At 41.7% G+C, this 288,358-nt stretch overlaps 3 protein-coding genes and 1 pseudogene across 4 annotated transcripts; 2 read left to right on the top strand and 2 right to left on the bottom strand.

The window, feature by feature from the left end:
* Positions 1-51,706: 51,706 nt before the first annotated feature.
* Positions 51,707-60,443, top strand: LOC148021976 (uncharacterized). 2 transcript variants are annotated; one of them, XM_087697520.1, is made up of 6 exons: positions 51,707-51,903; positions 52,071-52,097; positions 52,176-52,238; positions 59,545-59,623; positions 59,748-59,793; positions 59,876-60,443. In XM_087697520.1, the coding sequence occupies exons 1-6, from the start codon at positions 51,826-51,828 to the stop codon at positions 59,883-59,885; spliced, it is 303 nt and encodes a 100-aa protein (XP_087553646.1). In that variant the 5' UTR covers positions 51,707-51,825; the 3' UTR covers positions 59,886-60,443. The 2 variants fall into 2 exon arrangements, with proteins under 2 accessions (XP_087553646.1, XP_087553647.1); XM_087697521.1 differs by having other exon boundaries at positions 51,711-51,867.
* Positions 60,444-107,948: 47,505 nt separating this feature from the next.
* On the bottom strand, positions 107,949-271,184 carry LOC148021973 (uncharacterized). Its single transcript, XM_087697519.1, has 14 exons — positions 270,920-271,184; positions 240,744-240,895; positions 240,494-240,661; positions 205,132-205,259; positions 204,868-205,012; positions 174,266-174,555; positions 171,361-171,485; positions 140,966-141,009; positions 140,755-140,886; positions 140,581-140,658; positions 140,212-140,294; positions 139,947-140,069; positions 108,951-109,011; positions 107,949-108,570 (listed from the first exon to the last, which is right to left on the bottom strand). Exons 1-14 carry the CDS (start codon positions 271,050-271,052, stop codon positions 108,388-108,390), a joined length of 1,845 nt encoding a protein of 614 aa, XP_087553645.1. The 5' UTR covers positions 271,053-271,184; the 3' UTR covers positions 107,949-108,387.
* LOC148021975 (uncharacterized) lies at positions 141,282-147,589 on the bottom strand. The gene is made up of 3 exons (XM_087698067.1): positions 147,454-147,589; positions 142,125-143,611; positions 141,282-141,383 (listed from the first exon to the last, which is right to left on the bottom strand). The coding sequence occupies exons 1-3, from the start codon at positions 147,587-147,589 to the stop codon at positions 141,282-141,284; spliced, it is 1,725 nt and encodes a 574-aa protein (XP_087554193.1).
* Positions 165,761-166,787, top strand: LOC148021974 (uncharacterized; annotated as a pseudogene).
* Positions 271,185-288,358: the final 17,174 nt, after the last annotated feature.

Raw genomic sequence — 288,358 nt, 5'->3', positions numbered from 1 at the left:
ACCACTGCACATCGAATGGGATCATGGAGAAGCTACGGTAATCCACGGTGATAATACTTTGCAAGTTTCCAAAAATACTCCATCTCATCTATAATGTTGTTTGGATTTGTGGCTCGTTGTCGGCTCTCTTGCTCGAACTTTGTCATGATAATACAATCCGTTATGGAGTGCATTTTGTCAATATACTCCATGCGAAAATGTCGTCCGCGCGACCATGCTGCATTGTATATTTTGTAATGTACATTGAAAGGATCAATTAGTTGTCACATATAGAATCTAAATACGACAGCTTATAAAACATGTGGTCACCTTTGGACTACATCCCCTCAAGAATTCCCACTCCTCAATTGAGACCTCCGCCCCTTCGCGAGAGGCTATGATCAAAGCTCCATGCAACCATCGCATTGACATAAACCATGGTATCTCCTCCATCGCATCGACATCCTCTCGAGAATTCCCACTCCTCAGTTGAGACCTCCGCCCCTTCGCGAGAGGCTATGATCAAAGCTCCATGCAACCATCGCATTGACATAAACCACGATATCTCCTCCATGCCTCAAGATATCGAACCAGTCGATGGTGCATACTGTGTCAAAATTCAGATCGCGCTTCTTCCCGATCTTTCCTGGCTTGCTTGTACCTAGCGAGCCACATCTCCATGGAGGAATGATGCAGTATACAAAAATAATTCACTTTCTCCTCCATTGCAGCATCCATTTTTTTTCTACCCCATTTCCAACCACCATATCTCCGGTCAGTCTAGCATCATTCTTCAAATACCATAGCATACTATTGTCTGAATCCACCATTGGTAGCCACTGTAAAATATACACTAATGTCTCAAACACCAACCAACCTTCAGTCATGCTACCTTCTGGTCGAGCTCGTTGTCACATAAAGCCTTTCACGATTTTAATGAAGTACTCCAAGAAGAACATCCATCGCATATGGACATGTCTCGCAATCTCCACTTCATCTACAAGATGCACTAGGAGGTGGGTTTGTATCGTGAGCATGTTGGTGGGAAGGTACTTCTCAAAGAGACAGACCATCTCCACTGCTCTCCACCTTGCGAATTCAATAGAGGATGTCTTGATCTCCTTCTGTGAGATCCATTGCACTAGATTTGACAACCTGTAAATCGCGCCGCATATTTCTAGAGTAAGGTATCCTGCGATCGTGATCGGTAGTACAAACTATCACAAATGAAGAAGCATTACGGACAACGACTAAACTCCAAATAGCAAAATACGCATGTCACTTACAATCCATTCATAGTACAAACCTAACATATATTATGCCAATCATGAGATTTTAGCCTTGTTAATTGGTCGTCTTTAGAAAATGCGGATGTAAGAGAACGCATCATACTGTCGAAGTGTAGATAGATATGATAATTTCATTCACAAAGCGCTCTTCTTTAGTGGACAAAACCCAAGGAGCATGAGGTAGTTGCAAGCAACCATCAGCACACTTGAGTGTAGCCAAAGTGCCTTCATCTTGCCTACCTCCTTCAAATCCATTCATGCCCTTGCAGTGTCTTTCTTTCCTATGATGTGGTCCCATAGTAAGCTGTCCATATTTTTGAAAATATGCATGGGATCCAATAAGTGGTTGATTTGTAGGTGGGTCCAATACGGCAACTCGTAGAAAACTAAGAACCGTCGCATTCTGTTTGGATGCAACCCTATGTGGACTATTTTTAGCTCATACCAGCTTTGGGCATTCATTCGTGTTAGAGGTCGTCTAAGAAAACCTTCCCTCAGTTCATGACCCTCCGATAAGAAAGTGGAGTATCCTTGATATACCATCTTCTTCATGGTTCGTGACATTCGAGAGTTTAACTGTGACCCACACAATGGACATGCATGATAACATAAGATAACTAGACCTGTCCTAACATCTCTATCCTATGAATACAAACTTGAATGAGCTATGATAGATATTACCAATGAGAACAGAAGCCTACTTACCTGAGCACTCCCTAAATCCCAGAAAGTCATGCACGGTCCACATGAGAATGGCTCGTATATTGGCAGACCGTCGACCATCGCGCTTGCTCATATCTTCCACGGCGACCCCCTCCTCCCACAAAACCTTAAGCTCGTCGACGAATGAACAGAGATAGACGTTCATATTCTTGACTTTGTAGCAGCCAGGAATGAGCAAGCTAAGGATCATGTGTCATTTCTTCGTAGAAAAGCCATGGTGGGATGTTGTAGTTAACAAGGACTACAAGTCACACACTGTAAGAAGTTGAGCGGAGATCGAATGGGTTCTCGCCATCCATAGCAAGATCAAGCCGAAGATTCCTTAGCTCTCATGCAAAGCTTGGAAAGGTAAAGTCAATGTGGCTCCATGTGTGTGAATTCGTTGGACTCCATATGTGGATCTATTCTGTGCATACCACGTTGTCAAGCTTACCATTCCTAACATACGAAACATGTGATGTATACGGGGGATAAGCAGAAAGTGTTTAAGAACTTTCTGAGGGATGGTTTGCCCTTGTAAGTCCTGTTGATACCTATGAGCACCACACTTTGGACATGTCTCCATAGTCTTGTATTCTCCTCGAAACATCACGCAATCGTTGACACATACATGGATACTGTTGTAGTCCATGCCAAGCTTTCGTGAAACATATTGCGCATCATCACGAGACTCAGGCATGGTATTTGCAAGTAGTAATATATTATACTTTAGCAACCTGAAAAGAAATCATAAAACACCTTGAAAAAGCATAATTATTTTTTATAATGGTGCCGAAAAGAAATCAACAAAGCATACGTAGAAGGTACCTAAACAACTCGTCACACTCACATCGCTCCACCCATATTTTGCTTGCATACTTAGGAGTGCAAGCAGCATCTTCAGGTGAGATACTCAGCACCCATCCTATAGTGGTATGGATGCTTCCTCTCTAAGCAGATCAGATGTCTTGGTATCCATGGGCATCAGTGCATCGATCATTGCCTCCATCTCAGGCTTCAAGATTGTAGGAAAGTCTGAACGGCTACCTGTCTTCTCTGGTATTGATGGTATAGACTAGGTAGTGCTTTCCAAGTGGTGGACTGGCTTAGGCACTCCATCCATCGCACACCCACGAACTCTTCTAACTAGCCGCAATAGGTGCACTCCTCCTTGGGATGAGACGTTATTTCCCTGTTATAAATTTTATGACCATATCCAATGTTTTTATATATGATATTCAATTAGTCTGCGAATACAATGCATGATTAATATACACATTTCTTATCGTTTGCTCAAAGTCTTGCTCAAATTCCGAGATTGCTTGATCAATGATCTCTTATTGAAACTCGCCGAAGCGTTGTATATGGTCTATAGACAATCGACTTTTTTGTCTAATTGCCAGCTTGCATTGAGAGCAAGGACACGGGACATGCTGATTAAGATACGCCTTGTGATCTTGAACATCATGGCGGTCTACGTTATGACAAACAATTTGTTTTTGTTATCATTCTCTATTGCTTTCTTAAATTGTTTGAGAAGAGATTTCTTCTCTTGTTTATGTTCTCTCCCCTTTCTCTTTCATGTTTTCGTTGTCTTTCATGTTTATTCTCTCTTACTCGTTCTCTCTTTCGCTTCCTTTCTTCTTCTCCCTCTCTTTTATCTATATATATATATATATATATATATATATATATATATCTTTGTTGCATTTTTTCCTTTGTGTGTGACTTGATATATGCATAGCGTAGGAGGAGGTTGTGCAAAGCATGTCAAGAAAACTATCCATTCACCTCCAAGTCCAATCTCTCTTTCACTTTACTAGGTTTGGAGACACAAACCTTCCGCACCTTCCCGCAAACACACCCAAGGTGCACCTCTAATAAAACCTCTCTCTCTCTCTCTCTCTCTCCCCTACTACTACTACTACTACTACTACTACTACAAACAAGAAAAGAAGAAATTAAAGAACAAGAACAAACCATATCTTTGTTTTTCTCTGCCTCCTCTTGTTTTCTCATTCATTCTCCTCTCTCCCTCCCTCCCTCTCTCTCTCTCTATTTCTCTCTTTCTTTGTTATGTCTCATGTTTATTCCCTCTCTCTCTCTCTCTCTCTCTCTCTCTCTCTCTCTCTCTCTCTCTCTCTCTCTCTCTCTCTCTCTCTCTCTCTCTCTCTCTCTCTCTCTCTCTCTCTCTCGTTCTTTCTTGATTTTTCTTTATTATTCTCCATCTCTCATTTCCTCTCTTTCTTTCTCAATGCACCTTATTCTTAACAACAAACAAAAGAAAATGAGAAATAACAAGAATAAACCAAGAGGGAGCAATGCACTCATTGCAAAGGCCCAAGGATGGATTAATCTTTGTCTCCTCTTCGCGACGATGGCTCCTCTTCGCCCTTTGTGTACTTCCTCCTCTTCTTCGCAAATGACGGAAGGGGCAGTGAGAAGCTCTCCTTCTCTCTCACTCTCTCTTTCTCTCCCTCTCCCTTCTAAATACACGATGTAGTTCGCTCTCTCTTTCGCTTGTCACAAAATAATGCCGCGCTCAGGTTTCAACCCTTTTTTTTTGTCTAAGTACTGTTGCTATGCCGCTAATTTTCGTTGGAATTGCCCTCGCTATTCCCCTATATCCTTGTAGTGATGGGGATTATTAATACTTTTTAGAGGTGTCGTAGGTTGAGAACAATTGGGGTGGTGGTAGAATGATGACTATAATTAGAGTGGTATCAGAACGAGCCAAGATATAAACATGCCTTGTGAGAGTAATGGTGAATTTATCTGCCCTTGCAAGCGAATGTCTACTTAGGGGGTTACAATCTATATACTAATGTCCAAATAAGCTTGTGTACTCCACACACACTCACACACACACACACACACACATAACATGTATACTCATTAAGTTTACCATGCCATTACTTATATAGTTATAGTTGTACAAGTATTCATATTTTCATTCATAACTATATGTACGCTAATGTTACATATTTACTACTATAGATGCAGTATACATTCATAAGTTTATGTATCACGTACATTTACCCATCTCTATATATAAGATGATTATTGCATAGCTATTACATGTGGTAGATATCCTACCTACTTGTATACATGCAGAGTTTTTATCTTACATATCACCTTGTAATGCCCTTCCCCCATGGATATAGAATGTACATATTTTTACGTTCGAGGACATTAGAATATTGCATGCTTGCATAAGTCATAAGGGGTTGTTACCTGCATGAGTGAGAGATCATTGGTTAGTTCGATAAGATTATGAATATTAAGAGTTACTAAGATACGATACAGGCTGAAGATAAATTTCAGTATGGGTCCCGCTTTTATGGGGACGTGCCGGTAACTCCCGGTTGCTTGCCGGTCTCTCAACCTTTTTGTTTTTTAAAAATTAAGTTGAAACGAGATAGTAGTCCTTCATCAATGTGATTCGCGGGCGCGTGGTTTCAAGCAGCACTGTGTGGAATGGGGGTTACAGAAGATAATCCTCCAAGCGAGACCAATGCCCCTTTTAGGGGGCTTTTAATTTGTGGGCCCCACAGGCACCCAATGACCGGGTAAACCTGTGAAAGACCATGCGGCCCTTGCTGATATATATCCACAGCCTACGATACATGCTTACGTACTGCGACTACCAAGGTGACGATGTTATGTCGGTTGGCGAATTGGTGTATGTACGTGTGAGGCATCCCTTGTGGAGTGGCCGGGGCACGCACGCGTGGCTTGGTGAGTGGGACGGGAGTCGGCCATATGGCACCGAGAGGAGGGGGTGGCTATAGCACTCTGGCGTAGCTGTATCGGTCGATTGATAGTCGTGTCGACGGCTGCGACTGTAGAGTACCATTCTTGGAACGAGACGTGGAGAGAAGACGTGCATGCATGTTGCTAGTGATCGGGACAGGCGACCGCGTACTAGATAGGGGGCATTGACTATTTGTATGCAATAGAGAGGATGGGAGCTATCTACATGGTTGCTACTAGGCTGTGGTGTGGCCACCAGGAAGAGCTCATCTATTAGGCTTGTGATGGCGAATGGGTGAAAGCCAAGGGGCAAGCTCTCCAACCTAGCCTAGTGCTAAAAGTCGCGGGTATGGGTTCATAATAGAAAGGTGCCAGAGAGAGAAGCCTTCCATGCACCAATTTGCCTTGTTCAAGTTCCAAAGGTCTTAGGCTTTTAATAGAACTAGGTGTTACAATTTGACTACAATGCATTCTAAGTTGTCCCCCCCTTTTTCACATTGTTGGGGTGCTTATTATGTGCTAGTCCGTTGCGTATGGTTCCATGGGTGACTAATCTCATGCTTTATTGCTCTTGTGATCCTTTGGCACCCATGCGACTACTAAAGCAAACTCATGAAACATCTCTCGCTTTTGAGGCATGTGAGGATATACATGTAAAAAGATAGTGTCCCTTTGTTACCCACATGTATACACAAATGATTGGTTAACATGCATCATAGAAAAATCATTATTAAATGATACACTTTCCCTAAATTTGAGGTGAAAAAATAAAAAAACATATTCTATGAGTATAGGTTGTAACTATTCAGCACATAATTAGAATGTTTGATGTATCTATGTGTTGAATGAGTATTCAAGTCAAAAAGAACTTGATCATATAAGAAATAGAAAATCGATACCATGACTACGGGTCTATTAAGCATACTCTTGTAAATATTGAGAATACAAGAAGTATGAACATTTCATTGTTCATTATGCTAGAAATATGCACCTTATTCTCATTCCATTTATGAGGCGTATCCACTAGGTTGTACTAGGGTTACAAAATATACCCTATCTTACATATAGAATCATGATTACTATCACTAAAGTAAATGTAAGTGCTCATATCCCAACTTACAAGTTGTTGATCTATGGACACCTTCATTGCACAAAGCTTTTCTTTTGACATGACCTTGAATTTATTCATGAGCACTAACTAAGCAAAGTATATATGACCAAACAATAGTTGGAAATTAAGTGCGATATGGATGAAAAGGGAGAGTGGGTTCTTATCCTCCTTAGATTATTTCTTATTATATATAGAGAGAGACCTATACATATAAAAATGTAACACAAGTTGATAAGTGTCGAGGGGATGCTAAATGGTTAACTCCTATCCCATAGATTTGGCCAAATGGTCCATAGTTAGAACCTTATTAGATTTACATTGTGTTTTATAAAACAAATTCTCTAAAGCAAGTAATTACTTGAGGAGGGGGGATATGATCATGAATGTATATATTTAAGGAGACCCAAGGAATCACTACAAGGATACGGAGGCATAGCGACGGCGCTTTCTGATGCAAAATAGTGGCATCGTTATTTGCGTCACAAATGCGACGCAAATAGTGACGGTGTTCAGACAAAAAAACGCGGGCCAAAACCCGAGCGCATTATTTTGCGCGAACGAATGAAAGAGAGAGCGAACTCCATCTTGCATTTGAGAGGGAGAGGGAGAGAAAGAGAGAAAGAGGGAGAAGGAAAGCTTCTCACCATTGATGTCGCCTGCGAAGAAGAGGAGGAAGTGTACGGAGGGCGAAGAGGAGCCGCTGAATCCATCCTCGGGTCTTTACGTTGAGTGCATTGTTCCTTCTTGCTTTGTTTTTGTTTTTCCTCTTTTTCTTTTACTTGTTTTTGTTAAAAATCATGTGTATTGAGAGAGGGAGAGGAAATGAGAGAGGGAGAGGAAGAGAAAAAAGGAAAGAATGAGAGAGAGAGAGAGAGAGAGAGAGAGAGAGAGAGAGAGAGAGAGGGGGGGGGAGAAAACATTAATCATAGTAGGGAAAAAGAGAAAGAGAGGGAGAGGGAGGGAGAGGTTGTTGTTATTGTTGTTGTTGTTTTATTTCTTGTTTTCTTTTTTTCTTGTTTGTTGTGGTAGTGGTAGTGGTAGTTGTTGTTTAATTTCTTATTTTCTTGTTTGTTATTGTTGTTGTGGTAGTCATAGTAGTAGTAGTGGTAGTGGTAATGATAGTAATAGTAGTTGCTGTTTAAATTCTTCTCTTCTTGTTTGTTGTTGTTGTGGTAGTCGTAGTCGTGATTGTAGTAGTAGTACTAGTAGTGGTAATAGTAGTTTTTTTATTTATTGTTATTGTAGTAGTAATAGTAGCAGTAGTTGTTTTTTTTTCCTCTTCTTCTTTTCTTATTTATTGTAGTGGTAGTGGTTTGTTGTTGTGGTAGTTGTAGTCGTCATAGTTGTGGTTGTAGTAGTAGTGGTGGTGGTGGTGGTTTTCTTGTTTGTTGTTATTGTTGTTGTTGTAGTTTTTCTTCTTTTCTTTTTTATTGTTGTTTAGTTTTCTTGTTTGTTGTTGTTGTAGTAGTAGTGGTAATAGTAGTAGTTTTTTCTTCTATTCTTATTTATTGTAGTGGTAGTGATAGTGGTAGTAGTAGAGAGAGAGTTGTTGTTGTGGTCGTAGTTGTTGTAGTCGTGATTGTAGTAGTAGTACTATTAGTTTTCTTGTTTGTAGTAGTGGTAGTTTTTTTTTTTCTTTTCTTGTTTATTATTATTTAGTTTTCTTGTTTGTTGTTGTTGTAGTAGTAGTAGTAGTCTTTTGTTCTTTTCTTGTTTGTTGTTATTGTAGTAGTAGTAGTTGTTGTTATTGTTGTTGTTTTTTCTTCTTTTCTTGTTTATTGTAGTGGTAGTGGTAGTGGTTTGTTGTTGTGGTAGTCGTAGTCGTAGTCATGGTAGTAGTAGTAGTAGTGGTTTTCTTGTTTGTTGTTGTTGTAGTAGTAGTTGTAGTTTTTTTTGCTTTTTTATTTATTGTTGTTTAGTTTTCTTGTTTGTTATTGTTGTTGTATTATTAGCAGTAGTAATAGTTTTTTCTTCTTTTCTTGTTTGTAATAGTAGTAGTAGTAGTTGTTGTTGTTTTTTCTTCTTTTCTTGTTTATTGTAGTGGTAGTGGTAGAGAGAGAGAGAGAGAGAGAGAGAGATTTTTTTAAAGAAAATGAGAGGGGGAGAGGAAGAGAAAAAGAAAGAAGGAACAAGAGAGAGGGAATAAACATACAACATAATAAGAAAGAGAAAAAGAGAGAGAGATGGAAGGAGAGAAGAGAATGAATGGATAAAAAACAAAGAGAGAGTGGTGGCAAGGTCCGTTGAGGTCCGGTGCAATACCACAAGATGTGGGAAACACTCCAACATACGTTAATTTGTGGGTGGGTGGACACTTTACATGCGTTAATTTTATTGAGTTACAAGAGAAGAAATCCCTTCTCAAACAATTTAAGAAAGAAAAAAAGAATGATAACAAAAACAAATTGTTTGTCATAATGTAGACAAAATGGAAAACGATGAAGGTCGTGATGTTAAAAATCGCAAGGCATATCTTAATCAACATGTTCCATGTCCTTGCTCTCAATGTAAGCTAGCAATTAGACAAAAACATCGATTGTCTATAGAACATGTACGATACTTCGGCAAGTTTCAATCTGAGATCATTGATCAGGCAATCTCAAATTTTGAGTAGATGGTAAGAAAAGTGTATATCAATCATGCATTGTATTCGCAAGCTAATTGAATACCAGATACAAAAACATTAGGTGTGGCTGGCAAATTTTCTATCCAGGGAGGTGACATCTCGTCCGAAGAAAGAGTGCACCCTTTGCGACCAGTTAGAAGGATTCCTGGGTGTGCGATGGATGGAGTGCCTGAGCCAATCCACCACTTGGAAGATACTACCCAATCTATACCGTCAATACCAGAGGAGACATGCATCCTTCCAGACTTATCTACAATCTTGGAGCCTGAGATGGAGGTAATGATCCATGCATTGATACCCATGGATGTCAAGACTTTTGATCCGCTTAGAGAGGAAGCATCCATACTATTATATGATGGGTGCCAAGTATCTCGCCTGAAGACACTGCTTGCACTCTTAAGTGTGCAAGCAAAATACGAATGGAGCAATGCCAATGTGACCGAGTTGTTCAGGTACCTTGTACGTACACTTCGTTGATTTCTTTTCGACACTATCATTAAAAACATTTGTGCTTTTTCAAGGTATTTTATAATTTTTTTAAAAGGTTACTGAAGTATCATATATTATTACTTGCAAATACCATGCCTGAGTCTCGTGATGATGCACGACATGCTTTACGAAAGCTTGGCATGGACTACAACATCCATGCATGTATCAATGATTGCATACTGTTTCGAGGAGAATACGAGACTATGGAGACATGTCCAACATGTGGTGCTCACAGGTATCGACAGGATTTGCAAGGCAAACCATCCCTCAAAAAGTCTTTAGACACTTTTTGCTTATCCTCCGCATAAACCACATGTTTCGTACGTCTGACATGGTGAGCTTGACAATGTGGCATGCGCAGGAAATTGGTATATCAAGGACACACCGCTTTCTTACCAGAGGGTCATGAACTGAGGGAAGATTTTCTTGGACGACCTCCAGCACATATGAATACCCAAAGCTGGTACGAGCTGAAAATGGTCCACACGGAGTCACATCCAAACGGAATGCGACGGTTCTCTGTTTTCTACAAGTTGCCATATTGGACCCACTTACAGATCAACCACTTGTTGGATCCCATGCATATTTTCAAGAACGTGGGCAGCTTGCTATGGGACCACATCACAAGAAAGAGAGACACTGTAGGGGGACGAATGGATTTGAAGGAGGTAGGCAAGATGGAGGCGCTTTGGCCACAGTCGAGTGCTGATGGTCGCTTGCAACTACCTCGCACTCCTTGGGTTTTTTATCCACTAAAGAAGAGTGCATTGTGAAGCAAATAGTCAAGTTTATCTGCATTCTGATGGGTATGATGCGTTCTCTCAGGTCTGCATTTTCTAAAGACGATCAATTATAAGGGCTAAAATCCCATGATTGGTATAAGATATGTTAGGTTTGTACTATGAATGGATTGTAAGTGGCCTGCATATTTTGCTATTTGGAGTGTAGTCATTGTTCATAATGCTTTCTCGTTTGTGGCAGTTTGTACTACGATCGCAATCCTAGAATGCCTTACTCCAGAAATATATGGGGTGATTTATAGATTGTCGACTTTAGTGCAATGGATCTCATATAAGGAGATTAAGACGTCCTCTATTGAATCCGCGAGGCAGGGAGCAGTGGAGATGGTTTGTCTCTTTGAGAAATACCTACCTACCAGCATGCTCACGATACAAATCCACCTTATTGTGCATCTTGTAGATGAAGTGGAGATTGCTGGACCTGTCCATACGCGATGGATGTTCTTCTTGGAGCACTTCATGAAAACCCTGAAAGGCTTTGTGCGACAACGAGCTCGACTAGAAGGTAGCATGGCTGAAGGTTGGTTGGTGTCTTAGGCGTTAGTACATATTTTACAATGGCTACCAACGGTGGATTCAGACAACAATATGCTATGGTCGCTGAAGGACAATGATAGACTGACCAGAGATGTGGTGGTTGGAAATGGGGTAGAAAAAAGAATGAATACTGCAATGGAGGAGAAAATGAATCATTTTTATATGTTGCACCATGCCTCTATGGAGACGTGGCTTGCTAGGTACCAACAAGCTAGGAAAGATCGTGAGGAAGCACAATCTGAATTTTGACGTAGTACGCGCCATCGACCGATTCGATATCCTGAGGGCATGGAGGAGATGCCGCGGTTTATGTCAACGCGATGGTTGCATGCAACTTTGACCGCAAGCAGCGTCTTGCGAAGGGGCGGAGGTCTCAACCGAGAAGTGGGAATTCTCAAGGGGATGTAGTCCAAAGGTGATGATATGTTTAGGGTTTATCGTATCTACATTTTATATGTGACAACTAATTGAGTGTTTCAATGTACAGTACAAAATATATGGTGCAACGTGGTTGCGCAGACGGCATTTTTGCGTGGAGTATATTGACAAAATGTGCTCCACAACAGATTGTGGTATCATGGCAAGGTTCGAGCAAGAGAGCCGATGACGAGCAACGGATCCAAATACAATTATATATGAGATGGAGTATTTTGGAAACTTGCAAAGTATTGTCACGGTGGATTACCGTAGCCTCTCCATGATCCTATTCAATGTGCAGTGGTTCAAAGTGGTACTTGAAGGAGCTGAAGCAATAGTTCGACGAGGTCCATCTGGATTTCTCGAAATAGATTCCAAAAAAAAATGGACGGATTTGTGTGACATGTTTGGGTTGCCGGTCCATTGTGAACATGTGCATGAATTTATGTGTTTTTTAATTGTATTATGGCATGGTACATATCACAATAGTTAAATCTCTCTTGTACGTGATTGTGAACATGTAATTTTCTATCCAAACCCTCGACAACCTCGATGGTGGTATGTTATACATTCAACTCCCCGAAGTGCGAGAGTATCTGATCAAAGCGATGTTCCGAGCATAGATGAGGATAATATGCAAATAGAGGAATCGATACTGCAAGGGGTGGAGGCCACCGAAAGCTTGGAGAATGTAGAGGAGTTAGCATTGGGTAACAATAATGGAAATACAGGAGTCCAAGTATTCTTTGAGAACGAGGTGGACTCATCCTTTTGTGGTGACATGTCTATCGACCTTCTAGTGTATGCGGAGTTGTGTCAGGAGATTGACATGGGACCATAGGGTACTTCATACTTGGAGCATCCACCTACTTAATTCGTTGACGAATTGCTTAAAAGGGTACATAAGATATGTATTTTAAGTAAGATTATGTTTTAAAGATTTATATTATCGTGCTTTGTATGATTTATATTGATTATACTAACATTATTTTTTGTATATGTAGGTGACCTTTGTGGATATTTAGATCATCAAGATGAGTCAAGGGATTAACGACGAGGAGTTATAGGAGATCTTCACGCGTATATCTCCAGATCAGATGACGAGATTCAGAGATATGTTGGACCAGGAGCTGTCTCGAACACTGCATGCCACTCTATTAGATCTACTTCGGCGCACTCTGATGCTTTAGTTTCTAGCAAATGAGGTCGACGCTCCAAACTTAGGCCAGACGGAGGGAGTAGTTTAGGGGGATGTTGTAGAGATGTGGATGTAGTGAGCCCGCGGTCGACTTGGGATATAGGTGCTACTCCTCGCTCTCGTGGTGGTTCGAGAGAGTGTGGCTCAAGTGGTTGCTGTGGGGGTATGAACGCAATGTCTCCATCTTGTCGTTCTGCTAGAGTTGCATCACCTCCGGGATTTGTCACACCTATGGGGTCGTCTACTCCACTCACTCCAGCTTTTGCTCAGTCGTCCGCAAGTGGCACCCCTATGGGTGCTACTCCAATAGATACTACCTCGGTAGATACACCAGATGTACAGGGGTCTCTTGGATATGCCTAGGGAGGAGCGTGGTCATAGGTGGGAGAGGACCCATCTTAGGCATACCCCGGAGGGGTATGCCTACCTTGTAGATGATAGGTCTGGAGCCATCATCAAGAATGATGAGGGGAGGAGGGTGATGGCTCATATGAGAGAGTTGTGCCAACAAGTTTTTCGGCACAACGTCTTGGATCATTAAAAGAACATACCGGAGGGGAACAAGGGCTACATAATAGTATCCTTGTATGAGGAGTTTTCGGTACCAGTCGCAGCAGATATGTTTTCTACGAGTTGGATGATGAAGTGCATGCATGCATATATGTCACACAAACAATCAGACGCATGCAAGGCACTCAAGAGTGGGGCTTCAAAGTCCGAGTGGCTAGACGCAAACGACTAGCGCTGACTCAGGGAGGAGGCTACAGATTCTCCAAGACGCTGGAGACAGTAGCGCGAGGCAGTGAGGGCATGACTAGAGGCCGGAGTGATCCATCATCTAGGGAGTGGCAGCCACAGGACATATTTGGAGGACTTTGTAAGTTTTTCTTTTGTTTTACTTGCTTATGTTTTTACAATATCATTTGTACTAACAATCATGTTTCTAACAGTTGTAATTTGTTTTCTTTGCAACACTCCTTTACAAATCGCAATCCCACCAGCCTTAAGACTCGATATGCAGAGAGGCACGGTCTCACTGCATTGATCGACCGATTGTATGGACGCGGCGGTCCTGTAAGTCACTCATCTTTCTTGTCCATAGTTACTATGTTTAATTAGAATGCATCATTGTATGGTGGACTGATGTGTAGTTGTTTCTTTTTTTGCAGAGTCCGTTCAATGCTTCTTTGCGACGGGACGAGGTTTCGGATGGCGAGGATCTATAGCTCGCCCTTGGATCCCTGGAGCTCACATACCCTTCTTTTTTGGTCACATGATCTATGTAGACATTTTCTATGTAGTAGTAGTATCTTGCCATAATTGGACTGGTCGCTTTCATTATGCGATCACGTATTTATTTCATGTATCAGTGTTATGATTTAAGTACACTTTGCCTTTATTTACATGAGCATTGTACACATTACTGAAACTATTTTGTATGGCCCAAATAAAGCACATAGTGCTATGTCTGCCCTGCCACAAAAATTTTTTCCCCTATTATTAAGACAACATGGTTAGGTATATTCGTTTCTTTGTTTCATAGGCCATTCTACATATCTAGAGACAAAGATACATCTACACCTCGGGGGGGGGGGTATGTGTGTGAAAGGTACTTGTATTTATTACCAAAAATTACTTTCAAAAGTACAACATGATCACGAGTACAAATATACAACATGACCAAAAGTCCAAAGAAACTAGATAGGTTGTAGAGGAGCCAAATATGGAGAATATTTGCTAGCTCAAACATATCAAGATGCTAATGAAGGTCTCTCAAGTGGTTTATATAGCTTTGCACTCCCAAATAATAAATAAATGAATGCATTCCTCATAGTCCATATGTGCCAACAATATTAGAAGCATAAAAGTGAAAGAGCATTTCATATCCAACTACATAGAATCCACAAACTTGGGATTTCCAAAGATCCAGTTCTTTGGAAGCATCAATGGCCCTACTACTCGTGACCAAATGGCTGACAAGAGAAACCAATCTTTCCTCACCACTAGATAAGAAAGGAAGCAATAGTGAAGGGTTTCCACACGTCTCACAAAAGAAACAACAACCATTAGAAATATGACATTTGGAGAGTGTAAAGGCAATAGGAAGAGTGTAGAGACGGCAAGCTCAATATGTGCGAACATTGATGATGGATTGCTTGGTTAGATGGATCTACATGTTTACATTAGCACATTGGTGGTCAGTATGACTCTTACATGGCCACTAACTTATCACTTATTATATTTGTTTTGTTACACATATCTACAGCTAGTGTAGTTACTTATTATATTTGTTCTACTACACCTATCTAAGCTAGCATAGTTACTTATTATATTTGTTTTATTACACCTATCCTACAGCTAGCATAGTTATAGTGCTAGTCAATTAGTATAGTCCATCATCCACTATTTGACTTACTAGGCTACTTTTTTTAAATTGTATCTTATCTATACTTCATATACATTGAAAATGTGTGAAAGAAGAATGAAAAATCAACAAGAAAATGTATTGGCCTCCATCTCTCTTTGTGCGATATTGAATTAGCTTCTTCTTATGTGTATTATGTTTGTTTGGCCCAATAGCTTCAGTAAGTCCTCCCACCATGTAATTCGTGACATGGTATCAAAGCTGCACCATTGATAGAGGCCGGTTTTGAAGGCTAAAGCGGAGGAGAAGAAGTTAGGATTCAAGCAAGCAAGCAACTGGTAAGAAGCTCTCCCATTCTCCTACTCTTTCTCTTGGATAGTGCCTATGGGGGCACCGAAAGCAAGGCAAAGTAAAAATCTCACATTGTTGTGAGATTTGCTATGCAAGTAGAGCACTATATATTCTATACATAAGCCCTATAAGACTTTTTGTTGTTTTTTTGGCCTTTTAAGGCCATTCGGGCCACATTTTAGACCTAGAAGGTTAAAGACATTTTGGTTGTGCCAACCGAAAGTGGTGCACAAGTTACAAATTTTGAATCTATCAATTCAAAAGTATTTTCCAAGAAGAAAATACAAGTTTTATCTACAAACAGGTTGCAGATTACATATATTGTTGAGTAGTCAGTGAAAAAGACTACTTGGTGTATTGTTGTATACTTGTTGTGAAAGGTTGCAAAAGACTTGTTTGCTATTTTGTATCAATTTTGTGATGATATCAGAGAATAGTGGAAACCCCATCATTGAGAAGACGGATAGTAACAACTGCCCATCATCGAAGTTCTATGTGACAAACTTTCTTATTGGAAAATGCCTCTTCGAGTTTGTTTCGGGTGAAGAAAAGGAGCCAGAGCTAGGTAACCCTTTCATAGCAGACGAATTAAAGGCATGGAAAGAATGGGATGCAAAAGAAAAAAATATGATGTATTGGCTTTCAATAGTAATTGATAACACTATGTTGGAGCATATTAGAAATACAAAAAGTTTTCATGTAGTATGGACCATGTTAGAAAATATATTTTTTGTAAATACAGAGGCACAAAAGATTCAGCCTAAGCAAGAGCTAAATACATTGAATAAATGAAAAATGTCTATCAATGATGAGTATCTTGTGAATGTGAGGAGCATTGCAAATGCTTTGGCAACGATTGATGCAATGCCTAATGATGATAATTTAGTATCATTTACTTTGGGTGGCCTTAATAACGAAACTTGAAAATCATTTGTTACTTCTATGTATGCACAAAAGCCACTTCCAAATTTTGATGTGTTGGACTCTCATGACCACTAAAGAGATTAATATGTAGGGTGAATCATTAGAAAAAAGTAGTGTACATGTCTAAGCATTCTACTCCAATTTAGAAAGGGGATGTGGGAGGTCCTCTTCAAGAGGTTGTGATATGGGACGTGTCGGTGATAACAAGTAAAATGGGTTAAATAAGTAGTTTGGTGATATGCAAATTTTAAGAGGCTGTGACAACTTTAGAAGCAAGAGGAGCTCTAGAGGAAGAGTTGAATGGTAGAATAGAGGTTCTAGTAATTCTAGTATTGTTTATCATTGTTATGGCAAAAAAGGTTATATTGTAACTAATGTTATATTAAGAAGGATGATATCCGCAATGGTAATTTGCAACAAGAAAACCATACATCATCTTCACAATAGAATGAATATAAAAATGAGCATTATTTGTTATGCAATATATAATGAATGTTGTTACAAGAAAGGGGACATATGAAAATGTATGATATGTTGATATAGGTGCATTAAACATACTGAATGGTTTGGAGAGATGCATGATTTACAAAATCTAGGTTATGTGTAGATCAATGATGATTCATGCCACCAAATTTCACACATTTGAAAAGTTTCATTGTTCTCATGATGATTAGACAAAGAGTCTATTAGATGTATTACATGGGCCATCCATCATAATGAATTTAGTGTATGTTGGTCAAATGGTAGAGAAAAGATTGCAAGTTCAAATTAATGCAAAAGGCTATTTTGTGAAAGATTTTAATGATAAGTGTAAGTTAGTCTCACAAAAGAAATTTGAGTGGCTGCATGTTTACTTTAGTTTGCTGGAATTCTTGCTATAAATGTTATTATATATCCTAAAGGGAAAGGAGTGGTTGCAAACATTGAAATATGGCACAAATGTTTTAGACATATAAATAAGCAAAGACTGAAATTAATGTAGTTCAAAGGTGCCTACTTTTAGAGTTGCATAATTTCACAAAGTATGTGAAGCATGTCAATTTGGTAAGCATGCAATATAACTATTTTCTCATGATAGAGATGTGAGTAAGAATATACTTGATATTGTGCACATAGATGTTTGGGGGCATATATAGAGCATATCTCTTGGTGGCAATAAATATTTTGTCATGTTTATTGATGATTGTTTAAGAAAGTTGTGGGTGTATTTCATAAAGGAAAAGAGTAATGTGCTTGAGCATTTCAAAACTTTCAAGGTTGTTGTTGAAACATAAATAGGCTTGAAAGTTAAGTGCTTGAGGTCAGACGGAGGAGGAGAGTACCTCTTTAATGAGTTCAGTGTCTTTCTTAAGGTCTCATGGGATAAAGTGATAGTTTACCTTGCAAGTATACCCCTCAACAAAACAGGGTTGCAAAAATGAAATATAAGTATATTACATAAGTTACGCTGGCATTAATGGCTAAAAAGAATTTGCCAAAATATTTTTGTCTAAAGCTATTCATATTGTTGTTTATATTATGAGCAAAACTTCCACAACTGTAGCTCATGGAATGACCCCCAAAGGATGCTTTACAAGCAAGAAGCTCGATGTGTCACACTTGAAAGTGTTTGGTTGTATTGCATATGTTCATTTATCAAATGAGTTGCAAAAGAAGCTTGATCCAAAGGCTAAAAAATGTATTTGCATTGGATACTCTTTACAACTAAAAGTATATAATTGTTATAACCTTGTCACACTAGTGAGTTCAAAGTGAAAAGGAATGTTATTTTTTAGGAGATAAGCAATTGGTATGTATCTAGTGGCAATGCATTGGATGATAATGATAATCATCATAGTCACGTGTAGAAAGAAAAGCAAGAATCACAGAGTCCTAGTGGACTAGAACAATCATCTGGTACTAGATCTGCAGTTAGCCTTAGGTCTAGGAGACTGAGCAATCCCATCTCTTCAAGTGCATCTACTAGTATTGTAGGTAACAACAAATCGAAGAATAAAGTGTCAAATGATAATGATATATTTGCTAGTTGATTGGGTTTCGATGGAGATTCCAGTGATTCAAAGAGTTTGGATGATGAGCTCAGTATTCCTTTAGTCAGAACACCATGTGTATAGAGATTAGAGGGAAATGTAAAGGTTTCAGTTTGAGTAATCTAGTGATCTGCAAGTCTAGCACGGTCAAATACACAATTAAAAGCTTAGTTTTAAAGGTTATGCAACTCACAATTATGCTTATATAGTAAAGGTAGTTGAGGATATTAAGCCCACTTATTTCGAGGATGATATTGGTCATGCTCATTTTGACGTAGCAATGGATGAGGAAATGGCTTCATTAGAGGCCAACGAGACTTGGGATCTAATACCATTGCCTAAGGGCAATAAGGCCCTTGACTAAAAGGGGGTCTAAAAAATTAAGCATAATGTAGATGGTTCTGTTAGTAGGTATAAGGTAGGTTGGTTACAAAAGGCTATGCTCAAACATATGGCATAGGTTATGAAGAGATATTCAATCCAATTCTTGGGATGGCAACTATTGGATGCGTGATTGTTTTGGCAACAGCCAAAGGTTGGAGTTTGTGGCAAATGGATAAAAATAATATATTCTTGCATGGTGAATTGCGAGAAGAGGTGTATATGGATCAACCAATGGGTTACGAGAATTTAGAGCATCTTATATACGCACGGACTCATAGCAGCTAGCTCCAACCAATGGGTTACGAGAATTTAGAGCATCTTATATATGCACGGACTCATAGCAGCTAGCTCCTCCTCCTTGGAAGGCTATTCAATCGAAATACGGATGGCTTGAGCCAAATCTTCTTATTCCTTCCTGTGGATTCTTCTGCTTTCCTCATCTCTTCTTCTTCAGACCTCCTTAACTCCGCATGCACTCTCTGCAATTCAACCTTTTCTTCCTTGGTCATTCTCTCCCTGGTTTCTTGCTACTGCTTTTGAGGAGTCTTCTTCTTTGGCTTCCTAGGCTCTCCTTGGCGAGACGATATCTCCGGTTCTCTGCCCTCACTCACAGTTATTTCACTCGACTGCTCTTGTTCTTGGGGTGGTGATCTTTCAGGTGTCTTCTCCACTTCCTCTTCACCTTTTGCCTCTTGCACAGCCTCTTGGATGATGGTGGTTAGTGCCATGCCAAACTCTATGATCGATGCTTTTGATGATGATTTCTATCTTTGCCATCCCCTCCACTATGGAAGCCAGAGACTCCCCACCCGTTGGTCTTGTCCTTGTGGCTAGTGCCTTTGCCAAAGCTTCAATGGTTTTTTGCATGTAGCCATTCCAATTCACTTCATCGAGGGACTTGGCTGCAAGGCTCTCTAGCAAGGGCACTCCAATTGTGCTCATTAAGACATTGTACCTTTGACTAGAGAATGGTGTATGGATCGTCTTTGCTTGCAGCTTGACTTCAAGATTTGGAATATTAGCTAGACTGATGTTGTCATTGGTGTGGACTAGGGCTTTTTCCATCCCCATCATGCCATAGATATTCCTCTTAGGTTGCCTCTCGACCTTGTTGACTAGGTCCAACACTCTTTTCACCATTTTTGGGCTCAATTTCACCTTGAACCTGCAAGGTTCTTCTTCTTGTCTCACTTTCATAATGCCACGGTTCTTGTTAACATTGAAGGTTGATGTTCATGAACTTGAACTAGTTGAAGGCTCTTATCTCAACCATTAGGGCATACTTTGCCTATTCTTCTTTTGTGAACAAAAGCTTGTCTTTGTCCTGGCCTGCTATCGTAGGTTCCTTTCACAATACCGCAACTTACTATTAGTTTTCTTGAGATAACTCTTGCAAGATGATAAATAGATAATGAATGTAAACTATGGAAAGATGAAGTGCTTAAGTATAAAATAAAGACTTTTGCTTCAAGAAATCCACACAATCCAAAAGAAATTATGAAAATTTTTCCTCAATCATAAGTTGATTTTTATCCATCCTTTAAATATTGGTTAAGGTTTGAGTATTCTTTCCTTTTACCCCTTACCCCCTTCCCCTCCCCCCTGTGAATGATATGAATCCTTCTTAGGATTGGAGAATGAAGGGTTAAGGACATTAAGCACAGGCTTGCAGTGCTTCACTTTTGCATTAGCCAAGCATAGAAGTGGGGGTTGTACTCCAAGTGAGCAGCATGATGGTCCATGTCATGAGGTCTAATACCTACATGTGTGATGTAGGTCAGAACATCCATTAGGAAGTCACTGGAGTTGATCCTGTGCTGGCAATGTGTAACTCTTCCTTGGTAAGGACTCAATCTGAATAGGGGTGGGCCATGTTATGATCTTCTAAGGGTCGATTGCAAGTGATGGCCAATATTCTAAAGGAGGCAGAAGCTACATAAGTAGGGTCATACTCAATGGTTTTGATGGCATGTCTCTGCTTGGCATTGGTCATGATTGGATAGCCCTCTTGTTCCCATTGAAGATGGAGAGCGTACCATTTACGTAGAAAGGAGGAGTTAATGAGGACCAACGTTTTAAGTTATTCTAGCTCTTGGTTTGTGGTAGAGATTTTACTCTTACTATAGGAGATGATTAGCCTTCGTTTGCGAGCTTGCTCGCAAGAGATCTCAGTGGCGATTAATTCCTCGGCTGCCATAGGAACTTAAATGAATATGAACTTGAATTCTTCCCAGGTACATGGCTTTGTGCATACATTAGTTGTTAAAGGCTCATCTAGAAGGCCTAGGTCCAACCATTCATAGCTTTTAGCAAGCATTGTGAAGGTAGCATCTAAGCATCTAATCCATGTGACCAAGTCATCCCTTGTGTTCTTAGCTATAGATCAGAGACCAACGTAAAAATAGATCTCCACTCATAAGAGAGTTTAAGGCCTGTAGGAGGTTAGGGTTTGATTGAGCCAAATAGCTTAGCACAAGTGGTGTTTGCCGCTTCGACCGATCCTTAGGGTGCGGGCTAGCCACTTGTGTGGGGGGGATGGTTCGCAGCTCAGATGTTGTGTTGCTTGCTAATCGTGAAGTCGGTGGGGTGTTGGTAGCACAAGCTTGTGGTGCTTCACTTTTACATTACTCAGGTGTAGAAGTGGGGATTATACTCCAAGTGAGCATGACAGTCCATGTCGCGAGGTCTAATACCTACATGCATAATGTAGGTCAAAACATTAGTTAGGAAATCACCGGAGTTGATATTGCTAGCAATGTATAACTCTTCCTTAATAGCGACTCGATCTAAATGGATGTGGGCCATGTTATGATCTTCTAAGGGTCGATTATGAGTGATGGCCAATATCCTAAAGGATGTAGGAACTACATAAGTAGGGTCATACTCAGAGGTTTTGATGGCACATCTCTGCTCGACATTGGTCATGATCGAGCAACCCTCTTGTTCCCATTAAAGACGGAGAGCGTACCATTAACGTAGAAAGGAGGAGTCAGTGACAGCAAATGTTTTAAGTTCTTCTAGCTCTTGGTTTGTTGTAGAGACGTTGCTTTTTCCATAGGAGATTATTAGCCTTCATTTGGGAGAGACATTGCCATAGGATATTATTAGCCTTCATTTGGGAGCTTGCTCACAAGATATCTCAATGGCAATTAATTCGTCGGCTACCATAGGGACTTTGATGAACATGAACTCAAACTCTTCCTAGGTACATGGCATCATGCGTACATCAATTGTTGCTAAAGGCTCATCTAGGAGGCCTAGGTCCAACCGTTCTAGCTTTTAGCAAGCATTGTGAAGGTAGCATCTAAGCATCCAATGCATGTGACCAAGTCATCCCCCGTGTTCTCAGCTAGATCAGAAGCCTAGATCAGAGGCCAACATAAAAATAGATCTCCACTCATAGTTAAGTTTAAGGCGTGCAGTAGGAGGTTAGGGTTTAATTGGGTTAGATAGCTCAGCAATAAGTAGTGTCTACCGCTTCGACTAATCGTTAGGGTGTGGGCTAGCCACTTGTGTGAGGGGCATGGTTTGGGGCTCAGATGTTGTGCTACTTGCTAGTCATGAAGCCGATAGGATGCTGGTAATTGGTCGTAGTTTTGTTGGATAGACCTGTTGAGGTTCGATGAGATTAGTTTGTGACTCAATTAGTTTAGCAGTTTTAGGCTGCTCACCAGTCTTTGGAGATGGGCTAGTAGTAGTTAGTTGAGGGGCACATGTTCCTTAGCAAAGGGTAGGACTGTCCCCCAGATGGGTTGAGCTTAACATTAGTGGGTTGCAGTTGGGACTGACCAATGGGAGTCCAATACTCATGGGTAATGATGTTGAAGTCAGCTCCCTCATCAAGCATCAAAAGTGCATGTCTTTTGAGCAATGACATAAATAAGTAGGTTCTACTACCTCCTCCTTGTCTGTATCCTTGATTTCTATGACGGTGGTGGCTACTCTCACATTGAGAGGCAGCTACAGCATTGGTAGCTCATGCAATGGATGCGTTGGGGAAAGTACTTCTTGAGACGACTGCTCGGACCATTAAAGAAGCCTATGCCCTCTCCCTCTAAGGTTTTGAGCTCTACATTTCCTGTTCGACTAATATTGTGGACTTTGAAAGGCTCTAATCCGATGAATTTCATATTTTGCTTATGGCCCTTCACTCTTTATAGCAATACTAGGTTGCCTTGCTCAAAGTCACGCCCAAAGTCACGTCGTTTGACATACTTGTTAAACCAACTATTGCATCTTGCCTTCTCACAGATTAGCACATGAGTAGCTAGGAGTCGTGTCTCGGAGAGACATTCCAGCTCTACTAAGTGGTCGGTCCATGCTTCTTTCCCATCCCATCTCTCTTACTCTGCTACTCTCAAGCTAGGGACAAAAAACTCTATTGGCAAAATCGATTCGGTTTTCGTAGGTTAGCTTGAAGGGTGTTTGCCTAACTATCGTCTTATAGATTGTTCTATAGGCCCATAGCGTTTCCATGAGTTTGTTATCCTAGTTGCTAACGCGAAGCATAGACTACCTTAGTCAGGGCATTCACTAAGATCTTGTTTGTGGCCTCCGCTTGACCGTTAACTTGAGGATAGTAAGGTGATGATTTCCTATGGATGATCAAGAAGGTGGACAACAATTGGGCAATCACTTGATTTAATGAAATGAGTGTCTTGATCACTAGTTAGTTTGATGGGACAACCGAATCATGAGATCACTTGCTCCCAAAGGAACTTAGCCATGGTTCTAGCATCATTTTTTCTTGTGGCTCGAGCTTCCGTCCATTTTGTAAGGTAGTCCATTGCCACAATGATGTATTTGCCTTGGGAGTACTGTGCTATGGGACTAATTGGCCCAATGAAGTCAATGCTCCATTTTTCAAAAGGTTGGCATGCTATGACTGTGGTCAATTCCATCCCGTCCTTATGGATAGGAACCTGAGTCCTTTGACAATGGTCACAATGCTTTATGAATCTAGCAACATCATGGAATAGGGTGGCAACCACAGGTGAGATTATAGCACCTTGCAAGCTGTAGTATCTCCATTGAAGTATCCTCCAGCAATTCCACCATGTGCTTTAGTTAGTACATCATGCATTCACAATAGGCCATCTTGCCCTAACCTATAGAGTTGGTCGGTGATGGCCGGTGATCAATTGATAGGGGTGAATCTTAAGGACAAGGGGGCTTAGCCTAGCCTTCTCAATATGTGTCTTTGGTAGTCCATGCTTTAGGATTTTGACTATGCCGTCAGCCCAATAAGGCATCAAGTAAGCTCTTTGAATACATTCTTCTCACTGGATATGCTAAAAAGGTATGCATCGGGTAAGTCATCTATAATGCCTTGTCCAGTTGACGACCTCTCTTGTGGGTATGTAGGACATGTGATCTACCATATAGTGTTGCTTGCCCTTGCACACAACTACATGAAAGTCAAACTCTAAAAGTAGAAGTAACCATTGAGCTATGCCCCGAGTAGCGCAAGGTTTGTTGACAAGATAAAGCAAGCCTTGATGGTCAACAAAGAAGGTAAAGGGCGTAGCCAAAAGATAATGCCGAAATTTCTTTACGGCAAACACCATGGTCAAACCCTCTCTCTCCATTGTGGAGTAGTTCATCTTTGTACCTGTGAGTTGTCTTCCATCAAAGCTCACTGGATAGTCAAGGTTTTGTTCGCCAGGCTGGCACAAAATGGCTCCAACAGCAAACTTTGATGCATCAATATGCACATGGAATGTTATGTTCCAGTCTGGGGCTTGTAAAATTTATGCATAGTGAGAGCCTTTTTCAATTCCTCATAAGTGCAATGGCATTCTTTGTCCACCCGAATATAATTAGCAACTTGTAGAGTGGTCTAGCAATAAATGCGTAGTTTAGAACGAATTATCAATAATATCATGTGTGTCTTAAGAAGCACTGAACTCGCTTATAGTTGGTTGGTGCTGGCAAGTTGACAATAACCCTGATTTTAGAGAAATTAGTGGCAATGCCATTCTTGGTTACCACATGCACTAAGATACATTTGTGTTTCACCCAAAATTGGCACTTTAGAGGGTTCAAAGAGAAACTATAGAGCCTACATCATTCAAAGACTACGCAAAGCTTATCCATGTGTTCTTTCTAGCTAGAGTGCACTCGTAGATCATCAACAAATATTTCTAGCTCTTGCCTAGGCATGTATTTGAAGATGGCACACATTAGATGCTGAAAAGGTAGCAGGTGCATTCATTAGCCCAAATGGCATGACTATGTACGTGAATACACCCCACTCTATGGCGAACATTGTTTTATGCCTGTCATCGTGGTGTACTTGAACTTGGTTGTAAGCTGAGAAGCTATCTAGGAAGCTGTAGGCCTCTTTTCCCACTACTTTCTCAAGCATGTGCTCCATGTAAGGCAATGGATAATTATCTCTCTTAGTCACAGCGTTGACTTTCTTGTAGTTCACACACACTCGAATTTTTCCAGTCTTCTTCAAGATGATCACATGGGTGAACCTAATTGATGTGCTCAATCTCGTACATAAATCCTACCTTCAATAGCTTATCGATCTCTTCCTTCACGATGTGAGCATGCTTTGGATTCATCAGGGATGGTCGTTTTTTTATTGGCATTGTGTCAAGGGTCATTGGGATGTTATGTATTGCGACCCTTGGATCGACTCCTTTGAGTTTGTCCAAGGACAAGGTAAACACATCTATGTACTCTTACAAGAGAGCAATAAGATCAGCCTCTTCTTGCTCAATTAGGTCATCAGCAATAGATATGGGTCGAGGCCTCTTCCCTTCCCCTACTAAGTCGAATTTCTTGACTTTCACATGTCCTTCTATCAATTCACTTGTTTGTCCTTGTCTCTTTGCACCCAACAATATCAGTACCATGTCCCCTTTCTTAAATTTAGTGAAGTGCTTTGGTACGTCTTGGGGTTTTTTGTTGTTCAACTTTCAACCCTTTTGGTTGTCCTCTCTTTTCCTCCTTCAACCATCTGAACCTTAGGTGGACTGGAAAGTCCCCTTTGGTGCATCTGGTTTTAGGTGGTTAGGGATTGCTCTCAGGGCTTACCTCAGATTCCAAGTTGAACTTACAACCCTTGCTAGAGGATGGAGTTTCCCCCGGTGGTCGTAGCTTTGAGATCGACTAAGAGAGAGGATCACCGACATTTGTCATCATAACATAATCCATGGAGGGTGTAAGGCACTCAAAGGCCGGTGCCCTAACTCTCGTAGAGCACCTCAAAATAGACCGATCCTGCACAACACATAGATCTCGGGTCACTAGAGCATCAATTGTTGCATGTGCCTAGCTAGCTATATAGGAGCAAGAGGCTCCTCTCGAAAGATCATTGTGCATACCTCTACTACTTGCTCAAGCTACTCATGCATCTTTTTCTCATGGAAAACAACATCATGGTTGCAGATAACCCTGTGAGCCTTTGGATCCCATAAGCGATAGCCCATCTCACTTGTATCCCCATAACCAAGAAAGATGAATTTCGTGGACTTGAGATCTAGCTTATTCCACTTGTCCTTGGGAACATAACAGAATCCCTCATAGCCAGAGATACATAAATGAGCATGTAATGGAGGTTTCCGAGTCCATACCTCCTCTACAACCTAGCAAGCAATAGTAGTGCAAGGGGACCTATTGATCAAAAGTACTGTAGTAGTAATGGCCTCAACCCAAAAGTGTTGCGATAAGACTACTTGACTAAGTATACTGCAAACTCTCTCCTAAATTGTCATGTTTATACATTTGATAATATCATTCTAGGAAGGGATGCAGGGGGTGGTAAACTGACGCTTAATGTCCCGCTCATCACAAAATTGCACAGGAGGGAGGCTAGTGCTCTTTTACAACATTTTGGGGGTGCCTCTACATTTTGAAATGTGCATTTGCCTTTGCCTCAACTTTTAAGGTTGCCCTTTCTCTTTCGGCCTTTTCTCCTCTTATCCTTCTATCGAGCTGCCTTCTTCCACTTTGCTCCACATTTTTGAAATTTCTCAAATTTTCCTTGCCTCCCTTTTCTCTGCCTTACACTGGGGTTAAGAGACCTACTACTATCGTGCATTTCTACACCCTACACATCCAAGAAACAATCCCTCTAGCAAAGGTGAAGACATAGCCAATGCTGGACTTCTTACTATCTGCATGTCCTGCATAATCAAAGTCAATGTACCCTACAACTCTTATATCCTGGTATTGGCCACCATAATATATGCACGTATCTATTGTGTCCTTCAGGTACCTCATGATACCTTTCATGTTATACAGATTCCGTCTACCAGCTGCAATCGTATAGCACGCCACAGCTAACACTACAAATGCTATGTTAGGACGAGTGACTATCACATCATATATCAAACTGCCCATTGTGGATGTATAAGGAATCTTAGCCATTTCGGTCTTTTGCTCATCAAATTGCAAACAGTGTGCTTGGCTAACCTCCACATGATAAGGTAGAGGTCAACCAATAGGCTTACCATCCCACATATGAAACTGCTCGAGGACTTTTTGGATATGCTCCTTCTGTGATAAAGGAATCCCTTAGAGCGATCACGTGTGATGTACATCCCAAGAATATGCGAGGGATGTCCCATGTCCTTCATCTTAAAGCTCTTCTTGAGCTAACATTTTTAGGTATTGAGCTCATCACAAGCTCCCCCACTAGCAATAACCATTTCATCCACATAAAGTACCAAAATCATAATGCTATCATCACGAGCCTTCTTCATGTATAAACATAGATCCATAGCACTATGACTATATCCTTGTGAATGCATAAAGGCATAAAACTAGTGATATCATTCCTTACGTATCTGCTTAAGGCCGTAAAGGCTCTTTCTCAACTTGCACACTAGATGTTCCTTGCCTCTCCTCAAAGCCCTTAGGTTGCTATATATAAATCTCATCATACAAGTCCCCATGTAGAAAAGCCATATTTACATCCATCCAATAAAGCTCCAGATCTAGCCAAGCAACCAATGCTCATACCAAGTGACCACAAGAGAAAAGAATTCATTGAAGTCAATAATATGCTCATAATTGAAACTCTCAATTGTTGCTTGTGCCTAGCTAGCTGTAGAGGAGCGAGAGGCTCCTCTCGAAAGATCCCCGTGAGTACCTCAAGTACTTGCTCAAGCTGCTCATGCATCTTTTCCTCATGGAAAACAACATCATGGTTGCAGATAACGTTGCGAGTCTGTGAATCCCATGAGCAATGGCCCATCTCACTTGTATCCCCACAACCAAGAAATATGAATTTCATGGACTTAAGATCTAGCTTATTGCACTTGTCCTTGAGAACATAGTAGAATGCCTCACAACCAGAGAGACCCAAATGAGCATATAATGGAGGTTTTCGAGTCCATACCTCCTGTACAACCTAGCAAGCAATAGTAGTGCAAGGGGACCTGTCGATCAAGTGTACGGTAGTAGTAATGGCCTCAACCCAAAAGTGTTACGGTAAGACTACCTCACTAAGTATACTACAAACTCTCTCCTAAATCATCATGTTTATATATTTGATAATATCATTCTAGGAAGGGGTGTAGGGGGTGGTAAACCGACCCTTAATATCCCGCTCATCACAAAATTGCACAAGAGGGAGCCTAGTCCTCTTTTACAACATTTTGGCGGTGCCTTTACATTTTGAAATGTTCCTTTGCCTTTGCCTCAACTTTTAAGGTTGCCCTTTCTCTTTTGGCCTTTTCTCCTCTTATCCTTCTATCGAGCTGCCTTTTTCCACTTTGCTCCACATTTTTGAAATTTCTCAAATTTTCATTGCCTCCCTTTTCTATGCCTTGCACTGGGGTTAAGAGACCTACTACTATCGTGCATTTCTACACCCTACACATCCAAGAAACAACCCCTCTAGCAAAGGTGAAGACATAGCCAAAGCTGGACTTCTTACTATTTGCATGTCCTGCATAATCAAAGTCAATGTACCCCACAACTCTTATATCCTAGTATTGGCCACCATAATATATGCACGTATCTACTGTATCCTTCAAGTACCTCATGATACCTTTCATGTTATAATGATGCCATCTACCAACTGCAGCCGTATAGCACGCCACAACTAACACTACAAATGCTATGTTAGGACGAGTGACTATCATGGCATATATCAAACTACCCATTGCGGATGTATAAGGAATCTTAGCCATCTCGGCCTTTTGCTCATCAAACTGCAAACAATCTGCTTGACTAACCTCCACATGATAAGATAGAGGTCAACCAATAGGCTTATCATCCCGCATATGAAACTGCTCGAGGACTTTTTGGATATGCTCCTTCTGATAAAGGAATCCCTTAGAGCGATCATGTGTGATGTGCATCCCAAGAATATGCGAGGGATGTCCCATTCCTTCATCTCAAAGCTCTTCTTGAGCTAACTTTTTGAGGCATTGAGCTCATCACAAGTTCCCCCACCAGCAATAACCATTTCATCCACATAAAGTACCAAAATCATAAGGCTATCATCATGAGCCTTCTTCATGTATAAACATAGATCCATAACACTATGACTATATCCTTGTGAACGCATAAAAGCATAAAACTTGTGGTATCATTCCTTACGTGTCTACTTAAGGCCGTAAAGGCTCTTTCTCCACTTGCACACTAGATGTTCCTTGCCTCTCCTCAAAGCCCTTAGGTTGCTACATATAAATCTCATCATACAAAACCCCATGTAGAAAAGCCATCTTTACATCTATCCAATAAAGCTCCAAATCTAGCCAAGCAACCAATGCTCATACCCAGTCATTTTGACCACAAGGGAAAATAATTCATTGAAGTTAATAACATGCTCATAATTGAAACTCTCAATTGTTGCTTGTGCCTAGCTAGCTGTAGAGGAGCAAGAGGCTCCTCTCAAAAGATCACCATGCGTACCTCAACTACTTGCTCAAGCTACACATCCATCTTTTCCTCATGGAAAACGACATCATGATTGTAGATAACGTTGCCAGCCTCTAGATCCCATGAGCGATTGCCCATCTCACTTGTATCCCCACAACCAAGAAATATGAATTTCATGGTCTTAAGATCTATCTTATTGCACTTGTCCTTGGGAACATAATAGAATGCCTCACAATGAGAGATACACAAATGAGCATATAATGGAGGTTTTCGAGTCCATACCTCCTCAAACCTAGCAGGCAATAGTAGTGCAAGGGGACCTGTTGATCAAGTGTACAGTAGTAGTAATGGCCTCAACCCAAAAGTGTTGCGGTAAGACTGTCTGACTAAGTATACTGCAAACTCTCCCCTAAATCGTCATGTTTATGCATTTGATAATATCATTTTGGGAAGGGATATACAGGGTGGTAAACTGACGCTTAATATCCCACTCATCACAAAGCTGCATAGGAGGTAGCCTATCGCTCTTCTACAAGAAATTAGGGGTGCCTTTACATTTTAAAATGCGCCTTTGCTTCGCCTCAACTTTTAAGGTTGCTCTTTCTCTTTTGAATTTTTCTCCTCTTATCCTTCTGTCGAGTTGTTTTTTTCCATTTTGCTCCACATTTTTTAATTTTCTCAAATTTTTTTCACCTCCTTTTTCTTTGCCTTGCACTGGCGTTAACAAACCTCATGTTGTCATGCATTTCTACACCCTAGACATCCAAGTAACAACACCTCTAACAAAGGTGAAGACATAGCCAGAGTTGGACTTCTTACAATCTACATGTCCTGCATAATCAAAGTCAATGTACCCCACAACTTTTGTATCCTTGTATTGGCCACCATAATATATGCACATATCTATTGTGTCCTTCAAGTACCTCATCATACCTTTTATGTTATACTTTTGTATCCTTGTATTGGCCACCATAATATATGCACATATCTATTGTGTCCTTCAAGTACCTCATCATACCTTTTATGTTATACCAATGCCATCTTCCAGCTGCAATCATATAGCATACCACAACTCCCGCTACAAATGCGATGTTAGGACGAGTGACTATCATGGCATACGTCAAACTGCCCATTGCGAATGCATAAGGAATCTTAGACATCTCGGCCTTTTTGCTCATCAAACTACAAACACTCGAATTGGATAACCTTCACATGAGAAGGTTGTTGGGATAAAAGGCCCTTGGGCCTACCCGTGTACAGTGACTGCCCATATTCTTTATTTATATATATATGAAAGTGCAATAAGGTTGTCATAACATTGTTGACAGCATCTACATTGTTGTGCTCTTCTCCCCCACGTCTCCTGCATCCCTTTCAACTGGTATCAAAGCAGGTCCTTCGTGAGCGCTTCTCAACCTTCCCCGATATTTACACAAGGTATAAGAGCTTGCTTCTCACTCAGTTCTCATCCATTCTTTGACATGAACAACAGGGTTTCATGAAGAGGCAGCCATAGCTTCCATCATTGAAGCTTGTTCTCTTCACCTCTTGCTCGGACTTGTCCTAGGCTTGTGTAGGCCTATTGTAGGCCTTCATTGGGCTCTTGCTTATCCCCTACCCACCCTGATTTCGCCCCTCAAGTATAGCAGCATACTCACATTTTATTTGCGTATGTTTGCAAAAATGGCTCAAAAATCACTCTTTTTGTCATATCTCGGGCATTCGGAACTCGATTCAGGCAAGATAAGAGTCTAAGTTGGGGTTTTAGCATGCTCCGGACATGATGGTGATATCAAATTTGCCAAATTTTGATGAGGGAATATTTTACAATAGATTTCAATTCAGAGATAGTATGTATTTGTATGCCTATGGCTTATGTGATGCTTCTACTGATGTCTATTGATACCAGATCACTTGTGGATGTTATGCCTCTTATGTGAGACGCATTTGAAGCTGATTTAGCTCAGCCATTGACTCTTTTGAATAGTCCTAGATTTGTCCAAAATAGGGCAGCCACCTGTTACTTCAATTTTATGCTTACAGATCTTTGCATTTGATACCCGATTATGCTCGGTTGGTGCCTATACATACGGGAATCTATGTCTATGGTTTGCCTATGGATTTGAGCTTGGATTGAGCACTGATTTTCTTAGTTTACAGAGGTTATTTGCTGCTGGAAACTTTAGGGCTGAAGCTATTTATGTTGCAGTTGGGTTATGCCTATTGGTCACACTGGGTGCTCCCGGCTACTCGGTATGATGTCATGATGTCTTTGGACTATGCCACATGTCTTGTTTATGCTCCGGAATGCTTTTGAGCTGAGATTAGAGCTTGATTTGGGTTTGACTGCCACTTCTTTGCAGCTAGCATTTCATCTATGACATGGTTTATACCTAGGCTACCCAGTACGGGTTATGATGTCTTGGTGAATGCTTTATGCTTTGGCTGTGGATGGCAGTTGTTTGAGCTCATCTTGACATTCATTTGAGTATTTTCTTGAGCAGTTGGACATTGACTTGGCTTTTTCTGTTACGAACTTGGATACTATATGGGATTTGATGCTCTGATTATGGATCTTGGCTATTACTTGGATACACTTACAGGTATTGAGCAGTGAATTGCTCCCTTGTTTTGGTAGTTGCCTATTGAGCTGTGATTCCTCATTTGCATTTGATATACAGGATATTTACTGATTAGTGGACTTGGATAGTGCTTGGGATTTATAGTTATGGCTGTCCTGCTTCTTTGTTGTATGGAGGTTGTATGGCATCTATGCTATTTGGGTTGCTATTGCCCGTGTATGTTAGGGAGCAGTTGATCTTTATGGCCACCCGTGTATGCACATGGTCTGATGCTATGTATTTTACAGAGCCTCTTACCTGGATGCTTTTACATAGATATTTGGGCTTTTATTGGAGCTTAATTCTTGTAGGTTTATTTGCCACCTGCCGTTCTTGGTTGGACATGTATGTCAGTACATGGTATGAGACACTGCAAAGTTATGTATACTCTTATGTTTCGGGGATGCTTATGCATTTATGGCTTCGAGGCATGCTTACGCTTGTATGGCTACAAGCTACAGTGGTTGGATATATCATGCTTTTGTCTGTGAGGCTTGTCCGTGTGAGAGCTTTTACATCCATGGTTGATGCCTTTGTGTTCTCCCCTTTTGGTTTGGATGAGTCCCCTTTGCAGTATGCTATGATGACTTCCAGCTTTTCTAGTTATATAAACAGTCCTCTTGATGAGCTTGTTCTCTCTGATGAGAGTTTCCCTGATTCTTTGAGCTCCTTGGATGTATTGGATAGCCCTACTCATGCTATTACAGAGCAGTTGTCCTCTTCTACAGGTTTTACAAGTTCTGTTTGCTTTCATTGTGGAAAGACAGGGCATGTGAAGTGTAAATACTTCAAGTGGATTAGAAAGTAGAAAAGATTGCACTGCACTAGACATGAGAGCAGAGTCAGTGATACAGTAGGTGAGACCATTGATGACAGTGGTATGGTACATGTAGTTATCCATGATGATGCAGCTAAGCCTAGACTCCTGGCATCGTGTTACCCTGCAGATTACTTGCTCAATGATACGGCCTATACCTTTGATTGGCTTTTAGATAGTATGGAATCTTGTCATGTTACTCTGCATAGAGCTTGGTTCTCTTCTTACAGGGAGGTTGACGGATGTATTTCTTTGGGCCTTGAGCAGAATTGTCATGTTATTGGTACAAGGGATATACACCTGGTTTTGCCAAATGGGTCTTCTCTTATGCTCCGTGATGTCTTGCATATACCTACGCTCAATAAGAGCCTGATCTCTGTCAGTCAGTTGCATGGTGCAAGATATTATGTCTCTCTTGGGGATACTTCATGGAAAATCCATCGTGGTTGCTTGATATTGGCCAAAGGTGCTAGATATGGCGATGATTATGTAGTGCATGTCTCTCATGTGGGAGATTCTATGGTTGTAGTTACACAGATACCACATGCATTATTATGGCATTGTCGCCTAGGCCATGTACGACACACTTAGATGGATGCTTTATGTGATATGGGCTTATTGCCTGCTCTTTCCCATGCTACTTGCCCTCATTGTACTCATGGTCTATGCAGAGCCTCTTTGGCTTATGGGGATTGTGTGAGGCATGCTCCTCTAGATCTAACCCATGTTGTAGTATATGGACCTATGCCTTCCCAGTCACTTGGTGGAGCATCGTATTTTGTGACCTTCATGGATAATGCTACCCACCGTGTTTGGGCTTACCCTTTTGGTACGAATTGAGGATGCTGTTACTATGCTTGACAGGTTTATGGATTTTGCTGGTAGCATGCCTAGATGCTTGCAGTTGGACTATGAGAGTCATGCTATCTCTCCCAGCTTACGGATCTCTTGTCAGCAATATGGCATTGATTTCTTATGCCCACGGTATTATGGGATTGCTCATGGCATGTGCCTGACTTTACAGGCAAAGGTTGCTTCTATGCTTACCACAGCTAGGTTGTCTTATGGCTTTTGGGCTGAGGCCCTTATGATGGTAGTCTACTTGGTTAATCGAATGTCATGTTTCTCTTTGGATGTTATTACTCCGCATGAGGCATGGAGTGGCATGAGACCCTCCTATGATCACTTGAGGATGTTTGGCTGCCAAGCATCTGTAAGTATGCCACATGAGCCTATGTCACGCAGATGTATACTCCTTGGTTATGGAGATGGTGACTTTACGGCTTATAGGTTTTGGGATTTAGATGCCCAACAGGTTCTACGCAGCCATCATGCTATCTTTTATGAGACACAGACACCTCTCAGGCCTCTTGATGCGCGTTTAGTGCGCTTTATGGCTGATTCTACAGTCGTATGTCATTCTTCCGCTTTGCTGACCATATACTATCTTGAGACCCCGTCTGACTTGTGTCCGGGATGCTCCCCCTCTTTCAGTGATTGACTCTAGAGAGTTTGGATGCTCTCCACTATCTTATATGTGCCACGCTGATGCTATGCACTACTCTGATGATGATGATGTACAGCCTTGCACACATGAGTTGTGCTAGATTGCTCCGTTGTATGGAGTTGCGGGATCACTTGCCTCGTGGATGCCTTGGACTCGGAGATTCCCGACACTTATTGCACAGCTCGCTTTTCGATTGGGCATTGGGTGAGATGTCATGATTCCTCACCCTGTCTCTTTTCTTTTGTTTTTTTTTTTCACTCTTTGGCCCATTGGCCTTTTAGTGGGAAGTTGTTGGGGTAGAATGCCCTTGGGCCTGCTCGTGTACAGTGACCGCCCATATTCTTTATTCATATATATATGAAAGTGCAATAAGGCTGTCATAACATTGTTAACAACACCTACATTGTGTGTGCTATTCTCTCCCGTGTCTCCTGTATCCCTTTCAAAGGTAGAGGTCAACCAATAGGCTTACCATCCCTCATATGAAATTGTTGGAGGACTTTTTGGATATATTCCTTCTCTGATAAATGAATCCCTTAAACCGATCACATGTGATGTGCATCCCAAGAATATGAGAGGAATGTCCCATATCCTTCATCTCAAAGCTCTTCTTGAGCTAAGTTTTCAAGGCATTTAGCTCATCACAAGCTCTCCCACTAGCAATAACCATATCATCCACATAAAGTACCAAAATCATAAGGCTATCATCACGAGCCTTCTTTGTGTATAAACATGGATCCATAACACTATGACTACATCGTTGTGAAAGCATAAAAGCATAAAGCTTATGGTATCATTCCCTACGTGTTTGCTTAAGGCTGTAAAGGCTCTTTCTCAACTTGCACACTAGATGCTCCTTGCCTCTCCTCAAAGCCCTTAGGTTGCTACATATAAATCTCATAATATAAATCCCCATGTAGAAAAGCCATCTTTACATCCATCTAATAAAGGTCCAAATTTAGCTGAGGAACCAATGCTCATACTAAGTCATTTTGACCACAATAGAAAAGAATTCATTGAAGTCAATACTACGCTCATTCTTGAAACGCTTATTTACTACTTTGGCCTTATAAGTGGGCTTGGTTTGTCGAGGGATACTTTTCAACTTATATACCCACTTCATGGCAATTCCTTCTTGCCACAAGACAAAGGAACCAAATCCCACATATGGGTTGCTTGTAAAGAGTCAAACTCCGACTACATAGCCATGTCCCATGAGTGACTATCATCTTTGTGTATGCCCTCATCATAAGAGAGAGGCTCACCAACATCTGTCATCATAATATAATCCATGGAGGGTATAAGCCACTCAAAAGGTTGATGCCTAACTCTCATAGAGCACCTCAAAATAGATTGATCCGGCACAACAGATAGATCCTGGGTCACTGGAGCATCAATTGTTGCATGTGCCTAGTTGGCTGTATAAGAGCAAGAGGCTCCTCTTGAAAGATCACCGTGTGTACATCACCATTTGATAATATCATTCTGCGAAGGGGTTTAGGGGGTGGTAAACTAAGGCTTAATATCCTACTCATCACAAAATTGCACAAAAGGGAGCCTAGTGCTCTTTTACAAAAAGTTTGGGATGCCTTTACATTTTTTAATGTGCCCTTGCCTTTGCCTCAACTTTTAATGTTGCCCTTTCTCTTTTGGCCTTTTCTCCTCTTATCCTTCTATTGAGCTACCTTTTTCCACTTTGCCCCACATTTTTGAATTTCCTCAAATTTTATTCGCCTCTTTTTTCTCTACCTTGCATTGGGCTCAACTGACCAACTACTCTCGTGCATTTCTACACCCTAGACATCCAAGAAACAACACCTCTAGCAAAGGTGAAGACATAGCCAGAGGTGGACTTCTTAATATCTACATGTCATGCATAACGTATCTACTGTGTCCTTCATGTACCTCATGATACCTTTCATGTTATACCAATGCCATCTACTAGCTGCATCTGTAAAGCATGCCACAGCTCCCACTACAAATTCCATGTTAGGACGAGTGACTATCATGGCATACATCAAATTGCCCATTGCGGATGCATAAGAAATCTTAGCCATCTCGGCCTTTGCTCATAAAACTCCAAATAGTTGGCTTGACTAACCTTCACATGAGAAGGTAGAGGTCAACCAATAGACTTACCATCCCACATATGAAACTACTCGATGACTTTTTGGATATAATCCTTCTGTGATAAAGAAATCCCTTAAAGCAATCATGTGTGATGTGCATCCCAAGAATATGCGAGGCATGTCCCATGTCCTTCATCTCAAAGCTCTTCTTGAGCTAAGTTTTCAAGGCATTGAGCTCATCACAAGCTCTCCCACCAGCAATAACCATATCATCCACATAAAGTACCAAAATCATAATGCTATCATCACGAGACTTCTTCATGTATAACCATATATTCATAGCACTATGACTATATCCTTGTGAACGTACAAAAGAATAAAATTTGTGGCATCATTCCTTACGTGTTTGCTTAAGGCCATAAAGGCTCTTTCTCAACTTGCACACTAGATGTTCCTTGCCTCTCTTCAAAGCCCTTAGATTGCTACATACAAATCTCATCCTACAAATCCCCATGTAGAAAACCCATCTTTACATCCATCTAATAAAGGTCCAAATCTAGCTGAGCAACCAATGCTCATACCAAGTCATTTTGACCACAAGCAAAAAGAATTCATTGAAGTCAATACCATGCTCATACTTGAAACCCTTAGTTGCTAATTTTGTGTTATAATAAAGCCATTTTTACATCCATCTAATAAAGGTTCAAATCTAGCCGAGCAACCAATGCTCATACCAAGTCATTTTGACCACAAGAGAAAAGAATTCATTGAAGCCAATACCATGCTCCTACTTGAAACTCTTAGTTGCTAATTTGGCCTAATAAGAAAGCTTGGGGTGTCCAAGGATACTTTTCAACCTGTATACCCACTTGGATAGCAATGCCTTCTTGCCACAAGGCAAAGGAACCAAATCTCACGTATGGTTTGATTATAAAGAGTCAAAGTCCGACTACATAGCCCTGTCCCATGAGTGATTATCACCTCTATGTATGCCCTCATTATAATACAGAGGCTCACCAACATTTGTCATCATAACATAATCCATGGAGGTTGTAAGGCACTCAGAGGTTAATGTCTCACTCTCGTAGAGCCCCTCAAAATAGATTGATCCTGCACAACATATAGATCCTAGGTCACTGGAGCATCAATTGTTGCATGTGCCTAGGCTGTTGTATAGGAGCAAGAGGCTCCTCTCGAAAGATCACAGTGCGTACCTCAACTACTTGCTCAAGCTTCTCATGCATCTTTTTCTCATGGAAAACAACATCATGGTTGCAAATAACCCTGCGACTCTCTGGATCCCATGAGCGATGGCCCATCTCACTTATATCCCCACAACCAAGAAAGATGAATTTCGTGGACTTAAGATCTAGCTTATTGTACTTGTCCTTGGGAACATAGCAGAATGCCTTGCAACCAGAGATACCCAAATGAGCATATGATGGAGGTTTCCCAGTCCATATCTCCTTTACGACCTAGCAAGAAATAGTAGTGCAAGGGGACATATTGATCAAGTGTATAGTAGTAGTAATGGCCTCAACCCAAAAGTGCTATAGTGCCTACCTGACTAAGAATACAGTGAACTCTCTCCTAAATCATAATGTTTATGCATTTGATAATATTATTACCCGAAGGGGTGTAGGGGGTGGTAAACTGCCACTTAATATCTCGCTCATCACAAAACTCCATAGGAGGGAGCCTAGCGCTCTTTTACAAAAACTTGGTGGTGCCTTTACATTTTAAAATGTGCCTTTGCCTTTCCCTCAACTTTTAATGTTGCCCTTTCTATTTTGGCCTTTTCTCCTCTTATCCTTCTATCGAGCTGCCTTTTTCTACTTTGCTCCACATTTTTGAATTTTCTCAAATTTTCTTCGCCTCCTTTTTCTCTGCTACTATTTGCATGTCCTGCATAATCAAAGTCAATGTACCCCACAACTCTTGTATCCTCAGATTGGCCACCATAATATATGCACATAACTAATGTGTCCTTCAGGTACCTCATGATACCTTTCATGTTTTACCAAAGCCCTCTACCAGCTGCAGTCGTAAAGCGTGCCACAACTCCCACTACAAATGCTATGTTAGGACGAGTGACTATCATAGCATATATCAAACTGCCCATTGCGGATGTATAAGGAATCTTAGCCATCTCGGCCTTTTGCTCAGCAAATTGCAAACAATCGGCTTGACTAACATTCACATGAGAAGGTAGAGGTCAACCAATAGGCTTACCATCCCACATATGAAATTGTTCGAGGACTTTTTGGATGTACTTCTACTGTGATAAAGGAATCCCTTAGAGCAATCACGTGTGATGTGCATCTCAAGAATATGCAAGGCGTGTCCCATGTCCTTCATCTCAAAGCTCTTCTTGAGCTAAGTTTTCAAGGCATTTAGCTCATCACAAGTTCTCCCACCAGCAATAACCATATCATCCACACAAAGTACCAAAATCATAATGCTATCATCACGAGCCTTCTTCGTGTATAACCATAGATCCATAGCACTACAACTATATCCTTGTGAACAGACAAAATAATAAAATTTGTGGTATCATTCCTTACGTGTCTGCTTAAGGCCATAAAGGCTCTTTCTCAACTTGCACACTAGATGTTCCTTGCGTCTACTCAAAGCCTTTAGGTTGCTACACATAAATCTCATCATACAAATCCCCATGTAGAAAAGCCATCTTTACATCCATCTAATAAAAGTCCAAATCTAGCCAAGCAACCAATGCTCATACCAAGTCATTTTGACCACAAGAGAAAAGAATTCATTGAAGTCAATACCATGCTCATACTTGAAACCCTTAGTTGCTAATTTGGACTTATAAGTGGACTTGGGGTGTCCAAGGATACTTTTCAACTTGTATACCCACTTGCATGGCAATGCATTCTTGCCCCAAAGGCAAAGGAACCAAATCCCACGTATGGTTTGCTTATAAAGAGTCAAACTCTGACTACATAGCCCTGTCCCATGAGTGACTATCATCTCTGTGTATGCCCTCATTATAAGAGAGAGGCTCACCAACATCTGTCATCATAACATAATCCATGGAGGGTGTAAGGCACTCAAAGGCTAATGTCTAACTCTCATAGAGCACCTAAAAAAAAACTAATCCTACACAACATATAGATCTTGGGTCACTAGAGCATCAATTGTTGCATGTGCCTAGCTAGCTATATAGGAGCAAGAGGCTCCTCTCGAAAGGTCACCGTGCATACCTCAACTACTTGCTCAAGCTACTCATGCATCTTTTTTTCATGGAAAACAACATCATGGTTGTAGATAATCCTGCGAGCCTCTAAATCCCATAAGCGATGGCCCATCTCACTTGTATCCCCACAACCAAGAAAATATGAATTTCATGGACTTAAGATTGAGCTTATTGCAGTTGTCCTTGGGAACATAGTAGAATGCCTCACAACCATAGATACTCAAATGAACAGATAATGGAGGTTTCCCAGTCCGTACCTCCTCTACAACCTAGCAAGCAATAGTAGTGCAAGGGGACCACTTGATCAAGTGTATGGTAGTAATAATGGCCTCAACCCAAAAGTGTTGCGGTGAGCCTACCTAACTAAGTATACTACCTAGTGACTGATAGGGCATGGGACCACGTACATCCAAATTGACAAGAGCCAAAGGCTCACCCATGCACTTCATATGAGACTTCTTATGCATACTACGTGTTTGCCTACCATATAAACAATGATCATAAGATTTAAAACACATATAGTGTAGGGGTGGAAGATATTGCAAAATGGTAAGCTATTGCATTCCTTTCAAAGATATGTGCCCAAGGAGACGATGCCAATGAGATATATGTGGAACTATAGCCACATCTGAAACATGGTCAATTGACCCAAATACAAGTAGGGGATAGAGGGTACTAGACTTAGCACCACATTTAATAACAAGATTCCCACGAGTAATCTTCCATGAAGAAACATCAAAAGAGATAAAATAGCCTACATCATCCCATGTGCTAGCAGTGAACATGTATCATGAAGAGTGAATATATTGCTTAAACTATAGACATCACCAATACCAATGATCTCCAATGCTAGGTCATTACCAAAATGGATAGATCTAGTTATACTGTGATAGGAGTGAAACCACTCTCTGTGAGAGGTCACATAAAAGGAAGCCCTTGAATCTATCAACCAACACTGAGTATATCCTGTCAAAGCATCAATCAGTTGTGAAGCATCCAAGGAAGAGGCTGCCAATATGAGATCATTAGACACATTAGGCTGCACCACATTAGTCTCCTCAATCTTCATGCTAGACTTGCTAGTCACAATGCTATGATCGTCATTCTTTTCCTACACTTTACTCTTTCCCTTTTCCTTGCGCTTGTCTTCGTGCATTTTATGGCACTGTGGCTAATATGAGCTGCTTTCCCACAACAATGACAAGTAAGACTGGGGACTTATGGCCACAAGACTTACTACAAGACTATCCACGTGTCCTATACTGAGACCTTGGAGAGTCTCTACCACAACCATTTCCATTCTACCGGCCTCTCACAGTTAATGCATGTGACATATGGGAAGCATCTATATTCTTTCTATTCACCTCTTCTGTCAAGAGGGCGGGGGCACTCTCAACATCCTACAATTTTAGCCCATCCTTTGAGGTGTTAACATATAGAGCCATACAAAAAGTGTCCCACAACTCAAGTAGAGTGCCAAGCAAAAATAAAGGATACAAAGGATCCTTGAACTCAATCTCTTGCGAACCTAGATGGTTGACAATGGAGTGAAAATCATTCAAATGTGCAAACATAGAAGTCCCTTCTTTCATGTGAAGGTCCATTAATTGTTTTAGCCAATACATTTGAGATGCAGGACTCTACTTGTCCAAAGTTGATATGCAATCTGATTTTTAGTCACAACATTGTAGTGAACCCACTTAGAGAATGATAAAATGATTATGGATTTGCATAGCTCATCCAATTTAGCCCAATCCTTGGCCTCAATGGTTTCAGGTTTGGCACCTTCATTTTTAAGTAGTCCAACCTATAATTTTTGCACTAAAACCTACCATATTTGTGTCTTCTAAAAGCTGTAGTTAGTCCCATCTAGTTTTTCAATATTGAAGATAGCACTATCATGAGAACCACCAACCATCGTAATGAACCCAAGCAAGTACATAGAAGGGCAAAACTGGATGCTATAGTTTCCTATAAATCAACCCTAAAACCAGTGCTAACTCAAGATGGAAACAAGAAAGAGTACCAAGGTAATGAGCTGCCCACGAAGTGTAATCAAGAAATTGTCAAATACAAGTGATGGCCTTCATAAAGAATGCATGGATCAGAAATGACATGTTGTTGTAGTAATTTGCAGCAATAGGTCAACAACCCACTATGAGCAATCAAGATGAAGAAGCTAAGAACAACTAATATTGAAGACTGTCACAACTGCAGTGTGGCAGTAAAACCATACATGTAATAGGTATATACATCATACACAGGTTAGGGCTCAATGGTAAATGAAGAGAATTGCCTAATGTATAAACCATCAAGTAAAGCTCAATACATAACCCATAAGCATCACTGACAACACCCTAATGTACATAAGTGCTTGACCCAAAGCCAAGATATCAAATCAGCCCATGATAGGGTAATTTCATCCAATACATATCAAGACAGTATGTACATGTCACAATGAGTCCCACTTTCGCACTATAAAACGCTCAAGCTCAACTACAAATATCAAGTGCCCTATGTAACATCCAAGTGTCAAGTGGTAGCTCCCATTGGAATAAGAGTCGAATGCTAGATAAGCATAAGAAGATCAACACATCATGTGTGTGGCATCTAGACATCCAATATCCGTATGACAAACATTTGGAAGCATGGGATCCAAGTAGTCGGCAAAGCTCTTACTATGGCATCCGAGTAGCATCCATAACAGTGAATGGTAGCTAATGTCAATAAAACCAAGCTCCAATCTTAGCTCATATAGCATGTTAGGAGCACAACCAAGTATGTAAGATCAATTATATATCCCAATGTAGCATCCAAAGTGCTCAAGAAGCAATAGATCTATGACTATATATAAGCAATAGATCTATGACTATATATTGCAGTGAACTGAAGTGTATGAGCTCAAATCTTATGTCCAATACTCAATGCCAATGACAAGGTTGTGCTAGAGGTTACCCAAGTATCAAAGCATGTGCAAATCACGTTGATTTGCTAATGTTGTCTATTGCTACTGCTATGCCAAATGAATCACAAGGGAAGCTCTAATAGGTCTCAAGGAAGCCCTAGAACAAGCCTCAAGTGATGGAAAGAAGTCGTGGAGCTCATTGCATATCTTGGAGTAAAGGATCCATGGCTACCCAAAAATGAAATGTTGTAGGTATTTACGAGCTAAAGCAAATTGAAGGGAAAGAGATATTTGATTTCAGCTTTGATACAATTGAAGGGAGTGAGCCCTAAGTGGAAGCCCATGAGCAGAAGTAAGAGCTATGAAGGAAGGAGCAAGAGACACAATCTGTGAGAACTCCAATAGTTATAATGTGTGACCGGCTTTCCCTTATTCAAATGTCACTAAAAGAACAAAGAATGAAATGACAGTGATGGGCACCCACCACCTATAGTGTATAGGTGTGTGGGTATTATCAATATAATTAATACATCGACAGCTAGCCATAGGAGCCTTTACTCCCAATTGGTGGAATTAGTTTTATCACTTTAGAGGCAAGGATAATATGAATTATAACATATAAATATACCTTTAGTGGTATAAGGTTTTTAAGAATAAGGAAATATTCCTTATTTGTCTTACTCCTATCATGGCATGCTTTTGGGCCATCGAGTTGAGGGATTGGGAGGAGAGGATGTTGCCATCATGATGACCACGTCACACATCATCATGAGGTGCTATCACAAGGCATTGGGCTAGATAGAACAATGCCATATTTTGTGGATATGATATATTTGGTGATAGCTATTATTAGCCATGATGAAGCTATCGATGGTGGCAAGCATCATGATGATGTTTTAGGAGAGCATGGTGGCTAGCTTTGGGCTATACTTTTGGTGGTTGAGGTGATGTGTTTGATGAGCTGACGAGGGGAGGCTGCCTTGTGGCTTATATAAAGAATTGAAGAGGGCTATATGAGAGGATGAAGGCATTAACTTGAGAGGACATGAAGAGGGGGGATGCATGCAAGAGATAGTACTTGCCTATATGGGCAAAAGAGAAGAGTGGAGAAGATGATGTTGATGTGAAGAAGAAGAGAAGACACTACTATTACTTGTTGGGGGTAAAGGCACCTCTGCCTAGCCGCCCGTGTATTACTACACTGACAGTCACCGCCATTGCACACTGCAGGTGGCGGGCACCCGTCACCATCACTTTATTCTTTATTCTTTTAGTGACAGTTTGAATAAAGGAAGGCTCGGTCACACATTGTAACTGTTGGAGTTCCCATTTCTAGTCTCTCCCTTTCTTGCTCTTGCTCTCCTGCCATAGCTCTCGAGTCCAACCTTCGATCCATCACTCCCTTTCAATTGGTATTAGAGCTTTTGCTTTCCAACTCTTGAGCTTGGATCGTGGCATTCTCAGCATCCCATCGAGTCCCTCCTCGCATTGGGTCTCCTTCTCGGCAGCCATATCCGACTCCTTTGAGCTCCCGTCACTCCCCGGCTTCCCAAGTACCTTTCTAGGATTGTTGGGCACCTTCAAGGCATTAGATCAGAGGTATTTAATCATTTTCTTCAGGGCTTACTTCAGTTCTCAGGTCTCACAAGCTGTAAACAAGTTGTGGGCAGCCATAGCTCACACCTCTTGGAGCTTCCTTCACCTGGATCTTGCTTCCAACCTATCAAGGCTTGCTGAGGCTTGGTGTAGGCCTTCTTTGGCCCTCATTTGTGCTCCCTTTGGACCCCATTTTTGACACGTGGGACAGCAGACCCCCCCAGCCAGCTCACTTTTTTTTTGCGCATGTTTCAAAATCTGGCCCAAAAATCACTCTTTTTGTCATATCTCAGGCATTCGGAACCCGATTCAGGCAAGGTAAGAGTCTAAGTTGGGGTTTTGGCACGCTCCGGACGCGATGGTGAAGTTGTATTTGCCAAATTCTAATGAAAAAATCTTCTACAATAGATTTCAGGTCTGAGACAGCATGTATTTGTATGCCTATGTTTGTTTGGGCATGACTACATAACTGGTTTGATGCCTATTGCATCCCGATTGATTGGGGGATTGAAGCTACATGTAATGATATGATTTTGGCTTGATTTAGGGGCTGGAAATACACAATTTATAACAGTAAATGCATGCTGAATACTCTTGGGTTAAAGCTATCTTTCATGCTTTGACATATACCTATTGGTTCCGGATGTATGTCTTGGGTTATGCTATGATGTATTGATCATCGAGGGATGAATTTGAGCTTGTCATTGAATCGGGATGCTTTTGGAAGCTTGAGCTTATTTCAGCCTACACTTATTGACATTGGTATATGCTTTGACAGTGATGCTTCTTGGGTTTATGCATACCCGTTGCCGACGGCTTGATGCTCATGTCACGGTTGATTACCCTATGCATATGTTGAGCTTGAGTGCTCATTGAAGCTTCACCTTGGATGCATTTTGGATTATCTGGAGTAGTCTTGGATATTACTTGGCTTGTCAAAGTTTGGATTGGGATGTATTTGATGTCTTACATACTTACGGATACTACATACGGATGCTCTACCACCTACATGTTTGGGATATACTATTGATGTATTGTCTTGGACTTATGTCACTGACACTATGTCTTGCCTTGGCTTGAGCTCTTGAGCTCGTATATACGACTTTTGTACCAGTAAGAGCATTCTTGAATGCTTATCAGACATTGAGCTAGCGGTACTTTTATGCATTGAGCCGTTACATGCCATTGAGCAGTTACAGGCACTTGAGACTTTGGGACTTCTTACCTTTTGGGATGATACATCATATGTCTTGGTTCACTGTATACTTATGAGCTAAGTCTCAGTTTTGGATCCGTATCTTTGTGAACTGACACCTACCTGTGTCAAGTTTTGGTAGTGGCAGGAACACTTTGCCCCGTTGACTGGGGGGCGTGCCTACTCAGTGGCACATGTTTGTATGATATACTTGGGTGTTGGATTCATGCTTATCGACCATCATATGCTTATGCTATGCCTGCATGATGCCGGCTTTGGTCTTGGCAATATCTAATTACCTTGGGATCCGATTTTGGCACTGTTAGCTCTCTTTTACTGAAATCTGAAATTTATTACATCAAGCATATATGTATGGAGTGACATAGATTTTTCATGCTGAAACACTCTGAAATGATGTACTTTTACTAGTACTTGGTGGGCAGCAACTTTGGTTCCACTTTCCTTACCATTTTCCCTCGATTTTGGTGAATTTTTTTTTGTCATTTTCTGCAGTAAACAGCAAGCAGTTTTTGAACTGTCTACAGTCTTCCAGCCTTCATTATGGCGAGTTCGTCCACTGATCATGCTATTTTCAACATCACTAAGCTTGATGGTACGAATTACTCTTATTGGAAGAGCTAGATTTGGCAGGTGTTGGTGCAGAAATCGCAGATCAAAACTTTGAGGTTAAGCGGACATCCGCCTGCAACTATGCCAGATGAGGAATGGCTTGAGCTTGATGAGTTATGCAAGTCCACCATTGTATTGTCTCTCACATAACAGGTTCACTACAATGTATTCGAGGAAGAACAGAGTGCATGGCAGTTGTGGGATAAAATCAAGAATCTCTATGACAAGAAAAGTCCAGCGAGTCAAATGTATTGACTGAAGCAGCTTATGGATCTGCGCATGAAGGAGAATGTGACTATGTCTACTCACTTGAGCTAGTTCCATGCTATACTCAAGAACTTGACTTCGCAGGACATCACTTCTACAGAGGATGTCACTCCTCTTTTCTTGCTTGGTACTCTTAATGAGTCATAGGATGTATTCTGCACTGCATTATGTGCCTCTATTGCTACCTTGAAATTATCTGATGTTGAGAGTGCTCTTCTGCAGGAAGAGGTTAAATGTAAGAATTTGGATGCCTCTCGTGTGTCTCATGCTATGACAGTTAGAGGCAGGACTGATGGATATGGAAAGCATGGCAGTGGTAGTGGCCGTGGACGGGATTCTCAAAAATATCGGTCCAAGTCTCATGGGAAGTCACGTAGCAAATCCTGTGGCAGGAATGCAGATGTTACTTGTCACCAGTGTGGGAAAAAGGGCCATATTAGGCCACAATGCCATGAATTGCGCAATGAAAGGCGCAAAGATAAGGGGAAAGACAAAGTGCAGGATAAGTCTTCTGATCGCAGCATAGTGCCTGCAAAGTCTAGTGTTAAAATTGAAGAGATCAATGTTATGCAACTTGAGGATGTTGATGATGATGATTATATCCTTGCAACTTCTTCTAGTGCTTCGCAGATGACAGAGATACACTCTATGTATGCACATTGTTGGCTCTTGGACTCAGGTGCATCCTTTCATGTGACACCTTGCCGAGAGTGGTTTCATTCATACCGTACTGTTTCGGGTACTGTGCACTTGGGTGATGACAGCTCTCTTGATATTGTGGAAATTGGTGATGTTAGGTTGCAGTTTTCTTTTAGCAGCAGTTTTGTTATGCAGGATGTAGGTCATGTACCTGCTTTGACATGCAGTCTCATGTCAGTTGGAGAACTTGATGATACAAGTTATCATGTATCTTTTGGAGTCTTTGCATGGAAGATCACTCGTGGCAGAGTTGTGATTGTGAGAGGTGCCAAGGGGCTGGCAGTCTCTACCCCTTGATTGTATCAGCTTCTTCCTTTGATCATGTTTTGTCTGTGGGTTCTATTCCACATGTATCTCTTTGGCATGCCCATTTGGACCATATGTCTTTGAAGGGAATGAAAATGCTTTCTGGTTTGCAGTACTTACGGCCCCTTGATTATGCATGTTTTGATTCATGTGAGCATTGTCTTTATGGCATGCAGACTAGGTCTACGCATAAGAAGTCTGGTAGGCCACGCATGAGTGAGCCCTTGGCATTTGTACATTTAGATGTCTGTGGGCCCATGCCTTGTCAGTCTATGGGTGGTGCAAAGTACTTTGTTACGTTCATAGATGATTTTTCACGAAAAGTTTGGGCTTATCCCATTAAGCTGAAATCCGATGTCCTGGCTATGTTTCAGAGATGGCTTGCATTGGTTGAGAACCAGTCTGGGTATAGGCTAAAATGCCTAAGGACAGATAATGGGGGTGAGTATGTCTCACGTGCTTTTGAGCCGTTATGTGATGAGAGGGGTATTAAGCGTTAGTTGACTGCCCCCTACACCCCCTCCCCCCCGAGAATGGTTTGGTTGAGCGGATGAATAGAACCATCCATGAGCGTGTACACAGTATGCTTAGCCATGCAGGCCTACCACTGAGCTTTTGGGCTGAGGCAGTTAGTACAACTGTGCATGTCATAAACATATCACCCTCTAGTGGTTTGGATTTCCAAGTTGCAGAGGAGGTATGGACTGGAAAACCTCCCTCTTATGCGCATCTCCGTGTGTTTGGATGTGAGGCATTTTGCCATGTGCCCAGGGACAAGAGAAGTAAGCTGGATCCCAAGAGTGTCAAATGTATTTTCCTTGGTTATGGGGATGCAGGCGAGATGGGTTATCGTCTTTGGGATCCACAGGCGCGAAAAGTCATCCGCAGTCATGATGTAGTCTTCCATGAAGACAAAATACATAGGTAGCCTAAGAGAGTTGTTGAGATCTGCAGGGTCATATTTCAGGAGGAGCTGACTGCACAGCCAGTTGGATAGCCTACAGCTGCAGTAGATGCTCATGGTCAGGGCGTTGGACAGGCAGCTGGGCAGGCAACAAAGCCTTCCGTGAGACGGTCTACTAGAGACATACGTCCACCTGATAGATTTTAGCCCTCGATGCATTATGTCTTGGTTACAGATGCAGGAGAGCCTTTCACTTATGATGAGGCTATGCGCAGGGGTGAAGTCACTCCTGGGAGAGAGCTATGCAGTCTGAGATAGACTCCTTGAATAAGAATGAGACTTCGGATTTAGTTTCCTTGCCTGAGGGCAAGAAGGCTTTGCCATGCAAGTGGGTGTACAAGCTGAAAAGTACCCCTGGATACCCCAAGCTGGCATACAAGGCTAGACTAGTAGCAAAGGGTTTTAAGCCGGAGCATAGTGTGGACTTTGATGAGGTCTTTTCTTCTGTGGTTAAGATGACCACCCTGGGCTTAGTCTTGGATTTGGTTGCTCAGCTTGACTTGGATTTATGCCAAATGGATGTCAAGACGGCTTTCTTACATGGGGACTTGCATGATGAGATTTATATGGAGCAGCCTAAGGGCTTTGCAGAACCTGGCAGGGAGCACCTAGTGTGCAAATTGAAGAAAAGTCTTTATGGCTTGAGACAGACACCTAGGGAGTAGTATCACAAGTTTGATGCCTTTATGCAGTCACAGGGCTACAGCCAGAGTGCTATGGATCTGTGTCTTTACAGGAAGAAAGCCCGTGATGGTTCTTTATTGATTTTGGTACTCTATGTGGATGATATGCTGATAGTAGGGAAAGCTCATGATGAGCTAGATACTCTTAAGGCTTAGCTCAAGAAGAGCTTTGAGATGAAAGATCTGGGACAGGCCACTCACATACTTGGTATGTGCATTAGATGCGACAGGCATCAGTGACTCCTCTACTTGTCACAGAGGGAGTACAGTCATAAAGTCCTTGAGCGCTTTCGCATGCAAGACATAAAGCCTATTGGCTGTCCATTGCCTTTTTATGTGAAGGTATCACAGGCTGATTGTCTGCAAACAGATGAGTAGAGGGCCGAGATGGCCAAGATTCTCTATGCATTCGCAGTGGGTAGTCTTATGTATACCATGATAGCCACTCGTCCAGATATTGCCTTCGCAGTTGGTGTTGTGGCACGCTCTATGGCTACACATGGCAAGAAGCATTGGGATGCCATGAAGGGTATCATGAGGTACCTGAAGGGCACTGCAGATATGTGCATATGCTATGGTAGCCAGGATACACGAGTCATGGGATACACTGACTCTAATTATGCAGGACATGCAGATAGTAGGAAGTCCACTTCTGGCTATGTATTCACCTATGTTGGAGGTGTTGTTTCTTGGATGTCTAGGGTGCAGAAATGCACGGCCCTTTCTACTACAGAGGCCGAGTATGTTGCAGCCCACTGAGGCTTGCAAGGAGACCATTTGGTTGGGTCGTTTAGTTGCTGACCTTGGTATTGATGCTATCCCTACACTACATTCGGATTCTATGAGTGCTATTTAGTTAGCCAACAATCCGGTCTTCCATGTGAAGACGAAACACATTGAGGTGAGGTATCACTTCATACATGGGGTCGTTGAGGACAAGTTTGTTGATCTTGTCAAGATCTCGACTGACCAGAATCCTGCTGATTTGCTCATGAAAAGCCTCTCTACAAAGCGCTTTGCCTTCCTCAGGAGGTTGATGGGCGTGGGATGAGATGACGTCTTTCCTCATCCGGTTGTACATGTGTACATGTTGTACTGTCTTTTTCTTTTTTTATTTTCACTTCTCACTAGGGAAGATTCCCCTTTAAGTGGGAGGTTGTTGGGGGTAAAGGCACCTTTGTCTAGCTGCCCATGTATTACTACACTGACAGTCACCGCCACTGCACATTGCAGGTGGCGGGCGCCCGTTACTGTTACTTTATTCTTTATTCTTTTAGTGACAGTATGAATAAAGGAAGGCCCGATTACACATTGTGACTGTTGGAGTTCCCATTTCTAGTCTCTCCCTTTCTTGCTCTTGCTCTCCCGCCATAGCTCTCGAGTCCAACATTCGATTCGTCGCTCCCTTTCATTACTTTTGTAAGGAGCATGTGGCCTGCTCTACACCAAGGCATTATGGAGTTGAGTTAGTGAGAAGATGAAGATAAAGATGAGTACATGATGATTGAAAGAAGAGGTGTTGCTATTCAAGAGTTCGAGTTTTATTTTGAAAGTCGATGAACCTAATTGTGAGTAGGAGGTAAGTTTGAGTTTGATGGTTGGGTGATAATTGCGAGTGTAGAGTTAATGTATCTCCCTTGAGTGTGTTTTATTTGGGGAGTTGGTGTTTATGAAGTTCTTTGAGTAGTCATGGTGGTGCTTGCTTGCATGCAAAGGATGTTGATGCTACTCGTATGTGAACCTTGAGTAGACAACAACCTCCACCCCCCCCCCCCCCCCTCCTCCTTGTTTTTTTGGACGAGGATTATGAGTATGAAGGGGCAATCATGTCTCGAGAAGAGAGTGCGTTGTTGTCTTTATGGTTCTTGATGTTCTATCCATCCCTTTAAAGTATCCCCATGATATTGTATTTATCAAATTCTCAAAAGAATAAATTATATAACAGATACACCATGCACATTAAGTCATTATCATTAGAGTTTGTGATGGTCTCACATTGTCTAAGAGCTACAAGAAGTTCTCTTATTTTTTGCATCTATTTGATGCATACATGAATGTCCCCATCATTTCATATTCTTGTTGTCGAGGTGTCTACTTTGTTCAGATAGTTCGTTGGTGTGTTTGTTGATAGAGTGTTACAGTGGATGTATCTTAAAATCCTTGCATGTTTATGGAAAGGTTCTTATATGTCAATATGAGTATATGGAAACCGCTTGCGTGACATTCGAACAATTTGCAAAAAATAGTTTCTCCTGAAGTGAGGTTATGTTATACGAGTGTTACTCGATCAAAAGTTAAGCAACTACTTTTCTTTGCTCAAAAAAATGTATTTGAGTAAAGGAGAACCTTGGAAATTTCACAATGATACCAACCGTGCTAGGGTATTGTGGGTGGGTTTATACGTAAAATGCTCGGATTTTTACCTTACAAGTGTAAAGGATAAACCAAGCGTATAAGTCTGGCGGGTGTATAAGGCCTTCGGAATTCAGTGTTGAGAGTGCTTCTGTAAACCCTAACGAAGGTTCAGCTCGGGCGTTCAGTCAGCAGCCATGGCGACTACCAAAGTGCAGCGGATTATGACACAGCCTATAGTACGTGAGAAAGAAAGAGAGACACAGTGTGTGTATGTGTGTTTTTCCAACATTTGACTGAACATGCGCTGATATCTCCCTTCTTCTTTGAGAGAGAGAGAGAGAGAGAGAGAGAGAGATATGGTGCGTGTGTTTCCTCCCACCGTCTCAGTGAATGTATACGCGCTGACATCTCCTGTCTTGTTGTTTTCTTGGCCGTGCAGAATCTCATATTTCGGTTCCTTCAAAGTGTAAGCGGACTTCATTTCCTTTGCTTTTCCTGGACTTTCCTCTCTACCTCGCTGATTTTATGCTGTTTTTTCTTCCAGAAATCCCGCATCCAAATCTGGCTTTTCGAGCAGAAAGATCTGAGGATTGAAGGGCGCATTATCGTAAGCTCTTAACTGGTCTCATTACTGCACGGAAAATCCCAGCGTCTGTGATTCTTGTCTGTCAATATTGGAAATAGCTATGCCAGGCTTTGAGCGAGGGATCTCTTCAGTTATATGTTATTGGCTGAGTTGCTGTGTAAGTTGGGGTAGACGAGGGGCGATGGTGATGACTTATAGTTAGGCCTGTGCTAGTGAGGTAAGACTCAGGGAACGAGAGCTTCACATCGAAGCTTGGTTTCCTAAACGACCAGGTTTCAAGTTAGAATAAATGCAAGCAAGAGCTTTATTCGAGGACTTGCTTGTTTGACGCCTAGTCTATCTGTTGCTTTTATACAATGTAGGGCTGTATATGTTTTAGATGTAATGTTTTCTATATCAAAACCTTTAGAAAATTTTAAACCTCAATGCAGAAGGAACAATCAACTAGTAAATGGATAGTGTATGCAATTATATTAAAATGTGAAGCAAGCCAAGGATGGAACCTTTTAATTGTATCTCTATACAATTTTCACTCTCATATTATAATCAAGGTTTGATAGTTAAATCCATAAGCGTGCTTAAAATTGAGGGTCTAAGACTTAAAATGTTAGTAGTTAGAACTATAGGATTTTAAGAAAATTTAAGAGGCCATTCAACCATAGTACAAGGGAGCTTTAGAAATGAGAAAAATAAAAATGGAAAAAATCAAAGTTTTGAAGTTTTGATAAAAATTTAAAAATGTCAAAACAATGTCTTGGATTATATGCTAAAATAAAATATTATTATGTAGGTATGCAAATATATCAATGTCTACGGTAAGATGTATCCAAATTTTATGCAAAACTTTGAGTATTTATATTATAAGATTAGAATCATGTTTTATCACATATGTTATAAGTGAAGATTTAGTTTTCAATATACAAACAAAAAATAAATTAAAATTTGCAATTGATGAATTATTTGAAGATTGATATTAAGATTGCTTGGATGAAGATGAATAATAAGTAAAATTAAGATACATGTAATAGTGTCATGTGAATAATTTGTTTAAAATTCTGTGAGTACTAGTAACTATCGAGTATTAAGATTACTTAGCAATCATGATATCATCAAGTATATGTGATATGTGTAATGTTACTGGTGACTAATAACACAATGCTAAACTAACTTTTGAGATATTGTGACTCTAGTGTTTAGAGTCTATGAGTTATGAGTCATCCAGATATTGAGGATTTATGTTTTATCTTCTCGTTTAACTTTAAGGATTTTGATCGAAAAGATGAAGTAATCTTAGTTTTATCCTCAAACCATGTGATGTCGTCACTTAAGTTGCTTTAGTTTTTTTCTATGCATAAGAGTCTGATGATTGGTGTTGACAGCTTCTCATAGAGCATAGAGTAGATATCTTGTTGTAGTAGTATCTTTGGAATGTCACGAACTCTCTATATCGATTTTGCTGATATTCACCTCTAAAGATGAATGAGATAATGTTTAAAATAAGTTTTAATACGCTTAATTTTAATATATATTATGATTTACAATTTAACTTTTAAGTAGTGATAATGTTAAAAAGTTAAATTATATATAATACAACTTATTACTTGTGAAGGCTCATGAGACAGAGTATTTTTTTAAAAAAAGAGAAAGATTGTAATGTCAAAATACTAAATGCTCCAATTGGGCTATTATGGGCTTGTTTCTCTTTATATTTATGTATTTGGTTGTTTAGCATATGCTTTGGTATCATAGCAAAAAAAATATAAATTGTAAGACAAGGCTATCAAATGCATTTTTATTGATTATAGTTCAAAAAATAAATGGTGTTACGTGCACCAACTTTCCACTAGTAACATTTTTATTAGCAAAGATGTGGTATTCGTCGAACATGCTCTTTAGTTGTTTATGGATTATAAAAATCAATCTAATATGGAGCTCATGAATGTGTTTAACATTTTGTCATAGTTAGGTATGGAGTGTAGAGAGAGAGAGAGAGAGAGAGAGAACTTGCAAATACACAAATTGAAAGGTAGATTAATAGTAATAGTGATCGAAGAAAGTTCAAGTGATAAACATATTGATGTCTAAACATGTACTTTTACACACAATAGTATGTGCTTATAAATGTGAATAAATAAATATATCAAACATATTTTTGAATTATGGGCGATTGAACTCGTGATACAAAATATATAAATATATATTACTAGAAAGGAGATGCATAAGTGAGAGGCACAAAGCAAGGATGATCATGATACAATCTTTTGAGAAGCTCAAGGATTCAAAGTAAAATATGTTTTAGTGATATATGTGCTTGGTGTAGTGATCGATCAAAAGCTAACATGGCTTAAAAACATTGTGCATATGACAAGAGATCAAATATATGAGTATTTCTTTAGGATCATATCAGAGGTGATATTATAAATGGTTGCAAAATTTTTTAAAATATAAATTCGTTGTAAATAAAAAAATATAAGTCATTCGAGATTAAAAATTTAATAGAGAATCTTTAGTAATTATTTAATATGTGAGTGAAAAGTCGAATATATGCATTTGGATGATCAATAATTAATTCAAAAATATATTATTTATTTATGATCTAATTTAACAGACATATTGATAGGATGCATTCTCGCTAAGAGACAATGATTGAGTAGATATATTAGGGCGCTGTCAGATGTTGTAGGTATCTCATCAAGGTCATTGTTTGATAAGGTATTAGTTGTGACATATTGGGCACATTGCTTGTCTTATTGTTTGTTTTTTTTTTTGTAGCATTGGTTAATTGTGTGATCAATTTGCTCGAAGTATCGACACTTGGGTGGTTGTTTCTTGGTGTAGAAAGTTGCTGGTGCTATGTTAGCATCTTTGGTTATTCAAAAGGATAGTAATCATTTATTCATATTTCGTCTCTTAAGTCACTTTGACAACAATTATGGTCTCATGGAATTGTGCTTTTTTCATCAAGCTATTAAAAAGCACAATCTTTTTATCATAGTCATCCAGACGACTATTGAGAGTGGTTAATTGTTGGCAAAGAAGATTGGAGATGTAGCTTAAGAGTCTTTGAAGGTTTGTAAGAGATTCTAAATAATTGCATCTTCACAAATAATTTGAAATGATAAATGATAAATATCTCCTCTAAATTTGACTTGAAGACTATCCTATATCACTTTTGCCATTTTTGTGACACTTAGGTGATGAAAAAGATTGTTAGAAAGGCTGAGGTTGTTGATGGTGAGCGCACCTCGTCTTTCTTAAGCCATTCTTCATAAATTTATTGGGTACTCCGAATGTGCTTCGGCTTAATAGTGGATACGATTCTCCATGCACCTTCTTGCATAAGTATGCGTTGAATCTTTGTCTTCCAGGAGGAGAGCCTAATGCTTGAGGATTATTCAATTGTGATACCATATCTTGACATCTCGATGGTAGATGCCATGGAAAGAGCTCAAGTTGAAAAAGGGTCAAATTTTGATGAAGAAATTTGAAGAAAGTAGGCTTGGATTTGAAAAGTCCCAAAATTTTAAGAAAACTTTAAGAAATGTAGATTAAAGTTGAAAATTTCTAAATTTTGGTGAGGAAATTTGAGAAATTTCAATAGAAATTGAATTATCCCAATCCACATGTGAAGTGCATTTTAAAGGAATTATTAGGCTTTCATGATTAAAGATTAAGGAGAAAAGATTGATCAGGTTGCTGAACGATGATGTGGCACATTAATGGACTAGACGTGATAGGCACGAGTTTGAGAAATAGCTCCATGTAAGCAATTGATGCGATGGAGATGTGACGATTGATGCTGCTTATTGATAATGTACGTATCGGGATACATTGATATGCTTCAACCAAGGTGCATAGCATGCAAGCAAAGTGATGGAACTGATGGATTGGGTGCAAATGGAGGATGGCTAGGATAGAGCATATCCATAGAACATTGATCAGACAAGCCAGACGATAGGAATAGGTTAGCGATTTTTTTTTCTCCCTTGTTTTAGTAACCGCAAAAACATGTAGCTCCTCGCAATAGACTAATAGACAGATCAAAATGCTAGTGGGTTGAAATGGTGATTTCGCTTTGATGCCATTGTTGGATATGGAGTGCGCGTGTCTAGTAGCTATGGCAAATAGAACTCCATGAGCTTAGAGATAGAGAGAGAGAGAGAGAGAGAGAGAGAGAGAGAGAGAGAGAGAGAGAGAGAGAGAGAGAGAGAGAGAGGCTCTTGCAAGTACACACAAATTGAAAGATATATTGATCGTGAGTTGTTGATAAAAGTAGAAGTGATAGGGTTTGAATATATAGGAAAATCTTTGTGGCTAACCCTTCGACGCTTACTTAATGCCAAGTGGTGTCAAAGGTGTTCACATCTAAGCACACACTTTTACCCATACTAATGTTGGTTTACAAATGAGGACAAATAAATCAAACAGTTGCTATTATTTTAGCAAAGTGCATTTGATTTTGGTTAAGTTTACCAATCTATTGAGGGTTTACAACAACAAAATTAGTAGCATACACATGTAAGAAACATCTTGAGTTCAGCCTATTGGTCAAGGCATCGCTGAAAATGAAGTGGCCGATGTGAGAGGGTTGCTATTTGGAAAACCAAAACAATTCCTAAATGGCTGCTAGATACATTAGGGAACAACAAACAATCCGTTGCAATTCTCAGTAGATCTAGAGCAGCCACTTGCCATGCACAAGGAAACTTGATTGTGGAGGCACTTATAGCTACTGCATGCAATGATGAACTTGTTTCTTTATATGATGCTTTACAAAATAAACATTGGATCGGTGTAATGCAATTGTAGATATAATCTATTCATAAAAATGGCACATTGGAGTTATGTGACTTGCTTGTTGGCAAGTTTGCTATGGACACATAGTGAATTTTCAAATTGAAACATAGATTTGATGGTGGCATTGATCGTTACAATGCACATCTTGTTGCTAAAGGATATGCCCAACAGCATGGGATTGACTATGATGATACGTTTGTACCACTTCATGTATGACTACCATTCGTAGTGTCATCACTTTGGTTGCTCATTATGATTGAAATGTGCATCAATTGCATGTGAAGATCGCTTTTCTGAATGGTGATCTTTATGTGGAGGTTTATGCTGCTCAATCTCTTGGCTTTGTTCAGAAAGTTTTAGAAAGCAAATGTGTGGTTTGTGCAAGGCCCTCTATGGTTTAAAGTAGGCACCTAGGGCATGGTATGAAAAGATACATGCATATTTGATTGCTCTTGGCTTGATTGGAATGTGCATCATTTGCATGTGAAGACCGCTTTTTTGAATGGTGATCTTTATGTGGAGGTTTATGCCGCTCAACGACTTGGCTTTGTTGAGAAAGGGTTAGAAAGCAAAGCGTGTCGTTTGCACAAGGCCCTCTATGGTTTAAAGCAGGTACCTAGGGCACGGTATGAAAAGGTACATGTATACTTGATTGCTCTTGGCTTTAGCAATTCACACGCTAGAAGCACAATTTATTTTTGCAAAGATGGGGACAACTTCTTGATACTAATTCTTTATGTGGAGGACATTTTGTGTATTGGACCTCATGAGACACATATTTGAGACTTAAAAGTAGAATTGTAGCATGCGTTTGATATGATAGATCTTGGCCACTTGCATTACTATCTTGGCATGTAGTTTAATGCAGTTGAGGGGGGCATTATTTTGCAATAGTATAAGTACATTGGGTAGCTTCTTGAGTGTTTTCAGATGCAAGACTGCAAGCCTATCTCTACTCTCGTTGAGAGAAGCCACAAATTTACATTTGAGGATGTAGGAGAACCAATTGATGCTTCTCTTTATTAGTAGACTGTTTTTGTTTATTGTATTTGTGTAATATATGGCCAGATATATATGTTGGGGTCTCTCAGTAAGCACGCTTTTGTGCATAGACATGGTACTACACATTGGCAAGCGGTTAAAATGTGTCTTTCATTATCTCATAGGCATTCAAACATTGGGCCTTTTTAATCTTAAAGGCTCTACTCTTTACTTGCATGCATTCATAGACAAGCTGGTTGTTTTGACACGAGGGTGTCCACTAGTGGTAATTGTTTCATGCTTGGTAGTATATGCATTTGTTGGCTGAGCGAGAAGCAGTCTATAGTGGCCACATCTAGTTGTGAAGCTGAATATAGGGCGGCATTTACAATGACATTGGGATGTGTATCATCGACGCCTTTTGGTCGATCTTAGTGCAGGACAGCAATCACCCACTCCTATCTATCTTGATAAATAGGATGCCAAGAAACTAGTGTTTCATGCTCGCACTAGGCACATTGAGGTGCATTATGATTACGTCAACCACTCCTATCTATATTGATAGTCAAAGTGCAAGGAATGCAGATTTTCATGCTTGCACTAAGCACATTGAGGTGCATTATCATTATGTTAGATAGAGGCTCTACGTAGGGGAGATTAACTTGGTTTATGTCCCTACATCGGATAACTTGGCAAATGTGTTTACAAAAGCTCTGTCTAGGGAGAAGTTAGATGCCTTTCGCAAGGCTCTAGGCTTGATACCATTTGGGGATGGATTTGCCTATTCCCTATATATGTTCACATCATTCACTCGAGGGGGTTTTATTACACTTATTGTGATTTGTGTTCTTCTAAGTTTTGGTGTGAACACTGAACGCTCCCTTATCCATGGGCATTTTTTACCTTCTAGCTGAACAAAAGTTTTTCCCCCTTGCAAACACCCGTCGGTGGGTGTGGTACTTAGTACCTTAGGGATTGTACTTTTAGATCATTCTCACGCAGTGGATGTGACCTTCCAGCATTCTCCTCTTGCTGTTCACTTGTTCATTGTGATGTGTGAGTGTACGTTTGCTACTGAACCCTAATCTAACACGTATTCTTGGCTTGAATGAATGAGAGGTTGGGTTATGACACTTGTGTGTTAAACCTGATGTGTAGGATACATAAATGCTAGGGGGTGGGAAAATGTGTGACAGATAGCCATGATTTGATTAATTAATTAATTTTTAAATAAAAAATGTACATGTAGCTGCAGGGTTGAGAACACATGGGGCTAAGTCTTGGATGAGATTTACTGTGACTGTGCCTTTCATGGGCCAGTACTCCCTGAGATGCAGCCTGTTTGGTTCCATCTTTCTTGGAGTTTCCACCATTTCTGCTTCTTATGGATCTGTGTGAACTGTTTTCAATTCCACTTGTTGTTCATAGTTGTGCTGGGTTTCTGCATCTACTTTGTTATCCTTGTTCTGGCTGGGGAGTTGATTGTGACATAAGTCTATTTGTTGCCTGTCACTGACATTATAGCTAACCTCCTTCCTTGTTTCTGAAGGGCTTTGATGAATATATGAATCTCGTTCTGGATGATGCAGAGGAAGTTTCTGTCAAGAAGAAGACTCGAAAACCATTAGGTTTGTCTTGTTTCTTTTTCTTTAAAAGGTCTAGGGGTTGGAGGAGGTTTGTAACGGTTTTGGTAAAGTGGGTAAGATGGTGTCACAACTGTCTTGAAGAATTCAGTATATTTGGCTGCTGCAGGACGGATCTTACTGAAGGGAGACAACATCACCCTTATGATGAACACGTATGTTACATTACATATGTTTGTACAGCATTGAGTAGTATTCTTATTCCTCACAGCTAACATGCTCTTATTGATTTTGCAGTGGAAAGTGAGTGCGTTTACCCAGTTTGGAGGTGTGGAGCACTTTTGCATTGAAGTTTCATGCTTGTGCGCAGGTAGTGGTCCATCAGAAGTAGCACAGAAGCTTTCAAGAAGATTTCAAGTGTTGATACATTTCTTCAGCCTATCTGGCACTGCTAAATTGATAAATCCTCAGAATTAAAGCAAGCTAATATACCGGGAGGTCAAGATGTGAAATCATGTAGCTTTAAATCAGATTCCTCAGAACATGTTGAACAGATATAGTTCCATATGGAAGCATGAAGCTTGTCATGCAAGAGACATTTTTTCTTGGAAGTCGCTTACATTCTAGAACCTCAGATATCATGTGATTGCAGAGTTGCCTTTGCCTGTTATGGCTTCAATTACAGCCTCTGTCTAAAGCTCGTAAGAATCAACTTTCCCATGATCGAAAAAACCCTTTCATAGGAGAGACTCATCTTGTATTTTCTCTGCTCTGGGCGGGATCTTAAGAATCTATAATTAGTTGTGAAAATTGACAGAGTATATGTCTTCCTATAACCTTGGTATACTACATTTGGTGTTCAGAATGGTGTTTGACTTCTTTTCGTAAATTCAATGCCTGTTCAGTGGAGTTGCTCATAAATCAGTTGTTTGATCAGCAGTTTAATTTGTAATGCTTCTACATCATCTCAGAGAGGCTAATATTTGTATGTTGCTTGATCAGCAGTTTTATTTGTAATGCTCCTTTCTAATGATGCTTTATTTTTGCTTTTCATGGGCTGTATTACCTGTCTTGAGTGCCAATCATAAAGATATTCAAATATTCTTGCAAGTTCAGAACTGTGCAGTGGGGTTTGCAGATGCTAGCTGCTAATCAAGTTTAATGATTGCTCAGTGGAGTTGCACATGTATCATCAGCTGCTTGATTAGCAGTTTGATTTGTGATGCTCCTACATCACTTAGAGAGGCTAATATTTGCACGCTTATGTGTTGCAAGTTTCGCTCCTTTCTGACATTGCTTTTCTTTTTGGCTTTTCATGTCTGTATTACTGTGTTGAGCCAATCATAATGTTATTCAACTTTTCTCACAAATTCAGAACTGTTCAGTGGAGTCTGTAGATATCTGCTACGTGATTAGCATTTTGAATTGTGATGCTCTTACACCATTCAGAGAGGCTAATGTTTGATCTGTGTAATCAACTGTTCTTGGAACATCCTGAATCTAGGATACTTGTCATATAGGTCATGGGTTTGTTAGATAGAAGTGAATGTTCATCCCTCTCTCCATTGACTCACTGTTTAAGCTGTTCCACGGAATGGGAGCAAATCTTTAGTAGCTGATCTTGTGGTGGGGTTTTAGTTTGTTGTGCCATCCATGTAAGATTCACCCTCAATTTGGAGCTAACCTAAGAGCTCTTCTTTGTTGCTCTCTTAATTGGACAAATGATGAAAATTTGCATAAAGGCCATGCATTTTTTTGCTGCATTTTGTACTCCAGGTATCAAATAAGGACTCTGCAAATTCTGATAACCGGGTTGTAGACCAATATTAGCAAAAAGTGGGTTCATTGCCTCAATAGGCATCATTCTTGGTGGCCCTCTAGGCAAGTATCCTTGATAACTCGTGAGTAATCCAACCATTGCTTGAAAAATTGATCCATTACCAAAGTAACCAGGATAAGTAGCAAATTGAGGAGGAATAGTCTGATGTGTCACTTGTGTATAATTGCCTTGACCATTCACTCCTTGATCTTGTGCTTGTGCTACATGTTGCATTGGACTTGTCTCCATGTTTGGTGTCTTTTTCACATACGCACATTAGAGGTTTGCCTTTTTGAGCGTTTCATGGTACGATGTAATGACTCAGTTTGAGAATCCTCATTGTGTTACTTTAAAGTTTTTTGCATCCGAGGATTCTTCACAAGCTCTTCGAAAGAGCCAACCATATTGAGCTGTGTTGCGCTAATCAAGTCTTATTCATGCTCCTCATCCTCTAGAAGGTGTTGACACCTGTGCACCAATACTCTCTTCGGGGTCTATTAGTAGAATTCTCTTTTTCATGACAGTTTTTCTTTGCCTTTATTCATATTTGCCATCTCTCTAGTCTTGTAATCTCTATAAAACTTGTGTATATGGCTTTTTTACCCAAAATTGTTTGAGCTTAAATTCTTATAAAACAGAATTTAAATCTTGGGGATGGAACCATGAAACAGTCTATGACTCAGATAAAGTGGTGGTTCTTTCAATTAATACTTGGTGTTTCACATGCACAAACAGAGGCCTTTCTCTTTCGCTCAACTCCAAGTCTCGAAGATGAGCATCTCTCTCGGTATTTTTTTATCAATTAAAAGATGGAAAGTTACAAAAATGGAATGTTTCAAAATATATAACTTGTGAATAGTTGGTTCTCATATTTTTTGTGTAAATTCTAGTTGTGGTTTTCATCTTTTTTGAGTAAATTCTAGTTGCATAAGGATAGAATATTATGAGAAAAAAAAATCCCTTTCAGAAAAGCATTTTTTGTGACCATAACTTAGTGATTCATATGTAGAATTGCAATTTGCAGAACTTTGAATTTAGTGTTTTTACTATCCAGTATATCCAGATTAACATCCCTTTTAAGAAAGAGTTTTTTGTGACCATAAGTCATTGATTCATGTATAGAATTACAGTTTGCAAAACTTTGTTTACGGTTTTTAATGTCCAGTATATCTAGAACCTCTCTTTAACCCTAGTATCATTCCAGTAGTAAAACAGTCTTACAAACAACACTAAATTAGAGTTGAAAAACCTTGTTCATGTGTGATATGGCCATCACTTTCATTAGTTCATTTATTTGAGAAGCCAATTGCTGTTGAACTTGGATAGTGAGACTCTTGTCTAAGTAGAAGTGCAAAAAAAACAGAGCTGTACCTTTGATGAAATCAGTCCATCATGCAAAGCATTTTCTCTCAGAATAGAGAGAGAGTTGACCAGAGGGAGCAAGCTCTACCTTCGTATATGAGTAAGAGACGAAGTACGCTCCATGGTTGATGAACTTGCAACAATTTGCTCTTAGCTCCTCAAAATTTCATTCTCAAATTTGCCTCTCATGCTTATTACGTTTGTTTAAAATGTTATCTTTCTCTTTTGGAAATTTGTGCCACATGGCATATATGTAACAATTTTCTTGTTTAAATTTTTCAATTTAAAATTTTCCATGATCAGTGTAAAATTTGACCTTAGTATAGATCGGAGAATTAATTCTTGTGTCTAAAAGAAGATAATGACGCGAACAGATTCTGGGGTCCAAAAACAGTAACTCTCTAAATTTTAGGGATGGTGACCCCATGTATTCTTGGAGTTTTAAGCAACCTTTATTATTGCAACCATATCAAAAAGTGTTAGTGTGGCTCAGTTACGGGACTTTTATTTCGTGAGCATTTTTACAGGCGCATCTTTTGTCTTTGCCAAGCTCATTGACCTGCACCTTCTCCAGTGGCTAAGCGCACAGTCCCAAACCACTAGCATTCTATTCTTCAGTGCCCATTCAATATGGAATCGGTCCTAAGGCTTAAACAAACCATTAGTTTAATTTGTCCCAATGGTTGCCTCTTTTGGCTATGCAAAGATCCCAGCTTAATCCAAGAGAACTATGGGGGTAAAAAGCAATAGCAACAATGAAAAAAAATAAAAATATTTATATAAGTAAATAAGAAAAGCAATTGCAAAAAGTATCACCACCTGGTGACAGATAGACTTTAGAAGTTTGCTTTGAATGTAGGATGATAACTTGCATCTGTTAGCATTCTACATTCGTTGATACTTTATAGGCCAGCCTAATGGTCAATTGGTTTTTGCTAGATTGATAACTTATTGTCTATGGTTTTTTTGGTGTATCTTGTTTCAAGAAAATTATCATTTATCATGTAAGAGTGCATCTAGAATCTTGTGTGTTTTTATGTAGCTAGGAATGTTGTACTACTTTCTGAGTGTCCCAGTCTTTTTGGTGGTTTGACACACTATGTGAATTGGTTGTGATAAGTTAGTCAACCATGCAGATGCTGTGCGTGGGAAACAAGGCCACTAGGGGTGTTTCATCCTCAAATTTTGGTCTAGTTAATGATAGTTTCCCATAGCAGCTTTGTTCTCAATGCATGGGGAATGATAAGTCATGAATGCTCGGTTAAGGTCTCTTTCTTAGGTTTGCGTGACATGTTGGATGGCGAGGTTGTTGCTATTGTAGAATGTCTTGGCTGAGTGTTATATGTACCTAAAGAGGACTCCAGGGTCATTCAATCAGAGAAATGGGCCTACATGCTCTAGAACTGTCGGTAGACCCCGCCATATGCACTAGAAATGTTTGATGCCAATGGCATTGAGATTGTTAGTGAGGTTTGTTTCTCCTCTTTTCTTGATAGTTGTTATGTCTATAGGGAGTTGAGACACTTTGCTCGGGATTGCTCAAGGAAGTGCCATGGCGGCGGCAAAGTGGAGGTGGCTAACTTGGTGATGTCAAACTAGACACAACAGCCAATGCTAGTTGAAGTAGTAGCCTTGCTCTCCAACCAAGCCAAAGCTCCCGAGCTTGGCATGTGGGTACAACTATTGACCTCAGTAGCTTCCAAAGGCAAACAAGCAGAACCTAGTAGGCGAGCAGTTACCCCTAATGCCAAAACTTGATGTTGTTTGGAAATTTGAACCATCAAAGTTGGCAACAAAGACCCAAGCCTCTAACGAGGAAAATTAGTCCTCTTAGACAGTGTTGATAGTGGCTCCAAACAAGGGTAGGAAGCCTAGAGGGAAGAAAAACATATTCGCTTGAGAGACTCGCGAGAAGGTCTTTTGTCGAACACAACAATTTTGCGGTCTTGCGAGGAGGGTTTTGAAGATGTGTTCTAAGATAATATTTTTGAGGAAAGTCAAATGTATTAGTTGGAATGTTCATGGGCTTAAGAGAAGACATGTTTGTTATGATCTCATTAGATCTTGCGAGGCAAATTTCATTGCTTTGTAGGAAGCTAAACTTTTCAAGGAGGATATGAAAGGCGTCTATTTTGAAGGCTACACATGTTTTTGGAATACCAAAGCTAGAGGCATTGGGGGCACACTTTGTAGGTAGATATGTCAATTCATGGCTGAGTTTGTGCATGCTAGTGGGCTAGGATTCCATGATATTATCTTGCTTATTTAGGCTTTTTTCTCGGCATTTTATGATGGCCATGTTAGCATTTTTTGTTGGTCGGCCAACATAAAATGTTGGCCAACTTGACATGATTTATGGCATTATGTTTGCCTATTTATTCAAGCTTCTCCTCCACATTCATTGATTGTTCATCACCTCATTGGTTTTGGTTGAGGGAATGAGTAGGTGTTAGTGTCTTCATAGTTGGTGACTTGCATTGCTTCTATTAATTTTTGGTCCATCTTCTCCCTGTGTTACACTGCTCTGCTTTAGAGAGGGTTCATGTGCATTTAACAGTCATGTTCTCATTACTACACTTTGGTTATTGTTGATCTTTTCTCTCTATGCTTTCTTTATTGCTTAGAACTCGTGCAATCCTTGTGAGTCTATTTTTGGCATACTCGTCTTCTTGAAGATCCCTTGTCTTTTTGTCTTCTTTGTATCTCCCTTCTCATGGCTCCTTTGGTGTCTCTTGATGGTTAGCATGTTGACATTATTTTCTCATCTATAAGTGTTATGTTGGAGATTTGTGTTTCGCTTCAAGTTTTTGTGACGATGCTCTCTTAGTGCTTGAGATGTTGTAGTTTTAGAGAGGGGTGCTATTTGGCAGACAGAGAAGTCTTAGTGCTATTATTGTGGCAAGAAGGGATACCTTTGGGGATTGCAAGACAATAGCAGCTTTCTAACATGAGCAAGTGCATATGGTGATGATGGGTGACACCTCTCTTGATGAGATTTCTTCTTTAGGTCTAGGTCTAGGCTCTAGCTATGTGGTCTTGGTGACGGTTGGAGGGGTCTCCCTTTCAAGCAGCTCTGACCCCTCAACTCTCCAGTGCCCAAAGAGGAGGTGTGTCTTTTCAAAGGCGAGAATCCATGTTCACATATGTTTATATGCATTTTTGATAAATTTGGTCTTGTATGCTCTCCGAGATACTGTTGATAGATATTGAGAGTTGCTATGATTCTTCTCTATTTTCATGTGCTAGTACAATTAATAGACATTAGGTTTTCTTTGAGGTGTCTTTGTGGTGGCTTGTGTACCCACTATTTGCGTATTCATGGTTTTACTCTGGTGGTCCTTGTTGTATGTACTATGATGGGACATTATCATTGTATTGTACTGTATCAAATCACCCATGATTTGAGAGGGTGTTAGCAGATATGCTAATTCATGGTTGAGTTTGTGTATGTCAATGGGCTAGGGCACTAAGATATTACATTGATTATTTACTTTGCTGGTCCTTGTTGTATGTACTGTGATGGGAGATTATCATTGTATTGTATTGTATCATATCACCCATGATTTGAGAGGGTGTTAGTAGATATGCTAGTTCATGGTTGAGTTTGTGTATGTTAATGGGCTAGGGCACTAAGATATTACATTGATTATTTAGGCAATTTTCTTGGCATTTTATGATGGTCATTTTTGTTGGTCGATCAACAGTAACTGGTGCTGGCTGATCTAACATGATTTATGGCATTAATTTTGCCTATTTATTTAGGTTTCTCCCTCACATCCATTACACTTAACTAGTTTTGGTGAAGAGAGAGGAGTAGGTGCCAATGCCTTCATAGGTGGTGACTCACATTGGTTCTGTACTGTCTCATATTTTGGTATGTGGATTCCATTTCCCGAGTATCTCTTTGCTTTAGAGTTCCTTGTGCAATGTCCTTTTCTTTTGTAGTGTTTCTCTCGCTTTTCTTTGACTCTTGTGTACTATGGTCTATTACAGTAGTTTTCCATACGTTTCCATCATTGTATCCACTTTTGATCCACTTTTGCTCATTAAAAATGATCTTAATCGATCCTTTAGGTGGAGAAGCGAAGGTGGTGTTGTGGCTGCCAAAGTTCTTGAAGGCCTAGAAAAAAAAGTGGTTTTGGTTTATGATTTGAGTGTCTTTGCAAGAGTTGAATGTTGGGTAGATATTAGAAACTCCATGCATTGTGAATACACACTTCTCATGGGTGGTCGGAATATGACATACAGTGCCTTTGATAGGTCACATGGGCTTCCACAATGATTACAAATGAGAAAGAGTCATAGGTAGAGCTCATAGCTTGCCACAACTTAATCGACATGGCGCAATCGGGCCTCAACAACATTGATAACCAACTTGGCACAATCAACATGAAGTTACTACTTGGAGAGAGGCTCAATTACATTGAATCTAGACAATAAATAGGGATCTTGGCTCTCCCAAGGCGTTAGTCTTGAGAGTCCTCTCCCATGAAGTTACTACTTGGAGTTACTACTTGGAGAGATTCGAGTGCGCCGGTCTCTAACCCTCTCCCACGAAAGCAAGACCAGAACTTAATCAGACACCACATAAACATAGAATCTAGACAATAAATAGGGATCTTGGCTCTCCCAAGGCGTTAGTCTTAAGAGTCCTCTCCCATCATTCTAGCTTGCAACCACATTGTAATGTCCTTTACGAGTGATATGGTGCTTACTACTCCATAACCCTCTTCCTTTTAGAATGAACACCTCTTTCTTCGGTTGCAAGTAGTTTGATGAAGATGTCACATAAGCATGGAGGGAAATGTCAAGAAAAGAGTTTTAGAATAGAGGTACCGAGAAGAAAGAGCCTCTAATGCCAACAGCATTGCTATCGAGGAGCTCCAACACAATCCCAACAAAATATAGTTGTGTAGAATGTTGAATGTTGCAGAGGAAGAGCTCAAAGAGGTGCAGGCCAAGGAAATTGCAGCAATTCAAGTTCGATTGAGAGAGTAGTCGCTATTGGAAGGTGAGACCCATTCAACATACTGCATCAATGCGGTTAAAATTAAGCAAGAGAGAGGCTATTACCATGATGGTTGATGACAAAAATATAGTCCATAGAGATGATGTTGCTATTGGCTCAATTTTCACTAAGTACATGTCATCCATTGTGGGTGTAGATCACTAGATGTTGCAAGCTCCTTCAATAGGGTTTTAGAAATGTGGATTTCCCAAGATCAAACTTTTTCCCTTGCCATACCATTTACCACGTAAGACCTTCAACAAGTGGTAATGTACGTAAAGTGTGGAAACTTGCAAGTCTCCACAAAAGTCGCATTAAATTCTACCCACATTTTGGGGACTTGTGCCAAAGATCTATGCGATGGATTGAATGTTGTGAGGGTCTTTGTAGTGATGACTCATATGAATGAAGGCCTAATTAAATTGACATTCAAGGGCCGAAACAAACAATCTCTTTCCAATTGGTGCCCAATCACCTTATTGAATGTCACCTACAAAGTGATGGCCAAAGCCATTGCACAAAGAATCAAGGTCCTATTGTCAAAGTTTCTATCCAAATTTCAATTTGGGTTAGTCCATGGTTATTGGATCCATAAAGCCATCACGAATCTTGCCATGATCATGGACTATCCAAACAATTAGGGAAATGAATGAATGATGATAAACATGGATTTTGAATAGGCTTATATTTGTGTCATTTGGCCTTTTATTATTTGGGTCTTGGAAGCTCTCGGCTTTGGAAATGCTTTTGGAGACATGATAAGTGTTCTCTTTCTCCAATGCCATGGCATTTGTCTCGATCAATGGACACAAAGCTTGCTCCTTCGAAATTTGGTGCTCAGTGATGTAGGGTTGCCTTTGGCCTTGCTTCTTTTTGCTCTTGTTATCGAGCCACTTTTTAGGAATCTGGAAACAAGGGTTAGAGTGGGAACTATTTAGGCATTGATGCTACTTGATGGAAGCAGACTCATTGCGTAGATGTTCAATGATGATAACTCCAATGTTAATGTTCACTGATAATAACTCTAGTGTTATCTTAGCAGGCTTGTGTTCCACATTTTTGGAGGCCTATGAGCTGTTCTCAATAGTCTTTGGTTCAAGAATCAATGCACTTAAGATAGAGCTGGTTTATCTCTCGCTCGATGACCCTTTGGGTTGGTTGCTAGATATTGGCTATAAGATTATCAAAATGGGTAAGCCCTCAAGGTACCTAGGTTGTTCTTTGGGTGTTGTATCACCATAAAGTATATGTTTTTTGTGGTTCCTCAATAGGATTAAACCCAACCTTCAAAGATGGTTAGGATTCACATCAAGCCTCCTAGGGAGATTAGTAGTAGCCTTGGTTTTCGTGCTTTCTACTATTTATCTAGCCATAGTTCTTCCCTTTTCAAAGTCATGTTGGGAGTAGATAGAAATATGCATAAGAGAATTTTTGTGGTCATTTGGCTCGAAATGCAAAATTCTTGTAATATCTTGGGAATAAATCATAGAGGCAAAGGAGGAAGGTCATCTTGGCATGGAATTTTTCACAAATGAAGTGTAGAGGCTCTCTTCTTTTGGTTAAAGAACTTGCATTTGACATGCCTTGGGACATAATACTTAGGGATTTGATCAATAATGTTGCACTTATGCTTAAAGGCTTTGAAGATTTAAATTGGCATAATAGGTCCATTGGGTTATTTAAGTTGACAATTAAGCCCAAGCTAAGACTGTGCAATCTCTCATGTCCATTGGCCTTGGGAGTTACTAACAAATGGAAAAAACTCTATGTGTGGAGCCTTTCTCCAATTTTGGAGAAAGAAGTTGGCGAAGGTGTGGAATGCTACACCATAGTCCCTTAATCTCCATCTTTGGATAGTTCTTACAAGGAAACTCCCAACCAAACACAAGCTATCTAGGTTGAAGAACATTTCCCCTTGGTGCTTTCTTTGCTAGTGTTGGGAGGAGAACTTGGTGCACTTATTTCGGGCTTGCCCAAAAACTAAGTAGCTATGGTGTAAGGACTTTAGCTTGATCAAATAGGTTGGATTGCATGATAGAATTAGCCTTAAGCAAGCTCTCATAAGAGTCAAAGGGAGTCTAAATAAATATTCAAGGAAGATTTGGGGCATTGTAAGGGGAGGTGGTTGTAAACACATTAGGTCCACTCGTGATATTGCAATGGCAGGATGCTTGAAGCTAGATAGGGAAGTCCTATCAGGTAGCATTAGGTTTTTGGTTTAGAATATCCTTGCTTGCTTGAAGAAGGTAGGCAAGTGGTTCAATTGCTACAAAGTAGTTGCTAAGCTCATTAGGAAACACTCGTGTCAGCTTTGAGTCTCTTTGCCTCTCTGATTGCTTGTTCCTTTTTCGGAAGTTGTCCTTTAGGAGTTGTAACATATGCTTCTATTATTAATACAATTACTTTTGTGCATTAACAAAACTCAAGTTGAGAATAATCAACCTATTTGGAGCTTTCCATTGTGTGCGTGAGGATTTGGACATGAATATGTATGCCTTGGCGAAAGTGGAATGGAAGATTTAAACTCACCTTGGTTTCTCAACCCACACCCACGACAATATGCTAGGACCCCATTGGCACACTGGAGGATTTTAAGGTTCGTTTATATGATAATTGGAAATTAAAATGAATATATTGGGGCTAGATGTGTTCATGGCCATGTAAAATTCTAGAGGATTAACGTAACTTGAGAAAGTGGTTAGGATTTGAACTCTAATTTTTGTGTTTTTTCCATGAGTAGTGTGCTTTGTAGTGGTACAAAGTTCAATGTTTTGAGAAACTCGATGAGCTCTATGATGATTTAGAATGGAGGGACATTTGGTAGTTGTCATGATAAAGTAACATCTATCTAAAAAACACAATTGGGGTGGTACATAGCTCACTAGGTACAGTGGAGTCTTGCTTTTGTCCATGTCCTACTTTATAAAGGGGCTTGAGATGTTTGGAGACTATCTCATTGGATAAGTTGTAATTCATTATTTGTGGTTTTCTTAAATGATCATAAGTGAAGACTTATCCTACTCTTAACTATTTGTAATGGTAAATGGTTGGTCAATTTGTTTTAAGTTTTAAGCTTATTGTTGTCCATATTGGGGTTTCAATTTGTCTCTCATGTTACTCATCCAGGAAATGTAAATTACTTAAAAATTTTCTTTTTCATTATTTGTGGGTGTTCTTGCTTTTAAACTTATAATGGCGGCCTTGTAGAGTTTCTTATAAAATAGACACTTATGCCTCTTCTTAAGAGATCTCTGAATTTTTAGGCTTGGATAAAATTGACACAATAAATTTCATATAGTGTTGTGAGGAAGCTTGTCTATTGTATCCTGTGTGTACTATTTAAGAAGAGGAAAATACAAAAGTTGTCATATATGAGCAACTATATTTTTAGTTCTTTTTGAGAAATGTTTTGATTATATCTATGAAACTTTAGATGTTGGTCTTAAATGTGTGAATAAGTTAAAGATGTTTATTTTTTTTGAATTGTTCCCTTAATATTTCAAAAAAGGGAAGTATTAGGTACAAAAATCCTTAGTATGGCTTAGGCCAATACACTAAGCTTCTTCCAAAATAGTTTAACAATCCAACACTTTTTACAACCACGTAGAATGGATAGCACTTTAGACTTAAGTTGCTGAAGGTTTTTGTATTGCATCTCCTTTTGATTTGTTCTACAAACCATGTTGTTTACTTTTACCCCATATAAATTTTAGGGTCATTCTCAATATGATGCTCATAAAGCTCCAAGTACTATAATCTAAAATTGTGTGATCAGCAAAGAGTGCATTTGCCACTCCAAAATCATTTGTTAGATTAGCCTCCCTCAACCATTTTTTAAGAGTCCCCCAAACTAGCCTCACACTCTAGCAATCCCAAAAGAGACGTTTTTGTGTCGCTTTTACCTTCCCACAAAAGGGGCACAAATGTGAGATTATATAATTCTTTTATTGAGTCTTGTCTGAAGGGGTAACTCCTTAAGTAGAAGTCTCCATTGAAAGACAAACTCTAAAGAAGGGGGAGGCTTTCCACACAATTGAAGCTCTTCTCTTCCATGTTTCTACTTTTGCCAAAGGACATTCTCTCTTCCATGTTTTATGGAGCATCATGGAAATAGTCGACGAATCTTCCTTAAAATTCTTCTTACCATTGCATGCATTCAAAGATTTGCCAAGACTAGCTAGATCTTTAGAACAATGTTATTGTGGGAAAGCATACAACGTGCCATTTCCATCAAAGCACATTTTTTTTTTTCAACCACATCGTTTTGTTGAGGGGTATAATGCATACTACATTGATGTATAATGTAGGGGGTACCTCTAAACCACATAACCTCAAAGCTACTTGGTAACTAAGACATGCTTTATCACGTATGCCTACATGGAAGAATTAGTGCATCCAATTTGTCGGAGTTTCCAAACATATTACGAAAATAATTTAGCCTTTCCATTTCTTGCTACAAATTGCTAGTATTTGTAACGAGCTACTTCCAAAGTACAAATGCAGGGGCAACACAAAAAAAGGCCAAAAACCTCAAAAGGTTCCACAAAATTGATAATGACAAAGAAGAATTTGTAGTTTGAAAAGGCTCCAATCTTTGTGAATGTTAGTGTACAAGATGCAATTGGTCTCAATATTGATGAATTTGAGAAAATTTTTCAAAAGTTTTAAATTTATTTGCTAAAATTTGGGCTCATGTGTGAAAAGACCCAAATTTTTCATGTGAAATTGGGTCTCTTTTGCAACAACCAATGTAGAATCCCCAAAATTGTGGTGACATTTTGGGTTTTTAGGCAAAAGTGAAAATTGATGATTAAGGTATGAAATTAATAAAAATATATCAGGGTAGAATTAACGAAGCACATGAATGTGCTAGTCAAATTGGTGCCTAGTGGGATAGAGGTGCATTGTCGGATGGTCATACTAGATTTGGGTGGGTAAACATTACATTTAGGTGGGAAAAGTGTTGGCTAGGAAACTATTGTGTTTGATTGATGAATGATAGGTACAACATATAGATGCACAATAGGACGAAGCACACAATGTTGAACAGGGGTCTATTTGACGCCAAGTGACATTGACCAAGTGAGATAGATATTGGCCTTGAATCTGAGGATTGTGCAATCGAGATGAAAACTCAAGCAAGCTGGAGCAATTAGTTTGGTGGATGTGTAAAGAATAGAAGTGGATGCATGAGGAGTAGTAGAAAACTAAGCTCAAAGCTCAATGGTGGTTAAGTTGATGGCATGGTGACTGAAAATAGGTATGCCTTTGATACCACTGTTAGGTTAGGATTCAACAATATGCACACACTCACACACTCATAGTGAACAAGTGAATAGTAAGAGAGAAGAGCATTAGAAGGTCATATCCACTATGTGAGAATGATACGAAAGTTCAATCCCTAAGGTATAAAGTATGACACCCATTAACAAGTGTTGACATAGGGAAAAAGATCCTTCTCAAACTAGAAGGTAAAAGTACACGTGGATAAGGGAGCATTCATGCAAGAATTTAGAAGTAACATAGTAAGAGTAGCAAAACCATCATAAAATACTAAATTAGATTTTTTCTTTTCAAGTTGAGATAATTGAATGGCTGTCTTTTTTTTTCTTATGCCTTTGTCAATGACTTGATCTTGAGTTGAAGATGATGAAGTGGTTGATGGGGATGAATATGGAAATGAGGGTGAAGATTGTTGACACCTCTGTTGATGATGAGGCCTTCAATGAGAAGGGTGCGAGTCTTCATCATTTGACGAGGGTCCATCATAAAAGGCATCAGAGGAATTTGAAGAACAAAATGGGCTTCAATGCGATTTTTTTCTTTGCCTTGATGTAAAACAAGATCTTTCTCTTGATGCACTACACCTCCAAGAAGTTGTAAAAATTTAATGCCCAAATAAATATCATAATGGCAAAAAAAAACCTAAATAATCTAGTAATATACTAGGCATGGCCCAGACTCACACATGAGGTGACTGGACTATGACTATTTTTGGCATTGTTTTGTCATATTTATATTAGACTCCCTTCTCAGTTAGCTATTCATTACTTAAGGTTCTGTGGAGAGAGGGAACCAATGCCAGTTGTTGGGGGTAAAGGCACGTGTGCCTAGTCACCTATGTATTACTACACTAATAGTACATGCACGTCTACACATTGCAGGTGGTAGATGCCTATCACTGTCACTTCATTCTTTATTCTTTCAATGACATTTACATAAAGGGAAGGCAAGCCACATATTTTGATTGTTGGAGCTCCCACATCTTGTGTGTGTGTGTCTCTCTCGCTCATCTTGTGTGTGTGTCTCTCTCTTGCTCCTTCCACCATAGCTCTTGCTTCCCCTCACATGCTTCCACTATGGGCTCACTCCCTTTATTAGTATCAGAGCCAACTATTTGAGAAGCTTATTCATCCTTTACTCCTTCCACCATAGCTCTTGCTTTCGCTCATGTACTTACACTCCGGGCTCACTCCCTTTCTTAGTATCAAAGCCAACTATTTGAGGAGCTTCTTCATCCTTTGTTTTAGCTTAGATATAAAGGTTCAACTCAAGGTTTCATGGCAACCATTGCTTCTTTCTCTCGATGTATGCATTGAGTCTTTCTTTCTTTTGGCTTGTTCTAGCTTGCTTTGCGATTGAGGAGCTTTCCAAGGCTTAGCTAGGTCAGTACATTATTGTAGATTTTGCACACTAAACATCTTTGTACTTTTTGATACTTTCTAAAATATATTTAGTACATTCTCTCATGGAAATTTTGACACTTTTGGTACTATTTATTTAATGTACTTCAAACTCTTTTCATATAGTTTGGTATTTTTCTATTCAATGTATTTCAAATATTATTTGATACCTTTTAGTACTTTTTGGTATTTTTGGCATTGTTTGGTACTGTTTATTTAATGTATTATAAATAATTTTGAGAATTTTTAGTGCCTTTTATTTGATATATCCCAAATGCTATTTGGTATATTTTATTGTACATTATTGTGCATTTTGATACATTCTAATACATTTTGGTATATTTTGATACAATTTGTGATTTTCATTTTGGTGATTTTTGATTATTTTAATACTATTTGGTACCATTTTATTTACTATATTTCAAATAATAGGTGGTAATGTTTGATATCCTTCAGTGATGACATTTTTGAACGTGATTTTCCCATTGCAAGATTAAGCATTGAGAGGCTAAAGTCTAGAGCGACTTTCTTTAAATGCTAAGTACTAAATTGAAATGAGACAAAAGGCTTGCATTGTTTCCAAGGGCCCATATTGTAGATGAAGGCAACACAATCCACGTTTCGGGGTCTTGTGTTGCTTATGGGGAGTCCTTAAACTTTGCCTATGTGGTGGGTTATTTCATGTTGGCATGTAGGCACCAATACCACCGCCTATGTTTTGCTTGCACTCTCATGACAGACAACAATTGTGTGAAAGGTGGATGCAATCATTGAATCTCGAAAGTGACCAAGAGTTGGGCTCACAAGGGACAACTTCATAAGAGTAAGTAACTATTTTCTTCTTTTTCATATTTTCTACCTTACTCTTTTATTTGTAATGGGTCATCTTGTTGAACTTTGTAGATTATGAGGTGAATATGGAGTATGTAGACAACCATGCTATAAACAAGGACTCAAAGGATCTTAGACATGACTCTGATGATGCCATGGAAAAGGTGCTAGTAGTTAATGAACCCAACAATGACTTGGGTGATGTGGAAATGCATGACACTATTATAGAACAATTTAAAGATGTGGTTGATGATCTGTAGAAGGAAATTTCAAAAGGATCTATAGAAAGGCAATAGGTTCTACACAATGTAGAGTCCGAGTTTAGGGTGTATATGATGTAGAAGGGGGCTTGCAGAAAGAGAAGGAGCCCATTGAGCTTACTGTCTGTGAAGAGCAAAAGAGGGAGTTGGATGGAGAGAAGGAGCCCACTATAGCTCCTGTCTTTGAAGAGTAGAAGGGCGATTTGGAGGCAGAAGGGGACCCCACTAGGATTCTTATCTTTAAAGACCAGAAGTGGGAGCTAGAGGGAGCGGAGTCTATCATAGGACCTACAAAAAATCAACAGAAATTAGGTGAAGATGATATGTAACTTAGCCCTCTGTTATGAGTCTTCTACAAAATTGATTTTTGGTGTCTAGTAGATGTCTTATTTATGCCACTTTTCAATTCAACTATTTGTTTAGTTTCCTACACATATCTTATTTGTTAATTTCTTTTATAGCCATAAGAGGGTAGTGGCTTGAAGAGCATAACATTGTAGAAAGTAAGCTTCCAAATGATCTTCCTACAACAAAAGATAGATTGATAATTATGATGTCAATGGGGTGCTCTTGAAGGATTCAAAAGAACCTTTTAAACAAGACTGGCTATTGGACTAGTCGGATAGAGTTGAGCCTTGGCTTCAATGATGGATTAAAGATGCCTTCCTACAAGCATATTGTATGCTATTTCTAATATTTGATGTCAAAGATGACTTGACTCTACTGGTGGCCAATTAGTTTATTCAAATAAAAGGCTATTCATATCAGTTTGAATCACCAGATGTATGAGATGCTCCAATAAGGATATGATATCTTATGCATTTTGTAATTCAATCCCAATGTGTAGAAGTTGTATGATACCACATTTTGTACTTATTTTTTGCATCAAATTTTCAATATCAAAGCCCTTCTACAAGGAGACTTCCTATTTCCCCCTTCTACCCTCTCTACAAAAAACATGAAGAGCATGAGAAGTACTTGTTTTAGGACTACCTAGCACTTAGGCCCATTTGGCATAGAGTAAGAAAGTGCTTGAGACAATGGCTCAAAGGAGCCAACCTCAAATATGTATTTTGATTCTCCACACTTTCTTTTGGTGACTAGGGCTCACTTGATGAAACTTCATGGAAGCTCATTCCTTTGGTTTCTATTGTCACTCTAAAGTTTGTTTGATACACAAGAGAAACACTATTCTCTTCAAAGAAAACTCTCAATTACCCCTAGCAGATTGTGTAGAGAACTTACATTATGAATATATCTCTTTTCTAAAGTCTTTTGAGTCTAATCCTTGGATCTACATTGTTCTTTAAGAAGCTTAGAGATATGACATAGCTCTTTATATCTTGGCTAAAAGCCTCTACACCTTACTCATTCCGGTGCTATAAATACTTTATTTCTAATGAAATGAAAATGCACATTTTTAAAACCGGCTCTTTTTGGTGATTATGTGTGGTAATATGATGTTGTAGTGGTAATATGTGGTGATCTTATAGCTTTTAAAAATCTTCATGGTGATATGATGTTGTATATGGTGATCTTAGGGCTTTTAAAAATCTTAATATTGATTTATGGTATCTTGGAGAATTTTGTTTAGGAGGTGACCATTGTGTGCATAAAGCTCTAAATGGGTTATCATAAAGTGAGGGAGGCCCCTCCTAGGTTGGTAGGCTTGATATCACTTGGTGATGACCTATTGTGATGTGCCAAAAAGAGGCATATAAAGAGTTACAACTAGGACATCCACCCTTTAGATGATATTCACATGACATTTAAGGTTTGTTTCATACATAGTAAACAAGGTACCTACATACATACTGCGTTTAAGAGCATACTTTGAGTCTCAATAGTACCTAGTGATCCATGCTTTTGCCACCATAGGTGTTTCAATGCTGCAGCCTTCTTTCACACAAAACACATTGCTAGGTAGAATTGCACTAAAGTAAAGGGGATGGTATTAATATCGGTACTCAAGCATAAAGTTGGCCACAACATGTGCCACTTCTAGTGACTCCCACATGTAGTATAAATGCCAAACACATGGATGGTTTATCTATAATATGTGGCCTTCAGAAGAGGTGAACCTCTTTCCATTCTTCACATTAGTGATCATCTGGTTGGCAAAGTCCATATGGACCCATCCTTCCTCGCAAGAGGCTTCTAGGCAATCATATTATCACTTTCAAGTGAAAGAAATAAAGATGATTAAACTTACAAAAAAAACATCACACAAGCTAACCACCAAACATTAGGAAAACATTGTTCAACCTATGACATGAAAACACTCTACTATAGGCAGAACCAAATTGACTACTAACAAGCACCAAAACTTCCAACCATAATAGCAATACCAACCATTATACTTAAAACATCTAGAGGTTGATGCATGAAATGTACCAAAGAGCACCATATTCCCATGCTAATGCATTGGACAAGAGTGCTTTTATCACTTTGTAGAATGTCCCAAACCCCATCACTTAGAGGGTTCCTAGTAGAAAGGACCAATAGAGTTTGTGGATTTTTTGAAATCCACATTCGCAAGGATAAAGTGCTTAGTTTGTTATTAGTAGTCTCACCTCCTAAATACAATTCTCACCCTCGCCACATATACAGGTTTTTCTCACCTCCTAAATACAATTCTCACCCTCACCACATATAAGAGTCATGACCATGTGACATGAGGATCCTTCACCATTGACACGGGGCCCTCTTGCTTGGTGGTGACCGATGAGAGATTCATCAGACAAAAAGGTTAATTATAGTGCCTTCCATACTTGCGAGGGGCCTCTTTTGCCATCTGCAACAAGCTCTTAGGAATTAAAATAGTGAGATTATGTAATAATGTTGCTTTGATCTCACCATTGACCAGAAGTAGTATATGCATGTCAAGCCCATTTTGTTGCTTCGATCTCACCATTGACCAGAAGTAGTGTATGCATGTCAAGACCAAAAATGGGTCAGACACTAGCTCTATCAACTCTAGTCAAACTCCTACACACACCCAACAACCCTCATGGCCTTGCAGCAAAGAGCATCTAGATAATATAAAATGGTTTATATAACTAATGCATTTGTAGACGTAATTTTCAAACTGCAGTCCAATGGTTTGCCCTTCTCAACTCCAAGCGCAATGAGCTTTCCATACATAGGTGACAATGTTACCTCGATTTACACATATAGAGTCCGAGTTGAATCTTATGGCCCCTATGACTCTTCTACACACCAAGGATTGGCCCTAGGATGCACCATCATAAAGAATAATGAAACATAGTCCTTTATGTTTATTCTTTTGATCTAGGAGATTTGTTATTTCCTTACACAAACTTCTCCCAAAAATAACCACTCTAATCTATGGCAAAGGAACCTCTTTTGCTCAATGTAGGTCAATAATTCGGTCAACAAGTGCTATGCATCCAAGAGTTCTTCTTTGATACCATGCTTCATGTATATATAATGTATCATACCACAATGTGCTCAAACAATTTTAACTAACAACTCACCCTATTTTGTGCAAAGTCATTCTCTTCATGCTTTTCCCTAACATAGTGTAGTGTTGAGAAGATGGAACCAGGCTAACCTATGCTTTTGCTCCTTTAGATAACCAACAGAACCTAAATGATGCACTTCAATATACAATCATCCATTTTTCACGTGAAAGAAAAATTGGCATTTTAATCTTCATTGTATATTGATTCATTATATAAATAATTCTTTACGTTATACCACATTTTTCCATAGAAACACCTCCTAAATGGGCACTTTAATACGGAAATGGGTATAGACCAAGGCTAAAACTCATGCCCTACAGTCCATTATACATCCAAACATGTTTTAATTTTTTATTTTTTGAATTTTAAAATTATTATTTTTTCTATTTTTCTTAAATTTTTAAATTATTCTATTATAAATGCTCATTATTTTACAATTCTTAATCATATAGCAACAAAGACCCAATCATAGCAACCAGCATATACTATTTCATCCACATATAACGATACTTCCATCATTTTTATCAATTATCATTATATTTTTTAATTTTACATATTTTATGTGTACTAGATAATTAATTTATGTATTATGATAGTCACACATTCTAAAGTTTTGGGGTTGTAGCCCTTAAATACAATACATATCACTTCCATATCGAATTTTAGTCCATATGCATCTCAAATTCATGACAAAAACAATAATAAAATCGATTTTCCTTTAGAACCAAGACTTAAAGGCTGCAAAGAATAGATCAATTGTGGTTATGGTATTGGCTTCTAAGCCATGATACAACATTGCATCCCTTCATTTCAAGGTCATATTAAAGAACATCATTGGATGTCCCTCGTCCTCAATTTGACAGTTAAACATGAGTTTCTAGAACTAACTAATGTGAAGCTCTTAATCCTCCTTTGCTAACCCATTAAAGATGGGTAGAGGGTACCCTAAAGCTAGCAAATCTACCGTTCTTGCTGGAATTGCAATCGGTTGTGCCATAATAGCAAGCAGAGTTATTATAGGAGTTTATGACATGCGACTACAACTCCACTTTAAGTGGGCTGACTTATTGGGAGAAGGGGAGCACTTGCGCTTCCTCCTCCTCCTAATGGATTGTTTATGGCATTGGGATCACTAAGACCTCTCCCTCATAGGCGTATGGGGATGCTATGCTAAGGAGAATACCTTCTAATGATTTTGGCCTACCGTCTAGCCCTTTAAGCTCTTTCTTGCTTTTGGATCTTGGCTTGACAGTGTTTATCGAGAAATAATGGATCAACCTTGGTGCTGTTTGGCATAAACTGACTGACTAGTCCCTAATCAACCAAGATTCACAACTGCCAGTTATTAGTGGCTCTCGGTAAGTAAAGCACCACCTATTGGAAGCAAAAATGAGCCTAACATTGGCTCTAGGGCTCTAGCCCCGGCCTCCTAAACTCACCTAAACAATCCTTATGTCTTGTGGCTAGAGGAGCGCATAGACACTATGAAAACATATTTAACCAAAGAATGCATTTGTAGATGCTATTTCCAAATCGTAGTCCAATAAGTTTCTCTTCCCAACTCCAAGCAATTGGAGTATCCAAACATAATAGTGTCTAGCACCTCGTAGCACAAATGAAGTGAGCATCCCCTAGCTTATTGTTGTGGCTCCACTACAGTTCTCCTACACCCCAGGGATTAGCCCCATGATGCACCATTTTAACATAAAGCACATATGCAACATAGTCTTCTCTTTGAATGAAACATTCCAAGAGATAATTTAAACCTTACCAAGTCAATCCCCAAAGGAAATAATAACACTAGACCTATAGCTTAGGGAACCTTGCACTCAATGTGGGTCAAATGCTCGAAAACAAGTGCTATGCATCTAGGAGATAATTCTTATGATACCACGTATGCGGATGCAAAGTGAACGCGTTTAAGTGCACAAACAAGAAACCAATAAATCAAATAATGTGGATGTGCACAACCAATTCTTTTCATGATTTCACCCTAGCGCATGTGTTATTGCTAAGGTAGCATCGAAATAATTCGTGCTATTACCTTTTCCTTAAACTTAAAACCAACAAATCCTATATATCAAGATATGCATAAAATCAGCCCTGCAATCCCTTCCCCCCTTACTGTTTATGATTTTGCTTGCGTTGGTAGGTGTAAAGAGTATTTTAATGTGTTTTTCTTGTATGAAAAGCAATAAATATGCACTATAATATAAAGAATGGGAATAAGTTGAGGCTAAACCTCATGCCTTAGCCCCACCATACATTCACATATATATTCATAAATTTTTGTAAATTTTCCATGCATAAAATCTATTTTTTCTATTTTTCTCTTTTTATTAAAAAAAAAGTTTCTATGAGTTAACAAATCAAGTCACACTCTAATTCATCTTGACATTTAGTTGTATCCCACATGAATGAGATTTGATTGCCCAAAATAATGAAAAACATCATTTTTTCTTTAAAAACACACTATTTGATTCTTGAAAATTAATAACTCATGATTTCAAACATGGGTTTTGAATTTTATGACAGACAGCCCTCAAACATATTGCAACCAAGCATTAAAAAAATTTACATTGCATATGAACAAGATTGGCATCATGAAATGTTAAAAAAGATTTGAATTTCCATAAAGAAGAGGCTTATCGCCTTTTCTCAGGTTTCGGATTTCAAGATTTGAATTTTTGGGCAGCCACTAGACCCGCCATTGATCCTCAAATCATATTAATCATTACTTCTTAGCGTCGGTATGGTTCCGTTACAATCCGATTCAAGTTAGACAACTGGTCTTCATTCCAATTTCTTCCCATTCACTTGCGCATGAATAGCCTATTGTAGGAGAGAGAAAGATTGATTTTTGAATTTCCTCTACAATCCACCATTTTCTGATCAAAGATGGGCATTGGTGGGTGAAAAAATAGAGCAACATGCTGGTATGGTCGGTCAGATTGGGTTAGTCTTTTTTAGCCCTAGAAGGCCCCCTTCATGAATTGTGATGATGGTGCCTTCTCCCTACTTGTGCCCATTAAAAAAATGCACCCCCCCAATTGCGTCAAATTTTTGGGGGTCAAGGGCCATGCCCCTTCAAACCTTTAAGCCAATTTGAACCCCCAAGTGTCCGGTCTTCAGCTTCTCTTGCATCCGGTGACCAATTCTGATTCAGAAAACTTCTGTGCGTCCATCTCAAAGTCCTGAACTACCTAAAACTCATCCTAGTTCATTCTAGCACTTGCAAAAATTATGAAAAATCTACAACCACTATGAAGTCTGGCTTTCAAAGTAATTTGAATTCTCGTCTTCCTTAGCCGTAAAAAATTGTCATCGCTTCTTTGAGCTCTAATTTCCACTTCAAATTGACAAAAATTGGTCCATTTCCAGTACTTCTCATGTGTTTAAATCCGGCTCTCAAGTGCACTTGTGTACATTTGTGTGCACATGCACTTGGAGTGCACTTTTGTGTACTTGAATCTTGCACACTCCTCCATTGCACATCATTGTTCACTATTACAATCATGGACACTCAAAATGTACCTAGGCTCTTGTGGATTCTCTTTTCCTTGTCTCTCTTTGGCTAGGCACCTATCCTATTTGCAAGGGAGGTCAATGGATGGGAGGAGAATAGGATGAGGCACTCATAGTGCCCTATGTGCCATCCCACCATTGTAGATCCTACACTTGACCTTCCACACAAATCTTTGCAGATACACTGACTCTTGCACTACTACACACCAATAGGCACTTGCATGTATCTATATACACTTAGATGCACTCTAGTACACTGGTACTTGCACTATCACTTGGTGCATTTATGTCACTTATGTGCACTTGTGATTGCACCTTGCACAGTGCACTTAACTCACTCTCTTGCACATGCACCTTGTGCCTTAGTGCACTCCCAAAAGCATATACTATACGTGCACATTAGCCCCATTGCACAATTTTGCACTCATGTTGCATAGGACATATTGTAGTGCACTATATATAAACACATTGCACTAGGGCACTATACTTAGGAAAATTTGTTGCACCTTAGTACACAACCTTGTGAGCACACACACACACACACACACACACACACACACACACACACACACACACACACACACACACACACACACACACACACACACACACACACACACACACACACACACATAGACTGACCCATGCACTCATATACACACTTGCACATGCACTTGTATATACTTGTGTGTATGTGCTCTAGAACATTGCACAATACACTAAACCCACCTTCTCACACTTAATTGCACATCCACTAATAGCTTTCTAGGCGTAGGATAGGGTTGGTACGTTAGATTATTGTTTTGAAGCAAGGAGGATGCGTTCATATGGAAAAATATCCAACGAGCAAGAATTGCTTTAAAAATTAATAGCTCAAAAATGGTAAGCTGGAACAAGGGGATGTAAAAAGGAAAAGTGTGGCAGTCAAAGGGACAAACTAGGTTATGATATTAGATATCAGGTCCAGTGAACGTAGGATGCATTTACATGGAAAAATAGAAAACTGTTCAAAATGGGATAGCGGATGAATCGTAAGCCGGAACAAGGGTGTATAAAAAGGAAAAACGGCCAGTTTGAAGGGACGAACAAGGCTATAAGGTTGGATGTGAGTCTCAGTGAATGTAGGGTGCGTTCACATGCAAAACCGTCCAATGTACGAAAAATGCATCAAAAGTTAATAACACAAGAACCATCGGTTGGAACAAGGGTTGGTAAAAAGAAAAAATGGGCAATTTGAAGGGACGAAAAGGGTTGTAAGGTTGGATTTGGATTCCAGTGAACGTAGGATGGGTTCACATGCAAAACATCAAAATAAGAGATAAAGGGAAATAGGGAAGGAACAGCCCAAAGGGTGGGGTAAAGCTAGACGAGTGGGTGGGAAAGGGATCCATGAGGGTAGAAAGAGGTCATGGCATACATGCATGATCAACTTGAGGCATATACAAGGGGTATGCACATCAGATGCGTAGGGACGTGTCCCCACACTTAAAACCTTAATGGACAGAGTAGATTGATCGACATGGCCACAGTCTTGTCAACCGACTGGATGCTGGCGTCCCCACACCTAAGATATTACATACACTTGCAAATAGAAAAGTAGGGTTAGGAACACTTGGCCCGTTTCACGTATGGTCGAAGGAATCGTCACTGCTACAGAAGGGTTGGAGTCGGCTGCAGGAGAGGTACCACGACTCACTCCAGCATTCAGCCAGCATGGCAGGGACCATGTAGCAGCACCTAGGGAGGTAGCTGGTCGATGAAGTCCGTTGGGGGAGGTGTCGTTGACGAAAGATAGTCACTCAACTCACGGGCACTCAAATGGAATGAGAGAATAGTCACTTGTCCCATAAATTACATTACCCAAGTTAATATTGATGGAAACCCAGATCTCACTCCCGGTTTAGGAATCGACAAGGGGATGGTACAAAGGGAGTATACGAGGGTACACAATTGATGGTGCATTAGTGTGTTCAACCCCATCTGGCATAGGTGCAAGCAGGAAGGCCAGGGAGCCTTGCAGTACCGTGTACTAAACAGAGTGACATGTCCTATGTTGATGGTAGAGACCCATCTCGTGTATGCATAGGAAAATGGGAATGTACCTGACTCCAAGTGTCGTAACGTCCCTCAATACTCACCTCTCAATAATGGATTGAAGAACCATCCGTCACACTCAGTCCACCCTCTGTCTCATGCTCTGTTGAAAGATACAGAGGGTAGCCCATTCCTGAAACCCATTAATGTAATCCTCACTATCACTTGTGCAAAGCTTGTATGCCTTGTGCGCTTTTGATGGTGCAACAGTGCATCCCACCCGGTGCTGGCATACTGTGCAAGAAGGAAGGCCAGGGAGCCTTATGGTGTAGTGCACATGAACAGATCGTGCGTTGTGCATTGAGAGGTCCATCCCATGTATGCAACACTCCGTTCACACATCTTACCTCTCATTTGATTTGAAGGGAAAGAATGGTCATTCACCCCACCCTTTGTCTCACGCTCACTGATAGATATAGAGAGCAGTCCATACTCACATTCCCATCCTGTTAGGATGAAAGCTCACATCATCAAGGGGTTGGTGATATAGACCATGTCGGTTGTTGTTGTCATCAGGATATTGAAGACGAGGCATACCTAGGGAGGCAGCCAACAAGTCTTGTACTTCAATGATTTGTAAGAAAGATAATCTGTTAAGAAGGACAGACGGAATGATATTACAGAGAACGTGCCGGGAGGTGGCTTCAAATTACTTGCACGAAAGGTTCTGCTGATGAGTCAGCTATCGTGAACTGTGGGGCGTTACCACCTTTTCCACAATCAGCTTTTCGCCGGGTGTTTATACATTTTCTTGGAACGAGGCCTGTTATGACAGGGAATTTCTTCATTTTCTCCCATAACAGTTTTGTTTGTTTGTTTGTTTGTTTTTTTTTTTCTTTTAAGAAAGAGAATGGTAGAAAATCCAAGTGTCAGGACCAACCTTGCCACCATTGTTGGATCAGACGAAAAGAGAACAAGGGCGGGTTGAGAGGTATCTGTGAGAGGGGCTAATAGAACGAGACTGCCTCATGAGGAGAATCATAAGGGCTATCAGAAGCACGAAGAGAAGGACAGTGCAATGCCCAAAAGGGGAAGGATAGGTCGACTGTGATTGTCAAGATCCCCAGGGAGGGAAGTACTTCTTCAGATGATAGCCATTGATCAGGAAATGATCATTAGAGGCATCAATGGTCTGCACCTGAACAGAGCCATTAGGATTGATAGCAAGTACCTTGTACGGGCCCATCCACCATTGTTGAAGCTTGCTAGGAAACTTGCCAAATCTCGAATCATAGTCTAGGACAAGATCACCTTCTTTGAACCCCTTGTGCTTGATGAAACTGTCATGATAGGCCTTGCGTCGCGCTTGAGTGGTTTCCATACACTGTAGGGCCATCCGCCATATCTCATCCAAATATTCCAAGTGTAGGAGGTGGCATTGCAGTGACTCATCATCTCCCAAGTGTTCTTTAACTGCCACTCGCAAAGAGGGCAATTCCAGTTCAATAGGGAAGGCGTCTTCTGTACCATATACTAGTTGGAAAGGGGTTTGTCCTGTACCATATACTAGCTGGAAAGGGGTTTGTCCTGTAGCTGCCTTCTGGGAATTCCAGTTCAACAGGGAAGATGTCTTCTGTACCATATACTAGCTGGAAAGGGGTTTGTCCCGTAGTTGCCTTATGGGAGGTTCTGTATGCCCAGAGGGCCTCTGCAAGTCGATCGTCCCAGTCGCGACGATGTGCAGTAATTGTTCTAGTCAGGATCCAGCAGAGGATGCGATTGGTGACTTCAACTTGGCCATTGGCTCTAGGGTAGTAAGGAGTGGACTTATGATGGCGGATCTTATACAACTCTGTCAGTTCCTCCATGATTTTGTTAATGGAATGAGTACCTCTGTCACTTACCCAACTCGAGGGGACTACCAAAACGGGTGATAATATTCTCGTACATGAACAGGGCTATGATGTTACCATCGTCCTACTTCAGGGCTTTAGCTTCACACCACTTTGTGACATAATCCGTACATACTAAGATGTATCTGTTCTGCTTCTGTCTATGGGTGGATCAATGGGAGCCAAAAATCAATCCCCCACTTCTCGAATGGCTTTAGGAGATGAATAGGTTGCAGTGGCATGGCACTTGTTTTGGTGTGTTTTTCCATTCGTTGACAAGCATCACATCTCTTGCAGTAGTCATATGCATCCTTGTGGAGGGTCGGCCACAGTATCCTGCTAACAGAGCCTTCCTGGCTGTCGCTTCTCCTGCAAAGTATCCACCACATGGTTTGTCATGGCATGCTTTCAATACTATGCCGATTTCATCCCTTGCAACACATCTTCGTAGCACATCATCTTTGCCTCTCTTGTACAGTGCACCACCTAGCAAGGTGTAGGGGGCTGATTCTAACAGAAGCTTCTTCTTCTCACGGCTTGAGCTGCCAGGAGGATACCGTTGAGTTGCCAGGAGGTTGGCTATGTCTGCATACTAGGGAGTAACTGTTTCAACTAGAAACAAGGAAGCATCAGGAAGGTTTGAATCATCCTTTTCCTCTTCTGCAGTTTGAGGAATCCATGATCGATGATCGGCTAGGACATGGGAACAGCCAGGCTTAGTGACCACTTCAAAATCGAACTCCTGGAATAGGTGCAACCATCTCATCAGTCGTCCTTTAACATCTGATTTGTTCATCAGGAAGGATAAGGCTTCATGATCCACGTAGAACTTGAAATTCATCAACAATAAATAGTGTCCAAACTTCTCCAGTGCAAACACCAAGCACTCAAGCTCTATCACTGTATAGTTTTGTTCCCTATCAGTGACCTTCCGGCTTGCATAATATATTGGTTGATCTAATTTAGAGGGGCCCTTTTGACATAGGACAACACCTAGCCCTTCGACTGATGCATTTGTGTGCACGTGAAACTCCTTCGTCCAATCAGGAGGCTGCAAGATAGGTGCTTTGATAAGGCACTATTTTAGGGTATTAAAGGCTTCTTCACAGTCATCAGTCCAAAGAAAATTAGCATCTTTCCTTAGGAGCTTGTGCAGAGGGGTTGCCTTGGTTACAAAATGTGCAATAAATCTTTTGTAGTAGCCCACATGGCCAAGAAATCCTCTCAATTGCTTGAGATTTATTGGTGCTGTCAAGGCGAAAATCTTCTCAATCTTCGCCGGGTCTGTTGCAATCCCTTGTGTAGAGACAATATGGCCCAGAAGAACTCCTGATGAGATGCCAAAGACACATTTGTCGGGGTTGAGAGAAATCCCATACTCTCGACATCTGTCAAAACAATGCTCTAGGTGTCCCTAGTGCTCACGCATCAAACTATAGACACAAAAGTCATCAAGATACACCTCAATGAAATCATGAAGATGATTGTGGAAGGCATCCATCATTACTTGTTGGAAGGTGGCAGGAGCATTACAAAGCCCAAATGGCATCACTGTATAGGCATAGGTCCCCCATTTTGTGGTGAAGGTTGTTTTGGATTGGTCCTCTTCTGCAATTTGGACTTGGTTATATCTGCTGAATCCATCCAAGAGGGAATAGAGCTCATGGCCTATCACTGTGTCCAACAGTTGGTTTGTAAAAGGGATAGGAAAATGATCCTTCTTCGTATTTGAATTGAGCTTTCGAAAATCTACACATATTTGAAGTTTCCCGTTATTCTTGGGTACTATCACAATGGGTGAAACCCATTCACTATTAGCCACGGGATAAATGAACTCGGCTTCAAGAAGTTTCAATAATTCAGCCTTCACCAGAGCAGAATAATTATGATTCATATGCCTTTGTCTTTGCCTTACAGGTTTGGCATCGGGCTCTAGGTCAATGTGATGCTGGCATACTGTGGGATCAATCCCCTTTAGATCTTTATATGACCAAGCAAACACGTCTAAGTTCTCCTTTAGTAAATCTCGCAGGACCACTAGTTCTTCCTTGGGAAGATTGAGACCCACTTTTAGGTGATGTTCAGTACTGTCTATATCCAGGAATGTTACTTTCCTTTCGCCTTCCACTTCGCGGATAAATGTCCCACAGATTGCTTTTGGATAGAGGTCTGACTCTTTCAAGGGAGTAGTGCCGTCGTCTGATGTTCCACTAGAACCAGTATCCTCCTTCTGAACAGATGACTCATTTTTCTGTTGAGGTTGCTGGAAGGGTATCAAAGCTTTGTTTGCTTCTATGTGAGTGGTGGTTTCTTCTGGACTTAGGGATTCATCTTCAGAGGATGCGTCCAAGAGAATGACACATAGCATAGACCTTCTAGAAGTCGTGGCTCTAATGGCTCTGGCTTCTGTTGACAAGGGACATCATCATCATCTTTTCTTTGGACTGAACGGTCAGGGCGACAGGAGCCACTGGTGAACTTAATTTTTATGCCTTTGATCTATTGCTTATGCAGATTCTGCATACTTTGTGGTCCATTGGTCAACCCAAATGGAACCATGGTCATTCCATCCAACACTTCCAACACCCCGATATTTTTGGCCTCTAAGGTCTCTGTAGGGATATCAACAAGATTGTCCGCTATCAGAGGAACTTCTTCATCTGCACTTTCATACCCTGCTTCATTTTCTTCCTTATCATTTTCATCCTCTTTCTCTGGAGGCTTTGTCTATGCTTCTGTAGAAGCTTTGTAGGAGAAGAACAGATCTTCTGCCTCTGCATCTGCTTCTGCTTTTGCTTCTGTCTCTGGCTCTATCTCTGCTCTGCTGTCTTTGCGATTGCCATGTAACCAGGAGAACAATACATCCATGCTTCTATTTCACTGTCAGAGGTGATTTCAGAAGTCAATTCTAGTTGAGACAGGAGGTATTCTCCCATGGATAAAGACTTTGCTTCCTTTGGTAGTTGGCTTACAATGCCCACTGTTAAGGATTGTGCCTCTATTTTCTTGGGAAAGATCTGTTTAACAGCCTCTTCGTCTCCTGATGTACCATCTGTTACTTCGTTGGAGGAGTCAGTTATGACTTCGATGGATGTGGATCCATTACCTTTTTGCGATCCATACAATTTCAACACCACTTTGTTGGGTCCTCTGCCTAGGGTTAGGGTTCCTTTGAATCAGTCCGTCTTGGCTCTCGCTTCAGAAAGCCAAGGTCTTTCCAACAGTAAAGGGTATGAGGTCCCATAAGAATTTGGTTTGACCACCAAATAGGTAAGCCAGTAATCTTTTCCTGCAAGGGTTGTTTTTACGTATGGGAGGATGCCCAACGGTTTAATTCTGCTTTGGTCTACCAATCTATGTAGGTTGAATTCCTTGCAGCCCTAAGTCCTTCATTGTCACATCCGTCATTATGTTTACTAATGAACCTGCATCAATCAATGCATTTGAAATAAAGCATCCTTCTATCCATACACTAATCTCTAGGGTTCCAAGATCTAGGAAGGTGTTAGCCACATCTACTTCCTTCGTAGGTTCTGTGGCTCTGTTGAACTTTATTGTTGTTGGGGGAGCAATTCTTAGTCCGCTCTTCTTGTCAATATGCTTTTGAATTTCTTTTGGCACAGCTGGGAGACATCATCAGCAATTTCTGGAATGTAAAGTTAGGTTTAAAAGTGTCTAGGTCTTTTACCAAGTCATAATCTTTGATAGGATCCGCAGGCTTCTCCAGCCGACTAGGGAATGGGGCTACACCCATTTTCATCTTTCCTTTTTCTTCTAACAATGGAAACATCGGCACTTCTTCTATTTGTGGAGGTGCTTCTGCATCGTCTATCTCCTGGACCTTTTGGGACTGTCTCTGTGACTCTTTGTGGCACTATAATGCTCTGTACTGCACTGTTCTGTCCTGTACTGCTCTGTCCCTCTATTGACAAGTTGAACTTCACAGTCTTGGGAGGGAAATTATTTTCGTTCTGAACAACTGGTTTCTTCTTCTTGGCACACGTGATAGCAGCAACTTCCAATTCTACCAAATTGGAGGCAGGCTCTTGTGCCTTCTGTTGGCTATCAGTAGCATTGGCCTTGATAGGAGCTGGACTTGGACAGTCCTTTGCAGTGTGGCCTTCTCCTTTGCATCGGCTGCATAAGGGCTTGTAATCCACATATCATCTAGGGTTTGGAAAATTCGGGGAGATATGACCCTTTTCTCCACACTTATAACATTTCACCTCTGATCTCTGACCACCGCCAGACTGTTGTCCTCTGTAACTTTGAGAGGGAAACCTCCTTAGACCAAAATTAGGACCAAAATCCCTAGGCTTTGGTCCAATATATTGTGTTGTCATTTTGGATTCTAGCAAGTTGATTCTTACATTTTCATCCTTCTGTCTTCTTTCATGTATCTCTTTCAGAGAGCAAATATCCTCTGTATGGTTCTTCCGCAAACAGTAGGAACAAAAGGCTCCATGAATGGTTGGTTTTCGGGTACATTCAGTGGCTAAATTTCCCGCTTGATGATACTTTCTGCACCATGTATTAGAACGCATCACATCCCTCCTAGCTCCTGCAGGAGTGGATATATTGGTAGTATTCACCTTTAGCATATGTAGATGCTCTGTAATCACATCCATAAGCTCTTTCTTGATACTTGCAATTGAGTTGGATAAGTAGTCCATATTTTCACCTCCTAAAGTACTTGTAGTAGGGTTTTGGGAAGCTTCTGTAATTACTGCATATACTGGTTGGGTTGATCTAGAAGGTCCTCTATTCTGGTTCTGATTCAGAGCTCCTATTGAGACTTGGGAATGTTGATTCCAGTTGGTAGGGTTCCACTATTGTTGAGTCGCCATTGGAGGAACTGTTTGAGGCCACTATTGTTGTGGTTGAACCATCATTTGAGGCATTGTCATCTGTGGCGATCACAGTGGATTAGGTGCATTATACTGTGGCATTGTTTGCATCTGGCGATAGGGGTAGGGAACTGTCCATGGGACTACATTTGGTGGGTATACATGGGAGGAGGCAAGACTCCTCTTCATGGAGTCATTGACAGCCTTGCTTCAACTTCGTCATACAATCTTGCACCTTCCACTGCAGCTTGCAAATTGACTGGTCTTTTCAATTCCACGAACTTGCAAACTTTTGGTTGTAGGCCTCTAAGGAACACTCCTTTCTGAATGCCTTCGTCCAAATGATGGTTAGTCCATCTCTTCATGATGGATTCCATTCGTGAGACATAAGCTTCTACTCTTTCTCCAGAGGACTGACTTAGGTTCATGAACTCCTCTCGCATCCGCTCTTCAAAACCTTCACTCCTGAATTTAGTGAGGAAGGCTAACTTTAGGTCATCCCATGTGCCAAAATTTCCTGCTGCTTGTCTCTCATACCACTGAAATGCCGCGCCCTTGAAAGTGGCAGGGAATATTGCTAACCAATGCTCAGGGGTTGTGGCATTGTTATCCACATATGCTACCATAAATTCTGCTACATGAAGATCAGGGTCTTCATTGTACTCTCCCTTAAAAATTGGCAATGGGACTATATTTGCTGGCTTGTCATCAATATTTCCAGGACGAATCTGACTAGGGAGGGGACCTTGAGTCACCATGGGGACTTCTGTAAAGAGTGTTTTTAGGGCGTCAAAGGAGGCTTTTGCTGCAAGCTCGTTCTCAGCCTTGATTCTTGCCTTCTCTCTTCTCACATACCTCTGGACTCATTCTAACGCTTGCCTCTTGATTGTGTCATTCATCAGGGGTTGGCTCCAACCAGTTGGTCTGTACTCAACAGAATAGAATCAGATAGGGGCTTTAGTCTCTGGGGGATTCTATGGCCAACATCTCTTCTACTTCCTTCTTTTCAACATCTCTGAATTCAGCTTTCAAACCACTACAGAGGGGGAGATGTTCCGTTCTGAAAATATCAAACCTCATTCTTCTTAGGATCATTGTTGTGCCATTATAATAATGCTAGCTTCGAAGGTTTTCAACAGTGTATGTTGTGAAAAACACTCTGTCTACCAACTTCTAGTGGGTTGCTAATTGGACAAACAGAAGATTGTCAGTGCACCAAGCATCCCACGTATCTTGCTGTTGAGCATCCACACGAACAAATTCCAACTCTTTTCCTTCTTGTTTTTTGAACCTCCATAGACCACGACTCTTGAAGCTTCTTCATGATCTCCCACTTGATGATGTCTGTAAACTTCTCAATGAATACCAAATCTTCCATGGATAGTCATTCTCTCTACTTCTGCCCTTCAGTTTGTTCCCAAACAATTTGCCCCCAAGATGCACGTCTCTGTTGCCTCAATAGGAAGAGGAAATAGTCCACCACATAGAGCATGCATCATGATGGTAATATGTTTCCGCCATTGTGGAATGAACTTCTTGTGGAAAGTGGCTTTGATAATAAGAATCTCCAACTCTTGAGTGGAAGAAGGAACTTTGCAAACATCCATTGAATTCTCCTTTTCTTGGCAATGCCACTTCCTTCATTTTCAGTCTCTTCTGATGCTTGTTGATGTCAAGGTTCCCCGGCTGCGCACCAAAAACATGGATCCCCAAGAGGAACATTAAGGAAAAGGGGATTCTATTGCGAGAAAATCTATCTTGTAACATCAACAAGCTTGTATTTCATTCTTTTGATGACCAAAACAAAGAAAACAACAAATCTTCATGCATCATCATAGTAGATATCTCCCACGGATTTGATAGAATCAACCATAATCTTCAACATCTTCATAGAATCCATCAATAGAACAAAGAATATACAAAGGAATACACCATTTTTGAATGGAAATCAATCACATACTATTCATCTTCAATGTCTTCATAGTTTTCTCTCTCAATCTCTCATATATAGATACACTGTTTTGATAGAATTGGCTATCTCTGACTCTCTCTCTCTCTCTCTCTCTCTCTCTCTCAGTATTACATCATCTCCTCATTACAATACTCCATAATGACTCTCAATAATCCTTCTTAGGTCATGGATGCACCTCCCAAGAGGTATGTCTGATGCGAAGAGGCACCAGAGCCACTATAGTGTCTCTTCATAGCTCACTACTGTCACTGTCTCTCTAGTCTTCTCTTCAGTCTTCAACAGCTGCTTCTTCCATTTGTTTTAGCTCTTTTGAACTTAGATTCATCCTTTCCAAAAGTTAGAATTTTTTTTTCAAAGTCACACATACATTCCACAGAACACTTACAGAAGATCTACAGAACAGAATAGAACAGGAACAGAGCAGAGACAGAACAGAGACAGAGGCTCTATAGAAGGTTTACAGAGGGTTACAAAAGCTCATCAGAACCTCATAACTCATAATAAAACCATTCCAAACTATCAAAAACTAATCAATAAACTTTCAAAATATTTCAACCTTCATCAATCATCAATCCATGCTTCATACAGAAGAAAATCAGAACAACACAGAAGCTATACAAAAGGTATCAAAACCAATCAGAACCTTAACAAAACCTATTCGAACATCACAGAGCTTCATATTTCTACTAAGAATCATCATGAGCTTCCAAAACATAATCAATATCATCTAAAACACTCTCAAACACTTCCATTAACAACCATATATCACTCTAAATCCATCAAAAATCAATCATTCAAACCTCAAAAACAACAAAAATCAGTCAAAAATTCAGTCTTTTTCCACTCTCAACACTGTAGACAAGATGTCTCTTGTGTCCATGTAGTGAAATTATTTCTTTAAATATGAATCATAACCACCAAACCATGTAGGCCCCTTGACTGATACCGTTGAAGAGAAAATTGCAATGGAAGGAACCATCGAGGAGATTCATGTCATTGGCATGGATAAAAAGATACAACAAGTTCTTCCAGATCTTACGGTGGAGAGTGTTACCTTACACACCGCTACAGAGAGATACACGACAATGATGAGAAGCAGTGAGGCATCACATCCAATTGACATACATATTATAGAGCAACAAGATGGTAAGCTTGTTTTTGCACAAAAATCATGATGTGAAGGCACACGATTCTTGTTTATCACCAAAGTAACAACAATAATATTTTTTACGGTGTAGAGGGTGGAAGAACTCAGTGTCTTTGGATTTGAGGTCACATCGGACATGGCACATGCATAGAGAGGCAAAGAAATGATGAACGTGAATTCCACACATGTTGTGATTGGATGATGTTAGAGCGTTAAAACATTCTATCATTATATGATATAAATTATAATGTGTGTCCCTATGTAGGGAAGGAAAGAATGCAAGAACATGGACTAGCAGTGATAGGGGACATGGCAGCTACCGGTAAACAAGTGTAACTCGTGGTTTTTTTTCCCACATGTATTTTTGCATAGGGGGATAAATTTTTTTATTATCAACCTATAATGTTGGAGGATGTGCTAGCCACACACATTGGTGAACCAACGTGCCTCAAGAATACTATCTACAATAACATTTTGAAGGAAGAATATGTTGCTAATTGCGAATTCATCATGCAAAGGGCCATACTGAAAGTCACGTGGAAGTCCCCTTGCAAGACATCGTCTTCCATGAAGCTATAATGGTGCAAGATGTGTCAACCACATACACATGTAAACAAATGTGTATCAAGAATATTAACTATTGTAACATTCAGTGAGAAGAATATGTTACTAATCGATGAGTCAATGTGTAGAGGTCCACAATAAAAGCCCCATGGAAGACCCCTTGTAAGTCGTTGTCTCCCATGCCACTATGATGGAGAATGTGGAGTGGTGTACAGTTTTGTGCGATGCATTCGAGATAGGAAATGCATTGTGAAATGATTAGCCAGGTGAGGCATTCTCTCGATTGGCAAAGGCATTGAAAGAGGTCAACTAACACAAGATGGTTGAGGTTGATGAAGAAACCATAAACATAGCATATGATATCATGGTGGTTCGTCTCCCTAAAGATAGTGCCATGCATGGATTGGGGGATGGAATTCCGTCACATCGAACTCCCATACTGAGGCCGAGTCAGTCATTTCCATGTATCCGGCTGATCATGTTCTCAAGGATAGAGGGATATTACTTTTCCTTGCCACAACACACTCCATGGTAGTGCTTGTCAAGTAGGTTATGGAGGATGGACATTGACCGATGGAGTCAGGGCAGAAGTGTTAGGCCTTATGTATGGCATAGGTTTTTCATTGCGAGATGCATGTTTATGTCATTGGAGGTAGAGAGGTGAGAGTTTTAAAGTCATAATACGATCATGCTGGATATTGTTTATGTATCACACTTGGCTTTGTTTAGTATGTGCACTTACTAAACTTAGTATTTCAAGCTTTAACTGCAGGTACATGTGATATATATTCTAGTGTACATGCGTTCAGATATCGCTTACAATGGAATCATCCCTCCGAAGTTTACAAAAAATGACATTTCTGCGAATGAGTGGTTTCGAGATACATTAGGATCCCCACTAAGAGGTCATTATGAGATCCAATATTGTTAAACTACTGCAAAGATGTTTTGTAGACATCTAGTAGATTTCTAATCCGTTATATAAATACCACATATTGTAGGTGGCATGCAATGTGGCAGGGCTTTTTGGAGTCAGCCTTATCTCTATTAGCTTGCTCCCTCTTGGGAGGATTACCCTCACCCTGCGTGTGTGGGTGTACTCTTTTTCATGCATTGTGCACAGTCAGGCTTTCGACTCTTTTCAAGTGGACCTCAAGTGCTGGAAAATAGTACAACTGCGAAGAAAAGATGACTATTTAGCTTCCATTACTCTCGTTTATGCTCGTGGCCTGATGGGGCGCTAAGCTTGGTTCCTAGCCTTCCTTGCCGCTCATTAAGCTCTATGCTATGTCGTTCACCTTGTTCAGGGTCAATTTGGGGTCTTACAATCAACCTACAACACTAAACACATCAAGGTTGTGGAAATGTGATGTCGCACGATTCTTGATTGTTCGGCCACGATTTCTAGGTTGTAACTGTCTGTAAGGCGTTCGATGAGTTCTTCCGATGCGAGTCATACTCTTCGTTGGTTGGGTTTTGTCAAATTTCTAGATTTTCTTTCTCAGGCTGTGTCTGATTTACCAGAGTCTAATTTTGAAAATCGAACGTCCAATTTACCAGTATCCGATTCTAGGAATTAGACAGGTTCAGGTTCGATTGTCACGATCGGACAAGGTGCGTCCGATCGGACAGCATGTGGTGGTCTAATTTGAATAAGTCAGATTCTTAGAATCGGACATGGATGCTCGGTCCAATTGTCACGATTGGATAGGTCGAGCATCCTCGATCGGATGAGGTGGTGTGTCTCTTGTCCGATTCTCAGAATCGGAGAGGGGTGGGTTGTCCAAGTGGTGACGTGGCAGGTCTGATCCTAAGAGTTTGATTTTCTGAATCGAACATCCACTAGCTGAAACACGTGTCGACTATAATTTGATGAAAATCTTCACACTTCAACTACAATCACCTACAATACCTTCTAGAGTTTAATTAAGGATGTAGGCCAAGGGTCTCATACACGTGAATCTCGCAAAAAACTCTGGCACACTCCGATCGATCTGATGTAAGCTTTTGGCCTACAAGCTCTCTCTCTCTCTCTCTCTCTCTCTCTCTCTCTCTCTCTCTCTCTCTCTCTCTCTCTCTCAAAGCTAAGACTACAAATGAGGCTTTCCCTTGCCTCGTGGGGTCTTAAACCCTTGATGGGCACAACCTTAATCTTCCCGATCACTCCCCTTGTGATTCCAACATATCTAAGCACTCATTTTTTCCATTTTTTCCCTGTTTGTGCCCTGTTCGAGCCTGTTTTACAATAGCAAACCCTAAGCTTTCCACGCCGATTTCTCAATCCTATCCTACCCTAAATGCAACAAAAATCAAAAGTAAAATACTGAAATGATTTCTCCTACTCAACTAATCATCAAAGACCAAAAATACTTACTTGTAGCACCCAAAACCTCCTATCTATCTCAAGCTCCGGTTTGGGGACGAAACCCTTACTTCAATGCTTGATTTGAAGTGCACAAGTGCTCAAGCTTGAATTGGTGGTCCCAGCAATGGAACCAAAATGTAGAGACCAACCGCCAAGACCCATAAACTACCTATTTGTTCAAGCATTTCAAGCGAGCATCTATGGCTATCTCTCACGTAGTAGCAGACGTGCCTTCGATCCTACCAGGGTGTAGTGATCTTGCCTCGATGCCCAAATGAGTTGCCTCCTTCCTTAAGCACACTGGTAGCTCCACAATTCTTGATGCAAGCTCAAGCATCCTCAAGCCCCCACCTCCAAGCTCCATCGTCCATAGCTACATGTGAGATGAGAGAAGAGAAGAGAAGAGGAGAAGAAGAAGAGAGGAGATGGTGGAGAGCTTCATCTCCTTGATCTCTCACCCTCACACACTCACTCCCTCACACTCTCACATTCCCTCTCTCGAATACACACAAGCAAGCAAGCAAAGAGAAGAGAAGAGAAGAAGAAGAGTCTTTTGTTGCCACACACCAAAGAGGAACGAGCTCTCAAGCAAAGAGAAGAGAAGAGAAGAAGAAGAGTCTTTTATTGGCAGACATCAAAGAATAAGCTCTCATTCACTTTTTGAACTTTATATACATGCCCTAAAATCCCATGGGCACCCATCCCCTTTTTTACATGACCGGCCATTGTGGCAAGGTCCTTTTTCCCATTTCCTTCTACTTGGCCTATTTCTTTAGTTTATGCTCGTCTACCCTTTTACAATTTGCATAGGAGGGAGCATGGTGCTCTTTTAAAAAATTTGAGGTGCCTTTCACTTAAAAATGCACTTTTTCCTTCAACTTAATTTTAGAGGCTGTCCTTGTGCCTTTGCTTGTTCCCCGACCTACTTCTTCCCGTCTCAAGCTGGGGTTAACAGTGTGGGCTGATTTGTATGCTTTGGACGCAATCAATTCCCTTTGTCAATAGTTTTTCAGTGATATATATGTTAATGGGATGTGTGATTTACTGACACTTTGAGTTTGAGATAGTCTTTGTGGCAGCACCGATGATTAATGCTTAGTCATTGCTAGTTACATTCTTTGTATCGTGGTTACTACTTGGATATCCCTTGCAGTGGGAGCATTCTTTCTTGGTTATGTGCCCATAGTTGGATTGAGATATATTGCTATCTTTCTTTCAACATTACTGTAATTATAGTTTTTTGCATTGTCTTGGAGAGTAGACATTGTACTTTGGTAGTCTATTGCTTGCAATTGGTGGATAACTCTATGCTTTGGTATTCCCTTCTATTTTTCCCTTGTTTTAGTCGAGTTTTGGGAGCTAATTTGCAATCATTTACAATAGCCCATTCTATTGGATTTTGCATTGGTATACTACCATTATGGTTGGTTCTTTGAATGATAGAGCTATTTTCAATCTCTAAAAGCTTAATGGCATAAAAATCACAAATATGGTAGGTATTAGTTCAAAAGAACTAGATGAAATCATGGAAAACCAAGAGTATAAAGCCCAAAGGCATGGATCAAGATGATTGGGATGGGTTGGATGGGCTATGTAAATCCATCTCTTATACTCTCATTGTCTAAACAAGTTTATTTCAATGTTGTTGCACCTAAGGATAATGGTTGGTAGTTATGAAAAATATATGTAATTTTTATGACAAGCAAAGTCCTACATCATTATGGACCTTCGCATGAATAAATGGACTAGTATATCCTTGCATTTGAATGAATTTCATTTGACTTCATAGGGCATTGAGTTCAATGATGACCTACCTCCCTTGTTCTTGCTTGTGATACTTCCTGAGTTATGGGATACTTTCCGTATAGCCATGTGTGCTAATATGCATAAGGATGGGTTGAAACTCTAGATGTTGAGGGTGCTTTATCCATAGAGAAAATAAACAGAACGAATGTAGATGCCTCTTGCACTTCTCATGCATTGATTGTTAGGGGCTAACATGATGGTAAGAGCAATAATGATCGCTATGGTGGACTCACAGTAGTCTCTCTCGCGGGTAGTCTCACAGTAATTCCCACTGTCATAAGTCCTCTCTGACATGATATTTGGATGCAACACCATAAGATACACGATGATAAGCACAAAGAGAAATGTAAGGGTAAAGTGCAGGAAAAGTCTGATGATCACAACATTGTTCCTAGTGTAAAAATTGAAGAGATAAATGTAGTGTAGCCCGAGTCAAATGATGAGTATATCTTAGCAGCTTCCTCTCTTGATGCTTCTTATAGTTGACCGATGCTTCATCTACATATTCTCAGTGTTGGTTACTTGATATGGGGGACTTCTTTTCATGTTACTCCACACAGGGATTGGTTTCAATCCTATCATAGTATGACAGGTTCTATGAGATTGGAAATGACTTGCCATTGGATATTGTTGGCATTGGAAATGCACAACTGCAGTTTTCTTCATGCTACTCTTTTACTTTGCATAATGTATGTCATGTGTATTGGCTTTGGCCAAAAGCCTTCAAGCATAGGGATTGATTTTAGTCCTATCGTAGTATGATAGATTCTATGCGATTGGAAATGACTTGGCATTGGATATTGTTGGCATTGGGGATGCACGGCTATAATTTCCTTTATGCTACACTTCACTTTACATTTTGTACGTTATGTATTACTAGCTTTGGCCAAAAGCCTTCTATCTACTAGAAAGTTAGATGATGCATGCTATTGTGTATCTTTTGGTGATTTCACATGGAAGGTTACCCATGGGAATCTTGTCCTTGCTTGAGATGCCAAGACAGACAACCTCTATCTCTTGTTTTTATTTAGATCTCTTAAACATGTTTGGGCTCTAGCGACTGACATACCACATGTATCTTTATGGCATCGTTGCCTTGGGCACATGTCCTTAAAATGAATGATAATGCTTACTTATTTTTTGTAATATATTTTGCCTCTTGATTACAAATGTTTTGATTCTTCTAACCATTGTCTTTATGGCAAGCAGACACACAATTCTCATAAGAAGTCTTGTATTACATGCTGTGGGCCTTTGGCTCTTGGGCATTCTGATGCATGTGATCTCATGCCTTGTCAATCATTGGGTGGCGTGAAGTACTTTGTTACTTTCATTGATGATTATTCACATAAGATCTGGACATATCCTATTAAGTAAAAATTAGATGTCTTATCTACATTTCAACATTGGCTTGCTCTTATTGAGAATCAATTTGGGTATCGATTAAAATGCCTAAGGTTTGACAATGGAGGTAACTTGAGTAGTTTTGTGATGAGAGGGGTATTAATCATTAGTTGAAACCCCATACACCCCATCCCAGAATGGTATTGCTGAGCACATAAACATGACTTTTTAGGAAAGAGTTCGAAGTATGCTTAGCCAGGTAGGCTTACTGTAACATTTTTGGATTGAGGCAATTACTACTATTGTACATTCGATAAATAGATCTCCATGCACTACTATTGGTTTTGTCAATTTGTATAGGAGGTATGATATGGAAAACCTCTCTCATATGCGTATCTTAGAGTCTTTGAATGTGAGGCTTTCTACCATGTACCCAAGGACAAATGCAATAAGTTGGATGCATCTTTTTTGGTTCTAGGGATGCATGTGAGATGGGTCATTGCCAATGGGATCTGTAGGCTTGGAAGGTCATCCATAGCTATGATGTTGTTTTCCATCAGGAGAAGATGCATACATAACTTGAGTAGGTAGTTGAGGTATGTAGGGTGATCTTTCAAGTGGAGCATGTTGTTACCATATAGCAAGCTAGATAGCCTATAGAGTTGATGTTAGAGTGGCCCATGATCATAATGTTGGATAGGATGTACAACCTCCACAACTTGTTTTGATATGGTCTACTAGAAATAGAGACTTGATTGGTTTGTGCCCTCCATGGACTATATTATGGTGACAAATTCCAGTGAGCCCCTTACTTATGAGGAAGCCATGCGTAGAGGTTACCCTTGGGAGAGAGCCATGTAGTCTGAGTTTGATTCACTGCAGAAAAACCATACATGGGATTTGGTTCATTTTCCCAGTGGAAAACATGCATTGCGATGCAAGTGGGTGTACAAATTAAAGAGTATCCTTAGATGTCCCAAGCCAGTATATAAGGCCAAATTGGTTGCTAAGGGTTTTAACTAGGAGTATAATGTTGATTTTGATAAATATTTTTCTTTTATAGTCAAGATGACTATCCTACGATTGGTTTTGGTCTTTGTTGCATAGTTAGATCTGTAACTTTATCAGATGGATGTGAAAATGACTTTTCTACATGGAGACTCACATGAGGATATCTATATGTAGTATTCTAAGGGCTTTATGGAAAAGGGTAGGGAACACCTAGTGTGCAAGTTGAAAAGAAAGAGCCTTTGTGGCCTTAAATAGGTACCTAGGGAATGTATCGTAAGCTCGATTCTTTCATGCATTCACAGGGATATACTTGCAGTGATATGGATCTATGTCTTTGCACGACAAAGGCTTGTGATAGCAACCTTATTATCTTGGTACTTTTATGTCGATGATATGTTGATTACTAGGAGAGCTCATGATGAGTGAGATGATTTGAAGACTTAACTTAAGAAGAGATTTGAGATGAAGAAAATGGGGTAGGCCTTATATATTCATGGTATGCACATTAGGTGCGATTGCTCTTAGGGGCACCTTTACCTATCACAGTAGGCACACATAAAAAAGGTGCTTAAGTGATTTCATATGTAGGATGTTAAGCCCATTGGATGCCCTTTACCCTCCATGTGAAGGCCAGTCAAGTCGATTGTCGCTAGCAAAAGGCTGAGATGACCAAGATCCCTTGTGCATCCATAGTGGATAGTTTGATGTATGTCATGATAGCCACTGGCCCTAACATAGCATTTGCAGTGGGAGTTGTGGCATGCTATATGGCTATACCTGACTGGTGACATTGGGTCACTATACATGGTATGATGATTATCTGAAAAGCAATACAGATATGCGCATTTGCTACTATGGTTTCGAGGATACTACAGTCATGAATTACACCAAACTTTGACTACGCAAGACATGTAGATAGTAGGAAGTCCACACACTAGGTATGTGTTCACCTTTGTTGGAGATGTAGTTTCTTAGATGTCCAGGGTGCAAGAGTGCACGACTTTATCTACTACTAAGGCAGAGTATATTGTAGCCATTGAGGCTTGCAAGAAGGCCCTATGGTTAGGCCTTTTGGTGGTAGAGTCTCTCAACAGAACGTTTTACCCTCCTTAGGAGGTTGATGGGTATAGGATGTGAGATGATATCTATTCCTCATGAGGTTGTACTTTATATATATTTGTACATTGTCACTTTTTTCTTATTCTCTCCTCACAAGAGGCACATTCACCTTTAATTGTGAGGTTGTTGGGGGTAAAGGCGTATATGCCAACACCACCATGTATTTACTATACACATCGTGATTGCACAATTGTATATTGCAAGTAGCAGGTGCCCATCACTATCACTTTGTTTTTTATTCTTTTAGTGACTATTAAATAAGAAAAGGCCAATCACATATTATGATTGTTGGAGTTTCCACATATGGTGTGTGTGTCTCTCTCTTACTCTCGCTCCATCTGCCATAGCTCTTGCTTTACTCTTGCTTTTTCTTATGTGCTTCCATTCGGGAGGTACCTTTCAAAAGGGACACTCCTTGTGGATTTGTGCATTCAAGCCAATTGTACAATGTGATTCAACACTTATGAAAACTCTAGTGCTCTTTGCAGATAGCTTCATCATTGAAGTGTCATAAAGAAGAATAATTAAGTCACCCTTGTTTGCATTGCCATAAGGATTTAGTCCATTGTCACTCACCATTTGTTTGCTTTCGTATGGACATGTGTCTACTTGTTGCTATAAGTACCATAGCTTTCTTCAAGGAGTTTGCAAATGGTCCCCTCATATATGCATTGTTACAAGAGTTTGCAAATGGTGCCCTCATATGTGCATTGTCATGAGAGTTTACTCCATTATAATATATCATATATGCTTTTTTTCTTATGGACACATATGATCTCTCATTCTATTACATGTGTTTGCTTGTTGGTGAAAGTATTTTAGTTTTCTTTTGAGAGAGAGAGAGAGGTTATGCATTGTTGAAATTATGATGTGAAAAACTTACAAGTCAATCTACTAAACAATTTGGATGTATATACCATGTGATAAAATGTGGTAGAGTTGTTACCATTACAAAATCCATAAAAGAAAATGATTGAAAAAACATCATACATCTAGAGGAGGTGAAAATCATCTATCAAGATAACAATGATTTGAATCTTGATCAAGGAGTATCATAAGAGGATTTTCAATGTGGCAAAAGTACAACTTTTAGTTATTAAAAAATCACAAATAATTGGAATATGTAAAGCAATTGGATCGAGTTTGCTTTAGAAAAAAAAAAAAACAAAGATCACTCCACAATCATCAATGACACTTGGAGAAGAAAACAAAACGCAAAGTAGTTTCCCAATATGTGCATGTTTCTTTAGGATGCAACGGTCTTATGTAAAATCAAGGGGATGAACATACTTTTATTAGTGTGTGATGAGTTCACAACTTAAGAGACCACTCATCCTCAAGATTGGGATATATGAGAAGTCTTTGCTTACCAAGAGAAAAGAAACTAAAAGAGAGAATGTTTAAATAAGGAATGAGTAAGAACTGCACTTGTAATTAGATCCACTTTCCTATTTCATCCTCTTTTAAAGTCAATTTTTCAAGAGGCTTAGAGAGAGGCCATTATATCTTTTTGTTAAAAGGACGAGAGAGAGAGTCAATGCCAAGAAATAGGAACTAGCATGCCATCTATAGGTACAAACCATAATAGTGTGGGGTTCCAAGGTAGTTGCCATTATCTATAGAAAGGAGCTCTAGGGGATGATAAATATGTTAAGATGTGACATTGAGGCCAAACATGTGTGGATTAGAGTGAGGATAGAGTTTAAAGACATTTACATTGTTGTACAATACTTTGCATCATCCATCTTTAGATAAGTAGCTACAAGAGAGGAGCCCCCATACACCCATTACATGGAGATCATGAAGCTTTCTAGCATAAGACATTTCAATGCCCTCACAATGAGCCAATAAGTCTCATTATTAGATATGTTGGAGCCAATTTTTGAGGAAATTGCATATAGAGTTGGTAAGTCTCACTTCAATCCACTAGTATTTCAAGGACATCAAGACATATGGGAGACACGCCTTGGATGAGAGAAGCATGTCTCTCTACTTTCCATGTATGCAAAGACACAAGAATAGAGGAGACTTGCTTGCTTCTTTTATGAGTACAATTGCCCACTTTACGAGCTCATATCATAGATATTATTCATCTCACACTACACAATATTAATAAACCAGAGACCCTAAACATACATTACATTGCTCTCAATAGTTTGCAATGTAGCTTGATAATGCATCTCCAAGTTGACAAAAAAACGCATTGCCTACTATAAGATAGAGGAGAATAGAACTATATTTTCCATGATCAATTCAGTCCCCTACATGAGAATATGGAATTCCATGGCCAAGATGCTTGGAGCTATACATCTTGGAGTTCTCTAGACATTGAGATCCATCTCCTAATCCTTAAAATATAGTGGCTCAACACAACACAAAAGTGAGGCTATATACAAACTTCTTGAAAGTCATCCCAACCAATGCCTAGCCCACTATCCTTGATAACCCTACCAAAGAATGCATGATATTAATATGCCCTATAACATTTTTATCATGTATCCTCTATATGGAACCATTTTCATTTACATGTCCCACGTCATAAGATCTCGTGCATAAAATATTTCATTCCCATTATTTAGAGACATTTAAGAAAAGAAAGCACGAAGAATACCATGATCTAATGTTTGCTCTTTTAGCTAAGGTGACCCATGAACTCATTGTACACATTGATTGAATAACCTTTTATTTTAATGATACTTGTATTCACCTTTTGGCTCCATAGGCCATTTTGTAGACATTAATCCCTCTCTCTCTCTCTCAAAAGATAATTGTATTAATTACGTAGAAAAGCACAAGATTACATGGTTACAAGGTACAAGATGGCCGTAGGCCACATGCGTAAAATATGAGACATCATAGTGAAGGTGCAAAGAAAGCAGAGTGACTAAAGGGTGGAAGAAGAAACTGTAGTGTGCCAAGCAAGCAAAGCTTGTCTAGGGAGCATATATGTTAATCAAGTCTAGCTGCCAATGAAAAAGCCCTTTCAAGCAAGCTATATGACTTTGCATGCCTAATGATGCATCGAAGATGAATGTATTTCTCATGGTCCATATATGCCAACCACCCCAGAAGCATAGGAAAGGAAAAAACACTTTCATATTAGCATGCACGGGATCCACAAACTTGGGATGTCCTTGGAAGTATCTATAGTCCAATGACTTGGAACTGAATGGTAGATAGTGGTGACCAAATCTTCCTTGCAATTGGGCAAGTAACAAGCCAATGGTGGGGGGTTTTAATTGATTCCTAAAAAAAAGTAGCAACCATTGGGAATCCTTCACTTGGAGAGCGCTAAGGCGAGAGGAAGCGCACCAATCAACATTCGTCCAAAGACCTTGAATCAAAAAGGCATTTTTGTTAAGTTGAGCTATCATTACCATAGATTTCCACCACACTTGGCCTTTTTCGAGGCCCCATGTGGTATTGCCTATCTAAACAAGCCAATACTTATCATGAATAAGCAAATGATATATTTGATTTGTTGAAGCACGACCCAAAAGCAACTGACCATTAATCAACCAATCTTGCGAAGACACCTCTTGGTCCAAAGAGGGCAGAGGTTGCATGGCTCGTAAAGAGGTGGAGATGGTGTTTCACAAATTGTGGTAGCCTGGAGGAACATGAAAGTAGTGTGGAGCTGATCTAACAGACATAACAACCCCATTGACATGTAGAAGAGCATCAACAATAGCGATAAGTCCCAATGTGCCATTCTATTCAACAATGGCCTTTGTTCCTCTTTGCCTTGCCAGGAGAGCAACTTCAAAACCGCTAACAATTTTGCTCTCAGGGAGTGTGCCACCTCTCGATTTGAAGGTGGGTGACAAGATGATTTAACAAGGACCAATCTCCAGCAGAGGACCAAATGATTCAACAACATAGAAGACTTAAGATAGATAGGTTGATTGACATTAAGCACATGTCACCATGAGGCACAATCTTGGTATTCCCATGCTTGATACCTTGAATCTCAAGGAAGAATGTGGCAACCAAGGATTAGGGCTGCCTTCTCTTGCACAATGCCTTAAGAAATGATCAACAAAGAGCGATCCAAAAGATACCCATCTGAGCAGAATCTTTTTTCCAAAGAAAAAACTAAACAGGTTGAGTAATTTGCTGTAAATGAAACTTCAACCAAGGGAGCAAGGGAAGGTAATATGAAATCATTGGTATCATGATTGTCTGTGCTATATTTAATCTCATGTGAAAAGGCCAAGCTTGTGATTTCTAAGACACAAACTTATCCATAATACATGAGGAGATCCAATCTATTAGCACTTTTGGCGAAACATGCACTCTCGAAGGATAACCCACATGCCCGAAAATAAAGCCTTTACACACCACATTGCCTTGTCAACCCAAGGCTCGGAGATCACTCTTAGGGCAATTGATAAGAACCAACTTAAATGCATTTATGTGTAGTCCCAAGGCAATAGTGAATATCTCATGTGGCCATCACTCTCTGTATATTATCCGGATCAGCCTTAAGAAATATGAAGGTGTCGTCTACCAAGGCCTATCCCACCAGCTGTTCCTGTGAAGGGAGAGAGACTCTGCCGACCACCTCACCATTGGCCACTAGACGAGACAACATCAAAATGGGGCAAGTGACCAAGGCAAAGAACAAAGGACTTAACATGCAACCCTGTCTGACTAATCGATGAAGGGGGAAGGGTGTCATGACACCACCATTGAGTAGAACTCTTGAAGAGGAATCCATGCTGATAGTATTGATAAGTTTAGACATTCTCGGACCAAAACCCATGCCTTGCATCAATTGACCCAAGAAGAACCATTCCAAATGATCAAAGGGTCTTTCAAGGTCCAATTAAACCATCACCATTTCCTGTTTCATGTATCGAGCATAATCTATTCCCATCTGGACATTCAAGATGTTGTGCAAAATATTGCGCCCTTTGATAAATCCATACTGGGCTGGGTGAATAATGTCCAGAAGATATTCATGTAGTCTGTTGGCTTAGGACTTTAGTAAAGATCTTGTACACAAAGCCCATCAACGAGATTGGTTGCCAATGCTTCAAGGCTAAGGGGGACAGCCATTTACGGATCAGTTTAATCAGACCTTCCTTCTAGAAGGGTGGCATGTGTCTAGTTGTCCAAATCAGCTAGCATAAGGCTGTCAAAAGGTGCAGCCAACTGAATTAATCTCTCTCTCTCTCTTTGAAAAAGGTTGCTGAAATTAAAGAATATGTAGGTGTACAATAGGCCATATGGCCAGCATGAGAAAGCCATATTCACTACTAGAAAAAACAAAACCCAAAAAAGTCAAAACGTGTGACAACATGAAAGAAAAAACTTGTTGAAGCCCTTCAACAGAAAGAGTATCCTGCACCACCAAGCATGAGCAGTGATCAAAGTCATCAGAATAATCTCCAACATCTCTCTCTCTCTCTCTCTCTCCATGGACAGCAATATGAAAGCATGTGGTAGACTTGTGCAGCAGACGAGAAGGACAAGGCATGGAGGTGTACATGCGTAAGATATGACTACTTCCATTGATGTTTTAACTCCTTTTTTTTGGCAATCTGCACAGATGCTGTCATGTGATGGCGAGTGTGATATTAAGATACAAGTCCATATGCTCATCACATGGGCAGAGGTGCATGTGAACCTTGTGTTATGTTACTGACAATCTACATACTTTTGGTCCTCTGCTTCCAAAAGCTACAGATTTGGACCAGAATTTAGACAAGAATCTAAGGAAATGTAAAAGCTCAGACTACAACAGATGGGGGCCAATTGGGGTGTGTTCTGGGATGATGACCGCTTCTTCCCCCAATGCCATTTTTTTGTGACAGTATATGATTTGAGATTCTCTTCTTTACTGCACATTCCAGGTACTCCTCAACCGTAGGTAGGGTGTATATCATGGAACTTTCAGCTTTATTTCTGATAAGCTGTCCAAAAAAGAAAAATGAAGTAAGATGCTGAATAAACTTTCTGCTTGATAATCTGATGATTGAAGTGATCTTAGGACAAACTACAATGTTTTATGAGATTTTCCATACTGCCCCTCAGATAGTCTGTCATTATAGCCCATCAGATTGGTTGTTACTGTTGTATTTCTGATGTACTTAGCTACTCATTTATAGAGGTCCTTGTGTACTTTGTATTCTACCTCGGGGGATTCCCTTCGAGTCATTATTAATAGAAATTTTCTTATCTTGGGAAAAAAATGTTTATGAGAAACTAAAGCACGCTGAGAGTTCATGCCCTCTGTTTTTGCATCCCACATATCTCTTCATCTGTCCTCTTAAGGGATCACAAGAAACCAAACCTTTGATGCCCAGTGGCGTTCAGCTTGTTGGCATATGTTTTGTAAATCACGACCTGACATCCTGCAAGTACAACATATATAAGTTCACTAATTAGATAATCAGCAATGGTGATATTGCTTAGAAAACTCTAATACATCTTTTAATTTCAGGGTTGTTATTTGTAGGCCTTCCATAATCTTTACTTGCCAGGCTGTTTAATAAGAATACACAGACAATGATTTCTACCTCAAACTGCCTAAACACTAAATGACAGAAGAAAACTGAACAGATCATTAAGGTGCATGCAGGCTAACTTAATGCTAATGAGATCATTGTACTGCAATTATAGATGCCTTTGCCTCTTATTCTTTGTAATACTTATCTAGTCCATCATGGAGTAACATAAGAAAAAAGAGGCCAGGCTGTGCATTGGAACAATGAATAATGGATTGAACTGGATTTAGAGGTCCTGGATCACTCAAAGTAAAGAGGCTCTGTATAACTGATTTGAAGCTCCACCTGATTTGCTCTCAATAGTTGCCAAATTCCTGAAATTCCCCAAAACTCAGAAATTCTGCCATGACCCAAAATCTCTCAAAACTCAAACTCCCCAAAACACAAAACTCCACCTGATTTGCTCTCAATTGTTGCCAAATTCCTGAAATTCCCCAAAATGCAAAAACTTTGCCATGATCCAAAATTTCTCAGAACTCGAAACTCTTCGGTGTTTTTATTCTCACTTCCCAATCTGTTCTTTGCAGATTTTAATTCAGGCCTTGGTCCTACACACAAGTTCATTGAATCTAACGCTTGCAGACAGAACCAATTCAGGCAAGGTTATTGGAATGCATAGCACAGGACTCGAAGGAAAACTTGCTGGCAGTTTGGAACTCTCCCTTCAGCATATCATTCTTCAGGTCAAACCATAATTCTATATCACGTCCAACTCGAACAAAAGTCTTTTATCCCATTTACTTTATAGATTTTAGGATCTTATGCATCATACAGTTGCACCTTAGACAATCCATCCATAGTCACTGCTAGGTTTTGCCTATCCAAAGGTACTTCATTGGTCCCTGTTTATGGGCTTTCTATGACAGATGGCTTCCTACTATTTGTCATTGAAAGCCCAATAGCCATTCCACTATCCAAGCCATTACATGCTCCACTCTTTTACAAGCATTCTCAAGATCTAAAAGATGGCCATTAAAGAAAACACATCACAATGGAAGATCATAACAGCAAGAAAGATAATAAGTAAAGTACAAAAACTCTTTGTATTACTAGAGTAGGAATAGGAGCTGGCAAAGAAGTAACAAATATACTTTTATTTGTATGGCCGTGCTCACCATTACTTTTGTATAATAAGTGTCTCATACATATTATGTAATCACCAATATTATCTATATTACAAAGTTTAACACTATGATATGCTTGAACGATATACTTAGCTTCATCATTGTGACTTCCAAGCCATTTTAAGATGAGTGCTTTAAAGAAGAGCAATCCTAGGCTGATGTCTCTTTGAATTGCCAGCTTGGTTTGGGCATTTATAGATTCCCACTAGTAGCATAGATCTCTTGTGAAACCACGACTTTGTCAGAGTGCAGTGGTGCGGAAGCGTAGGACTGAGAGAGAGAAAGAACGCAGGGAGAGAAGAGAGAGAAAGAGACAGTGGAAGATGAAGATCTGCCGTATAAAGTGTGCTGTATACAAAGATATGCAGATATGTACACGGGCGCAGTGCGCTGGACTGCGTGTCTCCACCTTGACAATGCAACCTGCTGTTCACCTCGAAGTCCGCTGCAGTCTGCACTGTCTCCTGTCAGAAATCTGCGAACAGAGACGGAATCTGCGCGTGCCACCAGTCTGTAATCTGCGAGCAGAAAAGTGTGGGAGACCGTTGAAAACCTCGGCTATAAATAGCCAGGAAACACGGCGCCAGAAAGGATCTGTCGGCTGCATTAAATGCAGCCGACTGACAGGACAGGTCGGACTGCCACATGGCAGTCCGACTGTGCAGTCCGACTGCACCTGGACAAGGTCTCTGACTGCTAACACCCCCTCTCAGAGCCTGGGTGGGGCAGAAGCTTGAGGGATCTGGAATGTCTCCGAAGTAGAGCCTGGGGAAGTGCCTTCGTAAACAAATCTACAAGATTGTCCTCTGTCTTGCAGTACTCCACAGTGATGGTCTCATCCAGAAGCTTCTCGCGGATGAAGTGGTACTGGATCTCTATGTGCTTCGTCCGGGCATGAAAAACAGGATTCCATGCCAAGGCAATGCAACTCTCATTGTCACATTGCAGTAAAGTAACACGAGTCTGGGGGCAGCCAAGCTCCTCCAATAATCTCCGAAGCCACACAGCCTCACATGTGGTGGAAGACGCGGCCCGATACTTTGCCTCAGTAGACGAAAGGGCTACCGTGGGCTGCTTCTTGCTACTCCATGAGATAACACCTGCACCCAAGGTAAAACAGTAACCTGTAGTAGACCGCCTGTAGTCCACATCACCGGCCCAATCCGAGTCGCTCCAACCTGCAAGTACAAGATCTGAACCATCTGTCCCTGTGGGATAACGAATCCCTAAATCAGACGTCCCCCTCAAATACTGAAGTATCCTCTGAGCAGCCTGCCAATGCACTGTCTGAGGTTCACTCATGAACCCTGACAAGAGCCCAACAGCAAAACAAAGATCAACACGAGTGTTGAGGAGCCAAATCAATGATCCAATCAACTGACGATAGCGGGAGGCATCCGCCATGGGAGAAGCTGAATGGGAAGTGGCCTTTCAGTTCGGATCCATAGGAGTAGAAAGGGTCCGATAATCCTCCATCGCAAAAGAAACCAAGAGCTCCTGTACATATCTCTGCTGAGAGATGAAGATCCCCCTCTGAGACTGATAAATCTCATGGCCCAAAAAGAAATGGAGTAGACCCAAGTCCGTCATCTCGAACGTCCGATGTAAAGTTGCCTTCGTCTCTTGGACCTTCTGTGCATGATCACCTGTGACAATCAAATCATCAACATACAACACAAAAAGCACACAACCATCCTCGGAAGTGTGAACATAAAGCTGCGGATCGGCCTTAGAACGCCGATATCCCAACTGAGACTGAAGGAACAAATCAATCTTCTCGTTCCATGCACACGGAGCCTGCTTGAGGCCATACAAGGCCTTCCTCAACCTGTAGACTTTCCCATCTGAAGATCCAAAGCCAGGAGGCTGCTCGACATAGATCTCCTCCTTCAAATCACCATTGAGGAAGGCCGACTTCACATCCAACTGGTAGACATGCCATCTCCTATGGCCAGCCAAGGCAAGAACAGCTCGAATAGTTGCCATATGAGCAGTGGGGGCAAAAGTATCATGACAATCAATCCCTGGGCGCTGTGCAAAACCTTTAGCAACAAGGCGAGCCTTGTGCTTGTCCAAAGAACCATCGCTAAGGTATTTGGTCTTGAAGATCCATTTGACGCCAATCACCTTCTTATTCGGGGGGCGTGGCACGAGTAACCAAGTGCCATTCTTCTCAATAGCCTCCAACTCACTCGGCTTCTATAGCTTTCTTCCATGGTGCGGACTGTAAAACCTCCTTCATGGAGGTGGGCTCTCGATCCTGCATAACACAGGTCATCAAACAACAGTTAGAGCAAACAAGCTCCGAAGTATGTGCCTGGTGCCTCCGTGACCGCCGTGGACCATCTTGGGGTCCCCACTCCTCAGGGACCCCCTCGATCCCTGAATCACGGAGTGTGTCACGGGCCCAACGAGGAGGAGGCCGGACCTCCCCTCGTCTCTCAACATCAGCTGAAGACTCTGGTATATCCACCGGTGGTAACCCCTCGGGCGTGACCGGTGGAACAGTAGACTCTGTGTCAGAAACAGAATCAGAATCAAAAGGCCCGGGCTCCAAAGGAACTGTAGCAGGAGCCCAACTCTCCCCGGGATCTCCAAGAACGGGATGCTCCTCACCCGTTGATATGGCCGGAACCTCCACAAACTGCACATCTCGACTAGTGTACACATCCCGCTTGACGGGATCATACAAGCGATAGCCTTGGGACTGGGAGCTGTAGCCAACAAATACCTGTCTTCGGGAAGCTACTTCAAATTTATCACGGTGAGCCTTGGGAATGTGAACATAGGCATCACACCCAAAGACCCTAAAGTAAGAAACATCAGGCTTAGACCCAAAGTAAGCCTCAAAAGGTGTCATCCCATCAACGGCCGAAGTGGGGGATCGATTAAGGATGTGGACTGCAGTAGCCACAGTCTCGGCCCACAGAACCTGAGGGGTCTGTCTGTGCTCCATCATGGTGCGCGCGATCTTGATCACACTGCGGTTTTTCCGTTCAAGAATGCCATTTTCTTGAGGAGTATTGGTATTAGCAAACTCTTGGTGTATTAGCAAACTCCTGGTGAATACCTTTATCTGCACAAAAGCGAGCAAACTCATTAGAAACAAATTCACCACCCTTGTCGGATCACAAGGTCTTCAATCTCCGGCCTGATCGGTTCTCCTCAAAGAGAAGCCAATCCTTGAAGTGGGAGAAAGCTTCTGACTTCAATGCCAAAAAATAGGCCCATGTCATCCTGCTATAGTCATCTACGATCAACATGAAGTACGAGCTTCCGCGCAAGGACTCGTTCCGCATAGGGCCACATAGATCCGTAGATACAAGCTCCATCGGTGAAGTAGACCGCCGCGAAGCTTTGTGGGGAATGGCATCCCTATGCTGCTTCCCACGAATGCAGGAGACACATGGTTGCTGGCTCACCACTATATCCGGCAACCCTCGAACAAGCTGTCCACGTGACGCCCTCCGAAGATAATCATAGTTGAGGTGACCAAACCGAGCATGCCATAACTCTGACTGTGTCTGAGAGGTAAGAAGAAGAGTAGAGAGGGCGGTGGAAGACTTCAATTTATAGATGCCGTTCTCCTCATATCTGGATGATAGAACCTTCATTGACCCACGATCAAGGACTCGCACCGAATCACTGTCAAACTCCACAAAAAGTCCAAGGGAGCAAATCTTATGAACTGACAGAAGATGATACCCTAAACCTGGTACATGCAAGACCTCGGAGGTATGGGTACCACCACGTCCATCTAGAATAAGCTGCATCTTACCCCGTCCTGCAATAGACATTGAAGAGCTATCTCCAATGAGAACTTGCCCACGCGAAGGTCACAGCTGGGCAACACCATCTGATGAAGGAGTCATGTGCCGGGAGGTACCACTGTCAACGATCCACTCTCGAGCCTGGGGAGCCGTCATCGCAGCATCAGAAGCATTCGGTGAAGAGTCCTCAATGACAGCTAGATGAAGAAATGCAGCTGATGAGGGTGCAGCCACCGCTCCAGAATCCTTCGTGTCCTTCTTCTTGGTGTCCTTCTTGTCTTTGTCAGGGCAATCCTTCTTTCAATGGCCAGTCTTTCCACAAATATGGCAGGTGGATTCTTTGTCCTTGTCCTTGTCCTTCTTCGACTTGTTATCCCCCTTCTTCTTCTTTTGGTCCTTCCCCTTCTTCTGAGAGGCTTGACTTATCAGTGCCTCTGACTTGGAAGCATTCTGTCCCTTTAGCTGTTCCTCTTGGTCCAAGACTATAGGAACCAACTCTTCCCACCGAAGAGTAGACTCTCGCCCCGAAGCAATAAGAGCGGAGTAGAAAGTACCGAATCGTGGCGGCAACTGGGACAAGAGTGTGATCGCCATGTCTTCGGAGGAAATCGGCTTCCCCGCATTCTGAACCTGCATCTGAAGCTGTCTTAGCTTGTTGATGTGCTCCCGCAACGAAGAAGACTTATTCACGGACAAGGTCCGCATCTGAACCTCCAAAGAAACCCGCTTCATTAGGGTCATCCGGTTATACATCTGATCAAGCTCCAGCCATATCTCCCGAGCCACTGTCAAGTGCTCGATGTAAGCTATCACGGCTGTAGTACAAGATAGAAAAAGAAAGGAACGAATCTTGGCATTCAGTTTGTCCCAGTGAGACTGAGCCTTGGCCAACTCCGCACGAGCATCGGAAGAGAGTTTGGACTCATCTCTTACCGAGGGCCGGTCGATCTCCTCCTGTACAAGCTCCGCCAAATCATAGGACTCAAGGATGGCCAACATCATGAAATGCCAGATGCGGTAGTTGTCGCCATCGAGCTTTTGATCTGTGGGAAGAGCCGGTAAGACAGGCACCTTCCGGTCCATAATCGTCTGGAACTCCAAGTCAATCTCTGTAGACATCTTCACCTGTAATGCCTCTTCACAAACGCAAAAGCAGCCCCCTCTGACTGTGAAAACTCAGCCTGCTAGGGCTCTTCCGCGTCCTGAAACTTCTTCACCCGCCGGAGGCGATGAAAAAGCAAAACCTGCACTTGAAAGTTGAAAACTCAAACTTCCTCCTCGTCAAACAGCAGTAAACAGCAGCAAATCCACCACCTGGACTCCTTTCCTGCGCACCCACGCTCGCTTCAACCTTGTTCCGAGGCGCAGCCCTCCTGCCTGCCCTCAAACGCTGAAAACACAACCTTGTGTCGCGATAGAAACTCCTCTTCAGGTTGGTTCTGCGCTCAGTCAGCCCTTCAACATTGCTCTGATACCATGTCAGAGTGCAGCAGTGCGGAAGCGTAGGACTAAGAGAGAGAGAACGCAGAGAGAAAAGAGAGAGAAAGAGACAGTGGAAGATGAAGATCTGCTGTATAAAGTGTGCTGTATACAAAGATATGCAGATATGTACACGGGCGCAGTGCGCTGGACTGCGTGTCTCCACCTCGACGATGCAACCTGCTGTTCACCTCGAAGTCCGCTGGAGTCTGCACTGTCTCCTGTCAGAAATCTGCGAATAGAGACAGAATCTGCACGTGCCACCAGTCTGTAATCTGCGAGCAGAAAAGTGTGGGAGACTGCTGAAAACCTCGGCTATAAATAACCAGGAAACAGGGCGCCAAAAAGGACCTGTTGGCTGCATTAAATGCAGCCGACTGACAGGACAGGTCGGACTGCCATGTGGCAGTCCGACTGCACCTGGACAGAAACTGTCCGACTGCACCTGGACAGAGTCTCTGACTGCTAACAGACTTATGTGGTTGACTGCATTGATTTGACAAATTCCTTGATTATGATAGAGGGAATAGAAATACCCAAACATCGCATGCAACCCTTTTTCAATTTCTCTTTGTTTTAGAGAATCTATATTCTATAATAGTAGGTTTTCAATTTTGTTTCTTTTTGTTTTTTTTTGTCTTTGGAGCATCTACTTTCATCATGTTAAGCCATAGTATGGGATATCATATTCATTAGCTGAATCATCACATATCTTCCAATCATTTTTGACTTCTAGATAGCCATAAAAAATGTTGCTTCTTGTTCTGCTTTAGCAATTGGATCCGGAGTTTGTCTTTTTGGATGTGCTATTTGCCTTGTGGATCTCCATAAGAGCTCTTTATGGTTGCTCAAGTAGTAAGGATCTTGGCATTCAGATATGTTGCAATTTTGCCAACTTGATGCTTCATTCATCTCTTCTTGATTATGAGACTAGCCATCATAACCCAAATCTAAAGAGTCAAATTCGCCATTGAGGGTGTAAGTGGAATTCAAAGTGTTAGGGTCTATGACCGCGGGAGAGGAAGAGCTTTATTGAGCTTCAAAGATGTGAGTAAGCTAAGTTTTCCATTCTTTCTCCTGCCATGCTTTAAGATCAATGTAAATGACTTTGTTTTATTTATTTGGCTTGTCGATGAAAGCCATAACTTTCATGTCATTTCGAAGCATTCGAAGTTGATTCTTCTCTAGATATGCAAACTTAGAGTTTGGTTCAGCAGCGATCTCACTGTATATTTTGGAGTGTTCCCAATGACACCTTTTCTCTGCTTGATAAGATTTTTTATCTGAGACTAGTTCATCTAGAAAAAGGCTATATTTGGTCGGTCGGAGTAGTTTTCAGTACATATAATCTAATCCTCAAGTCTAGTTGGTTCCTCATTTGCATCATATTCTAGCTCTTTTAAATTGTCAAGCGAGATTGACCAGGAAGTGCAAGATTTGACCAAGAAGTAGGAGGTATATTTGATGGTGGAGGTATCCATGACCATTGTGATTTGATTCATATCTCTACTGCTACCAATGATTTCATTTTCTTTACCCTTTATCATGAACACAATATCATTGGATTGATCTTCTTTAAAAGATTTTAGTGAGAACCATATAGATGAAGACGGTGGATCTTTCTTTTTTGGGGTGATGACATGAAGCGATTGCTTTGGAGTTTCTTTGCCTTTGAGTAGTTTTACCAACTACTCTATTTTTGCATCTATTGATTTAATCCTATCTGAGAGATCATAGATGGATTTTCTCTGCCAATTTGAAATAATTTTGAACGAAGAGTAATTACTTGAGCTCTGAATGATGAATGGGATGCTTATCACTTCTCTATCACTGACCTTGAATATGGTTGGTCTATCGTGTAGCACATTGAAGGTGTGGCTGACTGAATAAGACGCTGTAGATTCTACTAGATTTTTGCAATGTAAGCACTGCAAACCGTTTTGTGTTTTGACTAGGTTTTCATGGGAACATATGGTTGGCATTTGTTGAAGTGTGTTAGTTGCAAGAGTAGTGGGTTTTGCCACGAAAATCGGCTGATTCTGCTTTAGCATGCTTCCTCTAGCTAAGGTTTAGTTAACAGAAGAGACTTGACATATAGATATATGAGTAATCATTTCTTTTTTTTTGTGTCATTGAAATATCGATATTTCAATTCGTGGGCAAAGATAGTACAAATCATTGGACTGTGTGGGGTATTAATTTTTCTATAATCTGATCCGCCTTCGTTGTGATATTTAGTCCTTTTCTTTTGAGTCTAGGGACAATCTTTCAAAAACACCTGGAATTGCAATGCTAAGGACAACTTTATATTGTAAAGCAAGATGAATACTGCTTGCTTTCAGTGGATGAAGAATTAGTCATTCACACCTCTGGTGTTTCTTTGTTTGGTTTTCATATCAGAGCCAGAGGTGTTTGTATTTTGGGTTGAATTTTGTGAAGAGCGATATATCATCATTGCATATTTTTTAAATTTATTCTAGGAATGAAAGGAATGTATCTGATAAAAGATCCTAAAGCTTTTAATACATTTCTTTAATGCTAAAATTTCTCTATGTGAAGAGGGATAATTTTCTTTTGCATTGGAAAATTATCCTGAAAAAAATTTACATATTTTCTCTTTGCCACCATCAACCTATGAGAGAATACCACCCCATCTTGTATTTGAAGCATCAGAGTAAATTATTAGTGGTTTTTTTGGAGAAGGAATTCTTAAGGGTGGCAAATGTTTGATTTCTTGTTTTAGTGAGTAAAAGATTTGCTCATATTTTTTTGCCCAAGTAAATAAAGCATTCTTCTTAAGGAGTGAGTCCATTTAGAAGTGTATTTTTGGAGACCAGGTACATGGGGATGAATCTAGGTAAGACATTGTAAATAATTTTTCGTTCATGCTATATAGTAAAGCAAGATAAACACTGTCTTAATTGAATTCATCTCTATATACTAGGTCTCCAAAAATACACTTCTAAATGGACTTCACTCCTTAAGAAGAATACTTTGTTTACTTGGGCACAAGAACACAAGCAAACATTTTACTCACTAAAACAAGTAATCAAACATCTACCACCCTTAAGAATTCATTCTCTGGGAAATCTACTAATAATCTACTTCGATGCTTTAGATAGAGGACGGAGTGGTATTCTCTCACAAGTTGGTGAAAGTAAAGAGAAAATATGTAGTTTCACTTCAAGATTTTTTTAAAAAGCAAAAAGAAATTATCTCTATTTACATAGAGAAATCTTAGCATTAAAAAAATGTATTAAAAGCTTCAAGATCTTTGTCGAATACATTCATTTCATCGCTAGAACAAATTTAAAAAATATGCAAGGATATTTGGCATTAAAAAATCAATATAAAATTGAAAATAAAAGATTATTAAGGTGGCCCCTTTGGTTTGATAATTTGCAAATAAACTTTGAATATATTTCCCGTCACAAAAACATAACACTTGATATACTTTCCAGGTGGCTTGAAAATAAGTCAAATCAATGAGAAAAATTTCAATACACATGATCACCCTTTATAGTCCTCTTGACATGGCCTTAAATGGGTTGTACAATAAGATATCTTCACATGACCTCACATAACTTGTACAAAAAGATACCTTCATGTAGCTTCACATGGCTTGTACGAAAAGATACCTTACTTTCCTTTATTTTCGGTTGCCCAAAGACTTGTACAATTTAAAAAAAAAACTATCTTCTCTTAAAATTTTCTATATAAGGAGAGAGTCTCTCATAATAGAGAGATCGACTTTCAATGCATTTTCTTTACTTTTCTTGAAATCAAAACTTATATACTTTGTGCAACCTTATTTGTCTTGTTTCTGAGCATTCAAATTCTTGAGTTTGTTTGAGTTCCATGAGTTTCCATTTTTTGGGTGTTTCTCTGTTGGGTTTTGAAGGATCTCTAAATTCCACTTGGTCTACTAGTAACGTTGAGATAACGGATCTCTAGGAGAGACGGCCTCCAAGTGGAAGTCTCCATAGGTGAGTCACAAGTAGGGTCACGAGCAGATAGTAGAGCCAACTCACATGACATCATCTTTGATGGTGTAGAGCAAAAGAATTGGCTTAGAGGCTGGTGCAGTGGGCTCCACTATATGCCTCTCTCTCTCTCTCTCTCTCTCTCGATAATCACCTTGTTCACCTGAGGATCAAACGAGTGATAGGCTTTCACCTCGAAGAAGTATCCTACAAAGATCAAGGGATTAGCTGAGGAATCGAGCTTTTCCTTTTGAGGGACCACCACAATTGAGCACCGGTTGAGGATGTATATTAATGTGTTAATAGCCTTTGTCCATAGGTGCTTCGGGAGCTCTTGACCAAACATCATCGAGTATGCCATGTTCACGGTTCCTATGCAACATGGTTTGCAACTCCATTTTCAAAGGGGAAGTTGTTAGACATGAGCTGGCAAGAGATAAAAACTCGTGGGAGGTAAACTCAGTACCACTATCACTCCTCATGGTTTTGATACAATGACTAGTTTAATTTTGTGCAAGATATATCCAAGTACAGAAGTGTAGGAAGGCATCAGATTTATGCTTTAAGAAATATACCCATATATATCTCCAACAGTCATCCACATTAAAAAAGAAGTGCAATGCCCCATTAAGGGCGATAGTCGATGCTGCTTTCCAAGTTAAGGGATTGGTATGTTAAGGGAATGGTGTGCAATGCTGCTTTCCAAGTTGACAAGCTCTATAGACATCCTTGGATAGTTTCATGCAGGAGACTCTCAACCATTTGACGCCATGACGGCTTGTAAAGAGAATTATATATGCAAGGTGTCCAAAGTGGAAATGCCAGAGACACTCATTGTTTGTAGGCCTTCGTGTGGGCCTTCCTTGCTAGCGGTTACCCAATTGAGGGATAGAACTCTAATTCTTAGCTTTATGTTGGGTACCTCTAACCTCTGTTCAACACTCCTCGTCAAAATGGCCAAGGACCCCGAGGAGGCAGTTGGTGTCAAAGGCAAAAGTTAGAATAAGTTATGCCAGTTGGGTGTTGGGGGTCAGTTGGTGTGAGTTTTGACCTTGGGACAGTTATTTGGCCAATACGTGTCGATGGTGACACTAGGGATATGTATTAACTAATTAATTAATGCCAATCTAAGGGTCAATAGAGGTTGGGAACCACTCCAAATTGCAAATGGCCTAGCCAATTTAATTATGGATGGACACATTTAATTTTGGGCATAATCAGAAGGGCTGAAATTAATTTTTAGGAGTCACCTGTAACCTTCTAGGGGCCTGGCATAACATTTTGGAGATGTCTAGCAGCAAGTGATTGCATTAAATGCAGGTTGAAGTAGGCAGTAGGTAGAATTTAGGGTTTTCTCTCCAAGAAAATCAGATGTCTCTCAGATCTTGACTTTCTCTCACCTTCTTCAACCCATTCTTAGGAGATCTCAGCATTTCTCAGCCATTTTGAGCAGATCTCAACCAAATTTGGTGGACAGCAGAGAAATCTCTCCTCTAAACCCTAAATGTATGCAAAAATTAGGGTTTGATACCCACTTCGAGACCCATGCCAATTGATAAAGACATCGTACATTGAATTCAGCTCCTAAAACTTATGTAATTGTTAGGAAACTCACGTGCTAGCCCATTCATTGTTATTCGGGGCAGCATTTAGCCAGTTGGTGGTTCCTGGGTGAAAAATCAAGGGGCAATTGGTCCGAATTGATTGTTGCTGATTATTGCTATAGCAAAGAAGATTGTGAATCTCAGCTTGTACTCATTTCATTAGCGATAAAGTTAGAGAAATACCCACCAAAGCTTTGTGCTAGTGCTTGTTGCATCCTGGAGCGCGAGGATGGAGACATGCAATGCTTTCTCACAGCAGAGAGCAGAGACAGAGAGAGAGTATACAGAGTAGAGAGGAGAGTGAGCACGACTTGTGGGTACAATGACGAGTGTACCTCTTTAGGTTTTTAGATAGATATATATATATCAAAGTACAAATGTGCCTAGGGTGTATTCACACCCGTGTACATATAAAAGGCACGATGGCCCTTTATTTCCAACAACCTTCCACGTAAAGGCAATGTGCCTTAAGGGCAGAAAGCAATCAGCTAAGTCTAGGTATGTACAAAGCTGAAATACATATATCTATCCAACTCCCATCATCTGTTGGCAATGAGCAAACCGCTCTGCTGGAAGACCCTTCGTGAGAAGATCTGCGGAATTATCATCTGTATGCACTTTGACAAGCTCAATGCTCTTGCTATCAAATACATCTCTAATGAAGTGATACTTCACCTGTATGTGCTTCGTCTTTGCATGACTATAATGCCAAGCTCTCCCACCAAACGTGAAAGCCATAAAGCCTCATTGCATGCCTCAGTGGCAGCTACATACTCTGCCTCTGTAGTAGACAATGCAACACACTTTTGTAGTTTGGAGATCCAAGAGACAGCTCCTCCTATGAAGGTAAACACATATCCAGAAGTGGACTTTCTGCAATCTGTATGACCAACATAGTCTGCATTCGTAAAGCCAACAACAGATGTCTTCTGCTTTCCAAAGCAGATGCACAACTCCTTTGTGCCTTTGAGGTATCTCATAATACCTTTCACTGCTTCCCAATGCTTTTTACCAGGGTTTGCCATGTATCTGCTAACCACTCCCACTGCAAAGGCAATGTTAGGACGTGTAGCAACCATAGCATGCATCAAACTGCTGACGGCTGAAGCATATGGTATCTTGGCCATTTCAGCCTTCTCATCATCAAATGTAGGGTTGTTCTCTGCACTCAGTTTCACATATGGAGGCAATGGAACCCCAATTGTTTTCCCCCCCTCCATATTGAAACGCTGCAAAACCTTCGAAAGATACTCCTGCTGAGATAGATAGAGTAATCCTTTTGAACTATCTCTGAGTATTCGCATGCCAAGAATGTGATTTGCATCACCAAGATCCTTCATGTCAAAGCTGCCATAAAAACTTTGCTTCAGTGAGTCCAAGGCATGAGTATCCCTGCCAGCAATCAGCATGTCATCAACATACAGAACCAAAATAATCAGCCTGCCATTTGCAGCCTTCTTGGTGTACAAGCAGTGATCCACTTGACTTTTATGAAAACCTTGAGATTGCATAAATGTATCAAACTTAAGATACCATTCTCTTGGTGCTTGTTTCAGTCCATAAAAACTCCTTTTGAGTTTATATACCATCTTCTCTTTCCATTTTGCCACAAACAATTCAGGTTGCTGCATATATATGTCTTCATGCAGATCACCATGTAAGAATGCACTCTTTACATCCATCTGTATGAGCTTCATATCTTCAACTGCAACCAAGTTTAAAATGGTTCTCAATGTAGTCATCTTGACTACAGGAGAGAATATCTCATCAAAGTCAACTCCATGTTTCTGCTTGTACCCCTTCGTAACCAATCTTGCTTTGTACTTTGGCGAGGAACCAGAAGTGACGACCATCTTGTAAACCCATTTGCATGGAAGGGTTTTCTGCCCTTTAGGCAACTGTACCAAGTCCCAAGTGCCATTTTTCTCAAGAGATTTCATCTCTGACAACATGGCTTTATACCATTCTTCACGTCCTATTTGTCCATCGCTTCCTTGAAGCAAGACGGTTCACTACAATCTGTCAACATGACATAATCAGCCACATTGTTTGCATTAGGAACGAATCTATTAGGTTGTCTAGTAGCCCTAGATGATCTCCTAACCCAATGATCATTATTTACTAGCTGTTGAGCTTGCAAATTTTCATTTTCAACTTGTTGTCCTGGCATTTCAGGCTGCAAATCAGCATTGACAACTTGTTGTCCTGGCTGTTCATGCACATCCAGTGGCTCATCATTATGGGCAATGGCTGCCTGATCATTTCCAGCATTATTTTTTGCATTTGCAGGTTCATTTACAGCAGGTATTTGCTGCTGCACAATGGGCACATTTTGCTATCCAAAAGGTATTTCTTCTTGGAATACAACCCTACGGACCTTCTCAGTCTTTTAGGGCTGTTTATGTATGCGATCTTCCCGGAAGATAACATCATTGTTGCATACTACTTTCCTTATCTCGGGATCCCATAATCTATACCCCATTTCACCTTCATCACCATATCCTAGGAAAATACATTTACAGGACTTTGGCTTAAGTTTGCTGCGTTTTTCCTTACGTATGTGCACAAATGCTTCGCAGCCAAACACTTTCAAGTGTGCATACAAAGGTGGCTTGCCCGACCATGCTTCTTGGGGAACTCTTCCCCCCCTCCCCCCCCCAAAGACCTCTTTGGTGACCGATTAATCAAGTGTATGGCTGTCATAACAGCCTTTGTAAAAAAAACCATGGGATAATGCAGCATGAGACAGCATTGTACGGACCTTATCTTGTATGGTCCGATTCATATGCTCTGCAACTCCATTTTGGAGTGGATTATGAGGGATAGTGAGCTCCCTCTTTATCCCTTTGCTGTCACAAAATGCTTGAAAGGCCTTGGACACATATTCCCCACCATTGTCAAAGAGAAGACACTTAAGTGTCTTATCAGTTTGATTTTCAACCAATGCCAAGAATTTTATAAACTTGTCAAGCACTTCGTCCTTGCTACGAATAGGATAAATCCATACCTTCCGTGTAGCATCATTGACAAAGGTGACAAAATATTTCTTTCCCCCTAAAGATAACCCTGGCATCTGACATACATCCGAATGTACTAACTCTAGAGGAGAAGATTTCAACGAAAGAGACTTCTTATGAGACGTCTGTGCATGTTTACCATAAACACAATGATCACGATGCTTAAAATCAACCTAACGAAGACAAGGCAAGTAACCCAAACGAGAAAGCACTTTCATTCTAGTTTGACTCATGTATTCCAACCGGCCATGCCACAAAGAAACACTTGGTTACTCGGTCACGGCAACAACATGGTCACACACACTAGATACATGAAGTGGATACAAACTATCACTCTTGCAACCTCTAGCAATAACCCTAGATCCCTTACAGATCTTCCATTTCCATCACCAAAGGTGGTATGAAAACCATCGTCATCTAGCTGCCTAGTGCTAATCAAGCTCTTATTGAGCTGAGGTACATGCTGTACATGCTGAAGTGTGAAGACAGAACCATGCTGAAATTGCAACTGCACACTACCAACACCTGCAATGTCACATGAATAGTTGTCCCCAAGATGGACAACACCATGTCGATCCCTTGTATAGTTAGGAAACCACTCATCATGAGGGGTGATATGAAAAGAAGCACCTGAATCTAGAATCCAAGTGTGCATGTCATCATTTGTATCTGCAAGTAAAGCATGTGTACTAAAGTGTGAAGAGACAAAGAGTACGTCATTCCCACTGTCACTGTCATGAGTGATTACATTCACCTCTTTAATTTTGACATTGCTCTTCTTAGGCTAACTCTCTTTCTTCTCTTCCTTGCTATCATCTGTCTTATTGCCCTTTCCTTTCTCTTTCTTCCATTTATAGCAGCCACGTTTGAAGTGACCCTTTTTGCCACAGTGATGGTATTCAGTATCCTTACCACGTGATTTACTGCGTCCCTTGCTATCAGATTTGCCTTTCTGATGTGATCTGCCTCTAGTATGCAAAGCAGTGGAAGACTTACTAGATGCATTGTTCTGCTCATTTATTTCTTCCATAAGAAGAGCACTCTCTACATCAGCATACAAAAGCATAGCATTAGAATTGCTCATAGCAGTCCTGAAGGTATCCCATCTCTCTAACAGAGTGCAAAGCAAGAACGCAGCTTTGAACTCATCATCGATATTGAACTTCAAAGCGCAAAGCTGGTTGAAAATGGAGTTAAAATCACTAAGGTGAGTAGACATTGCAGTCCCCTCTTTCATACGCAAATCCATGAGTTTCTTCAACCAATAGACTTTGCTTGCAGCACTCTTCTGGGCATACAACTCTTCTAGTCGCTTTCAAATGTCATAAGCAGAATCCAACCCTTCAATGCTAAACAACAAGGCATCAGAAATCAATGGCTCAATGGTTGAGTGTGCAAGCTCATTTAGCTCATCCCAGTCATCCTGCTCGCCTGCTTCTTCTGCAACATGACATTATAGCATTGTTTTTGCCAGACTGCAAAGTTATGTGCTCCTTCAAGCTTCTTAATGTGCATAAGATGATTGCTATCAGTGCAGCCATGATTTTCAGCCCAAATGTGACAAAAAAATTCAGCAAATGTAGGTCCAAACTATCACACAAGTGACCAAGGTACAAACAAGTACCAACCAGCAATAAATAACCACGTAAAAGCAGAAATTTCAGATCTGCAAATAAATTTTCAGAAGCACTAAACCTTGTGCTACAGCACTCCACAACTGATTACAGTTGTTCCAAGGACAAATACATCACATTACATGAGAAGTCCCAAATTTTAGCTGCAATTTCTGTTGTACATGCACCCACGAGCACAAAATTTGACATGTGCGGTCAAAAGCCCCAAAATTTTTGTGCTCAAAGCATCAACCATACATCTGCACTGTCTTTGACATGCATAGAGCAGGCCAATTTTGCCAAAATAGAGCAATTTCAGCAAAACCCCCAAATTTTTCGGGTCCAATGTGCACAAATTCCAAGAAATTGGCTCATCCCAGCAAAAATTTCACTTGCATTTGAGAATCCCCAAAAAATTTCTGAGAGTTGTGCACTCAATGTCTGCAATTTATTGTCCAGAGGTCACTGCAGTATGTGTCAGGCACCAAATTTGGAAAAAGCCCCAAATTTCAAGACACAGATTTACACTGTGCCTATAGGTGTGAACACCCGATAGAGAGGGGAAAAATAAGGTGAAGAAAATGAAAGAGAACAAAATGTGCCGTTGAACGTCGTTCGTGTGACAGGATGACCTACCGCCCGTCACGTGGAAGCCTTCCTGTCACGCAACAATTGCAGTGCAGCCCCGTCGCGCAGCAACGCCCCGTCACGAAACATTGTTGCCTCCAGCCCTGTCACGCAGAAACATTTTGTAGAAGTCACCTCAATCAATCATCAGTCTGCCGTCGACTGTTACCTGTTCGCCTACTCGCCAACAATCCGCAAGATTGTTACGTTGGCTGGTCTACTCCTCAACAGCTTGCATGAGCCATTGGCTCTGATACCAGTTTGTTGCACCCTAGAGTGTGAGGATTGAGACACGCAATGCTTTCTCACAACAGAGAGCAAAGAGACAGAGAGAGAGAGTGCAGAGTAGAGAAGAGTGAGCACGACTTGTGGGTACAATGACGAGTGTACCTCTTTAGGTTTTTAGATAGATATATATATGAAAGTATAAATGTGCTAAGGGTGTGTTCACACCCGTGCATATATAAAAGGCACGATGGCCCTTTATTCCCAACAGTGCTGATTTTTTCTCTCGGCTGAGAAATTACAACAATATATCTTTATATAATGAGATGTAATTAAGCAGTGACGCTGCCTCTTAGTATGAACCTTCAAATGGGAATAAATGAAATGCAATGCCTGATCTTGGACAAGGCTCAAAGCATGGACAACAAGCTGAAAATGTTGTTGTTGGGCAAGATGCAGGGCCTTTAAGGCATAATGAGGTTGATGACCAACAAAGTGAAGAGGAATTTGATGACTAGTTCAAGAATGGAATCAGTACAATAGCAAAGCTCTTTGCTAAATTGGCAAAGGATCCTTAGTTTACCCAATTTTTGAGTGCTAAGAAGAAGGACAACAAGGGCAGGAAGAAGAAGACATCTTCTATAGCTTCTTCGAAACAACAAGGTGCACCAAAGGTAATGCCAAAGCCTTCATTTGAAGCTTGTTTCTTGCCAAGCCAAGATATGCAAGACGAGCCAAGAAAAAAACAATTGCCACTAGTGGAGTGACGTGAATCATAATCACCAGCCCAATCAGAATCACTGTAAGCATGTAATTGCAGTGGTCCCCCCTTGGCATAAAGCAATCCAAGAGATCTAGTACCCTGCAAGCAATGGAAGACACACTTAATAGCTTGCCAATGTGACATGCGTGGCTGATGCATATATCTGCTTAGGACTGAAACTACAAACTATATGTCTGGCCTAGTGTCGCATAAGTAAATAAGACATCCAATTGTTGGAGCATATGTGTGTATATAAAATAAATCACTGTCATCATGTAATGATAGTTTGAGTCCAGGTTCCATTGGTGTACAAACTGGCTTGCAATCTTATAAGCCAAACTTCTCAAGAAGTTTACCAATGTATCTTGATTGTGATAACCCAACACCTCTAGCATCATGTATAAACTGAATGCCCAAGTAATAATGCAAAGACCCCAAGTCTGACATGTCAAAAGTTTGCTGTAAATTTTGTTTAAATGCTGAAATCCGATCAGTATGTGTCCCTCCTGTAAGCAAGAGATCATCAACATAAAGACAAATGATCAGCATGGATCCCCCCTCTTTACATACGTAAAGGGTAGACTCAGATGAGCTGTTTATGAACCCTTGGCTAAGCAATAAAGCATCTATCTTTGCATACCAAGCTCTAGGAGGTTGTTTCAAACCATACAAAGCTTTTTTCAGCTTGTAGACCAAGTGTTCCAAGCCCTCAACTGCAAAACCAATGGGCTGCTGTACATATACTTCCTCATGAAGTTCCCCATGTAAAAATGCAGTTTTAATATCCAACTGATGTACAATCCATCCATAATGAGCAGCCAAAGCAACCATAGACCTGATGGTCGTCATACGAGAAGTAGGAGCAAATGTCTCCTCATAGCCAATGCCTTTTTTCTGTGCATAGCCTTTAGCTACAAGCCTTGCCTTGTATTTGTTAATGGATCCATCTGCATTCCGTTTCAGCTTCTTATAGACCCATTTTGTTCCAATGGCTTTCTTCCCAAATGGCAAAGACACCAAATCCCATGTTTGATTCTTAGTGATAGAATGCAATTCAGCTTTCATTGCTGCCATCCAATGCACACTCTGTTGTGCATCCTCAAAACATTCAGGCTCTTCTTCATCAAGGTTGCTTGCTGCCATAACAAACTCCATGGTATGTGCAGCATCATGCATACGAGCTTGCCTTCTAGTACGACCAGCCATGGGTGCATCCAGATGGCTATCTTTCATAGTTTGTAAATACCATCTAGGCATTTGTCTTACCTTTTGACTGTGCATAAGCTCTTGCTGAATTTCAGTTTCAGCACTTTGCTGAATATTCAGATCAGCCAATGGCTGATTTTCTGCATTTTCCAAAGGAGTAGTTGGTTGAACATTGAGTTCACTTGATGCTGAAACTCCAGCTGCATCACCAAATGTAATGGGCAGCAGCCCTTCAAATACATCACGGGCCTGATATGTGTCTAAACCAGCCAGGGACAATTCTAATTTTTCAGCAAATAGTACATCCCTACCAACAAACACCTTTTTCGAAACAAGATCATAGTTTGTAGCCTTTGCTCTCATTGCTATATCCCATAAAAATGCATTTAACAGCCTTGTTATCCAACTTTTTTCTAAGTTCCTTTGGAATATGTGCATATGCAAGGCACCCAAAGGTACGAAAGTGTCCAACAGAAGGTTTCCGACTGTTCCAAGCCTCAAAAGGTGTAATTTTCTTCAATGCTTTGGTAGGGCATCTGTTCAAAACATGGCAAGCACACATGACGGCTTCCATCGAGAAACTATGAGGCAAGCTCTTTGCCTTCAGCATACATCTGGCCATCTCCATGAGTCAATAAAAGTCACAAAATAGTAACATCCTCCCAATGACTTTGTTTGCATAGGTCCACATACATCTGAATACACTAACTGCAACCTGGCTATTGCTCTAAAAGCAACATCACGAGGAAACGAAAGACGATGCATTTTTCCCAAAATACATCCTTTGCACAAGTGCTCAGGAGGTCTCTCCAGTAGAGGTAATCCATCTAGCATCTGTGTATGCTGTAAGAGTATCAAGCTGCCAAAGTTCACATACCCCATTCTAGCATGCCATAACTCTGCCTGTATCATAGCAAGAGTAAGAGTGGATGCCAAATACGCTGGCTGATCAACTGAAAGAGCATCCAACTCGTATAACCCATGACATAAAGTGCCTGTCAAGACCAAAGTCATCTGTTATTTGTCTCTCACCATGCATTTGTCATCATCAAATGTGACCTACAATCCACAACGTGCCAAAGAAGAGATAGAGAGCAAATTCTTCTTTATGCTTGGCACAAATAAAGCATCCTATAGGTGGAGAATAGAGCCATCAATGGTTGTGAGCACAATCTCCCCAATATCTCTAACAGGGTATGATGCATTGTTGGCACACTATACAGACTTGCCAACTGGAGCTGCATAAATAGATGCAAATAAATCTCTGCGAGATGTAATATGCCTAGAAGCACCACTGTCAAAAAACCAAGTGGCTGCATCCTCAGTAGAGCTGAATGCTCGATCTGCCCAAGAGGTGTCATAATTGCATGTGTAAAAACAATAGTCCCTGTCTGCAACAAAGGACGCGGGCTTAGTAGCAGTGGAAGGAGCATCAGAAATAGACATTACTGACTCCTTTTTCTTCCCTTTGGCAATGCGCTTTCTGCACTCAGTGATGTAGTGGCCTGGCTTCTTGCAATAATGGCATTTGCCCTTTTTGACTTGCGTGCCTTTCTGTCTAGCCATAAAAGCCTGCTTAGAGGCTATAGCATCCACACCACTACTCCTCCGTGTTTGCTCCTCCTCTAGAAGCAAACTGACTAATTGAATAAAAGTGATTGGCTGCGAGGCAATCCTCATGGTGAGGTTTAAGGCTGTATGAAAAGCCAAGTACGTACAAGGTAATGAGTTTAAAGTGATAAATATCATCTATGCATCCGAATAGTACTCATCAACATTCATGAGTTGCTCTCGCAAGTCCTGAATTTTGTTCAAGTGATCCTGAATATAATCACCTTCATCCATTTTCAATGTCTCTAGCTCTTTATTTAAGAAAGAGATGCGATTCTCATTCTTGCTTGCAAACATCTGCTCCAAAGTTAGCCAAGCTTCTCGTGAAGAAGCTGCTGAATGAATATGGGGGATGATTGACCGTTGAACTACCAATGCAATCAGCGACAAAGCCTGTGCATCCCGTGTATCCCATGCTTTTTGAGTTGTTCTTCTTTGGGAAAGTGGCTAAGTGGAGCACATTGAGGTGCCCGTGGTGCAGGTCCTCCTAGAGGAGTAGCTGGAGCCACAACTCCAGATCGAGCTTCTTCTCCACTGACATAATCCCAAAGATTTTTCGCCACAAGTACATTCTTCATCATGAAGGACCAATGTGAATAGTTATTTCCATCCAATCTGTCCTCCTTGGATATATACCTTGGATATATAGGTGAAAACATCTCCTCCCTGATTTGCCATGATTTTTAATTACCAAAGAAAGATACAAAAGAGCAATGTCGAAGCAGAACTTCACTAGAAATCTGAAAATTTCTAGAAATTGCAAGAAATAACTTTCTGCAATTAGTGTACAGAGGTGCACTCTGTCAAAACTGTCTGTTATGCACGCAGTCCAACGTGCAATCTGTGTTCAGCAACACTGTACCAACAAAATCCCCAAAATTTCCTTGCTCCAGGTTTGTCAAAACCGTCTATCAATGACTGTAACTGCACTACGTATGCCAATGTTCCCAGAAAACATAAAAGTCCCAAATTTTTTTATGAATGTGCCCAGAAATTTATATCAACTGTGTCCTTGACACGTATCCTGAATTTTGTGCTTGTGCCGTGGGAACCCCCTCTTCCAGAAATTAATTTTGGTATAAAAAAGTAAAAAAAATTTAAAAATTACCTTTGAAATGACGAATCATTACTGACGACAGGCGGGTGTGGGAGTGGTCAACGTAGCTGACATGAGGGTAGTCGGGCTAGTCATCGCAGGCGAGTTGACACGCAGCGCTGGCGACTGACGGGCGTGACGTCTGGCTCACCAGCGGTACTAATGCTGGGCGCAACGTTTGGCAGGTTGCAGGATGATGAGCTGAGCTTTGAAGACGGGCGGCATAGTGGTGAACAGGAGACGTCAAGCGCTTGAAGTGCAGGCGGCAAGAGCTGGAGGAGCTGACGAGGCAGACACTGGCCGGGCGTGAGCTGTCTGGCGGATGGCGTAGCAGCCTGGCGGGTGTCAGTCTGGCGAGTACAGCAGATTGGCGTGGCGCAGCACACGAGGTCTGGCAAGTGTAGGATGAAGTGCTACAGGATAGGGCGTTGGTCGAGCTGTTGCAGTCATGTCGAATCCGACAGGGCAGAGTTGGACTAAGCGGGAAGCTTCCACAAGCTGAGCGGAGCTGAGCTTAACGGAACCTTGGCTGAACAGAGCCAATGCTGCTCTGATACCAAATGTCAGAGAGGACAATAAGATCGAAGCTCAGCACAGAAAACAGTAGACACTAGAGAGTGAAGCATGACACCCAATGCAATAGACTGAAAGAGTGTAAACTGAAAGTACAAGGTATAACCCTTAAACCTTAAGGTTGTAGGGGGGTGTTCACACTCGAATATGGTAAGTGTCTGTAAGTGTGTGTCATAAGCACATATGAAATAATATCATAAGTCTGGGGGAAAAAACCTCTCCTACGGAGAGTAAAAAGTGCCCTAGTGTCCTACTGATCACCAACACTCCTATGTGAGCGTAGGTGTAAGTGAGACGTAAGAGAAATACCCAATAGCATAGATCTTATTCCTAGAAGTAGCCCACCTGATAAGCCACTCTACAAAGTCAGTGCAGCCCAACAGGAGCAGATTATGAGTCCGATGAATGATTTTTAGAAAAAGGGCAGATTCAGCCTAACTCCTCTCCTTTTTGTTCTCCAATGCTTTTGGTGCAAAAAAAGGATGGTTCATGGCGTATGTGCATTAATAATCGTGCTTTGAACACGATCACAATAAAGAATTGCTTTTCGATTCCTCAAATTAATGATGTTATGGATAAATGGTAGGGGACAGCCATATTCAGCCTTATAGTTAAAAAGTGGGTATCATCAAATACCCACTAGACTAGAGGATATGCCTAAGATAGCTTTCAAAACATCTTTTAAGATATATGAGTTTCTTGTCATGCCTTTTGGGCTTACGAATGCTCTTGCCACTTTGAATTCGATGATGGATTGCATCTTCAAGCCACATAGAGGATTTGTGGACACTTTCTTTGATGACATGATTGTCTAATCAAAGAATGAGACAGAGCATAGAAGATAGTTGGACATTTGAGCATAGGCTAGTTATCAAAGACAAGAAAAGTGAATTCTTTTTACATGAAATCCACTTTTTGGGAGATATTGTATCTGCTGATGGTATTCGCATGGACCCTGCAAAGGTTGAGGCAATATGATCATGGCCACCTTTGAGAAATGTGCATGAGAACTATAGCTTCTTGGGTTTATGTTCTTACTACAGGAAATATGTATGCAAGTTTGCTAAAATTGCATCTCCATTGCATGCTTTCTAGAAGAAAAATGTGCCATTTAGATGGATAGCTATGAAAATTTCAGCAGTTGAAAAGTTGAAGGAAAAGATGACTTCAGATCCTGTGCTTGTGTTGCCTGATCTAAGGAAGTCTTTCTTAGTTTACTGTGATGCATGTGGTAGCACCATTGGGGTTGTTCTTTTCTAGGATGGCCGGGTTGTGGCTTATAAGAGCCGAATTCTCCATAATGCAAAAAAGAATTTATAGGTCTACGAGAAAGAGCTCTTGGCTGTAATTCATGCACCGTCTGTGTGGAAAAATTATTAATTTATTTGTTTAGGGATGACTTTATAGTGTAGATAGACCATCAAACTTTGAGATACTTTCTGATGCAGACAAAGTTGTCAGAGAAGCATATGAGATGGGAAAATTTTCTCTCTATGTTTCATCTTCAAATTGTACATAATGAAGGTAAAAAGAATGTTCTGGCTAATGCACTGTCGCGTAAGCCACAAATTTTAGCTGTCAGCATAGTTTACCACACTGAGTTGAATGCCATGAAAGAGCAATATGTTACTGATTTAGACTTTGCTAATGTTTATGATCAGCTTTGCAATGGCCAGAGACATGAGCACCTTGTGCTAAGAGATGGATTTCTAATGATGAATGGACAACTGTGTATCACAAAGCAATTAAGGCCTAGAGTTATCATTGAAAGTCATGCTCCTCTGAATGCAAGACACAGAGGTATTGATGCCATGTTTAAGGAAGTGGAGCATTTCTTCTATTGACCAACTTTTAGACATGATGTAGAATTGTTTGTCAGGACATGTATCGTATGTCAGAAGATAAAGCATGATAGGCAAAAGATGCCGCGTTTGTTGCAGCCCTTGCCTATTCCAGATAGGCCTTGGTAGAGCATTGCAATGGATTTTATTTTTGAGCTTCCTAGGAACCTACAGGGAATAATGGGATATGGTCTATTATCTGCAAGTTTAGCGAACAAGCTCATTTCATTTCCATGAGGAAGAAAATAAAGACTGATCATATGGCACGATTGTTTTTGCATCACCATCTTTAAGTATCATGGTATGCTAGAGTTGATCACTAGAGATCGAGACCCTCGGATGACTAGATTATTTTGGAAGGGGTTGCTTGAGAATATGGGTACCACGCTGAAATTCTCATTATTCTTCTATCCACAGACAGATGGTCGATTTGACGAAGAAACTTCCACAGCCTTAGATCTTTTGAGGTGCTATGTTTCAGACCACAAGACATAGTGGGAGTAGTATTTGCCCTTGGTTGAGTTTGCTTACAACAACATAGTGCATAGTTCCTCTAGCAAAGCTCCATTTAAGGTGGTTGAGGGTGGCAAGCACGTACCGCTTATCTTGTATACTAAGGATAAGATCTTCGAGGTTGACCGTTATGTGAAAGACTTACATGCAGCCTATGGAAAGATAAAGAATGCACTTTAGAGATCACAAGAAAACCAAAAGAGAGCAACTGATCGTCGCAGACATGCTTTGCAATTTGCAGAGAGCGATGATGTATTGTTGCGTTTTGAAAAGGCAAGTCTGAAAAAGATGAAAGGAAGAGAAATATTGTATCCAAAGTTGAGTATGAGATACTATTGCCCTTCCAAATGTTGGAGAAGATCAGCAATGTGGCATATTGGCAAAATTACCTCCACATTGGCAGATACACAATGCCTTTCATGTCAATTTGTTAAGGCCTTTTCATAGTGATGTGCCAAGGGATATGTCTGTCGGTACTTAAGTAGATTTTGACACATAAGGTAAAAAAGGTCAAATGAAAAGTTTCTAGGAGATACTTGGTAAAATTTCAGAGTTATTCATCAATGGATGCTAAAAGGATGACTTTTAGTTAAGACCCGACTTTAGTTTGGACTCAATCAGGTTCAACAAACTAGAGGTCCGGAGTATTACCTAATGCTCAAGGGGGAGGTAGCACTTCCACTCTACTAGTTGTGGATAACTCTTGTATGTAGTGGATCTCGGATATATTTAGCATGCATCCAAGGTACTGTGTTGACAATATGTTTGCGATGAGGTTACTACTTAATGTACTAGTCACTCTGAGATATGCAGATGAGTATGAGTTTCACCCGAGCATCGGAACTATACTTTTGCACTAGCTTCTGCTCAATTTGGCATGAAATTTACCTAAACTTTGAGGCAAAAATTTTAAGTAGCTTTACCTCACTTTGTGGTTAGTCCTCAGATCAGCAAGTAATCCATTTATGATCAGATTATGCTCAGTTTTCAATGGTTTACAAAAAGTTCCATGGACAACAGCAAGTTAGTAAATGCCGTTGATAGTTTTAGCCATGCTTTATGTTGAATTATTGCTTTTCTATGGTTGAAAGTTAGAACAATTGAGAAACATGGGCAATGGAGGTATCCAATGGGTTTCTAGCAATAGTTCTGGATTGTTTATGCTGGCTGGAAATTTTTAGTAAGGTTCGGGCCATGTGGCATGGTTGAACAATAGTGGCCAATATTGTGATTGTGATGCCTTATGGAAATTCGAGTGCAATATGCTTTTCCTTTGGGACAATGCTATGCAATTGAGAACGATTGCAAGGATTTCAAGGGAGAGGTCTATCACGAGGATGTGAGATTTTGAGATGCTTTAATCTTGCCGGTAACATTTGATTAAGTTATTAATCAAATGTGCAAGCTTGTTTAGTATATGTGATGCACATGGCAATTATTTCATGGTAACGGGCCAAGGATCTCGAGCATGTAGTGCATGTCAAAGGCAAAAGTTGTCATAAGTTATGCCAGTTGGGCGTTAGAGAGTTAGTTGGTGTCACTTTTGACTCTAGGACAGTTATTTGGCCAATAAGTGTCGATGATGACACTAGGAACTAGCATTATGAATTATTCTATTAATGCCAGTCTAAGGGTCAATAGAGGTTGGGGACCACTCCAGGTTGCAAATGGCCTAGCTATTTAATTATGGATGGGCACATTTAATCTTGGATATGGACAGAAGGGCTGAAATTAATTTTCAACATTATTTAATTTTGAAAATTAATTAAATGGCTGGATAATGCTGAAAAATGGGTTTAGAAAACTGCTTCTTGACAAAAATGGCCATGTAAACTAAGAAAATGTTTATGGAGGCTGGGTCTCACCCATTTAGTTAGTTTATAGCTTGAGAGAGAGAGAGAGAGAGAGAGAGAGAGAGAGAGAGAGAGAGAGAGAGAGAGAGAGAGCTGCTGGTCCATTTTCTAATCAGAGAACAACAATTTGCTGTAGAAGATAGCCATTTGGGGGCCTCAATAGATAGGAGACAGCAAGGAGTCACCTTCTAGGGGTTGGCAGCAATATTTCTGATTAGGTAACAACATTTTGGAGGTGCATGGCAGTTGTGATAAAATGCATGGTGGAGTAGGTAATAGGAAAAATTTAGAGTTTTCTTGCAAAGAAAATCAGATTTCTCTCTCATGTTGGCTTTCTCTCACCTTCTCCAACCCATTCTCGGGAGATCTCCGCATTTCTCAACCATTATGAGCAGATCTCAGCCAAATTTGGTTAGTGATGATGAAGAACGGCAAAACACTGTTCAAATAATGACATAGCAGCAGGGTGATAGGGTGCAGCAGTAAAGCACAAGTACAACTCCCGATGTGGCACTCTTGGTGGCACAGTACAACAACAAATGCAGATAAATTTGCCACATGGCAGTTGGCGACAGGCTGGAAGGTTCAAGTAGTACAAATAGATGGTCATACAACAGTAGCAAATGAGATTAAGGCTGAGTGGTGGGCAGCCTATCTATTTATAGATGGATGGGTCCTCTCAAAGCATGTTTTCTTTCTAAGTTTAGTGATTTTGAGTTTTGGGGTTGTAATTAAGAGCTAATTTAATTTAGAATGCATTTTAACCTGAACACCCTTGTGGTGCTTGAGTAGGATCCACATCATGAGGAGAGAAATTCTTTTGGACCTAGTGCATAGAGCTGTGCTTTTGTAGTATCCTCAGTGGGTAAAGGATAATCCAAGCAAAAAATATGGAAGAAAGAAGCCAAATAAATTGGAGTCATCTTTCAACTTTGATATAGACACAAAGGGGAAGTGCAAGGGATGTCCCAAGTATCCACATTGTGGAAAGACCTTGCATCCCAAGGAGAGGTGTTGGAATAAGCATCCTTACCTTCGTCTAGGGGTGAAGGATAATAGAGCCCTAATCTACATCTACCTCTACTTTTGCTATTACAATAGGGTCAATATTCCTCCACATCCATCAATTGAAGGAGTCTTCTTCAACTACCTTATCTACATCAGAGAGGCCTTGGCTTATTGACTATAGTGCTTGGAATCATATAACTCCTTGAGGAGACGAGCTCTAGGATCCCCATTTACAAGAGGGTACAATCACTTTTGGTGACATCCCATTGTACCTATTTGTGGTGTTGGAATTTTACCTTCGTTTTCTAACCCTCTAAATTCGAGCTTCATATTAGAAGTCGTCCATGTTTTTTACTTGGGTTTCCATATCCTCTTTGGTGCCACCTCATTGTACCTATTTGTGGTGTTGGCATTTTACCTTTGTTTTCCAACCCTCTAAATTCGAGCTTCATATTAGAAGTCCTCCATGTTTTTTTACTTGGGTTTCCATATCCTCTTTGTTCACGGCCTTACAAGACTTGCTACCCAGGTTGTCTCACCAAGCAGGACATATTGATTGAGGCTTCTATATTAGGAGCCATGCTTGCAACAAGTTGGCAAAAGAGGGAGCTATATTAGCTTCATCCCCCTTCTAGTGAGAAGGACCCTTTGAGGCAGCTTTCCATAGCCATATCCATTGCCATCTGTGCACTCCCCATCCCACAAGTTTTACCCCACCTTCCATCATCTCCTCTTGTGGTTCCTTTGTACCCCTCATTCCTTTTAGGGGACAATCTTGGAGATGCGGCTATGCATTCCCCAGCCCTTCTTGTTTTAGAGGGGGATTCCCAAGATCATGAGGAGCTCGATGTGATTGCGGATTCCATAGCTTCCTGAGATCTTCAGAGCTTCTTCAAGGATTATAGTCTTCATCAAGCCTTTTTTTCATGTGCCAACCTCTTTCCTTCATCATCAAGCCACCATCCCTTGCAGCTTAGATGCCCATCCCATGGCCCTTGGTCCTTGATGTTCTTTTCCAGTAGGTTATGGCGCATTCAATAGCTCATCACTATCGTCTCTCAATTGGTTAGAGACTTGGCTTACCATTTCCCTGGCTGGACATCTCTAGAGTAATCCGTTTGGGGCCTCTCCACTCCTATTGGCCTATAGTGGCCTCTTCGTTGTGATTCTGCAATTTCTTTCACACAAGTTTTTTGTTTTGATAATTAAAAGAGGTATCTGATGGTGTTTGTTGGAGGCTCTTTGTATACACTCTTTCTCAGCTCATTCTAAAATTCATGTAACTATTAGTTGATGATTTTTGATAAGAGGTCCTTAGAGCTTCTTCCCAAGGTTGATAGCTAGAAGCATTCAGTTCTGGTTCTCTTTGTTACCCTGACTAGGGACATGTTGGAACCATTTTAAGCCTCGTCAGCATGTTTTAAGCCATGTCATTTCAGCAGTATCTGCCGTCTGCAGAGTATGTTTTGGTTTCTGTTTACAGGATGCGTTGAAGTTTTGTGGGTTTGGTCTTTCATATGGTTCTGTATTTGAAAGAAATATCAAATTATGCCACTTGCATTCTAAATCGGGCCATCCTGATGTGTTATCTACTGAGATTTCTGTATCACGCTTTTGTTTGGATAGGAGGTCTTACTCCTTGGACAGCATTCTTGCTGTAAATTCACTCATGTTAGATTTAATGGAAGAGCATAGCAAAATTGAGATATGTTCTAGTAGTGGAAGAGGATATCAAATGAACGGCATCCTTATTTCTTCCTAGTTTTCTTTTTTTGTCCATCATGACTCATAATAGGAGTTGTTCCTCTAACGGATCATGGTGCTTCAATATCCATATGAAACCCGCTTCTGTAACCAGCTGAACCCAATTTCTATTCCTTTCACACTACGTTAAAAAACTACCAGGCCAGAGATTATGGCCAACACAAAGTACAGGATAATGCTCAGCCACATTTTTGGTTCTTCACTACTACTCCATGGATAGCCCGTGGATGGTAAAATTGGGGGAGCATTGATTCTCTTTACATGGGCCTTTGAGGAATGAGAGAAACATGTATGGGAGAGATAATAATCTCTCTTTACACTAAGGTTGATTGCAATTGAGGTCTGGCCTAAGATGACTGATCACAAATAAATTTCTATTAGTGAAGAGAATTCTGGTCCTTGTATGCATTGTAACTGGTAGGACATTATGACCTTTTAAAGAGGCAAACTCATGGTGCACTGGAGGGACCTGTCAAAGACATCATAAAATCCACAAAGCAGCTGTTTAAGAGGCTGAAGAAATCAAAAATTGTGCACTGGATTGGCACTTGTCAAAGACTTCATAAAATCCACAAAGCAGCCGTTAAGAGGCTGAAGAAATCAAAATATGGATATCCCACTACAACTGGCAAACTCTTAAATGTCATAATGAAACCGTCCATACTCTTTAGCTATGGCTCCTAAAAACTTTGGCCTGTGATCTTGTGCAGGAAATGTTAGTTTCTGCAAGTCCCTGTATTTGCCAATGAGTGAGCATAGACAGAAAACAGGGGAGTATGTGATCCAGGAAGGTGGGATGTATATCAGCCGACTGGCCAGCACAACAGGCAGCTTTTACATAGGTTTACCAAATAAGATAGGAGCTTGACGGGGTTGGTGAGGTGATTTCCAGCATCCATCAGCGCTGATCAATCAAGAGCTTAAAGTACTCTTGGCCACATTAAAGTCTCCACATGCAGATACTTACAATTTAACAGTCATAATTGAGCCAATAAAACATTTAGTTAACAAAAGAGTCTATTGAACATGACTCTTCTGGGCCTAGCCTAAACATTCACTTGATTAACACTTCCCCAAATTTGCAAATATAAGATAGCTCATCATCAACTAACCCCTCACTAGCCTCAGCAATTGCAGCCAGTTCAGATGATGTCAAATGGCGGGCGTACTGTGCTGTTATCTCCTCGCGAGTTTTTCGGTCAGGTAGACCAAAAGTAATGGATGAATTGAATCGACTGCAAAGTTTGCAAACCAAGAAGCTAAACATCAGTTACCTGAAAAGGTCGGTCTTATTAAAAGCACAATTCATCCTAAAAAGCGGTGGCCAGTCAAGAGAGTTGATATGGATACCTATTAAAAAAAACCTTGATTACATACCTAATAAGTGCAGGATCCAAATCCTCCTTTCTGTTTGTGGCTGCAATTACAACTACTCTACTGTCTTGCTCAAATCCATCTATCTGTAACAAAGCCATGTCAAAACTCTATGTCCAAAAAAAATTTGTACTCAGCCAAAAACTCTAAAAATAATTGAGGTTTTGAGTACCGCTACAAGATCAGTTTTAAGAGTAGTAAACTAATACGATACCAAATAAGCATATGAACTTCATAATAATAAAAGAACAAAGTTATTGCAAAATCCCGTTTTATGATTGGTCATCATGTCAGGCCCTTGTCTGCTTATTAGCAAGAGACAAGAAAGACAAACACTACATGTACCCCCAAACTCCATTTCTACAAACCCACCTGCCTAAGGAGGACCGAAAGCATGCGCCGGGTTGCCTCATGCATTTCACTGTCACGTGTCATTGCCAAGGCATCAATCTGTCCAGAAAAGAAAAGCTTGACTCATTCATCCAATGGAAGAATTTGCTACATAATGGCCATTACAAAACATGGTATAAACATATATGTGTTTACCTCATCCAGAAATATAATCGAGCCATTTGGAAACTTGTTCGCATTATCAAACACTTTCCCTAAGATCCTCTCACTTTCACCGTAATATTTGGACACCACTGCTTCCAGAGGTACATATAACATTGGCACACCCTGTTTGTTCCTGAGAGACATTAGCCAATCCATAAAAAAATTTCCAGGTAGTCAATCCAAATGCTCGATAGAAATGTACCGCTTGATTGGCTATCACACGTGCAGAGGATGTCTTCCCAGTTCCTGCAAATTCAATCCATTTTAGGATCTATTGGCTTGACCTAAAAAGATGTTGTACAGTGACAACAATAACAAATTACAGAGAACTGGAAGTGTTTTTTGCCGCTTAACAAACACACCCCTGCCTCTCCATAGCACACACAGGAGGTGGTTTTTATTAAAATGATAAAAAGAATTGAATTATAGTAGCTAACCAGACTAGAGATTTCCTTGAAACAAAAAACTGCAGGCATTGCAATTACTGCAGTTGAAAATGCTGGACTAATAAATCCACATCAAGGTGCCGCTAAAGCATACAATCTGCTGAATCCTGGTTTGGACATGCCACAAGGATTCACAGTTAAGGAAGACCATAGAATAGGCCTTGGTGAGTGTAACTGATACAGATTGCACCCCAAAGAACAATCAGCCAGGTTCTAGGACCACTTGGTTGCAACATATTCCCATGCTTGCTAATGAACTTCTTTCAAATCATAATTGACTGCCCATCTCTTAGTGTAGCAGCTTAATTAAAGTGTCTTCCATGTTACTGATTTTCTTGTACCCAGCCATACCAAATAACACACAAGTGCATAGTAGAGGTCACATAGAGTGCATGTGTAGAGAGAGAGAGAGAGAGAGAGAGAGAGAGAGGTATATTAACGTCTCTAAAAGGCCAATGTGGCCTATGAGACCAAAGCAGTACATACAATGATGGTGTGTTTCTCATCCGGAATGAGAAAAAAGATGAAAAACACATGCCTATAAGACTGAAAAGGAAATGAAATAGTGTCCTATAAAAGGGAAACATGTCAGTGATCTGAAAGTGAGAGTAGAGAAAGGAAAACTCTCCATCAATGATATGTCTGTTCTCTAGGGAGGTGTATCTCTGCATGGCTGAGGCGTCTCGGCATCTGTCTCTTGTGGCGCTAAATGATGGCTTTAATTTGTCTGTGGTGTGGATGTCTAGGCCTTCGTCCGGGTGGACGTGGGCGCCTAGACCGGCTAAGTGCCACTGCTCTATCCAAAGGGACACCTACAGAAGATGAGGTCCAATGATGATGTACTCCTATAGGCTGTGTGGTAGTAGTAGTGGTATCTGCCATACTCTGTCGTGTATCAGTGAAAAAGTCAGTGACTGCTCTCTGTCTATGTGAGCCGAGCTGTGGGGGCCTCCTACTCCATAGAATTGTTGCTCTGCGCCTCTGGAGCTCCAAGAGGAAAAATCCCAAGCATCTCTGATCCTCAAACTGCATGATCCGTCTCAGGGGCCCAAAACCCTCTCGAAACACACAATGGTATCTACCTCGTATGTCATAATATACAATGCATCGGCAGATGTAGTGTTCCTCTGTCTCTGGCTCTCTGTCGCATAGTGGGCATATGAGTTCTTCTGTCCGTATACCCTCCCATCTGCCTGTCTCAATCCTCAGGTGGTGGGATGAGGTGCGGATCTGACCAATAATTGTGCGTAGTCCATGAGGCAGCTGTGTGTCCATGTAATTGGGTCGGGTGATGAAACCATCCTCAGATACCTGGAGGAAGTGGGTCTGGTAGCGTGCCATCCTCAGATACCTGGAGGAAGTGGGTCGGATCCAGGTCTTCTCCGTATCTAACTTCAGTATGTCTGCTCTGATCACATGGTTTAGCTCTGATCGGCTTAGGTCAAGTGTAGGGCAATCCAGGCTATAGTCAAAGGGGGATAGTCTGTCAATCTGCAGCCCATGTAGATTCATCCATGTACTCATTTGAGCATACCAACAGTGTCTGTCACCGTCTGCTGCTAGTTGTCTAGAAGAGGCCAAGGCTAGCCGTGGGTATCTATCTTGGGGGAGCTCCCATAGTCTATGTATGAAAGTCACTGCCTGAACCAAGGCCTCAGCCACCATGGGTGATGCTCCCAACTCAGCTTTGATAATCTCATGTGGGGTCGAGCTCTTCGCTCGTATCATGCGTGAGATCATCATGACCAGTGGTCTTTCCATATGCTCCCATCCATCATAGTATTCCTTCTCTGGCCCATCCTGGTCTCCCAAAGGCTGTCTCCTCGTGTGAAAGAGACTCGGACCCCAAATAGCTGCCCCATATAGGAGCGTGGGTGTAACCAGGGTGTCAAAAAGCCACAGTTTGGTGCGCCGCTCATGAAATTGTATGTGAGCACATTGCCTCTCCAATGCACCTAAGGCTGCATATGCTTTTGCCAAACGAGCCTCTGATGTCTCTCTCCAAGAGAACTGTGGTCCCTTCAATGTGACCCCCAAATAAACATACTGCCTAACCATCTCCACTGGCTCTCCGTCAAAAGTAAACTGGTGCTCAGCTCTTGTCACCCAAGCAGCTGAAGTGTTAAATACCATAACTTTAGTTTTCCCAAGGTTCACCTTAAGATCTCTATCTCTGCAAAAAGCTGATAATGCATCCAAGTGTCTATTTAGTCCCTCAGGTGAGCCAAATATAAGTACAATATCATCGGCATAAAGCAGCAATGGTATCAACACTCTAGCTAGGCTGGCTCCGGCCCCACCTGTCCTATTCACATATTCTGAAATTTCATCAATATACAGCCCAAAAAGTGTCGGTGAAAGTGGACAGCCTTGTTTCACCCCAATGTTGCTATTGACTGTATCTGAGATGCCCTCAGGTGTTCGTACTTTGACTGTCACTGTCTCATACAAGGCATAGATACTCCACTGTATCTCTACGGGCACATCAATGTTTTGCATTCTTTTCATGAGTCTAGCACATGGCACTGTGTCAAAGGCCTTGTGAAAGTCCACAAAACAGCAATAGATCTTTTTCTTGAATGCCTTGCCTTCTTCAATGATTGCCCTCAACGTAAAGATATGGTCTAGAGTTGTATATCCCCTCCTGAAGCCAGCCTGGCCTTTGGCTCCTTGGACAAGCATAAAGCTAGGCTTGTTGCCAAGGGTTTTGCACAGAGAGCAGGTTTGGACTACTTTGAGACTTTTACTCCTACAGCTCGGATGTCTACCATTCAAGTTATTTTGGCTCTTGCAGCTCACCACCGTTGGCCTGTTTATCAGATGGACGTCAAGTCAGCCTTTCTGAATGGCGTTCTTGAGGAGAAGATGTTTGTTTCACAGCCTCCTGGTTTTCTTGTGCAGGGGACGGAGGATCATGTCTACAGGCTGTGGAAGGCCCTTTATGGCCTGAAGCAAGCTCCTCGTGCTTGGTACCAACGGATTGACCGCTTCTTTCTACAGAGTGGTTTTCAACGCTCCAATCAGTGGGAAAGCGTATGTTGCTGAAGTGTGTATTATCTCGGCCAACTGTCCTGTAAACTCATCCAGAGAGGCCTGTGTGTCTAGCTCCCTCAATGCATCTCGCACAGCTGTATATGTGTGAGGTCGCTTCCACAAAATCATAGCATGGTAATTTTGGTATGTGTGACTGTGCTTCGTGTAATGCCCATATTGCATTGTGAAAGCTAGAATAGCATGGTCTGCTACTAATCCAATTGATCTGTCTGAGATTTCAAACCTTTTTATGTCAGGTAGCAAGTTGGGTGATCCAATCAAATAGTCCACTGTGCTTGACCCTTTCTTGTTATTCCAACATGTGAAGCCATTAGATCTTGGCCACTGTGGTAGACCGTTAAGGATGGCCAAACCATGTGCACTTCCCAGTGCCAGTAGGTGTGTTCCATATTCTGTTATCTCTCCATCTTGGGCTGATCTAACTAATCCCACTTCATCTAATGCAATATCTCTGAACATCTCATCACTAGTGTCAAAGAAAGTAGATTGGTTGCTTCCTGTGCGTGCATTAAAGTCTCCTACTAGTAGAGCATCCCCAATTCTCATGCATCCCATTATGTCCTCATATAGTGGTGTATACGGAGATGTCTCTTTAGGGGCAAACTTAGAGTATGCAAGGGGAAAATAGCATATGGCAATATACATGTCTCGAGTTCTGCTTGTACGTAACCTGATCCACATGTATCTTGCCTCTACATCTCTATGTACCACTTGGACTGTATCTCGGAGCTCTTCTCTAAATAGAATTGCCACACCTCCTGATCCCCTCGTCCCTCCAGGCCGTCTAGGCTGAGGGCGATATACACTTTCCCATCTATATCCATATACATCAGGTAAACGGCTGTCTTTACATTGATGTGTCTCAGTATACATAGCAATGTCTATACCTTTGAAAGTATCCTCAAAATAACCTACATCTGTCTTAAGGAAGCCATTGCAATTCCACAGTGTGAACTTCAGGGTCTCATAGGCCGTGCACCGTCATGCCGTCCTTTTCTCTGTGATGATGACTCCTCCATCTCTGTATACAGCCCATTTACCTGCTTTCCGTGCCTCTAGAACACGTGGCATATTTTCCCTCCTGTGGGCTAATTGGGCTGGGGTGAGGTCTTCATCTAGGTAGATCTTTTCTCCTTTGAGAGCGATCCTCTTAGAGAGGAAGGCTCTCTTCTTTTCCAGGTCTCCAAACTTCAAGATGAGGACTTTTGTTTTTGTGCCAGCCTTCCCGTCTCGGCAAGCCCCAATGATGGGTACATTTGTAGCTCCAATTTTGGTGGCAAGAGCTGTAGCATCTTCAATTGGGGAGCTTTTCTCGTCTAGTCCAACCACTCTTACGTGGAGTGCGCGTGCCCGTCTTTTTGCCTCTTCTTCCAAGGTGGCATTCATGACTTCCACTTTGTTGCCAGGCATTCCTTTGTTCTTTTTTGCCACATCTATCCATTCTGCATTTTCTTTGACGGTATTCTCAACATTCTCCATTTTCTTTTGGGTGCCTTCCACCACACTTGCATAGGTGTGCATGTCCTTTTTTAAAACATCCATTTCTTTTTGTAGTTCCGGTGAGGTTTGTGGTTCCTTTTGTGTGTCCAGTTTCTTTTTGCATTCCTCTAGTTCTTCTTGTAGATTAGAGATCAATGAGTCTTTCTCTGCTATGCGTGCATCCAATGTTTGTTGCATCTCCTTTTTTAGTTCTTCCATCATTTCAGCTCGAACCCGCTCTTGTATGTCCTTTTCCATTTCCTTCCTCATGGTATGTATTTCGGCACGGAGTATGGTCAACATCTCCTCATATAGTGTTTCATTAATTTTGCGGGATGTCTTCCCATATCTACTCGACCCTGGAGAGACGTTCCAATCTCGGGTTTTACGCCCATAGGTCTTGTATCTCGTGGTCTTTGGTGGTGTATGAAACATTGTCTCCATGGTTGGTTTTGTGATTTCCTTCATTGTCAGTTTCTTCCATCGTAATTATAGTATGCGCTATAGCATAAAACTGTTTACAGTCTGAGTAGAGTAGTAAACCAGTGACATAAACTATCACTCTAGCATGAACTAGAGACATTATATCATAGACTGTCAATGTGACTGCATCATAAGATATGACTGTAGCATGAAATGTTAATGTGCGTCAATCTGAGATCACGCAGGTTTCCAGTCCACACAGCATGCAAGGTTCACATCAGTCTGAGTACATCTGCAATCTCAGTGCATTCACAAAGTCTGCATTCATATCAGTCTGAGAGAGTGTATGCATACGTCACTGCTGCCACGGTACATTCATAGTGTCTGCATTCATGTCAGTTTGCATTCATGTCAGTCTGAGAGAGTGTCTGCATTCGTCACTGCTGCCACAGTACATTTACAGTGCCTGCATTTATGTCAGTCTGAGAGAGTAAGTGCAATCTGAGAGTGTCTGCATTCGTCACTGTTGCCACAGTACATTCACCTAGGACACAGCAGACAGGCCATCATTCATGTCATTCTAAGTACATGCATGTCCCTGCAGGACAGTGGTTGTCTTCCTGTGCAGAGACGTGACCTTGCAGAGCAGCTCCTTCGGGTCAGCACTCACGACAGTCCCGCCAGACTATTGTCACTACCATTGCTCCCACTAGACTGCTGCCTCTTGTAGGACGGGGACATGACAATCACGTCAGCTCTTATCACTCGCGCCAGACACGTCCGTGACGCCAGCATCCCGTTGCTCACGCCAGACACGTCTATCACACCAGGTACGTCTCGTCACACCAGCATCACACCAGATACGTCCATCACGTCAGACACGTCCGTCACGCTAGACACGTCTCGTCACGCCAGCATCCTGTCGCTCACACCAGCATCTCGTCATGCCAGAGAGAGAGAGAGAGAGAGAGAGAGAGAGAGAGAGAGAGATACGACGTAGACTCCCTCCGTCACGCCAGCATCCCGTCGTCACGCCAACATCTCGTCGTCACGCCAGCATCCCGTCGTAACACCGAGGAGGGAGAGAGAGAGAGAGAGAGAGAGAGAGAGAGGGGGGGGGGGGACTTGGAAGTTTGGAGAGAGAGAGAGAGAGAGAGAGAGAGAGAGAGAGAGAGAGACGCCCTCTGGTTCTGCTACTGTGTTGGTGCCTCTGCTGTCCTGCCCTGCACACAGATCCGGAAATGAGGGTCAACATAGCGACCTGGACCTGATGCTCAGTGCTACTGACCTGCCACCCCTACAGAGATGGGAAACGTGGGCCAACACAGTGACCTGAAGCTCAGCGCTCCTGACTTGCTGCCTCTGCAGTTCATGCCTGCCTTCAAGGCCCCTGCAGCACACACGAAACCGAGGTCTTTGCCCATACCTCCTGACCTACACACAGGAACAGGAGAGAGAGAGAGAGAGAGAGAGAGATTTTGCGCAGCACACACAAAGGTTGGGCTTTATTATGGCTAATATGCAGGCATCGAGTGGTAATTGATGTGGCTTTTCTTGACCAGCATATTGGGCATGGGGATGGGAAAGAATTGGTTGAGTCGGATGGTGACTCTTTGGCTGAGGATTCTAGGTGGTTTATGGAAGGGGATGAGATGGGAAAATGCCATAGGATGATGGTTGATGAACCAGTTTTGTGTGCTCTGGATTTGCCTTAGTAAGATGTTCGTGTTTCTTACTCACATGCTAATGTGTCTTTCATGCTTGCCATTGCCAAAATCTTATATCTGATTCTGTTCATGCCAATGAGGGTAAAGTGAGCTCTTTACCGGAAGGGGATCATGTGGTTGCTGTCATGGGAATTGACCTAGTTTTACAGCATTGCTGCCTTTCATGAGAGGGCAGCGATCCTTTATTTGACGTGCAGGACTCCTTTGATTGATTGGATTTGTGCTTGACTACAGCCCATACTTGTGAGTGTTGATGCACGTCATGATGATGTTCTTGGGCAAGTGCAGGCTCCTCTCGTGGAAGAGATTTATGATGGATGGAGGGGGTTTTTTTAGGTCCTTTTTCATACTCTGGATGTACGCGCCCGCATTATGCAACATATTCCTTTGTTTTTGGATGGTTAGCTGGTCCGTATGGTTCCATGGAGGCCTATGGTTGAGTTTTAGGAGGTTCTTAGGCAAGCATGCCCAATCTGGGTGGAGGTAGTTAATTTTCATGCACATCTTTGGAGACTTCTCCCTTTGGTTTTGAGATCCCTTGGGGAGGTGTTGGTGGAGCCCTGTTTGGCCTCCTGCAATAGGAATAGGGCTTGTATGCTTTGGGACACTAGGAAACCTCGGCCTACTAAAATTCGTTTTGAGGTCCCTGGGTTGTAGACATTGTTTTTTGAGCTCAAATGGGGGACATTTGCTGGACACTAATTTCGATGTGGCCAACTCGGCCATTTTATTTCCGAATGCGATAGTAGCCTTGAGGTTTTGCAGCATTCTTTGGATCCTAACATGGATATACAAGAGCATGATCCCTAGCCATTGACTCAGCAACAAGATGTTGCTCCTCTACCTCTTGCTCTACAAGGACATGATAATGAAAATAAGGATGTTTCCCAAGTTGGTATTGAGTGTGAATCGCACTCAGTTGGTCAAAATCTACCTCCTCAGGATGATTCTTGGGTTACTGTGATTAGACGAAATGCTTGATCGGAACCTTGTTCCTTCTCACCCATCTCCTTACCCTATTACTCAGACTTTTCAATGCAGAGGTAGGGGTTTTTACATGAAACCTCAATCTTTGCTTGTACCTGTAGTTGGTGCGGTTGATAAAAGTGCTTTTGATTTTGCTTTGTGCTTTGATGCTCATGGGCAGCTTTTGCCCCCTCGAGATGTTTTCTGTTCTCAGCAATTGCAGTTCTCTTTTAGTGCTTTGATTGCTAGTTTGCAGAGGCCAAATCTTGTGGATTTGATCTGTGGTGAGATGGAGAGATTTTAGGCTGGTAAAGCTATGGATGTTAAAGTGAAAGTGGTGATTCAGTTGTTCTCTCTCTTTTTGTTTATCATGAGACTTGCTTTATGGAATGTTAAAGACATCTCTTATGGCAATAAGTAGTATCAATTGTGAAGAATTGTTTTGGCTGGTAATTGGGATGTTTTTTGTGCCCTGGAGCACAAACAACGTGCTTTGGCAAGTTCTTCTTATGTATATCAGGATTATACAATGTTTTTTAGTGGATAGGTTCCACATAAATCTGGAGTTATGTTGACTGTTCAATATTCCTTGCAACCATCCTTGGTTTCTCATGCTGCTTGCGGTAGATTTTTGATGCTAGAAATCATATATGAGGGTGAGATTTTGTGGCTAGTGGATGTGTATGCTCCTTGGGACTATTGTCAACTTTGGGATGACTTGCACTGTCTTTCCATGGCTTGTCAAGGTTTTATTATGGGTGATTTTAATGCATGCATATCTGCGGATCAAGCAACTTCCACCTCACTTGGTCATGGATGGTCGTGAGCATAAGGCTTGGGATGCACTCGTAGATGTGTCTTTGAAACAAGACATGTGGCCTTGGATGCATCCTTTGCAATCTAGATATACTTATCGCTCTCTTCAACATCCAGATACTTGGGCCAGACTTAATAGGATACACATTTGTCAGAGCCATTCTTTTTCTCCTGCAGTGATTGATATGTGGGTGGAGCGACACCATGTCTTGTCAAATCACTATCCCTTGGTTTTGTAATTGACTCATAGGCCGGTTCATGCCTTTAAGGCTCTACTTGCTCGTTTGCCTGTGCATTTCAATCAATCTTTTTTGCTGCAATATTAGTTTTTGGAGTGTATCCAATGATTGAGAGAGAGAGAGATTTACGAAAAGAGAGAGAGAGAGAGAGAGAGAGAGAGAGAGAGAGAGCACGCATCTTGGTGGCATGTCCTCAACTCTATGCGACCTCTTAAAATGTAACAATCATTTCTCCTAATTCATTTGATTCTCTTGGGAAGATATTCTTCAGTTTACAGCTTGCATTCTCCTGATCTCTAAAAGGCGGCTAAATCCTTACAAATAGAAGTGTTGGCCACTTCCGGGCTGCTTGATTGGCCAAATAAAGAATTGCAGTGAGTTAAATTTATTCGGATGGCTAGATTGGGGCTATAAGTGGTACGTGATATTGTTATTCCTAGGCACTCCCATTTTTATTATTTCTGCCGCATACAACAATACTTTCAAGTGCTTAGAGGTTATAGTGAGATCTAGTTGACCTTTTAAGATCGGCTTCAGAGCTATAATCCATTGCTTGCATTTCAGCCTACTTCGCCTTGGCAGGATTGGATGATTGTGAAACTTGATGATTTTCATAAAAGTCAGCTAATCAGATCTACCATAAGATGGTAGAGGATAAGCAATGGGTCACTAAGAAACCTAATAAAGTCTGGTGTGCTTGGGATAGCAGAGAGAAGTGGCGGGATAGATTTCTTCAATTATGGAGGTCCAAGATTCCTTATCAAGGGAAAGTTTTTGTATGTAGGCTGCTCATCAAAGTCTTCCGAGTGGGGATGTCTTGCGTGCTCGCAATATCTCACAGGGCCATTGTATCTTTTGCATTACTTGTGATGAGACACTAATTCATCTCTTCATCTCCTGCCCTTTGGTGTGATAGATTTGGAGCTTTGTTTCCCATGTGTGGACCTCTGTCACTCAACAACAAATGCCCATTTGTTCTTGGGTCTTGGGGCAAGATGCCTTCCTTGTCTACTTTGCAATCGGATCATCCTTGCCTCTTCCATTTTCTCAAATGGATAGCTCTCTACACATTTGGTATTCTTGTCATGCCTTTATTTTTTATTTGGTCTCAAGTATCCATGGTCATGTGGCCAGTGTTCGAGGATTACTCTTATGGCAGATCTCTTCTATGATGTCAATAGACCTGATCCTCCTTGATGTGGCTACTCCTTGGTGGTAGCTGGATATAGTTCACTCCACTCCTATCGTATTGTGTGCATGATATTCATATGCTATCCTTTTCTCGCCAGCTATGAAAATCTTGTCAATCACAAGTTAAGCCAAAAGGCTGTGTTTTGATATTTGTAGCTGTGTTTTGGTAGCCTTTTGGCTTGGCTTGTGATTGATAGGATTCTCATGGCTGGCTAGAAGGCTTGATGTAAATATTTTTACTTAATTTAAACTCCACGAGAGAGAGAGAGAGAGAGAGAGAGAGAGAGAGAGAGATGTGTATTAACATCTACTAAAGACCAAATCGGCCTATGAGACATTTCCATGTACAAAGGAATATCCTCTTGATATCATGAAAGTCAAAAGTGAAAATGAAAATCCTATCTAAATGTGCAATAAGTGTAGACATCATCATCTGGGCAAGCCCACAATGGATACAAGTATGCCCATCTAGGGACACGAGGCTATATGCATGTCAGGTGAGCCCTTGTGCTTGCACGTGGACTTGGTAGCCTGCACCCATCATCATCCAACTTGAGCACTTGTGCGCATCTCCCTGCAACCTGCATGATTGCCCTAATCATCTTCTAGCCTGGGCACTTGTGCATGCTACCCTACACCAGCTGTTACTCTTCTGCAGCTTAGGTGCAGAAGCCCCTTGCCCTATTGTCACCCTACGCCAAGAGCTCCCCGGCCTGTGTGCATGTGTTGGGCCCTAACGCCCGTGAATTTGTCCTAGCCCCTATCGCCCTGACCTCGCCTTGCTCTACTTGGCATCGTCTTGCCCTTCAGCCTCCCATAATGTTCAGCACTTCTGTGTGCTCCTAGAACCAGTATCCTTCCGATTACGGGTATGGATATGCCTCTGGTGACAAGCTTGCGACAAGCCTGCACATGGACTATGTAGATGTGGCTGCTACTGCATTGGGCCAAACATGGATGTGTAGAAGAAGATGTGGTGGAAGAAGACACGTTGCCTTGTACTAATGAGATGGCTTCGCCTCTTGATGCTCACCCGTTTGTCAAATGTAGCAAACATCTTCATGCTGAATTTCCTACTGCTCTTGAGGCCCCTGACCAGGGTGATTCTTCAGCTCACTATTAATCAAGAGACTCTTGCCTGCATGGAGGAGGAGATTTTGGATACACAAGTGCATACTCAGGAGGTTCTTTGCTCATTTTCTGATTTTCATGACCAAGACGTTATTTTGTTCTTCATTGGATGGATTCCCGCACTTGCCATAATTCGTTAGTGGCTGATATCTATCCTTTAGACGGATTGCATGGGGGAGAACTTCGCTAGTTCATGTGGATTCTATAAGGTTGTGCTTCTTTCCACTTCGGCACAGGATCTCCTCAATAAGCAGCCCCTTTTGTTTGATAAACAGTTGGTGCATATTGTCTCTTGGCATTCAATGGCAGATTTCAAAGTTTTACTCAAGCAGGCATGCCCTATATGGGTGGAGGAGGAGAATTGCCCGGCTGTTTACTAGGCCCTTCTCAAGGATGATATGACTGCCAAAGGCATTGTGTTGGTATCTCTGAGCCTAAAGATAGCCAACAGAAACAAGCTTTGCAAGTTGTGTGATACTCCTAGAAAGAGACCAAATTGGTTGTGTTTCGATTGTACTGGCATAAGGCCTCTTTGGTTCTTGCTCAAGTGGGGTACTTCTGCCTAACAACGGATTACCCAGCCTATTTAGTCCAAAGGCAAGCAACTTACCTCTTCTTCAAATTTGGAGACAAGGGATGGACGCAACAAAGGAAAAGCAAAGGAGACTTCTATGTCCACAACACCTACAAATCCTTTTGTGATTTCATAGGACCCCCTCCATACTTATTCTTGTTGCCAAGATAAATCCTCTATTGCACCTACTTTTCACGTTCCACCTCTTGCCAAGGATCCACTATTCCCCAAGCACCCATTGACACAACAGCAATTGAGCTAGTCATCACCTTGTGATCGTGGCTCTCCAACACTATAGACCGCACATATCTTGGTTCTACCTCCCACCCTACAAATTTGACTTCTTCCTTGTGAGCAAGTATCAACGACCCACTCCCTTTGCAATGTTGGGAGATTTCTTTGAAGATGGAGTATTGGAGACATTGGCAAGAAAGGACTAGGCCCATGCCACAAAATCCTGTCAAAAAACTTCATCCTTTGAGATTGTCTAGTCCCAAGGTGCCTCTTGCATTCTCATCCTTTGGTACTTGTTGAATATGTTGTATCTAGTTCATACACGATAGATTAGAGCCACCTTGCACTTTGTCATCTTGTTATCTTGATTTTTTTTTTGGTAATTAATATTATTACCCGTTACAAAAAAAAGAAAAAAAAGAAAAGAAATAATATATTAACGTATGCAAAAGGTCACAATGACCTATGAGACCATAAGTTACAATCATCTATATGACGGTACAACTGTTTGAAAAGAAGAACAAATGAAAATGTAATGAGCAATACAAGAAAGCTAAAAGCTACAAATAAGGAGAACTCTAGCTGCCAAATAAAGAGCTCTAGCTGATACAATCTCATGGAGGTGTAGAGGTTTTGGCTCTCTGTCGAAAGGCTTGGATTTATCATGGGCGATTTCAATCAATGTGTTGACCCATCGCATTCGACTTCCAGACAGGAACTCGCGGATGGCCTGAAATGCCAAGACTAGAACGCCTTTGCTTCAACAAATTTGAAACATGATCTGTGGTCTTGGTTATCTCCCCTAGATCATGGCTCCACCTTCCACTTGGTGCAACACCTAGAAACTTGGAGCCGCCTAGATCAGCTCAACATTATGCATGATGATTCCTTTCTAATAGAGGTTTTGGAGATTAGGGTTTTGCAAGGTTACGTTCTCTTTGATCACTTTCCCATGGTATTTGAGATGCATATGCATTCTCTTGATCCTTCTCAAGCCCTTTTAAGCAAGCTACCATTGCATCTCAACTCCTCCTTTCTCCTATGAGATATTTGATGGTTATATGCAACAATTGCTAAATCAATTTTCACTGAACCTTCATCCCAAGGGGCAGCTTCCCTTGATCAGCTAATATGCAATGTACAAACAGTTGCTAGACAATATGGAATACATCAAGCTACCTTGTGCACGCAACGGTTGCAAGCTGCCAAGCAACTATTGGCTCTGACACACTCTGTTTTGATGATGCACCGCAAGATCTCATTTTACTTTCATCTCCATAAGATTGGCATAGCTTGTTAATACTTTTCAAAATAGATCATACCAATAAGCCAATAATTGTTAGTTGCACAAGTTTGATTACTGCTTGCATGCTTCCTTTGCTAGGAAAAATGTGGTCCCCCTAAGCAGCTCCAACCATGAAATGGTCATATATCCGTGAGCAATTGTGCAAATGTGCAGATCTATTTCATGGACTTGCTTGGATTGCAGTCCTCTGTGTTTTTTATGCAGTTGGTGCGGCCCGTTCTTTGTTTTGTGATCTAGTTAAAGATCAAGTCCCATCAGATATTGCCGATAAGATGAGGTCATGGATGTCTTCTTGCATTTGCCTAAAGACAAGAGCTCGGGGTGGGATGGTATCACCAATGACTTTTTTGAGACCTATGCCACTCACTTGACTGCACCTTTGACAACCTTATGCCAATAGATTTGGACAATTGGACACATGCTGCCCTCTTGGAAGGAGGGTCTGATTAAATAGATCCCTAAAGTGATATCCCCCTTAGCCTTGAAGCATTGGCAACCAATCTCATTGGACTATATGTATAACATCTTTACCAAAGTCTTGGTTAATAGATTGCATGTGCTAGGAATACCTCCCAGACATTATTCACCTTGCCCAGTATGGATTTATCAAAGGGAGGAATATTCTACACAACATCTTGAACATCCAGATAGGGATAGATTATGCTCGATACACAAAACAAGAAATGGTGATGGTTCAGTTGAACCTTGAAAAAGCCTTCGATCATTTGGAATGGTCCTTCTTGGGTCAGTTGATGCAAGGTGTGGGATTTGGTTCAAGAATGTTCAAACTTATCAATACTATTAGCACAGATTCCTCTTCAAGAGTTCTGCTCAATGGTGGTGTCATGACAATGTTGTCTTGTCTAGCAGCCAATGGTGAGGTGGGCGGACTCTCCCTCCCTTCATAGTAACAGTTGGTGGGGCAAGCCTTGGCAAACGACATCTTCATGTTTCTTAAGGCTGATCTAGATAATATTTCAAGAGCAATGGCCACATGGGACTTATTTTCCCTTGCCTCAGAACTACACATTAATGCATTTGATTTGGCCCTTTTATCAATTGCACTAAGAGTGATCTCTGGGCCTTGGGTTAGCAAGGCGACGTGGTGGTTAAAGCTCTCTTTTCAAGCACTTGAGCTATCCTTTGGGGGTGTAGGTTTTGCCTAAAGTGCTAATGGATTGGACTTCCTTTAGTATTATGGATAAGTTTGAGTATTGGAAATCACAAGATTGGCCTTTCCACATAAGATTAAAAATAGTATAGACAAATAGTGATGGTTTCATATTACCTTCCCTTGCTCCCTTGGCCGAAGTCTCATTTATGGCAAATTACTCAATCCGTCTCATTTTTGCTATGAAAAAAAGATTCTACATGGATGGGTATCTTCTAGATCTCTTGGCACCATGTTTGCACTCCCAAAAGAATGGTGGTGGGGCTGCTGTGGACTTGAAGACACATATGATTGCTCTCCGTTGGGTCATTGTTCGAGGCCTTATGCGAGAGTAGGCAACCTTGGTCTTTGATTGCTAGGTTTTTCCTTAAGACTTACAGTATTAAGCATGGGAACACCAATAAGTGGCATGTGGTTAATGTTGAACAATGTATCCATCTTGAGTCTTCTATATTGTTGAATCGTTTGGTCCACTCCTGGAGATGGGTGCTTGTTAAATCTTCTTGGCACCCACCTTTGGATCGGAGAGAGCAAATTCCCTGAGAGTGGAAGTGTTGGCGGTTTCGAAGCTTCTCACTTGGCAAAGGCCAATGTTGAATAGGATGGCGCACCTGGGACTCATTATAGTCGTTGATGCTCTTCTACCTGCCAATGGGGTTGTTATGTCTTTTAGATTAGTTCAACACTACTTTTGTGTTCCCTAAGGAGTCTATTGCAATTTGTAAGACACCATCTCCACTTCTTTATGGACCATGCAGCCTCTTTCCTCTTTGGACCAAGAGGCCCCTTGGTAGGATTGGATGATTAATGGTCAGTTGCCTTTGGGTCATGCTTCAGGGAATGCGATATATCATCTGCTTATTTGTGATAAGGATTGGCTTGTTCAGAAAGGCAATACCACGTGGGGTCTCCAGAAAGGCCAAGCGTGGTGGAAATGTGTGGTGATGACAGGTTGGCTTAACAAAACATCTTTCCGATGCAAGGTTTTCATTTGGCGAATGTTGACTAGTGCGCTTCGCCTTTGTGCTCTCCAAGCGACGGATTTCCAATGGTCGCTACTTCTTTTGTCACACGTTAGTAGAAAACCTCTGCATCAGTTCCTTCCTTGCTCAATGGCATGGAAGGTTTGGTCACTACTATCGTCCATTTGGTTCCAAGTGGTTGGGTTATTGATGCTTCCAAAGGACTGGATCTTTGGACATCCCAAGTTTGTGCACCCCATGCAGGCTTATATGAAAGTGCTCTTTTCCTTCTTACGTTTATGTGGTTGTTGGCATATATGGACTGTGAGGAATGCATTCATCTTTGATGCTTCATCGGGCATGCAAAGTCATATAGTCCGCTTGAAAGGACTTCTTCATTGCCACGTCGATTGGATGGAGTTAACAGATACTCTCCCTAGACAAGATTTGCTTGCTTGGCAGGCTGAAGTTTCTTCTGCCCCCCTCTCGTCACTCTGCTTCCTTTGTACCTTGACTGTGATGTTTCAGATTTTATGCATGATGGCCTAAACCCATCTTGTACCTTGTAACCATGTAATCTTGTACTTTTTTGTAATTAATACAGTTACCTTTTAGAGAGAGAGAGAGAGAAAGAGAGAGAGAGAGAGAGAGAGAGAGATGGAATCGCCTACTTAATCCACAACCCTGCACCCTGCCTGATGACAACTAAATAGGTCATTGCACTGCTTTGCAGCAGTGGAACCCTTCATCTAGTAGTGCGCCAGCCTCGACAGTCTTCAATGTATCTACAGCTTGCATGACCCTGCGCAGGTCATGAGCAGGTAATTCTCTGCCCAAGGTTTGTGCAAGCTGTGCCACTCTGTGCGCATTGTGTGAAGGCTGTACCACTCTATGCAGGTTATGTGGGGGCTGTACTGGCCACTTGTATGTCCCATGTAGGGGCCCTGTGCTGCTGCACAGAACCAGAAACGACAAGGGCATGAGAGAGAAACAGGTGGCAAGATACAGCAGGTTGTGTGCAGGCTGTACCACTCTCCAGAAGTTATCAACAGGCTGTACTGGCCACCTGCAGGTCCTGTGTAGGGCCCCTGCACTACTACTTAGAATTGGAAATGGCAATGGGACTGAGAAAGAAACAGGCAGCAAGTACAGTAGGAAGCAGCCGCCTACAGGCAATCCTTGTCCTTTGTCTTTGACTGTTTACACTTGCAGACTGGTAGCATTCTACAGGGACCTAATTTTGTGTTTTGTGTGGCCTGAGGTGACCACAGAGAGGGGTATATGGTGCTATCAATCTATGCTGCAACCGACATGCCAGAGTTGAACACTGGTTTTATTGATCAGGTGGTGGAGGCTTTGGGGCCTGATTCAGATGCAGAGGAAGGGGAAGAAATGATTCCATGTACTGAGATGGTGGTCCACTGTTCCGAGGTTCCGCCCGGTCCTGATGTGCAACCACCGGTCAAATGCAGTAAACATGCTTTTCATGCTTTAATGGAAGTTTTTGAAGACGTTCCGCAACCTGACCATATCAGGTGTCCTCTTATGCATAGGTCATGTCTGTCGTTGAGGAATCTCAAGACCTGGACTGGCAGCGCTTATTGGACTTTGCCAATACTTTGATGGGTGATTACGTTTAGCACAACCATGAAGAGTTCTCTGATCATTATTGGGATGATCTTTTGGATGCCACTGTTGATACAAAGATAATGTTGCATTTCTTTTTGGCATTATATGAATGAGGGGTCATCCTTTTCTTCATAGGCAAGATCCTAGTGCTTTAGTGGATCTACTAATGGTGCATTCAATGCTGTTGGGTGACTATGTGGAGGAATTTTTGGTAGGAACACAGGGCTTTTATGAAGTAATGTTCAAATCGACAACACTCCGTGATAACCTCCTGGAAAAGGTGCTTTTATTCTTTGATGGACGCCTTGTTCATGTTGTGCCATCAAGACTGATGGCTGGCTTTCAGCGCTTACTCCAACAAGAATGCTAGGTTTAGTGGAAGTGGAAGCATGCCATCACATGTGTATGCTGTGGGATAATACTCCAAAGAGGCCTAATTGGTTGAGGCTAAACTGTCATGGAATGCCATCTTTGCATTTTTGTTTGAAATGGCCACTTTTGCTAGTCATTGTTTCTTGTCGGAAGTTGGGGCATTTCATGGGCTGAGTCAGGAGTACCCAGGAAAACATGCAGCTCCAGAGGCTGGGATTGCCCTAGTTGTTGAGGAGGATCTCATGGTTGATAGCCTTCGGGATAACGAGGCTCCAGCATTGATAAATGTAGACAGGGGGAAAAAGCCTATGCAGTCTTTGGATCAACTGAAACAGGGTTGGATGAATGTTCGCTCTAAAAGAAGTAAAAAGATTATTAATGTGGGCATCTTAGCAGTTAAGTCTAGCCCTGCCCAAGATCTCTTGTGCACCTATGTGCAACGAAAAGATAAGTCGCCCATGATGCGCACATCTAATGATATGGTCTCTTCTGCCCCTTGGAATCCTTTTGTTGTGAAAACCCCTGTGGACTATTTTCATGACCCTCTGGCTACTCCTGCCTTTGACACAAGGTAAGTTAATCACTCCAAGGGATCATCATTATCCATGGTCCATCCCAAAGAGGGGAAATGATCCCTCTACCTCCAAATCAACAAGTCAAGGTATGAACTCATTTGCAATATTGGTTGATTTCTTTGATGAGGGAACTCTTGAGGTGTTAGCAGAAAAAGTCAAATTGAGGCATAACCAACCTCGGGCCTAATTTTGTTTTTGGTTATATATGAGAATTGCTACTTGGAATATGTGTGGAATCTCTTCACATAGCAAACAACATGACATGTGGCACAACTTGCGCAGTAATCAATGGGATGTCTTGTGTACCCTTGAACACAAGAGTCATGGAGAACCACAAAAGATTGTGGATTGTCATGGTTTTCAACTATTTTATGCTAGGGACTCTAACAACATTACTCTAGTCCACTCATGGTGGTTCACGAGAGATTTCAGCTGGTTCTTGTCAAGAATGATGTGCATGGCCATATTCTAGCGGTTGAAATTTTGCTTGATGGGAGGTGTGGCGGCTGGTCAGTCTCTATGTTCTGAATCTAGACATGCAAGTTCTCCAACAATATGCCTTATTGGATTATTACCCATTGAAGTTTCACATGCTTGAACAAACAGTTGCACGTTTTGCGCAATTCTTGGATAGACTTCCCTTGCGTTTCCATTCATCTTACTTGAAACACCTTGTTTTTAATGGTTACATGGGATAGTTGCTCAATCACTTTTTGTCAGATTTCCCATCTTAAGGCAGTTGTTCCTTTGAGCAATTGATTAGTAATGTGCAGAGAGTTGCTCGGCAATATGGCATTCACCATGCCTCCCTTTGTAGATGGTGTCAATAGGCAGCAGAAGAATTAGAGGCTTTGGTTTTTTCATTGCTTCTTGAGTCCCCAAATAATGCATTTCTACTTCCTTTGGCTATAAGACTAGTCCACCTTGTTTAGCAATTTCAATTGAGATCTTACTAGCAGGCTAAACTAAAATCTTTGAAAACTTACAAGATGCCTCCTATCAGACCGAGAAATTCTTTTGGGGTTTACACCCTTCCCCTGCCTAGGAAAATATGGTTAGACTCTTGCATCCGGAGGGTCACATGGTTATGGATCTATACACCATTATGCAAATGTGCCAAAGCTTTTTTTGGATCTTCTTGGTTCAGCTCAAACCCCCTCTATACTAATCTCAAAGTCCCATGCGGCTTTTTATTCGTTGGGCAAGGACCAAGTTTCACCAGACATCCGTGTTGCCTTGGAAAGTAACATCAGCGGCAAGGATGAAGTTATCGATGTATTACTACATTTACCCATGGATAAAAGTCCCAGTTGGGATGGCCTCGCTAATGAGTTTTTTGATACTCATGCCATTTGTTTGGTGAAACCCTCAACCACCATGTGCCAACAAGTTTGGAAAACAAGAGTTATGCCAACATCATGGATAGAGGGAGGTATTAAATTGATCTCCAAAGTGCCGTCTTTTGAGCTAAAATATGCATTACATGCTGATTAGCTTCTTGAACAGCCCCAAAAATGCTTATTTAACGTGAAAACACTAAAACAGGGAGCCATTCGAGAGAATTAAAACAAGGAGAGATCCTAAATTGTTAAGGACCCAAAACTTTCTATAAATAGGCATGATGCCCTCCATTCAGCCTTAATCTCGTTTTTGCACATTTTAAGTGCTGGAACTTTGCTATCCACACCTTGTTTGTAGAGGACATCTCAATTGAAGCTACCCCACGCTTTCTTCATCCATTTGGTGCTTGTTTCCAGCCTCTGCCTTGCAGCCTATGCCCTCTCTTGCTGCTTTACTGCTGCGTTCTACTGCTATATTCTAATGTGGCATTTTACTAGAGTGTTGTGTTTTATTGCGGCATTTTACTGCTCAACCGTGTAGCTCGAGATAGGACCTATCACATAAACTTGAATGAGCTTTAGAACTTAAAAATCATTATTGGGGATGACCTGAAGGTCAGATTGGTAAAGTATTGATGACTCCTTGCTAAATTCTCCACTATAGGGACTCCTAAGTCCCCCGGTGACCAAGTCACATTGTTCCTAAACAAGCTGCCAAGGGAGTATTTCAACTTTGTGCAGCGGATGATCTCACAACCCACTATGCCCACATTCTAAAAATTTCGGTAACAACTATTGCGTTACACTCAGCTATTTGATCAGTTTCATGGGGCATCTCTTGTAGAGGGGGCTCTTGTTGCTTCTTCCTTGAAGGGGCAACAAGGGAAAGGCAAGAAAACTCAAATTTCTACTCATTCTCAAAATCAATCTAGTGGGACCCAAGGGAACACCCAATCATCTCTCAAACCCGAGTGGCAAAATGTACTGAAGAAAAATTGGATTGTCAATATTGTCAAAAGGCTGGCCATTTTGATGATAAGTGTCAATTGAAGGCTAGAGGCTCATTGCTAAAACTCAAGTTCCAAGCCCTCACCCCTCAGTCGGGTAACTTCGAACATGGGAGGCAGGGTGGTGGCAACCACTCTTAGAGGTAGTGGGGACATCAAACTCCCATTGCCACCAGTTCGCCATCATAGTCAACAACGTTTTCAATGCCACAAATTGTACGCATTTCGGAGCCAAGGCAGCTCAGCCAGGAGACCCGCACGTGGATGCTGACGGTTTTACACGGGTCCAACGATGACAGAGAGGGAGACGGTAGGGGGGCCCTCAGCCAGCTCCTCAAACACAGCCATGCCAGCAACAAGCAAGAGGACGGGCAACGGGCCCCTGTCAGAGCACCCCGCAGTAGCCCGCCGCTCATCCCACCAAGCAGGATCACAGGCCTCCACCCCTACCAGCGACTAAGGCGTCACATCCCACCCCACCCGAGATCCCCTAGCCCCCATGTCCACCTGCTCCTCATGGATTGCCCCCCGACTTTATCCCACAGCCCCCCCCTTCCGAGGCCACTTGTCCCCCCCTTACACGTGCCTCATACTTTCGATCACCCCACCATCCCTCACTCTTCCTCTTCCCTACCATCTCCCCCGCCGATCAGCCCCCCTGATCCTCACCCAGTACATGTGCCCCCCCCCCCCAACCCTTTCCCCCCCTTTCCACAAGGGGTGAGGAGTCTCACACGCCCATATCTTCTCCTCACCAACAGCCCACAACCCCCCCCTCTCCCCGCACAGAGATTAGCTCATTTGGCCCAGCCACCCATCACACTTTCGCTCGACAAGTGTAGTTGCTCCCACTGGAGTTTTTCCGCAATGGTCTACAATCCTATTTGAGAGTTACAGAGCACAGAGAGTTTCCACTACTTCTCGAGGTAGGGATCTTCGTGGTCCGCAAGTCAAGGAGCGGCAAGGTCCATTTACTAGCACCACCGGATGGACCAAACTATGCTTTCTTCTTTCAGACCTCTCATTTAGGAGACTGCACGATAACACAGATAAAGAAGGAAGTGAGGGGCCAGGTTGCAGACCACATCTCCCAGTGGATGGGTGAACGAGAGCTAGCACTCTTTTCCCAAAAGTGGCCAGGGTGCATGATGGGACAGTAAATGGTGGGCTGAAGCCGGCGGGCTGAAGTCGAGATCCCACATCAAAGCATTATTTTTTGAGCCTCTACCCAATGGAGCTCACCGATGGATTGGATTGAGTGGTCCCTCGCACAGGCTGCCCGCTTCTACTAGTGCACAGAGTCACGCCTGTCAGCTTGGTTGATAGACGCCCCGGTGGTACTGCCTAGAGCATCTATGACCCCCATGGTCCACTCGAGAGCCACCATGGGGGAATGGAGTTCACCCTCCAAGCCTACGGCCAAGCGCATTCGCATGCCCCATAGCTCTTCTTCTTCATCAGCAGCTTCCACACCGAACAGATGCCTGTTCAGTGAGTCACAGGTTTCCCCATGAGTCTACACCTAGCATCCTGGAACGTGAACAGCCTCGACTATAGTGAGGCACGCGGTTCGAGGAAACTGATTGTTCGGCAAGAGCTGCAACCTGCCCTTACCGGATGGATCGACAGCTTACTTCTTCAAGAGCACAATCTCACCCCCTCCCAAGCCCATCGGGTGAGAAAGGTAATTCCAGGCAACTCACACACCTACTAGGAGTACTCCATCGGTGCCCACGGCAGGAGTGGAGGCATATGCATCTCTATTGGCGCAAGCCTTACTGCCTGTGTGCGAGACCACGGGAACATTATGGCAGGGAGGGTCCTATGGATCAGAGTGGATTTAGGGGACTCGTGCCTTGGAGTCCTCAATGTTTATGCTCCTACTAAGGTTAGGGCACGTAGCAAGTTCTAAATGGAGATTGCAACAGGACTTCCGAAGGTGAACTCTTGGATTGTTGGAGGAGACTTCAACAACTTGGAGGCCTTAGAGGACAAGCAGGGCAGAGGTAGAGATTACCAGGGTATGGTAGGGGAGAACTAAGAGGCATGGGAGGTCTTCCTCCTTGCAGTAGGAGCACGTGATGCTTGGCAAGTCCCACTTTTTCACAAGAGGGAGAGGTCGTTGGACTTCTCTTGGGAATACAAGCAGCTGGGCAGAGCTCTTTTGGAGCGACTGGACCGGTTCTATGTGAGAGAGTGGGGGTGCTCTCGAGGAGGCTAGGTAGGGCAATTGGCTAGCACCACTTTGTTTGATCACTGCCTGATTCTCCTCACACTTGATGCTCCCGCTTCAGCCCTTGACACACGATCCTGTCGGATCCTTGACTTGATCTACACGAGGGAGGAGGTGAGGAGGCAGATTGGGCAGCTCTGGACTAGGAAGTGGTCCAAGGTGGACCGGATTGCAGAGGAGGTTGCAGAGGTCTTAGCCGAGTCGAGCAGGATCTGCCAAGAGGTAGCCCTACAAGCCAGGCAACAGAGTTAGGAGGAGGAGAAAGCACTCGGGTGAGACCTAGCAGCCACTCAAAGACTACTCCAAGAGGCACCAAGGGATCCCACTCTCCACACGTAGGAGGTCCGCACACGAACAACCCGCCTCACCGGTCTTGAGGACAGACGCTCTAAGTTCTCCTTCCGTACCTCAGCAACCTTTTGGGCACAGAAGGGGGACATGATGTGTAGGGAGTGGGAGTTTTTTCAGGTGCATCAGCCTCGCACCTCAGGAGATTAGATTCGCAGTCTTCGTGAATAGTACAGGAGGATTCGCTCTAGGCCAGATGAGGGGATGGAGATTGCCACTGACTTCTATAGACAACTTTTTCAGCAGTTGGTAGTCTCAACTAGAGTATAGCATTGTAGACAGCAAGTCTGGAATTGCATTCCGTCCCTTGTCACAATGGAGATGGGACGTCCCTCCTAGACCCCTTCACAGAGAAGGATCTAGCTGAGGCCTTCCATGCACAGGATGGGCAGAAATGCCTAGGAGAGGATGGTCTTTCTAAGGCCTTCTTCACTACCTACTGGGAGGTGGTGAAGGACCCCCTACTACTGGCCTTTTAGGAGATTTTCAGCTCAGGACGGATGCCAAGGAGTTTATTGGCAGGTCTTGTCAGTCTCCTCCCCAAAAGAGGAGACAGGTTGGAGCTGTCCCAATGGAGACCGATCACCTTCTTGTCAGTGGCCTATAAGTCACTGGCAAGGATGATCGGTAGTCAACTCCGCCCCGTGCTTCCAGACATCATTCATGACACCCAAATAGCTTTTTTTCAGGATAGGAGCATCCTAGACAATGTCTTCACTTTCTTCGAGGCAACCGAGTGGGCTCAGCACAGTGGTCAGGGATTGGCAGTACTCCTGGATTTCAAAAAGGCCTATGACGGGGTTGATTGGGACTTCTTAGAGGGCACCATGGCGAGGTTGGGCTTCCCCTAGGCATGGATCTGTGGGGTTTTTGCACTTTACAGATCAGCCACTAGTAGGGTTCTCATTGGTGGCAGGAGGGGGGCAGAGTTTCAGCTAGAGAGATCTGTCCGGCAAGGCTGCCCTCTTGCCCCATATCTGTTCTTACTCTTTGCGGAGGCGATGTCCTACTTCCTCGGCTCGTGTGAGCGGGCTACATTGTCGTGACACTGCGCATCCACCACTGCAAACCTGAGGGCGGAGTTCTTCGCCACGAATTTGAACCTTTAGTCAGCGTCATTAGGAATTTGTTTTCCGTTGTGTGTGTCTTTTTTGTTTGCTGTTCAGTTTGAACTGTAATGGGATGTGTTTTAGAGAACAATACTATTGCTGATTGGTCTTGGATTCTGAGAATCACAAACAAAGTTTCGAGATAGATTATGCGATGATTATTATGAGGCCTACATGAATTAATAGTGGCAGTGTGTTGGAAGTTTGGCATGTTTCGTCTATGTTGACATCCGATATCATTGGGAGGACACAACTATGAGGAGAATATTATCTACAATAATATGAAAATTAGTAATTGTTCTCTCTGTCCAAATGTGGATTTTCTTCAAGTCGTATGGAATTGACACGCAAGATTCAAGCCTTTGGACGGCCTTACATCAAATGCAATATTCTCTATGGACGATGATGTTGAGGTTCCTTGAGATACCTTGACATTTGCTTTCAATGTATGGATTAGTGCTTCACATAAGTTTCAGCAGGCATACACATGGATACAATTAAGTTTTTGATGCTAAATCCTAGTGCAGTCGCAATGCTGTATTTAGCCTATTCTATGTAGGTATAAGGTCCATTGATTGATATCGATCGATGATGAGCTCAATCTAGATGAAGCAACAAGGTGAATGATAGAGCCAGAGTGAGAGCAAAAAATAGTACGCCCTTCAATGACTTGGGGCGTGCTTTTCACTCGAGAGCAGCGCCACAAATCTCATAAAAATGTGATAGAATATTTGAAGGGTGAAGGTCTTAATACCTTAGAGATAATGGACATTGAGCTACCGATCACTGTGCAAGTCATGGAAGAATGAGTAAAGTTTTTAAGAAAAATCGGTCTAGATAATACTACCATTAATCATTATCCTCTTATCTTTGGTTGTAGTGTTCGTAAGAATATGGTTCCTGTGCTGAAGTATTTGAACAAATTGGGATTGCCTCGCCATTGTGTGACAGCATTCTTACGCTAGTACCCCATGATTCTTCATGCGAGTATTGTTATCGACATCCTGCCAATTGTATATTTTTTGAAGGATCTGGACATTGCTATGGAATATGTTCCTAGAGTCCTTCTCAAGTATCCTGAAGTTTTGTCATTCAAACTAGAGGGAATAATGAGCACTTCAGTGAGTTTGGGTGTGAAAATGAGGCATGTAGGTCAGATGCTGACAGAACATCCTCAAATTTCAGGTATGAGGGGTAGGGATAGGATGATTGTTTTGTGAAGATCTTGGGTCACGGACCATCCCTTATCACTCTCCCGTTTGGGGCACGAATACTCAATAGGATGAAAACTAATTTGAAACCCTCACTTAATATTAAATCTATCAAAACTACAAAGCTTCCCCCCCCCCCAAAAAAAAAAAAGGTCCATAGCTGATTCCATCCGCCTTTGCAGGACTTGGTGGGCCACTGGCAGCCAAAGTGCACCCTTTGTCCGATACCCTAGCCTCTCTAGGGTGATCACTTGGGCTCCCTTGGTAAGATAATCATCGCCTTTGTAGTCTTAGTAGGCCACTGGGCAGCCGATGAGCACCCTTAGCCACAATGATCAAACCAAAGGTGCATTATCTCCTAAGCCTGGCATCGCCTCAAATGATTCTTATGAAGATTCTGGAAAGGCAACATTCAAAAACATGGCAGGATGATGCACGCATTGACAAAGATGGCAACAACAGAATTAGCCTTAAGCTTTAGCAAGAAAAAGCTATGAGCTTTTCGAATGCTGCATGCTGAAGAGGAAGGGAAGAGACGAGACCAGAATCGATGGAAAGAAAAAGCACGCAAGGCTAGCCTGCAAAACAGGCTATGGTAATTCCAGGGAGGAGAATCGAGACGTCACAGCTTGTGTCCATGTCGAGATCGCTAATTTGCCAGGAGCAGATTGATGGAGCTTAAAGCCACTAGGCGTGTGTCTGCAGTGTTTAGCTCTCAACGGCAGATTCGAGGTCGCTTGCAATCTAAAAAGTGATAGCGAATCATATTGGCAATGTTCAAAGGGTGACGACCTGTTGGTGCCATGGCTCAGCTAGTCATTATCACTATTACAGTTGACGCAGATTAAGACGCGAATTGGAGCAAGGCTGAATCCACATGATCATCCATTTGCGCAAAGAAAGGAAAACGGAGGCATGTGATGCTAAAAGGTGGTGGACCGAATTGTCACCTTCAGGAGCTCAAAACCACCTACGGGAAGGAAGAAAGCAACGCAAGAGCTTATCCAATTGGCCTTGAGGGAATCTCTTCATTATGGCTTGTTCCTCGGATCATTTGCTAGCATTTTCTCAACTGTGGACGAGCTTATAGTAGCTCTAGGAGGATTTAAAAGAACTGCAGGCTAACGAGCATTAGTGGCAGGTGCTATAGCAGGTCCTTCATTGTTATTAACAAGACCTGATGTTCGGCATACAAGCATGGCTATTTATATTCTTCTACGAGCTTTTGTTCTTGCAGCACGTTGTGGAGTAAAAAGCAAACATGTTGGTTGACTCTACGGCCTGCTTGCTTGAAAACATGGGGATGTTTTCTTAATGTGCTTGTCATCTTCCTAGATTCTATCCTCGTGGATTCTCTAACCAGAGAGCTTGCCACCATCTTATATTTCATTCTTGAACAAACAAGGAGAAAAAGATGCCTCCATAGTGAAAACACTCCAAGAGTTGGCCTTCAAATATCCACTGACAAAGTTGAATGCCGTGTGAGAAGTCTTCATTCTTGGTCAGATGATCATAAGTACAATAGCAGCCCAAAAGAAGGTGATGCATGATACTACTGCCTTCACTTTGCTCCCACACATCATCAACAACAATCAAAACATCTTCTTCCTTATCATGATGATCATCAACATGTACAACAAGTATACATCCATGTATTTGCCTTGAGTTGAGTACTCTTCATCATCCATGCTCCCATCTTGCATAGTGTCCCTGTGTGACAAGTGACTTTCACGAACTCCCATGCGTATTCCGTGTGACAACGTGGCCTTCGACTTCTGGTGAGGGAGGAGACTCAGCTACTGGAGTATGCAGATGATACAGCTCTTTATGTAGAAGATGATCAGTTGATGTTGGAGAGAGTTAGACTAGCTCTGGAGGTATTTTGCACTGCAACTGGAGTGAAAATCAACTGGTGAAAGTCGGTTGATTTTCTTACATCCGGACTCTAGCACGAAAACTCCTGCCCAAATTTTCTTCCAATTCTCAACTCTATTAGGCGGAAGTTGACCTGCTAGAGCGATGTCTGCCTTTCCTTAGCAGACCGAGCTCTGGTGGTCAACTAGGTCCTCCTAGCGACGGCTTGGTACATCGCCTCTTGTTGGTGCTTCTCCTTGTCTTGTGTGGTTCAACTTCGCCGCCTAGTGCGTAATTTTCTCTGGGTTGGCTCAGACAGTTCCAAGGATTCCCAGGCCAAGGTGGCGTGGCCGACCATTATCCCGCATTGATCTAAGGGAGGGCTTGGGATCATCGACCTAGAGTTCTAGAGCCGGCCCTTTTGGGCAAGCTAGTGTGTCGTGGTCTCACACCAAGTAGGCATACTTGGAAGGTCCTTCTGCAAGAGGGTCTCTAGGAGTGCAGACCGAGGCTTGGCGGTGGTTGGAGGCCATCCTTGAGACGGATCTTCACGGCTGCCCCGATCATACCACCCAGATCTTCCTTCCTCTACAGCTTACTTCAAGTGTGGCAAGGCCTTCGCAAGGCCCTAGTTCAAAGGCCCCCAGGATGCCAAGAGGAGATAGACTGCCAACCAATGGTCTGGAACCCCTAGGTCAAAGATCAAGATGGGATACAAATTGGTGAGGGCCCCCACATCCACTAGGCTGGCTGAGAGCCTGGCCCTGCTCATACTATCACGGCGTGGCGATGAGGGGTGTTTGGTTCTTGACAGAGCGCAGCAAGATGAGGAGATTGTTGTCCTTCCTTGGAGGAGGATTCGTGTGGTTGGGACTCCAAGGGAAGACCTGGCGACTGGACCCTTATGTGCCCTGGGAGCAGTTTCGGGAATGGCACCTTTGGATATGGAAGAGCAGGCCACTTGATGAGTTGGAGTGGGACCCTAGAGAGTGGCTATGGCCGGCCAACTGCGGTCGCCAAAAGCCACTGAGGTTCTTGGAGTACACAACTAGGATTGGTAGACATGTACTAATGCAAGAGAACATGGATTGGGCGCCTTCGCGTAGCACATACTTAGCGGAGCACAGCATCACGAATGCCTTCCGTCAAACTTTCTCGCGTCACCTGTGGGACAACTGGAGGCCCAGGAGGGTGTCGTATTTCCTTTGGCTTTTGGCACATGGGGGTCTGGCCGTTGGGAGTTGGTTGGCTCAGATGCAGCAGGATGGAGGTTGTAAGCGCTGCCCACAGCAGCACTTGGCAACTCCAAACCACTGCCTTTGGTCTTGCGAGGCGGCATAGATTGTGTGGAGAGAAGCCTGCCATATTCTCTGCGGTGTGGCACCCAGCCTTGGATGTATCTCGTGGGGGACTGACAAGCAATCAACCAGGGCCGTTACCTTTTGTATGAGGCCGAGATGCAGGACACGATTTTTCTCATTGAGGTTGGGTCTTGTGCACTGGTTGGCTTGGAGGCTTTACCAAGCCGCCAAGTATTGGAGCCCACAGCAGAGCGCTCACAAGTATGGGAGATCATAGGGAGTCTTACAGGATGGCACATTTGGAAGGCACGCTATCAGGTGGTTTTAAAAGGGGAGTGCCTTTCAGTATATGCGACTTTGGCACAGCTTTGGACCTTCATTATCCACTCCCTCCATGGCCGTTGGCACCAAGTGCAAGGCAAGTCTCGAGCTCATCAAGAGTTCCGTCTTCACTTTCTACTCACTTGGGGCAGCCATGACTTCTTCTTCACGATGCAGGCGCGCAACCCCAAATGGCGATACACCCCTCCTCCATGGCTTCTTGCCCCCATCCCCCCTAGACAGCCTTGAGAGGCTTGTATACATGATGGATTTGTGATTTGCATCAGCTCCGACTAGTCTGTTGAGCATGTGCACTTCATTGTAATCAACCTTTTGAGTAATATAATTAGCCACACTTTACTTGCCAAAAAAAAAAGCATGAGCTTGAACATGACAAGAAAGACAAAACCACAAGATCATCACAAATGGACCTATGCTAAGCATACAGACAACAATGTACAAGAGCAATACCAAATGGGAAGTTCCATAGGCTCTACAACTCTCCTAAGAAGTTTTCAAGAACCATGTGTGACAACATAATGAGTGTGTGAGAAAGTCCTCATATATATAGCCCCAAGACACATGAGCAGGCTACCCTTAAATCACATGGATGGGCGCCCAAAACATATCCTAAGAAATACCCCAATGCAAGGAATAAATAAAGCCCATGATATGCTCAATAATTACAATGCTAACACGTATATGATAGGGATTGGGACTCCAAGGAGATTACCTGTGCTTACACACAGTACCAGCTACAGATAAAAGAAAGATGGCTAATGTGGTCTATCATCAACATTACAATACTTTTTGTTCAACTCCCCCTAGCGTTGAAAAGTGATACTGCTGCCTCAATTCAACAAGAGAAATTTGAACCATAATGGCAAGCTGCACAACCTTAGAACTGTATAAAACTCTCAAGCACTAAGCATATGAAGCTTTGAGAATAGCAGATGACAAACATGTGCTAAGACTCGTGTAATGAGACTGGAGGATATGATGCATATATTTGGGTGCATAAGGAGATGAACTTCGAGCCATACAAAATTGAATGGGATGTTTGATTCTAACAGCATACTTGTACTTGATAATAACATGCATCTAATAAAACATCTTAACATGAATACACACACAGGAGATGAGAATTGAACCTGGAGAAGGATCAAACCAGACACAATCTTAGAAATCAAAAAATCATAGCAAGAAGCAATTTTCCCACTTGTCCTATTGTCTGTACAGGATAGATATATGATGACTCAGACTTGGATGTACAAGTAGTTCTTAGAAAAATAAAATCGCCGATCATAGCAAATACATTTGCTAAGTTCGAGGCAAAGCTAAATCTTTTGTGAGATAATACATATGCCTATTTTAAGTCATAAAAAATGTGCATATGCTTGGAGTTTGACCTTTTAAAAAAGGTTTTAAAAAAGGGTTTGGCCTGTGATCTTTATCCCAGAGATTCCATCTATCCATTGATATGACTTGCCTATACAGCTTAATGTTTGTCAAGGGATGGGAGATGGTTTAAATGAAAAGTATGCTTTCAAAAAATGAGCTTGAATGGTTCTTCTATACCTGGAGGTCCCTCAAATAGAATAGCTCGAGGGCGGTTTGACTCAAACTTCTGCCTGGTTCCCCTTGCAATATTATCATATACTTCTGGACATCGTAGGGCAAGAAGCACTGAATCCTCTATCTCTCTGCATGCACCACTTGTGTCTTAACTGCAAGCATAATGCTAGAAAATATTCTCTTAAATACAAATAAGTTAAGGCTCGTAACAATGTACTTAAACACACGTGTCTCAAACCATATAAATTGTGAAGGCATGTAAGGCAAACACTTACAAAAAAGAAGGAAGTTTCTCCAATATCACAATACACAACTATTCACATACCTATTCAAGAAATCTCACACTCATACATCAAAATGCTTTCAATTTTTCCTTCTTCCTTTGCTTTACTTCAACTTCATCCATCTAGAGGCTTTTAGAAAGCAAATGCAACTAAGAAGAGGGGAATACTGGAACTAACACATGTGCAAGACGGTGAGAGGAGTTAACCCGGTCTTGAGCAAGAAAAGTCGTACATGACAATAAATGGTCATCCACAATGCAGGCAGAAGTCAGCAACAATTTGCATACATTTGTAATGTAGGCCAAAAACTCTTCAATGTTCTCTTCAAGAGGCTTCCTTATGGAGAAAAACTTCAACCCCATTCCGAACACTCCTGTTAGCTCCATACAATGTCAATGTATAGGCAGAGATGTTTCTTTGTCATGCTGTGGAGGTTTACACCATAGCACATTGTGACCTTCCAATGGAGCTGAGATGTAGACTCCATCTTGGATCTCTTTAATGCAAAGGCTCATCCCTTCTAGGTGTGGCTTTTAGACATTCTATGGGGCAATTTTCATCATGAATGGATAAAGATAATACCACCTTGCTGATGACTTGCTAGGCCTTCAAGGCCCGGCCAAGAATGATCCATGTCTACATCATCAGCTCCAGCACCCCCTGAGATGTGGCTGTAAATTGGGAAGAAAAGGTTTAGCTCTCATAACATATATCAAATTAAGGAGATCCTTTGGAGGGCCTCAACCGAGGGACTAGTTGAGGTGGGAGGAGCCTGGCACTGGGGGTTAAAGGGCATACTTAACAGCTGACAGAAGAAGTCATGTCCCAAATTGGTCCAAACATAACTTGTTTTCACAACAACAACCCGATTTATGATGCTTCATAAGCTTTTGCAGGAGAGGAAACACGCATCCAAATAAATAGGACAGCAGTGGTGCAACCTTATTAAGTTGTCATATGCACTTACTGCAGTAGGATTGCAGTAGCAATCGTACTTCTAACTAACTGCTCACGAAGCTCACACTGGGATCAATATGTTGTATAAGATTTCTGAGCTTGTGGTCAGGTCCCTAATTGATGGGAAGAACTTTCTGGCAGCTTGCTATAGATCAATATGTTGTATGTGATTCTGAGCCTCCAGTCAGGTCCCTAATTGATGGTTAGAAATTTCTGGCAGCTTCCTATAACAAAACAGCTGAATTTCTGCTTCTTCCCTTGTCAAATGCTAGTCGGCTTGCTATACCATATAGTGCTCAGAGTCCTACCAAAAGTTCATGGTCACAGGATGCCTATAGCACACAGGGGTCAGCTGATTAGCCAAGGCTCGGAGGCCAGTCTTAGCTGTCGGAACAGCCGCTAAAGCTTCAAGGTTCTTCAATGGGTTTGACCCACCAAATTCTTCATTTGGTTGGCTAATGAAGGTTGTCGACTTTTGTTTCTGAACCTTTTGCATGTATAACTGTATTTCCAAAGCATAAGCATTATAATCCATTGCAAGAGCACTATTACCAGACATGCATTTATACTTGAAGATTATGCACGCCTTTCATGCTAGTGAAATGCATGCTAAAACTGCCTCTTATAGTTCATCCGAGAGAGTATCATTGTGCATCCAAATCATAAGTGAGCCCTCATCTATATCAGCTGCACTACGGAAACTGACTGTCCAGAAAAGCTGCAATCACCTTTTGGTCCAATGGCAAACTCATAGCAGGCTTGGTAGCTACCTTCCGACCAATGACAAGTGCAGGTGGAGTTGTTTCTTATCATGTCAACATTTTTTGTCAATCATATGAAGGCTTGACGACTCAGAACCCTTATGCAGGGAATGCCATCATCATCACACCAAGCTAGTCTTTCACTGAAGAGAAAATACTTCTGGGCTCATCGGACATTTTTTCCTTTGTCTCATCTCACAACCACTACATTGTACTGCCTCTGAAATTTTTGCACCAACTTCACACGTTGCCACCTCCGTTTGCTACCTCTATCGTATCAGGTCACACTTAGCATAAGTTATGGTTGGAGCGATGACATGTTTAGCTAGGTTCTGAGATGGTATAGTTGCAAAATTTATTGGGTGATTTGGATGTGCATGAAGATGGTCTAGTTGTCATTCACTATGACAACATGAGTAGCATACAGTTAGTTAGGAACCTACTACTCCATGCTATGATAAAACACATTGAGGTGCATTACCACTTTTTGAGATGGAAGGTACTTGTACGTGAGATTAACTTGGTATATGTCAACACACAAGATCGGATTATTGACATTTTCACAAAGGCATTGGGTGCAAAGAAGCTTTGAAATTTCAAAGCTTAGGAAAATTATGGTGTTACCTCATCAGTACCATACTTGTTCTTGCCTACATAAAGGGCAATCACTCATTGCAGAAGCATATCACAACTTCAGATTTAGGTCTCCATTATACTTTATTCCAGATTGTAATCATTTCTATCACTGTAATTGAATGCTCACCTTGCTTCCAGTGTACTTGCTCACACACATACATAAATTGCTAGAATGCACTAAATGTAAATGTGTAAACAATCAATTAAAAAGTGATGAATCTTTTTTCTTGCATAACTCATTATTTACAAGGCAGAAAGAGAAGTGCAGACTTTCTGGTAAACCTTTTTTGCTCATGATAGCCAGCAATATTGTCCCATGAAATTGCCTCCCTATCAATGGTTCCTGTAAGACTGTCCTTCCCATAAACCTTTACCCCGATGGCCTCCAAAGCACTTACAGCCTTATCATCCCCACCATTCTTCTTTCTTTCATGCGCTCTTTTGTAGCGATCCCTTGGTGTCCCCCCCCTTGTTTTTTCAGTGACAGCAAGGTGCAATATGCTTACAACCAAATCGAGCTCCTCTTCAGAATAAAAACCTTTTTTTGAGAACTCAATTTCCTGGCATGCAAAATACTCATTTAGATTTATTTGCATCAGCAGAAAAGATTATCATCTAAATAAAACTCAGTCACTGAAGCTTCTCCTGCAGTGACCACAGTGACATAGTTACAGTACATCCTAGTTGTACTGAGCAGAGTTGTACAAACAGTTGCACTGCATAACACTCATGAAGAAAAGCCAGCAATGTACGAAAAGTTACCAAGCTCTACTTGTTATAGTGGAACACATATTATAAGAACTGTATTATCTAGCATTCTTAATGTATGTCTAATATTGACACCTGGTTAACCAGTTGCAAAGGGTGAGATAACCTAGTATAAAATTACAGGCACTCCCCTATTCTGGTTTATGTGGTAAATGCAGTTCTCTGTTTTGATCGATGTGATGAATAAAACAGAGGTGGTAGAGATTGTGATTGACATGCATGTGATACACATACATGCCCATGGGATAACAATGAACTGAAGAGACACACATGTAGATGCCGTCTATTTGTTTGTAATGACCCAATAGTCTGACTAAGTGCCTAGGTCCAGAAAAGTTCTATGGTTGGACAAAACTTTAAGGAACTTTGTTATAAAAGATTATTTTACATAACCTGCTTTTAGCAAATATGGTGCTTAATCTCCCTCCATTGAACGCACCTACTCATAATGTATGTGAGAGATGTATACTTGGCAAACTGTATCATGCCTCGTTTCCAAAAGTGGATCTATGCATGCTAAAAGGAAATTGCAGCTTGTGCATATTGATGTTTGTGGACCCATGCACATTAACTTCATGAGGGATATTTGTATTTTGTGACCTTCATTGATGACATAACCCATCATTGTTGGGTTCTCTATCCCTAAACCCTAAATCTTCTTGGCCTTGGCTACAAAAGATAGTGGTTGAAAGCTGATTACTCTTTGTGCTAATCTAGGGGGGAATACATGTCATGTCAATCTAACACTTTTTTAGCTGAAGGGGACGTTACACATCAATGTACTATGCCTCTCACACCTCAAGAAAATGGTGCAATTGAAAGAAAGAATTGGACTCTCATGAAAATGTCACATTGTATGGTTCCATAAGATAAGCTGTCCCCAAAATTTTGGCTTAATGCTATTATGTGTGCAGTATATGTGTTGATTCAGAGCCCCACTAAAGCATTGAGTGATTGTATGCCTTATGAGGCTTGGCATGGCCGTAAACGAGTGGTGAACCATATATATGCCTTTGGTAGTTTAGCATATGCCTTAGTACAATAGCCAAAGAGATAGAAGTTTCAGGATATTGCCATCAAATGCATTTCACTAGTTATAGTGCAAAAAGTAAAGGGTATTGAAACATCCCCTAGGATCCAGCCTACATATGAGGCATGACATAAGCCACATTCACAAATACAAGGAACTCAACATCAAACTCGCTTCCTAGCCATATAGCCAAATAGGCTCACCACCAAGCCTAGGAGCTAGCAACACTCCAAGTCACAATCACATCCCAAGCATTGGTGTCCCATATCACCAACCCACACCATCTTGGCGTACAGATGCGTTGGCGTACGGATGTGCTGGCCAACAGGCCACGAGTTCAAGAGTGGTGATCACACAATAATGTGCACAATAGGGCCTTGAGTCCTTTAAATAGGACTCTGCTACCCTAACCTCAAAGCATAGTTGCATTCGTACAACGTACAGATTGGTTCATTCCATATGGTTCATACTGTATCGTACAGTACATATCTGTATCAATTCGTACCAAAAAATAGACTACTTTTTGCCCAAGAAAACTAGACCATGCAATATCTTCCAACTTCCAAGCCTTACGTTTACTATTATAATTTCAAGCCTCTCTCACACTCTCCCAACTTCCAAGATGAATATGCAATTCCAAGCCTCTCTCTCTCTCCCTCTCATTGTCTTTCTCTCCCCCCTGTCCCCCAAAGTGCCAAGCCTCTCTCTCTCTCTCTCTCTCTCTCTCTCTCTCTCTCTCTCTCGCACCACTTTATCACAGCCGACAATTGTTCCCCTATCACAGCCGACATTTGTTCCCCTCTTGTAGCCATTATCTGGAGTACTAGAGCTACATACGCACATACACATACACGACACTTATCACACTCACAGCACCGTATTTTCAGTTTCCAGTTTTTAGCTTTTCATTCAGCACTTTTATTTTGGATAGCTGGACCTCATCAGTTGTATCACAGTTTGTCTCATAGGCCAGTTTTGGTCTTTAGAATACGTTAATATAACTTTCTTTCTTTCTTTCTTTCTCTCTGTGACAATTTGACATGTTGGAATCACAAAAGAGGGGCAAGTACTGTGGACTACTTGATAGGCTCACCAGCATTGATACCAGACATCCAAAACTTTAAGATATCTAAGAGACCAATTGGCATAGCAACAGATCATGCTATTTTGACACTCATGCTCTCTTGTGTACATATGAAACATGAAACACCATGTCTCCCTAAACACCCCAAATACTACTTTACAGAAGACACCTCGCACATCTACAGTGGTTCTCTGTAGATCAATTTACATACATTGGACTTGAGTAGATCGTTGGAAGAATGTATAAGGGATTTAGTAGAGGCCATACATGGATCAACCATGTATGCAGGGATTTAGTAGAGACCGTACATGGATCAACCATGTATGCATTCCCACACCTTGCCCCGATGTAGACCCACACGATCTACTGCTCCCCAAAATAGCTAGTATGATGATGAGTGGAGAGTCACCCGAGCTCACTTACAGAGAGAAGTGGAGCTAGGCACTCAGACACATCACCAAGCAAAGGCGTTCTTCAAACGCCTTGTGCAAAAGAAGAAACGAGACTACTTAGCGAAAGCGGAAGCAGAGATATATCAGCTATTTTTGGGGCAGGATAGCAAGAGCGCATGGAAGATGTTTCATGAAAGACAGCCCCCCATAAAGATTAAATCACCAGACGCTTGGCTTTGACTATGGGAGACAGCTGTATGACCTGCTAGGATAGCCATCTATACAGCCCCCACAAGCTTATAGGCCAACACAGTGGTCTTTCTTCACATGGAAAATGGTTAGGGATGCAATTTATAGATTACAAAATGGGAGGGCACTGGATGAAGATGGACTAGTAGCAGAACATTTCTCATATACTTGTGACATATTAGCACCCATATTAGCACATATGTTCAATAGAGCAGTATGTGAAGGTTTCCCTATGAGTTGGTCAGACAATACTATAAATCCGCTATTTAAAAGTGGTGATCCCCTGATTCCTAGCAACCATAGGACCATCATGATCGGTCATACTTTGGCCAAAATATATGGATCTATATTGGAGCATGAACTCAATGAGTGGGCTGAAATGCAAGGCAAGAGAGCACAAGGACAGGCAGGTTTCAGACAAGGATATACCATGCTGGACTATATTCGCACACTTAGAGCCATTATTGAGGAGGGTCGAGCCCGAGACAAGAGGATCTATTGTTGCTTTGTAGACTTTCGCAAAGCTTTTGATACAGTGCCTCGTGCATGCATCACGTAGAGATTGCAGGACACTGGAGTACCAGAGGGTATACGATGGGGTGTCTATACATTATATGAGGCAGTGACAGGTCATGTACAAGCACCTGGGGAGCTATCAGAGAGGATTGATAGTACCATAGGAGTGAAACAAGGATGTCCACTTTCACCCACATTGTTTGGTCTATACATAGATGAAGTGTCTAATTACATAGACCGAGGAGGAGCTGACAGGGGTACTTATACGGATATTACTGTATGCAGATGATATTGTTCTCATTTCAGATTCACCGGAGGGATTACGGTTTTCAATACTTCAGCAGCATGGGTGACTAGATCTATGTATCAGTTCACATTTGGGGGAGACATACTGGAGCATGTGAGGAAATATGTCTACTTGGGAGTCACCTTCTCTGGCCCACGTTTTTCGCTGAGAGGGGTATCAGAGGCATGTCTGGCGCATGGATACACAACACTAGAGGCACTTGAGAGTCAATGTGCTCACATACAATTCCAGGTGCCCCACACCAAACTCTGGTTGTTTGACACCCTAGTCACACCTACATTACTATATGGAGCAGAGGTATGGGGTTGCAGCTTGTACCACACGCGTCTTAGCCCACTCACCGATCAGATTGGAGTAGAGAGGGATTATTATGATGGTTGGGATAGCATGGAAAGGCCATTGATCATGATGATAGCACACATGATTAGGAGTAAGCCCTCCACTCCACATCCCATTGTCAAAGCAGAGCTAGAGGCAACACCTATAGTTACAGAGGCACTCTTCAGGGCAATGACTTTTTGGCACAGACTATGGGAACTTCCACACCATAGATACTCTAGATTCGCAGTAACCTCATCTAGACAACTAGATGCAGGAGGCGAGAAGAACTGTTGGTTTTCACAGATGGCTATTTGGATGAGCCTACATGGTTTGGATATTGACCATCTTCCACCTTTGGATTATAGCCTTGACTGCCCTACACTTTCTCTCAGCCGATCAAAGTTGAACCAGATGATCAGAGCTAATATCTTGAGGATTGAGACAGCAAGGACATGGATCCATCCACCACTCCCTCTAGGATCAAGGATGGAGTTCTACAGGAGTCATTTCTTGTGTCTCTCTGATGACGATTTCACTATTCAGCCAGCATATATAGACACCCATCTCTCCCATAGCGTACAAGTTGCTATCGAACAGATTTGCACCTCCTCACATAGGCTTCAGATGGAGAGAGGCAGATTAACAAATACCCTAGCAAAGGATAGGACTTGCCAGCTTTGTGGTTGAGAGCCTGAGACGGAGGAGCACTACATGTGCAGATGCACAGTATACTATGACATACAAAGATGGTACCACTGCCTCTTCCGTACTAGATTTGGACCCCTTCATCGCGTCTTGGAGTACGAGGACTAGAGATGCCTAGGTCTTTTCCTCCTAGAGCTCAAGAGGTACCGAACTGCACTACTGCGAACAGGAGGCCAGCTCACCCAGAGGGACACACACTGAGAGTAGTGACAAACTTCTTCTACAAAGCCGACCCTACTGACACTACCAGCCTAGTAGAGACAGAGCCACCCTGCCAGACACCTTACAGGCCACACCGTGGAGTCACATTGGATAGAGCCATTTCCCTTCATCGAGCATGACGACCCCATCTACCAGGACCACGTCCGAGGAGGCCACACCACAGTCGGATTATAGCCATTATCACGAGACACTGCAGACTCACCACCAGGCATATTAGTGAAGCAGCTAGGGACCGCATCATAGCCGAGATCATGTGCAGATCTTGAGATCAGCTATAGCTCATAGTCTCCACCACACTTTTGTACATGGTTCTATCACATCTAGTTCTCCTTTCCTTTCCCTTTCTTTTCTATCGATGGAACAACACTACACATGGTTCAACCCTAGTATAGTCCCATCGTATAGTTATTTTCAGCACTATTTCATAGGCCACCCACTTATTTGTAATGTTATCTTTACCTTACTGATGAGATGACATTAGATATGGATGTACTTTGGATTTTGTCTCATAGGCCACATTGGCCTTATGTAGACGTTAATATATCTTTCTCTCTTTCTCTCTCTCTCTCTCAGCATCAATGGATGGGCTCGCATCTGATAGTGGTCACAGGGCGGCACGGAGGGTGCAGCTCGTTTGAGGTAGCGCAGGCCATTCCATTGCTCTTCTGTTGCTAGACTAGGAGACTCGCATAGTGCTGGAGCTCACCAAAAGCCAGGAGAAGAAGGCAAGTGTTGTTCTGAGACAATACTAATGCATTTGACATCGCCATTTGTCTTGAATTTGGTAGAGAGGGCATCAAACTCGTGTTTGAGGTCGTCGAGAGTCCAGTCTGGTTTAGGCTCGTAAAGCTGCTTCGAGCTGGCACCCTTTGGCATCAGACAAAGTCTGCTCCAGGACGCTGGAGAAGCCATATCCTGAATCTTCGACGAGTTCAAACTGCATATTCCATTCGCACGTTGATAGACAGACAGTTTATGTCTGATGGGATGTACTTGTAGTGACTGAGGGGAATGTTTGCAATGTGAAAGACACATTGACATGTTATGCTACAGTGACAATTTAGTGACGGCTTGACTGATTGGGATGTACTGACACACATATCTGTCATGAGCAATGTACTGACTGACCGACACTAAGTCTGTTCCCAGCACAACAATGAGCCTGTTCCCAGCAGGGGCTTGCTAATCAATCAAACAAATAGGGGGCCTGCTTGCTTAGCATTAAGTGGATGTCTTAGAATGCTAGATGGCAGAGGCTACTGAAAGAGAAACCAGTAGACCTGAGACCGAACTTGACACACAACCAATTGGGGTGACCACACGAGGCACCACATCAGAGGGGCAGTACAAGACTCCAACTAAAGATGAAAAGTTTTACTATGGACAAAACAGAAGGACAGCTCGTGAAAATGCCACTCTGACAAGTGCCAAGCGATGGACAAAGATGCAAAGGCGGATTGCAACAAATGGTTTGGATGAGATTGTAGCAATATGTATGCCAATGATTGACAAGGTGACAAGCGACCTAAATGCAATGCAAGAAACATGGGGAAAGGAATTAAATGCTAAAATGGATGCAAACCTGAAAGAATGTATGAAGGTGTAGGGTAGCACGCAACAAAAAGTTATGAACAACATGGATACAAAGCAAAAAGACATATATGACAAATTGCAGGAGATATTACAAGGGAACTAAGTGCCGCTATAGATGCAAACAAGAAAATCGTGCATTAATGGTTGGGATGATGCAAAATACAAAGAAATCAAGGCTGACCTGCAAGTTGATATGACAGATAATTTGAACAAAGTAAATGATGCCTGGAAAGTAGATATGGATGCATTGAAATCTGATACAAATGCACGCATAGCTGCCAAGGATATGGAGACTGTTGAGCTAAAAAGGCAATTAGAGGCATGTAAGAAAGAACTAGCCACACACTCAATAATGGATGCACAAACAGCAATGCCAATTGCACTGGAATTAAAGAAAGAGGTGGAAAGTTTAAAAAAGAACATGTACACATGGGTGAATGTGGTAGAGGGAGCTCAAAATATAGTAGAAAATGTCGAGCATACAATGAAAGAAAATGCACAATGGATTGAGGTAGTCAAAAGAACAAAGGGATTCCTTAAAACAAAGTAGAAATGATGAGCGCAACACTAGAAGAGGAAGCAAAAAGGAAACTCCCTGCATTACGTGTTCGTATGGTGGGGTGGGTTGAAAAGGAACCCCCCCTAGAGAATGCTAAAACACTTTGCGCTAAGATGGGTGTGAATGAGACATGCATTATGGATGCCTGGAAGGTGGGTGATCAAAGTGACAAAAGAGGTCGGATCCTCATGCTGAAATTTGAGGACATGGATAATAAGAGGGCCTTCCTCTCAAAAAGAAAGGCTTCGAAAGGTGAAAAGGTTTATCTTGACGAGGAGTGTACACCCGCACAGTTAGAGCATAGAAGGGCTAGCATGCCAATGGTGTTGGAGGCATGTAAAGAAGGCAAGTATGCTGTGTATAGAGATGGTAGAGTAATCATAGCAAAACGAAGGTCACAATGACAGTACGCAACCTATGAGATGTTAAGGATGTCCCTTTGGAATTGTAACGGTTCAATGAGACTTGATGCAGGGTATTTTGAGGATACTTTCCATGGGATAGACATAGCTATGTATACAGAGACACATCAATGTACAAGTTCTAGATTACTAGATGTTGTGGGATACAAATGGGAGAGTGTTTACAGGCCTCACCCTCATAGGCCAAGGGAAACCAAAGGATCAGGTAGGGTGGCTATTCTTTATCGTGAGAGCCTCCAAGACATGATTCATGTGGTGTCACAAGATATGTGGGTAAGGCTAAGGATAGGGCACCCAAGGAATCTATATGTTGCAATATGTTACTTCCCACCTGCCTATTCAACATTTGCCCCTAGGGAGGAATCACCATTTGAAGTACTACATGAGGACATTATGAGGTATGCAAACATCGATGACATACCACTATTGGGAGACTTTAATGCTCGAAGAGGAAGGGAGCAAACAGCCTTTTGTGACATTGAACATGAGATGTTTCAGGAGTTGGCATTGGATTGGCATGACATCTCAAGATAAGGAGATGACATCATATGGATCCCATTTGCTAGCATTAGGAAGTGCTCATGGATAAGCTATATTCAATGGCTTATCGAGATGGCCTGGAGTGGATGCTCTCACTTGTTGGAACAGCAAAAAGGGAGCCAACATTGTGGACTATGTAATGGCCTCGCTAGTGTTAATTCACGAAATTAAGCATTTTGAGATATCTGACAAGCCAATCGGTCTAGCAACCGACCATGCGATCCTAAAATTCACCCTCACATATGGTCAAATACAAGAAACATGCACATAGGTACACCCATTTCGGCACTATGAATTTCTAGAGCAAACTTCGCATATCTATAGTGATGCAGTACAAGATGGCTTAAGCCAGCTAGACTAGCAAGAACCACTGGAGGATGTCACTAAATCTCTAGCGAAGGTTTTACATACACCAACTACAGAGGCATGTCCATGTAAGATGGACTCTACTACACCATGCAGATGCCTTGCCCCTCAAAATGCTTGGTATGATAATAAGTGCAAACCCGCCTACAGAGGGATATTATAATGGGGACATGCACACACAAGCATGCACAGAATGTCTTCCGTCGTCTTGAGCTGAAAAAGAAGAGGCATTATCTAGCCAAACTAGAGTCTGAGATGTATCAGCTCTTTTTGAGCAAGGACAGCAAGAAGGCATGGAAGAAATTTCATGGTAGACAACCCCCTATTCAGTTGACATCACCTACGGTATGGCATGAACATGCTAATGCACTGTATGATATTCCATCACAAGAGAAAATTTCCTGTCCATCAAACTCTTTACGGAAAAAATGGTGAGGTATGCCATTTGGAGGTTAAAGAATGGGAGAGCACATGATCAAGATGCCCTTGTGGCAGAACATTTTGCACATGCATGTTATGCATTGGCCCCTACCTTGTCAAGTACCTTCAATAGAGCTATATGTGAGGGGTTTCTAGCAACTTGGTGTGACCACACAATAGTGCCGATTTTTATGAGCGGAGATCCATTGGTTGCTAACAACAACCATACTATTATGATTGGCCATATGCTAGCAAAGATATATCTCTCTATTGTGGAGCATGAGTTGAGTTGGGGGGTTGAAACAAAGGGGATACGGCCTGCAAGACAAGGTGGCTTTCGCCAAGGATACAATACATTAAACCATATATTCACACTGAGGGCCTTGATTGAGGAGGGATGATCACCAAGGCAAAAAATCTATTGTTGTTTCATGGATTTCCGCAAAGCTTTTGATACGGTACTATGTGCAAGACTCATGAAGAGGTTGCGAATCATTGGGGTCCCAGAGGATATACAGTGGTGTATTTATACACTGTATGAGACAATGATAGGTAGAGTACAAGTGCCTGGCAGACTCAGTGTCTAGCACGGTTGGTGTAAAGCAAGGCTGTCTGCTCTCTCCTTTATTGTTTGGATTATACATTGACAAGATTTCAGATTACATACAAAGATGGGGTGGTATGGGAGCTAGCTTGGCTAGGGTATTGATACCAATTTTGTTATATGCAGACGATATTGTGCTCATCTCCAATTCACCTGAGAGGCTACACCAACATTAGGATGCATTGCATGTGTTTTGTGAAGAGAAAGGCCTCAAGGTTAATCTTGTAAAGACTGAAATTATGGTCTTTAAGACCTCGGCAGCATGGGTGACACACTCAAAACATCACTTTATGTATGATTGTCAGTCTGTGGAAATGGATAGACAATATGTATACCTTGGGGTCACTTTCAAAGGACCACAATTTTCATGGAAGGAGACTTCGGAGGCTAGGTTTGCACGGACATATGTAGCTTTGGGTACTCTAGAGCGACAATGTGCACACATACAATTCCATGAGCCATGTACCAAATTGTGGTTCTTTGACACTTTAGTTATGCCCACACTGCTCTATGGAGCAGCCATTTGGGGCCCAAGCCTTTATCATACTACACGGGTGCCTCTCATAGACTATAACACACTTGAAGCACAACATTATGATGGCTAGGAACATATGGAGAGACCGCTGGCCATGATGATCGCACGTATGATAAGGGTGAAAGCCTCAGTACCACAAGAGATCATCCGAGCAGAATTGGGTGCAACACTCATGGTAGTGGAGACACTATTCCAAGCAATCACCTTCCTCCAAAGGATATGGCAGTTCCCTAAAGACCGATACCCTAGGCTACCTCTAGAGTCTTCAAGACAGCTTGCAGCAAAGGGAGATAAACAATGTTGGTATGCACACATGAACACATGGCTGAACTTGCATGGCATGAATATAGACAGATTGCCATCATTAGATTACAGTCTTGATTGTTCCACTTTGATTCTTAGCCGTTCAGAGTTGAATAGAGTGATCAAAGCAAACATCACTAAAGTGGAGACAAAGAGGACTTGGTCCAAGCCCCCTTTCCCATTAGGCAAAAAGATGGCACAATACCAATGTCACTTCTTGCAACTTTCCCATGACGGTTTCATAATGAGGCCAAGACACATGGATGCTCAACTTTCTCACAGGCTTCAAGTTGCTATTGGACACATCTGCACCTCATCACATCACTTGTTGATGATTGAGACATGTCGATTGAGCCATGTTGCAGCAAATGAGAGGATGTGCCAGCTTTGTGGATGGGAGGCAAAGACAGAGGAACACTACATTTGTAGATGCACTGTATACTATGATATCCACTTGTAAAGTCTTGGTGGATTCCATACACTGAGAGGGAGATATTCTATACTCTTTTCAGTTTCTCAGTTTTTCATATTTTTCATTTTCCATGTCAATTTATCATGTAGAACTAGACATAATTTTGTTTTCTTCTCTCACGAGAGATGATGATGACAGCTGTATTAGGTATGGTCTCATAGGCCATTCTGGCCTTCTAGAGATGTTAATAGATTTTTATTTCTCTCTCTCTCTCTCTCTCTCTCTCTCTCTCTCTCTCTCTCTCTCTCTCTCTCTCACACACAAGAATGAAGAGTCTATCTGTCCATTCACCCTACACTTTGCTTTTTTGTATGATGTATCATGTATCATGTATACACTCCCATCTGTCTACTTGTAGCGCATTGTGCATTAGGTTTTGCCTTGTTACCCTTGTGTATTCATCTTATTAACTTAAGTGACATTGCTATTGTAGCTCTAAACATGTGCTCTATCATCTATAGTCCAAAATAACCAAGGTAATTTTATTTCGTACTAATAGCATATTATACCTTATAAAATCTTAAGGTACCAATTACTACCGTATTTTATTGTACTGCACCATACCATACCTTTTATACTCTCTTTTTTGCAAGTAAAATGTGGCTGATTATATTACTCAAAAAACCTGATTACAACGGAGTGCTCATGCTCAACAAACTAGCTGGAGCTGATGCAAAGTCACAATTACATCATGTATACAAGCCTCTCAAGGCGGTCTGGGGGAGATAGGGGCAAGAAGCAATGGAGGGGGGGTGTATCGCCATCTGGGGCTGCCTGCCTGCATCACGAAGAACACGTCCTGACCGCCCCAAGTGCGCATGAAATGACAACGAAGCTCCTGATGAGCCCTGGACTCGCCCTGCAACTGGGTCCTGATCCCATCGGTCACGCAGGGAGTGGATGATGGAGGTCCAAAGCTTTGCTAAGGTCACCTGTACTTAGAGTCTCTCTCTGCCAAACACCTCCTTACACTGCGCCTTCCAAATATACCATATAGTAAGACTCCCTATGATCTCCCATACCTCTGAGCTGTCGGCTCCAATACCTGGCAGATGGGTAGAGCCTCCAAACCGACCACTGCACACGACCCTACCTCGATAATAAAATTCATGTCCTGCATCCCAGCCTCATACAAAAGGTGACGGCCCTAGCTGACTGCCTGCCAGCAGAAAGCTCCCCATGAGATACATCCAAGGCTGGGTGCTATACAGCAAAGAATGCGGCATGCTCCTCTCCACACGAAGTGTACCTCCTCACATGACCAAAGGCAGTGCTTTGGGACTTCCAGAGGATGATGTGTGAAGCGCTTACAACCTCCCTCCTGCATCTGGGCAAGCCAACTTCCCACCGCCAAGCCTCCAAAGGCGCCACTCCCTGAGCTCCCTCCAAAAAACATAAGGGTCCAATCGCCATGTCTTCCCCTGAAGGCCCACCACCCAAATCCTCCTCCACGGAATGGCAGCTATCCCCTTGTCCTGCTACCCTCTGTCAAGGGCCAGACGCCCCATCTCCTGAACAGTGAAGAAAATCCCCGACGGGGCACCGCCCACCCTACCTGCTACCTATAGGGGGATGCCTGCTAGCGAAAACCTAGCGGCCCATACCTCCCCGGGCTCTATCGGCTCTCGTATCGGGGAGCAAGCCACTCCAAAGATATCACTGTGTCTATGTCCCTTCTCCTCAACTCCACTCCTCTGTGCCAGCCTAATACACGCTGCAGTACCTCCTCGTCCGCCATCCTGTATACCTTCTGCCAAGTCCTAATGGTACGGGCCGGGCCGGGCCGGCCTCCCAACCAACCCACTGTATATGGGGGCGCTCGCCAATTTGTGCCCCTTCCTGATCTTTGACCTGGGGGTTCCATATCACTATCTGACGACCAAACTCCTCCTGGCAGCCTGGGGGGGTCTGGATTAGGGCCTTACAAAGGCCGTGCCACACGAGGAGTAAGCTGCCTAGAAAAGGTGATCTGGAGGGGGTGATCTGGGCTGACATGAAGATCCGGGCGGCCGCCACTCCACGCCAAGTCTCGGTCTACAATCCAAAAGACCCTCCTGCAATAAGACTTTCCACGTCTACCCACCTGGTGTGAGGGCCATACTCTGATACTCCGGGTCTATGATCCCAAGCCCTCCCTCTGATTGATGTTGTATGATGATCGCCCACGCCACCTTGGCCCTAGAATCCTTTGTCACAACTCTATAGAAACAGAATTTGTATCCTTTTTCATTAATTTGTCTATATAATGATTTATTAAATTTATTTCCTTTGCACTAATTAGATATAAAGAAAAGTGCATTGGAGCTGGCCACTGATGAGTGGTCATAGGTTATGGTGGACCCACACGGTGGGTTAGAGAAAAGATAGTTCACACTTCCACCTATATGACCCGATTGGGCGCCTGTGACTAGAACTCACGCATATCAGGGTTAGACTCGCACACAGAAAGGATTGATGCCTTGAAGTGTGGGCTAGATCCACCAGAACAGACAGTTACAATCAACAAGATGGCATGATCATGAAATGCTTGTATAATGTGCATGTGTGGGCTAAAAGCTTGAAATGCACATTTCTTTGCATAGGAAAGTCACATGAAGATTCGGATACCATTTTTGCGATGTACACGGAAAAAGCTTTCATATGATACCCATATTGGGGGGGTCCCTAAATTCTAGGAGATCCCTAAATTTTAGGAGGTCCCTAAATTTTAGGAGCCTCGAATTAGCCTAAAAATGCTAGTCCTAAAAAATAGGGATGTCATTCTAAAAATAGTAAGTTCAGTACTCTGACTGTGCTTTCTAAATTTGGTTGTTTCTATTCTTGACAGTATTCAACCCAAAAAGGAAGGCCATAGAGAAGAGACAAGTGTCAAGACACTTGTCACACAAGTTTCCAAGTGTCCCACCACTTGTCACATCTCATGACATGTGGCTGGACACTTGTCTTGTGCTACTCCACTTTCCCCTTTTGTACTACCTCTCCCCTCTCCTATAAATAAGAGCTCGTTTTTCTTCATTCAACATCATTTTTCTTTGTTGTAAACTCATGTACAGCACCCACAGATAGCCAGAAACTGGCCCCATCCATCCCCATCATCATCCCCTACTTCTCCATTATCAAATTCCTCCATATTCCCTCTTCTATCACTGTTGTTTTACAAGACAGCAAGCCTGTAAATTCATTACAACACCTCCTTCTTGAGCTCTTTCTTCCATTTTAGCTACAAGAAGCAAGCCCTATCCATGTACTGCTGATCAACGATGGAGAAAGGCTGAATTCCCCTTTTTCTTCTCTCATACTGTAAAGAAATCAGTTCTTATCATTGCATAATAGATAATGCATGTGTGTTTGTACATCTTTGCATGATCTTGTGAGAGTGAGAATTACTTCTTCTCACTCTCAGGTTGATTGTAACTGAGCTCTTCCCTAAGGGACTTGGGTTGAGCAGAAATACATTCCTTCGGGGGGGGTTGCCCATCTTCAACCCTCAATCTTGTCTCCATTACTTTTCCATTTTTATGGCTATAATTTTGTGAGTAATTTTCATTTTCAGCTTTAAGTGTTCATTCTCTTTTATATTAAATCTCGAAAACAAGCGAATATCATAATTGTTAAGCACACTACGTGGTTCGGGGCGTTTACATCCTTGGAGCCATCTGACCCTAACCAAAGAAAATTCCGCACCAGGCGACAAAGCTGCACTACGCAGGATGAGGAGAAGCACCAACACAAGGCGATGTACCACGCCGTTGCTAGGAGGACCTTGTTGACTACTAGGGCTCGGCCGGCTAGTGAGATGCGATAAGAGGTCAACTTTCTCCGAATAGAATCAGGGACAAGAAGAAACTGCAGGGTAGGAGTGATGTCGAGTCCCACTAGAAACCCTAGGTACCAGACAGTCTGCCCTCTGCTCGCCCATCTAAATCCCAGGTGGACGCCCCACTCCATACTAGAGTTCGGGTCTGTGAGGAAACCAACCGACTTTCCCCAGTTGATTTTCGCTCCGACTGCAGAACAGAACACGTCAAGAGCCAGCCTCACTCTCTAGCATCAACTCATCGTCCTCTATGTAGAGTGTTGTGTCATCTGTATACTCTGAGTCTAACAACTCAGTCTCCTCTCTCACTGGAGGTCGGAGGCTGCGTAATCCGCTCACATGTGACCTGAGGAAGTGAGACATCACCTCTAGAAAGAGTAGAAACAAGTATGGGGCCAAGGAGCAGCCCTGTCGAACCGATCTCTCCAGCCGAAACTCCTCCCCTCGCCTTTCACCTATGAGAACCCTGCTGGTGGCCGATCTATAAAGTGCAGAGAACCCACGAATCCAAACCTGGGGGAAAACCAACCTCACCATGGTGCCCTCTAGGTAATCCCAGTCCACCCTGTCATAAGCTTTCTCGAAATCCAAGAGTAGTACGGCCAGTCTCTACCCACTGTGCTAAGCCCACTCTGTCACCCCAAAGAAGGTGAATACATTGTCTAGGATGCTCCTATCCTGGACAAAGCCTGTCTATGTGTCATGGATGATGTCTGGAAGCACAAGGCGTAGTCACCTACCAATCATCTTTGCTAGTGCCTTATAGGCCACTAACAATAAGGTGATCGGTCTCCACTGGGAAACCTCCAACTGATCTCCCCCTTTGGGGAGAAGACTGATAAGGCCTGCCGAAAAACTCCCTGGCATCTGTCCTGAAGTGAAACTCTCTTGGAAAGCCATCAGTAGGGGGTCCTTCACCACTTCCTAGTAGGTAGTGAAGAAGGCCTTAGAGAGGCCATCCTCTCCCAGGCATTTCTGCCCATCCTGTGTATGGAAAGCCTCCTCTAGTTCCTTCTCTATGAAGGGGGCTAGAAGGAAGCGTCCCATCTCCTCTATGACGAGGGACGGGATGTGATCCTAGACCTACTGTCTACATCGTTGTCCTCTAGAGCTAAGGATGTCTCCTGTTGGAAAAGGCTCTGTAGTGATCGATGGCAATCTCCATCACCTCGTCTAGGCTAGAATGAGTCCTCCCATACTCATCCCGAAGGCTGTGTATCTGCTCTCCTATGGTGCGAGGCTGGTGCACCTGGAAAAACTCCTTGCACATCCTGTCCCCCTTCTGCGCCCAGAAGGCCGCTGAGGTACGGAAAGAGAACTCCGAACGCCTATTCTCTTTGCCAACAATGTTGCTCGCGCGCGCACCTCCTATGTGTTGAGAGTGGGATCCCTTGGTGCCTCCTGTAATAATCTCTGTGTAGCTGCAAGGTCCCACAGGAGTGCTTTCTCCTCCTCCCAGCTCTGCTACCTGGCCTGTATGGCTACTGCTTGGCAGATTCTGCTCGACTCGGCTAGGACCTCTAAAACCTCCAATGCGATCCAGTCCCATCTGCCCCACTCCCTGGTCCAAATCTACTCTATCTGTCTCGTCACCTCCTCCCTCCTATAGATCGAGTCAGGGATCCAATAGGATCGTGTGTCTAGGGCAGACGCTGGGGATCAAGTGTCAGGAGAACCGGGCAATGATCGGATAGCATAGTGCCCGCCAACTACTCAATCTGGCCTCCACGAGAGCCTCCCCACTCTCCCACATAAAACCTGTTCAAACGTTCTAGCAAGACACCACCTAGCCGCCTATATCCCCAAGAGAAGTCCAGTGACCTCTCCCTCCTATCAAAGGCAGGGTCTCTCGAGGCATCGCGTACTCCGACTGCCAGTAGAAAGGTCTCCCATGCCTCCTGCTCCTCCCCTGCCATGCCTTGGTAGTTTCTGTCTTTGCCCTGCTGGTCCTCCAAAGCCTCCAGGTTGTTGAAGTCTCCTCCAACGATCCAAGAGTCTACCTCTAGGAGTCTATTCATGATCTCCACCCAGAACTTGTTGCGTGCCCTAACCTCCGTAGGGGCATAGACATTGAGGACTCCAAGACACGAATTCCCAATATCCAATCTGATCCATAGAACCCTCCCTGCCACTATTGTCCTGTAGTCTCATACACAAGCAGTGAGACTCGGGCCAATAGAGATGCATACGTCTCCACTCCTGCCGTAGACACCTATAGCGTGCTCCTGCTAAGTGTGCAAGCTATCCAGGAGTACCTTCCCAACCCGATGGGCCAGGGTGGGAGTAGGAGTGAGTTTATGCTCCTGTAGGAGTAAGATGTCCATCTGTCCGGCAAGCGCATACTACAGCTCCTGCCGAACAATCAACTTTCTAAAACCACGTGCCCCACTGTAGTGGAGACCGTTCACATTCCGGGATGCAAGGTGTAAGTTGATGGGGAAACCTGTGACTGACCGAATAGGCATCTGTTTGATGTGGAGGCTGCTGATGAGGAGGAAATACTATGGGGCATACAAGTACGCTTTGCTGCCGGTCTAGACGGCGAACTCCATTCCCCCATGGTGGCCCTCCATTGGACCATAGGCGTGATAGATGCTCCAGGTGTGTTACTATTAATGCATCTATCAGCCATGTTGAGAGTCGTGACTCTGTTCTCACTGGAAAAAACGGGCCACCTGTACCAAGGGCCACTCAATCACATCCTGTAGAGTTCTCCACTGTGGAGGGGCTCGAATGATAATGCTCAAGTGTGGGACCTCGGCACCAGCCCACCAGTTAATGTCCATCATGCAACCAGACCATTGTTGTGCAAACAGTGCTAGTCCTTTCTCTCCCATCTACTAGGAGGTTTGGTCCGCCACCTGACTCCAGCTCCTCTATTTGTGTCGTCATCCACTCCTCTGAGTGGGAGGACTGAAGGAAAAAGCGTAGTTTGGTCCATTCAGTGACGCTAGTAGATGGACCTCGCCCCTCCTTGACTTACGAACCACGAAAATCCCCACCTCTAGAGGTAGTGGGAACTCTCCACGCTCCGCAACTCTTAGGTAGGACCATGGGCCACTGCGGAAGAACTCCCGAGGCAACAACAGTGCCTGTCTCGGGAAAGTTTAACGAGCAACAGGGGCGGATAAGTTGGTGGTTGTGTGGGAGGGGGAAGACTACTGGCACGAAGAGGATGTAGGCGTGTGTGGCTCATCACCTCCTGTGGAAGAAGGGAGAGTGAGTCTCGGGGGGATCACCTGAACCGGGTGCAGATCAGAGGGGGGTACTCGGCAGGGTAGGTGGTGAGGGGGAAGAGGGTCGGGGGATGGTGGAATGGTCGGATGTACATGGCGGGTGTTGGGGGGGGAGGGGGGGGGAGGGGGTGTGTAGGTGGGGGACTGCGGTCTTGCCGGGTCAGGTGGGCAGGGGGGGCTGCGGAGTGCTCTGCTGAGGAGGTGTCGCCTGCCCTCCTACTCCATGCTGCTATCAAGGCTCGATTTGAGGAGCTGGCTGCGACCCCCCTGCCGTCTCCCACTCTGTCGTCTCTGGACCCATGTGTGGCCGTCAACGTCCACCTATGGGCTTGTCGGTGGAACTACCTTGGCTCCAAACGCGTACAATTTGCTGCCTGATACCCAAAGTCATGGCAACATAGGCACTGCCCTGGTTGCCCAATCACAATGACTTGCTGCCTAAAGGATTGACCTCTTGCTTCAATCTCCAGGAACTTTGGTATACTCTTTGTGTCCCTCACTGCCACTCGTACCTTTGAGACTCTTGCAACTCTAACTGGCGGTACTCTACCACCAATCTGGGGAAAAGTAGGGTGCCTACCAAGGTGTCTAAGAAGAGCGCAAATGTCTCCACTGTGAAGCCACCATACCAAAGAACCATGTAGATGACCTCCTTCGTGGAGGCATAGGGTGAGCTCTCCACTAACTCACGAGCTGTGTCCGCAGAGGTGAGTCGAACCATGAAGATACCTCGGCCCATGAGGATTGCCTCCACGATCTGTGTTGTGCCAATGTGCAACGTGGAGTGAAGCCAGTTCCACAGCTAGGCCCTCGATGGGGAGTGTCCAACGACCTAACCAAATATTGTTGTTTCTTTCAGCTCCAACTTTGTGGCCCGGATGGCTAAGAGTTGTTCCTCAAAGAGGATGATGCGCAAGGTGTTTGACTCGGGGGATACTCGTAGAATGCACCGGCATCTGACAAGGGGTTTCCATTGCACATCCTTACTAGGAACCTACCAATCACCCTGTTGTGCTACCAGGGGGGGAGTTGCTGCAGGGGGAAGGGAGCAACTAGATGTGGGGGGGAGTCCATATCGCAAGGAGAGGGGTCTTTTGGTGGTGGTGGTGGTGGTGGTGGGGGGGGGGGGGGGGGGGGGGGGGGGGGGGAAAGGGATAACTATTTTCCAAAAGCTGGTAAGACCGCCTGGCCAGGCCTCAAGGCAGAAGAGGCACGCGAGAAAAGGCGCCGGGGGGGGGGGGGGGGGGAAGGGGAGTAGGACTGGTGCGGCGTCGGACTAGACGGAGACGGGGGCCAGCTTGCGACGTGATGGTAGAAGCTCAAGTCTCGTTACCTTTTATACTTGACAATCTTGCCATGAAGTGTACTTAGAGCATACAATATGTCACTTCATTACCATTGTGACCAATGTTACTAACACCCATCCAGATGTCCAACAATGTAATACTTCCCCCCTTATGAATGATTGTTGTCCTTAGTAATATCCTCAAGAACAAAGTGGATAAAAAGACTCTTCCATGAATGTACCAACTCCCAAGCAACATTTGCCTTTAGGCGGTTTTTCCACTTGACCAAATACTTGAGATAAACTGAACAATTTCTATCCCACTTGCACAAGAAAATTGGCACATTTTTCCTAGAGGCTCCGACACGCATCATGAGGCAGATTCCAACTATTCTTCACTGTTGGCACACATCCTGATGTAACATTTCTGCAAAGATTCAAGTTGTAAGGTACACGTTTCTTTGAAATTTTAGAAAGAAATTTGGGCCCTTTGCCTGACATACACTCCGAGGCAGGAAACAAGCAGTACATTAGCATTTAATTGCTATTACAATCACATTGAGTAGAAAATTTCGGAGAAATTCAATAGATTTTGGTGCGAAACGACATTAAGATGCTATAATTTGTATTGTTGTGGACATGCTTTTTGAGGCAGGTGTGGTACAACAATTCATTGTTGTTATTTTCTGGCTGAGTGCTGATTTGGGTGACATCCTACACACTTTGACATTTGTGTGACAATTTATACTCGTTTCTTAATCCTATGGGGATTTTTGATACTTTGAGTACACTCTATACTTCAAGAGTGAAGTATCTAGCTAATAATTTTTATCCATTACTAACAATATGGCACGTCAAGGGAATATGATCAAAGTAGCAGTCTTGATGTTCTCAATCAAGAGGACAAACTTGATGGTACAAACTACCTATTGTGGGGTTTAATGTTCCGCAACCTTCCTGTGGTGAAGGACTTGTGGGACTATGTTACACATGATTTGCAGCAACTAGGAGCTATTGCACCTTACATACCTCGACGTAACACTTGAGGATAGGTTGTTGCTCCTAATGCTGCCCCTCCTCCCCCTCTCCCTCCCATGAAGAATCAAAGAAAATGGGACTCAATGAATACACATGCACTATCTTTGATTGCCTTGTTAGTGAAAAGGGCTACTATTCCACACATTCAGTCTTGCAAAACCTCAAAGGCTGCTTGGGATGTCCTTGAGTGCATGTTTGTAGCACGTAATGAGACTAGGATATCTTATCCCGCAGAGAGCTGACTAATGTGACCATGGATGAGGTTGATAGTATGAGAGATCACCTTACACGCATACAGGAATTGCATGAGCAACTACTCAATGTTGATGAGGTTATTCAGGATGCTTAATCGGTGAACATCACACTGAACTCTCTTCCGGAGTTATATCTTGGTTTCCACACCTCTTTGACGTTGTCTTTGAAGGGGGGCAGCAGTCCCTTACATTTGTGGAGTTGAAAGGTCCCTTGTTGCAAGAGAAATAGACTCCGATAGAATGTTGCATTATGTTCAAGTGATGTGGCTATGCTTTCCAAGTTCAAAGGCAAAGGAAAAGTCGGGCAAAGTGCAAAAAATCGGCAAAAGGCTAATGCTAGATAACCATAAAACAAGGCTTTCTAAGGCACAAAAAGTATAAAAAGAAGGGAAAACGTCATTATTGCAAGAAGCTAGATCACTATATTAATGAATGCAAAAAAAGATTGGCCAAAGAGAAAAATGATGACTTTGGTTTGGCTGTCCAGGAGATCAGCACAACAAATCTACTAATGGTAATGCTTAAACCAACTTTGTGGAGGAGGACTATGCATTTCTCACATACAGTTATAATTCTTTGATGGTTGATTCAGCATTTAATGTTGCTGAAATGCAGCAAACATGGTATTTTGACAATGGGGCATCAAAGCATATCACTTCCACGAAGTGTTTGTTTACCTCTTTGCATTCAGCCCCTATTGGGAAGCATGTTACATGTGCGAACAACAGCAATTATGATATATGTGGCATTCGGACAATCACTATTACTGTTGTTGATGGTTCTAATTTCATGCTTCTAGATGTCTTGTTTGTGTCTGGCATTACAAAGAGTTTGCTGTCTAACTCTGCTTTTAATAAGCATGGCTTTCAAGTCATCTTTGAGAATGACAAATGCATTGTCAAAGGCAAAGAGATGGATTATGCACTCAAGATGTCTACCACCCTATATAAGGGTCTATTTTTGTACCTATGAGAGACAATCTCTTGATGCTTTGGCAGTCACTACTCTTTCGCTCGCTATGCAGAATGCAAACTGGCATGTCTGCTATGGACATATGCATTTTGGGAGTTTGATGACCCTTTAGAGGTATCATATGGTAGATGCATTGTCTCCAGTGGAGACTCCACCTCATCATGCATGCAAGGGATGTGTTTTCCGCAAGATGCACAAGTTTGTCTTTAAAAAGGATAGTGCAGTGCGTGCTATTCGAAAAATACAGCTTATTCACTCTTATGTTTGTCATCCCATAAGAACATGTACACTTGGCAATCATCTTTACTTTGTTATATTTATTGATGTGACTAATCTTGGTATACATGGGTGTATAGGTTGAAGGCAAAATCTGATGTATTCATGCATTTTAAACATCTTGTTGCAAAGCTTGAGACTAAAACTAGCTTAAAAGTGCAAACACTTCACATAAATAGAGGAGGGGATTACATGTCTCGTGGTTTTGAGACATATTTGCTTGATCATGGCATTATGCATCAAGCCACAATTAGAATAACCCCTCAACAAAATGGTGTTGCTGAAAGGAAGAATCGGACTCTTATGGAGATGACTCATTGTATACTAAAAGGCAAGGGGCTGCCTCTCATAAATTTTGGCTACAAGGCCTTGAATGTGCAAACCATGTGTTGAATCATGCATCTACTAAGGCATTAAAGGCCATCGCACCATTCGAAGCTTGGCATAGCAAAAAACTAAATCGACTACTTTCGGAGTATTTGGTTGCAAAGTCTATACACATGTTCCGAAAGAGCTTTGAGGGAAGCTTGATGACAATGCTATAAAATGCATATTTATTGACTACAGTTTGGAGAGCAAGGGTCATTGGTTGTATGACCCATGCACGAAGAGAGTTTTCATTAGTAGGGATATCATGCTGAAAATGCTATATTTTCACATGACTAGTTTCAAATGCCAACCACCCATGACATTGCTGATGCCTTTGAATGCTCTTGAACAACACGGTATTGATGATATTTTGCCACATTTAGTTGGGACATATAGTACAGTATGAAAGGGTTGCTGTAAATGTAGCCAAAACAGTCCCAAAATGGCTGTTACAAACTCTCCAAAGAGAGTAAAATGGATGCTCATTTACCTCAATGCACTAGAAGGGCTACTAGACATGCAGCACATGATGCAAGGCGGACACACTTGGCTGATTTTACGGAAGTAGATGATTGTGATGAGCATGTATTTATGAGCTCACTATTGGATGATGATGAGCCTACTTCCTTGAACGAAGCTCAACAATATGTACATTGAATGCAAGCCATGTAGGATGACTTGGACTCTATTGCCACTAACTCTACATGGGATCTTATGGATTTACCACCTAGCAAGAAGGCCATTGGCACAAAATGGGTTTTTAAACTCAAACACAAGGCTGATGGTACCATTGATAGGTATAAAGCATGGTTGGTAGCAAAAGGCTATGTGCAAAAGAAGAGCATAGATTATGAGGAAACTTTTGCTCCTACATCTTGTATGAGTACAATGAGATGTGTGATTGCTATGGCTGGAAAGTACATCAACTGGACATTAAGACACCATTCTTGAATGAGAATTTGCATGAGGATGTTTATGTGCCACAACTTTCAAGGTTTATGATTAAGGAGAAAGAGCACCTAGTATGCAAACTGCATAAGGCTCTTTATGGTCTCAAACAGGTTCCTCATGTATAATACTCTTAAATTGATGCTTATTTAGCTAGCAAAGGGTTCCAAAATAGTCCAACTGTGCCCACTCTATACATTAAGAATGAAGGGCCCGCCGACCGGGGGGGGGGGGGGGGGGGCAGGGGCGGCTTGCACTTACACGCTTCCAATGATTTAGATTGGGCTGGTAGTGAGGCTGAGTAAAGGGCAACCTTCATAGCAACAGTCGCAGAATGTTGCCTGATCTGCATTTACCATTGAAGGGTCCTACACCTATTCTTTTTTACAATTAGAGAGCTATTGCAGTGGCACAAAATCCTATGTTCATGCTCGCATGAAACACATTAAGGCGCATTACCATTATGTCAAAGAGAGATACTATACAAGAGAGATCAGCTTGATATATGTACCCACAAAGAAAAATGTTACAAACATTTTAACCAAGGCATTACCATATGATAGTTTGAGGTTTTTCAGAAATCCTTAAACTTATTACCCTTTGGTGATCGATCGTCCTTGTACTTCATCTCATTGGCACTGCAAGGGGATGTTAGAATATATCAATTTTGGGCAGTGCCCATGTAATTCTTGTGGTGTGGACAAATTAGTAAGTGTCACTTTATTTTGTGTACCTAGTGTCTTCACATTTAAAAGTAGTGTCACAAGGAACTAGAGTTAGCTAGCTTAACTCTAGTCAGTCAGTGGAGGGCTAGCTAGGTCAACCCTTGACCTAGCTTACGTTGTACCTTCACACTATCTTTTCATATTAGCAAGCTTTAGCTCACTTACTGTCACTATCTCGTTTCTCTCCCCTCTATAGCTGATTCTGATTTTTTCACACAATTTGACAAGATCGTTTAGTCCTAAGGTTGAGAACTAGTTTAAGTTTGCATGGAATGTAAGGAGCAATATCCATGAGTCACGGAACTTCCTCAACTAGAACAATTAGTTTACCTTGTTCCAATCATTCTTTCAAATGACTAATATGGAACACGGGGTGAACTCGGATTTCCAATGGTAAACCCACCTCATAGGATACACTACTTATCTTCTTGTTGATCTGGAAAGGCCCACAATACCTCGAAGATGATTTAAAACACTTGCCGATAGTCATCAAATCAAAATTCCTTTGGACTTACATACTCTCATGGAGCTCTCGAGAAGTATGATGTGGGTTAGCATAAAACGTTGCACAATCTTAAGCCATATTAATGCTTTTTCTAGCAATTGTCAACTTCTCCTACATATCATACAAAATGTCAACCATGGACTGCATTTTCACACCCTTGAGCTCGATAGTTATTAGTGGTTTTGGATTATAATCGTACATAAGCATAAGGGGCTATAAATAGTAGCCAGATGCTTAGCACTCTTATAAGAAAACTCAATCTGAGGAAGGTACGCTCCCAATCAAATTGTTTATGGAAAATATACGCATGCAGCATATCCATGGTTTGATTTGTCCTCCCAGTCTATCCATTGGTTTCAGGATACTCCAAGGATGACTTAAATTGGGTGTCTAGTTTCTAGAAAACCATTTGCCAAAAATGACCGATGAACTTAGGATCCCTATCACAGTGACTATTTCGTTGGGGAAACCATAAAGTCTGTAAAGATATTCAACAAAGAGACCATCAACTTGTGGCTTTTCGCGGCTGTCTTTGTAAGAATGAATCAAGTCATTTTCTTTAATTCTTCAATCACAACCCAAAATGTGTCATGACCTCAATTTGTACAGGGTAATCCTACTGTAAAATCCATAGAAATGCTACTTTCCTCTCTATCGGGAATTTATAACAGAGTCAACATCCTGTGCTTGTTTGTGCCATTCAGCTTTATCAAGCTGACACTGCGGGCACTCCTGCACATAAGACTCAACCAGTCTTAAGGTGTGGCCAATAAAAGTAGTGAGTAACTAAAAACAAAGTCCCATGTATGCCAAGGTGTTCAACGCTCTGCATGTTATAAAACACATAAATTTTTCTTGCACATATCCTAACATTGGGCACACATACTTTGCCTTGTTTAAAAAGTATTCCATTACAAATGGAATACTTTTCCACCATCTTTCTCTCAATAGCCAGCTTTCGGACATCTAGACCACAAAAGCTTCCTAGACCACTAGATCCCTCCTAAACTAGTTGTCAAACTTACCAAAGTGAGTTCATTTGGCAATGCCCTTTTAGAGAAAGATAATAATCATTTGAAATGTCGAAGGAGGATAAGGCATTAACTTCGAGTATTCAACCAATGGCATTGGTAACCATATTAGTTATGCCCTTTCTATATCGAATCTTGAAGTTAAATTCCTACATGCCCGACTCGACTTGCGGCCACAAAGATCAAACTAATCTATTTTAACAAATGGTGGTCAATCTAAATAATAAACTAGGAACCATATAGATAATAACACCATAATTTAAGTGCATGGATAACTGCCTTTCTCTTGGGTCATCTAATGCGTTTGGGCATTAGTGACCTTATGGCCCTCAAATGCAATGGATCAGCAGTTCTGATAAAGAGTAGCAACCATAGCATAATCACTCATATCAATATGAACCTCAAAACGTTGATTCAAATCAATAACTTCAACATCGGAGTAGTGGTAACTAGCCATTCAATGTTTGAAAATATTCATCAAGCTCACTAGTTCAAGACTACGTGCTTTTTCTTTCTTCCTTTGGATACCTTCAAGTAATTGTGTTAAGGGTTCAACAATATTAACATAGTCCTTCATTAACTTTTTTTTTTTAACTATTAAAACCCAAAAAAGATTCTGCTTGTCTTATGATCCCCATAATAAACCAATCCAATACTACTTCAACCGTTTCGAGATCAATGCTAATGCCATCAATTGAGATGACCTATCCAAGATACAAAAACACCGTCCGAAAAAATCCACTTGAATAGTTTTCGCAAACCAAAAACGTAAGACGGAAGTCCATAAGCTAATGGTACTACTAGATCAAAAGACCCAAACTCAGTACAATCTGGTCCCAACAATCCCGAGTAGGGCCTTCCGCATAACAGACATGATAAGATTGGTCAGCGGTACCGTGTGGAGCTACAATTTCTGCACCAACCAAGAAGAAAGTTGCAAGTAGAGCCTTTATCAAACAAAACTATAACTTCTTGGCCATTGATACACCTAGCGACCTTTAAAAGGTCATGCAGGCCAAATAAGTTTTACTTATGGAGCGAACATTGCAATTACTCGCATTTTAAAAACAATCTTCTAATTAAAATTTGGAAAAAACACCTGGAGCTTTTGCAATGTTTATTGAAGCCTTTGAAGCAAACTTCCCCTTCTTATTCTACAGACACTCTCTACCACCGCAAAAGTCACCCATCTGATGGCACACAAAGCAACGATCCTTTGAGCAATCCTTGCTATGAGTGACTGCATGCTTAACATTCTTTTTTTTATGCAACTGTAAAGGTAACTAATGAGTCATTGCCAGAGTAGAAGATTTCTTTGGTTTACAGATGAAGGTAGCTCAATAAAAACCACTCGTCAACTAGCTACCCCTACTCATAGCCAAAGTATTATCAATTTTTTTTCCAAACCTATAGATATCCTCCAGTGAGAGTAACAAATTGCAAAGCACCTCCTTCTGGTATTCTAGTGGCAATCCAAAAAGATATCGCATATAGAGCAAAGCTTGACCGACCACAGTTTTGTTTTGGGAAGATCTTTAAATTCTTATGAATATGCGTCCAAGGTCTTCTTTCCCATAACTAGCTCAAATGCTTTACAAAAATTTTCAATCCGGTCAACGATTACAAAAGGCTTCCAAAAAACGAGTTGAAAATCTGCCTATATTTCTGACTTAGGGTATAGCCCCGCCCACCAAGCATACGCCCTCCCATGATTTGTATCTCTCTGATACACTAAGTACCATCAAACCAATACAAACCAAAGTAAGTCATTCGTTTGGCTAGCCATGAATCGATGTTCATCTTGTCCCATTCTTTCTTCTCCCCTTTAAAGGGATCTGGCTGGAATTGAAGAGGCAACATTCTCATGGCTACAAGCACAAATGGAAAATGTAGAGTGTGCATTTCCACTAATTGTTGTTGCATATCCTTGATTTAACGTTGGAGAGTCTCAGCTAGCAACGAATCTCCATTAGATTTGATAGAAAAAGGCGCTTCAAGAGGCTACCTGTGCATGTGTTCTGATACGAGAGAAATAGGATGGGCATCCTCCATGTGTTGAGGTTCGGTAGGAGTGGGAGTCATAGTGCATATAACAGAATAATTTTCATTTAATGCAAAAGTGAGCTGCTTTTTTGGAGGGGAGTAGGAGGGGCAGCTTAAGGAGCAGTCCATGTGGCATAGCCTGTGATGATTTGGGGACTGCATGGTGGGATGGATGTGCAATCTTCAAAGTCTTGAATCTTCCATATGATACACGGATTGATAGCTTCACCTGAACTCGATTGCCCTTTCATTTAATTTTTTGATCTCTCTTTCAAGGTTTCAGTTTGAGGCTGTAACTTGAGAGGAAGTCTAACCTCCGTCTCTCTCCTCACAGGCAGCACCATATGACTGACCACAGCCAGTGCCTTCATTCACTCTCTGTGCTCTACTCAACATAACTCCTTTCGTCCTCTCTTCCCAACACCATCAAATTTTTGTCTCCCTGACAGCTCTGAATTTCTCTCTCCATGACATCAAACTTTTCTGATTGTACTTTCATTCTCACATCAGTGGATGTGGCATTCTAGCACTCTCCTCTCTTGCTATTCACTGTTCATTGTGAGCGAGAGTATGTGTGCATGCAATTGAGCATTCAGCTAACACCTTGCTGCACTAGGATTCATTGCTATCTTGCATTCTCCCTTGTATTAGCATTGTGTTTATGTGATTTGGGGGCTTAGAAGGGTGAAAACCCAATTGATCAAGGCAGCCTTCCACATGAAAACCCTTGCATTGAGTAGCAAACGTCCCTTTTACCTAACTGAACAAAGGCTAATGGGCACATTGCTCATAGAAGAGTAGTCACCATGCATGATTTCTTCCTTACCTCATCATTATTCTTCAATGCCCTTTGGGTTTAGTACTACGGTGGGGGCGCGGTAACAAAACAAAACAAAAAACCAAAAAAAAACTCAAGTGCCCAAAAGAAGATATGCACAACGTTAGCAATCTTAGTAGGCCCTTTGGTAGTCCTTCATGACACCCACGGTTTGATGCCTCAATCTCTTTGGAGTGGGACCTTTTGGACTCTCATGAAAACTCCTAAGGGTTCATTCCCTCCAACCATAGACCAAGCAACTTTGATTTTGATACGACTTAGTTGGCTAAAGCTTTGTGGAAATCAACCTTCCATGATTTTTCTCTGAGGAGCTCAGCCTGTTTTAATGTTTACAAGACCTGATGTGGGGTATAATTGACCTTTAGCTGTGAGGGAGCTTATAGACCTAAAACATTGCATTTGCATCCTGAAGGCCCCATTCAAAATATCTCATTATACTCTTTCAAAGTTCCTCCAACCATAGACCAAGCAACTTTGATTTTGATATGACATAGCTGGCTAAAGCTTTGTGGAAATCAACCTTCCATGATTTTTCTCTGAGGAGCTCAGCTTGTTTTAATGTTTACAAGACCTGATGTGGGTATAATTGACCTTTAGCTGTGAGGGAGCTTATAGACCTAAGACATTGCATTTGCATCCTGAAGGCCCCATTCAAAAATATCTCATTATACTCTTTCAAAGTTCCTTTCAAAATGCCCACAAAATTTCTAATACCATAATACTCTTTAGTAGTGAGCCCGAACACTTGTCCACATGAATTTCGAGCCATTGAAGAAAATAAGTGGCCTTGGCTGAAATCTCTGATTTTATTGAAAAATCGACTTAAAGATGAAACTCCATGTGGAAGACTTGGTTGCCTTGATTTTTGTGTAGACCTCCACAAGCTGGCTGAAAATTCTCCCTTTTGGCTGCCCAAAGGCCAAAATGTTAAAAAACAGGGTACACAATCTATAGGATCAGATTTGGTAGCTGATGACTTTCAAGACTTTACCACCAATAGACAGGCAAAAGTGCCAATGGGCAGGCCCAAATGAGAGCTAGGCAGACCCAAATGCTGATTTGAAAGAGGCAGCACCAATTTTAAGTGTGCAGAATTGAACATACAATAGAGACACAAATCCACTCACTTCAATCTTATCTTCTCTGTCGTCTTTCCCTCAATAGAATCCTCACAGAGACTAAATTTCTTCTCCTTGGAGCACTCCGGGACAATCTGAAGCTCTCAGGCTTTGCAAAAACCCAAAGCAGAAATTACAGGAACAGCAGTTGAAGGTAGTTGTACATCGGACCCATGAAGGATCTAGAGCTGATAGTTTCAAGGATCAAGAAGACAGCACATTCATAAAAGAGTCACGTAGGGGGTGCTGTGGTCATGAAACACAATACCTCTAGACATCTGCAGCAGTCATGCTGCAGGGTGCCCAAGTCACGGGCTGCAAGTGTGGTGAACCCATATAATCCACTAAATTGAACCATTGTCAAATATAGGCTCTCTTGCTGCAAGTCCTCCTCTACTTCCACAGAGGCATAGAGAAGACTAGTTCAGGAGTCCCAAAGAATCAGCATGTGTAACGTCAGTACAGCCAGAAAGAGTCACGAGCCTTGTCACAGGACCTTCAGGGGCATTTTTCAAACTAAGCCTGAGAGGTCAGCAGCAGCAAGAGCATTTTCTGCAGTGTCTCATTATAGAGATTCAAGAATCAGTAAGGCATTACTTAGAGGAGGTGTTGGCTCTCCCCCATAGAAGCCACATGCATGCCTATGAGGGATGAGTTCTTTAGAGCTCTTTTCTTTGGCGATTCATATTTGCTTGGATTTCTATTTGGAGAGGATTTCAGTAGATTTTGACGAACACCCGAAAGGACCGAGTCCACACATGATACGAGCATAGCTGGTCAATGTGTGTAAAACTTTTTCAAGTTCTTGACAAGAATACATTCCCTAAGCAATGCCACTTACTTCATCACAGGATCGATGTAGTCAAGCAAACTGATGCCAATGCAGAAAACAAACAAAGTCAAATATGTAAGGACCTATTAAGACACTAGAACATGCCTCCAAAATGCCAACCAAACAACCACAAAAAAGACATTGAATCAAGCTTCAAACATGTATGAAAATACTTACAGGAAACTTCTCTCCTATGAGAGGTTCAAAGACCCATATGCGTAAAGGTCCAGAAGAAGAATCAAGATTGGTTTCTGCATGCTTGTTCATGTCAGTTCTAAAGTTCTCATGCAACTCCTCCAATGTCAACATTTGTGCCACTGGACTGTAACATAGAATCATTAACACAAACAACGTCATCAACATTCTACTTGCAATTACGAAAAAGAAAAATTCCACTTGCAACTTTAAGCAATGATGTTGTATTAGGAATGGAAGATTAACCTTTCAGATGCAGAAACCTTCAGTTTTCCATCAGCTAACCCAGAATTAAGCCTTCCCATTTGTGAAATCACGTCAACAATAAGGCCCCATAAATCACAAAGGGGAGAGATAGGAAACTTCACAGATGTCTGTGTACAAGTAAAAATAACCTTGAAAAAATGAGAAATCTCTTTCTTGAGGAAGCCAATATATCACCACCACCAGATATCCCTCTCTCCCCCTCTCCAATTTATACTCCTCATTTGCATTACGAGTAGGAACCCCCAACTGGAGGTCAAAATCATGAAAAATTGCATCCATGTCTATACCCATGTTAAAAAGAAAAATATACAACAAACCAGAAATCTAAAGATACTGATTTCCTTAAAGAGTCTAATGGAGCACCTAGAAGATTCAAAACATCATATGCTAATACAATTCCTCAGAAATGTAGAAACTATGCTAGCACAAGTCATATTGCGGAACCCTGTCATGTATTGCAAGGCCTCTATGCCTAAAGTAGGCCAGTTGATCAAAGACTTATATATCATCAAGCATCCTTTGGCACTTACCCCTGCAGTAGACATACATCACTGAGACATGGTTCCAAGGAGGACAATGGATGTGAGAGGAGAGTTATTCCCCACCATCTTACTTCCTTGGGAGACCTTGATTGCTTGCATCACAACAATGTACAACCGCCATTATTCAAAACTCCAAGTATTTTTTTTCTTTTCATGCAGAGAATAGTTTAATTAATCAATCACACAAGCCTTGCAAGGTTCATACAAATGCCAATGATTACAAAATAGGAACCGCTATTCAAGACAGTTGACCTATTGCATCCGACAACCACACATTCTACCACCCTGATGCACTAAACCACCAATAAAAAAGAACCTTGGCAGTCATCCACATGCTTTAAGTTTTCCGTCCTTGTTTTTTTTATGCCCAATTCTTCTTGTGTATGGCCTAGAGATTCCCTTAATTTCTGTGCAAATAGCTTGGCCTCTATACCTGCAAGGTGAGGCAACCAAAACTTATCCCAAAGTCTAATTGTAAGAGGTGCTCCTATAAGGGCATCACAAGTTAATGATGCTCTTAGTAGCACCTTTGATGTCTATTGGTTACCTTTTTCAGCGATCTCAATTGACTCCTATATATCTCTAAAGTTTATTGCCAATTAGATCCTCATTTTGGTTGGATTAGGCAACCAATCCAAGAGAAAACCCATACTTCTTAGAGCTTAGGCCATCCAAATGCCCATAAGTTGGCTATTGAGAGAGGGAGAGAGAGAGAGAGCACAAGTACTCCATTAGTAGTGGATTACTTTTTATCAAGTGAAATAGGTGTGCCTAGTGACAAGGATGTCCATATGTAATTTTTTTTTGGGTATGTCATGGTGCACTTGAGTTTTTGGACACCTTAGCATACATAGGGCTTTGGCCTTGGATAGTCAGTATTTTTGTTGGTTGCACAATGGATCCTATGGTGATTAAGGTTGAGTCAGAGTGCAATGGAGTGCGAGATAGGAATGGAGCATACGCAGAGCTGAGAGTGAGAGTAAGGGAATCCAAGATGAGTGTACCAGTGTGTTACGGTACACAAAGAATAAAAATGTATTTATATGTTAGGATACAAATAAGGGTGCGTTCACACCCTTAAGTTTATACACACGGAGATTAATGGGACTGTACACCCGAACCTGTCAAATGAAGTGATACCAAACATCTATGTGTTTGGTATGTGCATGGAACATGGCATTCTTAGCCATACATACTGCACTCTAGCTATCACAACAAAGCACTAGAGTACATGAAGAAAGACCAAAATTCTTGACCAAACGGCCAAGCCAAATAGCTTCCTTAGAAGCTTCTATGGCTGAAATATATTCAGCCTCTGTAGTACTCAATGCTACAATTTTCTGCAACCTTGAACACCAATAAATTTTCTGCAACCTTTAACACCAAGAAATAGCCCCACCAACTAAAGTAAAGACATACCCACTAGTAGATTTTCTAGTGTCAAAATCTCCTGCCATGTCCGAATCACAGAATCCCTGCAATTCTAGTGTACCCTTTCCATACCATATACACTTGTCTTATGTACCTTTTAAGTATCTAAAGATACATTTCACTGCTTCTCAATGTGGTTTGCCAGGGTTAGACATGAATCTACTAACAACTCCCACTGCATGAGCAATGTCAGGACCACAAGCTGATGCATAAGGTATGCCCTTCATAGCAATAGCAACTGCATCTTCTTTTGGGCAATCAACTTTGCTAAGCTTTGTATATGGTGGTAAAGGCACTCCAAGAGGCTTAGCATCAATCATATTAAATCTGTCAAGTACTTTGCTAATGTACTTGTCCTGTGAAAGAAACAATAAGTGCTGCCCTCTATATCTTTTAATGTGCATGCCCAAAATGTGTTCAACTGCTCCCAAATCTTTCATTGAGAAGGCCGAACTCAACTGCCTTTTAAGAACTCAGTTGCTCTCAAATCTTTCATTGAGAAGGCTGAACTCAACTGCCTTTTAAGCGCATGTAGAGTATTCTTATGCTTTCCTGCAATCAACATGTCATCCACATATAAGACCAACACAATAAGGCTTCCATCATCAGCCTTTTTAGTGTATAAGCAGTGATCTGCATGACTGCTTTTGAATCCATGGCTAAGCATAAAAGTATCAAACTTTTTATACCATTGTGTAGGGGCTTGTTTCAGCCCCTAAAAGTTGTGTTTCAGATTACAAACTAAATGCTATTTCCCTGGAATAGCAAAGCCTTCGGGCTATTTCATATACAGCTCTTCACCCACGTCACCATGAAGAAAAGCAATCTTCACATCCATCTGATCCAACTCTAAATCCAAGGATGCAATGAGAGCAAACAAAACATGGAGCCTAGTCATCTTCACCACCAGTGAAAAAACCTCCTAGAAGTCTATGCCTTCCTTCTGTATATAGCCGTTAGCAATCAAATGTATCTTGTATTTGGGCTTCCCATCAATACATTTCACCTTGTAAACCTATTTATTAGAAATAGCTTTCCTATCCTTGGGCAAAGGTACAAGCTCCCATGTGTTATTCAAATGTAGAGACTTCATCTCTTCATGTATAGCAAGCTCCCACTTTCTCTTGTTTTCACATAACTGTGCCTCTCTGAATGTCAGAAGCTCACCTTCATCAGCCAATAAAATGTAATCCAAAGATGGCTGAAACCTCTGTGGCTGCCTTCTGACACGTGTAAACCTTCTTACCCAATGATCTATATTGATAGGCAATGGGTCTACATCCTCAAGTATGTGCACGCCATCACCTGGTGGCTAATTTTCAGCATTTTTTTGCTGCTGTAACCTGTTTTTAGCATGTTCTTCTTACTGTCCTATTCCATCATGTGCATCTATTTGCTGTCCATTATCTTCTAGCTATAGCACAATAGTTTGCTGGTCATTTTCAGCATCAAAAGGGACAGAATCTTCAGCTAATGGTTGCTGAATGGCTGGCTGTTCATGCTGAAATTTGACCTTCTTTTTGTCAAGATCACTATATGTGTAGCATTTTTCAACAACTTTGCCTCGTTAAATACTACGTCTTGGCTACGTACTATCTTCCTATCCTAAGGAAGCCAAACTCTATATCCCATCTCTCCCTCATCTCCATATCCCATGAAATGCCCTTGATGGATTTCATGTCTAGTTTAGTCCTTTGATTTACAGAAATATGCACAAAAGCATCACAACCGAAGACACACAAATGGTCATATAAAGCAAGTTTTCCAGACCAAACCTCTTCAAAAATGCCATTTTCCAATGCACAATTGGGAGAGCAATTGCACACATGAACTGCAGTTTTAAGAGCCTCTCCCCAGAACTGCTGCAAGAGATTAGCTATGGACAGCATTCATCTGACTCTCTCGCAAAGTGTATAATTATATCTTTCAGTCACGCCATTTGATGCAGGATTGTAAGGGGCTGTCAACTCCCTGTTAATGCCATGTATCTCACAAAACTTTTTAAACTCATTAGAAACATACTTACTCCCATTATCCATTCTTATAGTTTTTAACTTGAGCTCTTTCTGTGTGTGGTAACAAAAGCACGAAACCTTTTAAAGGCGTCCAACACGTCATTTTTGCTCTTTAACACATACACCCATGACTTTCTACTCAAATCATCAATAAAGGTGACAAAGTATCGTACACCCCCATGTGAATTAACAGGCATAGTGCACACATCAAAGTATACTAAGTCAAGAGCATTGAACTTCTTAATGACACCAAAGTAATAAGGAGACGTCATATGTTTTCCATATATGCAATCATTATAAAAGTCGAGACCATAGCCTTTTAAATCAAATCTCCCTAAAGAGGAGAAGACCTGAAGGCCTTTTTTGCTCATATGGCCAAGTCTTTTGTGCCAAAGTTCCATCTATGAATTAACTTCAGCCACAGCCAAAAACTTGTCAGGTAATGCTTTACAATGCAAATAATACAAAGTTCCTTTTTTGTTGCCTTTAACAATCAGCATAGAGCGTTTATGGACCTTCTATGATCCACCACCAAAGGTAGTAAAATACCCTCTTGCATTAAGCTGCCCAACTGATAGTAGACTTTTCTTTATGCCAGGTACATATCTGATATGTTGCAAAATCAGTTCTTGGCCATTTTTAAGGGCCAAGTGAATGATACCTACACCCTCTATTTCACATGCATAATTGTTGCCCGAGTAAACCTTGCCTAGGCAACCTGCAATGTATTCAAACAATGACTCCAAAGAGGAAGTAACATGAAAAGAGGCACCACTGTTCACTATCCATGATTGAGACAGCCCATCATGGGCTGAAAGTAAGGCATCAATTACCTCCTTTTTAGTGATGTGCATATCACCTACTGCTGCCATAACATCTACATCATTATCTAAGGTTGCAACAAGTATCTCTCCAGTGTCAGAGAGCTCTTCAATGACCACACTAGATACAACATTTTCCTTTGCAACTTCTTTTGAGGGAGAGCTATCATCATCTTTCTTGTCATCCTTTTTCTTTCCTTGTTTCTTCTTTCTTTCTTGCTCTTTCTTGTAGTACCTACAATCGGGCTTTTTATGCCGTTTACATCCACATTGATAGCAGGTAACATCCTGTTGTTTCCCTTGCTTTTACTCCTACTTTTGCCTTTATTTCTTACGTTACCCCTCTTTTCTGACCTGCCTCTAAGATGATAACCTCTTCATTGAGAAGAGGGCCCCTAACACCATCAAAGGTTAAAGCAGGATTGTTACTTAGTGAAACAACCAAAGACTCCCAACTATCAAGCAAAGTCATGAACAAGAAAATAGCCTTCAATTTATCATTGAAGGGCTGCAAACCAAAGTCGTCCAAACAACTAATACAAAATCCCTGTGAAAGCACTCAAATGCTCCAATGTTGGCTTAGACTTATCCAACTCCATGTTTACAAGCTTGCGCATGAGATGCACTTGATTTACTGGAGTTGTATTTTCATAAGTGTCCATCACATTTTTCCATATGGCATAAGCCGTATCAAGTCGCTTAATATACGTAAGCACATCATCAGATACATCCATCTTAATGTATGTAATGGCCTTCTTGTTGAGTCTAGCCCAATCCTCATCTGTCATGGCTGTAGGCTTAACTTCCAAAAGAGCATCATCACAACCCTTGAGAAACAAAATGCCTTGCATCCTATCCTTCCACAAGTCAAAGCCAGTGCCATCAAACCTCTTGATTTCAAAAAGGGATTTAGTGTCACTACTGCTAGAAGCATTTGCAGCCATTTTTCAGCAATGCACCCAAAAATCAATGCTGCAATTTATGACAGCAAACTGTTGGGTATTTTACTCACGCCTTACTTACGCCTACGCTCATATGGGAGTGTCGGTGATCAGTAGGACACTCGGGCACTTTTTACTCTCGGTAGGAGAGGTTTTTTCCCCCACACTTATGGTCTTATTATCGTATGTACTTATGTGCTTATGTTGCACACATTTAGGCACTTAGTGTGTGTCGGGTGTGAACACCCCCCTACAACCCTAAGGTTTAAGAGTTGTACTTTGTACTTTCAGATTACACTCATTCAGTCTATTCTCTTGGGTGTCGTGCTTCAACCCTGTCTCTCTCACTCTCACACTGTCTACTGAATCTGGCTATACCTCAATCTTCTGCTCTCACATTTGGTATCAGAGCGGTCCTCAGTTAGTAGCGAGGAGTCCCCGCCAGTCTTGCCCCCGAGTCGCCAGCTCCAGACCTGCCCAGTTCTGCCCTGCGCGCAGCTCCAACAGTCAGCGTCAGCAACATCTGCAGCCCGTCGCCTATCGTCCACGTCAGACCTGCCCAGACGACTCCTCTACCAGAGCCAGCCACGCCGTCAACAGTCAAGCACCACCGGCTTGTTCGTCATCTCAAGGGCCACAACAACTGGGTCACCTCCATCGCTTGCTCCATCAACGACTCTGACAGAATCGTGTCCGCCTCACGCGACAAGTCTCTGGTGGTCTGGTCCCTCACGCCTGGGCGCATCGTCGACGTTGCAGCGCCACGTCATCTGTGTGCGAGTTTACTTTTCGCCTAGTCCACGTCAGCTCGCGACTGCCCGCCTGCCGCCGTTTTTAATCTTCACGTCAGCAGCACGTCGCCTGCCCAGTCAACGTCCTGTCCAACCACGTCAGCTCGCGTTCACGTCGCCTGTCCTGTCCACGTCGCCTGCCCGTCAGACCACCGTTTTTGACCACACGCTAGTCTGCTCTGCAACAGGTAAAATTTTTAAAAAATTTTATTATTTCAGCCCAGAATAAAATTCTGGAAGCGGAGGTTCACACGCGGTTGGCACAGAACAAGTGGAGAAATAAATTTCATGCAAATTTCTGGACTGAATCGTCAGAAATTTTGGGGCTTTTGTGTATTTGGAAGACAGTTGCATTTGGACTGCTGATACAGTCACAGAAAGACTGTTTTTGACAGAAATTTTGGCAAAAATTTTGGGGATTTATTCATAACAGTGTTGCATTGCACTGTTTGCACCTTGGGAAGTGTGCAGTAAAAGACAGTTTTCTGACAGAGTACGCCCTTGCACATTAATTGCAGAAACGTATTTGCTGCAATTTCTGAAAATTTGCAGATTTCCAGTTCGTACTGCTTTGACATTGCTCATTTTGTCTTTGGAAATTTGTCATCATGGCAAATCAGGGAGGTGATGTTTTTACGTATGTATCCAAGGAGGACAGACTGGACGGAAACAACTATTCCCTTTGGTCATTTATGATGAAAAATGTATTAATGGCCAAGAATTTATGGGATTATGTCAGTGGAGAGGAAACTCGGCCGAGAGTTGTAGCTCCCGCTACTCCTCCTCCCCATGGCGCACGTGGACAACGGGGACCTCAGCCCGCTCCACCTCAGCCACTTCCTCCAAGAATTGCAGCTCAAGAAGCTTGGGATACCCGTGATGCACAGGCCTTGTCGCTGATTGCTCTGGCAGTTCAGCGGTCCATCATACCTCATATCCGTTCGGCATCTTCTTCACGAGATGCATGGTTGACTTTGGAGCATATGTTTGCACGAAAAAATGAGACACGGATCTCTTTCTTGAAGAAAGAGTTGGAAACTCTGAAGATGCATGAAGGTGATTCTATGCAGGATCACTTAAACAAGATTCAGGACTTGAGGGAGCAGCTCATGAATGTAGATGAGTATTTTTCGGATGCACAGTTGATATCCACCACCTTGAATTCTCTACCTCCTTCGTACTTATCTTTTCATACTACATTGAACCTCACCATGAGGATTGCTGAGCACCCACTCACTTTTATTCAGCTGGTTAGCTTGCTTCTAGAGGAGGAGCAAACACGAAAAAATAGTGGTGTGGATGCTATAGTCTCTGAGCAGGCTTTTGTGGCAAGACAGAAAGGCAAGAACAACAAGGTGAAAAATGCTCCACAGAGTTCTGGCACTTAGGGCACATCGCAGAATCAGTCACAAGGGGGGACGCAAGCAAAGAAAGGAAAATGTCATTATTGTAAGAAGCCCGGCCACTATATCACTGAGTGCAGAAAGCGCATTGCCAAAGAGAAGAAGAAGGAGTCAGGAATGTCTGTATCTACTACTCCCTCCACTGCTAGTGAGTCCGCGTCCTTTGTTGTGGATAGGGACTATTGTTTTAACACTTGCAGTTATGACATCTCTTGGGCCGATAGAGCACTTACCTCTACAGAGGATGCTGACACTTGGTTCTTTGACAGTGGTGCTTCTAGACATATCACATCTCGCAGAGATTTGTTTGCTTCAGTTAGTGCACCTCCCGTTGGGAAATCGGTACAGTGTGCCAATAATGCATCATACCCTATTCGTGGTATTGGGGACATTCAGCTCACAGCCATTGATGGCTCTATTCTCCGCCTGCAGGATGCTTTGTTTGTGCCTGGAATAAAGAAGAATTTGCTTTCTATTTCTTCTTTGGCACGTTGTGGTATGTAGGTCACTTTTGATGATGACCGTTGCATGGTTCGAGAAAAAGAATGCATGACATTGGTATTGACAGGATCTTTGTGTCATGGTTTATATGAGTTGGATGCTCTTTCAGTAGATCAGTCAGCATACTTGACATCCACTCTTACTCCTGCTATGATACAAGCGGAGTTATGGCATGCTCGTTTAGGGCATGTAAACTTTGGCAGCTTGATGCTTTTACAGCGTACTCAGATGCTGGATGGCTTACCTCTCTTGGAGAGACCTCCAGAGCACTTATGCGAGGGATGCATTTTGGGAAAAATGCATCGTTTCTCATTTCCTCGTGATGTTGCTTTCAGGGCAACAATCAGATTGCAGTTGGTGCATTCAGATATTTGTGAGCCTATGCAGACCATGTCATTGGGTGGTGGTTATTATTTTGTGACATTCATTGATAACTTCACACGTTTCTGCTGGGTCTATTGTTTGAAAAAGAAGTCAGAAGTGTATGATGCATTTTTGGCTTTCAGTGCACTTGTTGAAAACCAATCTGGATGCCACATTAAGACTCTCCGTTCGGACCGAGGGGGGGAATACATGTCCTCTATGCTGAATTCTTTTTTGCAGCAGAAGGGCATAGTACATCAGTATACTACAGCTTATACTCCACAGCAGAATGGGGTAGCAGAGAGGAAAAATCGGTCACTCATGGAGATGGCCAGATGTATGCTGAAGGTAAAGAGCTTGCCTCATAGTTTTTGGATGGAAGCAGTCATGTGTGCTTGCCATATTTTGAACAGATGCCCTACCAAAGCCTTGAAGACCATCATACCATTTGAGGCTTGGAACAGCCGTAAACCGTCTGTTGGTCACTTTCGTACCTTTGGGTGTCTTGCCTATGCCCATATTCCACAGGTACTTAGAAGAAAATTGGACAACAAGGCTGTTAAGTGCATTTTTATGGGATATAGCAATGAGAGCAAAGGCTAGAGACTCTATGATCCCGTTACTATGAAGGTTTTTGTCAGCAGGGATGTTGTTTTTGATGAAAAATCAGAATTATCCTTGGCTGGTTTGGACACATATCAGGCTGCCCGTGATGTTTTTGAAGGGCTGCTGCCCATTACTTTTGGTGATTCAGCTGGAGGTTCACAAAATGAACCTAATGTTCAGCCAGCTGCTCCTATGGATAGTGCAGAAATTCAGCCATTGGCTGATCGGAATATTCAGCATCATGCTGAAACAGAAATTCAGCAAGAGCTTGCACACAGCCAGGATGCTAGACAGCTACCTAGATGGTATTTGCAGACTATGCAAGATAGTCCTTTTGATGCACCCATGGCTGGTCGTACTAGAAGGCAAACTCGTTTGCATGATTCAGCACATACTATGGAGTTTATATTATGGCAGCAAGTACTTTTGATAATGAAGAGCCTGAATGTTATGAGGATGCACAACACAGTGTGCATTGGAAGGCAGCCATGCAAGCTGAATTAGATTCTATTACTAAGAATCAAACTTGGGATTTGGTGTCCTTGCCATTTGGGAAGAAAGCCATTGGAACAAAATGGGTCTACAAATTGAAAAGAAAAGCAGATGGATCCATTGATAAATACAAGGCATGGCTGGTAGCTAAAGGCTACGCACAGAAAAAGGGCATTGATTATGAGGAGACATTTGCTCCTACTTCCCGTATGACGACCATCAGGTCTATGATTGCTTTGGCTGCACATTATGGTTGGACAGTCCATCAGCTAGATATCAAGACTGCATTTTTGCATAGGGAAATTCAGGAGGAAGTTTATGTACAGCAGCCCATTGGTTTTGCAGTTGAAGGCTCAAAAAATTTGGTATGCAAGCTCAAAAAGGCACTATATGGTTTAAAACAAGCTCCTAGAGCTTGGTATGAAAAGATAGATGCTTTCTTGCTTGGTCAGGGGTTTCTAAACAGTTCATCTGAGTCTACCCTTTACGTATGTAAAGAAGGGGGATCTATGCTGATTTTATGTCTTTATGTTGATGACCTTTTGCTCACTGGAACACATGCTGATCAGATTTCCGCATTCAAACAAAATTTGCAGCAAACTTTTGACATGTCTGACTTGGGAGTTTTGCATTCCTACTTGGGCATCCAGTTCATACATAATGCTCGAGGTATTGGGTTATCACAGTCACGGTATATTGGGCAGCTTCTTGAGAAATTTGGCTTACAGGATTGCAAGCCAGTTACTACTCCCATGGAACCTAGACTGAAACTGTCATTACATGATGACACTGATTTGTTTGATATACATACATATGCTCCTGCAGTTGGATGTCTTATCTATCTATGCAATACTAGGCCGGACATACAGTTTGCAGTTTCAGCCTTGAGCAAGTATATGCATCAGCCACGTATGTCACATTGGCAAGCTGTCAAGCGTGTTTTCCGCTACTTGCAGGGTACTCGTTCTCTTGGGTTGCTTTATGCCAAGGGGGGACCACTGCATTTACATGCTTACAGTGATTCTGATTGGGCTGGTGATTATGATACACGTCACTCTACTAGTGGCAATTGTTTCTTTCTTGGCACTTCTTGCATTTCTTGGCTTAGCAAGAAACAATCCACTGTTGCCACATCGTCATGTGAGGCTGAATACAAGGCAGCTTTCACCACCACAGTTGAATGCGTATGGCTTAGACGCTTGCTAGCTGATTTGGATGTATCTATTACTAAGCCTACTCCTTTGTTCACTGACAGTCAGAGTGCCATTGCAGTGGCATGGAACCCAATGTTTCATGCTCGCACGAAACACATTGAGATTCACTATCACTTTGTCAGAGAGAGGCTACATGCAGGTGATATCAGCCTTGTCTATTGTCCTACCACCAGTAATGTGGCAGACATCTTCACCAAAGCTATTCCTCGTGACAAATTTGAAGCATTTCGCGATGCTTTAAATTTGATATCCTTTGGTGGCGGATGATCCTTGTACTCTTGATCACTCTTCACTCCAGGGGGGTTTGTTGGGTATTTTACTCACGCCTTACTTACGCCTACGCTCATATGGGAGTGTCGGTGATCAGTAGGACACTGGGGCACTTTTTACTCTCGGTAGGAGAGGTTTTTTCCCCCACACTTATGGTCTTATTATCGTATGTACTTATGTGCTTATATTACACACATTTAGGCACTTAGTGTGTGTCAGGTGTGAACACCCCCCTACAACCCTAAGGTTTAAGGGTTGTACTTTGTACTTTCAGATTACACTCATTCAGTCTATTCTCTTGGGTGTCGTGCTTCAACTCTGTCTCTCTCACTCTCACACTGTCTACTGAATCTGGCTGTACCTCGATCTTCTGCTCTCACACAAACAATGAATTGAATATTCAGCAAATATCAGTCCAAATTTTCAAACAATAAGAGCAAGATTCAGTCCAAGTACATGTACAGTAGTAGAGTAGATGACTTTCAGCAATCTAACTGCAATTTCAGTATACATTACATGCATACATCACTACCAGGTGCCTTCCACTTCAGCAATATCACCAAAAATACATCTGCAACAATCCTAGTTCTGCAAGTGATCACTAAGACTACTGCACCATGAGTGTTTAGCAATATATGAACTCAACAGGGCTACCAAATATGTGTACTTCATATATATGTGACCAAGTCAACTTCTGATACACAAAAACACCAAAATTCTCTGCAATTTCTCCAAAATCTCACAAGTAGGAGATAAATCTCACTGCTTACAACACCAAGATTGCTTCAGCAATGTTCCCAATGTACATCTCAGACATCAACTTTGCCAAAATTCTCAAATTTCAGCAAAAGCCCCAAAATTTTACTGACCAGTCTGCCCCGATTGAATTAATACATGATCCTGAGAGCATAAAACACGCAAAATTAGCGAAATTTGCCAAAATCTTGCAAAAGCACTAAATTTCTCACGTCCAAATGTGCACCAGTGTCAATAAATTTGGCTGAGCTAAGCAAAATTTCACTGATATAAGAAAAGCCTTAAAATTTTCAAGGCCAATGTGCACAATTTCTGCAATTTCAGGGTCAGATTGTCCTGTTCTGTATCACGGTTACCAAATCCGGGAAAAGCCCAAATTTTTTTGCCAAGATGGCACATTGTGCTTGTGCATGTGAACACCAGGTAAGAAAAGAGAAGAAAATTTGCAGATTATCAAAAGATTAGAAGAAAATGGGCTTGTCAAGCTGTTGACCAAGCCCCGTCACCCACTAGACGGTCGCCCACTAGACCTACGCACGCGTAGTGACTTGCTCGACCTGAACGTGGTCACCCGTCTAGTCATACCCCCACGTCGTGGTGTCCGCCAAACCTATCGCCATTGACCTAGCTTGCGCCGTCGTTGGCCTAATGTATCACGTTCCTCCCATTGTGCACACCATCTACCTTCGCTAGGACTGCCCCATTGCCACGATGATGCACCTAGTCCGTAGACCTATTGCATAGTTGTCCATCCTACGACCTCACACCTATTGATTGCTATTCACATTGGTCGTCAACTAAAACCGTGGCGAACAAGCTTGATCAATATGACTTGAACGATAACTGTCTTGCTCTCAGTGACTGACAAGAAAGGTGAACAGCTTCTTCTCATGCGCAGAACTAACCTGCACTCTTAGGAAGCGCGAACACTTACCTGAGCTCCGATACGAGTTTGTTGTGTCAGAGTGCAATGGAGTGCAAAACAAGAATGGAGCAGGAGCAAAGTTGAGAGTCAGAGTAAAGGAATCCAAGATGAGTGTAGCAGTGTGTAGCGGTACACAAAAAATAAAAATGTATTTATATATTAGGGTACAAATAAGGGTGTGTTCACACCCATAAGTTTATACACACGGAGATTAATGGGACTCTACACCGGAAGGGACTTTACACCCAACAATTAATAGGTACACAAGTGTTGGTAATGTCAACCTAACAAGATGAACAAGATTAAGAAGCTAGGCTTTTCATCCCTTACAAATTCTTGATGGACTTGTATATCCATGGAGTGTTGTAGGAGGATAACCCCATATAGCCATGGCCATGGCCCATGATGCAATCATGCTCTTGATTGACCTATTGTTGTAGATGGCCTGTTTTGTATGTGAAAAGACAAACCGTTCAAAGCCACCAATTGAATTACTTGTTATCAAGCTTTAGCACTTTTAGTTTGCATATTAAAATCAGTCATGACCATTAGTTTGTGGTTATTTCTAGCACCCATTCTTCCAACAATTAAAGACCTAGTCATAGCTAGGAGTTTTGCTTCCCTTGTTTAAGGTATCTTGAGACTAGTGGATACACTGAAATGCAAAATTAAACCTTAGAGTATGTGTTAAGCACATGTCACCCACCAATCTAATTGGGAGCATTGTGTTCCATGGACCAAATTGAGTTCACTTATAACAATCGTAAGCCTTTGGCTATCCGATATAGCCCATTCTTCTTGAGTATAACCATGAGCCAAGAGCACCACTTCCCAAGAACTCATGTTAGCAATGCACATTTCATTGGTTTTAGGGCACTTTCTTTAGCCTTTAGTAGGGTGCCTCTATGGGCAAGTGGGCAACTCATTTTGGTCTAATGGATTGTCTAGGATGGCATCTTGAGGCCTATATATTCTAACTCCTCAACCATTTGTATCAAGTCATCACCTAGAGAGAGGATCCAAGGAGACTAAAAGCACTGCTGGTCATCATATGTGCGAGTATTCATGTGCTTTACACTGATCATTCCCATACGTTTGAGTTATGGATTCATTGCCCACTCTTCATTCACTCTTTGTGTTCTTTTGTTCTTCTTTCATTGTTCATTTTGTTAATGTTTATGTTTGTGTTTTCTCGCTTCCATTCAGTTGTGCATTCTCATATTGTATCACAGGGCTAGAATCTTTGTTCTTGGTGCTGTTGCTGCTGTGTTTACACTGATCACAGGTCTGCAACTGCTGCATTTACTGCTGTGAATGCTATTCTATGTTGTGTTTTTGCTGTCCTAGCCTCTGTCTACTGCAGAAAGGCCATCAACCTCTGGTTGCATGACCTGTCTTTCACCTGCCAGAGTGCTGCTTCAACCACATTTTAGCTGTTCCTACACTTGCCAGTGCTGAACAAGCTCTTGCCTACTGGTTTAAAAGCTGCTGGACACATATGTGGTTGGACCTTCCTTTAGGCTATGCTAATCTGCATTTTGTGTTGACCTGCTCATCTTCACACTTGTGTATTGCTTTTTCAGCTTAAGAGAGGGTGCTGTGAGTTGGTAGTTCTGATCTGCCACTACAGTCACTTCATTACTTTATTTTTCCCAAATAAGAGTAAATTCTGTTAATAGCGCCTCAAAGAGAACAGTGCTTTTTCCCAAATAAGAGTAAATTCTGTTGGTGGTTGTGATCTGCCGCTGCACTCACTTCATTACATTCTTATTCCCAAACAAGAGTAAATTCTGTTAATAGCACCTCGGAGAGAATAGAGCTCTGTCACGAGATGACATGTATTTTAAATGCTTAGCTTTGGTATTATTAAGTTCCACGCATGTGAGGTTCAAGTCAATTAAGTCATTGTGACAGCCTAAGTACCCTATGCCTGCACTTGGTGACATTGGCAAAGGGTGTATTAAGCTAAGCTAGATAGGTACTTGTGGGTGCCTCTGTTAGGAATAAAGGCCTCGTGCCTTTAAATGTGCTACCGTGTGAACACACCCTTAGCACTTGTACTTACACATATATATCTATCTAAAAACCTAAAGGTACACTCTCGTCATTGTACCTACAAACATGCTCACTCTCTACTCTGCTCTCTATCTCACTCTCTCTGTCTCACCGCACCTGATGAACACCTACTATCTCAATCTTCGTGCCTAACCCGACACTACAAACTGGTATCACAACTGGCAAGAGACAGCTCAAGTGTTGCAAGAGTCCCAGGTGGACTGGACCAGCAGGAGTTGTCACAGTCGAGCAGTTGATTGCGGCAGGCAGGCTCGTTAGCAAAGGAAACAGTCGCAGGTGACCAACGACACGAGCAAAACCAGGCAACTGGTCCAGCGTGGACCAGCTAGCAGCAGTGGGCAGCAGCAGTTGGTGCGTGATAGGGGCAGCAGTCGGCGCACGACGGCGGTCCAATCACGCAACGGGTTCATGGCGGGGAGGCACATGTGACGTCCAGTCGGCAACCTGCACAGGGTCAACAGACCCCGTCACACCTTTCAAAATCGTTTTTTCTTTAAGAAAAAAAAAATCAAATCAACTTCTACCCCCTTTCTTGACGGGGTTTCGCGCACCAGGCACAAAAGGTCAGATTTGTGTAATTGTGGTCCAGAAAATTTCGGGCTTTTCCCGAATTTGGGGAATGTGATACAGGACAAGCAAATTTGTCTCAGAAATTGCATAAATTTGTGAAATCTTGCCTTCGACATTTGGAACTTTTCATGTACATGCACAAATTGGGCTAAAATTTACCCAATTTCTCGACATTGATGCACATTGGATCCTGTGCAATTTGGAGCAATTCTAATGTAATCCTTGTGAAGAAAAATACCCTAACACAGAAACATAAACAACAGAGTTAGGGTTAGGGTTAGAGTAACTTAGAGACAATGAACACAGTGAATAAATGAAATGATATGACTACTAATAATACTATGCTCATGCAGCAAACACACTATGCAGTGAATGAATACTGAACCTCAAACTCCTGTATCTCTAGGATCAGGGCAGGGTAATGAGCTAGAGAGTGTGTTGTACTCTGTACGGATCCCGAATTGCAGCAATGCAGCCTTCGGATGTCAAACACCAGCAAACGCAGCAGTGAGAAGCTGGATCTGATGCAGACAGCATTGAGGAGAGAGAAAGACTAAAAACAGGGCCTGTAGGAGAGAGAGAGACTAAAAACGAGGGCAGGACAGCCTGCAGGAGAGAAAGACAACAGCAACTGCAGACAGGAGAGAGAAAACTATCAAGGCGGCAGCTGGATCCTGCAAACACAGCAGTTTGCTGGCGTGGCAAGCTATACAACTACAGTGCAAATGAACAACAGTCAGCCGCCAGGCAAAAACATCAGCAATCAATGTGTGGAGGGCTGGAAACAGGTGCCAGACTGTAGGGAACAGTGATGGACAGCAAGGGCTCAGATATTCTCCATGACCAAGGTGTGGGCAGCAAGCTGATAACACCTAAAACCTGCAAAAACGAGATTGTAAAAGACTGGAGGGCTGGCTGCCAATTTATAGAAAATTAGGGTTCTAGATCCTCTCCCACTTAACTTTCTCGATCCGCTCCCCGTTTTAGGGTTTTTGCTAAAATAAGCCTAAATTAAGCATGTTTTGAGGTTGTTTAAGTGGCAAAGTGCATTTCTTAGCACAACAATCCTTTTCTATGCTGATGTAGAGAGTGCTCTACTCATGGAAGAAATGAATCGGCAGAACAATGCATCCAGTCAGTCTTCCAGTGCTTTGCATACTAGGGGCAGATCACAACAGAAAGCCAAATTTGATAGCAAGGGACGCAGTAAATCACGTGGCAAAGATGTTGAATGCCATCATTGTGGCAAGAAGGGTCACTTTAAGCGTGATTGCTACAAATGGAAGAAAGAGAAAGAAAAAGGCAAGAAGACGGATGATAGCAAGAAAGAGAAGAAGGACAGTCAGTCTAAGAAGAGTAGTGTAAAAATTGAAGAGGTGAATGTAGTCACCCATGACAGTGATAGTGGGAGTAACGTACTCTTTGTCTCTTCACACTTTGGTGCACATACTTTACTTGCAAATACAAATGATGACATGCATACCTGGATTCTTGATTCACGTGCTTTCTTTCATGTCACCCCTCATCGTGAGTGGTTATCTGTCTATACAGGGGGTCGACATGGTGTTGTCCATCTTGGGGACAACTATGCATGTGAGGTTACAGGTATTGACAGTGCGCAATTACAATTTCATTACACTTCAACGTGAACGACATGTACCTCAGCTCAAGAAGAGCTTCATTAGCACAGAGCAGCTAGATGATGATGGTTTTCATACCACCTTTGGTGATGGAAAATGGAAGATCTGTAAGGGATCTAGAGTGATTCCCAGAGGTTGTAAGAGTAATACTGTATCCACTTCATGTATCTAGTGTCCGTGATCATGTTGTTGCCGTGACCGAGCAGCCAAGCGTTTCTTTGTGGCATGGCCGGTTGGGACACATGTGTCAAACAAGAATGAAAGTGCTTTCTTATTTGGGTTACTTGCCTTGTCTTCGTTATGCTGATTTTGAGCATTGTGATCATTGTATTTATGGTAAACATGCACAGATGTCTCATAAAAAGTCTCTTTCTTTAAAATCTTCTCCTCTAGAGTTAGTACATTCAGATGTATGTCAGATGTCAAGATTATCTTTAGGGGGAAAGAAATATTTTTGTCACCTTTGTCAACGATGCTACACAAAAGGTATGGGTTTATCCTATTCATAGCAAGGATGAAGTACTTGACAAGTTCAAAATATTCTTGGCATTGGCTGAGAATCAGACAGATACGACACTTAAGTGTCTTTGCTCTGATAATGGTGGGGAATATGTGTCCAAGGCCTTTCAGGCATTTTGTGACAACAAAGGAATAAAGAGGAAGCTCACTGCCCCTCATTATCCACCCCAAAATGGAGTTGCAGAGCGTATGAATCGCACCATATAGGATAAGGTCCGTACAATGCTGTCTCATGCTACATTACCCCATGGTTCTTGGACAGAGGCTGTTATGACAGCCGTTCACTTGATTAATCGGTCACCAAACAGGTCTTTGGGGGGGGGGGGGGGGGGGGAGGGGGAGTTCCCCAAGAAGCCTGGTTGGACAAGCCACTCTCATATGCTCACCTGAAAGTGTTTGGCTGCGAGGCTTTTGTGCACATTCATAAAGAAAAACACAGCAAACTTGAGCCAAAGTCCTCTAAATGCATTTTCCTAGGATATGGTGATGAGGGTGAAATGGGGTATAAATTATGGGATCCCGAGAAAAGGAAAGTAGTACGCAGCAATGATGTTATCTTCCGCGAAGATCGCATGCATAAACAGCCCGAAGACTGAGAAGGTCCGTAGGGTTATATTCCGGAAAGAAATACCTTTTGGACAGTAAAATGTGCCCCTTGTACAGCAGCAAATACCTGCTGTAAATGAACATGTAAATACAGAAAATGATGCTGGAAATGATCAGCCAGCTATTGCCCATGATAATGAGCCACTACATGTGCAGGAACAGCCAGGACAGCAAGCTGTTAATATTGATTTGCAGGCTGAAATGCCATGACAACATACTGAAAATGAAAATTTGCAGGACCAACCAGCAAACAATGACCATTGGGTTAGGAGATCGTCTAGGGCTACTAGACAACCTGATAGATTTGTTCCTGGTGCAAATTATATGGCTGATTATGTCATGTTGACAGACTGTGGTGAACCGTCTTGCTTCAAGGAAGCAATGGACAGATAGGACAGCAAGAAATGGTATAAAGCCATGTTGTCTGAGATGGAATTTCTTGAAAAAATGGCACTTGGAACTTGGTATTGTTGCCTAAAGGGCAAAAAACACTTCCATGCAAATGGGTTCACAAGATGAAGGTCACTTATGGTTCCTCACCAAAGTACAAAGCAAGATTGGTTGCAAAGGAGTACAAGCAGAAGCATGGAATTGACTTTGATGAAATTTTATCTCCTATAGTCAAGATAACTACATTGAGAACCATTTTGGGCTTGGTTGGAGTTGAAGATATGGAGCTCATACAGATGGATGTAAAGACTACATCTTTTCATGGTAATCTACATGAAGACATATATATGCAACAACCTAAAGGGTTTGTTGAAAAAGGGAAAGAGAAGATGGTATGTAAACTCAAAAGGAGTTTGTATGGGCTGAAACAAGCACCAAGAGAATGGTACCATAAGTTTGATACATTCATGCAATCTCAATGCTTTTATAGAAGTCAAGTGGATCACTGCTTGTACACCAAGAAGGCAGCAGATGGCAGCCTGATTATCTTGGTTTTGTATGTTGATGACATGCTGATTGCTGGCAGGGATACTCATGCCTTGGACTCACTGAAGCAAAGTCTTCATGGTAGCTTTGACATGAAGGAACTTGGTGATGCAAATCACATTCTTGGCATGCGAATACTCAAAGATAGATCAAAAGGCTTACTCTATCTATCTCAACAAGAGTATCTTTCCAAGATTTTGCAGCATTTCAATATGGAGGGGGGAAAAACAATTGGGGTTCCTTTGCCTCCATATGTGAAACTCAATGCAGAGGACAACCCTGTATCTGATGATGAGAAGGTTGAAATGACCAAGATACCATATGCTTCAACTATTGGCAGTTTGATGTATGCTATGGTTGCTACACGTCCTGACATTGCCTTTGTAGTGAAAGTGGTTAGCAGATACATAGCAACCCTTGGCAAAAAGCATTGGGATGCAATGAAAGGTATTATGAGATACCTCAAAGGCACAAAGGAGTTGTGCATCTGCTTTGGAAAGCAAAAGGCATCTATTGTTGGCTTTACGGATACAAACTATGCTGGTCATGCGGATTGCAGAAAGTCCACTTCTGGGTATATGTTTACTTTCACATGAGGAGCAGTCTCTTGGATCTCCAAGCTACAAAAGTGTGTTACATTGTCTACTACAGAAGCAAAGTATGTGGCTGCCACTGAGGCATGCAAGAAGGCTTTATGGCTTTCACGTTTGGTGAGAGAGCTTGGCATCACAGAGTTACCTATTCTCCATTGTGATAGTCAAAGTGCTATCATGCTAGCATGGAATCCTGTCTTTCATGCAAAGACAAAGAACATACACGTAAAGTACCACTTCATTAGAGATGTACTTGACAGCAAGAGCATTGAGCTTGTCGAAGTGCATACAGAGAAATCTCTCTGTACAGAGAGTGGATGTCACTCTCTATACACTCTTACATTCATATACAGCATCCATTCACTTCAAAGTTTCTTCTCTCTGTGTTTATCTTTGTGTTTGAGTTTTGCATTTTGCATTTTGCATTTAGGGTTTGAGTTTTGCTTGTCACTATCTAAGTCTTTATATTTCAATCATGCTCATACATGCTGTGTTTTATCAATGCAAACCCTAGCATTTCTTCACATGGTATCAGAGCTCGTACTCTTCTAAAGAGTATCCTTTGGTGATTGTGGAGGTAGACTTTGTGTAAGACACACACAACTCGATTCTCACTCATAATGTCTCGTGCACCTTCTTCATCGGATCCTTTGATGTCCTATGAGGCTTCTCAAATCATTGGAGGCTCTAAGCAGGCATTATGGTCTCAAGGAGGAGGTAGAGGCACCTTCACCTTTACCATCTTCTTCTTCTCCTTTTGGTCATCTTACAGATGAAGAGTTTGAGGAGTACTTGCGCATCACATATAGTCAAGTTTACACCCCTCCAGCGAGTGCTACTACTCCATCTGGACCGATTGGTAAGACTGGCCATCTCTCTAATCTTGAAGGGACCATGACATTCGGCGCATCTAACAATCCATCTCTATCACAACAAAGCCTTATGTCAGGTTTATATAATCCTTTTGAGTCGTATGGGCTAAAACCCTCTCCTATTTCTATTTTTGTTGTGCAAGATCCAAATGTTTTTCAGTATGTTAACTTTAATAGAGGGGGCTCTCAAAGCAGATACCCTTCATGAGGTATACATCTACCATTTGTTTCATTTGAGCAAGTAAACCACACTTCTTAACTCCCTCCCATCCTGTCACTATCTTCTCCACATGCCAATCTACTCATATCTTCCTTCCAAAATCTTGGATTACACTCCACTTCCGCTCAAAGCACACGAGGGGTTAGATCTTCCATCTCAGCTCCTAGTACCTTCTCATTTACCATCCCACCATCTACCCACTCTCCATTCACTACACTTCTTGGTGCATTGTTAGGGGGGATCCCACCCTTTAGCACTATATCTTCCACATTTGTTTCATTTGAGTAAGTTTATCACCCTTTAGCACTGTATGTTCCACATTTGTTTCATTTGAGCAAGTAAACCACACTTCTTAACCCCCTTCCATCCTGTCACTATCTTCTCCACATGCCAATCTACTCATATCTTCCTTCCAGAATCTTGGATTACATTCCACTTCCACTCAAAGCACACTAGGAGTTTGTAAAATATTACACGGCGCAACGAACAGAATCTGAGAAAGAGATAGAGAGTACACAACAGATAAGAGGAGAATCAGTAAATTCTTTAACTCCAAACAACTCATACAAAGATGGCTCTGTCCACCCATGCGCTTCCACTGTGTGAAGCTTAGATGGCGATCTAGACAGAAGATAGGTGAAGAGCTTAAGGCTAGCTGGAACAACAACTCTGACTGGGTGAAAGATGAGTGAGAGATGGCTGCGAAGGGGTTTAGCTTTTATAGCCCGTGAAGGTCGTTAGATCGGCCTGCTGACACAACCTACCATATGAGCCTCCACTAGTCGGCCAGGGAATATTCCAGGGAATATTCCCTTTACCATCGGGCCGGGGGCGCTGCCCCCAGACCCCCGCCAGGGGGGCCAGCGCCAAGGGCCGCTCCCGCGGCCCCCGGACCCCACAATAGGGGCCCCTTTTAACTCCCTTACCCCGCAACTCGATGCAATGCGCCTCGAGTTGCTACCAGCTTAACCACTCCGTCTAACCCAAAGATTAGACCCACAACGGTCACCTTTTTGCCATCCGGTCACATAGACCTCATCTGATATACAAGTCAGGACTCAACCAATGTCCGGGCTCACATTTGGCTTCTCCTCATAGAGCACCATGGATCATTGGTAGCACCTAATGAGGGTGGGGCATTGATCATATCTAACAGAGTTGGATCTTCCATCTCAGCTCCTAGTACCTTCTCATTCACCATCCCACCATCTACCCACTCTCCATTCACTATACTTCTTGGTGCATCGTTAGGGGGAATCCCACCCTTTAACATTGTACCTTTCACATTCCCCTACTTTGCCATATCCTTCTACTCTGAAAGGGTTGTGATAGGCATCCCTCTCACTAAATCCGAACACTCACAACCCTCTCACACAACCTTTTAGACAGTGATATCCATCCTCTGCTTATGGACTGTCATCACACATCCCTTTGTGCACTACTACATAGGTATTTCCAATCTCTACTCCACATGTCCCTATCCCTCCACCCTAGGTCCCTCATGCGGTTACCATGCCCATACCTAATCCACCCATGCCCACATTTGCGGCCACTATGCACGTCTTGTATGCATGGTGGGCACTCTAGGATTATTACGCAAGTTTACTCCACTCCCCCACCTTATCCCCCCCTATCCATCCTACCCCAGTACACACCTCCATCTCCTAGCATTGCCACTCCTGTTGCAACAACCAAGAATGCCTTCACAGATAAGACTCAATTTAACGAGTCGAATTTCACCACTTGGTCGAACTTCATATAACAAGTACTTGAATCTTAAGGACTTTGGGACCTTGTTGTTGGTACCAGACCCTCGATTAGCTCACCCTAATTACATCTGTAAATCAAAATGCCATGACAAATGTTGAGTTAATACAAGGTTACAACATTGTCCCCTCACATCTGAGCATTGGTTGTCATCTCATTGACCGCTATGTGGCAGGAGATCGCACTCGACATATCAATCTCGATTTTGAGCTTCAAGAGTCTTCCATTAAGGAAGGGGATAATCTGAAAGTAAGCTAGCCAAATATCGGTGGTTACTCACCGAGTTTGCCACTACTGGCTCCTCGAAGTCAATAACAATCAAGTCACATTCTTCTTGAACAAGTTCCCTGACAAATACTTTCATTTTATCAAGCACATTATCTCACTACCTAGATTTCCGACCTATGAGTTTGAGTGTCAGTTCTTGTGCTACACGAGGCTACATGATCAAGTCCAGATGAAGTCTTCCACACACATCCATTCAGAGGAGTGCGAATTGGTTCCCTCTTCTTCCAAAGGGAATTCAATCTCAAAACTCTAAGATCTTTGCCCAAGCTCTTGCTAATATCACGAACTGTTAGTTCATTGGGATCTTAATGATGTGCGTAGTTAGTACAAACAACGATCATAAGGATTAAAACTAAGATGCCTTGAGATCCGTCCGATAGCTACTATGTTTATCAATCCAATTCGGGGTTGGGCTAGATACAAACAACAACTCCAGGCCTCAAAGGCAAGTGGAGAGCTCTAGGGATAAGAAACCCTAAGTAATCCAACTACGATAACAGTCATAAGTAATAAATCTCCAAATTGATAGACGCTTGCTTGATTCTCGCATGCGATACATTAGGTTCCGAACTATACCACATGAGAATAGTTCGTTGAAAAAGATAAACTTCGTCTTGATTATTCGATGGAATGAGTTTTCCAAATGAATGTATCAAGAAAAGTTAATTGCATTTAAATGCTATGCGCTAAATTCATAAACATCATATAAAGGCTTCAAGCATTGTCGACTTCCCGTCCTCCCAATAGTAGGTGTGTTTCATCACTTTGAAGGTATATATTGCAACTTGCACACGTGATGGATTGCATGGCAAGCAACCTAGTCGAAAAGAACCAACAGTGGCAAGAAATTGCAAGATGCAAAGGCAACCCAAAACAAGGGTGACACCCCTTCCTTCGGTGGAACCAAAGAAACACAACCCCTTTGGCAGCAAATTCCCAAGAGAAATAGATTTTACACATATTGCCACGCGTTGGGCCATCTAGACAAAGAGTGTCATACCAAGGCCAAGGGTCTTCCTCTTGAAAAACCACAGTAGACTGCTATGATAGCCTTCACTCTGGCTAGCCAATCTAGTGGGGCTATGTCTCTCACTCCTGCTTCATCTGCCCCAACGGCTGCTGATATGTAGCACATGGACAGCCTCAGCAGTCTATATCCTTCACTACTTGTGTAGGATTAGCTGATTGGTCTACTAGTAGCTAACCTATTGAACTTTAGGCATCCATTTCTAGGGCATCCACTGACCTCTAAGACCCCTTCCTCACCTTGTCGTATGTGATGGTGGCCACATACTCGGCCTTTCTCTTTTCAACTTCCGCTGCATGTATACTTACTCATTGCATTGCACTTTTAACTAGCTTTGCTTTCTTCATTTCAGTTTTGCCTGTTGTTTTGGAGCATCTCACTACTCACCTCTATGTTTGCAGATTTTGGTCTCTTCTGCAGTGTTTTGTATTTTGCTGTAGGGCTCACATATAAGTTTGCACTATTCCTTTCTCAACTAGAGACAAGAATTGTTCATCATTCCTTTCATAGTTGCATCTACTTGGAGTTTTGCTCTTCTACCAACATGGAGGCCTCCCCTCCTGCGGTGGAAGTGCAAACCCTAACATTTCTTCGCATTCATGAGCATGTCGTGTTGTAGCTTGTTGTAATAAGTCTGTCCAGCCATTTACAACAAGCTCGAACCCCAAAGAAAGTGGTAAGAAACCTTTGAAAATATCATTCGAGTCAAAGTGCCTGGCATTTCAAATTGGTCATGTGAAAAGGCCACATTTTCAGCAAAAACATCTCTACTGACAAACACTTTTCTTGTATGTGGATCACATAACCAATAGCCTTTGCTATCCAAACTATATCCAATAAAAATGCATTTTAAGACTTCATCATCTAGCTTTCTACGAAGCTCCTCTGGCACATGTGTATAAGCTATACATCCAAATACCAAAGAGTCAACAAGTCCTTAATCCGATTTGCCCCTTGATTCGAGCAATCAATTGGCCTTCACCTGCTTTGATGGAAATGGAAAATGCCCCAAATTCAATTATTTGTTGGTCCCTCCACTTGAATAGGCTAAAGCAGCTTCAGCCCTGTTCAATCCAAGTCTTGGAGGTTCCAATTTTTTGCACGATTCTCAAGGCTGCTGCTAAACCCTAATTTCTGTTGCATATTAGGGTTTACAACAGAGAAATCTGAAATTTCTCAACCTCCAAGGGTCCAAATGTTGAGATCTTCGGAGCAAGACTATGAAATGCCTAGGAGATGAGAGGGAAAGCTGTAGAGAGAGAAAATTCAGAGTTTTGTCGCGAAGAATGACTGAAAATCAGTCAAATGCAGCTGCTGCCCTGCCACAACAGCTTGTAGATATCTTGACCAAAGCATTCAACCGGGCGGTTCTTCAGTACCTGCTACCCAAGATCGGCTTGGGTACACCCTCCCCTACTTCTTCAACTTGACGGGGAGAGGGTACTTCCCTCTTGCTTCCCCTTCCAGTTTGAGAGGGGGTGGCTCCTACTCTTGATCGTGACAATGATGATGCTTACAATTTTTTAGACATTACATTCACTTATTCTTTTGTATTGAATTATGGGCATTTGTAACTTCATCCGCACTATCAGGATGACCTGATTGTAAAAGGGCACTTGGACAAGTAAACACTTCCCCTGCGAGGGCACTGTCCCAGTGGCACCGTTGCATAGCATATTGCATGAGCATGACATCTTGCATCTCCCTTTGCATTACCCTATGCATTGGCATTCTGTTCATGTCAACATCCATCTGTGCCCATTTATCCCTTTTCGGTCTTTTGGAGTGGTCGACTCTAGGATCCATCATATTTGTAGCGTAACACATGGCAATTCTCCTGAAGGCAGTTTCCCTACCCTTGCTTGTTTGCTTCCTTTTCTTGTCTTGCTAAGCCCACCGTTTTTTTTTGCCTCTCAAATATTCAACACATGATTGGCACATACACTCACGTTTATCATCCTTAGGCACTTATCCTCGTCAGTGCGAGGGATTGACTTGCTAGTTTTGTGAATAACTTGGATTTAAAACTCTCTTTATCTTTTCCTATCTGTCACTTAATCGGCCGCTGCCCCTATATTACTTATGTATTTTCAAAACACTTTTCCAAAAAAAAAACAAAACAAAACAAACAAGTCCATTGTTGATTCCATCCGCCTTTGCAGGCCTTGGTAGGGCCTTGGGCAACCAACGAGCACCCTTGATCCGATGCCCTGACCTCTCTGGGGTGATCACTTGGGCTCCCTTGGTAAGATATCCATCACCTCTGTAGTCTTAGTAGGCCACTGGGCAGCCGACGTACACCTTTTGTCCGATGCCCTGGCTGCTTTGGAATGGAACGCCTTGGGGTAAATCAAAATTTAGACTAGCCTAATTTTCTCGCCCTATTTTGGGCCTGTGAGGGGGTGTTGTGCTAAGAAATACACTTAGTCACTTAAAAAGCCCCAAAACATGCTTATTTTAGGCTTATTTTAGCAAAAACCCTAAAACGAGGAGCGGATCGAGAAAGTTAAGTGGGAGAAGATCTAGAACCCTAATTTTCTATAAATTGGCAGCCAGTCCTCCACTCTTTTACAATCTCGTTTTTGCAGGTTTCATGTGTTACCAGCTTGCTCCCCACACCTCGGTCACGGAGGACATCTCAGCCCTTGCTGTCCATCAGTGTTCCCTACACTCTGGCGCCTGTTTCCAGCTCTCCACACACTGATTGCTATTGTTTCTGCCTGGCGCGACTAACTGTTGTTCATCTGCACTGCTGTCGTATAGCCTGCCACGCCAGCAAACTGCTGCGTTTGCAAGCTCTTGCTGCCGCCCTGACAGTTTTCTCTCTCCTGTCTGCAGTTTCTGCAGTCTTTCTCTCTCCTGCAGGCCGTCCTCCCTGCGTTTTCAATCTTTCTCTCTCCTGCAGGCTCCGTTTTTAGTCTTTCTCTCTCCTACAAGCTATCCTGCCTGCGTTTTCAGTCTTTCTCTCTCCTACAGGCTCTGTTTTTAGTCTTTCTCTCCCGCAAGCTCTGTTTTTTGTCTTTCTCTCTCCTCACTGCTGTCTGCGTTTGCTGGTGTTTGACATCCGGAGGCTGCCTTGCTGCGATTCGGAATCCGTTCGAAGTACGATACACTCTCCAACTCATTACCCCTGCCCTGATCCTTGAGATACAAAAGTTTGAGGTACAGTATTCATTCACTGCATAGTGTGTTTGCTGCATGAGCATCGTATTATTAGTAGTCATATCATTTCATTTATTCACTGTATTCATTGTCTCTGAGTTACTTTAACCCTTACCCTAACTGTGTTCTTTTTATCAGTCTATGCTTTGTCATACGGTTTCTGTTTATGTTTCTGTGTTAGGGTATTTTTCTTTACAAGAGATAGAGGCAAAAGTCTCCTTAAAGTCAATTCCTTGTTGAGCGTAGCCCTTAGCAACAAGGTAGGCTTTGCACCTATTAATAAAACCATCTAATTTTCTTTTAATTTTATAAACCCATTTGGTACCTATTGCACGCTTGCCATAAGGCAAGTCACATAGCTCCCAAGCGTCGCTTTGATGGATGGAATCAACCTCTGCCTTCATTGCTTCCACCCAACAGTCATCTAATAAAGCATCCTTATAACATAGAGGTTATTCATTGCATGCTATAGCCACCAATGCACATGTAAGAAGATTACCTTGATCCTTAAGAGCAGAGTTTGTTATGTAGCATATGATGAATGTTGTTACAGAAAGGGGGTCACATGATAATGTATGGTATGTTGATTCAAGCACATCTAATCATATGACCAGCCATGCTAAATGGTTTAGAGAGATGCAAGATTTACAAAATCCAAGATATGTACAGATGGAAAATGATTCATGTTACCCAATTTCACACATTAGAAAAGTTTCCTTATCCTTGCATAATAGTCAAACAAAGAGTCTATCTAATGTATTATATGTGTCATCCATCACAAAGAATTTAGTATTTATTGGTCCAATGGTAGAACAAGAGCTACATGTTCGATTTAATACAAAAGGTTGTTGTGTGAAAGACTTTAATGATAACTGCAAGTTGGTCACATAAAGAAATAAAGCTGGCCACATGTTAACTTTAGATACTGAAATTCCTACTATGAATGCTACTATATATGCTAAAGGCAAAGGAATGGTTTGCAGACATCGAAATATGGCACAAACGTATTGGACGTGCAAATGTACAAAGGTTGAAATTAATGCAATCCAAAGGGTTAGTTACAGCTACTTGTTCGATTTAATACAAAAGGTTGTTGTGTGAAAGACTTTAATGATAAGTGCAAGTTAGTCACAAAAAGAAATAGAGCTAGCCACATGTTAACTTCAAATATCGAAATTCCTACTATGAATGCTGCTATATGTGCTAAAGACAAAGGAATGGTCTGCACACATTGAAATATGGCACAAACATATTGAACGTGCAAATGTGCAAAGGTTGAAATTAATGCAATCCAAAGGGTTAGTTATAGGGTTGCCTACTTTTAGACTTGCAAAATTTCTCTGTGTGTGTGTGTGAAGCATGTCAGTTTGGTAAGGACGTAAGACAACCGTTTCCGCATGATAAAGATGTGAGCAGGAACATACTTCATGCTATGCATATAGATATTTAAGAGCCTACACAAAACATCTCATTTAGTAACAGCAAATATTTTGACATGTTCATTTATAATTGTTCAAGAAAACTGTGGATGTATTTCATAATGAAAAAGAATGATATGTTTGAGCACTTCAAAACTTTCAAGACTGCTATGAAACAAAAACAAGCTTGAAAGTTAAGTGCTTAAATTCAGATGGAGGAAAAGAGTATCTCTCTAATGAGTTCAGTGACTTTTGGAGATCTCATGGAATAAAGAGACAGCTTACTTACAAGTACACCTCACAACAAAATGGGGTTGCAGAAAGAAAAAACAAGCATATTGCAGAAGTCGCACATGCATTGATGGCCAAAAAGAATTTGCCAAAACATTTTCTGTCTAAAGCTATTTATATTGGTATCTATATTATGAACAGAACTCCCACGGCTACAATTCGTGGGATGACCTCCAAAGAATGCTTTACACGCAAGAAGCCCGATGTGTCACACTTGAAAGTGTTTGGTTGTATTGCCTATGTTCATGTACCAGATGAGCTGCAAAAAAAGCTTGATACAAAGGCTGAAAAATGCATTTTTATTGAATACTCTTTAGAGCAGAAAGGATATTACTGTTATAACCCTGTCACACTCAAGGTGAGTTCAAAGTGAGCAAGGATATTATTTTTTATGAGAGAAGCAATTGGTATACATCTAGTGGTAATGCATTAGATAATGATCATGATAGTTATATACAGAAAAAAAAGCAAGAATCACAGTGCACCATAAACATCATCTGGTACTACATCTACAGTTAGCCCTTGGTCTGAGAGACTAAGGAGCAGTCCCACATCTTCGAGTGCATCAATAGTGTTGCAAGTAAAGACAAAGAAAAAAACAAGCGTTAGATGGTAATGATACATCTGCTAGTCATTTGGGGTTTGATGAAAATTCTAGTGGTTCTGAGAGCTTGGATGATGAACTTAGTATTCCTTCTATTAGGACACCAGGTGTACAGAGAGCACATGGTAATATAAAGGCTCCATTGAGTGATCCAATGGCATGCAAGTCTAATAGGGTTAGATATCCTCTTAAAAGATTTGATTTTGAAGGTTATATAGCTCGCCATTATACTTATATAGTAAAGGTCATTAAGGATGTTGAGTCCACTTGTTTTGAGGATGTTGTTAGTTATGCTCATTGGGATACAACAATGGATGAGGAGATGACTGCATTAGAAGCCAATAAGACTAGAGATCTAGTATCATTGTCTAAAGGCAAAAAAACTATTGGCTGTAAGTGGATCTGCAAAATTAAGCATAATACAAATTATTCTATTAGCAGGTATAAGACTAGACTGGTTGCAAGAGGCTATGCTCAAACACACGACATAGATTATAAAGAGACATTCAGTTCAATTACTAGGATGGCAACTGTTAGATATGTGATTGCTTTGGCAAACAGCCAAAGATTGAAGTTTGCAACAAATAGATATAAAGAATACCTTCTTACATAATGACTTGCAAGAAGAGATATATATGGAGCAACCAGTAAGTTATGAGGATTTAGAGCATCCCACATATGTGTATAGGTTAAAAAAGCCTCTCTATGGGCCGAAACAAGTACCTAGAGCATAGTCTGACAAGATCACAGAGTATCTTGTTAACATTAGCTTTTATGTTTCTGATGTTGATCACTTACTTTATGTAAGAATGGGAGATGCAAATTTGATTATCATAGTCATCTATGTGGATAACTTGATTATTACAGGTGACAATGACAATGGGATTACTGAAGTTGAGGACTTTTTGAAGAAGAAGCTTGAGATGAAGAATTTGGATAAGCTAAGATACTTTCTTAGTATTGAGGTGATCAAATGTGATGATGGTATATAGCTATCCCAAGGGCAGTATGGCGTAGATATGTTGTCCAAGTATAGTATAACAACGTGTAAGCCTCTTTCATTGCCGTTGGAGCAAACTATGAAGTTGAGTGTTGATATTGGGAATGAGATAGAAGATCCTAAGAGTTTGATTTACATGACTATCACAAGGCCAGACTTGAGTTATGCTGTTGGTCTTGTCAATCAGTTTATGTAGATGCTTAAAAAGTCTCATTTGGATGTAGTTAGATGCATAATGAGATATGTGAAGTCCACTTTGCATCATGGATTTTTTTATGAGGCAGATAAGGATAGACACATGTTTAAATACACAAATACAGATTGGACTAGTAACATGTCTAACACAAGATCTATCAGCGAATTTATGTTTTCCCTTGGTAATGCAGCAATTACATGGAGTACCAAAAAGCAACCTACAATTGCTTCAAGTATATAGGCTAAGTACAAAGATGTTGCTATGGTAACATGTAAAGTGGTATGATCGCAAAAGTTATTGGGTGATTTGGATGTGCAAGGAGATGGTCCAATTGTCATTCATTGTGACAACATGAGCAACATACAGTTAGTTAGGAACATGATAACATGCATTATCATTTTGTAAGAGAGAAGATACTTGTAGAAGAGATTGACTTGGTATATATCAGCATACAGCATCAAATAGCTTATATTTTCACAAATACATTGGATATAAAGAAGCTTCAAAAATTTCAAAGCTTACTTGGAGTTGCAAAGATACATTTGAGCTTAGGGGGAAGTGTTGAGATGGCAAGCTCAACACGTGCGAATATTGATGATGGACCACCCAGCTAGATGAATCTGCACATCTATACTTAGCATGTCAATGGTCATTATGATCCTCACATAACCACCGACTTATCACTTATTATATTTAGTTTATTGCATCTACCTTCAGCTGGCATAGTTATAACGCCAATCGATTGGTATAGTCAATTATGCACTGTTTGACTTAGTAGGTAACTTTCTTTTAAATTGTATCTTATCTATACTTTAAGTATATCGTGTTGTGTATAAAAGAAGAAAAAGAAACCAACAAGAAAACGTTTTGGCCTCCATCTCTCTTCTTATATTCTTGAGTGAGCTTCCTCTCGTGTGTATAGTATGTGTTTGGCACAACAACTCAAGCAAATCCCCACTACACAATTCATAACATCTAGTATTGTCTTATCAAAATTTTGATTGGCTGGAACCTAGGATTTGTCTAGCCTACAATTTCTCACTTATATTTTATCTTATTTTGAAAGGAAGAAGCATTTGTACAGCTTATGTTTAGAGAAATATTTTGAGTTGACAATCCTAGGATTTCCTTTACTTAAGATCACATGTAAATATTTGGATTTTGTAGATAGGTTATGTTGATCAACTGCTTCAATCACTAAAATTTTTTAACCTAACAACAATTGCATTTTGACTTGAGTAGAAGGTCGAGCATGGTTAAAGAATATTTGTACTCTTCACTCAGAGACAATGGACTCTTGCTACCACTCTTCCCAACCATCGCCGTCAGCTAGACGACCATCAAACAATTGCATTTTTGCTGCTTCAAGCATCTCCGACCTGGGTTTACTAATTCCAATCTATCGCCAATCTGCCACAAAATCATCTACTGCTGCATTTTCAATATAATTTAAACACTTTTCCAGTCATTGGCACTGCTTGAGTTATCCCAAATGTGTTCCACCTGATCCAAACTCTCTAGATCTACCTTTGTTGTTGCCGTACACATTCCGAGGCTATCTGCCACATTTCAAGATACGTACAAAGTACAACACACTCTCCAACTTATACCCACTACCTCAATCCTTCAAAGACACAAGAGTTCGAGGTTCAATATTCACCTTGCATAGTGTGTTTACTTCATTGAGCATTGTATTTATGCATTCATCATTCATTCATCTCCTGTGTTCATTGTCTCTGAGTTACCCTAACCCTATTGAGTTCTTTTATTTGTCTATGCTTTATCATATGATTGTGTTTGTATTCTCTATCCAAGTAATTCTTTATAATTAAGTTATTAAGCAAGCCCTAAGCTTAAGTTTGATCCAACAAATAGCTCACTTATGATTAATGATTGAGTCATTAATTATCCCTTAATCATAAATGTGAGTTGATCAAGGAGTAGGTGGCTATTCATTTCGAAATTTAATCTTGGCTATTTGGGACTCTCTTTCTCTCATTTTTTAAAGCGGCCCAAAGTTTCAAGAGCCGTAGTAGCAAGAGGAGACGCATGCTCGCTAGTCTCTCGTAATGAATAGCAAAAAGAGTGTTTTGCAGCCATCCCAAGGTGCTAGATAACTCGGAATCAATCTCTTTCTTCGCTTTTCTCTCTCTCGAGTTGTGCAAGCTTTGTTTTACAACAAATCAAAATTAGGGTTTCCTATTTATAGCAGATTAGTGGCTAGAGTTTGCAAAAAATCAGTCATGTTGGGAGTGGAATGTCTTAACTAAAGAAATTCCAACCAAAGCCCTTGTTTTGCATCACCAAATCATTGATGATTTGGAGCAGACATTAGGGAAAATGTATTCAAACATGTAGATCTAATGTCCAGCCACTACAAGCATTAAATTCAGCATTCAATCTAAGGGCAAATGCATGTCAAAGATTAGGGTTTTTGAACAGCAGGTTTACAAGGCTGAATTACTGCAATTTGCCAATGAATTGCAGGTGCACTAACCACAGCAAAGCAAAGCTCTAAATTGTTGTGAACAATTAGGGCTGAGGCCTGATTCAATGAATCAGATTTACAGTACATGCACTATTTAATTCAGCAAATAAAATAAGCAACACAAAGAATGTGAGAGCTAGAGTGCTTTTGCATAGTAGACAACACCAGATTGGCTCTCAAGGTGAGTGCCTCTTATGGTATTTCTTTAACATTAAAGATGAGCCTTTACATGAACCACTTGAAGCCCACCCACCCAATCAACATAGTTGTCACAGAGCAGCACCCTCTTTGCCAACGATGCCTTCTCTGTCTGGCTCTTCTATTGACTAGATTTGCTCCAATTGCCATTGCCTCAATTGCTTTTACCAACCTTGGCCAACAAGCTTTAAATTTGTCTTAATTACATACTCAAACCGGTGTGCCTTCAAGCCCACAAAGCTGCAATGAATCCAATGTTGATCAACATGACATTGAAAAATGCATCCATGGTCTCTCACTGCTGCCACATTGCAATCAATGAGGAATTTGCACTAATTTTGGTTCTAGACCATTTATGTTCACTGCCCTATAAATCAGATCTACAGACCAGTCAACCCCCCAATGCACCAAATTTGGAGGAGAGCTCTCAGACTGGTTTTAAAACATACTGGGGTATTGGGCTGGGCTGCAGACAAAATGGATTTGTGTGATGGTAGGAGAACTAGGAGCTTTTCTATACATTGATAGCATTATGTTTTGTTGTCTTACTTTCTTTCATTTATCAAATGACAAATTAATATATCCATGACAAGTTAATACATGGATCAGTTGTACTCATCGGTTTTTGGTCTCATAGGCCATTTTGGTCTGTAGTAGAAATTAAAATGACTTTTTTTTTTCTTGCTCAATTGGTGGTGGCTACACGATAATCTCCATTCTGCTCTATATAGAAATCTCGTCCCTATAGTTTCAACTTTTGAATGCACAAAGACCATCATGTCCATTAGATCAAGCCATGCTTTACCAACCACATCAGCCCAGTTCTATTGTGAAACATACGTAAGTCTTAGTGTCACTTTTTATATCTAGTGCCCAGGCCTGCAGCACTAGCCCTCACAAAGCGACCATGCTTCCAGACCTCCACCCAACAGAATTGCACAGAAAATCTGTATGGACTTGCCCCCAAAATTTACTGGCCACCTTAAGCATAGATTGATGGTTCCAAATCCAATGACTGTAATCTCCTACTATGCAGTTATTGGTGAAGTTTGATAGAATATTATAAATCTTCAATTCTACATCTCTTGGTTGGGCCAAAACCATGAATCCGAACAGTATTTGATAGCCGCATGTCTATCTCTGGACAGCCAAAAGTGTTCAAAAATGCCAATTTAAATTCAATTCCTATAAATATAAAACTGTGCATGCTTAGCCTACTACTCAAGCATTCATTTCTGCTTGGTTTTGATTTTGAATAGTCTGAATAGTACGAGACAAAGGGGTAATACTTTCGGGTAGGAAAAGGCAGAAGAGCAAACCAAATGAAACTGCAGTGTCAGGACAAACCATTTACAATTTGCATACATATGTAAGATAGAAGCCAGGATTCAAGAAGACCAATCTACTAATAAACACAGACATATTTCCCTCCCTTTAAACAAGTCAAAAGACACCTCAAATGTTTTCCTACTTCCACAGAAGCACTCATTCATTCAACCAGCCATTAAATCTTGTGTTAAAGACTGGTCATGAGTTCTCTCTAAATACAAATCTTTGCTTCCTTACGACATTAAAAAATGAAAGTGGACTTGTCCCTTCACAGGAACCTATTACTCAGCTGCTTTCTAGATTTTCACATTTACTCCACAACTACAAAAGCTTTTATCACAAGAACTCTAGCTTCCCAAAACCTTAATCATACAGCTTGTAATATAACAGAACAGGCACCATCATCTAGTTTCTGATGAAAATATAGTGTGCTTCAGAATGTGTTATTAAAAAACTTCAATGATGAGCACCTGTTGACCTTTGGCTGTAATAGTGTATGTTGGAAGAATGGAGCTTGATAAGTTGAGGGTCTTCAGTCTATTTTGTATTCCAGTTTCAACCTGCTCCATTACTTTGTCTGGATCTATACTTTCATTGGACACAGATCCACTGTCAACCCCACTATTGCTTTCATTAACCTGCAATCAAAGCTCTGATAAGGATTGCAAGAATGTTGGCTCTGAAAGCTTAAGAGCAAAACTGGGTTTCCAGGAACATTACCTTTGGACCAGCCTCGTTCATTGCAGTCTCTGAAAGCCCACTACCAATAGCAAGAGCAGATCCCAAAGACAAACAGAAAGTTGTCCATGACATTTGCATGTGATTTCGATTATGATGCGTGTTGCAGCCAAAAGTTTGCACATGATCTGATCCTGCATAGTGGCATTAAATATATTTTTCCATCAGGTGGCTATTTCATTTTTCATGTACAGGAGTCAAATGTGTCACAAAAGCTGTGATTGAGAATCAATCTACAGTTTGTTCTACCACACACACACACCCCCCCAACCCCAAAACCAAAAAAAAAAAAAGAGAGAGAAAGCTAAAGAAAAGATAAAGAAGGGGCTACATGTGGATGTGATCGAGTGATCTCAGAGGCATGACAGGAATCTCAGGATGGCAATTTGGAACTGCACAAAATACCCTTTTTCATGCAGAGACAAGCCAAAGCCAAAAGTAAGCCCTTCACTTTGCAGCGGACAAGAGACATGGGGTCCCTGACCAGGGAGCTTTCGTGGGCAAAACTGACATTTACAATGGTGCTCCCCAACCAAATCATGGCATTACTCCTTTTCATTGATTTCTCTCTATGAGAAATGCAACCAACTGTGGAGAAGAGGGGAACGAGAGAGTGAAAAGTAGACATTACTCCTTTTCATTGATTTCTCTTTATGAGAAATGCAACCAGCTGTGGAGAAGAGGGGAACGAGAGAGTGAAAAGTAGACAATGTGTACGTGAGCTGAAACCGAGTGTACTTGCTGAACTGAAAAGTGATAGAATGAAAGTACGATAGAATGAAAGTACAACTTAGGTCTAAGGTAGACCCAACCCAGGTCAACATGCCAACATGAAACACAAGATTCCGTGCCACAACAATAGCACTCTGATTGTCAAAAAGAATGGGCATAGGACCCTATAATGAAATCCGTAGATTAGCCAACAATCTACACAACCATACACATTCCACTTTTATTGAAACCAGCCTTCCTTCTTGGAGAGGGTGGTATTTCCCTAATTAAGCACTCAATTACAACAATCAACAAATAAACATAAATTGAAATGCACAATTTACCTTAATAATCTTAGACAATAGACACTCAATTGGCCCCAAAACTAGCGCCCCTTTCAGTATTTCTTTAACTTTAATTGCTAATGGATTGAGTACAAGTTGAGATTCCACAATCTCCTTTGCTAATCAGCAAGAAATTTGGGCCAATTGCCCCTTGATTTTCGCTAAAGAATTGCACAAATGGAACCACCAATCGGTAAAATGTTGCCCCAATTCACAATGGATGGCCTGGCATCTGAAATCCCTATCAATTCCACGAATTTTAGGTGCTGATTTCGATGTACAATGCCTTCTCCTATTGGCTCGGGTCCCAAGGTGTCTACTAAGCTCTAATTTCTACAGAAATTTAAGGTTTACAGCAAAGATATCTCTGTTGTCCATCAAATTTGGCTGAGATTTGCTCAAAATGGCTAAGAAATGCTGAGATCTCTTAAGAATGGGTTGGAGAAGATGAGACAAAGCCAAGATGAGAGTCATCTATTACTAGATACCTCCAAAATGTTGTCACCTGATCAACAATGCTATTGCCAATCCTTGGAGGGTGACTCCTTGTTGTCCCCTGCCTGTTGAGGCTCCCAGATGGCTGTCTTCTATAGCAAATTGTTATTCTCTAATCAGAAAATAGACCAGCAACTCTCTCTCTCTCTCTCTCTCTCTCTCTCTCTCTCTCTCTCTCTCTCTCCAAAATATAAACTAGCTGAATGGTAGAGACCCAGCCCCCAAAAACGTTTTCTCAATTTATAGAGGCATGTTTGCCAAGTAGCAACCTTCTAAACCCATTTTTCAACATTATCCAGCCATTTAATTAATTTTCAAAATTAAATAATCCTGAAATTTAATTTAAGCCCTTCTGGTCCTTCCCAAAATTAAATGAATCCATCTATAATTAAATTAGCCAGGCCATTTGCAACCTGGAGTGGTCCCCAATTTCTGTTGACCCTAGACTAGCATTAATTAATTAATTAAAGCTAATCCCTAGTATCACCATTGATACTTATTGACTAAAGAACTATCCCAGGGTCAAAACTAACACCAACTTACTCCCAAGGCCAAATTGGCATAACTTATCACAACTTTTGCCTTTGACGCCCACTATATCCTCAAGGTCCTTGGCCTATTACAATGAAATAATTGCCATGTGCATCATATGTGCTAAACAACCTTGCACATTTGATTAATAACTTAATCAAATGTTATCAACAAGATTAGAGTATCTAAAAATTTCACATCCTCATGGCAGACCTCCCCCTTGAAATCCCTGCAATCGTCCTCAATTGCATTGCATTGGACCAACAGAAAAGCATACTACACTGGAATTCCATAAGACATCACAATCACAACATTCGCCATTGTTGTCCAACCATGCTACATGCCCCAAACCTATAGAACATTTCCAACCAACATATACATAATATAAAACTAAAATTTGGTTCAGAACTGTTGCTAGAAACTCATTGGACGCATCCATAACTCATGTTTCTCAATTGTTCCGATTATCCACCATATAAAAACATTAATTCAGAATAAAGCATGGCTAAAACTATCAATGGCATTTACTAACAAACTGTTGTCCATGGAACCAACTAGAAACCATTAAAAACTGAGCATAATCTAATCATAAACGCATCACTTGTTGATCTGAGAACTAATCACAAACTAAGATGAAACTTATCAAAATTGTTGTCTCAAAATTGAGGTTGAATTCATGCTTAACTAATCATAAGCTGATACAAAAGTATAGTTCCAATGCCCGGGTGAAATTCATACTCATCTACATATATCTCACAGTGACTAGTACATTAAGTAGTAACCTCACGGCAAACATACTGTCAACACAGTACCTACGATGCATGCTAAATATATCCAAGATCCACTACATACGAGAGTTGTCCACAATTGGCTCAATGAAAGTCCTACCTCTCCCTTGAGCATCAGGCAATACTCCAGACCCCTGCTCTACTAAACTTGACTGAGCTTGAGGTCTAACTGAAAGACGTTTAGGTAAAGCTGCAACGACTGAAGAACGTTTGCGAAGTCATCCTCTTATCCAGCTCCTCAATCTCAAGCTGAATTTCACCAAACATATCCTCTAGCATATCACCATGAAAGGCCTTAACAAACTGACATGAAAGACATTGTGTATCCGCTAGTGTAGAGGTAATTTTTGCCGATATATCACATCATTGATCTTCTCCAACACCTGGAAGGGCCTATAGTATCTCATACTCAACTTCAACTATAGTCTTTCTCTTTCATTTATCTTTTTCAGCCTTGCCTTTTTAAATTGCTGCAATACATAATCGCCCTCTATAAACTACAAAGCATATCTACGACGATTAGATACCCTCCTTTGCTTTTCATGTAATCTCTGAAATGCATACTTTATCTTTGCATAGGTTACATCCAAGTTTTCCACATAACAATCAGCCTCAAAAATCTTATCCTTAGTTTGCAAGATAGGTGGTACCTTCTTGCAACCCTCAACCACCTCAAATGAAGCTTTGCCAATGAAACTATCCACTGTGTTTTTGTAAGCAAACTTAACCAAGAGCAAATACTACTCCCACTGTGTCTTGTGGTCTAAAACATAGCACCTTAAAAGATCTAACACTATAGAATTTACTTCCTCAGACTGACCATCTATATGCGGATGGAAGGATGATGAGAAATTCAGTGTGGTACCTATATTCTCAAATAACCCCTTCCAAAATAAACTCGTCATTTGAGAATCTCGATCACTAATGATCAACTCTAGCATACCATGATACTTAAAGATGTGCTACAAAAACAATCGTACCATATGCTCAGTCTTTATTTTCTTCCTCACCCAAATGAAATGGGCTTGTTTGCTAAACTTGCAAATGATAGTTCATATCCCATCATTCCTTGTAGGTGTCCTAGAAAGCACAAAAATAAAGTCCCTTGCAATGCTCTACCAACGCCTATCTAGAATAGGCAAGGGCTGCAATAAACCCACCATCATTTACCTATCATGCCTTACCTTCTAACATATGAAGCAGCTCTTGACAAACTATTCTGCATCATGCCTCAAATGTCACCAATAAAAGAAATGCTCCACTGCCTTGACCGCGGCATCAATATCTCTGTGTTCTGCATACAAAGGAGCATGACTTTCAGTGATAAATCTAGGCCCTAATTGCTTTGTAACACACAGTCGTCCATGCATCATCAAAAATTCATCTCTTAATACAAAGTGCTCATGCCTTTAGCCATTGCATAGCTGATAATAAACATTAGCAAAGTTCGAATCAGCAATATATTGCTCTCTCATGGCATCCAACTCAGTGTAATAAACCAACTGACAGCTAAAATTTATGGCTTACATGACAATGCATCAACCAAACCATTCTTTTTACCATCAATATGTACAATCTCAAAATGAACCATACAAAGAAAATTTGCCCATGTCATATGCTTCTCTAACAACTTTGTCAGCGTCAGAAAGTACCTCAAAGTCTAATGGTCTATCTGCACTGTAAAATCAGCGCCCACAAATAATGTTTCCACATAGACAGTGCATGAATTACACCCAAGAGCTCTTTCTCATAGACCTCTAAATTCTTTTCTGCACCGTGGAGAATTCAGCTCTCATAAGCCACAACTCGGCTATCCTACATAAGAACAGCCCCAATACTGTTACCACATACATCACACTAAACTAGAATGACTTCCTTAGATCAAGCAACACAAGCACACGATCTGAAGTCATCTTTTCCTTCAACTTTTCCAATGCTGAAATTTCCACTGTTGTCCATCTCAACGGTATATCCTTCTTCTGCAAAGCATGCAATGGAGATGTAATTTCAACAAACCTGTGTACATACTTCTTGTAGTAAAAACATAAACCCAGGAAGCTATAGATCTCATGCACATTTCTCAAAGGTGGCCATGATCGTATTGCCTAAACCTTTGTAGGGTCCACGCGAATACCATCAATAGATACAATACTTTCCTAAAATGGATTTCATGCATAAAGAATTTATTTTTCTTGTCATTGATAACCAACCTATGCTCACGCAATTCATTAAACACAATGTCTAAGTGTCTTCTTTCCTCTACCTCATTCTTTGAATGGACAATCATGTCATCAAAGAAAGTATCCACAAATCCTCTATGTGGCTAGAAAATGCGATCCATCATCCAATTAAAAGTGGCAGAAGCATTCATAAGTCTAAAAGACATAACAAGAAACTCATACAATCCAAAAGATGTCGTGAAAGTTTTCTTAGGTACATCTTTTGGTCTAATGCGTATTTGATGATACCCACTTTTCAAATCTATACAGCTGAATATGGTTGTCCTTTGCAACCTATCCATAATATGATCGATCTAACGAATCAGAAAGCAATTCTTTGTCATGATCTTTTTCAGAGCACGATAATCAATGCACATACGCGATGAACCATTCGTTTTCTGCACCAAAAGCAGTGGAGAACAAAAAAGGGATTAGATGTGCTAAATCAGCTCCTTTTTCTAATAGCTCATTCACATGACTCATAATCTCCTCCTATTAGGCTGCACTGACTTTGTAGAGTGGCTTATCAGGTGGGCTACTTCCAACGATAAGATCTATGCCATGATCTTCTGGCCTTTTAGGCAGTAGCTGCCCTGAAAGTGACTAAGAGAAGCAATCAGCATAAATTTTCAAAAATGACATGCGATACTTCTCTAACTTAGACATGTTCCCAACATTCTCACAATCATCTTTATCCTTAGTAAAAACCAAGTACGTTGAAAGATGATTTTTCCTTACTTTAAAAATGGCAGCTGCAAATACAATAGGGACAAATTCACCTTTCAACTTTACATCAAGTGTGAATGGCTTTCCCTTATGTTGAATGGTGATCTTTTTAGCACAAGAATCAATCATTGCACAATATATCACACCCCTTAAGTGGAGCAATGAAGAACTCTTCGCTATCCACACATCTCGGTATATGAAACCGGAGCTTTTCAATGAGCGGTGTGACACGCTCTGCATGACCATTACATGCCATTCCAACTTCCATCATGGGTCCCATCTCATCCTCTCTCTTACCTAGACGCGTTGTCAGTCTACAGAGATGAAGTTGGCTCATGTACCATTATCAAAGAAAATCAATGTTTGTTGATCCCTAATCTTGCCCCATGCTTTGCACAACTCAATAGCATCATCATTGGGCTGATCATTAACAACATCGGGCACTAATCCCACTGATGTTTTGGGCTTCTTTCCTTTAGAATCTCCCTAATTTTCTGATTTTCCATATTGCTGCCTATTAGGACAATCCCTTGCAATGTGACTCTCCTGTTAACAAATAAAACATTTATTTCTAGCCATCAATGCCCTATTGTTGTGCCAATGTTTTCGAGCCCTTTCTTTGCTATTTTGGCCTTTTTTCACGCTCATTTTCAGACCTCTCCATTTTCTCAACCTTAAACAACATTTTATTCAGCTTCTCCTCACTTTCTAGAAAGTCTGAATCCTTCCCACATAACAAAGCATTAGCTGTAGAAACAATCTCTATGAGCTGAGACATGCTAGACACGGTGGATTTAATACAAAAATCTTTGATTCCTTTGGGTAGCCCACAAACATATTTTTCCACTTGCTCATTAAGGGGTACGGGGCGATAAGAAGTAATAGGCAGCAATGCATCCCGAAACTTCTTATTATATTGCTTCAAATTCATACCCACATTGACGGTACTCTATCTTGCATCAAAAGAGTGGACCAACACTGCAATGCATTCCCTTTCAAAAAAGTGGTTGCCTTTCAAATCTTTGGGGACTCAGTGAAGTTCCCGCTTGAATAGGCTGCATCAAACTGCTGAATGAAAGTCAAAGCTTTCAGCCTATCTTTGTGCACCACTGAAGAACTCAAACTTCACTGCTTTTCCACCCTCATTATAGTCTTTTGTTGCCCCTTTGGGTGTCAAGTTGTCATACATTGGCTACTAGAAAAAGGGTACATTTACTAAATTTGCATCAAAACCAACACCAAACAAAACATTTGCATAACCAACATTAATTCCTTGAACCCCATAAGCATTGGAGGGTGCAAATGTTGTACTAAACATGCTACTTTTTGCCCCATGCATCAAGCCAATGCTGCCATACATAGCGTTTTGCATATTTCCAACCATACCCGAATACATTGGGCCTTGCACACTATGCATTAGTTGTTGCATACTATGGGGATTTGTGTCATACATTCCCATATGCAGTTCCTGTCCAACCATAGCATGAAAAATCGTGCTTCCACATAAATATCTTGGCTACCCCACCATAGCATACATGCCCAGCTGTCCAAAACCCATTGGATTGGCTTCTTTGATGGCCTTGCATTGGCATTCCTTGCCCTATAGGTACCACCTCTTTCGCTTCATTAGCATCTTTGGGAGCTTCAAATGAAGGGCAGATGTCTTCTTCTTCTTGTCTTGGTTGTCCTTCTTCATAGCATTCAAAAATCAGGTAAATTGAGGATCCTTTACCAATTCAGTAAAGAGATTTACTACTGGCCTCATCCGATTCTTGAACTGGTCACATCAAATTCCTCTTCACTTTGCTAGTCACTAGCCTCATCCAATTCTTGAACTGGTCACATCAAAGCAAGGGAGCAAATGGCAAACTTGCTTATTACAGTATGCATATCTATCCTTCATGTTGGGATCCTACATGCATGCAGGGGCACACACGCAGCCATACATAGCCAATCCACTCTCAGTGGTATTTAGACGGAATATTACACGACTTCGAACTCGATTACACACTTTATTGATCGAGACAGGTACATGGAGTGGACAGGCAAGAGAGACAAGGTTATGCAAGCTGTGTGGACTACAAAGTGTAGAATCAGAGGAGTACATGATTACGACATGCCGAGCATATGCACATATACGGGTTGACTTTGATATCCCTTTACAGGGGCCACTTCACCAGTTTCTAACCACTACTCCTACATCAAAGTTAGGGACTCTCATCACCCGCATGTTACGCTTTCGGGAGAACCACGCTACATAGATCGTTCTTTCACCGTAGCTACCCTTTCCTACCATGGGGAAGAAGAATCGTTGTATATCTAGAAAGATCCCATGGATCATAATTTGGCCTTCCCTGGACAATAATAAACTACTCTACTCTACTCTCTCTCTCTCTCTCTCTCTCTCTCTCTCTCTCTCTCTCTCTCCAACTATAAACTAATTGAATGGCTGAGACCCAACCCCCAAAAAAGTTTTCTCAATTTGCATGGGCATTTTTGCCAAGTGGCAACCTTCTAAACCCATTTTTCAGCAATATCCAACCATTTAATTAATTTTCAAAATTAAATAATCTTGAAAATTAATTTCACCCTTCTAACCCTACCCAAAATTTAAAGTGCTCATCCATAATTAAATTAGCTAGGCCATTTGCAACCTAAAGTGATCCCCAACCTATGTTGACCCTTAGACTGGCATTAATTAATTAATTAATGCTAGTCACTAGTATCGCCATCAATACTTATTGACCAAATAACAATCCCAGGGTCAAAGCTGACAAAAACTAACTCCCAAAGCCTAGCTGGCATAACTTGTCACAACTTTTGCCTTTCACACCCACTACATCCTTGAGGTCCTTGGCCTATTACCATGAAATAACTGCCATGTGCATCATATGTACTAAACAATCTTGCACATTTGATCAATAACTTGATCAAATGTTGTCAACAAGATTAAAGCATCTCAAAATTTCACATCCTCGTGACAATTACTGTAAAGGCTTCCCTGTACTCGACCTCACAAGATGAGGTACCAATAGGTTGTTTTTAACCTAGCCACAAAATGCATAACCGGCTCAACATGAAATATGTCCACTAGTAGACTGCCTATTATCTAAATCACCAGCCCAATCTAAATCATTATAAGCCTATAGGTGCAAGTCTCCCACCCTAGGAAATAATAATGCATATAACTAAGTTCCTTGCAAATATCCGAAGATCCACTATATAGCTTACCAATGTGCTGTCTATGACCTATGCATAAACCTCCTCACTTGGGATACCACAAACTATATATCACGATGTGTGTTGTAAAGGTAGATAAGATAGCCAGCAGCTTGGCTGAAAATTGCAACATGAGACATCTCTTTACCATCATACATGGTCAACTTTGGCCCTAACTCCATAGGAGTGCACATAGGTTGGAAATTTTCATATTAAACCTATATAAAAGCTGATCCACATATTACAATTGCAACATGATAATCCATGCTGAATGAATTGAATCCCCAAATAGTAGTGTAAGCAGCCCATATCTAACATAGCAAAAGCATTTTTCAATTCAGCCTTGAAATATGCAAATTTATACTCCTTTGGTTCGATGAGCAGTGTATCACCTACATAGAGAATGATTACTAGCAAGTCCCCACCTTCATTCTTAAAGTAGACAATGGGAGCAGTTGGACTATTTGTAAAGCCAATGTTGGCCAAATAAACATCAATCTTAGAGTACCATGCACAAGAAGCTTATTTTAAACCATAAAGAGCTTCGTGCCATTTGCAAACCATGTGCTCTTTTCCTTTCACCACAAACCCTGGAGATTGTGACACATAGCCTCCCTTGTAACTGTAAAGCTGTCTCATGCTCAATCAGCATGGAGGACATTGTTGAGCTAAAACACACTTTTTAGTTGATTAGCATCTTTAAACAGCCCCAAAACACGCTTAATTAATGAAAAATGCGAATTTGGTGCGTGGTTTGAGAGAGTTTCAATGGTCCCTTAAAACCCTAAATTTTGGGACACCCTTCAACATCTATAAATAGACAGGCTGCCCACCTTTTACCCTCATACTTTAGTGCATGTTTCTCACTTTTACGTGCAGTTTTCAGTCATCAGCCACCTACCATCGATTGTCTAGCCATCTCTGATTGCAGCCCATCACTATCTAGGCCTATTTTCAGCCATTGCCGTGTTGTTTGGAGGTCTCCATCTGTTGCGTCATCATAGCACTTGATTAGCCCACGTTTTCAGCATTTGGTGTTAGGTGACAGGCTGCTTCTATCTCTCCCACCAAGTGACTGTTGCAATACATGCGTATTTGCTGTCCAATAGGCCGTTCACATCAGCAAACATCTCTCTTATTGTTGCATGACAGTTCTTTGCCTTGGGGGATTAGTTTTCAGCCTTCTTTGGTGGTACATTGCTGCATTTACCAGATTTCAGCCTCCAACTATTGTGTGTTGGTGACCAGCCTGTTGCCCTTCATTATTCAACACTCTCGTCTCTGACTAGCGGTTAGTGCACTTGGGATCCGTCTCCGGTGGACATTACTCTCTGATACTACATTGCTCTTCCCTTGGGCATTCTATACACTCTTACATTCATTCACTTAAGAGTCTTTTCTCTCTCTATGTTTGTCTCTGCGTTTGAGTTTTGAGTTTTTCTGTTTTGCATTTTGTGTTTAGGGTTTGAGTTTTACTTGTCTCTGTGTGAGTCTTTGTGTTTCAGTCTTGGTTGTACATGCTGTGTTTTCTTAGTGCAAACCCTATCATGTCTTTACATGGTATTAGAGCCGATGCTCTTCTAAAGAGTGTCGTGCGATGATTGTGGAGGCTAGTTTTTGTGTGAGCACACATGGCTCGATTTTGACTCATAATGTTTGACACCTAGGGATCCTATGATGCCCTATGAGGGTTCTCCATCATTGGAGGCATTGAGAAGGCATTATGGTCTCGAGGAGGAGGTAGACACACCTTCACCTTCACCATCTTCTTCTTATTCTCATTTTGGCTATCTTACAGATGAAGAGTTTGAGGAGTACTTGCACATTGTTAGAGATTGTCATCCCCTAGACAGGCAGTCATATGCATTCGTGGGCAGTTTTGTGTGATGGAGCAGGTAGGATATTCACGCGGTAGATTTCTGTGCAGTTGCAGTAGGCAGGACATGTGGCAGTCTATTCGTACAGTAGGTGACGTCAACAGGCATAGCAGGTAGCAGGCAGTGCATGTGCCACGTGGCACAATAGGAGGAGTCGACTGCAATCAACTTACATTGTTTTTAGCATGTCTTTTTGGCTATTTATTTTGCCCAGCCTCCACACACTATATATTTCTGATCACAAGTTTCTAGATTGTTGATCGTGGAGACTGTTGCACATACTTTCAAGTTCACAGCTTGTGAGATCTTCGAGGTGGAGACATATGCGACATACACTCTATGCTCACGTACATTCTGCTTACTTATATAGTATTCTTCATTGTAGATTTTCTATGTTCCGCTCTCTCTCTCTCTCTTTTTTTTTTCGTAAAAGGTAATTGTATTAATTACGAAAAAATACAAGATTACTTGATCACAAGATAGTTGATGACACTAAGCCATCAGGAGAAGAAGTTCTCTCGCTCTCTCTCTTTCTGATTACAAGAGGCACGAGGGCCCTAGGCCAACGTGGGGAAAATCCTAGTAGTAGTGTACTAAAAAGTTACACGAATCATGGCAACGACCCAGAGGCAATTGCCATATGCCAAGGAAGCAAATCCTCCCGAGGGAGCAAGTCAGCGTGTCGGATGAGATCTAACTGCCAGTGCAAGAGGCCTTTAAGCCTGGCAACATGGCGCGGTACATTAGAGGCTGAATCAAAGAGAAAAGCATTGCGCGTGGTCCAAATGTGCCAGCATCCCCAGTATCTGAAGAAGTGAAATAGTATCTTCATATGCAACTGTGGCAGTGTGGGATACTTCGGGCGCCCGAAAACCCAGTCGAAAGGAGTTAGCGAGGAGCCCACCACAGTGCGCCATATGTGCGACAAGAGTAACCAGATATTCTTGGCGAGCGGGCAAGAAAGAAAACGATGTCGAGCTGATTCCGCCGTTGTGGTACAGAAGAAGCAAGTGCCATTGGAGATGCGACGCTTGGCAAGGGCCGAGGCAAGAGGAAGACCACCAATCATTACCCGCCAAAGAAAGACCTTGCATTTGAAAGGTGCCTTATTCAGCCAGCCCTCCATCAGCGTTGTCTGCCACCATGTCCGCGATTTCTGCAGTCCCCAAACAGTATTAGCTTTGTCACCCAGCCATTGGCGATCCTGAATAAGAAGATGATAGACCTGATTAGTAGAGGCCTTTTCCAGACTCAACCGGCCTGCAAGGTCCCAGTCCTGCCAAGGGCGATCCACAGCCAGGGCAAGAAAGGGTTGCCTGCCCTGAAGCTCCGCCGACAGCTTTCCCCATAAGTCACGGTATCCGCGCGGGATCTTGAAAAGTCGCCTAGCAGTCCGAAAGGATATGAGGACATTGCGCGTGGCAAGGGTAGCATCCGCAACCGACGTCACACCTAAACGGGCCATGCGGTTAAATCGCAATCTGAGCTGATGTTTGTCTTCCCATGAAAGTAGTCTCGATACTGCCAACAATTCCAGCTGAAAGGAGTTAGTCTGCAAGCGGTCCCCTACACCACTTTCCAAGAGTCGACCAGGTGCTGTAACAAAGGGGAAGAGGAGCTGGAAAAACGGGAATCAGCATTAAGGACATGCCACCAGGAGGCCCGAAGCCGGGTGTTACCATGGCGGAGCCCGTCGTCCTCAAGGAAATAACGGGCTATGATAGTCCATGGGTGATGATCCATACACATGGCCCGAAAAAGGGACCAACGGAGAGCCAGCATATGATGTTCTGCATCCAAAAGAGCTCCACCACCCATGCGCTTAGGGGTACATGTATGCGACCATGAAATCCAAGAAATGCCTGCCTGCAGAGAATCCTTCTTCCATAGCATGAAAAGGATGGGGTGAGTGAGAGGCTTCAAAGTAGTAGGCGTCCATGGCAACAATGGCAGGAAATACGATAGCATTGGGAGCATAATTGACTGAGCCACTTTGAGGCGGACATGGAAGGGCCACGCTTGCGACTTCCAATACATAAACTTTGCCGCCAGTTTTTGTGAAATCCAGTCTAGCTGGTCCTTTGGCCGTACATCCACCCCCACTGGGTATCCAAGATGTCTGATAATAGAGCCACGGGAAACCACCTGGCCTTGCCAGCCTAATGACTGTAAATCAGGCTCCGTGCAACTGAGAATGGCGGACTTAAAGGCATTGATGCGAAGTCCAGAGGCTTGACCAAAAAGCGTCCAAACATCTAATGCCTTGAGAATGTTGTCCCTGTCCGCCTGCAAAAAATCATAAAGGTGTCATCAGCCAAAGATTGGCTAATGAAGTGATGGCCCAAAGGAAGAGACAGCCCTGCCAGCTGAGCCGAATCTGCCATGGAGGATAACATTGAAAGGACCGGGTGCGTCGCCAGGGCAAAAAAGAGCGGACTCAGAGGACAACCCTGTCTGACTGAGCGTGCAAGGACAAAGGGCTCAGTAACCCCACCATTGAGCATAACTCTGGATGAAGCCGCAACACTAATGGTGTAGATCAATCGGGACATTCGGGTGCCAAAGCCCATAGCAGACATGAGATCTGCAATGAAAGACCAGTCCACATAATCAAACGCCTTTTCCAAGTCCAATTGAATCAATACCACTTCCTGACCGGAGTGTCGCGCATAGTCAATAGCCATTTGCACATTTAAGATATTATGCAGAATGTTGCGGCCCTTAATAAAACCATATTGGAGAGGATGCACAATAGCAGGAAGGTGCTTGTGAAGCCGATTCGCCAGCACTTTGGAGTAGATTTTGTACATGGAGCCCATCAAAGAGATTGGTCTCCAGTGTTGCAGCTTTGACGGTGAAGGGACCTTTGGAATCAGTTTGATAAGGCCTTCTTTCCATGAGGAGGGCATAACCCCCGTTTCCCAAACCTGCTGAAACAAGACCACCAATGGCTTCACCAACTGAGTGGCTGAGCTCTGAAAGAATTCATTAGTGAGACCATCCCAGCCAGGACTTTTATCCGTCGGCAGGTGCAACAAGACATCCATGACCTCCTCCTCGCAAATATCCGCCTCCAAAGTGGCTTGCATATCCAATGGAACCTGCTGTCGGACCAGATGATAGAAGACCGCGCGGGCATGCGTAACCTGGCTAGAAGGCGAGGGAGAAGAACCAAGGAGATCCATAAAATAATTTCTGCACATATTGACAATGGTCTGCGGATCAGTGACCATGCGACCCTCCGGATCCTGGAGTCTGGTCATATTGTCGCGAGTCGGAGACGCATGCAGGGCGCGAAAGAACTTATGAGACTGGCAGGCACTATCTTGCAATGTGTCAGTCAGGGTATGCAGCTTGGCCTGCTGATAAGATTTTAACTGAAATACTTGAAGAAGATGGGCCAAACGCCTCTCCAATGACAACAGAAAATCATTATCTGGGGAATCCAGGAGCAAGGAGCGGACCAAAGCCAGTAGCTCCTCTGCTGCAGATCGACGACGGCGACAAAGCGATGCATGATGGATCCCATACTGCCGAGTAACACGCCGTACATTAGAGAGCAACCGTGCAAATGAAGGCAAGCCCTCAGAGGCGAAGTCCAATAAGAACCTGTCGATCAATTGCTGCATATAGCCCTGAAATATTGGATGTTTCAAATAAGAGGAGTTGAAACGTAACGGGAGCCTATCCAGCAACTGCATAAAAGGTGCAATAGATTGTGCCCGCATCTCCAGCTGAAGGGGGAAATGATCCGACAACGCATACTGCTGCAAGACCTTCATTTCCAGCATCTCGGGAAGAAAATCGTCCCCCTGCATGATATACATTCTGTCCAGCCGCGACCAAGTAGTTGCATATTGTGCAGAATGAAAAGTAAACCCCGCAAAGGAAGGGTGAAGCCAGGACCAAAGATCCTGCTTAAGAACATGCAAAGCAAAGGAATTCCACACCCGGCTTTCCGGCGCATCCATGACCGAATGCGCTGAAGTGGACTGAGAAGAGTGAATACACATATTGAAATCTCCCATCAAAAGCCCCCTTCGGCCACGTGACATGGAGGCCTGCAAAGTGAACCAAAGATCCCGTCGGGATGCGGGATCATTCGGCGCATAGAGGCCCAGTAACCATAAAATCTCACCTTCAAATAAGACTTCGATAACCAGAAAGCGGCCCTGCACATCATTTTTAATAAGGACAGGCTGATATTTCTCATGGACAATCATCAGCACGCCCGAATAGTGCGTAGCATGGGTGCCTGCATAAAACAGACGGAATCCATGACAGTCCACAACTTTTCCTGCTTCACCGTGACTTTTGTGCTCAACTGCACACAATACATCCCACCGATTTTCATGTAAGACGGTCCACATGGCATGTTGCTTATGGCGAGAGCAAATGCCTCGCACATTCCATGTGGCTAACTTCATATCTCTTCAAAAAAGAAAGTCAGGAACGAGGCACCTGTTGCCTCGATTTCACCTTTTCCGCGAGAGCATCCAGGACGCCCTCATCCAGAAAATCAGCCAATACTGCAAAGGAATTCTGGCGACCTGCTTTAGAGGTAGAGGGTAAATCCACTGCCTTGGGAGTGGGGCGGGGATAACGCCGATCCCAGGGAGTAATCACATTACCTTTGGTATCAAAAGCCAGCTTAGCAGGAGGGCCTTTGGGACCATCAGTATAGACTTTCCTTGGAGCCTGATTGCGGGGGGCCGACGGGGCCGTAGTGCGCGGAGCCTGCTGTGAAGTGACCATTTCTTTTCTGCGCGTATACGTGCGCATGGAGTCCTGGGAAACAGGAGGCCCAGGATCTGCCAGGCCGGCATCCAACTTTTTACCTTTTTTGGGACGTGCCTCAATCCAGTCCATGCGACGGGAATCCAAACCCAGGACCGGTTGTTTGCCTTTATCCATGACTTCCTGGGGCGGAGCATCAAGCACCATGTCGTCCTTGGGCAGCATAACCTGTGCATCCTCCAAAACGGTTGCCTTTCAGGGCATTCAGCCATGAAATGTCCCAATTTACCACATGAAAAGCAGTGCCCCGCAAAGTTGCCCCATTTCAAGCGAAAATGCAGAGGATGCATGCCTGAACAACTGAGGCGAAGCCAGGAGGGCCTTTTCCTGCCCGTGTCCCATAACATGCATAAACGGTTCCGGTTCATTGCCCTGAGGCTTGGGGGGACCAGCACCGTGCCCACAACCGCCATGGCGTCCTTCAACATTGGCCAATAGACCGCCGAACAATTCTCCACCTCCACCCACACCAGGCATTCTCGTTGAAGCAGACGCTGGAAGTCAGCCATGGGGCGCCATGGTACCACATGGACCAGGCGGCGATCAAAGAATAGTGGCAACTTGGACAGGAGCTCAGCTCAATGCATTTCCGATTTCAACAGCACCTCATAAAAGCCGCGGGGTCCAAGGAAGATCTCCTCAACACACTCCCCTTGCAATAAATGGTGCATCCACTGGCGAATATGTGACAGCACCGAGATCCTGCCAGTGAAGAAAAGGATAACTGCACGATCATAAAAAACCGAGAAAGATCTCAAGACTGATTTAGGGTCCACCGTAGCTTCCAGCACATCATCCGTTCCCGCTTCAGAAAAAGATTCAGTATTATGCTGGACATAATCGCCAAGCAGAGTATTGGCAAAGTCTAGCAAATGCTCCCAGTCGATTTCCTGCGAATCCACAGGATCAGAGGCCACTTACGCATAGGAACGTTCCTGAGGACCCATTGGCTCATCAGAAGTGTGCTTGGAACGTTTGCCAGCAGGCGGCAGTTCAGAGCCTGGCAGTTCAGAACCCGAAGGCAGCTCCTCCGTGCATGGCACCATATCCTCTGTCTCCTCTGCATCGGAATCAGGGCCAAGGGCTGCCACCGTCTGGTCAAGAAAATCCATATCCAGGCCAGCCATACTGCTGTCTTCTCGTTCGCGCTCTCTCTCTCGCTCTTGCTCTCTTTCTTTCCTGTACAGCAGCGCTGTCCAAGGACAGATTCCACAAACACAGCCAATGAAACCGGAGCTTTACCTGTCAGCCTGAGTCGTGGCCTGTCCCAAGAACGCGTGTGGCAGGGCGCAACCCTAACAGTGCAAGGGCCTGAGGGTGGAACACAGGTCTGGCAGTCGACGACAGCACGGGATAGTCGAGGGCACAGGGCAGGGGCCTCGCCAGCAGAAACCCTAAACACAGAGGGCAAACGAGCAAAGTGCTGGTGCAGAGCCCGCCCCTTAGGCAGACGACAGCAGGGCACGGGCCGCTGACGATGGGCCGGCCAGCAGCGGGGCGGGGGACTCAGTCGCGCCCGACGGAGCGTGGGAGCTACGGAACAGGGCGGCAAGGGCAGCTGCGGACGACGGAACAACAGGGGCGGGCGAAAGGCGACGAGCGACGGAACTGCAGCCGCGGGCGACAGGCGACAGAACTGCAGCCGCGGGCGACAGGCGACGAAACTGCAAGGGCGGGCGACGGACGACGGCGAAACAGCAGCTGCAGGCGACGACGTGGACGGGCTATGGCGGCGCGACAGGCACAGGCGACGCGATCTCCATCTCTAACTCTCCTCTCTCTCTCTCCCGCTCTCTCTCTCTCTCTCTCTCTCTCTCTCTCTCTCTCTCTCTCTCTCTCTCTCTCTCTCTCTCTCTCTCTCTCTCTCTCTCTCTCTCTCTCTCTCTCTCTCTCTCTCTCTCTCTCTCTCTCTCCTCTGTTCACTCTTAGTCTTGGTCATACGCTTTCACACCGCTTCACTTCGACAGGGTATCAGAGCATTGAAGAACTTGCCTAAAGCGGAGATTTCAGCGCGACACAAGGCTGCGTTTTCAGTGTAAAAGGGCGAGTAAGAGAATTGCGTATTAGAACAAGGCTGAGGCGAGCGTGGGTTTGCGACAAAAGAGTAGAGTTGTTGAAGCTGTTGCTGATTTTTGCTATTTAAGAAGGAAGAAGACTGCCTTTTGGGCCTTCAAGTGTAGATTTTACCTTTTTATCACCTTCGGTGGGTGAAGGAGGACCGAGATGAGCGGCAAGGAGCCCTAGCATGCTGCATTTACACAGTTAGAGGGCGTTGCTTTTTGTGTTTTGTGCATGCATTTTAGGTGAAGATTTTCTCCACTTGGAGGTGGTTGAGGCATTGACCATGAAGGCCTCTGATGCTGCATTGATGGCCCCACACACTCGGGAGTGGATTGTTGACAGTGGTGCATCCTGGCACATGACTCCAACAGGTGTTGCTCATTTGCGGCCTTCACATGGGCAAATTCTTATTGGTGATAGTTCTTCTATCCCTATTTAGGGATGGGGTAACATGTCTCTTATTCCAGATGATGGGCAAGGTAGCGCCCATACATCCGAGGTGCTTTATGTGCCAGCCTTGGGATACCATCTACTTTTAGTGCATAAGATTTGTGCCCTCGGTCTCTTGGTCGAGTTTGATGTGAATTCCTTTGGATTCTTGATTGTGGATCGAGATAGGTCCTTGCTTCAGGTTATGAGGAGAATGGAGTCTACAAGTTGCGGTCTTCTTTTGCGTTGACTTTTGTTCTTTTTACCTCTCAAACACAGTCCAAGATTTGGCATGCTCGGTTTGGCCATCTCAACTATGATTACCTTCCGAAGGCATCTAAGGGACAGCTTGTTTGAGGTTTGTTGGATATTGTGGTGAGCCAGTAGCCATGTGAATCGTGCATTCGTGGGAAGCAAAATTGTGATGCTATTTCTAGCAAGGCTTCAAGGGGGTCTTTAGCACCCTCCTTGGAGCTTGTTTCCACCGATCTTTGTGGACCAATAAGGACATAGTCCCTTAAAGGGAGCTTATATTTCATGCTAATTATGGATGATTATAAGAGGATGACATGGGCTTATTTTTTAAAGCTGAAGTTGGAGGCTTTCTCCAACTTCATGGATTGGTTACTCTTTGAGAAGAACCAATCGGGCCGGACACTGAAGACCTTATGATCAGATAAGGGCGGTGAAGTTGTTTCTAATGAGCTTGCTCATTTTTGTGCAGATCGTGGTATCCACCAGGAGTTTAATAGACAGACACCTCAGTGTCTATGGGCTAAGGTTATGGCTATTTGAGTCCACATTCTTAATCGATCTCCTACTTCCGCTATTGTTGGTATGACACCTTATGAGGCGTATTTTGGATCTAAGCTAGATGTTTATTATTTCAGGGTTTTTGGGTTTGTGTCCATGTCACACAATGCATATAGTTCTTACATTCTTATTTGTGTTTTATGGAGGTGATATGTTTTAACATGTGTATATATGTATTAAATTGTCTTTTATGTATGCATAATGTCTTGTTATTTGTGGATATGTATGATGTGCATGATTACATCTCCACGTCATGCATTGTGTATTGTGATTACATGCTTATTTGCATGTGCATGTTTGGGCATGTGTTTGTAGCAATTGTGTGGTTGGATCAGCAAGGCAATGGTTGGAAGGTGAGAGAACAATAGGGTGGAGGTTGATAACAAGCACCAAACTGATGTAGATAGCAATGGGCAGCTTCAGGTGAGATGTCCTTGGTGTGGGCAGCGAGGCAATAGCTAATTCAACATATAATGCTCATGTTAGCTCAGTACCCCCTCTTAGGCCCCAAAACTAAGTGAGAAAGGAAGGCCAACCCAAATTTTGAGTATTTTTGTTTTCATGTGGTTTTGCCCTAAGGCATCCCACCCCAAAGCAGCTAGGGTATTGGACAAAGGGTGCATGGCGGCTGCCCAGTGGCCCACCAAGACTATAGAGGCGATAGTTATCTTACCAAGGGAGTCCAAGTGGTCACCCCAGAGAGGCGAAGGCATTAGGTAAAGGGTGCACGTTGACCACCTAGTGGCCTACCAAGTCTTGCAAAGGCGGATGGAACCACAACGAATCTTTTTGCAGAAGAGAATGCCAATGCACTAGAGTTATGCTAGAGGCAATGTAGATGTGATCATGCTTATGCAAAATGCTATGCAACGGTGTCACTTGGACAGTGCCCTTGTATGGGAATTGTTCACTTGCCGAAGTGTCCTTTTACAATCATGTCATCTTGATGATGCAGATGAGGATACAAAGTATAATATACAATAATGTTTGAAAAAGAAGCTGTAAACAATATATTGTCACCACCAAGAGAAGAAAATCGTCCCCTCTCAAACTGGAAGAGAAAGCTAGAGGGAAGCACCCTCTCTCCATTAATTTGAAGAAGTAGAGGAGGGTATACCTAAGCCAATGCGTACGGTGCCTAGCTCAACCTGCTCTCTGGTGAAGTGAAAGTGGATCCCCACATGCTGTGTCCATGATGTAATGATTGAATTGCCCGCAAGGGCAATGACACTCTGGTTGTCATAGTAGGAGAGTCACATGGAAAGTGTAAAGCCGCTAGTAAGCTCCTCACGTAGATAGCCTCTGTGGTAGCATCAAAAAGAGCTTGATGCTTAGCCCTGGCCGTGGAAGCTGCCACTCTCTTGCTTATGGTTGGCCCAAGAGATGGGTGTTGTATCCAAGGTAAAGAGATAGCCGCCATTTGAATGCCAGGTGATAGGATATGAGTTAGAGTCAGTGTACCTTTGTAACATAGACCAAATCCATAAGTTAGGCCATAAGAATAGGTAAAGTGCAAATATCTCAAAATATGAAGACATGCAATCCAATGTGACATTCGAGGTGTAGTGAAATATTGGCTAAGCAAACTAACTGAGCTAGCTAATCTAGCGTAGTGTGAATCAGCCAAAGAAGCTTCCCTACCACAGACCTATAGGTGTGTTCGTCGAAGAGATGATCTAGGGTATTCTTAGAAAGATCCCTAAACACAAAATGCTAAAACTGAAAACTCGAATACACAGACAAACATAGAGAGAAGAAACCCTGAAGTAAATGAATGCTGTAAATGAATGTAAGAGCGTACAGAATGCCCAAGGGTAGAGCAATGCAGGGTTGGAGAGTGACATCCACCATAGACGGATCCCAAGTGTCGTGACCAGCAGTCGAAGTGACGGTGTTGGAAAAACACCAAATGTTGATAGCCAGAATGCTGATCACTAGAGCGCAGGAAACTATGTTTTTCATTAATTAAGCATATTTTGTGCTGTTAAAAAATGCTAATCAGTTGTAAAGCGTGTTTTAGCTCAACACTATTGTCCACAATTGAATGAGTAGCTGAAGTACTCAACTGTGATACGTGGGCCTCTGTAGTCACCTCATTAGGAGGTAACTCGCAAATGTGGATGAGGTTTGCATCCTCAAATATCTCTACGGAGATGATATGGGCCTCTACTGTAGACTAGTTAGACAAGCCCTCTGATGTGTTAAGAACGTTGTCAACTGTGATGGTTGACCAATGGCAGCGTGCGTTTGGCCTTGCCACTGCCCTTGTCGAGGATTCTCACCACCCGGCCCCCCCTGTTGGGGGTTGTTTGATTGAGGGATTGGGATCTGAGTCTTAGCTTTTGGTGCTATGTCTCTTGCCTTTGATTGACAATGTTGACAATATTGATTTTTGTTCGATATATTCTATCACCCGGGTTTTAGAGATGACTAAGAGTTTCCTTGGGTCTCACTAGTTTGGTTTTGATTTTAATTTTGAGTTTGTTTTTTATTTTGAATGGAAGTTTGATTTGGTTTCTCCTTTCCTTGTTGCCCCTTTTGAGAAGAAGCAATGAGAGCCTCCTGTGTAGAGGTCAAACTATGAAATTGATCGAGCGTAACGCAATAGTTGGCATGCAAATTCATAGAATGTGGGCATGGTAGGTTGGAGATCACCTACTGCACAAAATAAAAGTATTTCCTTGGTAGCTTGTTTGGAATCAATGTGACTCCATCGTCCAGGGACTTAGGCGTCTCCATGGTAGAGAACCCGGAAAGAAGGCGTCGATACTCAACCAACTTGACTTTCAAGTCATCCCGGTCAATGATTTTAAAGTTTTGGAGTTCATGATCTAGATTGATGTGACGTGTCCTATCTTAAGCCGCATAGTTGTCAGTCAAGTATGCCCAATACTCGGATGTGAAGTCAAAATGGTGAAGTTGTGAGTGAAATTCAGGTAAGAGACCTTGCATCAACTCAAAAATAGTAAAGGCATTTCTAGCCTTCCATGAGCGGACAACCTCATATGGAACAAGTGTGGGATTAGGTTGGGGTTCCAATCCTTGCATTGTCTCCCATAAGTTCTAGGAGTCAAGGACATGTCTCATCAAGTTTGACCTAGTAGTGAAGTTTGACCGGTTAAAAGATAGGAGGGGGACGTGGGTAGATAGAAATAGACTGATAATGTCCAATAGGCAACAATTGATGTGGAGGCATTGGAACATGAATGTTTCCATAAAGTGCCGGTAGAGATGGAGGTACGAGGACATGTAAGCCCTGTCCAATGGTCGGTTGAGGCACAACTTAATGACTAGAAGCCTTGTCATTTGGGTTGTTGTGGGAAATGTGTTAGGTTTCTTTTGTCCATTAAATGCAAATGAAGAAATAGATGAATCACTAAAATCATATTAACCAGGAGATGTAAAAGCAAAAGGAAAAGATGATGAAGGAGTAGTCACCATAGATGCTTGCAATTTTGCTTACATTTTTTTGAGTTTAAAAAGAAAATCTGTCCTCTTCAGGGCTTATGAACCAATACTTCGTATGAAGAGTTTCTTCATCCTGAGCATCACGAATATCTTATGGAAAAGAGGAAGTCAACTCAAAAGATTAAGAAGTAGTAGCATGCTTACCTGACGTAGGAGTGAATGAAGGTGGAGAAGTGAATGGAAAAGATGAAATGGGTAGAGATGGAGATGATTGTGGCAGAGAGGAAAATGGTTTGTACTCCATGCTAATTTTCACATTAGGGTGATCAATCATTTGTGGAGCTTCCATCCTTGCAAAATCATTAGATTGGTGCAAAATCCTTTCTTCCTTTGTGCAAAATTCTTTGTTGAGCTCAATACATGAGGATGAGATCATATTTGGCTCGTGAGATTTCGTATGGTTTGTGGTCTCCATGGTAGTCCAAAGACTCTTTGGCCATGTTGGATGGAGGGGCAAGTTGTGAAGCCCACTCTATGGTGTGTCTCAATGTGCTAGGCTCAGGAGCATCGTGATGATGTGGTGAAGATGTTCTCGAAGTCATCTTGTTCTCCTATTGTTCTTACTTTTTGCGAAGGGTTTCAGATCAAAGACCGAGGATTCGTGGAAGAGAACCTTGCTTTGATATCATGTGAATAAATACCATAACATGGAAACATAAATAAAAGCATAAACTCAAAAGAACATACATAGGGTTAGGGTAACTCAAAGACAATGAACACAATGGATTTTGAATGAATGATTGAATATTGAATATACAATGCTTAGGCAGAAACAAACCATGCAAGAATGAAAATTGTACCTCAAACTCTTGTGTCTCGAGGACCGAGGCAAAGGTTTCTAGTGGGAGAGTGTGTCGTATTTTTCACGGATCCCAAAACGCAATAAAGGTAGCCTCCGAGGGTTGAACACCAGGAAACACAGCCATGGAAGCTACATCTGATGCAGATAGGCAGTGAGGAAGAGAGAAAATCTGCAAATGCAAGTACATGGAGGTGGTGATCAACTTGGGCAGCAATAGAAGACTGAAAACGCAAATGCTGATGCGGTCCTCCCAGCCCGCGACAACAAAAACAATAGAGTGATAGTGTTTGGATGGTCATAGCAATAGGAAGTGGTCTAAAAGCAATCACCAACTGTGGAGGGCGCCAGGCAACAAACACAACAATTGTGTGGCTGGATCAACAAGGCGATGGCTAGAAGTGAGAGAATAGCAGGGTGGAGGCTGGAAACAGGTGCCATACTGATGTAGATAGCAATGGGCAGCTTTGGATGAGATGTCCTCCATGAACGGGGTGTGGGCAGTGAAGCTAGAGGGCTTGAAACTTGCCAAAACGAGATTGAGACTGAATGGAGGGCTGCATGTCTATTTATAGAAAGTTCCGGAACCTTGTACCGTGCTTCATTTTAGAACTCTCTCGAACCGCACACCATTTTAGAGTATTCATTAATTAAGCATTTTTGCGGCTGTTTTATGTGGCTAATTTAGCATGTAACGCTTATGTTAGCTCAACAAGTGGGGCACTGAGGATGCCCAATAGCTCCAAAAACAAGGTACCATAGCCGCTTTTGCACAAACCATGCTTTCATGACAACACTCCATGTTAGCTAATAAGGGCCATGAAGTTTGTCATCAGTAGAACAATAGGGAGGAGCCATTTGGGGAGGATAGGAAAAGAAGACAAGGAATATAGAGAGAGAGAGAGAGAGTGGCCAAAGACAACACAAATGGCACTAAACAAAGTTCACACAGTGTGTAGAGGGTAATTGATTTTGAAATCTGCAAAAATTAGGAAGAATCAGCCAAGCAAAGATGGACAAAGGCTGAAAACTTTGTTGCCCAGCCTACAGGAGCCCAAGAGGCTGAAAATGCAAATTCTGCAGGTGAAAAAGGCAGACAAAGAAGCATTAAATGCTGTCATCAGCAATAAAATAACGTAGAAAATCAGTAGGCGCAGGCAGCAACAGCATTAAATGCAGTCAACGTAGCTTGGAAGGTGATCACAGCAGCAAAACACAGAAATTTGAAGGTTGAAAAGCCTGAGAAATCAGTCGCCCAGCTGTAGTAGACACAGAGGATCAATAGTTAGTAGGATATAGCAATGCAAATGTAGATCGTGAAATGTGATACCATCTTAGAAGTGGGTGCAGCAATGGAAGCATAGAAGAATGCTAAAATAAACTGCTGAACACAAGATAAAAGAGCGAGAAAAGAGAAAACACAAGAACACTGCACAGGAGAACTCAAAGATGTGGCTACGTGGGCACTGGCATAGGCTCCCTTTCTGCAGTAGGACCCTGCAGTAGAATCTCCAAGCGGTGAATGACCGAATGTAGAGGAGGGAGCCTGAATATTAAGCACAAAATATTGCCAATTATGTGATCAGGTCGGCCAGCATTTGATGCTGGTTGACCAGCAATAAATGCCCAAATGATCACCATAATGGGAAATAAAAAAAACCTAAAATGCTCAGTAATGTTTGTACCGCTAAAACACACCCCCAGACTCACTAATGAATTGGCTATATTGCTAATAGTTTCATGGTGTGAAATTTGCTTGTTGCAAAGGGTCTTTGGGATTATATTGCCAGTGATTTGCAGAGGGTAGGAGGGCTTGCACCTCAAACACCTTAGCTTGGTGCTAGAGGCATAGCCATAGGGGACATAAAGGATGTGGGTCTAGACCACAGGGACCTCATCCCAAAATGCGAGACGTGTCTTGAATGCTTCTTGGAAAGGGTGCATCTGCATGCAGTGGGACGCATCCCGGGACGGGGGGGGGACATGTGGAATTGGATGCAGGGGACTCCATGTGTCATAGGGTTTGTACTATTTGTACTGTTTCTTGTAGTCTTCAGTCCTCTAGTTTATTGTTTCTCAACTTGTAATGTTTCTTGCAACCTTTAGTCCAAGGACTCATTATTTAGTGGTTATTGTTGAACTTTAGTCTTTATGTCATATGGCATTTATGATTCCTCAGATTAACTTTTTTTATATTTCTCAATTTGTATTGTTTCTTGTAGTCTTCAATTTGAGTACTCATTATTGAGTGCTTACTGTTAGACTTTAGTCTTCAAGTCATATGACATTTCTTAGTCACCATTTGGCATTGACAATAATTACTCTACTCTTCAATTTGAGTATCCATTATTCATTTAGGTTTCGGCTTTCATGGTTCATGTATTGTTTTTAAGCTTTATGGGACATTTTTAGAAGGTTTTGAGTTAAGCTATTGTATTTGTTTAGTTTCTTTATAGAGTATTTCAGTTATGTGTAGAAAACATATCATTTTTAGGTCATCCCCATCCCAGTCTCTCATCCCTTGTCCCCTATTTTCCTTCGTCCCCCTCCCCGTTCCCGTCCCCCATCCTTGGTAACTATGGCTAGAGGACAGCCAATTGTCCTTGCTACACTTATAGGACTTATGTGAGTAGCTGCTGTTGAATATTGATGAGGTTATTTTGGATGCATAAATGGTGAATATTACTCTGAATTCACTTTCAAAGTCGGATCTTGGGTTCTAAACCTTGCTGAATTTGTTTTTTTTTTGGGGGGGGGGGGGGGGGGGGGGGGGGGGGTGGGGGCGAAGAGAGCAGCCTCTTACATTCAAGAAGCTGGAGGGCCTCTTGTTACAAGAGGAATAGACTTGAAAGAATATTGCTATGTGTTCAGGTGATGAAAATCTCTTGTCCATTCAGCTTTCAATAAGCATGGATTTCAAGTCATTTGTGAGGATGACAAGTGTATTGTCAAAGATAGAGAGCTTGATTATACTCTTCACTTGTCTGGCACCTTGTACAAGGGCCTTTTCTTATTGGACACATGAGAAAAGATCTCACGATGCTTTGGTTGTTATCACTTGTACGTCCACTATGTAGAATAGTGATGGCATGCCTGCTATGGTCACATGAGTTTTGGCAGTCTAAAACATTCAGGTTCTCTCCAAGGCACCTTGGTGGTGGCTTCATCACCCACTACCAAGGTATCCATGGTCCTATTTTGGTGGTCTTTGTTGTATGGATTATGATGGCTCATTATCATTGTATCATCGTATTGCATGAGATCACACATAATCTGAGAGAGGGTTTAGCAATATAGTTAGCTCATGAGTGAGTCTACAATGTATTTTGACGGGACAAACATTACAAAGTATTTTAGGTCTTCTTTTATTTGTCATTATGGTAATCATTTGGGCTTTTATTGCTGGCCGACCAGCATTAAATCCTGGCTAACCTGTACACATTATTGGCATCGTTTTGTGCTTTATATTCAAGCTCCCTCCTCCACATTCAATCATTCACCATTTGCAAATTCTAGTGTAGCATCCTGTTAGAGAGAGAAAGCTAGTGCCAATGCCCATGTAGCCAATGACTCACTGTTGTGTACAGCTGTCTCATGTTTGATATATTGATACCATTTTTTGAGCACATGAGAGAGAGCTGTTGCTTCAATTTTCTAAGCATCCATAATCAACCAGGCCATTGGAGGCTATCAAAGAGCTGCCCCTAGCTAATCAAGAGGAGATTGGAAGCAGGTGCAATCAGACATTCACAATAGGTCAGCATTAAATTTCAGCCAATTTTGACAACAAAACTTTGAAATTTCTCTCTCTACATCTTCTTCTCCATTCTCTCAACAATTAATCACTTTCCTCAACAAATCTCAGCCAAATTCAGTCATCACAAGAGGCTGCAATTGAAGAATTTTTGCTGCTAAACCCTAATTAACAGCCACCCTAGGAAGAATGCTTAAAATTCAAGGCCTAGTACTTAGAAATTCAATAATTGAAATATGGGGATTTTAGAGAATTTCAAAAGGCCAGCCATGTAACATTAAGTTTGGAGCAAAATTTGTCATCCAAGGAGCAAATTGACAGCCAATCCCCAAGCAAACCAAGGGGCAATTTGATATGAAGACTTGCTAGTTGTTATGGACAACAAGATGTATTGAAGATTGAAGGAGATCAAGCTCAATCTCAATGTACTTTAACCTTAAGCAATACAAGTCAAAGAAATACCGCAATAGGCGCCAGGTTTGGGCCCAACCTAGTGTTCGATATCCAAGATTAAGTGGTAACATTTGCATTTTCAGTTTACCTAAATTTTATGCTTGTTGTAAATAGTACTTAATCAGGTTATTTATCACTCTATCCAAGAAGGCTAGTTTCAGAGACTTAACTCCCCTTCATCAAAGCATGGAGAGTTAAAAAGGAACCACAACAGCATACACTCATACTAAGGCTTCAAGATGAGACAAGAAAGATGGCTTTCATAAAGAAAATTCCAAACTATATGGACTCTCGGGGGATCCCGTTTATCTAGATGATTATTTGACCAAGATGTAGGTAGAACACATGCGTTCAAATATGCCAAAAATAATACAAGCTAGGAAGGTAAGGCAAGATGGGAGTATACAAAGACAATCGTGTCATCACTAATGGTAGGGCATTTGAATAGGGACACGCAGCTTATGAGATGGATGCCTCAAAGATATAATGGCTCACTTTGGACACATGCAAGGAGGATGAAAAAGGTAATGACAGATCATACCTTGATTCTAATTAGAGCCCTAAAAGAGGGCTGCCTAAAGTGAAGCACTGTGTGTAGGAGTCTGCACACAAAAGCTACACGAGACACCAGGGCACCACTTGAGCATCATGAAGAGTAGCCGTGAAGTATGAGAGATCCCTTTAAAAGAAAGGGCAGCCAAAAAAGGACAGAAAACAATCAAAAACAACTAAAGAACAATAAGATTTTCAAGTGCTCCCTTTTTTCCAAACTATAAATTGTCTTTTTTTTTAAATCAATCTAGACTGGACTGATCACATGGAACCTAGATCTGTCCAGACAAGACGATTGGACAATATCGTTCCATCTACAAATAGGGTGCATCCCTAAGAGAGGGATAAGGACAACTCATAGCATCAAAAGGCAAGCCATCTATGTAAGGGATAAATTTAAGTTGAACAAAGGAGAATGCTTAAAAAAATGAGCATTCCACCAAGGACTTGCAACTGACATGAAGATCCCATATGTCTTGGCTTCCTTGCAAGGACTTGCAATTGACATGAAGACACCGTATATCTTGGCTTCCTTGCCAAGACCAAGGCGATACTCCTCTCTTGTTGTGCTTGTTTTTCCACCATTATCGTAGAATAGAAGACCACGATTTCTAGTGACGGGATTGAATGATCTGTCACTCTTCCTAGACCCCCAACATTTTGGCTCCATTGTATTTGATCCAATCATTGGTTGAAAATATGAATCCTTTGTTAAAACCCTCAAAAGCAATTATAAAAGAACCCATTGGGAAAACTTCTTGTTTACTTTCAATATTTATCTCATGTTACATACTCCTAGAACCTTTTCATAAAGTTGCAATTCTTTTGCTAGCACACAATCTTTGATAGTACCATAGACTCATTAGGAATCCATTATATTGACTCCATGTATCCATTATTAATATATAAAATATAAATATATGAGTGTCAACATTTTGACTAGCTAGTTAGAAAAAAAGTAATGTTGCATCATCATGAGTGTCGTCAAAGGTGTCACTGTCCTAGCTGCAATCATGCTATGATTCTCTATCCCTTTCTCACACATCTTCAATAGGTGTTGCGGCCTCCATGGTCTTGGCATGCCCCCCTCTCTGGCAACCCTCCTCCTCTATCCTCCTACGTTGCCATATCTCCCACATGTACTTTCCCCATTATGTCCAAGAGACACACAATGCTAGACTTTCTTGGGACCAAGTTCTCTATTATGTCCAAGTTGAGACAAACCATGCTAAGAGCATGATAAATATCTAATAACTTCAATTTTCTGTCAGCATTGATGCTATACAGAGGACCAATCATAATACAAAGTAGCAACAACCTTCTTCCACAGATTCTCTTACAAGTCTTGCCAATATGCTCCTCCAATTTGATCTTACATTAAGCCCATAGTGTAAGAATTTCTCCCCTAAGAGAGGGTATTGTTTTGTTTTCTTTCTCCAAATTTGGTTTTACAGCTAGGGTGATTTTTTATGAGATTTTTTTTCCTTCGAATTTTTAAAACATAGATTAGGATTTTGACCACAAGGGGGACACAAGCATGCAACGCCACGGAGCTGAGGTTCGTTTTTTAAGGTTGCAAAGCCCTATTGTCCCATTATTGAGCTATAGGAGAACCCCAAAGTAGAAAGTACAAATGAAAAAAATTGGCCCTACTTTGATAAGCACACATATTTTCCAATGAACCCCAAAATATTGCAAGCCTTTCTATCGAAGTACAAAAGAAAAAATTTGGCCCTTCTTCACAGGGGCACAATTTTTCCAACATCAAACTCGAAGGGTTAAAAAATAATAATAGATTTATTTGTAGATTAAATTATTAATACCATGTGGGTCACTAAGTGCTGTAGGCATAGTCTAGAACCTAGAGGCGTGGGGAAGCTTATTTTGAAGCCAAATGGTTGGTTGAACTTGGGGAATCCAAAGCCATGCTTTAAGAAGGGCCTGTGCAAGATTGTACGTAGGCCTCCTGGTGGAAAATACGGACTAGCCTTTGGAAAAAGAACCGTATGCGGTATACAAAAAGAAGAGAGAGTGCACAGGATCCTCTTGCAATGATGCAAAACTCGTGTTCTGATCAAAGATGAAGAATGCACAGTACATCGAGAGGATTAAAAGACCATACTGTGTTCTGTAAGGAGGCCTCTCGCCAGCAGATAGGTGCCATCCGAGGCTTGAAATGTGGTGCGCGCAAGCCTCCCGAGCCTCCATGAGCTGACAGGGTAGTCGCAGAGCTTTCTGGCGGCCCTTCTCATCATCAAGATGGAGTCGTCAGTCGGATGATGAATGAAATCGTATAGCGTGTAGTACAAGCTATTATAAAATCTCAGAGGGGATAATCCTGTTTTATAAGCGCCGCTTGCACTTTCTCGGTTTTCTTTATCACAACATTAAACGGAGCCGCTTTGCTAATTAACTAGGGCGGCCAGACACGGCCGGGTTTTTTCATTGTTACTTGAATTAAATTTTTAATGCGATGCCAATTCTCTCTCTCTCTCTCTCTATCTATATATATATATATATATATACACACGTTTGATTATAGCCTCGACTGCCCTGCTTTGAGCCTCACTTGTGCAGAGTTGAATAGTGTGATCAGAGGAGACATCACTAAAGTGGAGACAGAAGAGACTTGGTCCAAGTCCCCCTTTCCCATTAGGCACGAAAATAGCACAATACCCATATCACTTCTTGCAACTTTCTCATGACAATTTCATAATGAGGCCAAGATACATGGATGCTCAACTTTCCCACGCGCTCCGAGTTGCTGTTGGTCAGTTTCACATCTCATTGCATCAGCTCATGATTGAGATAGGTCGACGGAGCCATATTGCAGCCAATGAGAGGATGTGTGAGATTGGAGCAAGAGACGAAGGAGCACTACATTTGTAGATATATTGTATACTATGATATCCGAGGCTGCTATCATTGCCTCTTTAAGGAGGGCTTTGGACCACTAAGACAGGTGATGGACTATGAGGACCAAATATATTTGGGCCTTTTCTTAATGGAGCTCCAAGACGCAAAGCGTTATTGCTACGGGATAGGAGGCGACCCCAGCATCATCAACCCCTCCAGAGAGCACATACTACTTTAGTGTGGTTGAACACCTAGCCACGACCACTCCAGACACTACATCACCTACTAATAGGCGTTGTCGAGATACAGCATTAGGAGGCATCATAGTTGATAGAGCTACAACGTTACGCAGAGCACGACGCCCTAGAGTACCTACTCACCAACATAGGCATGCCCATATGCTCCACATTCGCATCACGATTGCTTGTTACAGAGGCAGATTGGCGCGATGACTCAAGGGAGCTAAAGGTGTAGATTCAATTTACTTTCTGAAGGCCTTGTTCTTGAGAGGGTTGAAGTCAAATAACTTAATGTCTTTATATCTTTACCTATTTTAGAATTATTGTGTGGTTCCTCTAAAAAGTCTAATGGTCAAAATATCATCACACCCTTTCGGGGCAAAAAGTTGAAAAGTTTAACTCTAGATACTTGGAAGGCAACACCATTTTCTCAACACAATGGTCAATAGGTAGATATGGAGCTTGGTTAGGAAGATATGGAGCAAGATTCTAGAGTGGGTCAATAGAATGCAGCTTCGTGATGTCATTTCTTGGAAGTTAGCCTGTCTTGGTCAAAAAGGGAGAATGTCTCCTATTGTTCTGGGAGGGAAGAAACTACATTAATAGAATTTTCACTTAGTAACTTTCAAAATTAGTAATCTCCAAAATTTTAGGTGTTGCAAAATTTAGATTGCAGAAAGCTCATTGGTTCGTGGCTTGTTTCTTTGATCATGAGCATTTGGTTTCTAAAATCACTCATTTTGTGGGATTCTAGTCAATATGACTACTTGAGTGAAAAAGTCTTAGTCGTCTAAGACCCTTTGATCCAACTAATCGTTTTGTCAAGTTTTGATTTTGGTGTCAAGTTTTGATTTTGGGTCATTAGACTCATGAAAGCTAAAGAAAGGCATAAGGGATGGAAGATTGTAATCGCAAAGCTTAAAAGTTATATTGATCTTGAGTCCCGTCGTTGTAAGGCTATAATTATTCATACAATCTCTTGACTTTGCATTTCAAAAAATCCAATTATGAGGAACATGTGTCATCTTCTACAAAGCACAAAATTTAATATTGAGTCTTGATAAAAGGAAGTCCCTCTTGGGAACACAGACATGATCCCAAATTGCTACCACCAAATGGATATGTGAACCAAAATGCATTAGCAACCATACCAATGTGATTCAAATTGAATAGAAACATCACAACAAAATCTAATCACATATGCAAGATGCACATTTACAAGCGTGTCTATCCAAGTATGTAAATCCTCATTTAACTATGTGGCTTATATGGAGCTCCTAATGTTGATTTAAACATGCAAGTACATGCACACACAAAAAAAAAAACATGTTGTAGCATGCTAGTAAACACATATATACACACGATCATAGCATTTTTCAAAAAATCAAATCCATCCTCATTTCTTTTTTATTTCAAATCTTATTTTGAGATAAACAAGGCAAAAGAAGGGTTGAGTGAAAGACTTGATGATGGATGTGACACAAGATGAGACCTAAGAGCTCATGCACCAATGGGTGGGTTGAGAATGCCTCCTGTCTAGTTTTAGGATTTATCATATCTCTTTTTTTTGTAAGGCACCCTACATATAGCTTGCTATATCTCTCATCTAGTTTTAAGGTCTATGATCTAATTTTAAGGTTTATCACACCTCTTTTTTGTAAGGCAAGCTAAATATAGCTAGTCACGTATCGTATAATTCTATCTTCATATATATTGTACAAACTCTTCTATAAGCGAAGTCTGATTTGGCTTTAAAGAGTTTGTATTCTTATGAATATATAAATCAAGAACTTTAGTTTATACGATTTGGTTCATTTTGAGTATTTTATTATAGTTAGTTTGATGTGGATGATAATAATAATGAAAAGAGAAAACCCAAGAAGTTATTTGTTGGAGAATTGTAGAGCATAATTGCAAATCTATAGCTAGCAACTCTCCCCTTTTTTTTTTGGGTGGGGGGGGGGGGAGAGGGGATAGAGCGTGTTTATAGGTGCATTTATAAGCGCTTGAAAAATTTAGATTGAATGCAGTTATTAAAAGAGCATTTAGATTGCCATGAAAATTGCAATTAGAATGTGTCTAAATGCATGTTAAAAAGCAAGCTTGTCCTTTGGAAAGTATGCACGACTTTCGACACTGACTTCTTGATGCACATTAAAGTATGGCTATAGACACACTCATAAGTTCTCTTAAAAAGTTCAAGAAAGGCATCTATGTGGGCCACCAAAAGACATTCGAAGGGACATTATCTACTTTGTGAATACTTGGAGATTACATTTCCATCATTATATCAATCTTGGAGATTTTTCTAAGGGACATTATCTACTTCAAAGGTGTCTATTTGGGCCATCAAAAGGCATTTTTCTAAAAAATTCTAAATGAAATATATTGGAGATTAAATTTTCATGCTTAGATCAATCATTTCTCTCACCAAAAGACATTCAAAGGGACAATATCTACTTCTCCATACTAACCTTTGAATACTATGCCAATTATGCAATTTCCCAACACATGCTAGCTATCTTCGTCATACCCTTCCATAACAAAGAGCATGTTGCTAATCAAGTAGATTAGAGGAGAAGGCTTGTCCAACATATGCTAGCTACCTTATTGTGGCATGGAGGATCCATGTATTTAAGCAACTATTAGTTAATTTCTTATTGTAACTTAGAGAGCTAAAGTGGAAAACAATATCTAATGGACTATAGGCTTGCATCAAAATAAGGAGAGAGAGAGAGAGAGAGAGAGAGAGAGAGAGAGAGAGAGAGAGAGAGAGAGAGAGAGAGAGAGAGATGTTTACTATAGGTCAATTGACTTATCAGACACATCACTATACAAACCCATGTCTCAAAGATTATGTGAAACCTAAAAGGAAATTAAGTCTAGTCAAATGCTTAGTCCCTATCTAGGATGCTGTGAGAGTACAAATCTACAATCAAATTCATCTAGTGGGTATGATGATGGGATGCAACATATGGTACATGGGGTGGAGGGTAAAGGTAAGGAGGTTTGTCACATCTACTTTAACCTTCTAGCCTCAAAATCTCTCATCTATGACAATATGATTTCTTACCTAGAAGTAAGAAGTACATGGCATGGTTTTTTGTTTAGGTAATCTAGGTCTCATGGTGAATGTGAATCCCCTCCATGTGAAGTGGAGGAGATGGGGAAAAAGGGACATGGTTTGCATTGAACATGAAGAAGTTAATGATATATTGTCAAGATCTCTAGGTCTAAATATGTAGAAACTACCCCCCTTGATGCATCTATATCTCCACAAGGAAAAGGCAAATGAATCTTTTGCTAGTTTGGAAGTCTCTTACTTGAGTTAGTAGGCCAAAACCCTCTCTAAACAAGCAATAATATCTCCCTGTCAATCCCAATACACTCGTCATCTTGTCAATGTAGCATTCCTCTCACTCACCTCTCGATGGAAACGCTTGTATGGCATGTCCTCTTTACCTACACATGCTACTTTGCTCACCTCAATATCAAGGGTAAGTGGTGATACTTTATGTCCATAGTGGCACATCATGTTGGGTAAGGCCTCGTCATCCAAGTATGTTGAGTATATGTTCGTGTGGAGTCTTGTCTTAGCACTCTATTCATCTTTGTTCGAGAGAATCTAAAGTCTAGGGAGACCTTGTCATATTGGAAAGGTAATGATTAGTTTTTGTGTAGACAATATTTGAAAACCAAAGTAGCAATACAACAAATGACAATGGTAATCATGTGAAGCAATACTTTTTGACACCTTTAGTACTTGGCGGGGTAGTTTGTTTGGGTTCATAAAATTGTTATATTTTATGTATGTGATGGATTGGAATAAAGTCTTTGCTACACATGGGGATGTTGGAACATATCCAGACGGCACTACCACTTCATTTATGCAATATAACTATGTGGCACAACCACTCCATTTGTGTAACTGCAACATATCCTTGTATGAGCTTTTTTTGTGATGCCTCTCTTTTGTGTGCATGTGTGTTGTGAGAGAGAGAGAGAGAGAGAGAGAGAGAGAGAGAGAGAGAGAGAGAGAGAGAGAGAGAGAGAGAGAGAGAGAGAGGTGTTTTAATTGAAGGCTCAGATGACCTTTAAGACCAAAACATTGAAGGCAACTAGTCCATCATTCGTGTCCCCATGGGGAAATAAGAGAAAATCAAATCGAATAAAATAACATACATGTAAATCAAAGGAAAATTTATTCATAAGCTAATAACCATATTGGGATGAGAAATGTGATTGGTGAAAAATGATTTTTCCTTGTGAAATGAGGGGCACAATCACACCTAATATGTGCGTTTGGGCCAAAACGCAACTGCCATGGTAGTTACATGTCACAGCCATTTAACCACTTGTGCACAAGGTATTAGGAACAATTGGGCGGCGTCGAGGCATCCTGGCTCTAAAACTTTTGTTCACAAAGAACATTTTTGGTTGTAGATACAAAAACCTTTAACTCATAAATTTTGGAGAGATTTTCTTAAAAAGTACATGCATTTGCCATTTTTATAACCAAAAGTTTTGTAAATTGAAAGTTTTAAGCCATCTTCTTAAAATTTTAAAGGTATTTTTGAAAATTTTGTAATTCATTTTACATTAAACCTCTGCTTTTGGTGAGCTTTGTCTCAAACTAACAAAAGAGAGGGGGGAACTCTAAGGAAAGTTACACACCACCGATACCCCCTTGAACCTGTGCCCAAGACTTGGGGGGGGGGGGGGGGGGGGGGGATGATTGACACATCACGGATTGTGTGTATAGGGGTGTCATAGGTTGATAAACAAACACGACGGGATGTCAAGATATGCTAATACGTGAGTGGCTCAAGTTCTTATTGATGTGAGCCTTTAGCCAATCCCTGTAGAGTATTTGCAGTAGACATCTTTGGGCGGGGAGTAGCCTCTATCCTCTTTCATCTGTGGCAAAACGTGTTTGATAGGTTACCATCTGGTCATGGGCGGAGAGAGTGTGTAAGGTGGTTACACACCGCGAGATGTGGACGGCCATTTCAAAAAAAAAAAGAGTGTTTATTGATGACATGTCATACTTTTACAGGCCGCGATATTCACGGACACTAGACACTTTTGGGCAGGGGATCTCCCACGTCTTGAAATTCGTCCATGCCCAACAAACTAGATGACAAATGATATACATTAAAAAAATGTATTGCGCCTGACAATGATTGAACCTCCGCCAATAGGTGGGTATTATAGCTTTAGTACCACTGGGCCGTCCCTCTTGTTATGTAAAACATCCTGTAGTTTAGTGTCTAAACGTAAGATAGGACTGATTGCATGCTGCCCCAGCCGTTCAAGGTAGTGTGAACTCGCCGATAGCTTATTCTCTTGCTTTTGATTTGTCAAAAATTGAGTGTTTGCATCGCAGTGTGTAACCAAGCCTGCTTTTTGACGTTCATGGATGCCCTTCATGAGTATTTTAGGGGACGTTCTAAAATCATCGTTGCCCTTCATTTTACCCATTGTGACGTGGAAGAAAAAAGCCCCCTCTCAAATTTTACTTTTTCAAAAATTTAAGGATAAATCAATGCAATTGTGTAGCCAAAGGTATCTATAGATCTAGATTCCCCACATTTCAATCACTTAAAAGATCAAGCTCTAATCAACCACTTTGGCATGCCACTAGAAAACACAAAAGGAAAAAGACTCACTAAAGAATGAAGGTACCCACCATCATACAACTTGCATTGCTCAAACATCATATATCATGCGTTCTTTAGCATCTTGCCAAATCTCAAAACTCAATCCCACTCCACATCATCTAGCTTTGGTCCTAAAAGTGCAACACGCATGAGAGCATCCAATGTTTTGATCAGCATTGATGTTCACCTTGCATCCTTAATCATATTTTGTCGTGAGAAACCTCTTTCACATGCCACAGTGCTTGTTGGAATAACAATAGTAGCTTGCCAAAGCTTCATCATATTAGGAAAGCTTTCTTGCCATTCTTTCATTAATGAAAATTCTCTCCCTGCTTCTTTCATTGTAAACCCTTCACAATTCAAGCAAAGAGTATCGCTAAACACAAACAACTCTCGTTCACAAGCTTTTCTATCAACCAAGGGATGTAATGGCTCATCTCCTTCCTCACATGGTTGAAGATGTTGTATCAACTTATCAAGCCAGCTCTTAGCATTCTTCTCTCTAATTTCATCATCTTGAGCATAAAAGCATGGGCTAAAAAGCTTTACAGCATTAAAGAGTGGAAGATCAGGAAAACGAGCATTTAGACTATCTATCAAACATTGCACATAGTCCATTGCTAGTTGCATGCAAGTTTTCAAAGTACCATCAATGTGTGGTCTTGTCATTGGAGTGTCTTGCTTTGCAACATCATTTTTCTTCCCATTAGATGTATTATCTTTGTCTTTACCTTTAGGAAGTGGCCTATATATCAGGTCATGTCTATGTATATAGCCATCCTAATCAACCATTTCCAAGTATCCTTTTTTAGAACATTCTAAGAACTTAGATAAGTATGTGGTATCTTTTGTAAAATACATGGGTCTAAAAAAGCAATGCTTGAGCTTTGATATAACCACATCAATAACACTTCCAATGGATGTTAGATCCATCATTTCTTCTTGAAATTTTAGACTCAAGAAATTCAATTCTTTTAAGATATCGGCCATCATATGAATGCAAAATTGCACAAACAAAATGCCTTGTTTTATTGTACCAAGACATTGACTTTTCATTTTTCCAAGTTGGTCAAGATGGCATGCATTAAGACAACAAGTCTTTCCATGACTTGTCCACATGAAAGCCATCTGACTGCATGAATTTGTAATGGTCGATGTGCATCTAATTGCATAATCTCTAAAAGTGACATCGATTCATTGTCTCTTTTAGATGAGTTATTGATCCATGAGTACAGTTTTTTTGCTAGCTTCTCTATAAATAGAAGGTCTAGAAATATTTTGCAAGCATCTCTAGCAAGCAAAGCTTCTCGATGTGCAATACAATGCACTGCTATTAAATTTGGGAAGTCTTTTCTAAGCAGCCCAACAACCCCTGTCTCTCATGTCCAACCATACATGATGCCCCATCAGTTGCCAAGCTAATAAATCTTGGCTTGGATAGACCTCTTGCATCAAGAAATCGCATCAAAGCATCATAGATGGTCTTTCCTTTTCCATCTGTTAGTGTCATAATACCCATAAAACTTGATTGCTTACATCCCACACATTTGCATGCAAGATAAGTACCATATACTATCAAATGCATCTCAAGTCCTTTATCTGTACTCTCATCCAACATCACTAAGAAATATGGAGATTCTAGCATGGATACAATCTGCATTTCCAACAACTAACTTCACATTGCCAAAAGGAACTCAATGCCTGCGTATCGACTTGTATAAGAAGAGTACTCTGTAGTCCTTGGCATATTTGGAACATTTAGAGACATATCCAAGTCACAAAGATCTTCAAATGAGGCTATTGAGTTGTCGTTCTTGGCAACATAATACATTAATTTCATGGTAGTGATGATCCTTGCCTTATTTGCATCATCTATTGATGCAATGTGCACTGGAATTGGCCTTTGCCATCTTACGGCCACTAGACAAAGCATGTACCTTGACTGCATCATGTTGCATAGTAATACATCTATCTCATATACCCCATGGACCAGATACTTTGTACATTTCGCACCATTCACATTTCATAACTCTTTTTTTTCCATCCCAGAAAACATATTTGAGCCAAGGAAACTTTTCTATCCATTGGGCTCTAAATTTTCTTATTGAACCTTGTTTTTGCTCTCCTTCGGCATTTGAAGCATTACTTTCATTTCCCAAAGAAGGTTCCCCTTCCAAGCCATGCATATTACTTGCATTTTGTGTGGAAGACGACCCTTGCAAGCCATGCATATCTAAATCCTATTGCAAACCATCATTAAGATCCAAATCAAGAGGACAAGTAGTAGCTTCCTCAAGAGCCGGAGAGGGAGCTACCCAACCAAACATTGCTTTCAGAGTCCTTTGCCTCTTCATTGTTTTGGGTGCCATTGAGAATCTATACTAATACACATACATTATAAAGCATTAATTTGCATGAATTATTATTATAATACTTAAAAAATAAGTGATAAAGATTAGATCTCGTACCTTGATCTCAAAAGTAAGAATATCGTATAGTCAAAGCCCTTTGAGATTATGGATTGCCTCCTTTCCACAAAGTCACTATCCACAAAAGCTCACCCTCAATATCCAATGGAAAGTCTTAAAAGATGAAGACCACTTCAAATTTAGATACACTTGTGTTTACAACCTCTCTATTCATTACAATTTACAATCAATATAATAAATAAATGTAAATTGTATTAGGCTCATTAAAAATTAAAACCATGGATCGTGGAAGGCTAGGGATGGCCTCTAATCTCTAGGGAGTCGAGACTCCCTTGGGAATCGAGACTCCCTTGGGAATCGAGACTCCCTTGGAAAATATGTAGTTGTGGGCAGTGGGCACTAGGCACATCATGCTCTCTCTCTCTCTCTCTATCCATGGATCGTGGACGTTGGAGTCTGGACCATTACAATCAAAGTAATAGGTCAAAATTAAAACAATCATCATGCGATCTGCCTGGCTATGCCTCCCCCCTGCAGCCTACCCCCCAATCTCAGGCAGCACGCTCCGCCTCCTTGGCGTGCTACTGCAGCTGCCCTGCCTCACCCTGCCTCGGTCTCCAGACTCCCCCTTCTCCCCCTCACAAACCTTACAGGCTGTGCCAAGCTGCCACAGCAGTGCCACTACCTCCCCCTTCTCCCCCATCCTCGGATGATGGATCATTGTCGCTTCCCCTTCTCCCCCATCCTCGTGAGTCAGAACTGCTAGCTCCTCTAGTAATGAAGTTCAACCTCCAGGTCCTAGCAACACGCAATACAACACGATGCATTGGTCATTGTTCAAGAGGGGCCATCCTGCTAGGCATCTTATCGATTTAGAAGAGCAATGTAATAGGCTCATGACTCCATCACAGCACAGGGTATCAATCTATCACCATTAATTGAGGTGCAAGAGGTAATCTAGTTTGAACTTAGCAATGTGGCATTATGCATCCACTTGCATCGTGTAACAAAAGTGAACTCAGGACTCAGGAGTCACTGTTAGGAGTCAGTTCAGGATTGAGCGTACCTTATATGAGGTAGCCTCGAGGGGCAAAGGGGCTCTCGAGTCTCAAGTCTTAGTGCTCACTGCTCACTGCTCCAAACTTCGAAGGCTCAATCTGCAAGTCACGAGGTGTACTGTGCAGCGTGTACCTCAATCAAGAAGTTGGAAGTTGGAACCTTAAGAATCAGAATGATAGGATAGAATACAATGTATTGTTGCAAAAACCAAGAACACAAAATCCAAGAAAATGACACACATTTCGAAAAGAGGTCCCTGTAGACTGTAGGGCTTTGAAGAGTGGGCACTAGGCACCCCAAGTTAATTAGTAACTTGTATCAAATTCAACTTGCAGTTTTTAACTCTACCCGTCAAAATGACGCCCATGTGAAATATATACACTTCAATGGTGACAGGCATATTAAGATGATGAAAGTAAAATACGTGCTATGGACCTAGAAACGTGCATGACGAATTCGACCCACATAGGGACTTTGGTTGGTTTAGGCCCGAGAGGGTCAAAGGACTCATCCCACCTGAATAGGGACAACAAGGAGTTCTTGAGCATCCATTGGCCAAAAGACATGACATGTACGGCCATCCATTCCCCAACCTCCCTGACCATCTCTATCCTTTTCTGCAGTCGATAGCCTCCCCCATAGGCAAAATCTTAGGGCAGCGTCCATACTCGGACATCAACCTGAGATGGCACCCCTAGGTTTTGGTCGAAGTAGACCTTAGTAAGAAACTGCACAGCTCTGTTATCATTGAAAGAGACAACGGTGCACTTATTAGGAAGCAAGAAATCATCTGCAAGAATTGGGCGCTCTTGCTTCAAGTGCCATAATCAAGGGTACTTCATAAGGGACTGCCCTGATTGGGCAAAACAAGAGGACACCAAGAACTCAAAGTTAGATTCAAAAATCATCCTTGAATCCGGGGGCAATAAGGACACATTAGACAGTTTTCAAATGGTGCAGAATAAGAGATCAAAATGCCCCAAACTAAAGGGTAAAGTTTACTCTTCTGTCTCTAACTCAAATAATAGGTACTCCCCTCTCCTAATGAATCTCAAAGACTTGGGAGGGATCGATAACCTTAATAGCACAACTAACCCCCTGAGTTTTGACTCAATAGATTCTGACAATGATGAGTTTATCGATGGAAGCCAATTTTTTAAGGAGACTACTAACTCCGTCGTGGGTACAGAGAAGGGCTCGGAAAGTAATCTCCCTCATCAGGACGGGCAAACGAAAGGAGAGGATCTAGACGAGGATGAGGAAGAGAGTCTCCCTCCTCCAATTTAGTGGAAGGACGGCATGAATCCCTTGCCCAAGCTAAGGAAACCTTAGAAGAGCTTTAAGAGTTCGTTTGTAGGTAGGGGGGACCCACCCCAATGGAGACAACCAATAGTAGTAGCAGTAAACGGAGGCACTCCAAAGTAGGAGCCGGGCCAAGTAGCCCAGCTAACACTCCTGGGAAGGATAAAGGCAAAAAACCAAATAAAGTTGGTAAGAAATGAATAATCTTAACATTATCTCCTATAACTGCAAAGGACTTACAAAAAAGTCTAAAGCGATAGTGATCCGCAACTAGCTTTAGCAGAATGCCATCAACCGGGACTTCAACTGCCTTCAGGAAGTTAAAACTTTCGGAGAAAGGTTGGATTAGAACCTCCTAACCATAAACAAAGAATTCACATGGCACTCAACTATGCATAAAGGCAGGGCAGGAGGGGTTGTAATTGGCATGGGCCCCAAACTGCAACCATACATACAAGATTTCCTCCTAGATCCTGGTGGTTGCTGGGTAGGTGTAAAACTTAAGGATTTAGAAGTGTTCACGATCATATCTGTATATGCATGGGGAGCTAATAGGGATAAGGTGAGAATTTGGGATCCTCTTAAACTACTCGATTGCTCGATCAGCCTTGTAGGTGACTTCAATTTTGTAGAAAATCTTGAGGATCGTTTTGAAGGCAAGGGCACCATTATCTCGGACAAGGAGAGAGAATCATGGCTAAACCTAAAAGGATTCCAAAGCCTTATTGAACCCAGCCCAAAAAAAGGTTTCACATGGTCAAACAAGCAAAGGGGTCCCCTTCTCAGGAAGGCCAGACTTGATAGGTACTATATAACAATAGGTCTACTGGCTATGTTTATTGATGCCAGAACCAAGATCTGGCACATCATTTCCCTCTTGGATCACAAGTTGGTGCAACTCACACTCTCTACCGCGAGCCACTCTGTTCGAGCAGGATGGTTTCACGCGGATCAGTCCTTATTCCGGATGGAGTTTGTCCATAAGTCTTTGGAAACCATATGGAAGAGCACTTTCTCACTCTTGCTAGCCCCGACCAAGGCCTGGGAATCAGCGGTAAGAGACACCCAAAGATTCCTAAAATAGGCCAAACTCCAAGTTATCAAACAGAGGAAAGAAAAAAGGAACCAGATCTACCTAGAAGTTATCATGCTAGAAAAGGCTGTGGATTCAGGTTCGTCAGAAGCACAAGAGAAACTATTGGAAGCCAAAAGGCATCTTAGGCAAGAGGAGCTTGCTGAAGCTGAATCCCTCTAGGTGTACTTCGGCAAATGGTGGGCGGGTAAAATTTCCGGGCGGGGGGTCACCTTATAGAACATGTAATATACCACGTGAGTTCAAAAGAAAGGGTAGTTTTATTATGTTGATTGACAATTTTCCAAAAACAGAAGGGGTTTATAAATGCATCTCATGTAAAATTTACATTAGGGGTCTTTTGGTACGCAGATCGGGTGTTGGATGCACGCATAGTGAACGTCGAAAGGTCCCCAAGAACGAAGAACTCTACAAAAGTTTCATAAAAGCAAGAAGAGAGTTTGCACGACATGAGACAAAAAGACTAATTGGGTGCAACTCCCCCCATGCCTTATGTGAGCGCTTCACAAGGCATGTATTTATAGATTTATTAATCTCCAAGCTAAAAAATAGCCCACTTTACAACTAGCATGCTTTTGGCTTTTGTGTTTGCTTTTGCCCAAATAAAGAGTAAAGCGTTTGGGTGTCCCAAAAGTCTAGTTGTACCCAAATACAATGTCAAATAATGGAATATTTAACCGAGAGCCTATGCACATACAAAGTAATAAATGATTGTCAAGCGTTTTAATAAATGTGCGCCTAAATAAATATTGGCTCCACGCCTTTAGTAATAAGGCATGCACCCATCAAAAATAATAATTCTTCTAGGTATTTTGAATTCACGCCATCGCTTGGTGCTTCCCATTGCCACCGTTGCCTTCTCTACACATCAACTGAAGCATTCACAATTGTTAGAAAATAATAAGATAAAACCCACAAAAGTGAATACCTAGCAGTCTTCAACTACAAAATAATTAAATAGGTTGGAACTCTGTCCTAACGTTAATTTAATATGAGTGTACTCTAAACTCATAAATGTTCATTAATTTAATATGTATTTTGCATAATCACCCACTGTGGAATCACCCATGTGCACATTAAATTAATCTGACGCTCGAAAAGGAGAGGCGTCCCTGTCAACTTCTCGCACAAGGAATCCACCTTGTGTACAAGTCTTGGCAAATAAATATAGTTTTACAGAATCCACCAAAAAACCTCACGGAATTCACTATGGAATATGCCTCCTAGCATCATCTTTTTATTCAAAAATTTTCAGAAGCATACTTTTTTAGGGAGGCGGGGGGGGGGGGGGGGGGTGGGATGGGAAGGCGATGGATGGGGGGAAGATGGGGGGAGGGAAATGAATACTTAAAGGCATATATGTTCTAATGAATCAAATGTTTACAACTAGCATGGGTGAGGGGGGCGGATTCTATTATAGCTTTTCGTCAATATGAATTTACCTTGTGTTCACATTAAAATCCAGACAACTTCCAAGTTTGAGGATTATAGGCAACATAGGTGCTTTTGTCAGGTGAGACAAAGCATCCATAGTTGTTCCCTCTCCTTGCAATTTTATTAGCATTGCCCTTTAGGGCATATGCTAGTAAAATGATGTGTGGCAAGGCGGTGCATGGCTCCAAAAAATTAGCCATACTTTACTCAAGTTAAATGGCTCACTATCTTGAGTAAAGGGGCCCACTTTATGAGCTAAGAGTTGTGGATCTTGAACAAAAAGAAGTCCTTAAAATTAGGCATTGGCTACATCAAGGCACATTAGAAGTGTTGGAGGAGGGCAATCAAGAGGTTGCTCAACTTACTCAACCTTGTAAACTATCATGGATAGTGGTCAAAATAGAAGTGGTACAATGGTGTAGTAGTAAATCGCATCTTAGTATGGATAGCACCCCTCGCTCTGCATAGAAGGCAAGAAGATCAGCCAATTATTGCTTTCCACTCATGTTAGGAAGCTATTGTTAAGGTGGTACAATGGTGTAGTAGTAAATCGCGTCTTAGTATGGACAGCACCCCCCGCTTTGCATAGAAGGCAAGAAGATCAACTGATCATTGCTTTCCACTCATGTTAGGAAGCTATTGTTAAGGTGCAGACTTGACTTTAGCCACATTTGCAGAATCTAGAGCATTGAATTGTTAGATGTTGAGATTGAGGGGGCACATCGTTCATCTTTGGAACATTAGGGCTCCTCTCAGAGATAAAGTATTTGGCTGGAAACTCATTTTCGGTGCTCTTTTTATATGTTAAAAATTAAAGAACAGAGGTATTTTAGATGGCCTATGTGTCTGTGGAGGAGTGGAAATGCCTTCACACTTATTCTGGGATGGTTTCCATGACCCCCAAATTCGGAGGGAGGTTCTTCCCAAATTGAGTTAATGGGGATTAAGTGTTCACAACCCAAATTTTTCTATCACAGCTGCAAACTTTGGCTATTAACATAACTAGGTGATTTACACTATGTGAGATATGGTAGGCACGTGCTAAACTCCTCTTATTAGGAGAAGGAGATGGGCAAGTTGTCTAGGCTGTAATATGGCCAAAAATTTGGTGGTATCTTAGGGGACTTTGTAAAGAGAATCACTTCAGCAATAATGAGCTAAGTTAGCTAGCCAAATGGCTTCCAATTTTGTAACCCAGTGATTCTTTTTTAACACCATTAATAATAATACAATGCTTAGTCACCTCCAAAAAAGGAGTCCTTGATTTTAGGTTAATGCATACGATACCATCAAAGGGCCACCTCATAGCTTAATACTAGACAAATTCTCTCCACCCTTTCTTGCAATTAGAGATGTAGGAGAAGAGGTAATCATCATCATCATGATTCACCATTATCATCAATCAAATCATTCTTACCAGTAGCATTTCTACAAGTCTCAGTAAGAGAGATGGTCTTGCAATTGGTAGCTCCCCTTTGCATTCAATCAAATATCAAGAAATTGAAGATGGAGTCATTATGGACACAGTACTTTAAAGATCCCTCGCTATGGCGGGGCAATTACAATAGTAAGTTAGTTTGCCCTAATGTATCTCATCATGACGTATTCAACCTATGCAAAACATGAAATCTTATGAGCTATCATAGAGACATGGCTTCTTCTCTCACCCCCCACAGGCTAGTGCAAAGGTCTTTGAATTTCAAGCATAAAGTGACACTTGAGGCCTTGTGGTTGGATTGCTAGTATAATCCAACCTAGGTTTTTGAAGAGCTTAGAAAAACGAATCAACATCAATACTTGAATTGAATGAAGCGGAGCCTCAAGAGGAGAACGGATCTATCTTTTGAGAGGAGACTGCTCATGTTGTGGAACTTTGAAGGCTTGTGCAAAGCAAACCAATCTATTCAAGGGCACAAGACTACATGAGGACATTTGCAAATAGCACTTACTTGAAAGAACCCCCTATGCTACAAGCACTTTAATAACTATGTATGCTAAATGTGGTGCTCTTGCAAAAGCATAACAAGTACCTAACGAAGGTATTGTTCATGGATAAATTCTCATGACATGCACTGATTGCAGGATATGCACAAAATGGCCATGATGATGAAGCTCTAAAATGCTTTGATAAGATGCACACAAAGGTCACTTTCCACATTTAGTCACCTTTACATGTGCATTGAAAGCCTATACTTGTGTAGAAGCACTTGATAAGGGTGAATGGATTTGTGGTGAGATTGTCATATCAAAGTTGTTGGAGAAATATGTTGTACTTGTCAATAATGCTTTGGTGAACATGTGTGCCACTTGTGGTGCATTGGGAAAAACACAAGGAGTGTTGGATGAACTACCTGATTGAGTATAGATGAATGAACTCCTATTATCTCTATTAGTATCCACCCTAGGCCATATAGGTCCGATTTTATTTCATCGTTTTTATTTTGACACATCATTCCCCTCCTCAATATACATCATCCCCCTTTCATTATACAAACCTATGAAAAAAAGGGAGTCATGAAGATGAAAATTGTTGTGACAAAGATATCAATAACATCATTATGTTACTCGCAAGACACACTTAATGGATGTATCCTTTTGCATTCCTCTTCTTTTTATCAAGAAGAGAATATGTGCTATTGAAAGATGCTTCTCAAAGCACCCATTGATGCAAAACTACTTCTCGCAACCCCAAACCATGTACATGGGCTTCTCAGTCTGGAAACCCCTTTTCCCTCTTTCAAGTGTTACTGTCAATCAGCCACACAATACTTGGAAGTGACATCACTCATTCAAACCAAGACATGGTCTCCCAAATAGTCATGTACAAATATGAATTCACAAGTGACCATGTAATCTACAAACATGTATCCACAAAGTATTCACATTGTCTCAACATGAACTCAAAGTTGTTTCCTGTTTTGCAACCATGGAACTCTCCCCATATAATCCAATGGTTTGCCAAGCCCAAGGCTAGAAGTCCAAAGAATAATCATGTTGCCACTTCTAACCAACAATAGTGTCCTCAAGGCTATATCCGCTTCCCAAGACCATACTATCAAACGTGCTAGATCCAACCTTATATTTGTTGTATTCAATGGCAATTGAAGTAGGAGATGGGACATGGGATTTTATCCCACCTCCCACTTGTGTAGACGCCTCTCTCATTCCCACTCTAATGACATTGAAAGCAAAGAGTGTTGGCATTCTATTCATCCAAGAACATGCTAACAACCCCTTGCTTTGATTATAAGCAAATCTACATTCTAACAATCTACCCAAGAACATGCTAACAATCCCTTGCTTTCATCATAAGCAAATCTACATGCTAACAATCTGTCCAAGAACATGCTAACAACCCCTTGTTTTCATTATAAGCAAATTTACATGTATCTCACGGTGCTTGATCTTGATGCAAAGTGTCATTGCATAGAAAGTTCTTTCAATTACATATGTGTGTGCCAATATCGCATTGTTTTGGTCCCTCAAATG

This window comes from Lygodium microphyllum, chromosome 17 (genome assembly GCF_053477565.2).
Source record: "Lygodium microphyllum isolate KBCC chromosome 17, Lygodium_microphyllum_v1.1.10, whole genome shotgun sequence".
In the NCBI taxonomy this organism is placed as follows: domain Eukaryota; kingdom Viridiplantae; phylum Streptophyta; class Polypodiopsida; order Schizaeales; family Lygodiaceae; genus Lygodium; species Lygodium microphyllum.
Note: the sequence above shows the minus strand (reverse complement) of the source record. Positions and strands in the feature narration are given on the sequence as shown.

Excerpts from the sequence above, each read along its gene's own strand:
- LOC148021976 (XM_087697520.1), top strand. The coding sequence starts at position 51,826 with ATGGCGACTACCAAAGTGCAGCGGATTATGACACAGCCTATAGTACGT. Across the intron at positions 52,098-52,175 it reads TATTTCGGTTCCTTCAAAGT|AAATCCCGCATCCAAATCTG; the intron begins GTAAGCGGACTT and ends TTTTTCTTCCAG. Across the intron at positions 59,624-59,747 it reads GAAGACTCGAAAACCATTAG|GACGGATCTTACTGAAGGGA; the intron begins GTTTGTCTTGTT and ends TGGCTGCTGCAG.
- LOC148021975 (XM_087698067.1), bottom strand. The coding sequence starts at position 147,589 with ATGGGCAAAGACCTCGGTTTCGTGTGTGCTGCAGGGGCCTTGAAGGCA. Across the intron at positions 143,612-147,453 it reads CATCTCTGTAGGGGTGGCAG|ATACAGTCAATAGCAACATT; the intron begins GTCAGTAGCACT and ends AGGGCATCTCAG. Across the intron at positions 141,384-142,124 it reads GCTCACATAGACAGAGAGCA|TTACACTCACCAAGGCCTAT; the intron begins GTCACTGACTTT and ends AATCTGTATCAG.
- LOC148021973 (XM_087697519.1), bottom strand. The coding sequence starts at position 271,052 with ATGATGAGAAGGGCCGCCAGAAAGCTCTGCGACTACCCTGTCAGCTCA. Across the intron at positions 205,013-205,131 it reads AAGGTTTCTGCATCTGAAAG|TCCAGTGGCACAAATGTTGA; the intron begins GTTAATCTTCCA and ends TCTATGTTACAG. Across the intron at positions 109,012-139,946 it reads ATTGCTGAGGCTAGTGAGGG|GATGTCAGGTCGTGATTTAC; the intron begins GTTAGTTGATGA and ends TTGTACTTGCAG.